At 36.0% G+C, this 288358-nt stretch overlaps 1 protein-coding gene and 1 pseudogene across 2 annotated transcripts; one reads left to right on the plus strand and one right to left on the minus strand.

Annotated features, from left to right (window-relative positions):
- Window positions 1-28564: 28564 nt before the first annotated feature.
- Window positions 28565-199568, minus strand: SPARC (secreted protein, acidic, cysteine-rich). Of its 2 annotated transcripts, XM_081726174.1 has the most exons (8): window positions 199354-199568; window positions 125139-125220; window positions 93503-93692; window positions 79244-79359; window positions 65977-66123; window positions 47735-47937; window positions 39836-39983; window positions 28565-29252 (listed from the first exon to the last, which is right to left on the minus strand). In XM_081726174.1, exons 2-8 carry the CDS (start codon window positions 125208-125210, stop codon window positions 29211-29213), a joined length of 918 nt encoding a protein of 305 aa, XP_081582300.1. In that variant the 5' UTR covers window positions 125211-125220; window positions 199354-199568; the 3' UTR covers window positions 28565-29210. The 2 variants fall into 2 exon arrangements, with proteins under 2 accessions (XP_081582300.1, XP_081582303.1); XM_081726177.1 differs by lacking the exons at window positions 125139-125220; window positions 199354-199568 and adding an exon at window positions 124256-124402.
- Window positions 130654-131205, plus strand: LOC145679550 (uncharacterized; annotated as a pseudogene).
- Window positions 199569-288358: the final 88790 nt, after the last annotated feature.

A 288358-nucleotide genomic window follows, 5' to 3' on the forward strand; every position in this document is an offset into this window, starting at 1 on the left:
TTTCACCACAGTAAATTTTATTTTACATAAAAACACATAGTTTCCAGTTTTCTGTATGTAAATACATATTTTAAGAATTTTCGCTTTAAAAACATAAAATCCCTCATTGAGGCCTGCTACATCGAAATCTTCGAAAGAAAAATGCTTATTTCCCACACCTCTTTCATATCGAGTGTGTCAGGTTTGTTTTGTTTTTGAGCACGTTGATTGGCTGACTTCTGGCGCTTTACTTTAATCTACATGTAAGGTCCTCTTGTGGAAAATTCTACTCAGCCACAAGCCAGTTACAACATTGCAGGACTTCGAATCCACTACGTGTCTTTTCGTTTACTGTATTCTGAGTAGTGCTTCAGCACAGTGTGTGTGTTTTCTTACTACAAAATGGCTAAAATAAAGGCTAGTGTTTCATCTCATTTGCAGAAGTTCTGTGATGAATATAAACATGTATTTTCTACTGATGGCAAAGTGCTATTTTGCCAACCGTGTGATAAATCGGTCGCGGCTGACCAACGTTCACAAATTACACAGCATTTGGAGAGCAAGAAGCATATTATATGCATTTATAAGCATTCACGTTTGAGCAAGAGACAAGCATTTATTGGTCAACCAATTGCGTCTAGTTCTGGTGAACCGTCAAAATGTCCGCTTTTTCAATGGACTTGTCCAGAGCTTTTGTATCCGCAGATATTCCACTGTTCAAATTAAAGAACCATGAATTACGAAGGTTTCTCGTGAAATATACGAACTTCGAACCGCCTGACTAATCAACATTGCGAAAAATTTATCTGAACAGGTATTACGAGCGAACTTTACAACATATTCACTCGGAATGTGCGAATCAAAATATTTGGGTATGTATGGACGAAAATATAGACTTCAGTGGTAAAAAGTTTTTATCACGTCACCTAAAAGAATAGACATTTTTAATCAAAAATGTCCTGGGATTCCTCTTCCACCCGCTCCTGTAGTTACGCGATGGGACACTTGGTTGGATGTCGTTCAGTTTTATGCCCAGAACTTTGAACAAAGACGAAGCATCGTCTAGAGAAATTCTACAAGAACTGTTAGAAGATCTCTCCTTGAAACTCGAATTAGCATTCATTTCAACAAACCTGTCCTTTCTTTCTCGTTGTATAGAAAAGCTTGAAGCGTCATCAATAGAGACCGGATCTTAGGCAAAATGCCTATTCTCTAATATTAGAGATATAATCAAAAATAACGTTTTAAAGTTTATGTGGGTTGTTATAGTTTCAATTTAAGCAAAATTTATTTTGCCTATTTTGTCTATTTCGCGCATTCCTGCCTAAATAATTGCTTTAGTGTCTAACGTTGCCTATTGTATGCATTTTCTTCAAAATAAGTCTTCATTCGGGAAAATATATAATTTAGTATTTCAAGAAAGGATTCTGCCTCTTCCGAGAAATATGTGTTGTTTGTAGTTATAAGATGTTGAAATTTGGAATGGTATGTGTACTGATAAAGTGCTGTAAAACTTTGGACTGTTTTGTACACTTATAAGTGTATAAAATTTGGATTATTATTTGTAGTCATAAAGTACTGTAAAGAATGTATTTACCAAAAATATACATGTTAAACTTAGTTTTTATATAGCCTATGCAGTAAAACAATCTATTAACAAACAGGTATGTTTCTATATTCTTTGAACATTATCTATGACTTAAATTATTTTTTAATTGTATTGTATTTATCCTCACTATTTCGAGTTATATTTTAGTGTCTATTTTTTAAAAATTTTACATGCCTATTTGCCTGCCTATTTCCCAGGTTTTTAGTGCCTAACATCCGGTCTCTAGTCATCAAACACTCTGTCAGCTTCAGTGGGTGGAATCCACATAGCAGAAACGAAACTGAAAGAACTTACTGGAGCTAACGGACAAGTGTTAATGTCTAAATTTACAGGCATTAAAAAAAAAAAAAAAAAAAAAAAGATGATTTTCAAATATTGTGTAAGATTGCAAATGAATTGGAAGGAGAAATGGAGGAAGATGTGGTCAATTTCAGTGTTAGTGAAATTTCGTGTTTCAAATATACGAGAATTATTTCTTGTGACGTGAAGCGATCTTTCTCGCAATATAAGATGCTTTTTAGAGATAATCGTCACAAATGTACAATGGAGAACTTGGAGAAAATTGTGGTAGTCCACTGCAACGCTTCCAAATAATAGCTCGCTAGAAGGTAAGTATTTTAAAACTGAATTTAAGATATTTACAATACACATAATATTTGAGTTTCTGTTACGAAATATTTTTTTATTTTTGTCACATATTTTTCTGGTTTTATCACATATTTTCAAAATTTATAGAACATAAATAAATAAATATTTCTGTTTTTTTTTTTTAGCACATAAAGTTCCGTTCCCTAGTAATGATAACAAACTAGTTCCAATTGGCTGATTAGTGAATGAAAGAAAATAAAATTTCTAGTTTCACGCTCCAGCTTTATAGCCTGTAGGGTAGGGGAGATGAATTATCAATAAAAGTGAATGATTATAAAATAATTTGTGTAATTGTCATGTGAGAGAAAATGCCAGAAGCAGGGACATACGCAGGGGGTGGTTCCTGGGGGGCCGTACCCCCCGAAATTTCGACTTTTGTGTAAATTTAGCCTAATTTTAGGGGCAATTTGAATTTAGCCCAATTTTAGGAATTCGAATATAAAATACCCTGATATTGAGTTTGGATTCCCCGAAATAAATTCATGCGTACGCTATTGGGCAGAACTAGGAGAAAACTTACTGATACGATGTTGTCCACTACCCATACAGCACAATGCACTTACAGTATCCGTATAGCACATGTACAATTGCACGGATGCAACATGTGCATCATGTGTATAAATGCACGCCTGTACATGTGATGCACATATACGTCACAAGTCCTATTCAACATCTTCACGTGCACAGGACATGTGCAATGCACACGTACACATCCTGCACAAGTGATATTTTACCTACCGCGCAGGTGATTTACAAGTAGCATGTATTCGATTTCCATGTAGTGCACAGGTGATTTACATGTAGGACAGCGGTGATTTACACGTAGCACATAGTTCATTCACATGTAGGACAGAGATAACACACGTGATTTACACGCAATACCCAGATGATTTACATGTAGGAAAGAGGAGATTTACACGTAACACATAGGTGATTTACATGCACGATAGAGGTGATTCACACGTAGCACACTTTTGATTTACACGCTGTACCCAGGTGATTTACATGTAGGAAAGAAATAATTTACACGCAGCACTCAGATGCCTAACATGTAGGACACAGGTGATTACCTCATAGTGCAGAGGTGATGTAAAAGCATATTCGAGATGCAACGAAAAAAAAAAGAGTATATATATTTGGTGCCTTACGCAGTAACACCATTTATAATACCAATTTTTTTAATGCTAGCTTGAAAGCTAGCTACCTCTAAGAGGGGTACGCCCTCTTTCAGGGATGGGAAGTTACAGGGAAATTTTGTTGCATGGATTATTTGTGGATGGTCTAAGGGAGGATAGAGTACTGGGTCATGGTTTTCATTATATATATATATATATATATATATATATATATATATATATATATATATATATATATATATATATATATATATATATATATATATATATATATATATATATAAAATCAAAATAACATAGACATTATGATCTTTGCGATCATAATCATTATGACATCGGTAGTGGAAGGAATTGGGAACATAGTCATATTACAAATACAATACCAATATTATAGTACGGTACAAAGATTATAACACATAATGTAAGCAGGGTATAAGAAGATATTTACGGACAAATTTGAAAAGATACATAGTGATGGCAAGGACAAAACAATGAATGAAGCAAAGTGAAGAGAAAAAAGCGGTAAGATGCTATTTATTCGGCAAGGAAAATATGTTATGAGCATGATAGATGACATGAGGTGCAGACAGGTCACAACACTAGGAAGATGTTAAGTAAACGAATGCAGTTAACTTCTGCCTAGGGGCGACCTTAGGCTGATGAAGACATGGGGAAGCCCTGTTAGTAACAGAGGAAATCACTGTGCGATATAAGATGGAAATATATGAGGTAGATGAGCATGAATGCAAAAGTCCTCTATGAGCGCATGAGCTGGATGATTAGGAGGTAATGTGTAATAATATAGCGAGAAGAGTAAATGTAGAGGTGTATAGGTATAGCGTGCTCGGTAGGGATGGAGTGTAAGATAATGAATGGTGTCAAAAAGAAGTGGCTGGTGATGAGTGAAGCGGTCGGTAATGAACTTGCAGCGTAAGGCTTCTAGGTGATACTTGAGAATAGGAAAAGAAATACGAGAATAGAGGTCTTGTGTAGGACTAGGCAATGAGATGCGAAAGGCAATTCTAAATGCATGACGTTCGAGAATGGCAAGTTTTTCGTAATATGAGGTTGGTGCAGAGATCCAGGCGGGAAAACCATATGTCAGTACTAGTCTAAGAAATACTTTGTAAGTGTTAAGAACAAGATTCGAAGAGAGACCCCATGTGGTACCTGTTAAACGTTTCAGAAGATTAAGTCTGGTATATGGTTTTGCCTTGACTGAATTGAGATGTGGTGTCCAGGTGAGGTGGTGGTCGAATGTGATGCCTAGATAGGTAACTGTTTTGGTAGGATGAACGGTACGTCATTGACTTGTAAGGATAGCTTGGAAGGATTCCGTTTTACCTTCGTACGTTTTCGGGGTGGAATGAAAACGATGGCTTGTGTCTTGGCGGCATTGATGGTCAGTTGCCAAGTGTGGCACCAGTGCGTGAAACGATTAATTGCTTCCTGAAGAGCAGAGATGGAGTGGGTCGGTGGGTCAGTGGATCAAGTTTTCTGAGTGGGTCAGTGGGTCGTGGGTTAACAGCATCTGACCCACTATGACCCACCACCCACCGTGACCCACCGTGACTCACCACCCACCATGACCCACTGTGACCCACCACCCGCCGTGACCCACCACCCACCGTGACCCACTGTGACCCACCACCCACCATGACCCACTGCGACCCACCGACTCAGTATGTTCTACCGACCCTCTCTGCTCACTGCATTGTAGAGAGTATCTTCTGAAGACTGGTAAATTTGTCACCGTTTTACTTTCAAGACCTTCATTTCCCTTTCTTTTCCACTCTTTTCTGTCTACTTACCTGAGGTGAGTATATCTAACCAAGTGAAAAAAGAACTTCAGGGACTTTTGGATATTGATATTTTTAATAGTAATGATAGCAATAGGACTTACACTACAACTTGGCTTTCGAGACCTGTGGGTTTTTAGAGCTAATTACTGGAAAAAATACATTTTTGAATCACTGTAATATATAAATTATTGATAAAAAAATTGAATGTAACTTCGTGTGCTTGATCATCACGGTCAAATTGCAAAGTCAAATGAAATTACTTTTGGTATATAGTTAGGCCTTAATCCAAATTGGGATGTTATATTGCTTTTATTATAATGCATAATATCCTAAGGAGGTAGTGAGGATCCGAATTTTTGGGAAAAAAAGAATGAGTATCTCGCAAGCCGTTAAACTTACGGAGCTGAAATTCAGTGTATTAACTCCAGTGTAAATAAACAGAAGATATCCTAGTATTTTTTAAAATTCTCCTTTATGTGTGTGAGTGTGGGGGGTGCACTTTCTATATATGGATAATTGGTAGTGAGTTGGTTTGTAAAAATGATCGAAAACGATCGATGTTATTTAAGAAAAAAAAATCAGAAAAAAAAAACAGTGCTTGGCTCCATATATCCATTGCTTTCTGCTATAATAATTGCTGAAGCTTATGTTTATTATATGGAGCGCTCACAGCACAGAGCAATCAACCCATAAAGTTGTGAGAAAAATAGGCATAACATTTGTACTGTAAGCTTAATTACACGGAAATTTGAAGTTTGGATTGTACGCATAATTGCATGGAAAATTTTACACTTTTTTCTCTTTACGTTGGTCTACTTACTTTGATTTGGAACTTTGAAATTTCATCCTTTTTTCCACTGAAAAGTATTGATAATTCAACAAGGAAATAATTATACTATGATAATTTAATTGAAATTCATCGTAATTTGGCACATGGCAAACAGCAATGTGGTAATTGAAGTTGAAGAAGGAGGGAAATTCCCATTCACCTCTGAATACTTTCCAGAAACCTCGTTCGCTTTCGCTTTCTAGACGGGGGAGGGAACTTGGTAATGGTATCAAACCTTCATGTGTAATTACAAAAATTAAATTTATAAACAAATAAGAAATCATCAGTTTATCAGGCTTTAATTGATAATTTATTCACAAGATTCCCTATCAAAGGCGTGGTAGATGAAGTTTCTGTTCTACATGGGTCAACATTGCCAACTGACATGGTCGATATGGAAAGATGTTGTATGGTGATAGAGAGATTGCTGAGTATTTCAAAACTGACCAAGAAAAATCGTTATCAGACTTAAGTCTAACAAGTAGATTGTCGATGAGAAGTTGCAGAAATCGGGTAGAAGTATTATCAATTTCCACGAGAGTACGAACGGGGATTTCCCCTTACGAATTTACAGATGACTGATTTTAGAAATAGATTAAGTGCTCAAACATTGTCTAACTTGTTGTTCATCAATGTTAATGGCCCACCACTAGACAAGCTCAAAGTAGACGAGCTAGTTATTTCTTGGCTGAAGGATGGACATCATTTCACTGCGGATGATTTTCGCCAAAAAGTTACCAGCAGGAAATAAATCCGATTTCAGATTTGTTTTAAGGTGGAAAATTACGAGTTACGGAAAATGTATACTTGTATTACTAATTGCTTATTTGTGTTATTCAACTTTATACCTACTTTTTAGTAAGTGTCTTCTTTGCTTTAGGTAAACTACTTTGGAATAAATATTCATATGCAATTACGCATATTTGTAACTTAAATTTAACGTGGTGTTTTAGTGATTACACAAATTATAATTATGAGCATATTTTATGTAGATGCTCTCACATAGGGTATCCGTGCACCCTTATACCCTATGAACAACTGATTTTTCAAGTCTTTTGTGAGAAAAATACTGTGAAACCATAACCATTTCCATATTGTACAGGGGTATTTTCCTGCGAATAGAAGGTTCTTGTGGAATGCGTTCAGAAATTAACACTTGCAAGAATACTCTCTTAGTACAAGTATATTTTAGGCACACACTAATTTCCCCCCACCTCGAACTGTTTCAATTTCCTCACTGACAAACACTTTACCATTTTATATCGTAAAGGTCAGATCCACCGTTATTGTAACAGAGTGGTGCTTGAGCGATTGACTAGAAATTCAAACTCCGATTAGTGACAATTTCAGTCTTGTTTTATTAGAAGTGTAAACTCTTTAGTCAGTTCAGAAGAGACCGTGGATCGTGTTCAGAGTTGATGACGATGGATTTTGGTGAGTGAGTAGGTCAAAGTGGATGAGAGTGGTTCATGGTGTGTGGTAGGTCACGGTGGGTGGTGGGTCAGAGTGGGTCACCCTGGGTGGCGGGTTATGGTGGGTGACAGTGGGTGGTGGGTCAGAGTGGGTTACAGTGGGTCGTGGGTCAGATTGGGTCATGATGGGTGGTGGGTCGTGGGTCACGGTGGGTGGTGGGTCAGTGGGTCGTGGGTCAAGTTTTCATTGACCCACGCCAACTCTGCTGAAGAGTAAGAATGATTTGTGCTGTTGTGCGACAGAGAGCAAGAAATGCTGTATCATCGGCGTGTTGGAATAAAGAGACGTTCGGAGGTAGTTCAGGAAAGTCGGCGACAAAAAACAGATAGAGGAGTGGTGATAATGCCGAACCCTGTGGAACGCCTGATAACAAGAAGATCGGGTATGACAGCTGATCGTTGATGGCAACATAGGCAAGACGGCAGGTAAGGAAATGAAAGATAAGCCGGATATATGCAACAGGAAGTCGTAATTTGATATGTTTATAGATGAGTCCTAGGTGCCAAACTTTATCAAACGCCTTTTCAAGGTCGAAGAGAACAAGACAAGATGGCTGAATAGAGTTATAATGATAGGTGACTAGTGACGTAAGACGAAGGAGTTGATCGTTAATTGAATATGAGGGCCGAAAGCCAGCTTGATGTGTTGGAATGATATGATGATCGTTTAAGTATGGGTGTAATGTTTTAACCAGGATCCGTTTCGAAAATTTTACTGAAAGTGGAGGTGAGTTGTATTGGCCTATAGGATGAAACATCGGATGGTGGTTTTTAGGTTTGAGAAACATGAGTGTTTTCGAAACTTTCCAGTCAGTAGGAAAGAGACCTGTGCGGAGAATAAAGGTGTAGTGAGAGAAGAGCAAAGGGACATTCTTTAATATGTGTATAAGTGATGCCATCGAATCCAGGAGCAGTGTTTCTCTTACGGCGTAGTACAGCGGTGATTTCATTAGGTGTAATGGGAACAGTGAGAACATGCTGCGGAAGAGTGTGAGTGATGTTGGGCTGTAATTGAGGTGAATTAGTGTTGAAATGAGCAGTAGGATAAGTGCGGTAGGAATGATCGGAAACTGATGGTGTAAAAATGCTTTGAACTAAATGTGAATTAAGGAACTGGAAGGAAAGAGGAGAACCTTGTACAGGGTGTTTGTCCACAAAATTCACTTGGCGCGAGCTGGGATTGAACCAAGGGATGTCGTGCACCTGGCAAAGTGAACTTAGGGAGTAGAGTGGGATAATAAAATGAGAATTAAAAGTAAATAAAGTATCTAAAAGAATTGAATGGTTATAGCTTCAGTACACATTCATTTGCATATCAGTTAATAAGGCATTAATTATGTAAGGGAAGCATATAATGGATATAGTAAGAGGTGATATAATAACAAACATTAAAGAAAAACATAAATTTCCTTTCTCACCAAGGCCGGTGAGAAAGGTAGTAGATTTCTAACACTTCCGGCCTTAGTAGAGAGATTAGTGCTTTTAAATCATAGTGTGAGTAGCTACTGTAGTCTCCAAAGCATCTTCGTTTACGCTTATATTCACTATCACTTTGCGCCTGCGCCCTACAGGCTCAACCCTGCACAAGCTCCCAAGTTTCGTCCAGCCGTGAAAGAGACTATAAACAATTATTGTAGAGTTGGTGCCACGAGCGTCATTTCAGATTTTTCTTGGGGGGGGAAGACCCCTTGATACAAGCAAAATTTCGCGTTTTTCACTGATTTATTGATAAAATCTATTGATAAAATCTATGTAAATTTCAAACTCAGAAGGGGCAATTGCTCCTGCCTGTCCTCCCGAAATGATGCCTCTGATTGGTGCATGTTTTGCACAATATTTTTAAAGGCGTATCAGTTTGCAGCCGTATTATTGATCTGTACAATTATTTGAACATGCACCAAAGATAATAGCACTCTAGAATGTAGTTCTGGTGTAGTTTCTGGTGTAGTTCTGGCGCACTTCATTTTGGAAGATATAGAGGTAAATTTGAATACTTTGCATGAAAAGATATATTTATAAGGAACAAATTTCTGCAAGCCACAGAACTAAATACAAAGTAATACAGTTGTATTTCAGGTTAATGACTACTAGTGTATTTTAAAATCATCACAAATGCATTACGAAGTATAAAATAAATGAGCACAAATGAAAGGAAACTCTGTTAGATGCTATTTTTCACCGGCGGTGTATTTCTGCATAGTGTACAGAAGTTCTATATAATGGTTACAAGTGGAGCGTTACTAGTACGAAACCATGCCAAGTGCTATTGAAACTCGTATCATTGCCAAAACCCACTTCTTTTCATTACTTTCACTTATGTATATACCCACCATCGCTGACGCGCCTGCTCCTTTCGGATTCGCCCCCGCGCCTCCGCATGGGCACAACATCTTCGTCCTGCCCTGACGTGGTTAGATAGTATTTGTGCTTTTCAGTACCCACCTAGCACAGGTTGGTTTGTGTTTTTTGCACTGTAGTTTTTATGCCATACATTTGGAAGCCGTATTCATACGCAAATCGTAAAAGATTTGTAAATTTTCAAGAATTACTTCTGATGGCCCCCTTAGATTTTCTCTATGCTAAGTGAGATATTTTTAAATCTTTTAGGATGCAATAAGAAGGAAATTAGTGAAAGAATTATGTTTCTTCTACAATTCTTTTGAGTGATGTATCAAAAGTAAACCTGCACGGATTATGATATTAAGAAAGGAAAATTAAATAAAATAGTATAAAGTAGACGACAGCTCGTAAAACTGCACATCATGGTACTTAAGTAATGATTAAACAAAAATGATACATTCCTGTTATTCTTGAAACTGTGAATGATTAAGTACAATTTGAAAATTTGGTGTCAGTTTCCTACACTTAAGAATACATATCACACGTTATTCTTCCACAAAAATTACGCCACAATAAATGTTTTGTTTTCTTAATGGAGGAGCTCGTAATTTATGGGAATTATATTTTAGACACAAGTTAACGTAAAGTTATCTAAATAACAATTATATTCATTTATTTTCTAAATTTTAAAATGTATTTCAACTGCACCGAATCATTCCACCACTTCAAACTTTGGAATTGCAAATTGCAAATATTCTGTTATTACATAAAATGTATTTAAATTATCTTTCGAAAATATTATTTAAGGTGGATCACTAGGTGTTCTCGGTGTGCTATGCTAAACGCTGATTGAATAGTGCGGCGTTGCCAGATAGTGTCGGATATTTACTGATGCCAAGATAATAAAGGGCATGGTGGAAAGACTACAAGGTGAATGCAATGCAGTGCTCCATTCTTGTCGCTCTGGCGCATGACGTCATCTTGGTCTCAGACGTGGCCAGCCCCAGCGAGAGTCAGATGAACTTTTAACAAGCGCTTGCTCGCTGGTATCTTACACGCAAACTTCTCTTCTATTTATAGTGATCTTCAACGAAGTAAAAATTTTAGTACAAACAATAATTATATAAACGTAATGTAATCAATGCTTAAGCTAAGTGAATTCAAAGGAAGATATTTACAATAGCAAAAGAAACAGCAATATCAGTTCATATTAAACAACTTTGAAGCTTGAACAAGCCAACATTACTCACTACATTTTCTGCTTTTTCTTTCTTTTCTTTTCTTTCTTTCTTTCTTTCTTTTTTTTTTAAACATCTGAAGTAATACACTCGAGTATGTATAAGCCTGAATAATCTATAACACAGTGTGTCGTTAATGCTTTTCATTATTATATATTTATGTATGCTCAAGTATATTTTCGTAACACATTGATCGGTTTTGATTTACTATTATTATTATTTTGCTTGAAAGAGAATTCTTTACTGATGACCCCATATAAATTTTGAGAATATCTCGAGGGAGAATTCATGGTTTTCGTAAACAGAAATGCACGTACATATATTTTCCTCATGCTTGGACAGTTTTTTTTTTTTTTTAAGAGGTTGCTCCCATGGAAGTTTCGTCAGAATCTCAGGGAAGGTTAAAAACTTTATTGAGCAGGGACGCACGTATTTAATATTTTAAACCGTTTTTATTTTTGATTTATAAAAAATATCATCTTATTTGAAATCGCTGATCGCTTATTTATAGAATTTGAATCTGAACAAAATGTTTGGTGAAACTGACAGTTCTCTGAATATTAGTGTCAAAACTTACGCCGTAACAAACTGTATTATTAAACATTTGTACGAAATCAAACGTTACATATACTATTGTGTTCTAAAAATATATAGAAATAAATATGTATAATTATACAAAGCACCTCAAACAAAGAAATTGCAACATGACTATTTCAAGCAAGAAACAAAGTACTAGGTGTAGGTGAAGACGGTGTAGGGGTGTTACAGCTAGACTAGAAAACATATAAACCATAAAATTACATAATGTTCTTAATTTTCTTGACAAGTTTTCTCTTTTCTGTCCCGTGGACTAAAGAAGACAAAAGATAAATGCAAGTGAATGATTATGTGGAATTTGATGGAATGAGAATGTGGGAGTATCCCGAGAAACTCACGGACACGGTGTTGTCCACCACAAACTCACTTGACCGAGAAGCGGACCAGTATCCCTTGCCAGGCCCGTAGCCAGACCCAAAATTTAGGGGGGCCCGGTAGAAGTTAGGAGGGGCCGACCCAATCATATTATACTTCATCACCATATTATAGTTCATTTGCAAGCCTACCGTGAAATTTTATGGGGGGCAGCCAAAGTTTAGGGGAGTCCCGGCCTCCCTTGCCCCCCCCCGTGGATACGGGCCTGTCCCTTGCACCAGAGGTGAGTCTTCTGCCACTGAGCCACCGTGCTTCCTTGATTGGTTGAGAATCTACCATATTTTTAAATTTACTGCAGTCATTCTTAATTTTGCAATTCTGGAAGGGGCCCCTAAGTAAATATGTATCCAAAGTAAATTATCCAAAGTTATGATTCAAGTGAACAAAAATTTCAAAATCTGAGTGTAAAAATGTCCCGACAATGTCGCCCTGACATGGTAGGTGGATACTTTATTCTCTTGATCTAATACATTGTTATATATCTTTGTAACCGTTAATCGTTATTACGAACCTTCCATTCGTTAGTTAATTTGAAGTGCAATGTCCCGTTTTAGCACCGAAGCTACAGGGAATGCAGGCCTCCAGAATGAAATGGGACCTGAACTACTTTAACGCGTTCAATGCTCTCCATTTGCGTAACTCGAGGGAGGTAAGCCTCCTAGATCATCGTGCCTCCCTTCTCGAGTTACATGCCTCCCTCTGTGGAGAAAATTTTATCTCAATATCTTATATAGAAGGAAATGATGATAGAAATGATCACCTCTGTCGGCTCCCCTCCCTCATGATTTCGAATCCGGGTCTTGCCTCAAAGTTCGTCTTGTTAAATCGTACTATTGGATTTTTGTATGCAGAATCAACACAAGCTACTGTAGCCTTATATACTATTATTACATACTATTAATACTAAAAAAGAAACTACATAATGAAATCGCTTTCTTATAATTTCATTTAACATTGCATTTATTTATTACTTTTATGTAAAACTTACCATACTTTAGGTTTATTTTGTCCTGTCGCCAGCAAGCTAAAATCCATTTCTGGAGACATTCCCCCTCTTTTAGAGGAAACCTAAAGTATTTATATTAGTTCCCTTAGTTTTTCTGTAATAATTACTACAGCCGTACACTGCACAGTTAGGCATTCTCGATATCATTTAAAAGAACAAAGTAACAAAGAATTTCCATTTGTCACTTAAAGCCGCGGCGTTTCCCGTTGTCTCTTGCAAACCAGATGACGTCACAGCCACGACAGCGCTCCAGGCGACATGCGCATGCAACCACCTTGTAGTCTTTCCACCATGATAAAGGGAGTAATCATGGAATTCTGCTTGGATACTTACCGGAGAAATTAGTTTTCGACCCTTACCGCAATCTCGCTTCTCGTACTGCAACGCTAGAATCCAGGAATTTTCTTATTGTGACTACTACAGTAAAGGTACAAATTTGGCAACAACGCATTATGGCGTTTTGACAAGTTTCGTCTCAAAATCTATTTCCTTAAATGTAAATTAATATTTAAATAAAATATGAAACATAACACGAGAAACGGTCAACACTATATCTATTTTGTGACAAGATTGTTACTTTAAAATACTTTACACATACAAATGAATATTTCATAAAACGGAGCACTTCTAGTAAGATCTAACAGCAAGTGCCATCTTGTGTGCTCATTGTAAAACGAATCAAATATTTTCTTTTATTTGTTACATTTTTCGATATCAGGGGACACAGCCAAATGAATCATTGTCTTGTGCTGTAGCTGAAACATTATCTTATAGTGCAATATTTATAATATGTGACGTTTCATTGCGCAGTAGTTACAGGAACGAGCTAAAGTATGTACTGACTTTCGGGTGGTGATTCATCTTAATCTTTGCTGACTGAGAATAAAATAATTTATGTGCTTTGTTTATCAAAAACAGTAATGAATAATAATAATAATAAAAAAACAAGATAATTGTATGCATTATATAGAATACAGTGTAACAGTACCTTATTTCAGAGTTGGCTTGGTAGTCGAGCGTGCTAAATAATGTTTCTTAAACATTTATTTTGTAAATTTAAAAGATCGTTTTTACCTGGTTTAAATCCCACTGTTCTACTTTTTATTTTTTTCTACGATCTAATTTTATAATGAAATTACTTCCAATATCTATATAATGTAATTATACCTTTTTTAGAAGGAATATTAAAAATTTATGTATAGGCCTATATTTTGAGATTTCAGAGTCTGTAGTGAGACATTATTAAAACATGTAAGCAATGAAACATAGTTTATTATTTGAATTTAACAAGTCTTTGGAAATGAGTCACTCTATTTTTTAAACAATTCTTTATTTGGGATTCATTAGAAGATACAATTACACTGATTTAGCTAGAATACGTATTTTTGAAGAAACTATTTGGTTTAACTTGGTAAATATTTGATTTGTTAGCAAGTTTAATTTTTGTACCAATGCTAATAGATGGTGCCAGTATCAAAACGTCTATAGACTTTAACTGCCTTCTGGAAAAAATCGATGTAACTATTTGATGGTAGATTAACTGTATGCTCCTTTGTCTGCAATGCGATGTTGCCACATAATGGAAATCGCGTCTTCAGACGACCATCAGAAAAGTATATAATTTTATATATATATATATATATGCATGCTTTATTTTGACCTGGAGAATAGTGCTGTGGGCGTCATATATATATATATATATATATATATATATATATATATATATATATATATATATATATATATATATATATATATATATATATATATATATTAGGGTGGTCCTTAAAAAATAATTTATAAAATGTTAAACTCTTACCTCATCATTTCATTCTCTGTGATGAAAACCGTCTACACGCAAAATTTAAGAAAGGTTGGAAAATTTTAAACCATGCCGCAAAGACCTTGAAATTTATCATTACTATCCAATATTACGCATCGGTGAAATAAGACGAAATGCGCTCCCTACAATAAAAGGGAAAATATTCTTACTGTGGTATTTATTTGAAGCTATAAGAAAATGCAATATTGTGTAATGTGTAATGACTGCATTGGTCAATGTTCATTATTGACCCACCTTATCCCGTCGAGGCTTCTTCGCGTTCGGAAACTTGCGCCGGTGGTCTTCCACAACTTGCAGCACGTATTGTTTTTGCTCTTCATCCTTTGTAAGTATGCAGTTGAACTCCTGCATCAACGCAACTCCCCGTTCCGCGAAGTCATTCACAACTTTTAGGTTTTGTACGAACTCTCTACCAGCATAATAGTCAGGTCTGGCGTCCCATTCTTCCGGATCGAATGCAAGAAAATCGCCTGGAATCTCCAAAATTTCGAAAAAGCGACGAGATGCTTTTGTAACAAAGTTAGCGACCGTCTTTTCGCCTAAGTTTTGTAATTCTGGTTCAACGTTGATCCCCTTCATCACATCCCCTGAGCTCTCATTCTTAGATAATGCTTGAACCATCTGTCTTTTCAACAAGACAGTTATACTCGGATCAAAGAACGCGAGAGAGACCAGTACTTCACTTAAGTACCACATGTGACGGGAGAAGGCTGTGACCGCTGCTTTAGAAATATCTTTGTCCTCATATGAAATAAGTTGTTTCAAAAGCGAGAGATCGATGGAAGGAGCAGCTGCAGCAAGAGGGGCCTGGAACCATGCGCGAATGTACACTCTGACGGAAAACAAAACGAATCTCTGCATAGCCGTGAGCCCTCTCTAATTCATAGAGAACTGAGAGCGGAAAAGACAAATTTTGATAGCGTATATGACTCTCGCCATCCACCTTGCCTGGTGGAGTGCTCCCGGCTTATAGAACCGTATCTTTCTATGAGGAGTACCTCCCAGGTATATTATTACCAGTTCAAGCATCTCCTGGTAGTCGTCACGAGGTTGGGTGTTGATGAGCTGATTCTGGCAAAAATCAATTATGAGTTCTTTCTCATTAACTTCTTCCTCGATCGGTAGATAAGCTTCATAATTTATATTCTTCCACGCCTGCTGGAAACGTTGGAAGATTGGGATGTTGGGGCCTGAGGAGTAGTTATGACATTCGGTGAAAACCACACTTGCGATGATCTCCATGATGTGGTGTCTGCATGATAGATGGAGTAACTCCCTTCTAACTTATTTTCTGTCAGAGTGCAAGCTCCGCTCTTTTTTCCAGTATTGCTGACGGTTGTGTCGAAGCACAATCCTCGCACTTTGTCAATTAAATTCCACTCTTTCAAGCATCCCATCACTGCATTTGCCATAGCTAAGCCAAAACCTGTACCGGAAGGAATACTAGGAGCACCGAGTAACTTGTTTACTTTTCCCCCAGACACAAGCACTGCAATGCGGTCAATTTTATCGTTGCCAGTTACAGCTGGTAAGATCTTTCCATCAAAGTGTACAATGAGGGGGATATCCGGGGAGAAAGATCCTTTCATAACGTCAGCTGTTGTCTTGCGATTTTGCATCCTCTTCCTGGGTATTGTGCTTCGATTAAGTGCCAGTTTGTCGACGTCTTGGCCAAGGCTGGAAGCAGCAGCAGACAACCTATGGACAGCATCGCGATTACTCCTACTTTTGTACGGTCCAAGGCAGCTGCCAAAGCCGGTGTAACAATGGATTTTCTTTCTTTTTGGTTCAAAAAACGCTGTTCCTTTCTCCTCATCGTCGTCTGTAGTACTGCTACTGGAGGAATCTAGTTCAGCTAAGGCGTTCAGCCCCTTACTACTTTCTTCCTCTTTCAGTTTCCTTTCTCTGAATCGTTGATACTTTTCTTCTCTTTCTCTCTTTCGGTCTTCCTGGTCAGCCAACTTCTTGTCAATTCCCGCCATGTACCCTCTCCTTCCTTCATCTCTCTGGGCCAACAGAAACTCTCTATCCTCGTCAATTCTAATAATTTGTAAGGCATTTGCATGTGCAACATCAAAGAGATTTTACAAATACGTTTTAAAATCTGTTTCCATTTTTACCTGTGATGGCCATCTTCGGGATTTGCTTTTCTGAAGAGTTCGCCACTTCTCATACTCCTTCTGAACCTTCGGGTTTATGTTATATGATTCCATGGTGGGTATTCGAGCCATCTCTCAGAATTTCAGCACCTCGTTGACCACATAGGTGTAGGCGTCTCTCAGTATATAGCCGTCTTTACGACTTAGAAAAAACAAACGTCGAAGGACATCGCCTTTGGAAGGAAGTTTCCTACCACCAATCGAGCTTATTGGTTTTCCGATTAGCCAAACCTTCGTATTTGTCCGCATACTCCGCGTGTTTGTGCTTGGTCCTGCTGTTAGCTCCTTGGTGGCCATTTCAATATTGTATAAAAGATTACTAACTCAGCGGCCCAATTATATGTAATGTAAACGTTTATTTTACACAATTAAACCTTTTACCACTACGATAAAATTATAAGGAAACCCTTCTAATACTAAAACAAAAACAACCACTTTGCTGCCATGAGTATTACCGGTAATAGTAATTTCGGAATCACTAATATACAGTATCACCGGTGATACTCATAAGCAACATTAGGGTATACACCCTTTTTATGTTTGGCATGCAATCACAGTTTCAGTCGTATCAAGATTGGTACCTGAACAATCTATACTACATGCAACGTGGCTGCCATATATCGTCAATTTTTTCGAAATTTCGGGATTCGCTTACCTATTATTTGCTTTGTTTTAATCTCTGCTTCTGGGCCAATGCTAACATTTTAGCGCGAATAAATGGAGGGAACAAATGTTTTAACCGGTGCTTTTCTGTTAATTAGGTTATAAATAACACGATTCTACAAAAGTGTCCAGTGTTCACATACCCATCTAAACCTCAGAAGGACTTCCCAATTTCAGGGTCGATGCGGCACGGTTTAAAATTGTGTAAAGAAGTTAAAATTTTGTTTACTTACGTTTTTCATAAGAGAGAACATATTTAGGGGGTAAGACTCGTAATAATTTAACAACAAAAAAAATCTCTCTCTCTCTCTCTCTCTCTCTCTCTCTCTCTCTCTCTCTCTCTCTCTATATATATATATATATATATATATATATATATATATATATATATATATATATATATATATATATATATATATATATATATTGCAACCCTCGCACTACCAATCGGGGGTTACTTTTTGCCCACATGTTACACTTTTTGCATTATATTCACTAGTAATATCATTAATTTTCAGAACTTTCTAGTTATTGCCCTATGCTTTCCTGAAACATATACTAATCATATATTCAATTTGAATGTTCTGATTTATCGTAAATTGACATCTTTTTATGTTGTGGACACAAAGTATTCCTCGTTGGTAGGACATTTTATTATTGTAGCGATCTGGTTTTTACATATAGCTGTATTATACGTGGGACAATTAAAACATATATTTTAATTCTAATTCGTGTAGTTAGTAATACCTATTTAATAAAATTTACGTTTTTTTTCCATGTAGATTACAGAATGTTAACTTAATATGTGTATGTAGAGGGGGATAATAGAATTATGTAGAAGCAAAATACTTAAACATTCAAGAGCAGATTTGATGAATTGCTGATGATACTATTTGATGAACTATAATATGGTTGGCTTGGGCCCCCTCTATATTTTTGGGCTGGCTACGGGCCTGGTCTGACCTGGTAACTCACATACATTGAGTAAGTCCTCCATGATGTCATCAACGGTATAATCAATATATCGTACATAAGAAAGTAATATACTGTTGTTCTCGACGTCTGTTGATTCAAGTTCTTTGGCAAAAAATTTGGATTTTTAAAATATTTTCAATTATTTAGGGTTCTGTATCCTCTGCCATATCAGAAATTCGTCTTTCAACCGTATCATTTGATAGAGGTATTTCCTTAATTTTGTTAGCTGCAGACTGACCTAAAACTTCATTAGAAATGCATGCTGCTGTTAAAGAAAGTTTAACGAGTTCTTCTCCAATAGAATAGGGTTTCTTGCACTTAGCAATCTATAGAGCAACTAAATAAGATGCTTTTAAAACTGCCGTACCTGTAGTTGAAGCTTGATTGATCGCCATTTTTTCAGTTTTCAGAGCATCTTTTTTACGCGTAAAAAACTCAACCGATTTGTCTTTTAAGTCCGAATATTTTGTGTTTAAGTGTCTTATAAGACGAGAAGGCTTCATAGCTTCGTTACCCAGAACAACAGCACAGGTAACACACTGAGGCTTCGGCAAATTGTCTGAGCCGGGAAACTGAATAAGACCATGCTTCAAATAGCTTTCTTTGTACTTACGACAAGGGGCATGCTTTTTCCTCTCTGTGTTGGATGCAATTCCGTTCTCCTGTACGTCATCTTCAGATCACTGTCACTGTTACCACATTTTTCAAAGAATTTTGATCACATGCAGTCACACAAGGAACACTATCAATAGTACGGGATTTTTTTAAAATTCCAAAACTAAACAAAGTTCCTTGTCTCTTACTCATTTTCGACGTGGAAAAACAACATAGAAGTTCCAGTTTTAAACAATAATCACACAACATCCATCCACTAAACACAGTTCTTCGTCATAAAATTTGCATTTAAAAGAAACCAGGATTATTTCGGAACTAGTAGTATACTACATACAGGTGCAACATAGAGTCTTTTCTTCTTTCTGGATAGTGTGCCTGACGTACCGGTACCGAATCGCTGCTCTTTGAGCAGAGTGGTTAAAGCATTTTCGACACCCTGAGTGGAATCTTCTTCAGCATGTTCTGTGGGCAATCTGTTAAAACATTTGCTCACGATCAATGAGATATATCCCACACATTCGGAATCCATTAATCAAATTTCTCTTATTGCTGATGTCATGTTGCAATTATGATCGTGAGTATATGTGGCACGTGCTACCACTGCGTTCATCTTCTTCAGAGTTTCCGTCAGTAGAGTAGAGAACATGTTCTTTGGAACTATGCTTCATCTTGGATTTTGTACTACCATGAGCAAAATAAATGACGCGTCTCTTTATTTTGAAGTTTTTTGAAAATATCTCCGTTTTCTTTATATGTTCGAAATCTCGGAAGGTTTCCCCAGCAGGACAGGTTAATAACAAACCCGTTTTTAATATTTGTGTTAGATATTAGCTTAAAATAAAGAAATTAGAAGCAAAAAACATTAAATCGACAGAAATCTCGAGAATTACCAACTCTGCTAAAGTGGGAAATTTTCAAGAACGCGAGGGAATTCTGCAGTTCAACACGAAGCAGCGACATCTATGTCAGTGAGAGAAGCGTGGATTAGATCTACAAACGAAAATTTTAACGAAATATTTCTAGTATGTCTTATTATATGCATTATCAGCGAACTCCAAATATATGAATCTATGCTAAGTATTAACGTATAGATAGTGCAAAATGTGGAAATTACCTATGGAAAAAGACGAATTGTTAGCCCAATCGTAATGAAAAATCGTCTTTACTGTAGAACAGATTCAGCTTACGTAAGAAAGCAAATAGCTCAGTTAGATAAAGCAACGAGTTTGTATACCGAAGGTAGACGGTTCGAATCCCGTGAAGGATTGTTGTCATTTTTATCACTAAGGTTATTTTATTTATTTTTTATTTGGGAAAGAATCAAATTGTAACATATGTGTAAAACTCATGACGATACCAAAAAAAAAAAAAAAAAAAAAAGAGAGAGAGAGAGAGAGAAAATATCGTCGCATTTGCATTAGTGTGTCTAATTTTTGTTTGCAAACAGATTCGTAATTATTTCCCCTGTGCTCACTGATGCATAACGAATGTTTTCCAGTAAATGTTAATTCTAATTTGGAGAATTTTATAGTTTCACAATTCCTCACTACATAGTCTTCTATCTACGTGTTTGGATATTTTGATAACAGATTTCCCTACTAAATGTTTAATTTTCTCTATAAATATTTGTCTTAAATTGAAATTGTTTTGAATTTACTACATAAGCAAAGTTGCCCGAAGGAGGAGAGCTCAAGTAACAGATATTCTACGTAAAAGCAACCTATTGTAGAATGCCCAGCCTCCGCCAAGTGAACTTTGTGGTGGACAAACACCGTGCTCGTGGGTTTTCTCGGGGTTCTCCCGTTTCCTCCCACTTTCTTCATTCCACCATTTCACTCATCTCTCATAATCACCGTCTCCTTTAGCCTAACCGGCATAACCGTGGGACGTAAAACTTAAAGATTTCATTTCATTTTTCTATTGTAGAATGATGATGCTTCTTACCTTCAGCACATAATCTTAACGTTAGAGAGTCAGAGAGAGAAAAATCCTGTTTTTCCTCCCCTATGACCACTCATCTTAAAGCTCTACCTATAATGATTCGTGTCACATACTTTCGGCTCTCCAAAGACATTCATATTTATTATTATTATTATTATTATTATTATTATTATTATTATTATTATTATTATTATTATTATTATTATTATTATTCCTGTGACTTTTTGGCGCCCTTCCCCTAGTAGTAGCCTATATTTTACATTTTATCATAGTGTTTTTAATAGTTTAAACCAGGAGCGTCATTTCAGATTTTGCTTTGGGGGGGCAAGACCTCTTGATATAAGTAAAATTTCGCGTTTTTCACTGATTTACTACTATTCTAATGATAAACTCTATATACATCTCAAACTCAGGGGGGGGCAAATGCCCCTCCCTGCCCTCCCTAAATGACGCCCCTGTTTTAAACCCATTTTCAAAAAGAAATCCTTACCTAGGAAAACTTCACAAAGAATATGGCCCGCTATAAACAATACCAACTCCACCCCCCCTGGTCTAGTGGCTAGCACGCCTGCCTTCTGTGGTACCGGGTCCAATTCCCGGTGGATTACTGTTGAACGATAAAAGTGGTTCGGATTCCACTATAATTAGTATCCACATCTCCCTTGCCCATTAAGGCATAACCGTGGAACGCTAAACTCAAGCAAACAAACAAACAATACTTAATTCCCGGCACTCTTTATTCTACATGCCATCTCTCAATTTTTCGATACAGCCCCCTTAGTACTATGAAACTCTCTTCTTCCATAGTGAAATGGAAAAAGATCATATAATTGCCACTACTTTACAAGAATATAAACCAAAAACGTCAGTAGAAAGCACATTATAAAATTTACTTTTTGAGGCTCGTTTTGGTGCCCCTCTTTCTCTGGCGCCCCGGGCAGTCGCCCGGCCCTTAGTCCGCCCTTGAAAGTACGGACGCATAACTAAGGACTGCGGAGGAGAGGTTAACCTTCATGTTATGCCACTGGTTTGACGTGTTTGAAATGTTCAGTAAGTGATCGGTTAGTGAAATAATTTCGACAGTTACTGATGTTTAAAGTTTAGCTAAGACAAAGCTACCTAATCAAATACATTTGATATCGGGATGTCACAATTTGATTTTTCCTCACATAAAAAAGATAAAAACAATAGTAATAAAAACCCTTACTCGTACTGGGCTCCTAACTAACTAACAACCTAATTCTTACAGACTTGTTGCTCTGACCAACTGAGTTTCGATTTCTTACGCGAAAGAAGTCTGTTATATTAAGAGGCATGCTTTTCATTATCAAAACTGTTCGAAGTAATACGAACATGGCTTAAGAACAGAGACGGAACCGAATTACCACTCGATTGACCTTGAGGGCAAATCACCAAAGCGTAAAGACGTAAGTTCAGCATGCATTTCTCTGGAGTTGTGTTCAGTATTCCTATCTGCCAGTCATGCTTGTTCGTAGGAGTAATATGTTACAAACCTGACCTTTCGATACAGCACAATAGCAAAAGAATAAAAGGGAAGGAATTCTTGCCCTTGTGAACGTTGGATACCACCATGTGCAATAAAACTGTCGCGTCTCCTTGAAGTGATATTTTATCGAAAATAACTCGTTTTCCTTTATATAGTCTATCCGAAGTTTTTGAGGGTTTCAAAATGAGGAAATGTTACTGACAAACAAGGACGCATTCAGGGGTGGGTCCAGGGGGTCCGGACCCCCTCTGAAACCCCAACTTTTCTGTAAATTTAGCCTAATTTTGGGGATTATCTTTTAAAATTTTATTATAATTTATCCTAATATTGAAGTCGGACCCCTCCCGAAATAAATTACTGCATACGTGTCTCTGACAATTTTCAATATATTCGTTAAATAATAAAGTAAAATAACTAAATTAGGAGCAAAAAGCTTTAATAATAATAATAATAATAATAATAATAATAATAATAATAATAATAATTGAAGCGAGCTTAACGAGTTTCAACCGTACGACTCAACCAACGTTTGGGTGCCTGTTCGTTCGTCTGCTCCTCTCATAAAAGAAATTTCATTTTAATGAAACTAGTAAGTGCCTTCTTTTAGCTCTGCGGAGTAACTATTGCTTGGAATATGAATCTGCAAAACATAAGAGGTAAAATTAACCAAATGGTGCAAGTTTCCACTTATATATATAAAACAATTTTGCAATATCAACTACGTGAATCTTGTCCCATAAAGAAGCCGAAACCCCTACACCGAAGAGCCCTCCGAGATTTGATCATTGTCCACACGGACTGAAATTGTCATTTGAAGCCAAGACTTTAATATGAAGCCAATAATTTCTTTAAAATAGACGGAAAATTCGGAAGTTATAAGCATTTTCATATTTTTGCCTTTTCCCATAAGGGAGCCGTAGCCCCCTATACTGAAGAGCCCCCCCCCCCGGAGATTTGATCATTGTCCACTCGGACTGAATTTGTCATTTGGAACCAACACTTTAATACGAAGCAAAATATTTCTTTAAAATAGACGAAAAATTCGAAAGTTATAAACATGTTAACAATTTTGCCTTTTCTCATAAGGGGGCCGTATTAGCCTACACTGAAGAGCCCCACGAGATTTGATCATTGACCACTTGGACTGAAACTCTCATTTGAAACCAAAACTTTAATATGAAGCCAAAAATTAAACTTTTACATCAATTTAAACTGACTGGGTTCCGGTTCCCCCCCACTATTGTTTAGTTTAGTTAAGTGGTAATTTGTGACAGCTTCACATCATCAAAAGAATGTTTCACTTCCCCTCCCCTCCCCCAGGAGTTCGTGCTGGATCCACCACTGGAATCAATAGACACTCTTCCTATTCTTTTTGTCACCCTTGATTGTGTAGGGGCTCCTTCGTACAAATAAAGAAGCGGCAATATTACAATCAAGGGGCGCTATATATTAGGTATTCTTTTAGTTACCTACCCCTAACCGCACAGGGCCATCTTTCGTAGAATAAAAAATATTACGTGATATTCCAATCATGAAAGGGGAGAGGATGCTGTAAATATATTTCTTATTCATTTTGTCTGTCCTGCTTATCAAAAATTACTTTCTGTTGGAAGGGTACTGAAATGAGAGGGGCAAAATAAAAAGTCGTACCCCCTCCTACATGGTTGCTCAAATAAGTACTAAAGAAAGCATTTTAAACTAAGATATTTAAGATTTAAACTAGGAAACTAAGATATCCTTACATTATGTAAGGATGGCATATTCAGGATTATTATTATTATTATTATTATTATTATTATTATTATTATTATTATTATTATTTGAATGTTTTTGGAGCACCGAAATTTTGTGAGACGAACAACGATATGTAGAGGTTTAAGATGGGTGGTCATAGAGGAGGAAAAACAGGATTTTTCTCTGTCTGACTCTCTAACGTAAAGATTATGTGCTGAAGGTAAGAAGCATCATCATTCTACAATAGGTTGCTTTTACGTAGAATATCAATTACTTGAGTTCTCCTCCTTGGGTCTACTTACCTTATGTAGTAAATTCAAAACAATTTCAATTCAATACAAATACATTGTAAAACTTTTCCGTAATTAAACATCTAGGGAAAATTAAACATTTAATAGGGACATATGTTATCAAAATATCCAAACACGTAGATAGAAGACTATCTAGTGAGAAATATTGTGAAACTTTATAAAATTCTCCAAATTAGAATTAACATTTACTGGGAAACATTCGTTATGCGCCAGCGAGCATATGGTGAGCAGTGAGCACAGGGGAAATAATTACGAAACTGTTTGCAAACAAAATTAGGGACGCTAGTGCAAGTGCGACAACGGCATTTTTTCTTTTTTTGGTATCGTCATGAGTTTTACACATACGTTACAATTTGATTCTTTCCCACATAAAAAAATAAATAAAATAACCGTAGTGTAGTGATAAAAATGACAAGGGCATTTCCAGGGGATCGAACCCGCTACCTTCAGCATACAGACTCGTTGCTTTAACTAACTGAGCTATTTGCTTTTTACGTGAACTGAGCCTGTTCCGGTAAAGACGATATTTCATTACGATCGTCCTACCAATTCGTCCTTTTCCATAGATAATTTCCACTATTTGCTCTATCTTTATGTTAATACTTAGCATATATTCATATATTTGGAGTTTGCAGATAATGCATATAATAAGACATACTAGAAATATTCGTTAAAAGTTTAGTTTGTAGATTTAATCCACATTTCTCTCAATGACATAGATGTCGCTGCTTCGTGTTGAAATGCAGAATTCCCTCGTGTTCTTGAAAATTTCCCACTTTAGCAGAGTTGGTAATTCTCGAGATTTCTGTCGATTTAATGTTTTTTGCTTCTAATTTCTTTATTTTAAGCTAATATCTAACACAAATATTAAAAACGGGTTTGTTATTAACCTGTCCTGCTGGGGAAACCTTCCGAAATTTCGAACATATAAAGAAAACGGAGATATCTTCAAAAAACTTCAAAATAAAGAGACGCGTCATTTATTTTGCTCATGGTAGTACTTAGAAATCAGTGAGACATGCGCTTCATGGGTCTGAAAATCGCAACATCCAGCGACTGGGGAAGGTGTGGAGTTGGGAACCAAGCAAATAAAATCAATGGCATTTTCAGTGCACAATTACACCACCTCAACATCCATATGCGATGACAAATTGTCACCGATTACCTCCTTTAGACCTTCTAAACGTTTCACGTGTGGTAGAAAGATGGTTTTGAACCAGTCACGGAATGTAGCTCCATCCATCCATATCATCGCTTGATCAATGTTGCCCCTATGGTGTGATCAAAGTATCCCCTTCAATTTTAATCTTTTCTACAACATACATGAGCACATGCATTTTGCATTCATGTCTTTTCCCATACTTTCAGAGCTTTGGTATATATTGTACACTTATCTTTGTAGGTGGGGAGTTTTGCAGTCCTTAGTTATGCGTACCAATTTATACGTATTTTCACTGCAGATAAAGCACTTCTTCCTAGGGACACGTGGGAACTTTTCGACAGCTTTGTCGTAAGTACGTGACGTGATTCTCAGGGCTTCCATATTCGCAGAAATAACTACGATATAGTTCGTACTTGTGCCACTAGGTGACTCTCTATTCACTTTGGAAGTTTTGATCAAAGTATCCCCATGTCACGGTAATTACTTTATTCAATGGCGTCTCTGGCATGTAAAATTTGAGGGAAGGACATCAGAAAGTGATTAAAATGGTGCTACCTAGCCCAGCCTATTTATTATCTTCGATTCCATTTGTTACCTTTCTGCTTACCTTCACGGATCCCCTAAGGTATATCAAGAACTCTGATATAATCGTTCCACAGCCTGAATAATATATTCCAAATAAATATAATAATTATTATTTACTTATTTGTTATTCTGTCGTTAGTAAATAAATTAAATTAGAATGAAATATTCAATATTTTGTACTTCAAAATATTGGGGGGGGGGACGCGACCCCCTCGTCCCACCCCCGCCAGAGACGCCTATGACTATTGTATGTCGTAATACAGTTAAGATGCGCAATCCAAAAACAAAAAGAATGCAAAAGGAACAAAACAATGAGTAACGCTGACGCCTAGTGTGATGTACAACACAATATGTATGCAGGAACCAGTACATAGTCATTCCGCGGCGTAGCCAGCAAGTTGTCCTAGTAATTTCGTAGTATTTCTTCTAGTGATTGTAGTAATTTCTTTGATGTAAGTTTTTTCTTGTATGAAATAGATAATCACTGCTTTTGTCAAGAGCGGCTTTTGTATGTAAGTTTCTGTCACTTATTTATGTATAAGTATGGAAACACTATTAGATCTATATACGGGATATTTCCTTCCTGATAAGGTCGTTAGGCGTAATTGAAATTAGGCAAAATGGGAATGGGCATTTCACCTAAAATGGTTGATGTGATTTTTATCTGAGATTTACAGCTGATGAAGTGTTAGGCAAAATGGGAATTAGGCAAAGTAGGAAGACAACTCCTGAGAAACCTCGTGTGAATGTATAGTTATATTTGGTATTTCTCTCTCACCCCCTCTCTCTCTTTCTCTGTGTGTGTGTGTGTTTGGTGTTCAGAGAGAAACACCAGAAGTTATTTTGACAGTGCAGGACGGTAGTGTCCAGCGCCTACCGTTCTTCAGAAGAATGTTATCCCTTCCCTCAAGGAAAGTGAAACGAATTGGTGAGGGGACGAAAATGAAGACTTGGAAAGAAACCAGATGTGAAAGAAAGCAGGGGAAAACTGGATTCGGTAAACTGGATTTGTCCATGTAACAGCAAAAGAAAAAGAACATTTTGTATAAATTAAGTTGGTTTACGAGCTTACAACAAAGGAAAGAATATATATTGTAGTAAAAGTTTCTTCTAAAGATTCATAGATCACTTGGTTTTGTACTAAATGACAGAACTTCAGAGAGCTAGAACAAGCGATAACAGGAGAGGCACCTAATTTCTCTACTACAATTAAAAGATTACAACAATGGAAAGAACAAAATGTGGAAAACTTATTACCTTGTGATTCATATACTGCATCACGCTGTACTAAATGTCGAAATTTCAGAATCTTAGAATAAACGATAACGAGAGAAGCATTGAATTACTCTGCAACAATTAAAAGCTTACAACAATGGAAAGAATAAAATGTCAAAAAATTGTCACCTTGTGATTCATACATTACATTATGCTATACTAAATGCCAGAATTTCAGAGTCCTAGAACCAATGATAACGGGAGAGGCATTAGATTCTTCTGCAACAATGGAAAGAACAAAATGTCGAAAAATTGTCGTCTTGGAACCTATAGACTACATTACATTGTACTAAATACCAAAATTTCAAAGTCCTAGAACAAAGGGTAACGGAAGAGGCATTGGATTCCTGTACAACAATTAAAAGCTTACAACAATGGAAAGAACAATATTTCGAAAAATTGTCACTTTATGGTCTTTAGATTGCATCACACTGTACTAAATGCCAAAATTTCAGTCTTAGAACAAACGATAACGGAAGAGGCATTGAATTCCTCTGCAACAATTAGTTGAACTCAACAATGAACGAGTCAACAACTCGAAAATCTGCACGGAACATTTGTTGCGTATAGTCATTATCTTCAAACAGACTGACAGCGAATAACATAATTCAGTATTCGTAGGAGTTATTAGTCATTTTTGTGCATATTAATTTACACTGAAAAGATAGGGCGATAGCAACGCCATCTCTTGTTACAGAAACAAACTTTTTGTGGCTTTACATTATCCTTAAGAGGGAAAAGGAACCAGTAATAAAAAAGTAACTACAGAAAAAAGTAGTTTATTAATATACTATACATATTTAAATGAAAATGGCAGTGTTTATAAGTTGTGACATATTAGCACCTTTTTTTAAAAAGTTTTTCACACTTCTTTCTTTCACCATTTTTCTTCCGTTCATATCACATTACCACGTTGTCCATCACAATACAACATACACAACACATTAAAGAGAACTTTTACAAATACAACTATACAAAATATATTGAAATAATTTTATCAAACAGTTTTGAGAAAAAGGAATTCTAAAAGTATTAAAATATTGAATGAAAAAAATAAGGCAGTTATTAGCTGAGATTCCCTCTCAATGATCTTTCTTCTTAAGACTCACCTGCATTTTTTTAAAAGTCCAAGAAATGTTCACTATTCCTATCTACATTTATCAAGATTTGTTTTAAATCGAAAGACTTACGTCATTTACAAAAGTTTCAAGAGGGAAACGTTACAGCACCACACCAGCAATATATATTTATTTATTTTAGAAAAAAAAAAGAGAAACGATTTTTGTCATCTACAAGTGTAGTTCAATTTCAAAATTTGAGACAAAATGTTATAAAGTTAGCACCACTGATTTCACAAGCAACGTCTAATGGAATAAAAAATAGATGGCAGTGTAGAATCAAAACACAGGCTAATCTCCTCTCACTTCGTCACACTTTTCGTCCAAATCATCCTGAAAAATAAATACATAGAAGTAAGTATTCAAATAACTGAAGACAATTCAATACTAAAGTCAATAAAGAACAAAGAAGTATTATTATATTGCATAGAGATCTCTGTGCAGATAAAAGAAACGTTCTGACAATATACCAAACACGGTAGTCGATCTAGGCGGCAAATGAGCTAGTTGTCAATTAAACTCTGGCTTGAAAACTCCACGAGCTACTGGATTTGACTTTACAAAACTAAAAATTTCATTAAGTAATTAGCAATTAGGCTATTACAGATTGCTTATTTAAATGTTCCATCAGTGTATACTTAATTAATAAAATAGTGGTTGTGTCTTATCATATACCTTCTCATTCTTACTTTCTTTAGCGAATGATAAAGGCAAGATGATAAGAATAACATTCCCTGGGAGAATGCTTAGTTTGCTAATAACAATCTAATAATATACTGCCCTAGCTGTTAAAGTTTACAATAATTATTTGCTAGTAAAATGATAATAAATAGCTAATAAAATACATCATGTACATTATCTATACAATTTCTGAGTAAAGTTTGCATTTCTTTTCTTCCTACTCCAAGCGATAACGACGATTGGGATGCCGATATATGAGAATCAATATTTTGGCATCATTATGATCTTTCAAATACATTTATTCTTGAATGACTATTAACGACACAACTGCGAAGTCTTTACTAGAACTACAGTTGAATTTTGTACTTGAGACCAAGTTGTAAAGATTTGTGCAGGTAAATGATATAAAGAAATTCGTAGAATGAGAATGTGGGAGAAAATGGCAGAATCTTTAGAGGAACTCTCGCTGAAATTGCTTCATCGGATTGAGAGGGAAAGAAGTTTGGACAAAAATAGTTCAAGTACAGAAAAAATGCTGAGAAGGGTCTAGGTGGGTAACATATTGGAATACAGGGTCACGTGATCATGTTATCAGCTTATAAGTGGATAAGTTGAATGTAGAAAGATAAAATTAATGGGACATGCAGATCCCGTATGAATCCATGAGCAGGAAAGGATAATAAATGAACAGAAAAAATATGATATAGGGAAACAAGATTGAAAAATTGAAAATATTGAAGATATTAACAAAACAAAGATATAAATAATAACAAAACAAATATATAAATAATAACTAAAGAATATCAATATATAATAAAACTAGCTGAAATGCCTTTTCTTCCTTCGGAGGAAAATAAATATATGGAAAGAAAAGTTAAATTTCCTTTCTTCTCTTTGGAAGGGGATTTAAATTACACATGATAATGAAACTGTAATAATAGAAAGAAATAAGATACACTGTATATTTGGCATACATTTTGAACCCTTAGGATGCATTTTTATTATAACATGATAAAAAGCCAATTTGCTGATAATCGAGAATCATGGAAGAAACATTTCGAGGCCCAAACTGAAAATTAAGAAGAAGAAAATAAAAAAAAAACCTCATTAGTGCCAGGACCTGCCAAAAGGCAGAATATTTAATAATAATAATAATAATAATAATAATAATAATAATAATAATTTGGGGTATGTTCCAAAATTAATTTCAAACGGTTCAGCCATTTTCCTGTGATGCATTCAGAAAGAACAGGTAACGTTGATTTCAATATGGTGAAAGTAATTATAGAAATTGCTTCCTTCCTCCCTTAGAAGCAGAATTTTCGAAAATGTTAATTTTTAATGAATAATTTATATACTGAGTTTTTTTTTCAAACTTGACGGGCTCGTCAGATACAGTATTTTTGGAATATATTTTGAAATCCCTCTACTCTCTTACGATATGTCCTTTAATCAAAGCAACAGCGTAAAGCGTAGCAGGAGGAAGATGATAATTATATTCCAAAATCCATATCAAACGGTTCAGCCGCTTTGACGTAATGCGGAACTACAAAAGATCACTTTTATTTTTATACGTATAAATAGTAAAGAAAAATGGGAGATTAAGACAGTATGGAAAGTAAGTGGAAAAAATAATGTACACTCATACGCAGAAAAAGTGACCATATACTGCAGTTAACTATTTTTAACATTTGTTACATTTTCCGTCCATCTTTGGCTGAATTTGAGTGATCAGTAAGCAGAGATGATAGAAATCATTCCCTGTAAATATTAAAAAATAATGAAAATATAGGCGGAAAAACAAGCTACTTCAAGAGTATCCTCATAATCATGCTTTCGAGAGGTTTTTGTTGAGGCACAATACGTGTGCTAAGTGATATTGACTATTTCCATTAAAGGAGCTGAATAAGGAACAAAAGTGGAGTAAAGTTTGAATTTATTGGTTTAAACCTAGTGTTTAGATTGTCTACCAAGCATACATTGGCTTCTGTAATCAAGATTTCGTACGCAAATATAGGAACATAACGAAATAGGTAAACCTTCCCTTGAGATTCGCAGCGACGCATGATCTAGAAAAGCTAAATATACGATTTAAAAAAAAAAAAAAAAAAAAAAAAAAAACTATTTCAATTAAGTTTCTGTGGGTGAATGAGTAGAGTGAGAAACTGCAAATTTGCACATTTTGAAACCGAATCGAATCCCATTTCTTTTTCCATTTTTATATAAAATAGCAGAATTATTTTATAATATAATATACTATATTTTATAATATAACATTTCAAATAAAGAAGAGCTGAAACAGTATAATAAGAAAGTAATACTTGTTAACATTTTTCACTTAATCTCTATATCTATTCAGAATCAGACTACTAGCAGTAATAATGCTTCTTTTCAGTTTATCCTCTTGTATGTTCTCTTCTCTCCTCACGTCCTATTTTGAACAGAGGACAAACTTCGAACTCGTAATCAAAGAAGGTAGAAACATGAACACACTATACAGAAATGGTTGCAATCTTAGCACCAAACGTGGTATACATTGAAGTAAATAGAAAAGGTTGTCGTTATCAAACCAACCGATGACAAATTATTGTAGTTGGGCTTTTTAGCGTGTAAAAAATATATTTTCTTTATAAGGATATGCTAAATGTAAGGAGTCCAATCACACTCACAAGTTTGGGCAGCGGTATTGCAATTGTAATTTATTTCTCTGTTTTGCATACATTTGAGATTATTCCCAAGTAAAGATACAGTTGTCAAATTATAAAATAAATATACATGGTATGAAAAGAACTTTTCCAAGTACTAACTTACTTAATAGACATGACTGTATGTTTACACAAAAATTACACATTATATTGAAGGAACTCATTTACCGAATAATAACACTTCTTTATTAAAAATGTACGAATATCTGACTTAAACATAGAATATATTTTATTTTCTTTAAAAACTCAGGTAACTTCTTGAAAATTATCGTACAATTTACATATATGCTTTTTGGAAAAACGAGAAATTCTGAGAATATATAATTTATTAACGTGTCGAGTATTGTAGTTATGGACATCACTATTTGTAATCAATTATCTATTTTTCACAGTAAATAGAATAATTTTATTATATATAAACAAAGAAGGGTATTTTGTATTCGCAAAATAGGCTTACTAACAATCCAAACATAACCTTCAATGTTTTATTTTGTATACGTATAGTGATAATACATTCATTGAAGCAACCTCAGAATATAATACCACAACTCAGTGTAATGCTTGTGTTCTAACACTACCTATTATTCTACGAACACCAAAAGAAATACTTTTTTTTTTCAGTTGAAAAATATAGTTATTCCAATTTAATTTGCTACTAATATTAACATTAAGAAATTTAACTCAACTAGGAAAGTTTATTTATTTATTTATTTATTTTGTTGTTATACCAAATAAGTTCTATAGATTTATGTGCGTGTAGCGCAAATACTTCCAAATAATAGTATATGTATATACCTGCTGTGTCATTTCAGGTTTTGCTTAGGAGGGAGAAAGACTCTTCGATATAAGTAATATTTAGAATTTCACGCTTTCTATTATTATAAAGTTGATTAAATGTATATCTATCTACCTATATCTCCCAAATTGAGAGGGCAATTTCCCCCTCTGAAACATAAAATGACAAGCCTAGTATGAACCAGAACTATACCACTCTAAAAGAGTCAGTAGATTGAAATACTGATATTAGAAAGCTACTACTACTACTACTACTACTACTACTACAACAAGTGTAAGCATCTCTTTCTCTACCGTGAGTACGCATTAAGAATATTTAATTAAATTTCTTGGATGTGTATTTTTATTTAAATATATTCCAAACTATTTCATATTAAGATTTGCCCTTCTTGCACAAGAAAATATCTATTCAGAGATGTTGAAACTAAATAAACATCTCATTTTCGTCAAAAGGTCTTCCTAGAAAGCTGAAGCGATTGCATGATATTTGGTACAAGTGCACCATGCCTAACTTATGCTTGTATTACACTAGTTTTCCTGAAACGAATGTAGAGGGATTTAAAAAATTTATGCCAAAATTACAATATCATACGAGCTGGTCAAGTTAGAAAGATGAAACTCTGTATATAAATTCCTCATTGAAAATAAGGGAGAAAGTGTCCCAGCGTTTTTGAAAATTTCCGTTTTAAGCTGGGGAAAGAGGGCATGTTTTATAATCTAAATGTACATAAAAATGTATGTAGGCTTCACGTATTTGCAGTATAACTCTGCAAGGGCTACAGCAATTTCAACCAAACATATACACATATGACTTTTAAGCTGGAAAAATACTGTGCAAGTAAGACACCCCTAGCACCCCTGGAAATGGAAAGGGAAGTGTATAAAAATAATTGAAAATGACCCAACATTAGTGTCGATTTCATAGTTTTCTGGGTCGCTGAGATGAATAGTAACACTCCAGATAATGTTTAAGTCCAGTCTCTATCAACATGAAGGGTGAAAAATAAAATGTCCAATATAGCTCAGATTAGTGTCGAATACATAGTTTTCGGGATCATGGAAAAACGGCTAACGCTTTTAAAATGACTTTTGAGACATAGTACGCTCCTAGTTCGCTGTATCGAATTTGATTATTTTTAGTACATGAGTGGACTACGCCCTAAAGAAGTTTTGTATCATATCACCAGCATGGGTGTGAAAGGAGTGAGTGGTGGTGGTGGAAAGAGATGATAGGTAAAACTAATCGAAAGCGACCGATATTAAGTGTCCAATTAGTAGTTTTCGAAGTTGCTGAGATGAAAAGTGACACTTTTGATATCTTTACGTCTACATTCATCGTCCATCGGCATGGAAGTGACAAGAGGTAAAGGTGTAGGAGTGTGAAGGGGTGACGTTACTAATTTTTATCATTACACTTTCATTGAAATGTGTATCTCAAAGGGACTCGGGCTCGATTCCTGGTGGGAACTCATGTGGTTCGGATTAAACGTTAAGCTGTACGTCCACGTCTCATGTAGCCTCACTGCTGAAAGGGACGCTAAAGTAAAAAATCCAAAAATCAAAAATGTATTTCAAAGGAGGGAGGGGTTTAAATACTTTCCATAAACCTATTTTTCCCGTGCATTTCAGCTAATAATAATAATAATAATAATAATAATAATAATAATAATAATAATAATAATAATAATAATAATAATAAATCGCAATAGAAAAACTATATCTTTTCATTTTCAGGATACATTTATAATTCAAGCTTTATAATCCAGATCACAAAGTGTATATTCAATCTGATCAAGGGTGTGTTAAAGCGGTGAAAGGAAAACCTACTCCAAAGTCTTGAAAGTTGATAATTTTGTATGGGAATTTTGGCATGGCAAATTCGAAACAGATAACTTCCTTCGCAGATGGGTGATCGTTGGGTTTTACGACTCTTATCAAGAATTTATGAGTTTAATTCCGTAATCTTTTAGTATTCAATATGTCGATATATATGATAAAATAATTGAACAAAAGTATTTACATAGTATAATGTTGAATCTATCTATTCATATTTTCTCCAGTAATTGATCTCTTTTGACAATTCCTCCTCTGAATGCAAGTACGACCTTTATCTCTATAAACACACATATAGCTTTGCGTGTGAAATGTTTGAAATTGAACTGGCAACACACTAGAGCTTAGAAAATGTGGACAAATAAGGGCTTTCGGATAATGTATGCTAACAGAAATTTTAAGTCTCAAAATGCAAACATGTCCGTATAAAACTGATAGGGAGAGGGAATTCGATCAACGATTTAGGGCGAGTCGGGAAAGGCTTTTGGGTTCAGGTAAGGTGGTGAACATGGATTAACCAAAAATCACTAATTTATGAAGGGAATGAAGCTTGGCTCTGTTGAAAATTGCTGACCTACAGAAGATCTTGAGGTTGTTCTTAAGGGACAGTATGGTGAAATAGCTATATAATCCCCAAATGCTTCAAGCGCAGGATAGAGAATATTCAATATGGTGAAGGTGAGATTTCATGAAGTTCTAGTATTTTAGTCTCCGATTTCTAGTATTTTAGTCTCCGATTCCAACATAAAGGGGTCAATTCCGCTGGGGACAGCTGAATGGAATGGTTCAAATCCCACTTTATGCAAGAAAAAGTGTAGGCTCTACATTTAGAAGCTTCTAAGCTCGTTTAGAGCGTTAATTCTTATAAATAATTAATAATAATAATAATAATAATAATAATAATAATAATAATAATAATAATAATAATAATAATAATAATAATAATAATAATAATAATAATAATAATTTTAATTCTAATTAATAATAATTATATCTAAGAATATTCCGCTCTTTCGAAGATATTTTGTTGGCTCTAAAAATAGCATTGTCTTTGTATAATATATCTATTTACAACCTAATCACAGAGCTTATATATAACACTTGAAATAAATAAATTATATACATTCCTATTAACACGTAACAGTTTACAAGTGCAATGAAGAATATACCGATATGTTTTATGTTTACGTTCAATTAATCACTATCACTAGAGACCAGATATTTAGGCATTAAAAACCTGGAAAATAGGTAGGCAAATAGGCACTTAAAAGTTATAAAAAGGCACTAAAATGTAACTCAAAATAATGAAGATACACACTCAATACAATTTTAAAAAATAAATTTAAGTCATAGATAATGTTCAAAGAATATACAAACATAGGCTACCTGTTTGTGAGTATCTTCTTTTCCTGTATATATGAAAACGAAGCTTGCCATATATTCCGAGTATATTTGGTAAATACATTCTCTACTGCACTTTTTCACTATACGTAACAGTCCAAATTTTATATATTTATCAGTACACACAGCAGTCCAAACTTTTACAGCACTATATCAATACGCATAGCAGTCCAAAGTTTTGCGGCATCTTATCAATATAAACAACACTTATATTTCTCGGAAGAGGCAGAATCCTTTCTTGAAATTCTAAATTATATACTTTCTCCCAATAAAGTCTAATTTGGAAGAAAATTCATAGAATAGTCAATATTAGGCACTAAAGCAATTATTTAGACAGGAACGGGCGAAATAGGCAAAATAAAATTGTCTTAAATTGAAACTATAACCTCCGATTTAAACTTCAAAACGTTATTTTTTATTATATTTTTAATATTAAAGAATAGACATTTTGTCTAACATCCGGTCTCTAATAATCACTATCGGACATGCGCTGAGCAAGTTCAGAATCCGAAGACGAATTCTCCTTCTCTTCGCTTATATCATCATCATCATCACTGTCAATACCACCAAGTTCAATTACAAAATTATCTATGGTATCTTCTATTAATCCATCTTTCTCCCAGAACTGCTGCTCCACTCTAATCACGTGTTTGTTGTACCCCTCCCAATCCTCCGGTGTCAAGACTTCAGAGCATCTCTGGTCACTTCCTCCAATCTAGTTAAAGGCAAATCCCCTGTTGGATTATTTTCCCTAACAATTCTTTTGATTTTTGCCCAAGCTAGTTCAATGGCATTAAGTTCACACATGTAAGGCGGAAGGCGAAGTACGTTATGACCATTGATCTTCAATAATTCATCAATGCAATATACTTTCTCCTGTGGCTTATGTTGTTCAATCAGCTGATGTAGTTCAAACTTCTTCATATTTTGGGAAAAGGGAACTTGGTTGTCTTGAAGCCAGTTCGTCATCTCCTGTTTTACAGCATACTTTGATGGTGGTTTGTTAATTTGCATGTTGTGGTAGGGAGTATTATTAAGAACAATGATACTTTCTTTAGGAAGATTCGGGACAAGTTTTTCCGTAACCCATTTCTCAAAATTAAATGAGTTCATTTGTCCGTGGTAGTCCCCAGAAGCCCTTCCTGCTCTAAAAGTTAAACCTGCCCCATCAATAAACTCACTACTTGCTCCAGCATTCACTAAAATCAACCTGTTCGAAGAACTTGGGTTTGAAGACACACCGTGTAAAGTTTCACTCTGCCAGCATTTCCCAAAAGTCAGATTGTTGTCTACCCAACTTTCGTCTATGTAAACAATATTTCTATTTTGTGACCTGCAATTTCTAATGGCCCTCAAATACCTTCCCCTCCAATTCACAATATTTGGACGCTCGATGAGAATCTTCCTATTACTCCTGCATCTTTTTCAGTGAAACCCCATACTGTGAAGCAACCGCCGTAAAGTGTGAACCTTCCACGGGAAATCAACTTTTTGCTTGATGACTGACAATAACTTTGGTGCACTTGGAACAATTTTCTTCTGCAAATAGAAGTCTTGTATAATATCACGTATAACGCACCTGTCAAATTCATCACAATGAAACCTATACTTTTCCGCTTTAAGTCGTTCTTTACTTGGAGTGATGAGTGATGATTCACCAGCGTCCAGTCCCTCTTTCCGTATGTTTGTCACACTTCGCACAGAGATCCCTGTATACGTGGACACACGCAAATTAGGATTTGATAATAAATGCTTCAGTTTTTTCTCCCTCGCTTCTTCGTCGCACTGCACTATGACCTTCCTTATTACTTCCCTAGCTTCGCTGTGTATAGTTTGCCCTCTCTTACGCTGTGAAACCATTGTCAAATGACTAATAAGCAATAAAACCGCAACCACAACAGCACTCAATAAATAACCAACTCACACGAACTCTTCAGAATGATATTCACGTGACAATTTTCTACCCCTGGCAACGCTGACATATAGAAGGAGGGTAAGGAAGTGTCGCAAGAGTCAGGCAGAAAGCATGTTGGAATTTTCCCCCCTCTACCTCAGGCCCCGCTGGTAAACAAGCTATAGTACCTATGATTTGTCCTCTCTGAAAATCGGGGAAGTCTTCCACTTTGTATCATGAACGTCAACTATTGCACAAATGAATTCGTAATACACGCCTTGCGTATTACTCACTATGACTCAACACAGTAATACAAGAAGTCATAATACAAGAAGGTTCAGTGTTTACTAATCCACAAAGATTGTATGTTTTAATTATTCTAAGTAATGCCTGAGTATATATACGACCGTTAACTGAATTGCGACCATTCCTCCAAATAATGGATTCGATTTTGTTGTCAACTAAATTGCATGGTGATAAAGCATGTATCCCGGTAGTGCACAGCTACTGATTTAGATAATCAGTGAGTAAGGAGAGTTCATGCGCCAAGGATAAATACAGAGGCTTATCGGTGTTGGCAAAGACTAGAATATGAGGTTTCGAAAGGCTGGAGTCTTGATCGCACAAACGGTTGCACTAGTGAGGTATTTTAAAGCAGTCACACTAAAAGTGAAAGGGCATGGCGCGAGGTTGTGTCGGATAGGTCACTGCTTTCAGCGACTGGTATAGGTTCATAGGCTCAGTACAGTGGAGCAGCTTACTACCCAATACAACCATAACGAACTCGAAAACATATTCCCTATGATCATGCTCCGTGTACTTTTATCTATTACTCTAGCAAACGCCCCTGGCGTCACCGGTTTTAGCAATAGCAGGAAGTCATTTGGTGCAATGAACAAGTAAATTTGACAATCGAAGACTGGAGCAGAGCCTGCTGGTCTGATAAGTAACGACTTTTACTCCATTTCGTGGATGAGTTGTGAATGTTTTCGGTAACTCCATGGTAAGCTCTCGTGCATGGTGTCAACAATGAAGGCCAGTAGTGGAAGGTGTACGATGTGAGACACATGTATATGGCAAAAACTGAAGGTTTTCTGATGGTTTTAGACGAACTTATGAGTAATATCTAGTATCGTGATCTCGATATCCAATAAAAATAATAGAATATTGTACAAAGCATTAGACGATGCTCATTTTGCAGAAAAAAATCCTTTTATTTTTATTTATTTATTTATTTATTTATTTATTTTAGATACTTCTAACACCATAATTCAGGTTTCTTCTTAGTCGTCAATGATTGTTTTTAAGTACATAAATGTTACAGAAAATAAAAGAAATAAAAAGTGTAATTTCTAGAAATCATTAATTTAAAAAAAAATCACATAAATACAACAACAAATTTCTCGATAGATTTTGAAGGTCACAAAAATACTGTTGCTTCGTAAAATTAGGCTCAATGGCCATTATCTAGGGTCCACAATTCGGCCTTTTTTAAAAACATAATCAAGAAACATTGGAAATCTAAAAACAAATGATCGATTTTATGCATTTGAAAAGAAATATAATTACTAATTATAATACAATAGCTTATAAACTAAATTACGTACCTCTCCAAGCTCTAAGCATTTTCCCCATTCCTTCAATGTGATACGATGATCATCATCCTCATCACAACCATCTAAGAAAGGACCAATGCAATGTTCCAAAGCCAAAAGAGGAGCTCGGATTGGGAAAAGCTCATGTCGAGAAACTGACCTGTTGAAAAACTTAAGTTTTACTTCTGCAAGTTTTAATTTAACACTATAATTTGTTGTTTGTTCTTGATTTTCTTGTTGTTTAACGTTTCTTTTCAGCATCTGGGTTCATTGAAGTAAATAACAGTCTACAATTATATATTTTCTTGTAGCAACCAGGGGTGCCCACAAGGTGCGTCATTGAAATATTTGGGGGGGGGTTAAAAATCTGTATAAATATGTTTGAGGGAGTGTAAAAATTAATCGAAAAGATGATTTTTTTTTTCATGGAAGAACACCTACGGGTAGACAATTGGGGGGGGGGGTGCGTCATGGACATAAGGGGAGGGGGCACCACTGGTAGTAACTAACTGGATTACGTCCAGGAGGCAGTTCTTAACCTATTTGTTAAAAAGAACTCTGATTAGTAAAGCAGTTTCTACCTTACAAAATATTTATGTTCTTCTATGCAGGCCAAAATACATTATTTAAATAAAGGAAGCAGTATGATTTCTGCTTCCTCGGCCAGCGGTTTACCCACCATTTACCTCATATATAAAGATACCATATAATAGTAAAAGATATTGACTTTTTTACAATACGTTGAAATGTTACATATTTTCTTATGCTTAGTAAACATCAATGGAAGAATTACGATAATGCACTTTGTATTTTATATTTTCTAGTGATTTTACTCGTGAGAGAGTACTGGCATTTTTGAGTAATCATATACATATCTTCTCTTCTGTACTTTTACTTAAAGATTTTATATTATCGTTGGTAACTTTGATACATTTATCAAATATTTCCACATTCTTTCTTTAACTTTCTGTTGCATTCTTTTGCTTATAATTGCAATTTTTTAAACTTGCTTTTGATGTTAATAAGTCATCTTTATTGTCTTGTTTCGGTTATATATATATATATATATATATATATATATATATATATATATACAGTATGGCGCTAAATTCGTTGTACAAAAGCAGAGGAGTGATTCCCCAGAGTAAAACAAACAAACAAAGAAGTTTCTATAAACATAGGGCGAAAAGCCCATCGTTTACGTGTTATAGGCTGCCGAGAACATGAAAAAATTAATTCTAAAGGCCCATAGCTCCAAAACTACGGGACCTACTGTAGTCGGGTCAAGACTTCACTTAGGAACTAGTATGTGCTCTATCCAAATATACATGTTTTAGAATCCTAAGGTACTCACGCAACATTTTTTATGGAGGCAGTTTATATCATAGGCCCGTAGTCAAACTCCCTCTATAAAAATTGTTGTGGAAGCACCTCATGATTCTGAAACACGTATTTTTGGATAGGGCACATACTAGTTTCTAAGTGGAGTCTTGACCCGACCAAGGTAGGTCCCATAGTTTTAGAGCTATGAACCCTTAAAATTCATTTTTTCACGATTTCGGCAGCCTATAACACGTAAACGATGGGGTTTTCGCCCAATGTTTATTGGAGCTTTTTTGTTTGTTTTACTCTCAGGAATCACTCCTCTGCTTTTGTACAACGAATTTAGCTCCATTATATATATATATATATATATATATATATATATATATATATATATATATATATATATATATATATATATATATATACTATGTGATCAAAAGTACCCCCAAAAACATACGTTTTTCATATTAGGTGCATTGTGCTGCCACCTACTGCCAGATATTCATTATCAGTGACCTCAGTAGTCATTAGACATTGTGAGAAAGCAGAATGGGGCGCTCCGCGGAACTCACGGACTTCGAACGTGATCAGGTGGTTGGGTGTCACTTGTGTCAGAAGTCTGTACGCGAAATTTCCACACTCCTAAACATCCCTAGGTCCACTGTGTCTGATGTGATAGTAAAGTGGAAACGTGAAGGGACACGTACAGCACAAAAGCGTACAGGCCGACCTCGTCTGTTGACTGACAGAGACCGCCGACAGTTGAAGAGGGTCATAAAGTGTAATAGGCAGACTTGTATCCAGACCATCACACAGGAATTCCAAACTGCATCAGGATCCACTCCAAGTACTATGACAGGCGTGAGGTGAGAAAACTTGGATTTCATGGTCGAGCAGCTGCTCATAAGCCACACATCACGCAGGTAAATGCCAAGCGACGCCTCGCTTGGTGTAAGGAGCGTAAACATTGGACGATTGAACAGTGGAAACACGTTGTATGGAGTGACGAATCACGGTACACAATGTGGCGATCCGATGGCAGGGTGTGGGTATGGCGAATGCCCGGTGAACGTCATCTATCAGCGTGTGTAGTGCCAACAGTAAAATTCAGAGGTAGTGGTGTTATGGTGTGGTCGTGTTTTTCTTGGAGGGGGCTTGCACCCTTTGTTGTTTTGCGTGGCACTCTCACAGCGCAGGCCTACATTGATGTTTAAGCACCTTCTTGCTTCCCACTGTTGAAGAGCGATTCGGGGATGGCGTTTGCATCTTTCAACACGATCGAGCACCTGTTCATACTGTACAGCCTGCGGCGGAGTGGTTACATGACCATAACATCCCTGTAATTGACTGGCCTGCACAGACTCCTGACTTAAATCCTATAGAACAACTTTGGGATGCATTGGAACGCCGACTTCGTGCCAGACCTCACCGACCTACATCGATACCTCTCCTCAGTTCAGCACTCCGTGAAGAATGGGCTGTCATTCCCCAAGAAACCTTCCAGCACCTGATTGAAAGTATGCCTGCGAGAGTGTAAGATGTCATCAAGGCTAAGGGTGGGCCAACACCATATTGAATTCCAGCAGTACAGATGGAGGGCGCCACGAACTTAAGTCATTTTCAGCCGGGTGTCCGGATACTTTTGATCACATAGTATATTATATATATACATATATATTGATAGGATAACAGTTAGTATTTTTCATTAGCAATCAACAGGTACAAAGTTGAATTTAATCGCCGTCATCCTGACTGAGGTTTTTCTAGTTCTTCCTCACTTCAACAACTCGAACACATGAATGACACTTTTAAATATAGATCCTGGGTAATTTCATTTCACTTTCTTTCGCTTTGTTGATGATTTTAGTAGAAACTATCTGAAAATATGTTCATATATAAAAATTTACACATCCTGCATTACGAATGAGTTAAAACGAATGGCAATAAACATTATTATTAATAGGGTGACTACTACTCCTCTTCAGTTTTTTCTTCTTGATTGCCAACTACTATGTTATTTAAATGCAAATAGGAATCTAAAACCCCGTAACTTCAAAGAAAGAATTACATTTCAGCGAAATACAATCTATTACACACAGGAAACTTTCTTCTGTCCACACTACTGAGTAAGAAATTTATGTGTGTGTGTGTAGGTGATCACGTGATTATAAGATGGCATTGATGCCAGAGAGGGAACAGTGTGTACGTATAATGGCTTGCTAAGTTAAAATCTTGTGTTTTCATGTGGACAAGATAACAAAGAACGTTTAAATAACACATCTAACGGAAGCAACCATTCAAATAGGGTACAAGTTCAAGGGACGAGGGGCAGTAGAGGAGACCATATAGAGAAACTCAATTAAATAAATTAATAAAGCAGCCTCTGCAGCTGGAATTAGGTAACTTTACCTTGCATGGCATCACACACAAGCAAATAAAAGCCAAGCTATACAGATTGAGATCTGACCACCATCCGATAGAAGATGACCATAACATCAGAAAATAATTTTGTGAATGAATGCCTACCAGATTAAATTGAGAGACATAAGTGCATAGTCACATTGTTTTCTCGGATATGATCACGTTCTATTTGTCTGGAAAAGGGAATCGACTTATAGCACTTATAGACAAACCGCCCCTGGAATCGACGCAACTGTTCAATTTAGGGCTGACAACCTGCACAAGTTGGAGATCCCTGAGAGAAAAAGTCCCAAGTTCAATGTATGGTCCACTGTTACAGTGGATCATCTCATTGGTCCATTTTAAGCAAGATAATGCCCACAAGTCCTTTGCCCTTGATATTGACATTTGGCAGTTCCTTGTCGACCATTTTGAAAAAAAAAAAAAAAAAAAAGGGCCCCGGGAAGCTGCAACTTGACCCATAAGTTCCTTAGACATTAAGCTATATAACTATAGGGACACGTCAACAAGAAGGTTTATGCACAAAAACCAAGACTTCGACGATCTCAACCGCAAGATAAGTGATTCACAACATTCAGGATAAACACCGTCAGAAACCAGTTCTCGGATTCAGAAAATTGCAAGAATATTTGGACATGAGTGGTACCCAATTAGAAGTCTGGCGATAAATCCAATCACACCAAACGTAAAAGCTCAAGTTTCATCTTCGTAACAAACTTCATTTCGTTTAAATGTATCTCTTACTTGGAAACTTAAAAGAATTTAAGATTTCTGGAAAAGAAATTCAAGACGTCATGCATAACAAAGCATAAAACTTCACTTAATTATGGATTGACGAATATGAAATGAATAATTTGGTCCCCCAGATAAAAACCCAAGTCATTTGTCTGGATCAGTAGGCCTCGTCCCATTTGGCTTCGGTACTGAAGGGACATTAAAACTCTCAACTTACCACTAATCCTCGTTTGTTGTTGTTTCCTGTTTAAAGTAAAGCTGTATCTGTTCAAGCCTTTGTTGCTTTATTACGTATTATTATTATTATTATTATAGCGAACTATCATACATTATATGATAGATCTCTGAGTTGAGAAGGGTAGAATAAAATAAGTAGTTCTAAAAAACGTATGTGCGATAAATCTTATAAAGTTCTTTATATGTGCAATTTACAAACACGTAGAAAGGGAAAATACCTACAGTTTGAACTATTATTAACTATTCCCTAAAGATTTTTCAAATTTCCATGTGATGGTACTGTACGCGCTCCCTACACTTTTCGTTTCGAAGTGAAAACAAAGGTGGATAACGTGTTAGCCAGTGTTTCCTCTTACAGCCTGCTCGTTTTGATCACCAAAGTTAGTGACGGGAGTAAGGGAAGCCAAACCACATTATATAGACCATGACTGCTTCACAAATTTAAACTGCACACAAACGTTTGTGAAACGGGAAGAAAAATATGCCAGTCATTCGACAGCACTGCACTCAATCGACGTAAAGTGGTTAAATAAATTTAGGAATGACGATGAATCCCATATACAAAGCACAGACAACGAGGTGCTCAAGACGGCTATTATGGCCTATAATGGCCAAACATCTTAGACACTTGGAAGAATACAATTACACTTCCAGCCGTTTCGAAAACGGTATAATGTGAGAAAATAAGCCTGACATGAGTTTACTGTGGGTCAAACAATCGAAACGAGTGTGCTTCTATGTTGTCCCACCAGGGTAACGATCCGTTTCTGAAAGAATAGTGATTCTATCTATCACGACTCTAGAACTTATTACACGAATAATTAATACTTTTTGACCAGAGCTTTATACACTTATTTATTAAAACTAAATAAAGTGTTACAAAACAAGTTGTATTCTGTGTTTTGTGAAGTGCTCAGGGTATCATGCATCGCAAACTACTGCCACCTGACCAGGCGATCAATTCAATTATACACTTGCAGCAGTTGGAATGTGGACATGAAAAATGAAAAAGTCATGGGATCAATGCTTACGAATCGTAGTGGCATTATTTTGCCTAAGGAATACGCGAAGGTACATGCTGCTAAAGTCTCATGTGACATCGTTGAGAAATACTGACCCATGTTAACTTGGTATTGCACCGTCGGAGCACCATTTGTTCCATCCGTTAGTCAATCATCTGGGAGAAGAAGGATTTCGGAACTTCAAGAAGGTGACACACACACAAGAGGAATTGTTTGGCTGACATACTAATGAGTTGTACTACCACGAAATTCATAGTTCACCTGTGCATGGCAATCGCACAATTAAGAAGACTATATCGCCTGTTTATTTCAAGAACGACATAACTCAAAATTCCTAACTTTTCACGAGAAGCATTTAAAGTTTCGAAATGCAATGAAACCAAATGGGCGCAAGAACGACAAAGTGCTCTCTAGCGCCCAGTTTTGGAATCACATCTATGAAATTTTTACTAGAGATAGACATCAAGATTAGCTGCCATTTTCTGCCCATAAGTCAATAAGGGCGATTTTTGAGTTATGTCGTTCTTGAAATAAACAGGCGATATATTTTTAGCCTTAGTTATAGGAAAATGTGCTATGAAAAGATTCCTTAACGCTGGTTTTTGCTATGTGGTCGTAACTTCAGTTAACATAACTACATATACCAATTCGACCTTTGATTTTGCATATACATACCCTATAAATATATATATACAGATGCTGATCAGAAAAATGGAAACACCTTAACGAAATTGCAACTTACCAGATTAATATGGTGCCGGGCCACCTTTCGCCTTCAGAACAGCCTTGATGCGATGTGGGATGGAGGCATAGAGGTCGTGAATGGTAGCAAGTGGAATTTTACACCATTCCTCGTGCAGGGCATCGGCCAGTTCTGTGAGAGAGGATGGAGGTTGAAATCGTCGCCGGAGTCGTGTTTCCAAGACGGACCACAGATGTTCAATTATGTTGAGATCTGGGGATTGGGCGGGCCAGGGGAGGTGTTGAACTTCATCCCGATGTTCCTCAAACCACGCTGCAACAACGCCTGTGTGAATGGGTGCATTATCATCCTGGAAGATGGCGTCATTGACCGGGAACAACATCCGGACCATAGGATGCAAGTGATCTCCTAAAATTGCGGCATAATCGTTGGCAGTAATTCGTCCGCTAAGTGTGACCACAGGACCCAATAAAAACCATGATATGGCGGCCCACAGCATCACCGAGCCGCCGCCATGTTTCACAGTTGGGCGGAGACACTGCAGATCATAAGCTTCTTTGGGCGTTCTCCACACATAAACACGGCCCGTAGTTGGGAATAGGGTGAAGGATGACTCATCCGACCATATCACACGTTTCCAGTCCTCAACGGTCCAAGTTGCATGGTCGCGGCACCATTTGCGGCGTGCGAAAGAGTTATGGTCCCTGATGAGCGGTTTGGCCCGTGCAACACGACCCCGTAAGTTCATGTCATGTAATTCGCGGCGGACTGTGATTGTCGAAACAGGGTGGGGGAGTTGCTGATTGAGATCCTCCGTCACTTGTTCCGCAGTGGCATGACGGTTTTGCGTGACAATGCGCTTTAATACCCGGCGTGACCTGTCACTCATGATTTTCTTCCGCCCACTGTTCCGCTTCCCCGATGTGGTTTTCCCGTGTGTTGTGTAGGCCGTCATCACCTTCGACACTGTCCCACGCGACACACGTAACACAGTAGCCACTGCCGTCACACTCACTCCACATAACCGCGCACCAACAATTTGCCCTCTTTGAAAATCTGAGAGGTCTCCCATTTTACACTACCTCCGTCTGCTGCAGCCACTGGACACTGCTGTTCCACTGCACCTGACGTAGTATGGAGACCGACCTAACACTCCACCACCAGCGGTCCGGCGCTGCGGGCGCCACGACACCACTGCCAACCCATACATCTGAGGTGTTGCCAACTACAGTTGTTTCCATTTTTCTAATCACCATCTGTATATATATATATATAGTTTTGTGTGTGTTTCAGTAACAACAGCAATGGAAGATGACGAACAAGAATAATGTTAACAGCAATATTGACACTAAAATTTAATGTAATAAAATAGATTAAATAATTAAGTATTATATTACAAAACAGAACGGAATGAAGATTGGACAACTAAAGTAACTAACTTATCAGTTCTCACATTTTATCTTTTACCTGTCATGAGGATGTCCATCTAATTCACACCATTTCCAGATTGCAGCATTAGTCCACCTTCGAGTTAAGTCAATCTCTGCTTCACGTTCCATTTTCAGATAATAAGGTGACAGTTCTCTTCTGTCAGCAAGGTCACGCATGATGTTGAAAAGCCAATCACGCATTCGGCGAGGAAAGTCGGCCATTTCACTTTGGGTACATTCCTACGAAACAGTACTATCTGTTATACTGAGATTTTTTCCTTTTCTTTTTTTAAATTGCATGAAACTAGTTAAACAATCCTCAATATCGTTTTACTCTCGTTACGTAACCTTTAGTGTTCACCCTAGTGTACTGAAAAAATTAGAATGGGTTGAAATAAGGGTTAGATACACATATTAAATACACAGGGTGTTTCAAAACAACACCGACAACATTTGGGAGGTGATTCCTGACACCAAGAAAAGACAAAAAGTATAGACCAACCTGGATGTACAAATGCTTCGTTTCGGAGTAATAGGCTGCCGAAAACATGAAAAAATAAACTTTAAAGGTCCATAGCTGCATTACTATGGGACCTACCATAGTCGGGTTAAGACTTTACTTAGGAACTAATATGTGCGCTATCCAAAAATGCATGTTTCGAAATCCTGAAGTACTTCCACAACAATTTTTATAGAGGGTGCTCGGCTACGGGCACGTAATTTGAAGTACTCACCAACTAACTCTATAAAAATTGTTGCAGAAGTACCGCAGGATTCTGAAACATGGATATTTGGAAAGGGCACTACGAAAGGTCGCATAGTTTTGGAGCTATGGACCTTTAAAATTCATTTTTTCATGTTTTCGGCAACCTATAACTCCGAAAGGAAGCATTTGTGCACCCAGATTGGTGCATACTTTGTGTCTTATCTTGCTGTCAGGAATCATCCCCCAAACATTGTCGGTTTAGTTTTTAAATGAATGCATATATATATGAATAGTACAATAAAGAGTGAATTATAGATAGGTTCCTCAAAACTATCTTTTACAAACATAAATCTAGATACAGTCACCAGCAGCTTATGTCTTCAAATTAAGAAACACAGTCATATTATTTGCTGATGATAGCGCAATATTTTATGAAGCAGATACATTTGAGGATACCAAACAAAATGATTATTAATAAGCTAGAGGTAAAAAAAAAAAAAAAAAAAAAAAAAAAAAAAGAAAAAAAAAAAAGCAGAAACCACAGGGTTTAAAATAGTTGAGCACTTTTCTTGAAAAATACCTGTTAAATATTTAGAATAGAAGTTGTTTTATGTAGCTTAAGAACTGTCCTGAATACAAACTTGAAAAGAATGGGGAACAATCCTCTCTCTCTCTGTGTGTGTGTATGTGTAGGTATATATATATATATATATATATATATATATATATATATATATATATATATGTGTGTGTGTGTGTGTGTGTGTGTGTGTATGTGTGTGTGTGCGCCAACCGGGAACACACAAGCAACTCTAAAATAAAATCACTCCGTATGTTGCAAAAGAAGGCTGAAAGAGCCATATACAATTATTCACAATATATCCAAGTAGACGCATATAAATAAATATTATTCTGTTTGAAATATTATTAAAATACTCTCTTATGTGTACATATGTAGTGTGTTAGCCCAAGATATACACAGCTATGTTAACGAAAAGAAAGGTGGTTCATTTATATTATACCAGACAAAAAAGAAAAAAGAAGAAAAGAAGAAAAAAGCACACTGAAAGAATAAGATATGGAGTATATGGTATTAAATATAATTTAATCTAATACTTATATAAGCTAGATATAAAATCAATCTCGACATTAAAAGATATATTAAGGAATATTTCTAGAAACAATATATAGATGAAAGCATTTCTTAAGTTATAAACACAGATAGAGTTAGACAATAGGACCAGTATATTGATATGGAATATTGCTCTTCTGATATGGTTTCTTAGTGTCAGCTAAATGCTTTTGAGACAATCATAAGATATAAAATAAATAGTTAAATGTTTCTATTTTATTCCATTTTCCTTTCATTAATCCCTTTATAATATTTATAAAACAATAAATCAATTTCATTTATTATTATTATTGTAATTCTTCGAATACATATTAATGTTGTAATGTTTACGCATGTAGAATGAAGTGACTATTTAACTGTATTTAAACTGAACATTTGGAAGTCTAATGTTCAACTTCAGCAATTAACAAATTGTATGTGTAAATGCATTAATTTTCTTTAATGTGTTCTTTTTTTATACTATTTTTGTTGTTATCTACTTTAATAAACTAGTTTAATTTTTTTTTTTAATATATATACATTTTTTTTTTTTTTTTTTTTTTGCCAATCAATTCGGAATGTAAACCAGTATTTGAATACATATATACGTTGTCACCACAATGAAACATAATGAGTTTTATTCAAATTATTTTAATGATTTACGCAAAATACTGCTTTATACAGTATATAATGAACTGTATCCAATACACAAAGTATATCGATACTGGAACAAAACTGAATGCTTTGCAGAACGTTCTAAATCTAAAAACACAATAAAATCATCAAATGTAGAATGCTCATGTGTGTGCATCCAACCACTATCATCTTACACTGCATACTGTCCTCGTCCTTTCCTTACAATCTTCAGATGTAAACACTAGTTGCACAACTAAAGAAACAAATTCCCAACACACTTGATGGATACAATTAACAAATACGGAAACAGGGTTGCCTGGTTTAAAAAAAAAACTGGTTTAAACAAAAAAAAGAAAAAAAAAAAAAGAAAAACGAAAAATGCTTTAAATTGTGTGAACTTAATGGTGACGTTTCCACATATCAAACCATCCACATTACGTTTATCTACTTTTCACCTTTTAATCAAGGGGTCCCGTGTTCAATTCTCGGTCGAACCACAACCCATCTTTCAAGTGTAAACCAAGTAGCGATTCGAGGTGTCCCTTTAAGCAAAAGTCTTCTCCGTGATAACCGTGGTATTTCATAAGGATATTAAGCCTAAACATACGAAATGAAACCAAATTATATATGTCTACTTGAATGAATGCCTGTTGTTTTATAAAGAAGCCAAGCTTGCCTCTTATTGATAGAAATTGGCAAAATTTATCAACTGCTTACGTAGCTTCCAACATCAACTTGGATTTGACTTTGTTTTCATTTTATTGAATGATATCTACATACCAAATTTGTAATTTAATACCTCAGTTTTAGCGTAGTGATTATGATATGTTGACCTTAAAATTTTACATACAAATACATTTAAAGTAATAACAGTATTTTCCCAATGGCTAAGGCGGGAGTTTCCCGATTTATATATAATTCTACTTGTGTAACTGTTTATCTTTTTGTCCTTTTGAAATGACTCTTGACAATTAAATTAACAAGTACGCCTATGTAAAAATCAGTACAACGTATCAGGAGTCCTTCGTGAGTGAGTCGGCAATCGCATTTGTGACCAATTAGTCCCGGTTTCGTGTCCAAATGGACAATTTCTCTTGGATGTAAGTCGAGAAGCGGTTTGGATTCCGCTTTAAGCTTATGTGACCCCTTCCAGCATAACCTTGTTGTTGCGTAATAACACCAAGACGAAACAAACTAATTTCTGTCCATATCTAATATAAATACATAGAGTACATTATTTAAACCAAAAAAAACCTGGTTTAAACCCAAAAAACCGGGTTTAAACAAAAAAAAATGTTTTTTTGGTTTTTTCAACAAAAACCATGGTTTTTGCCAACCCTGTACAGAAATATAACACAATAAATTAATACATTAATGAAAATGAACCAATTTGGTTATTAAACATTTATATGTCCAAGATTTTGTTCTGATTTTTTCCACCACTCTTACAAGTTCATCTTACCCCTTATAGACTTCGTCGACTACTCCCAGCTGCCATGATAAAGGGGAAGCAAATTATCTTCTTTCATCAACACTATCATATTTTGTTGCAAGTTCTCTGATATCTTTTTCCATGTGTTCCGTTGTTGCAATCAGGGTGGAAAAAATCATGATTTTTTAAATAAAAATCATTTTTGTTGATTTTTTTTTATTTAAATCGATTTTTTTGATTTAAATCAAATCTTTCTCCTCGTATAATACAAGTCGCGAACTGGAGAAAAAACATTAGGAATTAATATTAAATGATAATTATGCCATTTAAGTGAAAGTATTTTGGTTTAATTTCGAATTAATGTTCAATCGTTAACCTATTTCAATCCGAAACAATATTTCTTAACCATTAAGGAAAAAACGTACAGCAACGTTTACCAACATGACACTTTTCTTTTCACGAAAGTTCCTGATATTTGGCGGGAGTATATTTTTAAAAAAAAATCGAAACTAGCCAGCGGCACGAAATACATGTAAAGTACATAAATTTCGCCCAAAATTAACTAATTAACTCTATGGCCTATGGAACTCGGAGGTTCAATGCCGCGTTCACGGAAACTCTCCACTGACTTCTATCCTTAGCAACTGGATCTAGTTTCTATTTTGTATTCCTATTTCTGCGAGATTCATCTTAATATTGTCATCCCATCTGCGCCTAGATCTTCCTAATAATCGTTTTCCGATTGGTCTTCCAGTTAAGAATTTGAAAATGTTCCTAATTTCTTCCATCCTGGCTACATGACCTGCCCACCTGAGTCTCCTAGACTTGAAGACCCTAGCAATGTTTGGTAAACCGTATAAATTATGTAGTTCCTCGTTATGAAATTTCCCCCATTCCCGCTCCTCTTGGGTCTGAATATTCGTCTCAGGATCTTGTTCTCAAATTCTTTCAGTCTGCGTTCTTCCCTCATAGTAAGCGACCATGTTTCGCAACCATATAGAAGCAGGGTGTCTACCAGTCAGGAAAGCCAGGGAATTTGCAGGGTCAGGGAAAAATCTTTCCCAGGCTGTGACGGGTGAAGGGATGCCATTAAAATAGCTATAAATTACAGGTAAATGAATTGGTTCGTTTGTACGTTTGTAGAATATTGTATAAGCATATAAACAATGGTGAAAACTTACAGTTCACTTTAAATATAAGTTGGGGGCGCGGCGGCTCACTGGTAGAGCGTTCACCTCCGGGGTTTGGGTTCCCTGGTTCGATCCCAGCTCGCGCCGTGTGACTTTGTGGTGGACAAACACCGTGGTCGTGGGTTTTCTCGGGGTTCTCTAGTTTTCTCCTACTTTCTTCATTTCATTCATCACTCATCATCACCGTTTCCTTTAGCCTAACCGGCATATCTGTGGGACGTAAAACTGAAAGATTTCATGTTCATGATTTAAATATAAGTTACTAAGTGTTACTAAGAAAAAAAGAATGACAGAGTCAGGGAAAATTATAATTTTGTTAGGGAAAGAAAGAGAATTTTTTATTATGCTTGCTTGCTAGACACCCTGAGAACAGGCATGTATATTTTCATCTTCAAATTCCTGGACAGAATTCGTGACGACAAGAGATTTTGAACTGAATAACACGAATTCCCTGCTTTTAGTCGACATTTAATTTCTTCGTAAATATCGTTTTCGTCTGTTAATATTGATCCTAGATATTTAAAAGAATCCACTTTATCAAAAGTATTATTCGATATTTTAACACATCCAAAATTTGTCCTATTACGATCCCGAGGAACTTCTATGCTATGTATTTAGTACATAAATTTCGCCTAAAGTTTTAATTTTTTTTGTTTCGGAAAGGGAATCGGGCCCCTCTAAATACGCCCCTATTATCTGGAAACAAACAAATAGACGTGGTCATAAAAAAATTTTCGTCTTAAATGTCGATGGGGATTTCTCCGTTGGAATAGTTAACGATTTAAAAACCCTATGTTACGAAGAGAAGAAAGCAGGATTCTCCCGTTACCCGTTCAAAACGGGATTTTCCCTAATCATCCTCTGCATGATACTCGTTTTCATACTGTGCTGCACATACATTTGAGTTTCATTGTATTATGATTATTATCTTCCATAATCGAAATAACAGAACAGAAACGGGATTTTACTTATTTTCACTTTAAATTAATTTATTTCGGAATTTGATTTAAATCAACGATTTTTATTAAAAAAATCAAGTGATTTAAATCTTGATTAAAATCGTGATTTAAATCAGACTGATTTAAATCAATCCACCCTGGTTGCAATCCATGACAATTACCTTAGACCAACTTTCCATATGCATTGTTGCATTATTAGATGCGTTGCCACTTAGAAAAATAAGTTTTCTGAACGTGTGCTACATCTGGTTCAGGTAAACTTATCAACAATGATTCAATGAGAAAATGGGTAGGGCTAACATAGTATGGCCACGATCAGTAGGGTCACTTGACAACATAGTGATAGGTCTGGAATTGAGCCATGCTTCTATCTAAGTTAATAAAGTACTCAGTTCTTCATATGTGAGTGCAGTGTTTCCAATTACTCGCCTTAGGTAATATTTCATTGATTTGGCGGCACTTTCCCAATAATTACCAAAATGTGGAGACCTTAGAGGAATAAAATTCAAAGTGATGGCTTCTGATGCAGCAAATTTAATAATAGAATCCTCGAATCTTTCTGAAGTGAACAATTTGTACAATGAATTGAGTTCATGATTTGCTCCGATGAAGTTGGATCCATTACTAAATTTCCAAGAAGTTGGATCACTAAAATTTTTAAACATTTTCCTCTCTGTGATATAAATTTTCAAAGTGTTGCTATGCTGATGCGGTTAGATCTGTTACTAATTCCAAACAAGTAGCTTTAACTATTAAGCAAATACATATTGCTATGTATGTTTTGTATCTAATGCGGCTTCCAAGTAGTTATTAATCATCATAAGACCGAACAATCAATTCTCGTATTACACAATGGGCGTAAAAGAGTCACTCAGTGGTGCAAGTTAACCCAAGAATTGTTCTGATATTTAAGCTCTCAGTTTGAAACATGGCAAATATTTGTATAGTATTGATCTGATAACTTGTGTAGCACGTGGAATCCAATATTGTTCTTGTAGAGATGCTACGAGTAATTGTGAGCCAACATGCAAGAAACGCAAATGTTCTGCTGTAATGACGAGTCTAGCTAAACGATGATCAAGAGGGAGGATCACTTGGTATTTGTTGCCATGTGATAATTTGAAATTCTCAAGTTTTCCCCCTACTCCCAGAAGACCTTGATTATCAATATATGAATATAAATCTCCCAACGAACTCCACTTGGACATAGGACATTCTAATAACATATCTTGAATTTCATGACATAAGAAGTGAGTTGAACAATAAGAACACACAGCTGGTTTCAACTCACGATATGTTTGTGAGGCTATCTTCAACTCATCAGCTGATAAGCCATGGTCCCTTCTTGTAAATTTATATATTATATTGTAAATGAATCTTTGATAATAAGCGACAACTCTAAGTAGCTTCCCCAAAGTAGGAAATCTCTCCATGGAATTTGTTATATCATTTACATTGACCGCTGGACGTTGTCCGCTTTTCTAGAATCTCCATATCCATAGATGAATTTTCATTAGGCCATGACACTGGATTCCTTAACCACTTAGGTCTATGTCACCATAACCTGGAATGTAAAAACGTAGTGTTTCTCCTCTACCAATGAGATCTGCACAATTTTCTTGTGTTAAAACATGTTTCTAAACATTGATTTGGGTAATTTTTAATTTGAGAAAATTATTCGTTACAAATTGTTTCCAATGATTTGCTGCGATGCAATCCAAGCCAGGGCATTTTTTAAGCCACCTTTTTGTATCCAAATGGATACCCAGTCCCAGCACTTGGATAACCAGGCCCAGCAGTTTGGATACCCAGTGCACTCCATAAATCTTTAAATTACTGGAAGAGTACTTGAACAATAAAAGGCCTATCCGGTTTCAGTGATGTAAAAATCTACGAAAAACAAATAATTCCTTCACTTATCTCAAAAACCAAAACAGGGAGATGACTGAAATTAAGCTCAAATGTAGAAGAGACTACGCAGATTCTATATTCCTAAAGCAAATTGCCCTAAAATGGATGAAACATAGTCAAAAAGCACGAAACATTAATATTAATGTCAGGGAAAAATCAATGCAAAACAAGAATTTCCTTCACTTATCACAAAAGCCTAAAGAGGGAGATGGCTGAAAATTAGATTAAAGAGCTTATTACAAAGACGTAGTGAAGAGCTTATAAATGATGTGTAGCACATACAGTAGGGTAAATATGAATAGAACATTGTCAAAAGACAAGTTGTTTGAGTAAAATCAATAATAATGATAAAGTATATGTATCTTCTTCGAATTACCCAAGTCACCTCACGTGGAGGTTATGTGCTTGAAATATCTCAAATCTTGATTTGGAATCTCCAGACACGATTTAGCACGCAATATGACTTTTGACCTGATCACGTGACACAGTCTGGTGCTTATCGCAAACCGGATAGGCTCTTAGTTGAATTACTTGGTTTGCTTTCCAGAGATTCCCAATTCTCATTATCGCCCAATTCCAGTCTTCTCAAAGATTGTTCTCATTAACGTATCCTGGCCTAAACATTTTCTGGCAACCAAACATTTCATGTCTGCTATGGGCAATATCGATAATTGAGATTTGTTCAGACAATTTTTCTGACATAATTAATAGATGGCACAAACCTGTAAGAAAGTAAGAGATTCTCTATTAAGTTCAAAGCGCTATTTTTAACAATTTTGACCTTCTTTGTTGCACAGTTACCTTAAGTGGCGGGGAGGCTCAGCTCCAAAATTTTAGGATTTCTTTAGGAAACGAATCAAATGTTACTCATAATCTTCAAGACCCTTCTCCCAAAATTTTGGGATTCCTATACACGAAATATTCCTAGAAGCCCCTACCAAAATATCTTTATAAATCTGTCGCTGTTACCTTTTGCCCATTCCCCTTTTCCCGTATACTCAGATACTAGAATCTCTTAATACTGAGTCACTGTGTACTTTTCCGTTTTTTCTTCGCGCGAGTTTTCTTAAATATTGCCAGAAAAAGTCATTTTCTTTGGTAATCAGCCAATGCCATTTATTCGGTGATAGTAGATCATGTTTAAATTCCGTGACAGTAATACAGGTATTAAGACTGCTAGTGATATTGACGGCTCCGTGAAACCTATGGTAACTAGATGAGAAACTTGCTCAATTATGTTCTAAACATGTAAGAAACCAAACAATGCAACTGAAGTGTGAAAATAATACTAGAAATTAACCAGTTGCAAGTGGAATAACACGCTTTAAAACAGGAGAGATTTAAACCATAAAGATAAATTTTTGATTACATTGTTTTGTTTCTTAAAAAATAAAATATTGGTAGTAATATTTAGTATTGAATACATACGTATACACCTAAAATGATTTCGTTAGGGAAATGTTTAGTCAGGCTCACATATTGTTATTTCTTTGTTGAGCTGTTTGTGTCTTGTATTGTATGCTTTTTGTCCTCTCCATCTCTACTAGTCGCGTTTCTTTGTCTTTGTCTTGTCTATGTCCAACTTAAAAATATGGATATAAAAATAAATAAATAAATGAATGAAGGAAAATATCCAATCATGATAACACAGTATGGTTTTATCCTTAAATACCAACCTGAGGGCGGATCTGAGCCAAAATGTAAAAAATGAACATGTCTGCTCCTGTATTAATGGTAGGGTTGCCATATTACCCGATTTTAGCGAGTACAACCCAATTTTCAGATCCTATATTCGTCCCCCGCTTAATTATCTTTTAATCATGAAAAACCACCCGTTTTTTTGGGTTGGAGATTTTATGCAATCGAGATTTTTTTAAAAGAAAATTAAAGAGAGTGAAAAATGTGGCGTAATCATTCACATTTTGGATCAACCCATGAATACTAATGTATGATCTCATGGGTTCGTATTTCTTTGATGACCATTCTGTCCAGTTCAGCTGAACAAGTCTAATACTTACTTTACAATTCGAGACTCACATTTGTTGAACTTAATAAAACCCTAAAGGCAAAAACTAAATTTGCTTTACTTTAGTTTCGTTAGAAAAGTACATTGGAAGTGTCACTTGACAAAGAAACCACTAAAAAAGATGGTGCGAAGGATCTCAAGTCAGTATTTGTATTACACAAGTTCACACCAGTACTTACGATTTAGAATTCTCCGCTTTCCTAATTTTAAAATATGGTAATCCTAATTAATGGCGATGTGTTAAATCGGAAATGAAACGACTAGCAGAAGTCTGACAAATACGTCATTTTGTATGTCATTATTTCAAGTGTACATTATACAAAAATGCGCTTTAAAAACTCTGTGCGTCTGAATTTTGCTATGTGTGTGTAAAGGGCCCTTTTATGCCTGGATACCCAGTAGCGATTTCTTAAAAAAATGCACTGATCCAAGCTAACATGATTCGTGAATCAGTCCATAAATGAATTCCATCAATTTTCATATCAAGAATAGAGATGGTTTTATTGACAAGTTTTGCTAAGAATGCCACATAAATTCTACTTATGGAAGTACCACTCTTAGTTGGAGATACTTTTGATTTTGAACACAATAAACAAACAGTTATATTACCTGTCTTGTTTTCTGATCTCACATAGATACACGCTCCACATGTTTTTTCGCTAGCCTCACAGAATTCATGAATCTAAATGTTTGTAACTTGTAAATATTTATAACTTTGTAAATATGAATACCCTCGTAATAATTTATTCCAACGTTATAACAACCTTTCAGGTAAATTAACTTTTCAGTGTTTGTATAACCATAATTCTTGCAAAAGCATTTTGAAGGAAATTACAATTGGAGGGATCGAAAATTGACGCAATGATGCCTATAATTTCACGCTTTGTAATTCTTACTTATTATTATTATTATTATTATTATTATTATTATTATTATTATTATTATTATTATTATTATTAATAATAATAATAATAATAATAATAATAATAATAATAATAATAATAATAATAATAATAATAATAATAATAATAATAATAATAATAATATGTATTTGGTGGTACCTTACTACGTATCAACAACTGATCTTATGATGCATGGCCTTCCAAGCCCAAAGTCTTAATCCCATCATTCCAATTGAATTTAAATGAAATTATCATCTCACTTGTTTCTGGTGAGACAGGAAACAATTTAGGATGATTTGAACTCCATTTTCGTAGAACAAACCCTGCGCTCTTTAACAAATTGATTAACTGTGATTGTAACACAAGCGCATTGTCGACATTATGATTTCCAGACACCAAGTCTTCAACATAGAAATCACGCAGTATTACTTCAGACGTAGCTGGATAGCGTTCTGCATCATCTTCTGCCAATAACTGTAAGCATCCTATTGCTACGCTTTGTTCTGAAAGCAATTGTTTCTAATTCATAAGTTTTAATTGGTTCCTTGATTGATTTCCTCTTTGAAAGCATAGTATAGTTCGGGTGTAATCTTATTAGACGGTACATTTTCTCATGTCTCACTAAATGCAATTTGGTGCGTTGTAAAGCGGAATGCAATAGAGTACATATATTGTTGCATAGTAGGCCTAGGCCCAGACAACAGAATGTCGTTCAGTGACAAACAGTTTACTGTTTATCCAGAAGAATCAAACACAATCTTTGTTTTGGTTGTACTACTAATTGGTTTAAATACTAAATGGTGGTGGTAAATAGAAAAAAATGTTTGTTATCCTTTGTTGCATTAATTTCTTTCCTATGACCTAATGTAAAATATTCTTCCAGAAATTTACAATAACCTGTACATAGATTTTGATTTCTCTGCAACCTGATTTCCAATTGACTGAACCTTCTTAAGACTTCTTCATATGAGTCTCCCAGATTTTCATGATCCTTCTTAAATGATAGGCGAACTACAAATCTGAATGTACTATTTCTTTTAGTATTCTGATGAAAGTATATGATACATTCTTGTTCTTCTTTACTCACTGTTTCAACATCTCCTTCTTCCATCTCTCAGAACTTCCGTAATTATTAATAAAAACAATGAACAATGTGAGCGAAACTTGCTGTACTAGGTATTTGAGTACGGTAGCTAACAACTGACTTCGAAGATGGTGAAATATTTCTTGTAAGAATTCATTCTAACTTCATATTTTGCAATATTGGAAAACTACCCTCACCTGTTTTTTGTTGTGATAATAAGTGTTCAAAGAATAATTCTTCTCAAAGTAACATATCAATTTTGTCTTCCTGGAAGAATAGAGGATTTGTTAGTTGAATATCCTTTAGTAAATTCCAACTATCATAGTTGATAAACTCTCCTGGAATGTTGCTTGTAATGCAAGGTAAAATTAGAAGATTTATTGTTCTCCAAAAGTCTGATACTCTGGATGTTCATTGAATATTTACAATGATTATTGCTGGTTAATCTCAATTTCTATACTAAATCTTCTATCACGAAGTTAGATTGAGAATTATTGTCTAAAAGAACTCAACACTAATATGTTATACCATTACTATCCTTTACATGTACAATAGCTGTTGATATATAATAACTCAGGTAATACGTTATTACCCAAAGAATAAGAACGTTCTGGTATTTCTTGTTTATTATTAACTAATCCTGATTGAACTGGGCGATTCGTACTTATTATTCTTTAACCCAGGTCATGAATCATAGAATGCTCATAATCTGATTCATCATTCTGTAGTAAAGTATTTTTTACCAGATTTTTTTTACAAGACTTTGCCTTACAATTCTTAACAAAATTATTATAGAACAAAAGCAGTTTATACATAGCCTTTGTTTACGAACAAACTTTTGTTTTTACTCATTACTAGTATGCACAAGAGACGAACATTGAAATAAAATATGATTTTGTTTACAAAACATGCATAGTTCCTTTGATGTTACTATGTAAATATGTAATACTATTTTGAGATTTTTCCGACTTGTCTCGAATAGCAATCGTTTTCACGATTCTTGTATTACCATCAATATGCGTTATCTTGATACTCTCAAGCACTTGACATTTGTATTCCAAAACCGAAAGTAGTTCTAATAACGAGGGAAAAGACATTTTCATTATGTAACTCCCATTTCTTTCGCGTATCGGCATCTAACTTTGATTAAAAAAGAAAAAAAAATGATGGGATAGTAACCTCATCTAATAGTTTTTAAATTCAGCCTTACGCGCATTTAAATTATTGCTAACCGTATTAATGAATTCTAGTAAATTCTCTACACTTTCTTTGATAACTGGATTAATGTTCAACAGACCCTGAATATATGCGGTTGCTATCAGTCTTTTGTTTTCATAACGTTCAACAATTAAATTAAAAGCTACATCATAATTCTTTTCAGGCGATGGCTTTGACTCTACGCTTCTCTTTTCAAAGCTGATCTGAAGCAATGATATTTTTGTATAGTTGACAACCCGTTATTGTTGAGGATAGTGTTGTAGAAAACACGAATTTTTTTATGTTGTATTTTTTTTTCAATAAGAAACGAGGTGTTTTTTCCACATTTTTAAAGATCTTTTCAGTACACTAATTCCTTTACTTCTTTTCAAATACTTTATTTAGTCTAACTAAACACTATTTTTAACTTTGTTTGGACGAGCAGAAAAGTACTACGTCCTAACTATATCATTCGCAATACAGTAAAACCTATCTAATGTTAGTCACTATCGCTTCCATTGAAAGCAACCAATGTAGACAGATGTTCAACTTAGAGAAAATAAGTGTCTTTTGAGTAAAATCTATTATAGACTGTAGAATAACAGCTTCTTGTGAATTAACTAATTGTTATCTACGTGTATCTATCTATATCTATCTATCTATTTATATATATATATATATATATATATATATATATATATATATATATATATATATATATATATATATATATATAGTGTCCACATGGAACTTTTATTAAGTGCTGAATCCATAATTGCTGTCAAGAAACGAGGAATTGGCATTACGTAGTCTACGAAGCGAATCTATATTTTTATAACAAAAATACAATAACTTAATTTCACAAAAGTGCTAAATTTCTAACTCATATTGTGGCCAAATCATGACCAGATCAAGTTTGTTTTTCTCCATATGTTTAAAGAACTAAACTAAATACTACCTTTCTTTTGCCATTTCAGTGAAAAACAGGAAGATGTAGCAAAAGAATATTTTTGGGACAACGATACGAAATAACTAGTAGATGTGTCATTTATGAACTCCTTATCACATAGCTTGAAACAACAGGACAAAACAAGGAGTACTGTTATTTCACTAGTTATCCGATTTTCGAAAAGTAAGGAGAAATATGGCATTTTGAAAGCCCACTGAGGTCCATTTCCATATGCTATGAAATATCTAAGTATACATGATCTCTTAGTCATCAATTCTACAGGTAGCTTTACAGTAATATACCTATATAATGCAATTAGAATAATTTACAATTCTATTCGAAGATCATAACCTTGACATTATCGACGAAGGAGATCAATTTTGATATTTACCATCGAATGATAGCAACGTAATTTGGGAAGTCTAACTGGACTGACAACAGCAGAATGTGTTATCTCCATACTGTTTGTTTGCTTTTGTTCATTATGTGTGTTAAAGCTTGTACTTGAGAATATACACTATAATACAGCGTTTCCCAACCGGTGTGCCACGAAGAAATCGAAGCAAAATTACTAATTCTATAGCATTCAAATTGCAACACAGGGAAAAATGTATATTTGTATTTCACATTACTATGAACCTCTACTATGAATCTACAATTTTAAATTTCATACTGTTACTTTTCTGTACATTTTTAATGTTGAAAAAAGTATTTGTTATCATTCTTATGACCATTGTTGCTTCTTTATTGACCATTGTTGCAGACTATTTCGTAACTTGAAATTTTAAAATATTCAATTCCTTCGACAAAGCAAACGTGCATACAAATTACATACATTTGTGTTTTGAAAGAACAAGTGATTTGTTTATTCGTTCGTTATTTAGTCATCTTCCTTCTTAGTGAAAGGTTGGATACAGCTTTCGAAATAGAAAGTGTATTTTGTAAAAATGTGAGTCCTATAATTCATTGTAATTATCTTCTGTTTTTAAATTAGAACGAAAAATAAGCATAATGATTTACCATTGGTGGAAACCAGTGATCAAGTTTTCTTCTTTGTGAGAAGGAGATTAGTGATTTTAGAAAAAATTATCGGTATTTTATATTTAAAATAATAATAATAATAATAATAATAATAATAATAATAATAATAATAATAATAATAATAATAACAATAATAATAATAATAATAATAATAATAATAATAATAATAATAATAATATCTATATGGGTGTGCCGGGAGAATTCAAGTTACACCTGAACTGTGCCGCAAGAAAAGGTTGGGAAACACTGCTATAATACATAGTTTCAAGTTCGGCTCGACATGATTCGTGCTTTTCCGATTCATCCTCTGTTTCGATGTTACATTGAACATGCACAAGCTTTTCCCAAGATTGTTCTAAAATTTTAAATGCATATGCAGTTCTTGTATACTTTGTGTTGTATCAAATTCCTGCACAAATGTTTGCATACGAGTGAGCTGTCCTTTATAATTTGCTCTTTGTTTCAACAATTTATTACCCTCTTTATCATCCATTGTACAGAAGGAAAGATATGTATATTTTCATGAAAGTAGGAAAGAGAAAAAATGAACATCCAACCCTGCTCGAAGGTACATTGGCACGTGTCGAATCAGCTTGTTTGCTGTGCGATGTTTTGCCTTCAGGCGAACTACTGGCGATCGACTAGATAAGAGTTAAGAAAGAAAGAAAGAAAAAGATATGCTTATTTCATGAAGATATGCTTACTTCTTGACATTAAGTGTTTGAAAACCAAAACTGTTCTGAATATACATTTTTTAAATTTCTATAATAAGATTAAAGGGAAATGTTAATTCTCATATATAGGAAGAAAGAAAGAAAAAATATATTTCGCACAGATAAAATAAAATATTCTACTTAACTACGCCTTGGACTTATATGTTTCAAAATTGTTCAGAATGTTTTTCCTAATTCCAACAGAAAAATAATGGAATAAAAAGAATTGTTAATTCCCATAGAAAAAGAAAAACATATACTTACAATTATTAAACAAAACGAACAAGATAAAATATTTCAGTCTGCCTTGGCAATTCCAAATGCTTAGAACTATTTTTTTCCCTTCTATTCGTGAACACTTCATATCTTCAAACTAATATTAGTCTTGAACAAAACACTTTTCAATAAACATAAAAGTCTTACAATTTTAAACCTAATAGCGTATCCACGAACCATAATTATCTATCACCGCATTGATTTGAGGAGGCATTGAATCAATTAGTGACGAAGGAAGACAGGAATGGGAAAGGAAAGGAGTGGACTGGGACCTGTATGTTAGGTGCCATCCCGGAATTTGCCTGGTATGAATGAGGAAAACCGAAGAGAAACCTCACTCAGAATGGCTGGACTCAAAAAGCTGTTACATTTTTTCGACCAAGTGTCTCCGTACACATAGTGAATGAAACATGTGAATGAAACACATAGTTAATTATAATAGGTAATCTGACACTTGTAAACTACTATGCATGAATTATTTATTTTCCTCGAAAACAAAATCAAGTATTGTTTTTCTTCTCTGTCTAAAATTACTATGCTTAGTATCGAAAAGAACATTGCTTTACAGCAGACACTGGATTTGTTTGGAAGAGTTGCTTACACACCTCACGTGAAAGCAGCAAGTCTCTCGGAGAAGTTAACTCACGTGAACAGATTTGGGAATATTATCTCCTCTTGCCCGGCTGACTTATTTCTTTCGTGACTGTACAATACATTTGCCAAACAAAAACACTGACGAATATAATACGTATACAACAAAAATTTGCAACCATCCGAACAATTATTTTGCACTCGATGAGAAAAATCGATGTTCGTTGCTAACGTCGCATGACTATAACCACTCGATGTTGCTTCCCATATAAACGATAAATATTTGAGTTACTATTTCTGGCAACCCTGTCAATTCCAGCGTGAATGTCAATTGTGACGTCACAACAGTTTTTGTTTCTGTTACTAACTTTTCCTGCGTCACTCGTTGACACTTTAATCCAACACCATAACATTGTTTGATCCTTTCATTTTTTTTTTCTTAAGAACTATTTCGAGTCCCATTATGAAGAAATGCACTTAATAATGAACTGCACACACTACTAGATTTTATTTCACTAGTAATTATGATCTGCAACCATCCAGGGCGAAGGAACAGAACTTGTCACCACAATAAAACATAATGAGTTCTATATATTGATTTTGATGATTCATGCAAAATGCTGCTTTATATATAGTGAACTATCTTGAATACAGAAACTATATTGCTATTGAAACAAAACTGATTGCTTTGCAGAACGTCCTATGTCTGAAAAAAGATTAAAAATGTTTAATGTTCATGAGTGTGGATTCAACCTCTATCATCTTGCAGTGGACACTGTCTTCAACTTTTTCTTCTAATAATGTTTCTAACCTTCAAATGTAAATACCACTTACAAATTCAAGAAACAAATTTCCAACATATGTAATTTAAAGGGACCGAGATTTTCTCTCAATTACAGAAAATTGAACTCTTATCGACATCGTACTGACAACAGAAAAGAAATATAATTTTAAAATAATAGTAATAATCAATAATAAAATAAAACTGGCATGCACAATTTTATATATTCTTTGTTATTAACTTACGAGTTAAATTTTCTTTTAGGTAAGGGAATGTGGTTCTCTGTACACTATTAAAAACTATGTTTCATTTGTCAATTAGTTTGGGGATTACCTAAAATGGATATATAAAATTGCATACTATAAATTACATACTATATTGCATTGCTTGTGACTGTAAAAACCATGTGCTCCACTGGGATTAGGAATCACACCTGCTCTATTGATGATCAAATAAATGTCAGCGGCTTACTCAACTTGCCTTATTGAAAGTAAGATGAGCCAATCTAAAGTGTAACTTGGCCGTGATCAAGCAGATTCACATTTCTAATATGAATATACTTACATTTAAAATTCATATTCAGTAGATGAAGATACCCTACAAATATCAAAATAAAACATCAAATTACTATTTGCATGAATAGTAAAAAAGAGTAGTCTATCGTGAAAGATAGAGGATAGTTCGTAAGATATCCACCTAATGATATTGGTCAAATGTTAACAGTTTTATTTTGTCATGATTATATTAATGTTAATAATAATAACAAAAACTTACCGGAAGTTCTCTACATTCTCCATAATATTCGATGTGAACGTGCTTAAATTCCTCGCCACGGCATTGTTCATTGCCTTTGTCGCACCAACATCGCATCTGGTAGACTTCGCAATCTGAGCCCCAGGTTTCGTTGTGGTTGGAGCAAACCTTGAAAGAAATATTACAAAGTACGTTTAATCAAATAGTGTTACTGTTTTGCTATTGCAAAGATATATAAACTGAATGAAAAATGAAACGATAGTTGAAAACAAAAATATATATTTATGAACAGTTTTAAAGCAATTTTATTCTCGTAAAATAATAATAATAATAATAATGCCCGGCCGCAATTAGTGTCGATAATTGCAATAAATCAATGGTTTTAAGATTTCTGAAGATTTGAAGATCACATGAAGTACGCGTTTTTCATAATTTTCTTCTTATAATATTATATACATAAAATAAACATTCCTATCGCTAATGAGTACTACTTGAGGAAATGTTTTATAACTCTAAAAGTATATATCTGTTTTGTTATTCTTTATTGTTACGGATTTGACGAAGAAGCACAATCATTAAATTTTTGTTGCCTTTACTGGTAGCGTTGTCAAAACACAGATAAGAAGAACAAGAAGAAGAAACCGGGTTATTGAGGAAACAATGAACAGAACTAATTATACCGATCTCGATCAAATTTTCAACATAGATGAGGTTCGGGCCTGGGATGGTTTTTGTCATTTCACTTTGATAGTGCAGCTTAGGTGAGGGGAAGGGGAGATATTTAAAAATAATCGAAAATGACCCATATTAGTGTCCAATGCATAGTTTTCGAGATCGCTGAGATGAAGAGTGACATTTTGGATGCCATTTAAATTCAAATTCAACCCCGCAACTTGACGGATGGAGAGGGGGAGATATATAAAAATGATTGAAAATGACCGATATTAGTGTCGAGTCCATAGTCTTAGGGATCGCTGAGTCGAACAATGACACATCCGATGCCGTTTAAATCCAAATTCAGCCCTTTATGTCCAAAATGAAACGTATTCCCTCGTGTGAAGAACGAGTAATCTGCTAGTAACATATAATACGAGAATCTAAAGACTTAAATTCATATTAAAAGCCACAAAATGCTTGTCTTTATATGATACTATACGCTAATGTACATAGTTGTTATCTGTGTAATTACAGCGCTTTTCATATTGCAAGCTGCATGAGTCAGTAATATACATGAGTCAATAATACATTGTTGCCGGATTGCAGACTTCCCTTTCCCTTGTCGCTCTTTCCCGGCATAGCGTTTTGACAAATAAATTGACAGCATTATCCATAATGTGAAAAATGTTTTCCCAATTCCATGTTAATTTATTCCATTAGAACTTCATCTGTTTCATCTTGTTATCACATCTCCTATCATAGTTTGTCACTGTCTGGCCCTGAGTCTTGAGTTTATTATGATGGGTCTTAAATTTTGTTACTCAGTATTTAATAAAATTTTCCTCTTGAAATTTTTCTGCATATCATTGATAGGATCATATCTAGTCTTCCAATTATATGGTTACATTTCTCGTTAATTAATTTTAGGGAGGAGTCTCTCCCTGAGGAAGATTTACTTGAGTCAGCACAGATACACGTCAATGGAATGAATTCCAAATCCTCTGTTCTGACATTTTTGGAAATTACGTTTTTGCCTTTCTTCCTCTGATACTTTTTTCCTTTTCTTTTTTAAAAATTAAAAACACTAAAAATAGTTATGAAACTATTTGATAAAGAAAAGAAAAAGAAAATTGATAATCATCATTTTCTTAAGACATTTCCTGTAGCTTACAAGAACATACAATACGAATTGCATTCACTGAGGAGGAAAACAAAGAATTGACAAATATTATTTACAAAGTTAAAAGTTTATGTTCCCGTGAAAGTATATCAGTTGTCCCTAACTTCTACGTGTCTCCAAGCAGTAAAGTTTGAGTTGAGTACTATAATTCTCAATCCCTAGACGTTTGTTCAACAATCTTGACGTCCTTATAATGAGGAGAAGGAAAAGAAGAAGGGGGAAATGAATTACGAAATAATATACAAAGAGAGAGAAAATCCACGACTAGACCATAATTCGAGCCCGACACTTCGGCTTACCATGCAGATGCGGTAACCTCTATGCTACCTAATGCTCCCTGAACAGTCGTACTTTCGTCTTTGAGAAGCTTGACGGGCGTCCAGCGCCGGCTTCGTAGTCGACCTCTTCACAGACTTATAGAAATGCCTTGTGCTATCTGTAGACTTGCCTTTGCGATAAGCACTCATCCTCGAAGGCCCATTGAACCATTGGAAAAGATTCCGCTGCAGACTTGTAGAGTTTTACACAAAATTTGATCGCGTATCGTTGTTCCAGTGAGCGCTGCGTCGCAACTTGTACAAAACACGAAACAGAGGATTACGAAATTGCCCGTCCTTCACCTCTGAAAACTCGGAGACAACTGGGTAAGCACTCACTCGGTAGTTGACTTACACCACTATCTATCCTAGCGGATAGAGCGCGCTGCAACGTACAGTCCTTCCGTCCTTCACAATAAAACGTATATTACTTTCCGGACAGACCTTGTATACTGTAAGGATCCCCACATCATAACAGAAGCACATGTCAATACAACACGTGCTATTGATTACAAACAATGAAGCAGACGAGAGGTCAACACGGAAGACACCGAAGGAAGCCGAAAGGAGACGGACTTCACGAAAGGACTCGAAGAGGACAAATAAAAGAGGGACCACAGAAGGACCTGATATCAGTTGACCACTGATCAACTAACCATCATCTGCTCTGAGGTCGCATTGGACTAGGAGCACATCTTTCCTATACACTATGTCGCACTGGACTAGGGATCCCATCTTCAACTGAAACCTCGCGAGGCTGCCGTGAGCGGAAGGAGCACCCGGCAAAACATCGATATTCCTTCATCTGATCATTAACGAAAGACACCACTTATTCTTTGTAAATCAAAGACATTTTGTACTTAGGAGTTTTTGTAATAAAACTGGTGAAGGGGAAAGACTCACCCGGACCATTATTTAGTCTCTACCTATAAAATCATTACATCGTGATAGGCACCGGAGTTTTGTACGGAGCGCTCTTTTTATTAACTTTTTAGCAGGCACTGATGAGGTACGTATCAAAATCCATCTAAGTTTCATAATCCTTCCCTCCTTTTCTTTTATACCTTTCCCGAGTGCGACTTATGCCGGAAACTAGGTCAGGTACACAGACAGGAAATAATACAAATATGACAGAGGGTATATCTAATATATCTTTTAACATGCCTCATTTGACGAAATTTTCAGGACACGTGCATGAGGACCCGGACAGATTTTTCATGCTATTGTATCACATGCCAACATACAATCATGGTCACCAGCCAAAAAGGAGGAAATTTTACCTATATACTTGCAGGACACGGCATTAGATCTAGTGTTACAACTTATAAACCGAAATCAATTCGGAGCAATGTCTTATGAAACTTTAAATTAGTAGCGCTAAGTAGGCCGAAAGTTCCATCATACAAGGCGGAACAGGAGTCATTCGAAGTCCAACAAGGAACAGACGAGTCCATAGATTCATATTTTCTGCGTAAACTCCGAGCAATCAGGCAGTTACTACCGGATGCGTCAGAAGAACAAAAGATTCATCATTTATCTTTGGGATTACAAAGGGACTTTCTTAACAAGATCGCGTTAAAAAGGTTTGAAGCAGCAGACGTCTTACAAACAAAACTGAACACATTGGAAGCCGCCAATGACCTTTTAAGAAAAAGAGAGCATGCAGAGCTCTCACAAAAACTGCATATGCTATACGGCCAAAATCCTATATCTAACCCATAAAATCTATTGTATGTATTACCAACTGAACCAAAGATAATGCATCCAATACAACAGTCATACCACCATACCTATCCTATACAGACGCAACCTGTCACACAACCAATGCACAGTTATGTACCTGCATCCCAACAATAATTTAATACCTATCAATCGAATCCATCGTTAACGACTTCTCAACCATCAGTACCTAATCCTCAAGAATATCAGAACACGAATCAAGAACCAAAGACCGTTCCCTACCACAAGCAAAATCCTCCACAACATGATCTATCCACCTTGGCCAATAAAATGACAGAATTATTACTGCTGATAGCGCAGACGAGCTATAGAAACCAACAAGGATATAGGAAGAGGAATAACAATAATAAAGGAAGGAAAAAACAGGGACAAGCCCAAAATAGTCAGCAGGCCACACCTACGGAGGATCAAATTTTAGTATGCGCGATGTCGAAAGCGTGGTCATGGAGCATCCATTTGTTATAAGCGTCAAAAAAAAAAAAAAAAAAAAAATTAAGGGTGCCGACAGCCAACATCATCCGAAACATGAAGACCAAATAGAAACTGGGGAGTACAATGACATAACTTACGATATCCCTGCGACAGAGAAACACTCAGGACAACTGACAGAAAGACGAGAAAACGTCATTCTAGAAGACGAAAATAATAAATCAAATATAACAATTGAAACTAAATCAGGACCTCAAAACGCAATAATTGATACAGGGGGCACGAAAGTGATCTGATCTTTTGAATCTTTGCCCCCTGGAACAAATTTAATTCCATTTCAAACAATAGTAAAAGGGATTTCAGGAAAGAATATTTGTTTAAATCAAATAGCACTGATAACATTTAAAATAGGACAAACAACATTCAGTCATTACTTTCGCATAGTTAATAGGACAATGCCAATAATTTTAGAAATTAAGTTCCTCCAACGTGCTCATTCCACCATCGACTTAAACAAGAATATAATTTCTTTCTTTAAACGTCTACGGAAGCCTCAGTTATTAGCTCTAAACAAGGAAAATACGCTGTCAGTTTTTACAACTCGAATAATAATACAGCCAAAGCAAAACTATTTATACGTGACTAAGCAGATAACACTTCCTTCGCGCTCACACACATTCATTCAAGTAGCAGGAAAGAAAAAAATATCTGATGCGAGATTCTTGTATATATCATTGCATCCTGGAATACTCGAGAAACATAGATTAAATGCTCTTGACCAGAAGATAGATGCAAGCAAAATGATAATTTTACTATCAAAATTTAATAGTAACAGCGTCACTATAAAGGCGGTTCTTGAGGAAGGGCGGTTCTTGAGGAAGGGCAAGAAATTTCTTTTAACGCCTTAGAAGAACCAAATTTTCTAGGAAAAACGTACCAGTTTAAAACAAAAGAAGAAACTGAAGAATGCTTAAAATACACAGAAAATCTTTTCAATAAAGAGCTCTTTGACGACAACCCCAACTTAGACGAAAAGCAAAAACAAGCGGTTTATGAATTATTGTTTAAGTATAGGGATGTTTTTATGTATGCCCTTGACGACATTGGATATTCTACGGGATATGTTCATAAAATTAGGATTTCTAAGTCTGCTGTACTTCATGACCGTTCCCCACCGATTCCACTACACATCCGGGACCAGCTAGACAAACAGATTCAAGAACTCATTAATGCAAAAATAATTAAACCCACAGACAACAATGAATTTAGTTCGCTACTTTTGGTGCTCCGTAAACCTAGCACACAAGAATTTCGGATAGTTCTCAATTTACAGAAATGTAACAGCTATACCAAGTATTTATAAGTCCCGTTTCAATCTATAGAAGATGTTTTAAACTCTATAAAGGAAAAAACCTTCATAACAAGCATTGATCTTTCTAGTTCTTATTTCCAAATTTTACTTCACCCGAAAAACCGAAAATACATGACGACTTTCGAGGTAAATCACAAGAAAATCCTACGAATTTTTAAGGTGCACATACGACAAGTTTACAATCTTTGTCTGTCGTAACGAAGGACTACCCGATAGGATTACAAGTTTTGCAGATGCTATAATATCCAGCGCTTACAGCTTTCCACAGCAGTTACAGGGTTTAGAATTGCTATTCAAGAAGCATAGAAAACACGATTTTCGTGCATCTCCCAAGAAGACACACACAGGTTACCAAGAACTTCGCGCATTAAGACACCTCGTAAGTGGAGAATCTATTAAAATATCTCCAAAGATAGCCAAGAAAATAAGAAATTTCAAAAAGCCGACTACAAAACGGATTTTCAAAAGTTTTATCGGGTTATGTTCATATCTTAGAGCGCATATCAAAGATTTCACTATAAAAATTGAACCTTTCCAGCAATTAGTAACCTCTAAATCTAAATTTAAATGGACAAAGGGGCATGATGTTCCCCTCTTCGAAAAATTGAAAGAAGACATACTAAAAGCTCCTTCACATGCTCATTTCGACGATTCTCTAGAAATTCGCATGTATAGCGACAGTAGTCAGATGCAAATAGCAGGAATACTCGCTTGCTATGATCCAGAAACTAACACAGAGAGGGTAGTTGCCTATTGTTCTAGGAGATTGACGAAAATAGAACAAAAAGCTGGTATTTGGCAAAAAGAATTATACGCGCTCATATATACTTTGCGGAAATTTCGTTACTTTTTACTAAATAGAAAATTCAATCTCTATGTGGATGCTAAATGCATCGCCACGTTGGACACAGCCCGATAAGTTGGGAAGTATACCAGATACAAACTATTTTTAGCCGATTATGATTTCAAAATACAGTATTTACCAGGATCCAAACATCCCGCTGATATAATTAGTAGGCTTGAACAAACAAAAGACATCAGGAAGGAAGAAGAGAATGAAGAAAATAGCGAAGGAAGGGGTGAAAATTATCATGCCTTTAGATCAAATAGTTTTCAAATCAATACCTTACAAGTAGAAAATAACACCCTTCTACCAAACATAGCAAGAGAACAACATAAGGACGACAACTACAAGGACATCATATCTGTCTTAAAGGGTAAGGAATCTAATAAAATCTCCACAGTTAGATCAGCAAGATTTTTTTTTTTTTTTTTTTTTTGCCTCAAACACGGCATATTATACAGGAAACAAAATCATCCTGATTATGGTTTATTATATCTTTTATGCATGCCCAAGTCGCTAGCCAACTTGTGGTTCAAAACCTTCTATCGCCAAGCAAACAACCCACATTTGGTTTCACAAAATCATATAAAACCGCTATAAAGACATTTTATATGCCGCATCTTAAGAACTACCTTGCTCACAAAATACGCACGTGTCAAGACTGTCAAAGACTAAAAAAGCTACCAGAAAAGAAACAGGCCGAACTACTACATCACCCTGTAGGAGATATAGCAACAACATGGGTATATGACGAACTAGGGCCATTTCCAAGCAAAGAGGGACGAAATAAATACATATTAGTAGCCAGAGAATTAGCTACACGTTATGTTATCGCAAAGACAGTGGACACAATAAATGCTGAAAATATAAAGAATTTTTTAGAATATGACATCATTCTAAAATTCGGAGCATTTACAACATTGTATTGGGATCAACATCCAGTCCATGGAGCAGCTCGTCTACAACACCTGACAAGAAAGTATGACTTCCCCTATAAATACTCACCAGCATATAATCACGCTTCGATAGGATTAGTAGAGCAAACCAACAAAATTATACAAAATTGTCTCAAGTTTTTTGTACAAGAACACCATACGGATTGGGAGAAATGGCAACCACACTTTATCTTTGGCATTAATACTTATATACAACGTGAGACCAAATATTCAGCAAGTTTCTAATTATTTGGATACGAACTTAGGATCCCGATAGAATGCACGCTAGAATCTAAACAACACATACAAGTTGACAGGGATAAATTAGCAACCATTACGAAGAAAGTGCAAAATAACCTGGAACAGGCACATAACAAACAAAAGAAGTTTTACGACAAACACCATAAACAGACATCTTATAGTCCAGGGGACCTTGTTTTAGTATATTATCCTACAAGAAAGATTGATTACCTGAACACTTTACAACTCATTATGAAGGGGCCAGCAAGAATTTTAGAGAAACTTAATCCAAATTTGTATCGTGTGGAATAACCTCCTAAATTCAAGAGCGGAATTCAAGAAATTGAAGTGGACCGCTTGAAGCCATTTTACAAGGACCAAACTAAAGGAACAAAAAATTAAGAAGACAGAGGTACAAATACAAGAAGAAGATAAATTTCCAAGTACTTACCGGGAACAGAAGATAGAGTAACAGAAAAAAAAAAAAACACAACAGAAAGATGCATTAACATTATATCGCATTTCTTTATTTCACTTATAAATCTCATCTCATTCTGTTACTTACCTTCGCTATATCAGTATTTCCGTTGAGCTCACAATTTACAAACTCAACACTTTTTTCTCTTTTTTAGTTTCAAAAGTCGAAATACAATACTCTCTTGTTCCTAACATCGCTTCTTCAATACGAAGTACATAATTGCTTAATACATCATTTTTTTCTCCTTATACAGGATGTTCAGAAAATCAGGCTCCTGACAAACATTATACAGAGTACCAAAAATTCACATTCTTTATTTTCTTCTTTTTTTAACGAAAATTTTCCAAATTCTGAAACCGATCATTCTCCTTTCTTTAGTTCTAATAATAATAATAATTTGTTTTTGCCTCATCTTTCATAAGTCCTGTTATAAAACAACAACTTAGCTAATTGGCTAAACATATCTTTATCATTAGAAAGACTCAACTCACCGGCGCCTCCTACTAATAAAGCTGAGACTCAACCGATATAGACTACAAATACCAATTTTAACCATTAATGAACTGGTATATATTTATTAATTCCAGTGTGGCACTTCTGCTCATTCTGAGCGAAATTATAGTAACTTTCATCCTGCTTACATGGGACAGAAACATAGTGTTATATCCATTATATGTATAAATATCACAACAAAGTATAATAATGATTTTACAGTGTTTTATAGTGACTTTCAAAGTGTCTCCAAATGTATCAGTGTTACAACTAACTTTCATCCATGACAAATGTGTATTTTTTCTCAGAAATAATCTTGCAGATTATTTTTTTCCAGTGTGGGGGTGTAAGGATCCCACATCATAACAGAAGCACATGTCAATACAACACGTGTTATTGATTACAATCAATGAAGCAGACAAGAAGTCAACACGGAAGACACCGAAGGAAGCCGAAAGGAGTCGGACCTCACGAAAAGACCCGAAGAGGACAAATAAAAGAGGGACCACAGAAGGACCTAGTATCAGTCGACCAACTGATCAACTAACCATCATCTGCTCTGAGGTCGCATTGGACTAGGAGCACACCTTTCCTATACACTATGTCGCACTGGACTAGGGATCCCATCTTCAACTGAAACCTCGCGAGGCTGCCGTGAGCGGAAGGAGCACCCGGCAAAACATCGATATTCCTTCATCTGATCATTAAGGAAAGACACCACTTATTCTTTGTAAATCAAAGACATTTTGTACTTAGGGGTTTTTGTAATAAAACTGGTGAAGGGGAAAGACTCACCTGGATCATTATTTAGTCTACCTATAAAATCATTTCAATATATATCATGTAGTAACATATATGTTGTTAGTTTCGTAATATAATACAAAAATGAAATGAAATCTTTGAGTTTTACATCCCACGATTATCCCCACTAGGCTAAAGGAGACGGTGATGATGAGAAATGAATTAAATGGTGGAATGAAAAAAGGAGGAGGAAACGGGAGAACCCCAAGTAAACACACGCACACGGTGTTTGTCCACCACTAAATTCACTTAGCGCGAGCTGGGATCGAACCAGGGACCCCAAGTACCAGAGGTGAACGCTCTACCACTGAGCCACCGCGGCCCTAATATAATACATTAGAACATCATTACTCTTATTTTTAGCCATCAACAATCATCACTACTCGTAACTATATTTAACTTTTTATCTCCAAAAGGAGTACTGATTATTGTTTATTTTTAAGGTTTTGACTTTGGTTAGATTTTAAAATTCAATCAGTAGTAATAAGTACTCAATTATCACAAATTTAATTTCAATTATTCTATCATTTAAGAGCCGGAAAGATTTTGAGGCGCACCAATCATATCGAGATTCTACCTTTCTTTCAAACCTCGAAGATGGTAGTCTTCTATAAGACTGGGTAATGGAATTTATACAATATTGACATATGCAATATATAGTATAAGTTTAGCGTGTGTAAATATTATACATAGTGCCGTGTGTGGTACGAGAAGTGACTGAAAGGTATTAAGCCTAACACAGAAATAAATTAACTAGAATAAAAATAATACGTTTCATGGTAGTACATCTTTTATTAGTAACATGTACTACTACGAAAAAAAAAGAAAGAAAGAAAAAAAGAACGCATATTCTGTAAACGATGTTTCATCAAAAATACTCAGTTTTCTTTACATATTCGAAATGTTTGAAGGTTTCAATAAGAGGGAACAGTACTTACACATTTATTTTCAATATTTTTGTGCAGTAATAGCACTAAATAATTAGATTAGAACGAGAAGATTTAAATATTGGCTAACTCTCTTCAACTGTCAACACTGTTACAACGAAATTTAGAGGGAATTCGTACTCCTGAACGCTGAACCTTGCAATTTCACTCCGGAAACCAGGCCTATCATGGATTTAAACTCACATGCAAAACATTTTCTCAGATTTTATGCAGTATTTTTTTTTTTTTTTTTGGCATGAAATTATTATAAATATTAGTTGCAGTATCATAACATTTGTATCTAAACATTGATTTACATATATATGAAGAAAGAGGGAATTTTCTATCCCAATAAGGAGAACAGCAAACTTCTTTAATCATCTCCCTACGTAAACCAGCAAATGAGTCATGACAGCAACTGAACATTTAGTCCAGTCGTAAAATAAAAGGAAAAAACACACTGATACAGTTGAAGATCGGAGGTTTGAATCTGCGGCATGGATTTTTTTTCCTTATTATAAAATAAGGAAAAATAATGGTTAATTGTGACTGTTAGACAAATCAACAAAATACAATATTGAAATAGTGATACAGTGAAATCATCCACACCACGAAACACCCTGCTTCATGCGAAAATATCCTTCGTGAAGCAATAGCTGTCAGCATTCGTCAGTAGTTGAACTTCCTTCGACCCTTCAACGCATTTCTTATTCCATGAAAAAAGTCGTTTCTTTGTTGGTGTGCATTGTAAAATCCTTCGATTGGAAATGAAATGTATATTTACACAGGCTAATAAAGCCTCAAACTTATAAATGATGCCTCTGTGTATAAATACGTATTGATTTTTATAAAAATATATTGTAATTATTTCAAATTAATCATATGATTTAAATCATGAGGGAAATACTAGAAGGTATAACTTCGTAAAGTACGTTATTTCGTAAAAAAAAAAAAAAAAAAAAAAAAAAAAAAATTAAAATGTCAACTGATACTGAAGTTACAACACGTGCAGAAATACTTCTACAATATGTATTAAGTCTCTATGATCCTCGATAAAGGATACTCGTTCGATATCCGAAATATTGGATAGTTTTTTCAGTTTCTAGGATTCTAATTAGGAGAGTACTATTTTCGTCTTGATCAAAAAACCTTCATCATTCGTAGAACGACAGGCATACGACACATTTTTTTATTCGAAAGAGGGGATCAAAATTAAATTTAGATGTAGGCACTCTGAACAAAGGTTGGAATAATATCATTGACATTTTTAAAGTTGCCGCAAAACTACTGACGAAGAAAAAGAAAAAGAGAAAAAGAAAACTTTAAGATGTGTATTCTGTGAAACAATGAGTTTTCTTTTTTTTAATGAGTGTAAAATGTAATCTACGTATTCCGTGTCCCTATCAAAATACTATTCCTTGCTTAAGTAATGAAAATGCTGACAGCTGTCAACAAAGACTCAACGTTTAATATAATTTTTTGAACGACTTATAAAACTCTGGAGGAGCACAAGTTAGTGCCTTTGAGTTTATTGATAAGATTGCTCTTCAAGCAGTTCACATGACAATACAAACTAACCAATTAATCGAAATTAATTCCAAAAGATATACATCTTCGAAAGAATGTGAATTTATTCCCATTCAATTAGTTTTAGTTTAGTACATTTTTAGTTTTCAATGTGATGGAAAAAATAATAAATAAAACAGTAATTCAATCACTCAGTTTAAGTATTTTTTCTTTCCAGACTACAAGAGAACGAAGTATTTCTTAAGTAGTTTCCGACATTATAGATTGTAATCAATTTTCTTAGATAAATGCTGTCTACAGAAACAACAATACTTTCATCTCTATTTTGTCCCAGGATACAACCAAGCTGAGTTCACATATGATTCGAAATTCATCTATGTTACATGATGAACTTTTAAATCACAATTAAATATTCAGACTTCATTTTATTTCTTACAAGAAATTACAATATGATTTGAGGATATAACTATAAGTTTTTCATATGTTGTTTCATAACTTTACAAATGAGTGATGGGGCAACTAGGTCCCTTTTTTAAGAAGGTTTAACAAATTCAAGTTTTAAACATATGCTCGGTTTATTTTGGTCTTCGCGCAAGAAAGGTAACTCACTTGATAGTAAAATTAATTTTAAGAACACTTGCGCAGAAAAAATCATATTGGACGTCGAAGTTTGAAAGTGAGATTTCTAAGGAAAGTGGAGACAGTTGAGATTTTCATTTTTCTAGAATTGTTTCTAGTTTGCGAAACTCCATCCAAACTTTGCAATTTAAGAAAAACCTCATATTCAGAAACTCTATCAAACATGACAGTTAGAAAAATTAAGAGAAGTAAAGATTAGCTAAAACTTTGAAACAAAATAAAATGTTTAACATAATATCGAACGCTATCATCTACAGAATGAGAAGAACAATTATAAATGCAAGTGAATAATTATGGGAAACTACTTAGTGGAAGAGAATTACCAGAAAACAGAAGCACTAAAAAAACTTAAAAAAAACTAACATAAGTGTCCACTACAAGCTTACATGATAACGAACAAGAAATCCCTCACACCAGATACGACGCTCTGACACTGAGCCATCAAACCCCAACTGAAAATTTCTGTTTAGGAATTAGGGATGTGATTATATGTATTATATTGGAGCAAGTTCATTATACATTAGCTTGATTCACTCAAATATTTTTTTTTTTTTTTTTTAAGTAAAGGAAAAGACCACAAGGTAAAACTATTTAATATTTCGAAGTTTTCAAGATGACAAAAGAAAGTACAGTATAAATAAAATGAAATGGAATTTTAAGTTTAATGTTTGTAACTATTTTGCACTAAAAGGAAATATATGAATAGGTTACCTTTCGTCTTGGATCTGTTTCTTCTGGACAGTTCGGAATGCAGACACATTCTGCTTCACCATCGTCATTAACTTCACACACTCGTCCGGCTCCACAATGCTTATTTGCACATGGATCTACAAATGAAAATATGTTAAGTTTATGAAAATATTTATTAATTGAAACAGCCTTGGAAACAACGTATTAAATCCAATACATCCAATTTTGTATGTACTAACAACCATGAAAAAAATCACTGAAAAGATGAAAAATGAACTTGGCACGCTTTTCTCCTAGTTCCTTCAATTTTCACGATAAAAAGGGCAATAATGATACAAGATTAAGTATACCAATTTAAAAATAAACGGATTAAGCACACGCATGAATAATACTAAGTTTTGAAATATTAATGATATTCATCTTTTATCGGATTTACTCTAAGACATTACTTAAGGATATTGATATTATTAATATTAATAAATTTTTATATGAAGAATATATATTTAATACTTCCCGATAAACTGAAATAAATAATCATTTTTTTCTGGTTCTCTGGACTACTGACGACAAAGAAAACTAAACCAACCAATAAATTTAATTATAATAAAATAATGAGTGTGTCTGTCATCAGCTTTTCGTATAGAAAGGAGTCACCTAGAACCACTGAATTTTATACCCGGATAGATCTTTACCAGACCAAATCGCGTACAGTACAAAGCTGCTTTTTTGATCTTAGACGGGGATTGGTGAAAAGGTCTAAATTTATGGAAGTTTCTGCGATCACTTTGCCTATATGCAACTAACATTACATATTTGCTGTGCGGGCTTACATAACATCAGAGGACAAATATCCGGCCAATGGAATGGTTGTAGGGATATACTTTTCAGAACATAGTTCTTACTCTCTTTTCATTAGTTTTGAATTAAGATCCAGCAACGAGAAGAGCGCTTACAGCTAGTAAATAAATAATTAAATAAAATAATCACTACCTCAGATGGTTTATTAGGTACCGAAAAAAAATTGTCGTAGTGGCACTGCACGTGTTCCTTACACATTTCGCTTCGAGTGAAATAAAAGGAGTTTTTCAGTGTTTCGTCCTGTAGTCTGCTCCTTGTGGTCGCTACAAAGGGAGACCAGTGAGATCAGATCTAATATGGGAATTCAAAATAACCTTATACGTCTTACAGATTAATAATCAACACCAGCGACCAGCACAAAATACGGTTCTCGCTATTCAGTAGGGATGTGATAACGTTGGTATAATAAATGAATCCCTCCCGTGATGTACCACGCACGGGATTCCACAAGTCACAGACGAGGAGCACAAGGAGACTTTAGAAGTCAATAATATGCTCAATAACGGCATTAGAAAAAGCATTCAACTGCATTATAAAAACCATTCGCCAACACCTGGATGGGCCTTACATGAGTTGATTGCATATAAAAATGCGACATGATAAAATGCCTGTGTTTCTTTACTTTCTCGTTAGTGAAATAATCCATTTCTGAACAGTGCTGATGTGCGATGAGAAGTGATTTCTGGATTGTACTCTTTGACGCCGTCATTATTGGTTGTCACATTATATACTCAATTCCAAACAACTAGCACCACTCCTGTATTATGCTCTGTATTTAATAGATTCCAGTGACGCTATAGAAAAACTGGTATCACGTTATAATAAGTACTTGAACGCAGTGGCATAACCAGAAACTCATCACGGGGGATAATAAATGCCATGTCGTAGAATCGCAAACACACACGGCGCTCAAAAAATTTTGCACAATAGTCCAGAACTTTTATAATAGCAGAACTAGGACCACAAAATTTTGTGTGCATGTACTTGTGTCCTTCATGTTCATATGCATAATGACACATTTAGCCCACCGTTCTTTCCATACCCTTCATATGTACACTTCGGTAAAAGCCCGGACGCTGACTATTACACCACCGCTTCATACATGCAATGAGTTCTTGATCACTGGCAAACTACCTACCACAAAAGTGGGCTTTCAGACGACCAAACAGAAAATTGGACGAGGCCAAATCCGGACTATAAGAGAGTTGAGGGACCACTTCCCATCTTATATTGATTTTCCGCTGTGTGTGATTAGAACCGTGGGGCCTCGCAGTTTGATGACTTTATTTTGCAGCTCCGCTCTCTTTGTCTTTAGTGCACGTAGCAGCTTTGCCAATGAGAAACAATACTGCTCCTTATCAATTGTTTCGCCACGTTCCAAAAACTCGATGAAGATTACGTCACAGAGATCCTAAAGAATATAACCATCAGTTCGTTGAACAAGTTTTTTTTTTTTTTTTTTTTTTTTTTTTTTTTTCGTGGAGAACCGTGAAATCACTACTGTGAATTTTTCGTATCCATCGATGGATATTGCTGCGGTTTATTGCCTCACTCCCATACATAGGTTTAATCCTAAGAATTTCGCATTTGAAACACACCCCACATTATTATTATTAATTGTAAACGAAGGCTTAATCGATGATGAATTAGTTGGGAAAAAATATAAACATTTGGTTTTTTCGGTGTTAATAATTAAGTTATTGTGGTGTAACCACGTTTCTACCTCTCTTCCGATTATATTTATATTATTTTGCAGCTCAGTTAGATTACTTCCTTTTACAAGTATATTTATGTCATCTGCATACAGAAAGGACTTACCATGAGTGATATAAAGTGGTAGATCATTAACATATAAAAGAAATAATATTGGTCCTAAGACTGACCCTTGTGGAACTCCTATGTTAACCATGGAAGGTGTTGATCTGTGAGTTTCGATATACAAGTTGTCTTCATTAAGGAAATTTATCTCTACTAATTGTTGTCTATTTGTAAGGTAAGTTTGAAACCATTGGTTAGCAACACCTCTTATTCCACATGCATTTAATTTACTTAGGAGTAATGAATGGTTGACACAGTCGAAAGCTTTACTTAAGTCACAAAATATAGATAGTGGGTATGATTTACTTTCTATTGAGTCTACTACTTCTTGCAAGAAATGAAGGGCAGCTGTTGATGTGGATCTATTTTTAAGAAAACCATGTTGCAAGTCAGATAAAACATTGTTATGTTCCAAATGCGTAATTAATCTATTTTTCATTATGGATTCTATAATTTTCGAAAATTTAGAGGAGAGAGCTATTAGTCTGTAATTTTCGCATTTCCTTTTGTCACCCTTTTAGTGTAATGTTTTATAAGGGCCCATTTCAGGTTGTCTGGGAATATACCTTGTAAGAATGAGTCATTAATTATGTTACAGAGGCTGTGCAATTGCGTGGATACATCTTTTGATTATAAATTCCGGGATGTCATCCGGTCCCCTTGATGATCCGTATTTAAAATTCCTTACTACTGATATTATTTCAAAAGGATTTGTTGGAACTATAAATAAAGAACTACTTATTTGATTAATTTGATTAGGGTTATTCTTAATATCATTCGATGGTGTTTGAGATTTAAGTAGGTTAATAACTATATTGCTGAAGTAAGAGTTGAAAAGCTCAACAATAACATGAGGGTCTTTACAGTTTTTACCGTTCGCGAGTTTTATTTCAGTATTTTGAACATGTTGTGGTTTTTGGTTTGTTTCTTCTTTAATTATTTTCCAGGCCATTTTGGTCTTGTTTTCTGCATTAGAAATTATATTATTATAATTGGACATTATTAGCTTGTTTTATTACCTTTTTATATATGTTTTTATAATTTTTACAGTATATCTTAATACTATTATTCTTAGTCGTTTTGCTAAGATAATTTAGTGACTTCATCTTTTTACTACACACCATTATACCTTGCGTCACCCATTTCTTTTGTTTTGTGTTCTTAATTGTAAACGTTGCGTATGGAAAACACTGATCAAATATCAACTTAAATTTACTGAAAAATATGCTAAACTTATCGTTCACCGAATAAGATGATTTAGACATCACACTTTGACCAGTCCTCGGATTCAAGATACTTATTAAACTGTAAAATACTGTCTTCACTGAAATTTCTTTTTCTCATTTTTATTATTTTTGAACAGCCAGTTTTTTTTATTTTGTGGATTAACTAACACATTTGCATTGTAAGAGTTCACACTGGCTATTTGTGCACTATGATCAGAAAACCCGCTATTGAAAACATTAAATCAATCCAATTTCATTTTGTTTATAATCACCTGATCGATGGCAGTTTGTGAATTTTCCGTTATTAGCGTTGGTTCATTAACTATTGCTCCTAAACTATGGTTAAGTCTCCCTCGAAACGCCAATGCTTGAATGTGTATTTCCAATACGTTTGAATGTAGAGTACGATATGTACGAGGAGGTATCAAAAAGTTTGTGCAATCAGGTAGAAGAAATTCAATTCTGACACCATGATGGTATTAGTCCTTCTCTACGTAGTCACCGTGCCTAGCGAGATATTTTTGCCAGCGGTTCTTCACTTTCCGTAAGCCCGTTTTGTAAATATCTGCAGTTTGGCTTTCAAAACACAGTTCAACCTTAGAAATTACGTCGTTCCTACTGTCAAAATGCCACCCTCTGAGTGGATGCTTCATTTCTGGGAAGAGAAAGAAGTCACTTGGTGCTACGTCCGGTGAGTATCCGGGTGGGGCAATATTTCATATCGTAATTCCACTGCCTTCATCATGGATGCATGGGTGGAATGAGCTGTTGTATTGTCTATCAACAGCAGCACCCCTTTTGTGACCAATTCACGACATTTCTTCTTCAGTTCCAGTAGTAACTTAGTCAGGAAATGGGAATAATAGGTACTAGTAATAGTTTGCATCTGTGGTAGGTAATCTGTCATGCTGACCCCTTCACAGTCAGAAAAAAGGAAAGCATCACCTTGGCAGCAGACTTTGATGGACGATGGATGAACTTAGCTCCGTGCCTCAAGCTTGTCAATCATCGCATCTTCAACAGTTGTTCTAACGAGTCCAGAATTTGTATGGTTAATATACAAGGATCTAACTATAAAATGCATGTCCGAGGAGATTCGTAGTTCGTAGGTGATTGCACGAACTTTTGATACCTAATCGTAGTTTCTGCACCATAAATACTTTGAACACATCATTTATCGTTTGTTTCACAACAAAACTCTTCGTTCTTCCCTGGATAACCCTTATTCACTGTCATTTTCTCTATATATTCTTGATGTCATAACTGCTATTAAATATTCCTCTGAACATCGTTAAGCAGATGACACAGCTGTTTATTACATCATCACCACACATTATAGAAATAGTGGAACTTCTTAAGACAGCGCTAGAGTCTGTGTTTCAGTGGTGTAGCGGTAACCACCTCATTATTATCTCCTTCAAATGTTCATATAGTGTTGTAGGAACCAGTGCATCTTTTAAGAAATCGCTACTGGGTATCCAGGCATAAAAGAGTCCTTTACATACACATAACAAAATTCAAACGCACAGAGTTTTTAAAGCGCATTTTTGTATAATGTACACTTTTGAAATAATGACATACAAAATGACGTATTTGTCAGACTTCTGCTAGTCGTTTCATTTCCGATTTAACACATCGCCATTAATTAGGGTTACTATATTTTAAAATTAGGAAAGCGGAGAATTCTAAATCGTAAGTACTGGTGTGAACTTGTGTAATACAAATACTGACTTGAGATCCTTCGCACCATCTTTTTTAGTGGTTTCTTTGTCAAGTGACACTTCCAATGTACTTTTCTAACGAAACTAAAGTAAAGCAAATTTAGTTTTTGCCTTTAGCGTTTTATTAAGTTCCACAAATGTGAGTCTCGAATTGTAAAGTAAGTATTAGACTTGTTCAGCTGAACTGGACAGAATGGTCATCAAAGAAATACGAACCCATGAGATCATACATTAGTATTCATGGGTTGATCCAAAATGTGAATGATTATGCCACATTTTTCACTCTCTTTAATTTTCTTTTTAAAAAATCTCGATTGCATAAAATCCCCAATCCAAAAAAACTGGTGGTTTTTCGTGATTAAAAGATAATTAAGCGGGGGACAAATATAGGACCTGAAAATCGGGTTGTACTCGCTAAAATCGGGTAATATGGCAACCCTACCATTAATACAGGAGCAGACATGTTCATTTTTTACATTTTGGCTCAGATCCGCCCTCAGGTCGGTATTTAAAGATAAAACCGTACTGTGCTATCATGATTGGATATTTTCCTTCATTCATTTATTTATTTATTTTTATATCCATATTTTTAAGTTGGACATAGGCAAGACAAGGACAAAGAAACGCGACTAGTAGAGATGGAGAGGACAAAAAACACACAATAAAAGACACAAACAACTCAACAAAGAAATAACAATATGTGAGCCTGACTAAACATTTCCCTAACGAAATCATTTTAGGTGTATACGTATGTATTCAATACTAAATATTACTACCAATATTTTATTTTTTAAGAAACAATGTAATTAAAAAAATATCTTTATGGTTTAAATCTCTCCTGTTTTAAAGCGTGTTATTTCACTTGCAACTGGTTAATTTCTAGTATTATTTTCACACTTCAGTTGCATTGTTTGGTTTCTTATATGTTTAGAACATAATTGAGCAAGTTTCTCATCTAGTTACCATAGGTTTCACGGAGCCGTCAATATCACTAGCAGTCTTAATACCTGTATTACTGTCACAGAATTTAAACATGATCTACTATCACCGAATAAATGGCATTGGCTGATTACCAAAGAAAAGGATTTTTGTCTGGCAATATTTAAAAAAACTCACGCTGAAGAAAAAACGGAAAAGTACACAGTGACTCAGTATTAGAGATTCTAGTATCTGAGTATACGGGAAAAGGGAGATGGGCAAAAGGTAACAGCGACAGATTTATAAAGATATTTTGGTAGGGGCCTCTCCTAGGGATACTTCGTGTATAGGAATCCCAATATTTTGGGAGAAGGGTCTTGAAGATTATGAGTAACATTTGATTCGTTTCCTAAAGAAATCCTAAAATTTTGGAGCTGAGCCTCCCCGCCACTGAAGGTAACTGTGCAACAAAGAGGGTCAAAATTGTTAAAAATAGCTCTTTGAACTTAACAGACAATCTCTTACTTTCTTACAAGTTTGTGCCATCTATTAATTATGTCGGAAAAATTGTCTGAATAAATCTCAATTATCGATATTGCCTATAGCAGACATGAAATGTTTGGTTGCCAGAAAATGTTTAGGCCAGGTGGAATTAGGCGATAATGAAAATTGGGAATCTCTGGAAAGCGAACCAAGTAATTCAACTAAGAGCCTATCCGGTTTGCGATAAGCACCAGACTGTGTCACGTGATCAGGTCAAAAGTCACATTGCGTGCTAAATCGTGTCTGGAGATTCCAAATCAAGATGTGAAATATTTCAAGCACATAACCTCCACGTGGGGTGACCTGGGTAATTCGAAGAAGATACATATACTTTATCATTATTATTGATTTTACTCAAACAACTTGACTTTTGACAATGTTCTATTCATATTTACCCTACTGTATGTGCTACACATCATTTATAAGCTCTTCACTATGTCTTTGTAGTAAGCTTTCTTATTTATTAGCCATCTCCTTATTACAGTTTTTGAGATATGTGGACAACTTCATTTTTTTCACTGATTTTCCATTGACTTGACTTTTCCGTTTCGTGATCTCTTTTGACTATGTTCCATCCATTTTTAGGACAATTTCTTTTCTTTCTTTCTTTCTTTTTTTTTTTTATGTAGAATCTGCATAGTCTGTTCAATATTTAATCTAATTTTCAGCCATCTCCCTCTTTAGGTTTTTGAGATAAGTGGAGGAAATACTTGTTTTCCATTGATTTTTCCCTGACATTAATATTAATGTTTCGTGCTTTTTGACTATGTTCCATCCATTTTAGGACAATTTGCTTTAAGAATATAGAATCTGAGTGGTCTCTTCTACATTTGAGCTTAAATTCAGTCATCTCCCTGTTTTGGTTTTTGAGATAAGTGAAGGAATTATTTGTTTTTCGTAGATTTTCCATTGACATGTCCCATGCTATTTTTGAGTATGTTCCATCCATTTTAGGACAATTTGCTTTTCGAATTAGAATCTGCATAATATCTTCCACAATTAAGCTGAATTTCTGCCATCTCCCAAAGATCTGTTTACATCACTGAAACCGGATAGGCCCTTTATTGTTCAAGTACTCTTCCAGTAATTTAAAGATTTATGGAGTGCACTGGGTATCCAAACTGCTGGGCCTGGTTATCCAAGTGCTGGGCCTGGGTATCCATTTGGATACAAAAAGGTGGCTTAAAAAATGCCCTGGTAGGAACCGCATAATAATTATGCAAAATCTGTGTAACGGATCTGAAAGTAAAAATTATGGATTGACACATTCTTGATTCTATCCATATGTAAACATTAGGATTGTTGTCAGATAAGGAACTTCTTAATAATTGGAAAACGCACATTTGTACTGTAATAAAGGCAGTATTATTATTATTATTATTATTATTATTATTATTATTATTATTATTATTATTATTATTATTATTATTATTATTATTATTATTATTATTATTATTATTATTACAAGAACTATTACAACTTCAAATAATAATAATTTACGTTAGGTTTTATGTTAATCTAAAACAGAAAGAAGATATTTTACCTTACTAAAGAATTAATAAAATCATGTACCTTACCGTATTTGTGTCTTATTTAATCGTCGATCATTTTGATGCTATACTGAGACCTTTTTCTAGACTGCACTGCGAATTACTTGTTGAGTTGCTGAAATCTTACGTTTTTAATTTTGTAATTTCCTCTTTCAACTGGAATATTGTTTCTTAACACTCCACAAATATAAAATCTTTAAATACTAGCAGAGTAGACTAATGTTGAAACACTAATACATACACTAAAAAGAACTACGGTATTTTCAAATTCAACGTCACCATCTTACAATATTATCAATACTATTTGTGCAGTTCTTATAAAAGTACAAAAAATTGATGAGCCAATTTCCAATATGAAAAAAAAAATAAGGTTATTGATATTTATTCAAGGTGTTGCTTAGCTTAATAATATAATTCAAGTTATTATTAAGTGTACCCTGTTCCGGTTCTTTAGTTTTAATAAAGAAAGATTCATAAGTTTGCCTTTCAATTTGCGAAAAAGTCCTAAAGAACAATTGTACTTTTTAATGATTTGTTTTGATGTCAATAAATGTTTGGATAAAACTGATACTGCAAGATCATAATCCTTAGAGTCTCTTAATGTTCTTTAATCCTAACTGCTACAGTTCTTTCGGTCATTCCAATATAAGTTCTGACGGATTGACACGTCAAAGATATCGCCTTTCATGTGAGCGGTCCGGGCTTCAATTCCCGGTGGGAATACACGGTCGAAAAGTGTAAAAATTTTTATGTCAGCCAACCTGAATAATGTTTTCCTGGGTTTTGCTCATCTACACCAGATAATGTCGGGATGGTGTGCTTGCCGAGTGACGCCATCCCTCATATGTAACGGGCTAACATTGCCATGCTGCCGTAAGTAAAGAAATCTAATTCCTAATCCTATCCTAACATCATAGATGACTAAAATGAATGTACAGTTAGGATTAAAGAACATTTAAGAGACGCTAAGGATTATGATCTTGCAGCATCAGGTTTATCTCAATATTTATCCACATCAGAGTATAATTGAAAAGGTACATTTGCTTCATAGAACTCTTTCGCAAACTGAAAGTGATACTTATGAATCTCTATTAGAATTAAAGAACCGGACCTTAGCTTGACCAGAGCTCACTTAATAGAAACTGGAATTATATTATTAAACTGAGTAAATCTTTGAATAAATATAAATAATTTTATAATTTTTACATATTGGAAATTGGCTCGACAATTTTTCATATTATTTTAAGAACTGGACCAACAGTATTGGTAACATTGTAAGACGACGATGTTGTATTTGAAAATAACGTAGTTCTTTATACTATACGCATTAACGTTTTAACATTAAGTTGCCTTTAGTGTTTGAATACTCTGTTTATATTTCTAGCTTATGAAATGAAAACGAAAATATTAGCTTTTGAACATAAACAATATTCTAACAAGGCCAGAAATTGCTTTATTATTTTACTCAAAAAATCCTGCAAATGAAAACTGTTATGCTAAATTCCGTTAAGTCCACTTTGACAAAATTTTGAGGAAAGCAATAAATAAATAAATAAAAATAAAAGTAAATAAATAAATAAAATTTGCTCAGAGACAAAAATAATACTTTAGACAACAATGATATGAATAAATATATTGTAAAAACTTACATCAAAAGTCACTTTTGCACGTCATTTGATATATAATAGACCAGAGATAATTGATATATTGCGTTGGACTAAACGGGTTTTAGAATAACAATAACTTAAAACAAGTTTAAAATTCCTTAAAAAAAACACTTCTTCCATCTTGTTTCGCTTTTTAACGTTGTATTTTTAAAGATCAAATAAATTGGGTTTATAAACGTACTTCAATTTTAAACACCATAACTTAGCAAAAACGTATAATGTATTCAGATCTAAGCACATTTCTCGCGATACTCGTTGTCAGAATGTTGACTTAAGCAGGTACTCGGTCTTGAAAGGCTTCATAAAAAATGACTGACTTATAATACTCTAATAATTGATTGGAGACCCAGGAGGGTCCAAATGCTTGTTAATAAGAGAATCAAGAAAGGACTTGACGGAGTTTAGCGTAACACGATAACTTTGATGCCACTTTTCACCTGAATCTAATGAGTGCTAGACGATATAGTTTTAGCCAGTCATAGCTGACACCTCTAAGTCATTTTAACAACAACAACAACAAAAAGCATTTTCTGAGATAAGTGGACTGAAGAGCGATAACAGTCCTCAAATGAAATATTCTCAATATTCACATTGTAAGCTCACAGATAGATCGGACATTCATTCTTATGTAAATCATAATAGTACAAAATTTGCTATACTGGGACATATACTAAAACAAGTAGAGTAATTGAAAGGTACTAACGTTTTGCTTCTGCAAAAGTGAGCCTTTGAGTTTATTGATAATATTGCTCTTCAAGCGGTTTACATTACAAAGAAAAGAGTCATTTCTCTACATCATGGTTAAGGTGTGAAACATATCATGTAAAGATCAACAGTCATTCAACATCTCTATAAACATTTTAAACATTTTCTTCTTGAAAGACCACGGTTGTATAGCTTAGCAGCCATGAGACGTAAACTATTTTGACCTATACAACATATGTCTATTTTTTCTTAATGTAATTAATTTTGTAATTTTGTATTTCATGTGCTTAAAAGATGTTTGCGCGTGTGTTTTAAATATTACTCTTTCATACTTAAAGAGTTTTCATTACTTTTTTGTTCAATTCAATAAATACACAAAACTTTGAATTCTTCTATTTTCACTATTAATCTTAAAAACAAAAAAAGTAGCTTTCTCTTTTCCAGCTCTTCCCACTAGTCTAGTGACTAGCGCGTGTGGTTTCCGTGCACGAGATCCCGTGTTCGATGTCCGGTGGGTGAGCACGAAAAATTTAATTTCACATTCACTTTCATTAATCATTCGTCTCATTTAGCCTCAAGGACGTAACCGTTGGACGTTAACTAAAAAAAGAAAAAGTAAAAGAAAAGAAAAGAAAACTACTTTCTTGTTTTTTAAGATAAGGGTTAAATGTTAGAACGATCTTGGCTGAACTTCGCTTCTTTTAATGAAGGCATTTGAATTTAAATACGATTCACATTGTAAATATCTATGTTTACTAATAGCATGCACAGGGTCGTAAAATGGAGCAGTGTGGAGGCTCGAATATAAAGTAAACAATAGTTCAAGAACGTAAGCGGGAGCAGTGTGGAGGGTGAAATATAAAATAAACAATAGTTCAAAAGTTGTTGAATCCCACATGCAACGATAATATCAGTGCTTAAGGTACGTGTAAAGACTCGACTATCAGAAACAGATGGCAGCACGCATCCTCTATATTTCCAATGTGTATTTTGTAGAGAGCGACAATATTCAAAATAACTGAATCAACTCTAAGAGATAAATGATCAAATTTGTCCAGGGACATATAGAATAATCCGTGCACTTTTTGATTATTTTGTTTTATTCATTGTGCACAACACTTAATTAAACTCTTCAGACGCATGCTTCCAACAATAAAATTTAGTTGAATTATTGTGAATATTGTTGCTCCTACAAAACACATTAGAAAAGTAGGGGATACGTACTGCCATACGCGTTGATGATTACCTCTCCTTGAAATTCATTTTAAATCTAATTTTCTACTTGACGAAAAATGGTTGACAAAAATATATTAATCATAAGAAGAAAAAGATACTGTAAATTGTGTGTTCGTTGTTAATCTCTGTTATTGTTTACTTTCATCTCCATGTCAGTAGACGTCAATTAAAATAAATAAATAAATACATACATAAAGTTTAAATGATAAGTTTGTATCGTATCTCATTAATGATAGTGTGTATTGGCGTCTTGCTAGTGTCATAATGAAAGAAATTATAAATATATATATTTTATGAAAGTTTCTCTCTTACTATGTGGTCTGGTTCCTGTATAGCATAAATTTTCATGGTAACAAACAGTGGTAAAAGTAGTAAGGTACAGGGTAAGGTAGAGGGACGCATGACGTCACGCCGTCTCCCATGCCTATCTTTGCCAATTGTATTCTTTTTAGAAAGTGGATGGATGCCATATATATATATATATATATATATATATTTGGAAGTGGGGGAACGACGTCCGCCCGTGTTCCCCCTCACTTTTACTCCTGGAAACTAAGGAAATCGTTTCTGTCTATTTCCTTGGAAACTACGAATAAGAATTTACTCTGGAGAATGTCATTTTGTCCAGTTCGGCTGAAGTATGTTTCATTTTTGGACTACTATTTTCCATTATATAGGCCTACTAATAACATTGTAGAATTTATATTTTTGTTTCACCTAAACATGAGTAAAAGCATATTTTCACTTAAATTACCTTGGTATTAACTTTGATCCAGTTAATAGTTTCGAGAGGTATCCAACATATTTTAGAATTGACTTTGGATACAGTAGGAATATATACACTATCATATATTAGTATATATTTTTTAAAGAAGTTTTCCCAATTGAATAATTCTTCAAAATGAGATTCGTTTTACAAGTCAGGGTAACTGCGTACTGGTAGTTGCCTTCCTTCTTTACTTGTAATCTCTTTTGTCTTTTAAATATATAACGACATCTGCTACCATAATAATTCATGTATCTTATGTGGTCAATTCAATATAAAATTGGAATACTTTCACTAATGATACTGAAGTTCCTTGGCATTATGAGTGATGCTTTTATTTAGAAAGAAAAAATCTCACAATTAAATTTCAAAGAAATTTTATAAAATGAGGTTAAAATAAATTAAACTTGCACTTCGTATTGGAATATATACGTTTCGTAAATTCGGAGAATTCATACTCATTTTATGATGATGTTACATAACATGATAAAAGTTACGTAATAGTTTGATACTAAAGTAACAATTTCACCTAATTATTACAATTAATGGCTTATATAAGTTTTATTTACATACAACCATGAGACCATTTTACATTGGAAACTTTAATACTAGTGAAAGAAAATTTGGAAAAGTTAATGTTTACAGAAATAGTGTACACTAAGTCGAACATCGTAGAAAATTCTCAGTCAGAATAAGTGACCACAGCAATTTAACCCCGGACTTGTCAATCGGAAAGCAAGAATGATAACAATTTCTCTACACTTTCTTTATTTTCTTTATTAGTCTTTAGTTTTTACATAAACCAGAATTTAAATTTGAATATATATATATATATATATATATATATATATATATATATATATATATATATATATATATATATATATATATATATATATATATATATATATATATATGACATATAATATATTGCAACCCCACGTTTCAATAAGTATTACGTACTTTCTTTTTTCGTCTTGAATGTGCTGGACAATTTTTTTATCTGCTCATTTTGTTGTGTAACTATGAGGCAGGTGTGAATCGTAAAAAATATTATTAATAATTATTGTTCTTTAATGTTACTTAAGCCAGTATGTACTTTATCTGCTTATGAGAATAACTTCTTCAGATGCTCCTGACATTAGTTATTCATCATTTTTTTAATTTCTTACCAGTATATAAGATAATATAACGACACAAGGTCTTATATCGGTTTTAAGAATTTACTGAAATGGAGTCGACCACGTTTATATTGCAACCGCAATTACATACCTATTAATGGCACTTCATTGTCAGACTTCTCCTCTTCTACTACTTCTTCCTCTTCTTTTTTATTGGCATCAGCTGTTTCATCATCCTCGAGCATAGAGAAGACATCTTGACCAGCGTCGTCTGCAGCTACTTCTGCTTCAGTTGTTGTAGTAGTAGAAGTCCTGTGGCGTCTGTATTTCTTAAACTTTCTCTGAAAGTAACCAATAATAAAGGCATGAGAACACATGCGAAATAGTTCTAAAATTTTTCATTTTTTTTTCTCCAAACTAGATTTTTTTCCTAAATTTTAACTTCCTTCAACTACGACTAACTTCCTTAGTCCACAAATAGATCAACAATTATTGATAATGGTATATATATATATATATATATATATATATGAGCTTCAAATATAAATAACCCTCACCACAACACCCATGTGATCCTAGTTCTCATTCTTGATATCTGAGCATTTGAGATTAAGAAATAAACGTTTATACCTTGTTCTGAAAAATCATATGTTTAATCCTGTAGCTGTACGAATTTCTAAAAGAAGACAGTTAAACGAAAAATTTCCCTTTTCTGGGTATAACTGGGTAAAATTATTGTTATGTCTTGCTATAACAAACGATACTGTCCAAGTCAACTGGTGCAAAGGAGAAAATTTCATGTACAATGGAGCTCAGCTAGTTTCTTCGTCTTGATATACCAATTATGTACTCTAATATTGTCCAAATATTGTCCAACTGTAGCTTCCTCTGCCACTTCTCTCTTTTCCTTCCAACGTATTTTCTATTATGTCCCTCAGAATAAAGTTCCTTCTCGAACGATGCCCCGATCAGCTTCTTTTTCTCTTTTTAATTACCCCCAACATTGCTTTTTCTCCCTGCTATTCCTTACTCTTTCTCACTGTTTCTCCTTTCACCTAATCTTAACCATTCTTCTCCATACCACATTTCGAAAGCCTCTAGTCTTTCTTTATCGCTTTAGCTTTGCGCCATGTTTATATCCCATAAAGTGTAATTCGTAATTTGTATTCAAAGACCCACAAAATGGACTTTAAAAATCTACATGCTTCTTTCGCATTATTCTCTTTGCTTTTATTTGGCATCTACGTGTAAGCACACATCTTGCTGGATCTTAATCCACAACCTGGGTAAAAAGAATTAGTATCTGTCGATGCCGAGTCTTAATTTCGGACCTGGATAAGAAGAATGTCCTTATTCTAATGCCCGGATATTTATCCTCTGCTGTTATGTATGTCCCCATAGCCAATATGTAATGTTGATTGAACACAAGCAAGGCGTTCTTAGAAAAAGCGAGAAATGTGCATACATTTTAAAATTCTCCTGAAACAATAAATTTAAACTAAAGGTTTAACAAGAGCAAGAGATTTGAATCATGTTTGTCAACCATAGTAACTGAGAGTCAATTGTAACTAGTAATGATTGTCACCTTTGAAAAATTACTTCGTACACGATTAGATCTGGTGAAGATTTATCCGTATGCAAACTTTGATGGTTCTAAGTGACTCCTTTCTACGCGAAACGTTGATGATAGACACAGATACACACACGCTATTTTATTATTATCAAAGATTAGAATTTAAGTTTTCATAATATTATTTAGGACCCAAAAACAAGTAATTTGTTCTACTATGTCCTCTACTATTTATACATTTAATACAGATTGTTTCGTTCCAATTACTATTGTTTTTGTCGTTCCAACGTTTATTTTCATTTCATATTTTCCCCCCAATTTTTCTTAATTTTCTAGAAACATCTTGCAGCAAATGTCATATTATCTCTAAACTGAATGTATCTAATCCTTCTACCTCCCGCTGAAATACCTTTTTCTCTATACACACTCTCCTCCCCTTATCTCTTCTAGAGAGATATAAAAAAATGAGATTCCATTTGACTGAACATAATTTCTTTCTCTGTAGTATTAGGCTTTATTTCATCTTGTGAAGAAGATAGATCACATATTTAAGTGGCTTCAACTTTCAGTGTAATTATATATAACCAAATAAGTAATTAAACTCCAAGGCACTGTTGCGTGAGCTGTTTAGTTGTGGTGAGGAGATCACTTACTATAACCAAGAACGAAGGTAATTTATTAACACACACACAAAGTTGAAAAGTCATCTGGAACAAAATACATTGGAAGTCCTGAAACAAAGGGCGTGTACAAAAGATACAAATGTGCACTCGAAATACGCTTATTTCCGGAGTTGTCGTCACCTAGTATGCGTCAAAAGGTCTAAGTTCACAATTCTGCAAGTGCATAGTGCGTAGTGTGTGAAGATGTGCATTACTTTAATACACTTGTGTACTTAAGATAGCAGTTCCTAATAGTAAGAGCAATGATATGGTGAAAAGATTTCCTAATAAAATTTTAAAAAGCATATTTTTATTATTTATTTATTTATTTTTTGACGTGAATATTTTTGAGCTGATGTTATAATAATTTCCTCGAGAAATACGCAAATTAGTTATTCCATAAGTGAAATATCAAAACTGTTACAAAAATAACTTAAACGTACTAATGTTATGTTCTTTAAGAAAACAAGATTAGTGTAGGAATTTAAAATAGTGTAGAAAAGTAACCCAAATACTATATTTAATAACGTTATAAGATGTTTGTGCTGAAAATATTATGTGGTTCATGTAGCTTGATTGTGATAATTAGACTATAGATACTGCAGTTATTTCACGTAAATCACAAACTTAAATAGCATAAGAATTAAAATTTTAGGATACAGCATAGAATAATGAATACCTATATTATTCTAGGGTGACCCGATTTTGACAAGCGAAAAGTAGGACACAAGTATAATAGAATACTGCGTCAGCAATACGCATTTCATTTAACATTAACCTCAAATTAATCCTTTAATTTAGTTTTTTTTTAAAAAAAAAAAAAAAAGATACTCAACAAAAACATTGAAGAAATTGAACACAACTCCAAATACTTTCATAAATGAAAAATACAAGATTGATGAAACAATTTAAAACAATTTGAAAGAGTAACATAAAAAATGTCACTTATGTTGCAGCATAAAATTTTAATGAAACACAAAAATGCTGTTTATCTTAACGGTTATTTTTCCAGTACCTTGCAAACTTTTTCCAAAAGTGTTAACAAATTATTTTCATTAATATGTAACATCTGTTTATCACTTGAACATCAGTACAGTGCTTGGTGACATGTTTCCGCTTGAATGTACAGCGCGCAGTAACTTTCTGTTCTGCAAAATCATGTCATGGAATTCACCAGAGGTACAACTATAATTATATTTGATTATTATTAGGTGTTTACGAGTTTCGGTTTCTAGCTGAGATTTCTCATCAGTCCAAAATTATTCATTTTAGGAAATACCTTCTCAGTCGGAGAATTTGTGGCAGGGAGGCACATATTAAACTCTACAATAGCACATACTTAGGAATATGGAATGGAATTTTCTTTAAAATGTTTGAATAAGTCAGTCTATTTTAAATCTACCATAATTTGAGCAATCTTCCATTCTTTATTCTCTACATTTGTGATCTCATCAAACAGGAAGGAATCGTTTGTTGCTTTTCCTGACAATTTATTAATGTACTTCAAGCTGCTCTGGAGATTATCCCATTCAATTACTTACTTATATCTTGTCCAATTCAAAATGTTAATGTCTGCGAAATGTGTAGACCACTGCTCAATATACTCAACATAATTTGAATGTAATGAACTCACATAGTTCTCAAAATTCGACACACACACTACCCCTTTTGATTTTTTTTTTTTTTTTTTTAGTTTTAACTGAACTACAAGAAGGAGAAAAACACAGTTATACCTGTCAATCAATTTTGCTTTGAGTTCAGCGACCAATGCTGAACCTCCAATCATCGAAACACACTGATCTTCAAATAAATGAGCAAAATCACTAAAAACTGATACCTGGCTATGGATAAAATAGAGCCATATTTCAGACAAAGGATCACTGAAAAATATTTCAATGATTGTGGGACATTTATCCTGTAATAGAAACTATGATTTCAAGGCTGAATAAAATTTGAGTATACGTTCTATAGCCGGCAACAAAAAAAGCCATATAAGTTTACTGAAAGAAGGAGTTTCGATTACTCGACTTCCACGAAGTCACAAAATTCACACACTGTAGCTATACATACGTTTTATATGTTTTTTAAAAAAGTATAAATAAATAATACGCAAACTGGTAAACAGTCTAGAGCAGTTTGTATACAGTTATTCACTATATGTGCAACACAATCAACACCCACAATTGGTTTGTTTAACGAACTGTAAATATTCTTCTTACCTTTCCTTCAAAGTTGCAGTTGGTATTATCAGCACACAAACCTAGGATTTTTCTTTCAATTTTGTACTCCTGTAATGTCTGAAGAATATATGTGGACACAATGTCAGACGTTCCACCTAACTGATCTTGAAAATCGAGAATTTCACTTGCATTTCACTCGCAGGACAAAGTAGCGAACCAACAATGAAAACAGTTTCGTACGCTTATGATTTAAAGAATCTGTATATACTGTAATATAATTTACTTGGTCCAAGTCTTTCTTCATTCCTGAAATATCGTAAGGGCTAATCACATTCATTACAATAGCTTCAGGTTTTGTTCTTGCACACGAATATCGGGGTTCGAAGCATTTCTTGATGAGATTAGAACCACAGCTGTTGAACGAAATGACTCATTGTGCACAATATATGAAACGCAGAATATTCTTCTACTACCACAGGCATTTGCTCCTTCTTTCTGAAGTCCTTACTTCGAGAAAACGTAGAAACCTTGCGCTGGAAGCGCTGCGCTGACCGCCTTTTTATTATTTTTTAATTTTTTTTCGTTTTTAGATGACGTTTTATTTCAGATTTTCCATGGATAACTCAGCTGAATATTTTTGACAATGTACATCACTATCTGTCTTATCTCTCTTAATAAATTGATAGAGAGAGATTACAGAGGTTGTTCAGTCTATATTTGGCCAATTTCGACTTATCTAAAAATTTAGAAGAATCCATGGCGCCAGGTCCGCAAGTGCTCGATGTGTTTTCCTTGGTCCCTAACAATAGCCCAACAGCGTAATTTCCACTATAATAGGCTTTTCTGAAGAACTGGTAGGGGAATCTTGTCTCATTCCCTTTGCACAGCTTTCCAAAGTCCTTCCACAGTTGTCACACGCCGTTTTCCCAAAGCCCACTTCAGCAATCCAAATCACAATAGTCCATAGGACCTGCATCTGTAGATTTAACACTTGCCTCCTACATTTCCCTGTAGGATGCGAGGGACGATCGTGAGATATGTGATGAGACCTTGTCCATGTGAATGCGCACCAGATTGGCGTCATTTCCGTACATTATTGGAATCTCATGCTCATAGATCGGCCGCATGATCTGTTCCTGAAAATACTGCGAATTTATTTTGTAGTTCTTCGCCACCCTACGAATCTTCAGTTTACCTCGGTAACAGTAGCCAGTAACGACCATGAACCCTTTTGGGAAGGATTCTTTACAGACATGGACCCACCTTCTGAAGTTCTTGGCGCCTTTCTCTCGGTACATGATGGCTCTTAGTTTGCCGCAGTCGGAAAGGTAAATCCATGCCTCTTCGAGTGTTACGACGTACATTCACCTTTGTTTTGCCAGATGCCGTTCGTACAGCTTCCGGGCGTTATACTTTCGTTCCTTTTGGTGGGCATTCGTGAGAAGATGGCCGCGAGCTTTCATGACTTTTTCCAGCTTGAGTTAATGTTGTAACGTCCGGCTCACAGTCCCCAAAGACACGTCAAGACGATTAGCCATACTTTGTGTTGGCTGATTTTCTTGCATTGTCATTTTGCGAAGTTTCCGCTGCATGGTGGAGGTGGCCTTGGTGCATTCCTGCTTCCTAGGCAACTTCGTTGGTGATCCAAATGGTGGAGCTTCGTTGCACTTGTACTTTTTAATAACGTTTTTTATTCCACTTAAACTGATGTTGCAACCATTCTTCTTGCACTGTTTTCTAATGACAGAAACACTAAAGTGGGCGTCATAAAGAGCCGCAACATAGCCTTCCCAAAACCGGCTTAGTTTGGGTGGCATTTTGGTCACAGAGCGGAAACCCACACACTTGGAAACAAATTTAACACAACACTCACAACAATGGTCCTGTTTTGTGCGTTAGGCTGAACAACCTCTGTATTCTGAATTTAATACACATTTCCGTCTTGGAGGCATGTCAAACCTCTCCATTTATCTGTTCACACCAAAATACTTAGACAAATAATACTACTGAAGGAAGTGAAAATACCGCACCGCAAGTCGCAAATGGGTGAATCAAATTCATCTTTATTGTAATCAAATAATAATATAATCTAATAATTTCATTTGTATTATAATTAATTAGACACGTAATTAATATTTGGGTTTGTGATTCATTTTTATGAACGTACAGTAAAACTTCGTGTATGGCTAAAGACTTTATTATTATTATTATTATTATTATTATTATTATTATTATTATTATTATTATTATTATTATTATTATTATTATTATTATTATTATTATTTGTCGATTTTCCGATATTTTAAAGAATGAGGGGAAAAATTAGACCCGAACAAAGGAACTTCTACTTAACTCGGATAGTATCACCGCCTTAACTTGAAATAAGAAACCTTTCCTACCTTACCGACGCCTCAACAAGATCTTCTCTGTAAAAACAACACTGCAAAACAATGGTTTGTTGATTGTGTTCCTTTCGTAACCGTTTGAGGTGAACACAAAAAAAAAAAAAAAAAAAAAAAAAAGCTGTGGTCAGATATATAAATAAAGAATGAAACATTAAAATATTGCAAGTAAGTTAAATCAGGATATTCCGCAGGACATTTTTAAAAAGAAGGACATTTCCTAATTTTCTAGGTATCTTTGCCATACGCAGGACAGTTTTTGAAAAATACTACTCTATTGCGAAAATCAGTACGTCTGGACACCCTATATTATTCATTAGTGTATGGTTACAGCTATAGCTGCAAATGTTAATAGTAAGATAGATAGTAAGGCATATTTTCCAAGTTCTGATTCTAAATAAATAAATACCTTTCAAGGCTACCATATTTCCTCACACTTCATCTGTGTGAGAGACCGTAATGTGCCAATTACCATACATTTCGCGTTTTTGACAACTGATCAAAAGTGCAATATAGGTCAAAAATTTATTTATAAAGATTTTTACAAATTCCTCTTAATTCATATAATCACATTATTGCATCCATTATGAAACGATTATAAACAAGTAATCTCTTCCGTGTAGTTGAACAATGGGAGCCATTACAGAAAATACATATTGTAATTTTTTTCATAAAACATTTCTTAATTTTCATAAAATTCTTATTATATTAGAAGTTTTTTATTTATTTATTTATGATTGTACTTAGACGAAATAATTTGTTTTCTAACTGAGTAACCATTTTCGCAGCAGGGAGCATGCGGGAGAGAAGATAGGTGTATACCAAGAAAGGAGTAGGGCGCCGAAAGCGTAGTCGCGCTCTTTACTTGCTATGGCTCAGAATATTATGGTTAAGTGTATGCAAGTGTTGCAGTGTGTGTTCAACGCACAGGACTACATTTAAGGAGGTTTAGCAGATAATAATCTTACAATTTTTTGTTATTTTTACCATATTAGGGTTATTCAACCATTAGGGCTATGTGTGATCCTTATACATTGGCATTTCGTAGTGACTTAATACCTCTATTCTGTAAATTTTGCAAATTTTGCTCCTCATATTGTTCAACTGCACCACTTCTTTCCTTGCCATCCTTGTACGTATTAACTTTTCATGTAGATTAAAAATATGGAAACAGTACTTCGAAGATTTACGGGTAAAATCTATAGATTCGCAAACAAGAGTAACATCTAAGGAACAAATATTAGCGCAATAGGTATAGATATATTCCAATTAGTATGCCTGTAACTAAAGCAAAATGGTAGAAATACCATAATTACGCTGTCATCGTTATGTAATTCACCATACAGGAAGCAACTATATAACATATGAACTTTTTCTTAGAGCTGATACATTAAGTATTTCCTACGCCTAATAAAATAGAACATCGTCAATAGTTCGGTAGATTTTATGCTATTGGTAACACAGCTCACCTGGAGGAGCTGATTCAGGACAACAGGAGAATCACGTCACGGCAACTGATAGCAGAATTGGGAATGTAATTCGGAAGCGTTTGTCACATTGTGCACGATATTCTGTAGTGAAACACTTCTGACAACGTGGCAGAACACGCAAAGACAGGATTTTTAGCAGAAGGGAATCTTTAAACTCATCCCCGATGCAACAAGTGCCTCAACCGATATGGAGATATGTCGGAAAATAACCTAATGTATGTACGATCTGTTGGCTGTATTGGTTGTATAAACAATATATACGTGTTTCATTGCAGGTTTTGTAACCTTACTTTCTGATCACTCATCGTAATTCATCTAAAGAAAATAAGCACTAGTTTTTTTTTTTTTTTTTCAGCACGCGAAATTCTCCTTTCTTTTGTTATCAATTTTCCGTGTTCTACCACGATGAGGTGCTAGCTATGAAGTGCGGATAAAAGTTAATTGGACAAAGTATACACTACCTATGTGCACTTCAATATATACTTCAAGCTTGCATACTCAAAGTGTGTAGTTCGCACTTCTGGACACGGCCAAAATATATAATCTAGTAGGGCGGCGAGTTAAATAAATATATACATATTTAACTGAGCAGTCTAATATATCATACATTTTGTTGCAGTTTTTCCAGGATCACCAAGATGTTATTTTCTTCAATATATCACTCCAATACAGTGTTTACTGAACAAACGAGCTCTTCATCAGAAACTTATGCCAGTTATCTTAATAATTTTGAAATTCAATATTACGAACTCCAACCACGCATTTATCGTTTTGTAAAGTAGGTGATTTTTGAGTAGTCGAAAAATATTTACAAAAAATTGTGAGTGTAATACTGAAATAAATAAAATGTATTTTATTTATTTTTTTTTGAAAAAATTAAAACAGTCCCTAAATAAAAATATTTTTTGAAAACTAAAAATTAATGTGATTAATTTTTATGAATAAAGAACTACTGATCATGCCACTACTAAATAGTGCCCAGAATTAGATAAATTTCTAATTGTGTTTTTTCATATTAATTTGAGAATATTGAATCCAGTGGAAATATTTTCACTTATCCGTTCATGGGATCACGAGAAAAATGACCGCAAAGTTGGGATATTTGCAGTATCGCTTATGCTAATGGTAAAAAAAAGTGCCCATACTTAGATATATTAACTTGAGGATACTGAATCCAATGGAACTGTTTTGAAATATATCCGTTTATGGGCTCACTAGAAAAGTCACTTCAAGGTTGGGCTCTGTGAATTACCGCTTATGCCAATGGTAAAAGTGCTCACGCTTGGATACATTTCTAATTGCACTTTTTATACTAACCTGAGGATTTTGAATCCAGTGAAACTACTTTTAAACATATCCGTTCATGGAGTCAAGAGAAAAATGACCTCAAAGTTGAGACATTTATTTATTCATATCCCACATCTGAGGTCACTTTTCTAGAATCCACGGACGTGTATGTTTAAAAATAGTTAATGTATCCAAGGACAAGCACATTTACTATTGGCATAAGAGGTATTTCAAAGGCCCCAATTTTGAGAATTTTTTTGTCATGACTCCCGTGGACAGATATGGTTCAAATAATGCCACTGAATTCAGCATTCTCAAATTAGTATAAAACGTGTAATTAGAAATGTAATCAAGTGTGGGAACTTTTACTAGTGGCACAAGCGGTACTTCAAAGATCCCAAATTTGAGGTCATCTTTCTCAAGACTTTATGAGCGTATATATTTAAAAATAGTTTTATTAGATTTAGCATCCTCAAATCATTATAAAAAGCGCTATCCAAGAGTGATTCTTTTTATTATTGGTGTGATCGTTAGTTCTTTGTGATGATATTATCCTAATTTCTATCTAAATTTTTTTTCTCAGTGTTGAGTTTAGGGTTCTTGATCCTTATGTAATATGCTTCAAATACAGTTCTTTCAGTTACGGGTGCAGAATGATGTCGTATTGTAATGTCCTGGACTGTGTGCTTAGAATTTTTACATGCTTAAAGAGACCAGGAATTGCTTCCTTGTTATAACTGCATTTCCTTAAGCGTTTCTTGAGCCTAGTACTTAGATTTTTTTTTTTGCCAAGCCTACACATGAATCATTACACGAAGTTTTATAAACACCTTAAGGAATGTTTATCCACAAAATAGTTCCATTTACTAAAACTTCTTTCTGTGTTGGTAAGTGGTCTATCGCTAACTTTTAGATAAAGTTTTTGTTTGTTTGTTTCATAGCTATTTTTAACAATTTACAGGGCAATACGGAAATGAAAACCAATTTGGTATATATTCCTGCTTGTTACCATCCTATCCTTAGATGCTTTCATCCTTGGCAGTTGTTTTATACATTTCTTGGGGTTGTCTGAACAGGTTTGAATTAATTTGTCAAATTACAGCGTTGGTATATAACGATTTATTCTCCTAATATTTTATACAAATACAGAGCTACTTGGAAGATATAAAAAAGCAATCCCACCATTCTACGTGTTTTGAAGCATCTCTTTCCCTACAATATTTTTCTGTATGATATTGTTTGAAGCAAATACTCACATGCAGTCCAGGTTTACACAAATATGCTTCAAAATAATAAACTGTCTCTTTCTGCTCCCCTAAATCTTCCTGTCACTACACACAGTACAGTCTTTGTGTTCGTTTCTCTCCAGCTTTATACAATAGTCTATCTTACCACTCAACCTTTCCTCTTAGTTCATATTTGATGGAAGAACCCACCTAATGCTACTCCTATTGCGCACGTTACCAATAAGCTGAGCTATGAGTTTTGATTTGTGTCAAAAGTGTAAAGTACAAAACTGTTTACTACTGCTACTTCCAGAAGCTTAAGAAATCAAGCAACTAACATTCGACATTGGACGAAATTAACCGCAAAATGCATGTCAACAATGACTCGATATCGGACTGGAATGAACAAAATTAAATGTCAAATTCCATTCTACAAAGGATCGCAATGAGTTAAAAATATTATAAACGTGCCTTTTTCACTTTTCCATAGTGATCTTATCATATCCATTAGCAATACCCGCGTTAAGTATATCTTTTGATTGCTCTTGTATATCTTCCAAAGAAATTAATCTACGAACTCTCAAGAACATGTTGATCCAAATATTTTGCCATCCATGGATTTTTATGCACAAATATATTGCCAGCAGTAGATTTTTGCACATATTTGAATGAAACTCATTATGCCATTTATAAAAAGTGGGAGGAAAAATGTTTTTTCTGAGTTCCATTACAAATTTCATCTTAGAATTAATTGTATCCAACTCCTTCAAAAGAAATTTAAGTGAGTGTCCGTCTTATTGATATTTAGAGTAGCGATGGTCATCTGAATAGCGATAATATTTAATAAATTTCAATTCCATATCATCCAAAATATATATTTCAAGATGATTAATGTCCGGCACGATCACTCAGTCGTAGAGCACTTACTTCTGGTGTCTGGGGTCCATGGTTTGATCTCCGGCCAGGTGTTTGTGGTGGACAACATCATGTCCGTGGGCTTTTTCGGGGTACTCCCGTTTGCTCTTAAATTCTTATTTCACAGATTCTTCCATCATCATTCACTTGCCTTAATCATTCATCTTCCTTAGCTTAAAGGACATAATCGTGGGACGTTAAATTGAAAGATAATTAATGACTATATTGGTTAATAAAGGGAGTGCGGGGCGCTCCCTTGCTAAACCCTCTTTTTATCAATAATTAGTATTCTCTTATTTAAAATATTACGTTGATGAGAGACAAAATTCCTGCAGACTTTCCTTCTAATATCACTTTTTCCTGCTCTTTCTTCCTCTATGCTAACATATACCTGTTGACTATAAGTTTGTTATGTCTCTTCGGTCCTTCCATTCCAAACCGATTTTCTTTGCAATTCTCGTTACCAATCTTCAATTCGCCCAGTCGATTTTTTTTTTTAAAGATTAATATACAAATCATATACCTCCTTTCCATTTTGAAAAATACTTTTAGCCAACATTATCACTGTAGTCTTAAAAGAAATCTTTTGGTCAATCTCTCGTAAATCTTGACCACACATTCCTAATTAATTCCATTATACTCCTTGTCTTCATCTTGGATATAGCTTTCTGAAACTTGTTTGAAGTATCGTGAACTCTTTTATCATCGTCGTTTGCTGACTCTTCCTCTTCAAAATCTAGGCTGTGCAGTATATTGCTATTCTCATACAAGCCCTCAATATATTTTTTTCACTTTCTTGGGACTATGTTCCGCTCACAATTTTCCTACTCTATGTTCTACTCGCTTCTTAATTGTCCCTTATATATCGTGGTAGGGTCTAATTATTTTTAAACAATGAAATAAAACTCTCATTTAGGTTCTGCGTTGTACACATTTTAATAGAGATTACATGACGACGGTTTCGCTAGCTTCTCCATCAGCTTCGTCAGAACTATAACTTAAATTATAACTTGTGTGTCCGTTTTTATTTCTCAGCAATATACTCGGTTACATTTACACATTCTTAATTGTTAATTCAAAATTTTTTTTTGCCAGATGGTAAAGTAATTTTTATTAACATGTACACGACGTAGAATGAATTTTGAGTTGAACAAGTCTTTGAGTTACTAAAATTATGCTTAGAACGTAATCGTTTTCAGTTTAAGAACTGAGTGTAGAAACAATTGAAGGTTTGGAGAAAAGTAAATCCTATCGCCTCTCCTTTCGATTGTGTTTTAAGTCATCTACAGGAACGCATTTCTAAATATGAAAAGTTATGTTATACACACTATTATCAATACATAGGTAATATATTACTTGATAAACCGATTGTATGTTTGGTTATACTACATAATATATACAATATTATCCTTCTACCGTTCACCTGTTCGGGATAAAAGCGAGGAGTTTACGAGGTAACTTGTAAGTGTGATAAAATTTACATTGGTAACTACAAAAGAAATGGAAAGATTAGATTTAAAAACCTATTCGAGGCACAAAAACTGAGAATCATGATACAAAAGTTGTAAAAGTGTTACATAAAATTAATAATAATTTAGAAAAGCAAATTATTGAGGCGTATAATATTTGAACAAATAGACTACAGTTAAATTTAGGTAGTGGAATTTTAAATCAAAGATGGGATAATTTAATAAAACATTGTTTCGTGTTTGTCGAGGTAAAGAAAGTAAATTATTTAAATACAAGCTACTGACGGTGCCTGTCATGAGGACTCTTGCATAAACATTGTGAACAGCTTGAAGAATGCTGTAAATATTGGTTGTCGGCCATTTTCATTATGTGCCCTTTCATACTTGTATAAATATTGGGACAAATATTGTATAAGAATCTTTTGAAACCGTCTTGATCAGAAGTTGAAAGAGTTATAAAGAAATACCTCTAAGATAATTGTTTCTGTTTGGATGACGAATTTGCATTTTAAGCTTGTACTTTATGATTCAGTATATACTCGTTATAGTTCAATATTGTGTTATAATATTATATTGATAATCTTAGTATTTTTTTAAATGTATGTTTTTGTAGTTGACGTATCCTTCGCCTAAAAGAACTAGGTCTGAATCATACATCTACTGAGTATGCACTGTGTATGATGAAGTAAATAAGCTGCAAAGAATGGGAAAACTTTTATTTGTAGTACGAATTAGTAACACTTGACCTCAGGTACGTAACCTACTGCTTTATACATGTTCATTAATTTCAGAATATAATTGCTGTAACTCGACAGCGAGAGAAAAGTATGGAATAAATTTATATATATAATGTGAAATCTAGAATACAATACGAAATATTGTATGTCGTTCATATTCATATTAATATAACACTCATTAAGTCGAAATACAGTATAAAGTTTATATTATATTATATTGTATGAAATTAAATGAAATGTATCGTTCCACACCCAAAGAAGATGGACGATAAACATAAGTGAGAGATAATAAAGGAACCAGTGTGCGAATTAGACAATTTATATTGGGGGGGGGGAGATAAAATTAGGCCAACTTAGTCTAAAGGTGCAATAATTCAAAATGAGACAATAATGCTTTACCCCCCTCCCGACACATACATAAATATGATATGACATCTGTAATAAATAATTGATTTACTAATTCAATAAATATACCGATAATAACTATGTATATATTGTTTGACATGCATACAACACACTTAACCTTTCTGAAAGTATTTAAATGTTGTACTGACTCTTGTACTCCTAGCTGGGTCAATCCAAATGAAATCGACCAATGATGGTTGCTGACAAAATTTAGTTTTTTATTAATTTTTTTTACGTAAGTTTGTACCACATTTAGGGAGTTGAAAATGAGTATTCATTTATTTTTTAGCCGCGCAAGTTTTGTCGTAGCGGCCATTTTGTATAGGCGCCTGAGCTCATTTTGAACTTTTAAATGCATTCTGTTAAACGCTGTAACTATTTAGATTTTAAAGATAATGAGTTCAAACCAAAACCATATGAAAGATAGTGGAATGGACAACATTCTATGTTCTGTGCACATTGAGACGTGCTTCAGAACGTCGAGAAAAGAAGCTTTGAACATTGAGGTTGGAAACCTAGAAATTGCAATTTTGGAATGTACATTTTGAAACGAAATAAATGAGAGTTACCTTCAATTCTTTGTCTACATAGAGAGTAGATAACAGACAACGTTCTAAACAAGTTTCGTCTCTGAGAACTATATACTTGATTTTTTGGAAATTTTTAAACATTGTGAATTTTCGAAAATCGTGTATTTTCACCATCAAATATTTCAGAAAGGACAGAAGTAAAAAAAAATCCCAAATTTGCACGAAATAGACGATAGTTGTGCAGTAACAAGTGAATAAGGCTTTTCTTTACTGGGACTTAATATTATGAAGCGCCATTGGAGTGAATATAACCTTTGTAGCAAAAGTCAATAACACGAGAGTAATGTTACATGGGTAAAGTATGCATAATTTATGAATCACATCATATATATATTAAAAAAAAAAAAAAGTCTATTACTTCTTTTCTACCTACAGCGCTGCTGTTAAGACATGAGTGAGGTAAATAGTTGACTAATTATTAAACAGAGTTTGGCACTGATAATTGAAAGTACGACTTGTAGGAGTTGTGAACTCTGTGAATGTGAGTTTCCGGCGAATCATAGTGATTGGCACCCACACTTTGTCATTTGTACATAGTTTAAAAGAGGTTATTGGACCATGGAGATGAAAAAGGTGATCAAAAAGGTAGTTATTTTCCTGACTGATGTCTTCAATTCCTCCAATCCACCATTTCTGTCATAAATACAGGATACGGTATCATTAGGTGCAAATGTCAACATGCTATGTTCTGGAAGTACTGAAGTACTGCAATCAGTAAATTCATCTGATTGTGAGTATTCATAACATCTGATTTGTGTTTCCGTCAGAGATACAAATCTATCATATGATTTGGTATTAATAATTCTTTTACAAGTAGCAAATTCCAATTTTTTGCTGTTTCACTGCACTTCTTCTGATGAAACATAGATAAATTGTATGCCTGAGATACTATACCAACACAAAACCTGCACATCTGTTCAGTTTTTAAAATCGTGAATTTCACATCACTGCAACAACTTATAACTCAGAAACTACTCAAGTCTCAGTGATACAATTTTACTCACTTGTTACTGCGCAACTATCGTCTATTTTGTACAAATTTGGGATTCTTCACTTCTGTGTTCCCTGAGATATTTGATGGTGAAAATACACGATTTTCGATAATTCGCACAAAGTTTAAAAAATCCAAAAAATCAAGTACACGGTTCTCAGATCTGAAACTTGTTTGGGAGGTTCTTTACTATTTAGTCTCTATATAGACAAAGAATTGAAGGTAAGTCTTATTCATTTCGTTTTAAAATGTACATTCCGAAAATGGCCATTTCTAGGTTTCCAACCTCAATGTTCAGAGCTTCTTTTTTCGACGTTTTAAAGTACGTACTAATGTGCACAGGACACAGAATATTGTCCATTCCATTATCTTTTATATGGTTTTGGTTTGAACTCATTATCTTTAAAACCTGAAAAGTTACAGCGTTTAACGGAATCCTCTGAAAAGTGCAAAATACGCTCAGGCGCCTATACAAAATGGCCGCCAGAAACAAACCTGCGCGGCTAAAAAATAAAAGAATACTCGTTTTCAACTTCCTGAATCTGGTACACCCAGCCACAAAAGTATCTTTCCCCTAAGTGATCTAATTCCATTACTTGGGGTCCAGGTCTTTTGCAGTTGTGAGAACACCTAGACAGATGCAACCCAACTTACACGTAACTTTTCTCGGCACTGACAGCAGTTGGTAGCACTGAGTCAAGTCTGTATGGAAGTATAATTGTGAGTAGATGATGCACGAAACATTTCTTCATTCTGAGACCAATCTCTCTGGTTGAGAGCGTGTTGTCCAATGAACATCATATGTTAATCTCAATATTGCTGTGTATGTAATGTATTTTTTCATTATATACTCCATATTCAAACAAATAAAAACACTGATCACATATGAATCAAAAAATGCTTGAAAGTAGCTGAAAATATCAAATCTAGAACAACTGCTGGAAATAAGTTTGTAAATGATTGCCTCCATTGAGAGACCTTCTTCAATTCTCCTGATTCCAACATCTTTTCTTTCTGGAGGAGAGAAGATCTTGCTTGTCACACTGAGTATGCATGAAATTGAAATTGAAACAGAAACACTTCAAAAAGTTTCAGCCTGGCCGGGATTCAAACCCGGGTCCACCAAAGAGAAGTTCAACGCGCTAACCACTCACCTACCGGGTCATTTAAACTTCCACGCAAACTAATACATAGCTAAAGTCGTTTCATGGAAAAATATAAACAAGATACTCAAATATAATAAAAACAAACAAATATAAACTAAATATAAATACAAATATAAATAAGAAAATATAAGCAGCTTGCGTGAGTGTATTAATGACTTACTCGAGATTTTTTTGTTTAACTCAAAAACAAGTTATATAGACGTTGCTCAATGAGGAAAATATCACGAAATGTTCTTTAAGTTGAGCCTACATCACCGGCAGAGCCGTAACTTATGGGTTTCAACTGCCCCCCAGACAAGCTCCCCGCCGTTCGAGGGGGCCAATTTTGAGATTAAATTTTCTTACTCCATGTGCGAAACGAACATGAAATTCGAAATGAAGCATCAAATAGGGTCGCTACATTACATAAACAAAACAGCACACAAAAGGTAAATAGAACAAAAATGAGTCGTAGACCCATTTCAGTTATATTTATTCGTATGGCTTTGAGATTTATCAATATTGTCCCCTTAATAATTTTGTCATGTATGGAATGGGCCCAGGGGGTAACTAACGGAACTGCAGACCTTGTCGTGCGGGATGGCCCACAGGCTCCGGTGGGCCCATAAAGATTACGAGAAAGTTGGAGAGAGAGGGGCCCAATAATTAGAAAATCAACTTTTTCTAGGGAGCCCAAATAAGCTTATTAATGCTTGCCCCTTCTCCCAGAAAAGAAATGAAATCTGTACGTTTTACATCCCACGCTTATGTCGGTTAGGCTAAAGGAGACGGTGATGATGAGAGATGACTGAAATGGTGGAATGAAGAAAGTGGGAGGAAACGGGAGAACCCCGAGAAAACCCACGAGCACGGTGTTTGTCCACCACAAAGTCCACATGGCACGAGCTGGAATCGAACCATGGACCCCAAGCACCGGAGGTGAACGCTCTACCACTCAGCCACCGCGCCCTCACCCCCAGAAAAGAATCTAAGTTACGGCGCTGGTTACACTGTTCATCAACGAAAATGTAAATTGAACAAAATCAGCTAATTCTCATTGATTTTGTGGTGCTGATCACGAATTTGAAAGTTATTTTAGAATATTAGCTCTAGTTTTCGTTTTACAGGCATGTCTAATAATAACGCTTTAAAAATAAATATATTCGCTTCGTTTGGGGTAAAATGTTACACTGATCCGGCAACACTGGAGAAACTATATGAACGCTTGGTTTCATTGTGTTCCTTATCTCAGTAGTGTTCTGCTATTGTTAGAAAAGACAGGTTTAGTGCAGTTATCAGCGTTTTGGGTGTGACGTTTGTGTAGTGCAGGACATAAAATACAACTACAAGTACGCAAAAATACTGGTATTTCGAATGTATATTTTTAAATAGTTGTCGGAACTATTTTAAGTGACATTTTGAGGATTTCAATAAACAAAAATGCCGCGAAATTGTGTAAACAGTGCGGATAACTTCTGCTACGTGTGTGGGGAAGTGACATTTTCCTCGCAAAAGCAGACTATAATACCACTAATAAGAAAAGCCTATCAATATTACTTTGGTTCTAAAATTGGAGACCAAGATAAATCTTGGGCACCCCACATTGTGTGTAACACATGTGCCAGCAATCTAAGAAATTGGATTAATGGGAAGGGGCGCTTAATGCCTTTTGCAGTGCCCATGATTTGAAGGGAGCCAAGCGACCACATCAGAGACTGTTATTTTTGTATGGTTCCTTCCGTCAAGAAGGGAATTTCCACGAAGAAGAAGCGGGCCTTGATCTATCCTAACATTCCTTCTGCAATGCGCCCTGTTCCACATGGAGAAGGACTACCTGTTCCTGACCCACCTAAAGAATACGATCTTTTTTCTGATGATGATCAAGAAGTTGAAGCTCCTGAATCAAGTACTTCGAAGGAACCTACGTTTGTTGTAGAAGAACCTCCATGTGAACCACATAGACTTGCTCAAGAGGAACTAAGTGATCTAATCAGAGACTTGGGCCTCTCGAAAAGCAAAGCCGAAATTTTAGCGTCCCGCTTAAAGCAATGGAATTTATTGCAGCAAAAAGTAAATATTTCAGTGTATCGGAATAAGAAGATGTTCACTTCATTTTTTACTATGGAAGACACACTTGTGGCATGTACAGATGTAAATGGTCTCATGAGGGCACTTAAAATTAATTACGAACCTACGGAGTGGAGGCTCTTTATAGATTCGTCCAAGGTGAGTTTAAAAGCAGTGCTTTTACATATTGGAAATGAACTTCCTTCAATTTCTGTAGGTTACGCAGTTCATATGAAGGAATCTTATGAAAGCTTGAATCGTTTGCTTCAAGCCATTAAATATTACGATTTTCAGTGGCTCATTTGTGGTGGCCTTAAAGTAATAGCACTGTTGCTAGGTATGCAGTTAGGGTATACAAAGTATTGTTGCTTTATATGTGAATGGGACAGTAGAGATCGTGGATCTCATTACCGCAAAAGTGATTGGAGTACCAGAGAAACTCTTCAGCCGGGAGTGAAAAATGTGCAGCATGAACCACTGGTAGATCGTAACCGAATTTTGCTTCCCCCTCTACATATTAAATTAGGTTTTATGAAAAGTTTTGTTAAGAGCATGAACCAAGAGGATGAGGCCTATAAGTACCTAAGAAGACAATTCCCTCGATTAAGTGATGCCAATGTTAAAGAGGGTGTTTTCATAGGACCACAGATTAGGCAACTATTCAAAGATCACAAGTTCGACGAAATTCTCCAAGGTAAGGAGAAAGCTGCGTGGGAAATCTTGAAGAGTGTTTGTTCACAGTTCTTGGGAAGACACCGAGCAACAAATTACAAACAACTGGTAGCAAAGTTGTTATTGTGCTACGAAAATCTTGGTTACAATATGTCTCTGAAACTCCACTTTCTTTATTCACATCTAGACTTTTTTTCCCGAAGATTGTGGAGCAGTAAGTGACGAAAATGGTGAGCGTTTCCATCAAAATATTGCAGCCATGGAGAAGAGATATGAGGGAAAGTGGAGTTCTAACATATTGGCCGACTACTGTTGGACTATTGCAAGGGATGCTCCAGATGTAACCTACAAAAGGCAAGCCAAGCGAAGACGCTCAAAATAAAATAAACATAATCCTGTACAAGGGATCACTTGAAACTTTTGTCTACATTGCAGTGTAGTTCTTGCACAAAAAGGTATTTGTACATATTTTTCATGTTTTGATGTTAATACTGATTTTTATTACGGAATTGTTAATGTTTAACTTGACCACGGTTACTTTATTTTCTGTATCGTTGTGAAACTGGTATTTGCGCAATTTTGAAAAAGGAAGTACAAGGGTATAGAAAGCTATAGGTTAGGGTACTTAACTCCCCAGCTTATCACATCACAGTGAAATAGACAAAAATAGTGAAATGTAGGTGTTTACAAGGATTTTGCTTAAATGTTCTATAAATATTAATACATTTGTATATATACAGCTACTGTTGTACAAGGGCGTTTTGTTTCACAACCTGAGCTAAGAAAATTCTTCTATTATCATTTCCTTTCATATTATGCTTAAATGAATGTAAAAATCGCAATTTCAAAGAATTTACATACTTTCGATCAAAATTTGTTGAACAGTGTTATCGGTTGCAGGGATGGTCCCGATTTACATTACACTTCGTCTTTACCATTACTTGAAATTTCCAAAGAAGAAAAGACGACAGAAATTATCTTCACATTCTTTGAATTGTATTAACACGTGTAGAAATAAGACAGCTCTATGTTTATGTTCCATATCTATTAGTTTATTTTCCTATATTCATATGAGGAGTTTGTGGCAAATTGAACCGATGGCACTAGCCGAGTGATCCCGGGCGTTCGACTTCTGATCATGAGGCGCAATCAACTAGGGGTTCGAATCCCTGTGAAGAGCAAGTTCGGAATTTTAATTGTTCTCAGTATTTGTGTGTTCGTGTTCCTGTAGTGTTTGAAATACGTCGAAAGCACATGAGGTGCCAGTGGCGAACAATACTCCAGTTGGGGCAATTTGTTTTTAAAAAGTTGTGTAAGCAGGAAACTCCCATTGCAGCTACTTGGGTTCAAATCCCGTCGTGGTAATTAGTAATTTTTCTGAATGGAAGATAATATTTATGTAATTGGTATTGTAATTATGTTATTCCTTTAATATTATTATTATTATTACCACAATGGAAAGAAAAAAAGTAACAGTCGAAGGTATTCATAGGAACAGAAACGATATAGAGTATGTCAGATGTTTCTTAGGTTTACACATGAACACAATAATATTATTACGTTTATGGATTTACAGATAGAATTATCATTTTATGACAAGAAATGGAATATAAAGATTTGGTTGCTGATAACAGTAATGCATTTTGTTTCGCTCTTCTTCTAAGTAGAAAGGTGAGGTGACATCTTAAATAGGATCATTCTCGTGACTAGCGATCACCATTTTAAGTTCGATCACTATTTGCAATTTGTGCACAGCTAGGAACAATTCCTAGGAACTCATTTTTGGCCCATACTGCAGCAATAAGACGTGTTTAGCCCTTATGTGTTCATCAATTCTTGTCCAAACACGTTACATGCCAGACAGTTACGAAGGTTGATACGGATGACGTAATTTTGTGTTGTTGGCATTTCACCTGCAAAGAAAGTTTTCTCAACTCTTAGACCCAGAGAAATTGAATATTTTTTATGTTAGTATACATCAGAAGTATCAGTTTTGTACATTATAAAAATTTCCTTATTGCCACAGCCGGAATCGAACTCGCGTCCCCAACATTATGAAACTAACGCTTAAGCCACTACTCTAAGACATCACTGTTCTGGAAGAAGAAAAGAAATGGAGTGTAATAATGCTTTGATTTTAGTCATGATAAATTAGTAAAGTATTATGCAGAAAGAATAGTACAGAGAAGTGAACTTTAAATTGAGAACTCATATGTACGGAGGCGCTGCCGTATGCTATCGCCTCGGGCCCTGATTTTTCACGGCACGGCATTGTACAGATACTTATACAGAGGTTGTTCAGCCTACGCCTGGCCGGTTTCGTTCCTTCCCCTTCCCGGGCAGAATAGATTCACCCTACCTGGCTCTTGGCGTCCTGCAGTGTTGTGCAGTGGCTTCCTAGGAACGGAGTTGTTTCTCCGCGCGGACGACAATAACGCACAAAACAGGACCATTGTTGTGAGCGTTGTGTTAAATTTGTTTCCAAGTGTGTGGGTATCCGCTCTGTGACCAAAATGCCACCCAAACTAAGCCTGTTTTGGGAAGGCTATGTTGCGGTTCTTTATGACGCCCACTTTAGTGTTTCTGTCATTAGAAAACAGTGCAAGAAAAATGGTTGCAACATCAGTTTAAGTGGAATAAAAAACGAAATTGCGTAGAAAGCGAGAAGGCCACCTCCACTATTCAGAGGAAACTTCGCAAAATGGCAATGCAAGGAAATCAGTCGACACAAAGGTGTATGGCTAATCGTCTTGACGTGTCTTTGGGGACTGTGAGAGGGACGTTACACCATCAACAACACAAGCTGGAAAGGTCATGAAAGCTCGCAGCCATCTTCTCACGGACGCCCACCAAAAGGAACGGAAATGTAACACCCGGAAGCTGTACGAACGGCATCCGGTAAAACAAAGGTGGATGAACGTCGTAACGCTCGATGAGGCATGGATTTACCTTTCCGACTGCGGCAAACCGAGAGCCATCATGTACCGAGAGAAAGGTGCCAAGAACTTCAGAAGGTGGGTCTGTATCTGATAAGAATCCTTCCCAAAAGGGTTCATGGTCGTTACTGGCTACTGTTATCGAGGTAAACTGAAGATTCGTAGGATGGTGAAGAACTGCAAAATTAAATTTGCAGTATTTTCAAGAGCAGATCATGCGGCCAATCTACAAGCATGAGATTCCAACAATGTACGGAAATGACGCCAATCTGGTGCGCATTCACATGGACAAGTCCTCATCATATACGTCACGATCGTCCCTGGCATTCTACAGGGAAATAGAGGAGGCAAATGGTATAAGGTGATACCTTTCAATGAGGTACCTGTTAAATCTCCAGATGCAAGTCCTACGTACTATTGTGGATTTGAATGGCTGAAGCCGGCTTTGAGAAAACGGCGTGTGACAACTGTGGAAGGACTTTGGAAAGCTGTGCAAAGGGAACGCGACAAAATTCCCCTCCCAGTTCTTCATAGAAGCCTGTTACAGTGGAAATTACGCTGTCGGGCTATTGTTGGGAACCAAGGGAAACACATCGAGCACTTATGGGCATAGCGCCATGAATTCTTCTGAATTTTTAGGTAAGTCGAAATTTGCCAAATGTAGACTGAACAACCTCTGTATTGATTGGAAAATGGTGTTTCAGGGCACTGGATTATTTTTTAAAGTTAATTAATGTAACGAACCTTCCTCAGTACCTTGTTTCCTATTTTGACGCGTTTTATTCACTTTTACAGTTTCTCCACTAACTCTTTGAGAACAGGGACAAAAACACAAGAGAAATGAAGGACAGTAAACATCACAAACACTATTCGTGCGTTCTTCCCTTGCCTGAAGTAAAACAATAAAATATTGTGAACATGCAATTTTTGGTCTTCCATTTTCTAAGTGGTGCCAAATCCAGAGTTGGAGTGGGTCAAATTGATCGAGTTTTCTGAGTGAGTCAGTGGGTCAACAGCATGTCACCCACTGCGACCCATCATCCACCGTGATCCACTGTGACGCACCACCCACCGTGACCCAGGAAAAACTATGACGCACTCTGACCCACCGACCTTCTCTGCTCAATGTATTGTAGACAGCATCTTCTGACGCGTCAAAACGCCAATGAACCACAAAAGTATTCCCCCCAAATATGTTAAATGGCCTATATGTGTGATTTGTTTACACTAAGGTGAGTCTAAGAAACACTAAAAACGTACCAGAGTACCCCGGAGGGGGCTCGAACCACCAACCTTGTGATTACTGTGCGGATGTTCTTTCGACTTCGCCACTTTTTTTTAAAATTTTCATTTGATTACATTACAGGAACTTATAACATCTCAGTTCATATATTCATTATACAAGATTCGTAAGTAGTGAGCAAAATATTTGTTTTCGCATTGTACAGAAAATCTTTTACAAGCCATTTTTCAGAAAAATGATGTAATCAAACATATTGCCACACGGATACGTATCCATGATAGAGAAAAGTGATTTTCCAATTAGCCAGGTTACAGTATTGTGTTGTGTGATCGGACAGAAACGATATTCTGGAAACAGTATATACTGAGGTTCAAACACAGTCGCATGTAAACGGCAGATAACACTTAACATTCGTGTTAACGTTCTCCAGATATCAAGTGGTTGAGTACAGAATTGCAGTCTGTGTTCAATCGTATCAGGTTGAGCACACTGTTGACACATATCTGTTTGTAGTACTCCAATATGTTTTAATTTAACATTAGTAGGAACAAGCTCATTCACAATCATATACCAGGTACTCCTTACTTGCGTTGACAGAGTGGCATTGTGCACATTATGCCATATCATCTTTTAGTTTTTTGTGGGAAACGTTTGCTGAACGTGCGGAACCATTATGTTGTACAGACGTGCAAGTAAGTACTGACCCAGAAATTTTACATTGAAATAATTGGTACGACATTGGTATTTACATTGAAATAAGAGAGGTAGATACGACCAACCTTGTAAGCATTCTTTAATATACATAGGGGCGTCTTTGAGGGATTCCTTATTAGGGGGGTTGGGTGCTGGAAATGAGACCATCTAGCACGAAAGCCACTGATGTGTAATACTGTCAGGAAATTGATATTGCTTATAATTATTCGTTAAGAAAAACGCGTTACATTTCTCACGTATCGAAATGAGCTGTAAGCCCCCTTGTTTCCAAGGTAGAGTAAGGGTATTACGTGTGACACGAAAATAAAATCCTGCCCAAATAAACCAACCAATAACAGAATGAAGTTTTCGAAGATATAGATCCGATATCGGATATATATGCGCGTAATACCATAATTTTGCACACAAATAACTATTTACATATCAAATACGTTGGATAAGGTCTAATTTGCTTAATTTTTGTTGGAGACACAGCCCGCGCACATTATTCCAAATCCCAAATCCTTTCATAATGGATATTGTCACTATTAGAAAATGTAACACCCAATATGTTAACTTGATCTACTACTTCAACAGTTGAGAAGGGCTCTGGAATGCCATCCATTTTCCAGTTATGAAATGTCAACACTTTTGTTTTACAGAAATTGATACGTTCACCACTAATATCACTGAATTGTCGTAATTGAGCAATAATATAGTGAAACTGTTTTAATGTCGTGCAACTAATATTCACATCATCAGCATAGTCCGTGAAGCGGAGGTTGTATATACGCAGCCAACTTATATAAAAGAGGTTCAAGAGCAAGCCCAAAAAGAAACATGGACATTGGACAATCTTGTCGAACTCCGCTGTTCAGTGAAATGGACTGAGTGAGAAAACCATTTATCTGTAGTCGAGCTGTCGCCGTGCTATACAGTTGCTGGATAATGTTAAGGAAGCTAAGCGGAAATTTATATGCACTGAGCACTGCAAAAAGATAATCATGTGATAAGCGATCAAAGGCATTTTGAAAGTCCAATGACACAAGACTGTCCGGTTTCCTAGCAAAAAGAAAGTATCCTACTACATCTCGGATCTTCGTAAGTGCATAATACACAATCTTTTCTTTATTGATCGCTGCTTGAAAAGGACTAATTTTATCAGCAAAGAGATTGCGCAGGCGCTGCACTAAAAGTTTGGTGAACAATTTTAAGTCGGTATTTAACAAGGTTATGGGCCTATATTGCATTTCATCTGTGGCGTCTGCAGATTTTGGAAGAAATATCACGTGACCCTCATTTTGTAGAAAGTTCGGAGATTGTAATAGTTCATTATATAGGGCAAGCATGTCCTTCCCGACTGAACTGGAGTGAGGATTACACTGACCCAGCATCCTACTTATTTCCTCTTCTGTGATGAGCGACATTGTGCACTGGCGCTCCCTGTCCGACAGGACGGGAAGGGGGAGATTCGGGTATTGCTGGTATCCATCTTGAGGTGCCTCATGTTTGGCGTACAAGTTCCTATAGTGATCGAAAAATACCTGCTGTATCTTGGGGAGGAACATGATCGTTCGATTATCATACTTTATTACGTCAATAACCTTAGCAACCCGACGTTCATGTTGAGCCATGTCATGATACAGGGTAATATGTTCATCGGGAAGACAACCACCAGGAGGCAGGCTATGGGCATATTTTCTGACCGAAGTAGCCTGGATTTGTTTGATCCAAGCCTTAGTTTTGTTAATGGCAATTTTGCTGTGAACTGGGGAGGAACCATAACTCCTGGAGAGCTCGATACAGATATGCAAGACTTTCTCGTTTTTCTCTTTGTACTTCAGCACCTTGCCATTTAAAAAACTCTGTATTTTCGGCTTAACGTATTTAACCCACCATTCATTTAAAATTGGATAGTAATGACTGTCGGAGCCAGTACTCCCATTTCAGACGAAAGATGCATTTCGTTTCAGCATGATTAAGTAATTGATTGTTTAATTTTCACGCAGTCTTTCCGTCAGTAACCGAAACAACTAGGTTGTACTTGCATGTCCATAATATTGCTGCGTGATCACTGAATGGTATAATCCGTAAATAAATATCGGTGACAAGCGATTATGTCAGGTGCTGTATGACATCTATCAATGCGACTAGACATATTTTGAGTCTTATAGGTAAACTGAAAATCCTGGCGGTGTTGAACCCAAGTGTCCTTGAGTTTGAGGGAGGAAATTAATTTTTGGAGAGCAGGGGAAGGAATGAACTTCGAGATAGTGTCTATCCCACGATTCACAACATTAAAGTCTCCAACCAATATTATTTTTTTGGAATAGTGGGAAATAAGGGTAAAATGTCTTCATTGTAAAACTTCTCTTGCATTCCTATTATTTGAACCACTCGGGGCATAAAAGTTAGTCAGAGTAAGATCATCACAAGTTACGGCGATACCCCTGCCAGATGGAAGATACACAACATTCCTAACCTCGACACCTCTTTTACACAAGATTGCAGTACCTCGGTGCTGAGGGCCCACGTTCACATAGGCTCGATACATAGAGAGGAAGTCAAAATTCTGAAACGCTACTTCTTGCATTAATATGAAGTCAGCCGATGTTTGCATGATAAAACTACGTAATAGATTACGATTACTATCACTAGAAATCCCTCGAATATTTAACGAGATATAAGATCGTGAAGTGGAATTAGGAATTGCTTGCATAAACAATGTATAAACAATTAAAAAAATAAATAAACAATACAGGGCAAACAATTCCCTGCAAAACCTTGGACTTCCCGACACATTAGTAAACGCTATGGTTATGCTCATAGAATGTAAACACCAGCGATAGCCATGTAGTGTGGGTCGAAGGACAATAGGAGGTTCTTACCTCTCAAGTATAAACAAGTAACATTACTGCCCTTGAATAGGAAGGAAGCCTTTACATGGAACACTTGCTTTGACTGTCGCGTGATACATTGATGTTAATCGACAGGTATACACGTAGCAACGTGTTATTCATTTACTATTGCTATGTTTTCACGTGCCACTGCTGCTGGCAGCGATACAGTCTGAGAATTCCACACAGACAACTCACTTGTTTTTGATTCATTTGATTGATGAAGGTCTATATAACTTGTTTTTGAGTTAAAGAAGGGAATCTCGAGTAAGTCATTGCGACACTCATAAGGAACGTCTTCTTATTATAGTATTTGTATAGCCTTACATGCAAGATTTTAACTAGCTAAAAGTTTAGATAAAAGGTGAAGTGACGCGGTAGGTGAGTGGTTAGAGTATTGAACTTCTGCTCTGCGGAACTGGGTTCGAATCCCGGCCAGGTTGAAATTTTTTCAAATGTTTCAATTTCAATACATAGTGTGACAAGCAAGATCTTCTCCAGAAAGGAAATGAGGAGAATTGGAGAAGGTCTCTCAATGAAGGCAATCATTTACAAACTTATTTCCAGCAGTTGTTCTAGATTTGATATTTTCAGCTACTTTCAAGCATTTCCTGATAAATGCATGGTGAGTATTTATATTTCTGTAAACATACAGTATATAAAGAAATAATACATTATATACACAGCAATATTGATATTAATATATGGTGTTCTTTGGAAAACACGATCCGAACCATAGAGATTCATCTTAGAATGGAGAACTGTTTCGTTAGTCACCTACTTTACAATTTTACTTGAATAAACACCTGGATCAGGTCTACTAACTGCTGCCAGTGCCGCGAAAAGTTATGTGCATCAGTCTAGGCGTTCTCACAACTGCAAATTACCTGGACCCCAAGTAATGGAATTAGAGCGCTTAGGGGGGAGATACTTTTGTGGCTGGGTGTACAAAGTGTAATGTTTTCAAATAGCACTATAAGTCTACACGTTAGCACTGATATATATATACAGTGTTATGTATACTATATATATATATATATATATATATATATATATATATATATATATATATATCAGTATACCAAAACTCCGTTCATTATATTATATAAAACAAACATTTATGACGCTTTGAATCTTAGTGGTTATAGGCTACATCTTTACATGTCAAAATATGGACGATACCGTACCTTCTTTTTACCTTTAAACTTCAACAGTTACTGGAAATAGTACGATATTTGTTACAGAGTAAACACTTCTTCCTGGCTTTAACGTCTGCAAATAAACTAACAAGTGGTTCAAAAGATATCGTTCTCAACATTTCGCTTTCAACGCACATTTTACTAAGAGCTGAAAGTTTTCTGTTGTGCATTCTGGACCGTGAATGATTTTTAACGCGTTTTAACTCAGAAAAAGTTATTTCCCCTGAATAGTTGGAAGTTGGCGCAGATACAAACATTTGTAGGCAAATATCTACATTGGTAAAGATGGTTTCGAGTTTCTTTGTACGAATGTATTCAGCATTTCAGATGCAGTTTTGATGCACCAACACACGCTTTCAAGTGAGCTTTGAAATGAATACATTCATTCGAAAAACTTATCACTTAAGTCATCTTTGTAGTGGAGCACCAATGCATTTACTTTTGTTCGGATGGTTTCACAGTCCACACTATCCAGTTTTGCGATGAAAATAAATTTTTCATTTGTTACGTTGTATGCCTTTTTTCTTCTGCACAATTCAGAGATGAGGGAATCCACAATTCGTCAAATGTCTCTATACAAAATCGTTCTCTCCCTGTAAAGACGTGACTCCCTCTTTGGTTTCATTGGGAGCAGTTTTTCTACTTCTTCCGTCCCTCGTCATGCAGATATTCCTGACATCCACTTATGTTCTTTGCTTCCTCTTCGTATGCATCGAACTCCGTACGAACCATTTGCAACTATGCTTTCAATCCTGCAATTACTTTTGTTGCTTCTCTCATATCAATATCTGTTGCTTGTAGTTTTTTATTGGCTGCATCCAATCGCTCCATGATCTGCCCAGATAGTACACTGTTGTAGTTTTCGCCAGTAATCATCATCAGCACTACGAGTTTGTGGTTTTTCATTGCAATTTGCTCCAGAGTTACAAAATTTCACTGTAGCTTATGGAAAGTGCTTTACACGCATCTGCTCTTGCTGACCAACGAGTTGCTGATAAGCTTTTCAGAAGAGTTGATCCCGGCTTGAAATGTTTTAGTTGAATTGCCCACCTTCTGTCTGAGCCTGAGAAAAAGTTATGTAGGTTCTGCAGTAAACCAAAAAACGAAATAGCGTCACAAGACTTTGCGGCATAAGTTCCTACAAGATTTAGGGAATGCGCAAAACACGGTATCTATTCTGCCAAAGGGCTTTAATCCAGCGTAAGCCCCTGACATGTTTGTATTATCGTAGCTTTGTCCCCTACAGTGTTTTATATCAAGTCCAAGATTTAGAATTTCTGCCAGCACGACTTGTGTTAACTTCTCAGATTTGTGTCCTGTGAGTTCAATAAACCCAATAAAACTTTCTGCTGTTTCACCATTTGTAAGAACAGGGAATCACGAAAGTGGGCTAATCTATATGTATAATATCAGATGTTCAATCAACAATGATGGAGTAATACTTGGCTTCTTTCAACTCTTTCACAAAATCTTTAGTTAATTTGTCTCCCAAAAGTTGGATGAATTTACCGCATATAGTGGAGCTGAAATAGGAAGGAATTCCTCTTCCAGCATTACCAAACTGCGATATATGATCGGCTAAGAAAGGGTTGAATTCTGCTATGACTTCTAAAACAACCATGTAATTTCCATTATGTGATGATCCGACTGTTTCCTCGAGTCCACGAAATGGCAAACCTCTGGATGCCAGAAATTTCACAACTGCAATAACTCTTCTTAAAACATTTTTCCAGTACTCTGCTTCAGTTTTCACTTGCAGAACGAGTTCTTTGTCTACCCTACTTCTTATATCTGCATAGAGCAAAAACGCTGACATTGCCGCCTAATGGCTAGAAGAATTTTCATGCTCAATAACACGGTACACATTTTACCAATCGCAAAAATCTTCAGGTGAAAACTGTCTGTTTGGAGTAGAGTACATATTTGACCTTACTTATATCCTACTATAAATAGTTTTATTGTTATTTTTATAAGGCCTATAAAATTATAAGTAGCCTATAAAACACCACATAACTAAATCTAAATATGGAAGATGCGAAGACATACAAATAAATTTGCAAAATTTTGATATGCAGGTCTATTTTACGAACAAGTTATAAGTGTGTCAGATTATCAGTAATTTTCTTACCTTCCTTTTTGTAGTAGTAGAGTGAGCTGCAGCATCGGGCATCGGGTATCGGTATACCTATTCTCAAAATCTGTGATCGCTATTTCGCTTGTAACGTTTTCCTGTGAGTCCACACTGTAGTTTCTTTTACCGACCATCTGAATCGAACTTTTTAAAGTCACTGTAGTTACCTCAGCTGTCCCATTGTCATTAATGTTCACGTTGGAATCTTGCTGGATACCATCTGCAACTGTATCATGTACTGACGTGTTTGTTATCTTATCACTTTCCTGCCATCAAAAAATGTTTTGAATTTAGGAATTTTCTACAGTTGATCTCTTTCGTTTTCCTCCTCTCTGTTTAACTTGTGTCTTTCTGCATCTGATAATTTCTTTCTTAAACCACTCATACTGAGTCAATTATCGACACGACGTGTGCATAATAACAACGTAAACATGGAACTAGATAACACTGTCTCGTGCTTTGTTATGCGGATGTACTTAAAACAAACATTGCAGTGCAGTGCTCTATCTACAGTCCTTTAAGAAATCCAAGTCGACAGCGCCCTCTGTTTAGTTTTTTTTAATCTGCTAGAGAATAGAAAGCAAGTGAATACGATGTGCACACACAGGGGGCGCTTCAGCAAATGAAATCGGTGCCTTATTGCCACCAACACTGCACAGCACTTTAAAAAAATAAAGTGCAAGTGCAACATTAGATTAGTGCTTTATTGTAAAATTATAAAATAAATTTATCAAGTGCTTTTTGTAAACAAAGACCAATCTCTTGATAACTGAGTTTTCAAAAAATATTTTTCTTGGGCGCCCCTTCAGCCTAGGCACGTGCCTACTGTACCTGTGCGTTAATCTGCCACTGTTTCTGGACTAAAATGAAAAATACTTACTATTTTTTCTCCGAAAACATCTGTGATTAAAGAGAAAAGAAGTAGCGTCAGGAAGAACAGCTGCAGCTTCATCTTGGTGGATCTAGAATAAAAGGAAAAATAGAAAAATAAGTACACATAGAAAAATGTTTTGAAATGATCAACTACACTAAAGCGACCAGTTCAACGTATTCAACATCATGAAATGCTTGAATCTATTATTATAATTAGAAGTTAAACATATTTTGAACTGACTTTGACATATATTACAAACAATGATGATTGAATATGTTTAAATTAAAGTGGCTGAAAACAAGAATAGGTACAATTCGCGGCATAGAAATTGTTACAAAAATTCTAAGTCCAAATTAATAACAAACTCTTGCCCCGTTTTCTTATGCATCCAGAAATACATGTCTCAATCGATAGTGCGATCCAACTCCAACTCCTCCACTTCTCCTTGTTTAACGCAGTTGTGTGACGTAGTACACTCTTTCCATTCAGACGGAAAAAAAAAAACAGAAATCAAGTTTACAATGTAATTGCTCTAAAACAGTCTTTTTCATTCATTTGTTCTGAAATATCTTTCAAGAGCCTATTAAAAAAAAAAAGTCTCAAAATCTTCCCATAGCTTCATTAATACCTTTAGTTTCATTCTTTCCCTTCTTTAAAGACTAGAAGCTAGTAAGATGCTCCCTAAGAAATCTATAGAAATTGCCAATAACGGCAGTAAGTTTTGTGCTTCCTAAAGTCTGTAATGCACGCACAGAGCTAGAGAATATCTACTAACAGAAATGAGTGTTATTCAATGATTCATTTCATTTCTTTTCAGTAATTGCAAGCAAATGTTCCAAGAATGTCATTTGGGCAGGACAGGAGTGTGTAATTTCCCCTCCCTTGAGCTTCATAAATACATATTGTTTGATCAAATGTATAGTAATACACTAATAAAAAAGTGAAAATATTTTGTCGGCGGAGACCACCCCTCCCCCGAATATAATCTAAAATGACACTGCTTTTAGCAACAAACCTATAGAGTTATGATAGCACATTGCTAGAGAGCTTACATTTGGTTTCAACAGTCGAAGGTTTAATCTCAACCCATATGAGTTCCTGAGCGACATTCAGAAACACACACAGAGAGAGAGAGGGAGGGAAAGATTGAAATATGGAGACAGAGAGGAATGATTTATATACACAGATTTAGAACTGGAAAAAATGATCGGACAGCATTCGTATTATGACGAAAGTTGTGATTTTGTGAAACAGAAGGTTTCGAACTTCGAGGATCACATTAGGCAGTTGTCGAATTAAGGTGGAGAACAATTTTTAGAGCATCAGATGATTACGAATGGAGAGAAAGATCTTGAGAACTGAGAAATTAAAAACTTAAAAAAATTGTAGCTTCTGAGACGGGGTTCGAACTGCGAACCTTGTAGTTATCGAACCATGACTTTATCCATTTTGCTACGGAGAACTCTGTACTCATTCACATAAGTTTCCTTTAGCTACGTTGAAAGCTAACTTAATGGGATATTCCAAAAGTTGACTTGGTAGATGCACCGTAGTGATAGGATATAAACCTCTTGTAACTTAGTTACAATGTGCATAATGAACGTCTTCTTGTTCAGAACACTTTTTAGGGCATTAAAATTTGTTACTGTTGTGTGAATTAGGTGACATTTGATAGAACCATCTGATAAAGTAGTGCCAAACCCTCTGCATCATTGTTCGTTAGGTGAATAGTTAATGTAAGTTACTCCTACGGGTATGGCCCGAGCTTTGAATCAAGACCATTCTTATTGATTATTTTCTTTGAGCTACGATCATGCTGTGCATTCCACAAGTTCAATTTTGAAGTAATGTAGTCACAGCTACTTTAATTCGAAATTATTTTCAATTATGATATTTGTTATTACATGCGTTTCTTTAACTTGCGATGTTTCAAACTTGATATTAAATCTTACAACCTTAATTGTTGGAAGTAAAACACTGCATAAGTGCGTTTCGCATCTCAATTGTTTCTGTTAGTGCTGCTTTCTATTAAAAAAAACTGCTGTGTTCGCATAATACAGAAGTGTGTGTGCTTGTTGTATCAGTACTGCTCATATATTTTTTGTGGTTATTTCTAGTGTAAAATACCTCACGCTGAGGTTTCCTGTGTTAATAAATATTCATGTAACAAAGACTGTATTCTGCCATAATTTTTTAGAGGTTATGAGCCCAGGCCACGAGGTACATTGCGCATAGTTAACTGTTAATATCTTTGTGCTTTTCTTGACGTGAAAAATGGCTTCCTGGAGTGAATTTAAATTAACTTTGGACAAACTTGAAGGACCTGATGATTGGGCAAAGTGGAAATGGCAGATGAATATGGTGTTAAGTGCACACGGACTAGAATCCATTGTTGATGGCACAAGGAAATGTATAGAATTAGCAAATGATGCAACTCAAGCACAAAAGCTGGCGTTCACTGAGTGGCAGAAGGACGATGCAAGGGCAGCAAGCATTATCGCGAGTGCGTTTAGTAAACCTATCACGGAGCCCGTGTTAACGTGTAATCATTTAAAAGAACTATGGGACAAATTGTGTGCTCGTTTCGAGCGCAGTAGTACACAAAGGTTAAATATGCTGATTGATTCATTTTTTCGGGTTCAGCGGGATGACAAAGAAGATATCAGCATGCATGTGGCAAAACTGCAAATGCTTTCTGTCGATTTGAATGATGAACTGACCAAACACGGTGAGAATACGTTATCAGAACGCATGCTAAACAGTCGGATCTTATCCACGTTGGGTAAGGAATATGACAAATTTTAAAGATTTGTGGGACACTATTCCAGCAGATGAACAAAAACTTAATTTGCTGATTCAAAAGTTGTGTGCGATCGAGTTACGTGAGATGCAGAGTGACCAAACTGTAACCGACTCCAAAGCTTTTTTTGTGAGCACTGAACGCGGTAAAACTAAGTTCTCAAACTCTAAGAAGGACAACTCGAAGAAAACCGGTAAAAGTGACCTCAGTCGTGCAAAGAAGAAGTTCCCCTGTAAAAAGTGCAAGGAACTAGGGCACTGGGCAGCCGAATGTCCACAGAAGAAAACTACCTAGTAACGTTGCTTTCCTATGTGCTATGGGTGCGTCAAAGACAAATTACGTCAGTGCAGATAAGTGGATTTGTGACAGTGGTGCATCAAAACATCTGACATCTAATAAACAATATTTTTCGTCATATACAAACTTTTCTATTCCTGAAATAATTTCGTTGGGAAAACAAAATGTTGTTATGAAGGCTTATGGAAAAAAGACACTCAAGATTCAAATACTTAACGATGATGTGTGGTATGATGCTGAAATGACTGATGGGTTGTATGTTCCTGATGCTAGTACGCATTTGTTTTCTGTGAAAGCAGCTGCACAAAATGGGTATAGTACGACAATGGACAGTGAAGGTGTTACTATCCGTGATGTAAACACTAGCAATATTGTGATGAATGGATGTGTTGGCAACGGACTGTATTTTTTAAATATGCGTGTTGTAAAGCCAGAACAATCTGTTGAAGTGCATTTGGTTACCCCTAGTGACACACTACAGGTGTATCATGAGCGTTTTGCTCACCAAAATAAAAAAACATGTGAAAAATTGATGTGGATGAGGGCAGTGAACAATTTTGTGATGGGTGTGCTTTAGGTAAAATGCATCGGTTGCCATTTAAATCAAGAGTCTACAGAGCCGAGAAGGTTGGTGAAATTATTCATGCAGATGTAAAGGACCAATGAACATTACATCTATGCGCGGAGCACGGTATTATGTTTGTTTTAAAGATGACTTTAGTCGATTTCGTAGACTGTTTTTTCTAAAGCATAAAAACGAAGTTTCTGATGTTCTTAAATTTTTTTAAACGAAGCACGTACAAAAGGTCATGTCGTAAAATATTTCAGGTGTGATGGGGGAAAAGAGTTTGACAACAAAAAGGTTGCAGAATTATTGGCAAGTCGTGGTATTGAGTGTCAGATTACTCCACCTTATACGCCTGAACAAAATGGAGCTGCTGAACGGGAGAACCGTACAATTGTTGAAGCAGCTCGTTCTATGCTTAATCCTACGAATCTACCGAAAGCACTGTGGACTGAAGCTTGTAATACTGCAGCGCACATTTTAAATCGTACCGGTAAATCATTTATTGATGGTAAGGCACCGTACGAGTTGTGGTACGCAAGAGAAGTTGGCAAGCTTAACCATTTGCGAATTTTCGGAACACAGTGTTATGTTCATGTACCAAAAACCTTTCGTTCTAAGTTTGATAATAAAAGTATTTCCGGTTATCTAGTTGGCTGTCAATGACAAGGATGGTTATCGTATTTGTGTACCGTCACAAAAGAAAGTAGTTCTTAGTCATGACGTGAAATTTAAATCGGAGGTTTTGTGTAACCTGCGTAATGATGACCTAGTACTAGGAGGAACAATCGACGCTGATAACGATCAATGCAAGAAGAGCATCGATATTACAGTAACGGAGAATGTGGGAAAAAGAGGTCTGCAAACAAATGCTGATCAAGATAATGAAGTAGGACGAGAAGCAAACAATCCTGCATCCACATTCGAAGGAAGATAGGCTTACCAGCACAGAACAATCAAGACAATCAACGGCGCAGAAGTCAGCGAGAGAAGAGAAAACCGAAGTGGTTGGAAAGTGGCGAGTTTGTGTTAGAAAATGACGAGCTTGTGTGCATGGCTGATTTTCAAACTAAGTATTGTTCAGATCCACAATCGTATTGTGATGCCATTCGATCTAGTGACAAACAAAAGTGGATGGAAGCTATGCGTGAGGAATTAGAATCACTGCAAGAAAATGAAACTTGGGACTTGGTTGATCTCCATCTGGTGTACAAGTGTTGAAAACCGTTGGGTTTTCCGTCGGAAGACGTCAAACGACGGCACGATTCGGTTCAAAGCTAGGTTAGTAGAGAAAGGCATCGTGCAGAAGGAAAGAATAGATTACGGTGAAACCTTTAGTCCCGTTGTTCGCTGTGACACAATCAGAATGTTGTTAGCATTGGCCGCAACAAGACAAATGAAATTAAAACAGTTCGATGTAAAAACTGCATTTCTGAACGGTACTCTTGAAGAAGGTGTGTATTTGGAGCAACCGGAAGGTTTTGATGATGGTAGTGGTCGTGTATCTCACTTAAAAAGAAGCCTGTATGGGTTAAAACAAACACCACGCTGCTGGAATAAACGGTTCATTAAATTCGTGACGGACGCCGGTTTTGAGAATAGTTCAGCCGATCCGTGTCTTTTTTACCGGAAACAAGATGGATGTGAGTTGTATGTTGCGCTTTACGTTGATGACGGACTTGTAATTAGGAAGTAACGACAAGGATATTGACGGTTTCATCAATGAGTTACAACTTGAGTTCAGAATCTCGATTGGTTCCTTGAAGAATTTTCTGTGAATGGAAATAAAATGTGCGGATGACGGATCAATCACTGTAAGTCAAAAAGCATATACCAATCGAATTTTGGCACAGTTTGGAATGTCTGACTGTAATCCTGTTTCAACACCAGTTGGTCGGGAGGAAGGTAACAGCTCTGAAGATTTTACAGGAAAGGTTCCTTACCGTGAAGCGGTAGGTTGTCTCATTTTCTTATCAATGGCAACTCGTCCTGACATTGCATTTGCTGTTGGTAAGGTCGCACGAAAAATGAACAAGCCATCCGGATGTGATTGGGGCAATGTAAAACGAATTTTCAGATATTTGAAAGGTACTACAGGTTTCGGTATTAAGTACAAGAAAGAACCTGCGGAACTGAAAGTTTTCAGTGATGCCGATTTTGCTGGGAATAAAAACACAAGACGTTCAACTACGGGTGTTATTGCTACATTTGCTAGTGAAGCCGTAACTTGGACAAGTCAGCTTCAGAAGGTAGTCGCGCTCTCTACTACAGAAGCAGAAATAATTGCTGCTAGTGAAGGGGCTAAGGAGCTGGTGTGGTTGAAGAGTCTTTTAAGAGAACTGTCACAGCTTTCAAATTTGAAACCTTCGCCTACACTCTATGTGGACAATGCAAGTGCTGTGAAGTTGTAGAAAAATCTTGAATATCACAAACGATCAAAGCATATTGAAGTCCGGCATTTTTATGTACTCCCATGCGCAAAAAAATTGCGCGTATACTGTAACTCACGATTTTTTGCAATTATTTCATTTTCCTTATGTTTATGGGTAAAATTCAGTCATTAGTATGTGGAGATAATAGAAAGCAATCCATCTAAGGAGATATTTCCAAAAAATATAATAAAATAATAAAAATATAAGCAAAAAACAAAATTATGTTCGGTTTTGTGTATACTGGCAATAATGTTTTCGAGGGAATTTTTGGAGTAGCACAGCACGATTTAGAGGGAATTACAGAATTGGTAACAGAACAGGGGGAGAATTGAATCAAGGAACAGGAAAGTGGAGTAAAATATTGCATTTATTGGCTTAAATCTAGGGTGTAAATTGTCTGCCAAATATAAATTAGCTTCTGTAACCAAGATGTTGTACGGAAATATATAAACAAAGAGAAAAACTGTTGTCTTAAGTTTGGAAGTGACATGCTCTATAGCCATGAGCATTTATTTCTTAACTAAAAAATAGGCAACAAAAGAAAGTCTGTGTGGTCAAGTGGGTAGGGTGACGGACTAGTAATTGTTATGCTGTTTTGACCCCAGATCGAATCTCATCCGATCCTGTTCAATTTTTTTTACGAAACATTATAGAAGTGTATAATTTGTATGTTAATAAAAACTGAAACAATACAATAAAGAAATAACTTTTTGTTTCCTCTGATGACGTATTTATTTAGAATAAGTGTACTATTAGTAATAGCCATTGCTTTCAGTTTATGCTGTTATATAGCTTCTCTTATCATCCTCTTTTCTTGAAAAAAAAATTGTCTGCAATAAAGTATGAAAAATATATATAGACAGAAACAGACATCTTAGTATCAAACGTGATTTATCGTGATGAAATAAACAAGTTTCCCGTTATTAAAAAAGAGAACTATAGAAAATCATTGAATTTTGTCTTTAGGTTTTTAGCATGCTATATATATTCTTTATAAGACTATACTTTATAAGGCAAGATGTGCGGTCATACCCACGAATTTAGCTAGTGGGTGAAAGATGTTTTCGGCACAAATATTTTACAGGTCTAGGTGCATGAAACACCAATACGCCATGGTCTTGACCTTCGTTTATTTCAAATTATTATCCGACATATCATAGCAGGTAAAAAGCAGCATCAATCGGCAAGAAAAACTGCAAGTTGTGGTCTTAGTCTGTTTTTGATGCTCCGGACTCGATCGCCTAGCACGCCCGTCTATACCTTGAGTCATACGTCTATCATTCAGTGCAGGCACATATCCAGCTTTACTTTTCGGAAGGGGCCCGACACGAAAGCTCGTAAGCACGTAATTCTAATGTTTCAAAAATATCAACAACAACAACAATAATAATAAACATAATAATAATAATAATAATAATAATAATAATAATAATAATAATAATAATAATAAACATAATAATAATAATAATAATAATAATAATAATAATAATAATAATAATAATAATAATAATAATGCAACAGTTCTGTATTTCTCTTAAACATTTCTTACTTTTCATTTATGAACCGGTCAAACTGCATTCTAACACAAACGAAATCAAAAAAATATTTTCTAGAGACATGTAAGGAAAACTGTCTGCTACGTATATCACATAACAAAAATAGCAAATGTCAATGAGTGTATCGTTCTAATACAGTAATGTTATAAACAGAACGGAAACGAAATTGTAATCCCATTTAAAAGTGTTCTTTAATTCCACCTGGTATCAATGGCATTACGGTATATTCTTACAAGTAACACTTCCCAAGTGTAACACTCCGATTTTGATAAAATTTGACAGGCAGATACTACACATAAAATAAACAAATACATGTTTTTTTTTATTTTCTGTGGAAAAACGGTTTTACGGAAGCAAAAGCCCTCACCCAAAATTTTGAAAGTTAACGCCCGAAAGACCAAAAAAAAAAAAAAAAAAGTGGACCAAAGTGAACGAAATTGTGCACAGATATGGCAGACGTAAAATGAAGGGATACGTGTTTTTTATTTTCCTGGAAAAACGGTTAGGTGGGGCACAGACCCCTCCAATCCTTTGATCATGAAATATCAAAAGTGCTAGTAACAATATGTCTGATGTGTGTAAAGAACGAAGAATTCCGACACTTTGTATATGGACAATACGCAAAAACTAAACGAATACCTGTTTTTCTATTTTCTGCGGAAAAATGGTTTTAGGGGACAAAAGTCCCCATCCAAAATTTTGAAAGTTGACGCCCGAAAGGCAAGAAGAAGTGAACCGAAATGAATGAAATTGTGCAAAGATATTGCAGACGAAAAATGAGGGAATACGGGTTCCGTATTTTCCTGAAAAAAAAAAAGAAAAACGTCTGGGTGGGACACAGACCCCTCCAAAACTTTGATCGTGAAATATCAAAAGTGCTAATAATAGTATGTCAGAAGTGCTTAAAGGACATGAAGAATTTGAACGACACATTGTGTAGGGACAATACGCAAAAAACAAACGAATACGGGTTTATTTTCTGCGAAAAAAATAGTTTTTGGGGGCAGAATTCCCCACCCAAAATTTTGAAATCGTGCATAGATATTCTAGACGTAAATTGAGGTAATTGTGTTTCGTATTTTCCTGGAAAAAAAGCGGTTGAGTGGGGAACGGACCTTCTAAGCTGTTGATTACGAAATATTAAAAGTGCAAATAAGTATACGTCAGAAGTTCCTAAAGAGTATGGAGAATTGCAACGAAACTTCGTATAGGGACAATTTGCAAAACAATAAATGAAATGCGTTTTAATTTGTACGACAAAACAGTGTTGGGGCCTAGAGCCCCTTCAAAAAAAAAAAAAGTAAATATTACCGTAAAAGTGCAGGAAGGAATGGACCGAAGCAAATGAAATTGTGTGTAGATATTGTATAGACTGTATGTAAAATAAGGACTTTCGTGTTTTTAAGATGTCCCTATCAATTTTGGCACATCAACAACAAACAGGAAATTAATCGGCACGTGTTTTTGTTTATGCGGAAAAACATTATAAGGGTTAAAGTTGCCTCGTGATATACTACAAAATACGCTAACTGTTTGTGCTTGTTGTTGATCTGCCAAATTTGAAGAAATCTGATGGAGACGCTTGTGAAACACGAGAGGCTTTATTTTTCATATCCAATATCTACAGACAATTTCATTCGCTTCGGTCCTCTCCTTCCGACACTCAACGCCTCGGTCCACTCAACAGTATTTTTTCTTTTCAGGAAAATACGAAGCACGTATTCCCTCATCTTACCTCTACAACATTTGTGAACAATTTCATTCAGTTCGGTCCATTTCTTCTTGCCTTTCTTGCGTCCAATTTCAAAATTCTGGGTGGGACCTTTTGCCCCCTAAAACCGCTTTTTCGCAGGAAATAAAAAAGCCGTATTTGTTTATTTTTTGCTTATTGTACTAACACAAAGTTTTGTTCCAATTCTTCGTGTAAATTTAGACACTTCTGGCATACTGTTATTAGTACTTTTGATATTTCATGATCAAAGGTTTGGAGGGGTCTGTGCCCCACCTAACCGTTTTTTCCAGGAAAATACAAAACACGTATTTCCTAATTTTATGTCCGCAATATCTGTTCACAATTTCGTTCACTTTGGTCCACTTGTTTTTGCCTTTCGGGCGTCAACTTTCAAAATTTTGGGTGAGGGCTTTTGCCCCCTAAAACCGTTTTTCAGCAAAAAATAAAGAAGCACTTATTTGTTTATTTTATTTGTAGTATCTACCTGCCAAATTTTATCAAAATCGGAGTGTTACACTTGGGAAGTGTTACTTGTTAGAATTATAACAACAACGCATTGTCCACAGTTTGGACACTGACTCAAAGTAATCTGACATAAAAGAACCTCAAAAGGGAAAAAGTAGGTTTATTAAAAAGTGCTTGAGGTTTGGTAAGGGACAGCTTCCAGGACCTCACGCTGGATACGTCACTGAGTCAATGCATTGTATTTGTTTCTTGCAAAACATGATAATTAGATGCGTAATATGTAAAATTATATCATAGTTTGACTTTTAATAGGTCTTTCCTTAATACATCCATATTATCCGGCGTTCTGCCTGCCTGTTTCATGTCGGATAAGCGAAACTCTACTGTATTTTCAAAGATAGCATATACACAGGGGCTAGAGGTCTGCACGGGCCGGAATTTTTAGAACGGACCCGGCCCGTCCCCTTTAATTTATAATCTATAGGCATTAGCGGATTAAGGGCGGAGCCAATGGAGCCCAGGCTTCGAGGCCCCAAGTTCAGGGGGCCCTTTAAAATCCCTCTGTTTAATACTAAAATATAGTAATCAACTTATTATATTATAGGCTTCAGACCGATGCTATTTTTTTTCCGCTCGTTACGCTCGCGGTATCGCTAGATTTAAGTCTTTCTATCAGCAGCATTTACCTGTTAATAATGAATGCAATTATTTAATTGTTAATAATGAATTTAACTAAACTAATTATTCTAAACTTGGAGCACATTCAAATATTACAGCATAGTTCTCGGTAGTTCCATAAGCCTATGAGGCTGTGGAAGGCAGAAAAGAAAATTTATGCACTGAAACTATTCTTAACATAGGGCTCCCTTAAAACAGTCGGTTCTAGGTCCCCAAGAGCCTTAATCAGCCCCAGTCTATAAGCAATATTTCACGAAAAGCTGGTATTTTTTAACAAATGTGTTCATCATCAAGTTTTCATAAAGTAGTCCCTTTCTCCTTTAAGTAATTTCAGAGCCCACGGTGTTTCAGTGGTAGAGCGTTCACCTCTGGTACATGGAGTCCTTGGTTTGATCTATGCTCGCGCCAAGTGAACCTTGTGCTGGACAAACACTGTGCGTGGGTATTCTCGAGGTTCTCCCGTTTTATCCCACTTTCTTCACTCGATCATTTCATTCATTTCTTATCATCACTGTCTCCTTTAGCCTTTCCGGCATAATCGTGGGACGTAAAACTTAAAGATTTCATTTCAAATCATTTCAATCAAAAAACAGTTGCAGGAAGTATGTAATTTCGAATAAAACAAACTACTATATACAATTCTGAGTATATTATTCTTTTATGAAATTCTCGCGAACCTTATTTCTAAATCGAAAGGTAAGAAGACTAAATTCACTCTCTTATTATTATAGATCCATTTCAATTGAAGCAGTTGGAATAGTTGAAAAAAAAAACATACCCTATATTCCAGTGTGCCACAATCGGTATAACGCGGCACACTGGTGTGTCCAGCAAAGTGAACTGTGTGACGCAAACTTTTTCCTATTATTTGCAAGAATATTTGTCGAGCTTCTGTTATTTATTATTATTATTATTATTATTATTATTATTATTATTATTATTATTAGTAGTAGTAGTAGTAGTAGTAGTAGTAGTAGTAGTAGTATTAATTCTTATTATACATTTCTTATTACGTTGATTGCCATGTGTATGGAATTCCATACACACGGCTCTCCTGTGCAGTAGAGCGTGATTATTTTCCATACGCAAACAATGTAGATATTCCAAGTTTGTTGTGTTCGTTGTATAGCTGTGTATGTAATTAGATACATATGGCGTAGAAATCAAAATTTAATATCCATGCCACGTATATGCAAAACCATACACAAAGACATTTATGAACAAAGACATTGAGTTTGAGTTTAACGTCTCGATCAGCAACGAAGCTATATGAGACGTCGGCCTACGGATTAACGTGGACTCCGAAGCACGTGAGGTCTCGCCGGGAATCGAAGCCGGATCTTCCACGCCAAAGGCGCGTACGCTAACCGCTTAGCCACTAAGGAGCTCATGAACAGAGACATTTAAAACAAAGGTGAAAACAAAGATGTGTGATGTGATTTTGAGTTTAACGTCCCTTTCAGCAGCGAGGCTATATGAGACGTGGACCTACTGATTAACGTAGAATCCGAACCACATGAGCTCCCGCCGGACGAAAACAAAGGCCTTTGGAATTGACAATAATCGTTTGGACATTTCAGTCGCACCTACCTAATATTAACAACATTTCTACGATAATTTCGTAACATTGTATTATTTCTTTTGTTGATTAGCTTGGTTAGGCTTATTTAAACACTTTTTTCTTTGCACCGACGTGTCACATCTCTTGGATGAAGATACACTAGCTATCACTGGAAATCAAATCCAGAACCAATGCACTTGAACCATTTGACCACAACAAGGCACATTTAAAAAGAAGTTTCGATTTTGTTCGGAAAATTGTGATTAGGTGTAACATTAAAAAATATATTTAAGAAAGGATACAGAGCAAACGCACTGTACTTTCTCGCTCGAATTTTTTACACTGACTTATGTTAGGCTGTAACTATTATTGAAACATTTATTTGGGAAATTGCGAATAAAATAATGTTTTGGAAAACTTTGCTAGAAGAAACTTCAGGCCCAAAAGTAAAGTACCCATTGGTCATATTTTCGTTAGAAATAACTTGATCCATATATTAGAATTATTAAGGATATAATTGTATGTGAACTATAAGCAAAAGCGTCTGGGTAATTTCTGAGAAAATCATGAAAAAAGTCACCCCCAAGAATAAATTATCCCTTGTGGATCTTTTCAGGACAAACGAGCTATGCTATATTGTTAGTGTTTTCGTAAAACATTTATTTATGAAATAAGAACACAATCGCCTGAGTCGTTCTTGAGAAAATCGCAGGGTAAAACTTACTGTCAAAAGTAATATACCATTTCTAGTTTTTCCGGATGAGGGAATTATACCATATAGCTAGGTTATTTATGTCACATGTATTTATAAAATATGAACAACAAACATCTCCTGAGTGTTTTTTAGGAAGGTCATCGGGAAAAGCTTACCCCCAAAGGTAAACTCCTCTATCTGTAATTTTGACAGTATATCGAGTAATTTTTAAGCAAATCGTCGGAAAAAAATCACTGTCAAAGTATCTCTTTTGGATTTTTCTTTTGGGAACAAGCGAGTTATACCATATTGTAAGATTATTACAGAAAATATTTTACTGAAATTAGAACAAATTTGTCTGTTATTACTGAGAAAATTGTCCAAAAAAATTCAACCCTTGAGAAAACCACTTCTTCTGTATGTTATCGGAATAAACGATTTATGCTGTATGTTAGTTTATTAAGGAAACATTTCTTTACGAAATATGAACAAAATTGCCTGAGGCGTTAATGGGAAAACTATCGGGGTAAAGCTCACCCTAAGATTAAGCTACTCCTTCGAACGGGTTGTTTGTTAGGTTATTAATGATACGTTTATTTATGAAATGTGGTTGAGAAAATTCTGCAAAAAACGCATACCATACAGTAAATTACACCATATATATTTTTTCAGAAAAATTATTCATATGCGGTGGAGATTCGTTAATAAAATATATATTTATAAAAAGTAAATAAAATCGTCACAGCTTTTTTTACTTGAGAAAATTGAATTGTTTTAAATTTTAATCCTTCAGTAAATTACCCTTACTTTTAGATGTCGAAGGACATAAAATTCGAAAGATAGTATGTTATTAAAACGTTATGTCTAGAATTCGGTCCAGATACGTTGAACAGTATGGCCTCTATTTGAGTGCGTGTAAAAGCGTGACGAACCGAGAGACGAATAGACGGACAGACATCGAAAAATCATTTTTTCGATATGTAGGAGCAATGTAAATTGAATTCATTGAAATCTGGTATTCGGTTTTTATAACTATAACCACACTTTCTTCTTTCGTCGCTCGAATGTGAAAACGAATAGGCCTACACCGACACGTAATGTGATAATTTGTAATCCCAAAAATTTAATTTTTTATGTTTAATGTGTTGTCACGCTAGAAAAAGCAGCTTATGCATGTTAGATCATTTTATTATCAGTTTTTCACGCTACTGTATAATTCGTCGGAAGCATTCGTGTTATTCACAAAGAGAGCTGTAAAATTTAGTTTTGTTTAAAGAAAGCATTCTTGATTTTTTTTACACAGACTTGCATTTGTTGCACTTGTTGATATGAAACAAAAGGAGAGAGAGAGAGAGAGAGTGAATACTCTAAAAAGGAACACACACACACGCAGAAACACTAGAAGAGACAACGAGCTATGGCTGTGATTGTTTTCGTCACGCTGTGTGTAAAGCTGCAGGTCGCGCTTGTTTTGTTTTTTACAGACACACTCGCAGTGAGTTGAAGTTTGAAGTTACTTCTGCTGTGTTAAAAAAAACGAAGAGGGAATGATTAAGCATACCATACCATAAACTAAAAACAATCGCTATTAGTAATAAATAGTAAGCTAATTCTGAATAAATACGTCATCAGAAAAACAAAAAGTTATTTCATTATTATATTGTTTCGGTTCTTATTAACATAAAAAATATACACTTTCTACAATGTTTTGTAAAGAAAAAAAATTGAACAGGATCGAATGGGATTCGATCTGGGTTCAAAACAGTATAAGAATTACTAATCCGTCACTCTACCCACTTGACCACACAGATTTTCTTTTGTTGCCTATCTTTTTCTTAAGAAATAAATGCTCATGGCTATAGAGCATGTCACTTCCAAACTTAAGACAACAGTTTTTCTCTTTGTTTATATATTTCCGTACAACATCTTGGCTACAGAAGCTAATTTATATTTGGCAGACAATTTACACCCTAGATTTAAGCCAATAATGCAATATTTTACTCCACTTTCCTGTTCCTTGATTCAATTCTCCCCCTGTTCTGTTACCAATTCTGTAATTTCCTCTACAATCGTGCTACTCCAAAAATTCCCTCGAAAACATTATTGCCAGTATACACAAAACCGAACATAATTTTGTTTTTTGCTTATATTTTTATTATTTTATTATATTTTTTTGGAAATATCTCCTTAGATGGATTGCTTTCTATTATCTCCACATACTAATGACTGAATTTTACCCATAAACATAAGGAAAATGAAATAATTGCGAAAAATCGTGAGTTACAGTATACGCGCAATTTTTTTTTTTGCGCATGGGAGTACATGAACGAGTTAAGGTTACTAAAAATAAATGTAAAACGAGAATAACCGAATATAATAGAGATAAGTTTCGGAGATACTTTCGGTCTTTTTTTACAATTTAAACTTGAATTCTCTGGACTATAATATTTTATCCTGACGGAAATCAGTGTTTTATCGTTAATAAAATATTGTAATCGTAAACGTTTGCAATTTGTTATATACACGAGTGTTTCTTGACTCTTATTTAAAAAAGCAGTCTTAGGGTAGTGGCTTTAGCAGTCGTTTCGTGAATCAGCGGTCCGCGGTTCGAGTCCCTCCGACGAAATTCAGAAATATTTTAAAATTTACAAAAGTTGATATTTCTGATGTACAATAACATTAAACATAGTCATTTTCTCTGGTTCTTACAAGTTAGAGTTGAAACGACTTCCTTCACAGGGGGAAAACTAACATGACGTCACAGTCTACACTCTCGATTCCTACTGTGTGAAAACTTCGCATGTTTCGCAAACAATTCATGAATACAAGACGGTCATCCTTAAGATCTATTATGAGTAATAAATTGGTCTGAAACGACATTGTGGAATTGTTTCTAAGTTCTTCCATTCTTTCAAAAAGTAATAATAATATTTCCGTTCGTCATTTTAAATACGCTCCATACATTCGTTCAACCAAAATTGGTAAATACGAACTATTCTTTTTTTGTATATATATTTTCTTAAAATATCAATATAACATAAACATAATCCAATGTCTGTTACCCAAAGAAAGGGCGTTACTATTTATCGTGATGAAGACAAATCCTACTTAGTTTCTGTTAAGGTATTTGAAGGTTCGATTTTCATATTGTCCAGCAGCTGACACCATCTTTTCCCCCTCTTTTTCTTCCAAAGTATCTCTTTCAAGGCAATTCATCCTTATAGAGGGTCCAAAAGATTTCTTTTGAGTTTTCTTAACTTCAGTATGCTTATTTGCATTGGAATAGGACTTAATATTTAGGTCTCAAATATTCAGTAATAATAATAATAATAATAATAATAATAATAATAATAATAATAATAATAATAATAATAATAATAATAATAATAATAATAAAAGTTTTAAAGTTGCCCTAAAATTTGGAAAAACTTACTTAAACGTAGGATTTTCGGAGAGGGGTTTCCGTACCTTCAAGATACACCTCTGCAACTACCCACATTTAAACAAAAGCTTTCCACTAAAGTTTCATGTAGAAAATGTTTTACTGTATGTTTTAAGAAAAATAACTGTAATAAAAATAATTGAATATCACTCAACAGTAAGGCATATAATAAACTAATATTTAGACTATGCAGAGGTAATTATAAAAGCTTTGCTTAAAAAAATACCTACACAGACCATAATTCAATGAGCTGTTAAATACAAAGTAACAGAAAGCCTATAAGATTCATCTACAGAGCAATTGTCACTTAAAGAATGGACATACACTATTTCGAGAATCGTAACAAGATGAGAAATGTTTACGATACTTTTCGTCTCGTCTCGATTCTCATCTCCAAAACGACATGATAATTTGAGTTACCCTTGTCCCGTCTCGAATGTAAAATGTTAATTCTCATGTTATTTTGTTTGTTTTAGAAACAAGATGAGAAAGTACTCTTCTCGTGTGCAACATTAAACAAAACCAAAGTATTCTTGCCAAATGTAACGTTTCTGCTTGTAACGGTATGACCGGAGCGATAATTAGCTCCTAGCTTTTAATCTTCTACGAGATAATAATAATTATTAATATTATAATATTATTCCTGAAGATTTGATAGTTCAAGTATTGAAACATCCGCTTATTCCAATATCTGATTATAATATAACGTGTGTCATAGTCGATCAATCGCAATCCAAAATCCTAAAGTAGGAAAAATGCCCGACGCGGATTCGAACCACAAACCTCCAGATTACTAGTGGAACGCGTTGACCACTCAAACACGATCACTACGCCGTAAACGATTCGTCTTTAGTCTTGTTACGGTAGGTTTCTTTGCCTCTGCTTGCAAAGTTGTATGTTATATTTCTTCGTTTGAGAACGTCTTTCGTATTTCTTTTATGATGATATAAGTGAATAATCTTCGGCAAAGTTTATATTAGTAACTTGAGTTGTTCTTAAACCTTTGGTTCACAAGTTTGTTTCTTCTCCACACGAAACTACAGATATGACAAATTTAATTCTAATACTTTGCACTTGCTTTCAAAGCAGTCACCATTAAATGGTAAAGCAATTCTTTCCGTCACGATTCATGAATTTTGTAACAAAACACGTCAAGAAATGGGTTAAATGAAGGATGGAAGAGTTGATATCAAAGTTGAGTAGTGTAAGCTAATGAAAAGCATGTAACTTCTCGTATTTGAAAATAATGTCAGCTACTTTTAATTCACTAACTGGTATTAGATTTGGTTCAAGTTTGAAGATCTGGAATGCACAAACTCAGTGTAGCTAAAAGAAAAACGCAACAAGAATGGACAGGATTCCAACGTAGGACTACCAGCAAAAAACTCGTTCACCAACCCCTAATCTGCCAATTCTTGAAGCCAATACTTTTTATACATTTGCATGCAAGTGATACCATTATACGTTTGTGCAATCAATGTTTTGCTCTTTTTCTCTTCAAAAACGTAACATGTATACAACGATTCGTTTAGTTTTCCATTAGAGCTATGAAAGACATGATTTGTAAAATGAAAATGAAATCTTTGAGTTTTACGTCCCACTGTTATGCCGGTTAGGCTAAAGGAGACGGTGATGATGAATAATGAATGAAAAAGTGGAATGAACAAAGTGGGAGGAAACGGGAGAACCCCGAGAAAACCCACACACACGGTGTTTGTCCACCACAAAGTTCACTTGGCGGGGGCGACATGATTTGTGTTTTGAGTATAGGATCTTTCGTCTCCTTTAAAAACAGTTCTAGCAAATACAACCCAATTCACACAGCAGAAAAAAAAAAACTTGTACCGCCTTAGAAAATATTCCTAAAAGGGCGAAACTGTATCATACACCCGGCGTAACTAACGGGGGTGTAGTGAGGGAGGCCTACTGAAGTTTCGTAATTCCACTTTGGAGGTTTTCATATAATTTCACACTTTTTCCTCAATGTCTAAAATGCAACTACTTTAGCTTTAGATGAAACAGAAGTTGTGAACGGGCTATAGACTGTGAAGTCTACTGAAAAGATTTATCACGTCCTTGCAGCAACAACTTTAAGGTTTCGAACAGTAATGAAGAACAAGATTGATTGAAAGTTTAACTTAGAATGAAAGAACTAAAGATCTAATCTTATAAAACTCTCATTGATAGTAGTGTTCCGTATTTGTTTAGACGCCTATTCTTTTATAACTTTACCTATGGTGCATGGGGTCCTTGGTTCGTTCCCCGCTCGCGCCGAATGAACTTAATATGGACAAACACCATGTGCATGAGTTTCTCGAGTTTCTCCCGTTTCCTTCCACTTCTTCATTCCACGATTCATTCACTTCTCAGCATCAATGTCTCCATTAGCGTAATCGGTATAATCGCGTGACGTGACGCCTTTCTAAAATCAATAAATAATTGGTGTACCGGGCAGGGTTGATATGTTTAAAACAAAATGTTTAAAACAAGTGTTTAAAACATGTTTAAAACGAGGGCTGTTGTTTTATTCAGTTTGTTTTAAACGTTTTAAACAAATTGTTTTAAACGTGTTTTTTTTTTTCGATGGTGGTTGGACATGTTTAAAACAACTAAAATATCAGATTGAAGAAGCTAATTTAATTTTCTAACAAACAACCCATCCTCCGCAGGATTTGTGCATGGAGTAAATTACAAGCAGAGTTATATTCTTATTACAACAACAATTACTGAACGAAATTCTGCACATCAGTGTGCGTATAACTAAACCAACAGAAATTCAAGTGAAGTATTTGAACATTTCTTAATTTCCAAGAATAACGGAGGTTAAACACACTATACACTATTCTAAGATCCAAATTCACAAATTCAAAACGGGTATTTTTTGATCACTATCATTTCCATAATAATGACAGTTCTCACGTCATAAGCTAGAAGAAATGCTCTGACAAATACAATACAACTCATAGAAAATAGCAGTGACTATCCTACAAGGAGCAAATGACATGTTTTAACTAAGCAGTTTTCAAGATACATCTCTATCTGCAATATGGGTAGCTAATAATGATTAGTGTCTACGGCATAACAACACAATTAACTCTAGACACCCGCCAGGGATTTTAACAAAAGGTAGACTCTCACGTTCGGGGCTCTAGTGACCCCCTAATTATCACATCATGAGTTATACACCATTGGAAAGCTTATAGACCACAAATTCCAACGAGGTAACATTCGTGAAATTCCCGCCGTATTCGCAGAAAAAGAACAGACATAAAAAGAATCATTAAAAATATGAAAATATTGATTTTGCGGGGCCCTGGCAACCCTTGCAGCCATCCTACGCTGACAAAATGATGCCAATGTGTAGGCCACATACTTGTGACAATAATATAAGAAATGGTAGCCATTGCTGCCATTGCGTAATGAATTCGTTTTATGAACGAAATATTAAAAAAAAAAAAAAATATGTGCGCAGTAAAACATTCATTGAATTAGAGATTCTCTCCCCTCCCCCACTATAGTACCATGTCCATATGCAAATCATTTTTGCTGCACACATCATGTATACAAACAAGAATTATGCTTCTAGACCACTTCAGTGAAATATATCTTGTGTTATATGGAACCGTCACGAAAATAAATGTAAATTAACCAAATTTGACCCCCCTCTTCCTCTATAAACAAGTACACATACAGGTTACTATCATGTAGGGGACTACTTCATTGCTTCACATACCAACTTTATGGATGTACGATAAAGGGGAGAGGAATACCCGCCAAAACCTGATGGAAAAAAATGATGAAAAAACCTTCATCCTCCCTCTCTCGGCCGTGCATACGTATCCCCTATATACATAAAATGCAACTGACGGAAAGCTTTACCCCTCAAAAATACTTTGGTACCAAATCATCTTTCTAGCTTAATTAAGGACTGAGCTATTGATGTTTGTTGTAAAAATAAATGTAATTTACGTCAAAAAACTTAAACTCCAAAAATTGGCTAACTCTGCCCCCTCCCTGCTTCCCCATATAAGCAAGAAGTACAAATACACGATATTACCATGTAGTGGCCTACTTCATTGCTTCACGTAACAATTTTTATGAATCTATCCCCCAAGAGGGGGAATGGTCCCCAAAAAACTGTTGAAAAAACAAAATTAAAAATACACGATATTTTCCCTCCTCTCACATACATAAAATGCACACCAGCAAAGCTGCATCTTTCAGGAATAAATTGATACCAAAATCATCTTCCAGCCTTAATTTGAGGTTTAAGACTGAGCCATTGAGGTTTAAAGCACTGACACAGCAGTTGCGTCAATAGGAGTTTAAAGATTAAGAATGCAGACGACCAGTAGAACGTAATACAAAGAAACTAAACTACGTATTCTGTGAAAGGAGATCGGGAAAATCCCGATTTCTTTCTCCGGAATTGAACATTTGGGCGGATCGAGATTGGAAGTTCCCGAAATTTGATCTAGCAGTTGAATATAGATGGCAAGCAGTACCTAAGAGTGTAAAAACGTAATATATATGCCTATTTAGATTATTGTTTTAAACAAAATAAACATTTTAAACATTTTTTTTGTTTAAAACAAAATACTTTGTTTTAAACATTAAAAACGTTTTAAACAAAAAAAACATGTTTTAAACATAAAACACGTTTTTTTTTCAACCTTGGTACCGGGCTACTGTGTTCCCACTTTTTTTCGAGTATTTGGCGAATGGTAAATATTTGGTCGATAGTTGATCGATTTCGTCTAAATCCGCACTGATAATCTCCAATAATTTCATTGGTGTATGGGGTCAATCTTGCTAATAGAATATTTGAAAGGATTTTATAAAATGTTGACAAAAGAGAAATGCCTCGATAATTATTACAGTCAGTTTTGTCGCCTTTCTTTTGAATTGGAACAATGATTGATTCTTTCCACTCTTGTGGCAATTCTTCCTTGTTTCAGATAAGGAGGATGAGTTTGTGTATCTTGTTCCACAATTTTTCGCCTCCAGCTAAAATTAACTCAGCCGGAATTTCATCTACATCCGGAGATTTGTGTTTCTTTAATTTCTTTATGGCGGTTTCTATTTCTATTCGGTTGGGTTCTGGAATATACGGTTCTGCGGTGTGTATCTCCTTTTCTCCACGCACACTAGTTTTTGGTTGCTTATTAAGCAAATCGTCAAAGAAATCTTTCCCTCTATTTAAGATGCTATCCGTATCAGTGAGAACTGTACCGTCAGATTTCTTTAATATATATATGCACGAGGTTGATAGCCTTTCTTAAATTCGCTGATCCCCTTATACATGTCCCGGATGTTTCTATTTTTACTATTCTCTTCAAGTTCCTTAATTTTAGCTTTCAAAAAATCGCGTTTCTTTGTTCTAAAATTTTGGAAGTTTCCCCCTGGTATCTGCGAAATTTTGTGTAGTTATTTCATTCGGATTTTGTAGCCAGCGTAATTTTGCCTGTTTTCTCTTCACGCAGTACAAAATACATTTGCACCAAAACAAATACACTCACGAAGTTTATGATATGATATAATCTTAGTTGATATGTAATATTGAGTTTACACTTCACAGAAAATCGGTTTTCAGATCTAGGAGTCCCAGTATTTCTCTTTAATGTTGTACACTTCGAAGCACTTCCCCACACAAAGTTAAACTTCATAATCAGACAATAAACGCTAATATTTTATTAAAAACTTCTTTCACCGTGCGGATGTTACGCACTTTGCATCTCCTTTGTCCTACTCTATTTAGGATTTGCGGATATGAGGGGAACTTTGTATAGATAATGGCCCCTTGCTACCAGTCTTCCATGCTGAGTGCAGCAGTTTATCTGCTACGTTCACATAAAAAGTTCGAAGTGCGATTTGTTTTCCTGCTTTCTTCCTGTACAGTATGTGAGCACTGACAGTGATAAGTCAAACAGCAGAAAAAGCATCTTCTCCCATCATTTGATAGACATATTAATAGCAATTACGTAGTTGATTTGTAAAAATCGCGTAAAGGTGGCTAAAAAGCGCATATGAATAATCAATGTAGAAGATTTCTTGTCTTCAATTGAAGTAACACAGTTTTACTTAGAAAACAAAGCTCTTTGTTTCAGTAATTTTTCTTTTTCTCAATCTGCTGTTTTGTGGATTTATTCATTTCTTTTTCTACTATTCCCAGCGGAAGCTCATGTGGTTTTGATTCCACGTTGATCAGTAGGTCCACGTCTCATATCGCCTCTGCTGAACGGGACGTTAAGCTCAAAATCAACTGAACTTTTTTACTATAAAACTTCATCGGTAAAAATAGCTGAAACATTTTATATGGGGAATACTCTGTAGATAGCATAGCATTTTGATTAATTCCCGGGACACCACTAAACAGGGGTTTTGCATTTACTTGAGTTTTATCGCTCCAAACTACATCAGAATCTGCCTTCAATAGGAACGACGAGATTCTTTTTCTTCTTTCAGGGCGCGACCTCAGGTTCACTTGAAACAGTTACTATCTTGTTCATTCCCGGATATGCCGCCATTGAGCACAGAATAATTAATGTCATCACTATCTAACTCATAACCAACTGTGTCGGAGTCATTCATCAGTTCTGCAATTTCATTATCGCTCAAAATTTTGCCACTTCCTTCTGCAATGCCGCCGCTCGTAGAAGGAATATTCATATTTTTTTTTTCAATAAAAAAGCACGAGAAATACTTAGGAAAAATATAAATGCACATTCGCTCGTCTCACTCCAATGGGCACATATGATGTGAGTGTGTAAGTTTTTGATGCCTACGAACTGAAGGGAAGTGTTGAAAACGTAATCAGTGCGACGTGATTAGATGTAAAAACAGTCCTCGTCACCTACACATTGCATAGTTTTCTTTCGTTGAAATAAAATAAAGGACCCGTGTTTCTCTATTACATTCAGCAGGGGAATTGATCACAGAACAGCTTGGGTGAACATGTGATTGTCAAGGCTACATTTCTTTTTCCCTTTAACATGTCCGTAAGCTGGTAAGTGTGTATATTGATAGATCTTGAGGTAGAAATGGAGCCATTGTTAATAAGTGTCCAGGAAGATAGTAGGAGCTATGATGAGTCAACAAGTGACGAAAGTGAATGAGATAAATAGATTAAGAGATGAGTTTTTGGATGTGTTACTTCAACGTTTTATTTCGATTACATTGAGATACATACATGCATTGTTATTATTATTAAGATGTGAAAGGTTATGAGATCTTAAATGCTTTTTTCTATTACATTCTTATGAAGTAGACTTCGCGCTGCAAGCTTTCTGAACGCGATAACACAGCACAACCCAGTTGCCACACTTCCAGTTTGTGTATGCGGTTTCTTCATATAAGCGAGGGGAATTTAAAGGCTGGGCTGCAACATGGCTCTCCGCTTAACGCATAGAATATGTTGGAATAGGCCTAAACATTTTTATTAAAAAAATAAATACTCTACCAACTGAACCCTTTTTCGTTAAAAGTTTCAAATACTTGGAACACTAGAGTTCCAAATTTTCGAACTGTGTTTTGTACGTTTCTCTATCTACCACGGTAAAGGAGATCATAGCGCCATACATTTATTTTAATTACACAAAAAGTATCAAGTGATGAAAATTGAACTTTTCACAACTTACAGTTAATGGATGCTTCTACATATCGTACACAGGAAATTATTTTAAGTGATTTCGTTTTCGAGATATAGTCCTATGAACATCGATTTACTAAAAAAGTACTATAAAATACACACTTTTTCATTAATTTCTATTTTTTCTTATTACACAGTACAAAGAAAATTCCTGTGTCTTACGTATTGAAAAGACAACATTCCCACAATTCTAACGAGGTACGACAATGCAATATAAGTTTTGAGTGAACGTCAAGGCAGCACCGCGAAATCAGGGTCCTATCTTTATGAAATGGATAGTAGATGTTGTTAGTTAGACGCATATCTTTGATACATGCAAATGCACCCGCCTCTCTAATTTCCAAAAAGCGCAAATTTTAGGCATTCAGTTATGCGGTGGAAGAGTGACGGAAGTAGCAATTGTTTGCGTGTCTCTCGAGAGGCAATATTCAAGCGATGATCGCCCACAACGTTGACAGCAAAACCACTTCGGCGAAGAGAAATAGTGGCATGTGCCACCGAGCATTAAAGCGAATCGTCACTCAGAACCATCGTGCAACTGCGGTGCAAGTGGCACAGGAACTCAAGCAGCATCTCCCACGACCTATGTAGACAACCATAGTCCGCCGAGAGTTACATGACATGAACATACGAGGTCGAGTTGCACAGGCAAAACCACTGATGAGGAAACACATAACGCTTTAGTGCGACGCCAATTGTGCAGAGAACAGTGGGCTTCACGTTGATTTCAGAGGTAGCCCAGGAGAATTTCCCCTCCCCCCTGGTACCGTGTCAGCTAACGTGCTCAATGTGGATGCCCAGTATTCTCGTAATGCTAGTTTTCACCCCCAATGTATTGAAATTTCTCTCCGAAAAAATCTGAGATCATTACTGGCCGCGAACATGAAGCGTGGACCGCTGATGACTGGAAAAATGTGATATAGTCGGATGAGTCATCGTTTACCTTAATTCAAACCACAGGCAGTGTTTATGCGTGGTGGACGCACAAAGAAGCGTAGCCTATGGTCCGCAGTGTCAACAGTGTCATTTCACGTTTTGTAAAAAAAAGCAAGACTATCCACTGACATAGGAGTTTCAGTTTATTTATTAGTATTTTATTATATAATTTATTAAAATGCATGTGCAAGTGTGTTTCTTAAACTCATGGGAAATTTCCTCCTCCCTCTTCCAAATGATGTCTCTACGCAATGTTTCCGCCCAAACGTAACACATCGCGGCAGCTCTGTGATGCTCTGGGCCGCTATATTCTGGTTTTCGGACGGTCCTGTGTTGACGCTTACTGATCGCGTCACTGCTCGTGATCACGTCGCCATTCCAGGGAACCACGTACATCCTATAGTTCAAACAGTTGTTTCCGGCGCAAAGACGTCATATTCCTGGCTTATAAGCGTCCTCCATAGTTGGAGCTGTTCCGTCGTTTGAGAAACATCGGAATTAAGTTCGACACCTCCCTTCACCCATCCAATCCCCGACGCTTAACACAATTAAATATATCTATGGTCTGTTTTGGAGACACGAATCCGGCGAAGATTTAAGCTCCCATCCTCTTTCACGAAACTGAGTGACGCACTGCAGGGGGAGTTCACTTGTTGCCATTTAATATCTCTATTAATCCATTCCAGGTCACATCAGATCTGTTCTGAGGGCGAAAGGTAGTCCAACGCCATATTAATGTGGTAAGTTGTATTTTTTTTTCCAGAATATTCATTAAATTGATAAGCATTTGTATGAGTTATGGCCCTACAGTTTAACGTGGAATCCGAATCACGCTGTAGTGTTAAAATTTTAAAGCTCTTCCACCGGGAATTGAACCGGGAACGCGCGCACTAGCCACCAGAACAACGCGTAGGACTACGTTAACTCTGCGGATTTTATAGCTCCCTGCTGAAAAGGAACATAATCCCCCTCTTATTAAAGCCAAAACGAAGACAAACCTGGTATGGTTTTAAATACTACTACTACTACTACTACTACTACTACTACTACTAATAATAATAATAATAATAATAATAATAATAATAATAATAATAATAATAATAATAATAATAATAATGATGATGATAATAATGATGACGAAGTAATTAGTTTTCTTAGACACGAACAAAATCTTAGTTTTCAGTTACATACTTATCTGTTGCATCAAGGAAAAAAATATGATAGACTTCACACCTTACACTTGGTTCACAGCTGCAAATAAGAAATCGAGTCAGACCAGCAGAGGAAGTTACGTCATCCAGCTGCCATATTAAAAAGCGAATGAACGAATAAACAGACGCATCTGTCTTGAGATCAGACACGGAACGTATATCGAGTGGGAGAAAAAAAAATAGAAGAGTCTGTCTGAACGAGAAACAACGAGTTCGTTGAACCATTTTGGTTTTATGAGGGGACTTTGAAACTAAGTCACATGTATTTTTGTAAAGAAAAGGAAAGAGGCCTGAAGAAGTAACACTGAGTAAAGATATCAATACAAAAGAAAGAAAGAAATAAAAGATATGTTCTTTACATCATTCTGTCAACTTATTTCCGTTCCATATTGTTTTGCAAAAGCTTTTCACTGACGGAACATGAATGCTTTTCTACCTTTCCATATTTTTGTTCTGAGAGTTGGTACAGTCATCGCTACACAAACATATGATTGATAACAGTTGAGTTTGTAGATATAGATTCCACCAGCTAATAACGAATAAATTTCTTTGCAAAGGCAATAAAGAAAAAAGAAAAAGAAAGAGAAAGAAATAAGGAAAACATAAAATGATAATGGTTTACGGGTTTTGAGTCTCAAGATATTGTTTCTATAGCAAAAAACATATTTTCTTATTTGGCTGGTTCCAGTGAATAACCGGCTAAGTCAGGAAAAGTAAATTTTGCAGGAGAGCAATTTAAAGGTAAATTTTACAATAGTTACCTTGCTAATTTTGACGTAATGAAATACTGTAACTTCCTCAATTTTATGAATTAGGCTTAGCCGCTTCTACACAATGTAGAACTCACCAAAAGAAGCTTATACCTGTAAAATCTCAATAAATAATAATAAAAAAAAAAACAGACTTAGCCGATTATTCACTGGAACCAGCCATTTTAAGAGAATATAGGGCATCTTATTTCAAGTTTTCTTCAGTATAGTTATTTGTTTACGTACATGTGGACCTTAAGATCCACAGTGTATGCACAATATGAGCAGTAGGAGCAGGGTAACTATATGTCCCGACTAATCGAGATTGTGTAGTTTGAGAATGCAAAATATTGTCCCAATTAAAAAAAAAAAAAAAAGAATAACACATTTTGTACGGATTTTTTTTTATTACAGCATGTATAATCTTTATAATTTACTTTAGCACAGTAATTAATTTAGACTAACCAATTAACAACTTTTCAGCTCGAATTACTACAGTGTTCACAGAAGTTCGTCTAGATCAGCGTTTCCTAACCTTTTTCAAATTGCGGCACGCTACGAGTGTTACTTGGCTTCTTGCGGCACACTTATAGACATTATTATTTGTAAATATAAAACACTGTGGTATTTTTCTGTGATTATTGATCTCCTTCTTACAGAGAAGAAAGCACTATCACTGTTTTTTTTTCATGGAAAATCATTATGCTTATTTTTCATTCTAATTTAAAAATAGAAAACAATTGCAATGAAATATTGGACTCAGGTTTTCAAAAATACGCTTTGTTTAAAAAAAAATGTATCCAACCTTTTACAAAGAAGGAATATCACTAAATAACGAACGAACAAACAAATCTGTTTTACTTTTAAAACTCAAACGTAGGTGATTTATCGAAAGAATTGAATGATATTTTAAATTTTCAAGTTACGAAATAGTCTGCAATAATAAAGAAGCAATAATAGTCATCACAATGATAATCATTTTTTTCAACATTAGAATTATACAGAACAGTAACCTGGTATGAAACTTAAAATTGTAGATTCATAGTAGAGGTGCACAGTAATGTGAAATACAAATATACATTTTTCCCTACCTTTTGCATTTTGATTGCAATAAAATTAGTAATTTTGTTTCGATTCCTCGCGGCACACCAGTGTGCCGCGGCACACCGGTTGGGAAACGCTGGTCTAGATATATCACATACCTGAAAACCTCTTAATGGAAGCACTAAAGAATCCCTTAATAATGTACAATACTTCTCACTGCCAGCACACAATACCAAGAAATAGTTTTTAGTGTTAGTAACTTCCATAGTTGTTTAGTTAGTGGGGGCCTAAATCTGACTTACTGAATGTAATAAGGACTTACGCTACAGTAACTATGATTGGAGTAATCAACATAAAGAAATCACTTTCAATAATTAATAAGCTAATGACACTATTTCACACTTTTTTTTTAAACACAATAATTAAGTTTCATTATGTAACACTGCTTTATTTCTACGCCCAAGGTTCGAGTAGCTGTTGAAAGTATGGTCACTCTAAGTAGGAGACAGGTCTTAAACAATTTGTTAGGCTATGTTGTTTATTTACGATTAATGACAGTCAAGACAATCCCTTAGATCCGACAAATTACTATGAAACTTTAACATTACTAAAGAATAACAATTTATAAAAAATATCATCATAACTATTTAAAAAGCCTCCTTTCTTAAAATATAGATATGTAGATAAGATATAAGATATAGATATCTAGATAAAATATACCTAGATAATTTACTTCGTAACATGGCATGAAAGGTTTGAAGGTTGGAACTTATCTAAAGAGCTCTGATTATCAATTTAACAAATAAACGTGATATTGTTAATCACGTTTATTTGTTAATCACGTTTAACATATAAACGTGGAAGCATTATTCGCTTGTACTTAGTTCAAAGATAAGCCTATTGCTCCATGCTTTTGCATACCTTACTCCTCAAACATTTTCTAGGCTACTACCAAAACAAAACTTGTAATACGAGGTGATATCAAAAAGTTTCGAGAGTAGTTCTGTAACACACCAACAGATGACACCGCAAGGCTTCACGCAAAGGCACAGGGAGAACCGATCTTCATAAGTCAGTTGCCAAAAGAAATCGTCCTGTGTACATCTGGAGCGGTACAGCTGGTGCTATTCTGATCACCTGCGTTACTACGTCTGCGATTTCATTGTGGACAGCAAGTTAGAACAACAAGCAAACGTTAAATTCTGTGTGAAACTGGGCAAATCCCCCACATAAACGCTTGACATGATGCGATAATTGTACGGCGATACTGCAATAAGTCGTTCGACATGTTTTGAGTGGCACGCGCACTTCGAGGGGGGAAGAATAATACTGGAAGACGATGAAGGATCAGGATATAACATCATCTTATATATTGCCCACAGTTCGTAAATATATTAGTTATTACGTGAATTAAAGATAGATTGAAGAAAAACATACAGCAGTTTAGATTGCACATAAATCTATATTTGACGATAATAACGTATTTTAACGCACTATTCAAAATTGTACATCTAACAACTATGGCGACACAATTATTTAGTATATTTCCCTGACAACGGCTAATATTACCATAGCAATGTATATACAAACAAAAAATCTATAATATCATTCGACTAAATATTTTCTTCTTCTTCTTCTTCTATAGATAGTGCTTGAGCACGGCTACTCCGATCACAATCGAAATAAACAATACAACGTTATCGTTGTAAGGACGATCTTCAACGAGCACGCACCCGAAAATGTCGAAACCATTCGGCAACTTGTGCTTAAAGATCGTCAGAGAACAATCCACAACATTGTGCTATTGTCGGTGTGTCGTACGAAACAGTGAATCACCCCTTAAGTTACGGCCCTGCTCATATAGTGATCAACCAATTAGAAAATTCAGACATCGTGATGTAGTAGTAGCTTTAAAGGATGTTTAGGACTACTGAGATGGCTCGGAAGTAGAATGTCCACTTTTGATGTGGGCAGAGCAGTTTTGAATCCAGTCGCATCATATTAACGGTGGAAAATTTTCTGTATTTTTTCTTGGGATTATCTCACTACCTCTAATTTTATTATTCTATGAAATTGTATTTATTATATGGAATGGAAATCAACATCGGAAATTCGAAAGTCATGAGAACCCGTAAAAAAGCACCCTTACGGGTCAAGAGTAGAACAAAGAGAAGTTGAAGAGGTCGATAATTTCAAATATCTGGGAAGTATTTTGAAGAGAGACGCTTACTGCACCAAAGAGTTTACGTCAAAATAGCCATAGCCAAAGAAACATTCAATAAGGAAAGCCCACTCTTTAACTAGTAGGCTCAATATTGGAATTAGGAAGAAGTTGGTCAAGTGCTATATATAGAGCATTGGACTGTATGGTTGAGAGATTTGGACATTACGGAAGTTAGAGAATTAATATTAGAGAGCTTCGAAATGTAGTGTTGGAGAAAAATGGAGAGGATACAATGGACAGAGAGAGCAACAAATGAAGATTTTTAAAATGGATAGGAGAGAAGAGGACACTTCTAGTGAGCATCCTTCATACGAATGCCAATTGGATTATACACATCTTGCGATGAAATTGTCTTCTTCATGCCGCCATAGAACGGAAGATGGAGGGAAAGCGACGAATAGGAAGAAGAAGAACACAACTGATTGATGATTTGAAAAAATATAAGAAAATATTGGGAGTTAAAAGAGGAAGCTGAAGATCGAGAAGCGTGGAAGAAACATTTCCAGGCTCAAATCTAAAGAAATAAAATAAAAATTAAAAAAAAAAAAACTCATTAGTCCCAGGACCTGCCGAAAAGTAGAATACTTAATAATAATCAAATTGTATTCAGTGTTGAATTCTGACATTTTTACCCGGGGGGAATGTGAACTCCTCGGGGGAGGTTGTTTTTCTGTAGTTTTGCAAGAAAGCAGCATATTAAACAATTCCATTCACATACACACCTTACCTAATATTGAGACTAATTGCGATAAATATTCAATGTGAGATTATAATTTTAAAAAATCGTTTAATTTTATCTAAAACATTAAATAAAGACTGGCAAAAATATTTTAGACTAAACTTTAACTGCTATTTGCAATAGCTACTTTTGTTATTATTTCCTATATTCAGTAGTTACTGGTTGTTACTAATGTAGAAGTTTTTAAAAATATTTAAATTAACTCAAATATTTTTTGTCCTAAAACAAACATACATAGGAATATCTTAACAAAAAGCTATCATTCTTTCTCACACTTCTGATTCTAAATCAAGCATATTAGCCTTGGTTTCTTCACTGCATACACACCAATAGTTTAGTTTACGAAATCTTCACTAGAATTAGTGCCGTGTCGTGAAAAATCAGCGCTTGGGGCGAGAGTATACTGCGGCACCCCGGTACATACGAGTGAAGTCGACAGACCAGCCGCGAAAGGTGAAAAAATTTTAAAAAGTAAACCCTGCTTTCCCTTGATTTTGAGCACTTATTACTCTTTTCCTTTCATTTTATATATATGCACATGTATTTCATTCCTCTCTTTTTTCTTTCCTTCTTTTCTTTTCTTTTTCCCTCTCGAATTTTGCGCCCCTTACTTCGGCGCCCGGGACCGTCGCCCCTCTTGCGCCTCCCCACGGCACGGCACTGAGCAGGATCTTCGTCACCTTCATTAGCAATCTTTCACTTATATAGTACTATTATATTGATGCATTCTATATAAATCTCTAACCCAGGAGGGATAACTGTTCCTCCCTGATCCCTCTAAATGACGCCCTTGAACCTCACCCTTTAACTGACTTATTTTTAGTTAAAGAAAGGTGTGTTTACTTTAACAACCGTAAAACACATTTACGTCTGTTACTTCCGATGCGAGAAATAGAATTTAGGCGCTCTATTTCAAACAATGCAAGAACTGTACATTTTCAAGAACTGAATGAAGTCTGCTGACATCAGAGATCATATGGAATGATCGAAAGATCTTTCCTTTCCTATCTCAATCTGTGCTAGTGCTACCTACAGTACTAATATATAATATAGGGCGAGAGTATAGTACCTACTAAAATACAAATCTTTCTTCAACAGTTGACAATTTCATGTTCAAACTCGGTCAGTGCTGTCAAACTCGGTCATAGCGATAAAAAATACAGGTTTTATTGACTATCTGGTATTCTATCTTAGATGTTACATGTTTAATATTTATATAGGATGGGTCTGCGTCATTTATATGTATATTAAGAGATTGGATTTCGTCTGCACGTGCACGGAAAGAAAAGCAAATAATTGGGTCAAGTAATTTCTACATTTTGTGACTGAAATTTTGGGAGTTTCTCCGGGGGGAATGAATTTTCTTCGGGGGGAGATTCCCGCCGGGCTACCCCCTGAATTCATCCCTGATTGTATTTATCAGTATGTATGCTGTTCATTATTTCCTTTTGGCTACAAGACATAATTTGTTAACAACGACGCTGACACTACAGACATCGCGTGGGACTTTAATAAAACCTCACGGAAAAGAAAGGAAAAACCACTACTTGTAACTAACTAAATAAAACCAACTGATTTTAGAATGAAATGTCATCCCTCTTGTCATATTTTTCGTCAGCACTCGGCGCTCACCACTTGTTAACGAATATGGACTGAATACTGAATCATTTATGTTAGTAGTTGCATTTTCCTACTACCAAGTCAATCCTAAATATAAGAAATAGCCTGAACCGAACAATGAGAAATTAGCTGCCTAATATATCGGATCATTATCGGGCCGCAATCATAAATTCGGCCCACTGTCAAGCCGAAGTCGGAGTTCTCATAGGATTATTATTCAATAAGACAAAATTACAACCACTAAGGAAGAAGAAGATTTCGATGACGAGAAATTATTGGACATTGTTAGTGCAGTTATTTCCGAAGGCCTTGTAAAAACATGTTCCTTTTGTGTTTCACAACAACCACACTTCAATATCAAGTATTGTTTCGTGAAATTACTCGTCTTAGTTAAATTGAAGGGTATAAGCATTGGCGTCTCTGGCATCTAAAAATTGAGGGAGACGAGTATGCCATGGATACCATGTTGGGAACAGCACTATCTACCATCACCTTATGTATCAACTTTGGGCCAGATTCGTGAATGCTTACTCTGTGTTCTTAAGCAGTTTCGCAAGTGTAGTTTTCAGTCCTAATACACTTTAACTGACTTTTAGCTAATTAAGAAGTTTTATGACGACTCTTCATTTGATTACAAATTCCGAGTATTTCTTTCTCTTCTTTTCTTCTACATTCTAAAAATAAATAAATAAATATATTATCTACCCTTCCATTCTTTATTTCGCTATGTATTATTGAACTTGTCCGTTAATATTGCTATTTCTTTTCGATTCTCGTTTACTTTGTTTTCGTTTTAAGGCGAAAATACATAGTTTATCATTGTTGCCATAAAACTAAATATATTATCTCCATCATCTCATCGTACAAAGGTTCATTCTCATTCTTAAATTTTACTTTTCTATTTCCATTGAATTTACTTCCATATATATATATATATATATATATATATATATATATATATATATATATATATATATATATATATATATATATATATATATATATATATCCTTCCTCTTGTCACCTTTAGTCTATTTTATGTCTTCCTGCCCTTGTCAATTTCCCTTCTTAATTTGCAGTTCAACACCCTACACATTATTTTCACTCTTCAGGGTAACTTTGTCTCCATACTTTTCGTTCCCTGATTTTCCAAAGTTTCTTCTATAGTACATATTTCTTAGCAATGCTATCTTCATGAGAGCTTTATTCGGGAAGTTCGAAAAGTTCCCAAAACTAGTTCCGAAATTTCAAACCACACTTTTTTTTTATTTCCTCATCTTTAAACTTTGAAGTATTATCGTATTGTCTACTACTTTTTCCTTAATTATATTTTTCAGTGAGATACCTCAGTCAGTACAAGATTATGATCTTTTGCATTTCTCTCTTATTATTGACATTCAATATCTTTGTTTTGACATAGTAATAATATCCTTTAGCAGTATTCATTTATCGCAGTGACTATTTTCTCTTGTTTTACCTCAATTGTATCACGGCACTCAGAAGACAAGTTTCACATAAGTACACTGAGGAAAAAAATGTAGGTGGCGTACTTAAAAAGATAGGTTACAAGCGTAATTCCTGTAGTTGTTGGACTTAACGTACAGCAGACATATGACTGAAAACGCAAGTTTTATAATACTTTCTGTATAAGTGTTCCATCTATACGTACTTTCCGTATGAAACAATGTAGGCGGTCAGAATCTCACATACAAATGGACGTATATAACATATAGCTGATGAAGGTAACATAAGTTTATGTATGTGATATACGGAAAACTGTTAGATGTCAGACATCCTGCACCGCTGCATCCTGCAACGGTGGTAGCAGGGATTCCATGTCAGAAGGGCCCGGACAAAAGGGCGAGGACAGAAAGGCCCGAGTCAAAACTGCTCCGCGTCAAAAGGGCCCCGGTCAAAACGGCCCCGCTCAAAAGGGCCCTGCGTCAAAAAGGCCCCGGTCAAAACGGCCCCGCGTCAAAATGGCAAGGGTCAGAAGGGCCCCGGTCAAAAGGGCCTTGCGTTAAAAAGCCTTGTGTCAAAAGGGCCCCGGTCAAAAGGGCCCTGCGACAAAAGGGCCCGGGTCAAAAGGGCACCGCAACAAAAGGGCCTGAGTCTAAAGGGCCCCGCCTCAAAACGGCTCCGCGAGAAAAGGGCCCGAGTCAAAAGAGCTTCATGTCAAAAGGGTCCCGCGAAAAAGGGCTTGAGTGGAGAGAGCCCGGGTAGAAATAGTCCCACGGCCAGAAAGCCTGAAATCAAAACAGAAGTGGAAATCAAAGATGCACGAGTGGATAATGCCACCTTAGTAAGTAGAAGTGATTGTCTAATAGAAGGAAGAATATCAGTGGTCATTAAAGACAAAAAAAAAAACTTGAATGATCTTAATTTTGTTTGGTTGCTGTTTGTTCTGAGACAATCCCTATCGCTTAAGTCGTTTCTCGATGAAAGTTTGCTTTCAACCGCGTCTCTCTGAGTTTGTAGACGTGGAAGACCCGGGTTCGATTCCCGGCGGGATCTCATGTGGTTCGAATTCCACCTTAATCACTAGGTCCACATCTCATACAGCCTCGCTGCTGAAAGAGATGCTAAAGTGAAATTCATATATCATATCTCTAAGTTTGTATTCTCGAGACCTAGCCCAATCAGACTATCTATTAATGACTGTTCCCTTAGTTCTAAAATTCAATTTCTGCCCCTGAATCAAAGTAGAAAAATACGTATTATATGAATAATATTATCTTGAAAACGTTTCTTTAATTTTGGTGTAAGAACATATATGTGGATCTCCATACAGGGTTAGTCAAAAGTATTGGGACAGAACAATAATAACGACATGCGTGGACGGGGGAAAATCAAATGTTGCAATTAGTGTTATTGCAAGAACTGCATTGGCTTGGAGTGTGGTCACTGTGGAAGCCATTTTGAATTACACTATATGGCGGATCGTACATTTTTTAATGGAAAAGGCTATGATCTTACACTCAGTTTAGGCTTTATATTTCCACAAATGTGAAGGTGAACTCATTTTTGACGCATTACCATTTGTTTATGAGACAGGGTGTTTGACATATGTATCTAATAGAAAAAAGTATCATGACAGGGCAGTAACAAAGAGACAAATGGACAAAGGAAAAGTAAATGTTACAGGTTGGTATTGGTGTTAAAACTGCGTTAAATGATCATGGCACCCAACTTGAATTCCGCATATTCTATACCATAAAATATTTTCAAAAAGACAGGGGTACTTGTGTCACATAAATTTAGGCTAGAATCTTGCTACAAACGATAATCTGAATTAGGGATGCGCACGAGACAAGATTTGAGGCTGTCTCGTCTCAAAAATGTACTGTAAATGTGATGTCTCGACTCGAAAAATGTGCATTTTTGTATTGGAAGAGCTGTCTCGACTCGGATATTCTCAGGAAAATTCTGTCTCGACTCGTCTCGTGCGCATCCCTTACTGAGTCGACTTTTGACCGATCTCTATTCATTTACGCGATAGTGTGTGCTAAGTTTGACATTTGTTTCTAGTAGAAGAAAGTATTTAGACAGGTAACTAATAAATAGTACTTCATTGTGTTCTTAACGTTTCTGTTCGTTTGCTTACGTTTGTAAAATATAGAGAAGTTACCACATATGTATAACATATTTTAATAGTAAGTATATTTGTGATTAATTGTTACTTTACGACTATAAAGCAATAGAATCCTTTTAATGTGCAATTTCGAATATTTGGTAGAGCTCAACAACGTCGTTCAAATAGTAGTGGGTGATAACGATGTTTCTTCTGGTCAGTGTATTGTATCATGTAGAGTTAATACGGGAAGGATATAATGGTAGAATTGCTAGAAAGAAACCATGTATTACCCAAATTAAGAAATATAAGATACTTAAATTTTCTAGAGTTTTTGAAAATAAACCCAAAAACTGGTGGGAATGTTTTTATCGACGAATTTAAGTTAAACCTGCATGAATATGATGGTAGAATAATCCTTTTAATGTGCAATTTCGAATATTTGGTAGAGCTCAACAACGTCGTTCAAATAGTAGTGGGTGATAACGATGTTTCTTCTGGTCAGTGTATTGTATCATGTAGAGTTAATACGGGAAGGATATAATGGTAGAATTGCTAGAAAGAAACCATGTATTACCCAAATCAAGAAATATAAGATACTTAAATTTTCTAGAGCTTTTGAAAATAAACCCAAAAACTGGTGGGAATGTTTTTATCGACGAATTTAAGTTAAACCTGCATGAATATGATGGTAGAATAATAGTGTTTCGACAAGTAAATACAGAAATAAATGTCAAGAACTTCCAGCCTGCTTTAAAATACAGAAGAAATATATCTTAACGTCCTTAGAAGGACTTCTAATTTTATCAAGATATTGATCCTAAACAAAGTATATGTTGTAAAGAAAAGATTGCTTTAAAACTGCCCAAAAGTGCGCTAAACGCCACCACATAGTACCGGCTTTAATCCCATTGAGAATCTTTGGAACGAATTGCAACGTAAGGTCGATATATACGAGTTACGGTGAAAGAAGGTTTGAGAAAAGCATTACGTACAGATTGGAACATTTTCCCACACTACACCAGGAAAATTGTAACAACGATGCCGAAATGCTTAAAGAAAGTTATAAATCATTGTGTGTTTGCTATTAAATACTAACTGTATTAACTTGGAGGGATAAAATAATTTTAGAGGACATTTTATAGTATTTTTTAAATAATATCTGATATTTATGTGATCAACAGTGTCCACATCCCCATTCAATGTAGTTTTTGCAACAACACACACTTGCAACATTTGCTTTTCCTCCGCCACATTATTATTTTATTGTCCTGATACTTTTGTCTACTACACACTAATGTCAAACATAGCACACTTTCCTCGTAAAAGAATGAGGATTGGTAAAGAATGAATCATATTCTCGTTTGTAGGAAAATTCAATCCTAAATTGATGTGCTAAACATACTCCTTTCCATTTAAAAATATTATGTGATATCCAATATGGCGAATCTAGGATGGCTCTCGTTATGTCCACGCCCTCACTTAGTGTAGTTTTCGCATCAACCTGCAACCTTTAACTTTTCTACGTCTACGTGTCTCTTTGCCTGTCCAGAGTGAAAAAGAGACATTACTAACAAAAAGTATTTTTGAGATAAACATATTACATTTATTATATTTGAAAAGTACTTACTTAACATGAATCCTTAGAAAGAAAAATCTTCATAGCTTGTCGATTAAATTGGGTCTAAAAGGGCCAGTGTCACTTTTTGGCAAAAAAAATGAGATGTTTGTCAAATTTTAACGCCTATAAATGGATATTTTCTTCTGCAAGAAAAGCAAATGTTAATATGAATAGCATATATACTCCAAACTACTTCGTGTTGACATTAGCCCTTTTAGTCCCAAGTCGCAGATATATAAAGTATGTGAACTTACATTGAAAAATTATGGCTACTTTAATCTGTTTTGAAATTCTTCCAACTTATATTGGACATAAGTTTATCATTTTTGCTTAACTTTCCAAATGCCAAATACGATTGACATTTGTCTCAAACTGCTTGCGTGGATTGCAAATTAAAATTGTGAACCAAGCCACGAAGATAGTTCTTTAAAGGTCTTTGAGCATACTCCTGTACAATAGTACGTACTCGACTTGCAGTTACTCTGTATTTTTTTCTGCCGGTGGTCAATACTTGTCTAGCAACTTCTATTAATTTGATCAACAGAGTGCTCCTTTAAACGTGTATATTCGACGATAACCGTTTACGATAAGATAAAATTCGTTGCGCCATATAATTTTATGATAAATTTACGCGCATCTCTTTATTTCATAGTTCTACCATATTCACTTTTTAATATTCGGCGACAGTTGCCATCGAAATTCATACAGTTATACGCAAAATAATAATAATAATAATAATAATAATAATAATAATAATAATAATAACAATATCAATTACATAAACAATACCTTCGAATAAAGAAAAAATAACTGTCACGCTGGGATTCGAACCCGAGTCACTGAAATGGCAGTTCTCTGCTTTCACACTTGATACAAAGATAAGAAAATAAACTAGTAGCTATGTTACATAAACATAGCACACACTATTTCTACACGTGTTGATGCAATTCAAAGAATGCGAAAATAATGACTGCCGGCTTTTCTTCTTTAGAAATTAGAAGTCACGGTGAGGAAGAATTGCAGTAATATAAATCGGGACCAGTTAAAAACAATGAGGTAGCCTCATCTTGAAGAACGCTTCGCAATAATTTCCTCATTGACGAAGGTCTATATCACTTGTTTTTGAGTTAAAGAAGGAAACCTCGAGTAAGTCATTGTGACACTCATAAGGAACATCTCCTTATACGAGTATTAGTACGAGTATTTTGTGTATAGTCTTAGATCCAATGCTTTTAACTAGCTAATAGTTTAGGCGGAAGATGAAGTGACGAGGTGGGTAAGTTTTTAGCGCATTGAACTTATATTCGGCGGACGCGCGTTCAAATCCCGGTGAGATTCTAACTTTTTCAAATGTTTCAACTTCAATTTCAATACATACTCAGTGTGACAACCAAGATTTTCTCTCCTCCTGAAAGATAAAAATGTTGGAATCAGGAGAATTGAAGAAGGTCTCTCAATGAAGGCAATCATTTACTAACTTATTTCCAGCAGTTGTTCTAGATATTTTCGTCTACTTTCAAGCATTTTCTGATTTATGTGTGATCAGTGTTTTTATTACTTTGAATATACAGTACGGTATATAGTGAAATAATACATTACATACACAACAATATTGAGATTAACATATGATGTTCATTGGACAACACGCTCTAAACCAGAGAGGTTCATCTCAGAATGGAGAAATGTTTCGTGCGTCATCTACTCACAATTTTACTTGCATAAAGACTGGATTCAGTGCTACCAACTGTTGTCAGTGCCGAGAAAAGTTACGTGTAAATTGGGTTGCATCTGTCCAGGCGTTCTCACAACTGGAAGTTACCTGGACCCCAAGTTATGGAATTAGAGCACTTAGGGTGGAGAGACTTTTGTTGTTGAGTGTACATAGATTTTCCTAACACGAGTAACACTATCTGCTATTGATCTCAAATATTCCAAGTATTTTTTCCTCATTCTCTTTCTTTCCTTCTTTCCTTTTATTTCTTACTCCCGAATTTTGCGCCACCTTACTTCGGCAGCCAGGGTCGTTGTCCCGCTCACCCGCACCATGACACGGCACTGATCAATACCTATCTGCAACACTTTTCTCTGTTCACATGAATCGTAACTGGGCTGTCGTAATAACTTTGACAGCACTGTATACAGATCCACATGTACGTTCTTTCAACACAAAGCAGGTGGTCTCCACTGAATACTTTTAATCTAATAAGCATTTTTATATTTATCATGCCTTTCACGCTATATCTCAGGCTTTTTTGACGTGAGGCCCTTTGATCGCGGGGTCCTTTTGACTCGGGGCCCCGTTTGGCTCAGGGCCTTTTTGACTCGCGCCCTTTTGCCGGGGACCCTTTTGACCCGGCATCTTTGGACGCAGGGCCCTTTTGACTCGGGCCCTTATGACCGGGGCCCTTTTGACGCGGGGCTCTTTTGACTAGGGCCCTTTTGTCGCGGGGCCCTTTTGACCCGGGCGCTTATGACTCGGGCTCTTTTGTCGCGGGGCCCTTTTGACCCGGGCCCTTTTGACGCGGGGCCCTTATGACCGGGGCCCTTTTGACGCGGGGCCGTTTTGTCGCGGGGCCCTTTTGACGCGGGGCCGTTTTGACTCGGGCCCTTCTGACATGACACCGGTAGCAAGGACGGATCTAGGCTGAAAGTTTGGGGGGCGGTCGTTCGAAGTCAATAGATTTTATTTAACATTTATAATACAAAGGTGAAAACTCTTGGGATAAGTTTTATTTTTTAAAAAAACTCCTATTCTGGGGAGGGGGGTCGATCGAGTCTCGAAGAAGAAAATGTCTTATTACTGGTCTAATCCCTAGCTCTGTGTCTTTCGTGGACATGATTCCGTGTTCGATTTCCGGCGGGGAGCATAAATTAATATCAAATCATTCACTTCCAATACTCATCTAAGGGCAATGCCTATGTAGCATACGGACAATGTATGCTTCGTACTGATTTCTATAGTAAGCAAGAGGATACCGTATATTTGTACAACATACCGCTGTCCGGAGAACGGATTTTTCTCTGTGTATTTATCAGCTGCGGCTGGTACTATATGTTGCATGGTTGTGCAACCGGATATTTTTTTTAATACTAAAAATATTTTTAAGTATTAAAGTAGTGTATCAGTAGAAAATAAACCTCTGCTCTTGAGCGCAACACAGTATTGATGCATTTCTGAAAAAAGTCAATTAAAAAACGGAAAGAAAGAGAGAGATTTACATTTCCAGTGGCAGCGAACGTTGCCACTGGAAACAGTAACATTTAGCATATGGCAGCGAGCTCCTATCTCTTAACATGGGAAAGTGGATTTATTCTTGCATCGCTCTTATCTTCCCGTATTGCTCCTTTGCGGTTGCACTTTCTTCCGCAACTGGTCAGCTTCGGTAATAGTTACAAATACCTCCGCTTAGCAGCGCTTGACTCAATTGATAGGGTGAGGGAGGTACAGACGCTTGGAAGAAAGAAGTTATTCACAAAACATAAACTCGCAAAGAACAAATATAAGTCTGGTGGTAGCAGGGACGGATCCAGGCTGAAAGTTTGGGGGCGGTCGTTCGAAGTCAATAGATTTTATTTAACATTTATATTACAAAGGTGAAAACTCTTGGGATAAGTTTTATTTTTTAAAAAAAATCCTATTCTGGGGAGGGGGGTCGATCGAGTCTCGAAGAAGAAAATGTCTTACTACTGGTCTAATCCCTAGCTCTGTGTCTTTCGTGGACATGATTCCGTGTTCGATTTTCGGCGGAGAGCATAAATTAATATCAAATCATTCACTTCCAATACTCATCTGTCTTCTTTAGCCCAATTTGCTGGAATGTTAAACTTTTTTTTTATTATTATTATTTTCGAAGGAAAAGATCTTAGATTTCATGCTTCTTTAGAGACAAAAATACGTGGTTTCTGAAAATTGGCTTTTTGTACCGTATATTTATACAAAGGAACGCTAACAAAATGCATATTGTCGGAGGAGAGACGTGTTTCTGGATGCTAAAGAAAATAAAGCGGAAAATGTTTGCGGTAGCGATGCTTTCTATTCAGAGAAACTTGGCGAGCAGCATTTCAGATTTCAATAAAGCCCAAAAGATCGAAGAAAGACCTTTCATTCTAAAATAATGCATAGTTTATATAATTAAATAATTTTGTTAACTGCGTGCATGCAATTTTCTTGTTTTCGGATTAACGCCATCATTCATGGCTTAACCCTTTCCGGATCCTGGCTTTTTGGGCTATTTTTTAGACTTTCAGTCAAGCAGCTACTGTATCGTCACTATTTATCCTAGGATCATGGTTCATACCTCATTCTCTTCAGAATAGAGCTGGCTCTCAAATCTCAAAATTACGAAATACGGGATTTTTGGAGTAAAAAATCCCTATTTTTACCCTTTTTCCCCTCTGGTTCCCCCCTGTTTTAGCACTGACATCGGAACAAAAAATCTGGTAAATAGTACTCGGTGAACTGAATGTTTGTGCAAAATTTCAATCTTCTACGTTCAAAAATAAGCCCGCCAAAAAATATATAAACCGACAATGCCCCATATTTCTTTATATAGAAGTATATTTTTCAAAAAATCCCTGAGACGTCCCTAATTACCCTAGAATAATAATTCGACCGTCATTCTCTTCAGAATGGAACGGCCTTTCAGACGGTATGACTCACGTGGTGCTATCATGTATGTGAGGCGGGAAAATGACGAGAAACGGGATTTTGGGTGTAAAAAAATCCCTATTTTTACCCATTTTCCCCTCTATTTCCCCCCTGTTTTAGCACTGACATCGGAACAAAAAATCTGGCAAATACTACTCGGTGGACTGAATGTTTGTGCAAAATTTCAACCTTCTACGTAGAAAAATAAGCCCGCCAAAAAATATTGAACATAGGCTTAAAAAATGAGAAGAGAAATTTTTGTCTTATGACGTCATCACCACCTATGTCTGGACGCAGGACGGTCTGAAACCATATGTAATGTCTTCTACAAGGACTCTAGACTTGGAAAACAAAAAAAAAACCCGGACGAAAAAGCTCAAATAGAAAAGAAATAACGCAATGTACCATGAAAGTGCATATGGTACAAATTGTACCATAGGATCCCGAAAGGGTTAAAGCACATACTATTTATTCGATTTATCTCGTGTTCAATAACATGAGTGTAGAGGTTTTGTATATAAATAGTGTATAAACGTACATTGATAGTGTTTGTTTGAAAAAAAGGAAATAGCTTATATAGTAAATCAATATTAGAGAAATAATTTAATCAATAATATACAAATAGAGCTTAAAAGACTTTCCTCTTCATATTTCCTGAATATTTTTTTGGATAAGACTCAAGAATGCTGGGGGAGGGAAACACTTGCGCGTACCTACATACCTTTGATATTCCAACATTGCAACCGGTGCTTGTACAGACTACGATCCGCTACTGGTATTTATACAATGTAATACTCGCACTACTACTTAACAATATATACATATATGACATTCATATATTTCTCCTATTTCTTTATTTCTTCTGTATAAGTACTTTCATCCTTCATCTATTTCTTCTACTACACAAATTTTGGGGGGGGGACGAGTCCCCCGCCAGAGACGCCCATGGATCCAAGGAAGAGAATGTTGGAATACGTAGATTTATTCTCGTTGGATTCCTCAAGAACTCGAATGTAGGGTTGAAAAATTAAAATTACAAGTAGTATGTATGAAATAAAAACGACAAACAAAAATAGATACAATCTGCTAATTATAAGAGTGGATCTCTGTATACAGGGTGTTTCAAAACAATACTGACAACGTTTGGGAGGTGATTCCTGGCACTCAGATAAGATAAAAAGTATAGTCCAATTTGGGTGCACAAATGCTTCCTTTCGGAGTTATAGGCTGCCGAAAACATGAAAAAATGAATTTTACATGTCCATAGCTCCAAAACTATGAGACCTACTGCACTCGGATCAAGACTTTACTTAGGAACTAGTATGTGCCCTATCCAAATATACAAGTTTCAGAATCCTGCGGTACTTCCGCAACAATTTTTATAGAGGTAGTTGGTGAATATTTCAAACTATATGCCTGAAGCCAAACTACCTCTGTAAAAATTGTTGCGTGAGTATCTTAGGATTCTGAAACATGTATTTTTGGATAGCGCACATATTAGTTCCTAAGTGAAGTCTTGAACCGAGTATGGTAGATCCCATCGTTTTGGAGCAATGAACCATTAAAGTTCATTTTTTCATATTTTCGGCAGCCTGTAACTCCGAAAGGAAGCATTTGTGCACCCAGGTTGGTGTATACTTTTTATCTTACCTTAGTGTCAGGAATCATCTCCCAAACGTTGTCGGTGTTGTTTTGAAACACCATGTATAAAAGAACTGTTGAATAAGTCAGTAAGTGACTGCCTGATAAACGCTCAGGCTAAACCGTTTAAGCTAGAAACTGGAAATTTGGACAAAGCATAGGGTTCGTGACAGAAGGTACCACTAAGGAAAGATTTCTGGTAATTCGGAAAAGGAGGAAATAGGGGTGACAAGTACTATATCAAAATATTCAACCAAACACTATCATCTAAAAAACCACCTTACTTCAGAATAGTCACATCAATGCAGAGATACGAAGAAGCCTACAAGGACCGCCACAAAGCTGACCATGAAAAAATAAGATCGAAGAGAAACTACTTGTCTTCCACACACTGACCACCTGTCTGGGAAGCAAAATAGAATCTTAGAAAAGCACGGAATAGAAACTATTCAACCCTCCTGTTAAACTCAAGGCTGTATGTCCGATAAGAGATTATTTGTGTTTTAAAACATCAAGAATGTATCACATTTTATCCTGTTGGTCATGTCTCATATAGCCTCGCTGCTGAAAGGGACGTTAAATTCAAAATCAACTCAATTCAACTCTCTCTCTCTGTGTGTGTGTGTGTGTGAGTGTGTTTGTATATGTAAAGTGCCGAGAACATACATCGAGTTCGTAGAGTACAAATACACCATTCTATTATTTAAAATTTAAATTTATTAAAAGTGATGAATATTTTCCGATTTATAAAAAATACTTATTATTGTCACTTACTTGTACATCGTTTTTTAGCCGTAAAATTTATTGGTAATAAATATTGTCTTAAAAGTTTCATGAAGTGAGAATCTAACGATTCTTCATTTCTTCAAAAATGTTTCAAAAACTTCAATGCGTTCTTCCCTCAGAATCTAGCTTTGATCTCACAAAATTATATTTCGTCAGTTTAGTACGCGTAAGATGAAGTTTTCTCATAGCTTTACTACTTTTCTAGATTTACATACTCTACTTTATAAATAAGTAGAGATAATATAAAGTGCCTACTGTATATTTTTGACTATCCAAAATTCGAGTTTAAGTAGTAACTCATGAAAACAAATACTGACCATTTTCTGGAAATAAACATTTATTTTTTCATAAATTCATTCAGAAGAGAAAGTGAAATATAACTAATAAGGAAGGTGGTTTGTGTAGTTGTTCTTCCAATAAAATAATAAGAGAAACGTAAAAAGCTGTACTATTAGCGCTGCGTTCTAAAAGCAACAAGTAATTTCATTTTAACTTACAAAATAAAAAAAACATATTTCTTTTTTTATATATATATATGTACTTGTTCTATCGAATCGTCATTATTTCCAATACATTTTTATACATAATAATGGTAATTTTACAATACAAAATCTGCTCTAAGATGTTGATTATACAAAATTCCAATATTGAAATTATGATTTACGAGTGTTAAACACAATAAAATCAAAGCATTTCTTCTTATTTTCTGTTACAAAAATAATCTTCATAAGGAACTTTTATGTAGTTATTTCATTACATAGGCAGGTCTATATGTGAAGAAATAGTGGAATTTTGTTTTTCAAATAATTGATAAATTCACAAGGTTTCTTTTCGATTTCTTGTTAAAGGACCCTGTGTAAGTTCCCGTCAAAAATAAAAGTTCTATTTGTCTCGCTTTTTTGCTGTATTCCTATAGATATAAAGGCAACTCCTCAGGAAAAAAATATTTCGATGACACTGATAACGATTTCAAGAAAGTAGAGCCAAAATATCGCAAATGTTTATAATGGAGTATATGGGAAACTACATGTTATATTTGGATTTTTGTAGGTACCGTCCACAACTCTGAGATCAATGATTTACACATATGATGTGCATCAGAGTACGGGACAAATAATAGGTAGAAACGAAAGTGGTGTTATGTTTCCTTTGGCTGATACAGGGTGTTTAAATTGGTCACCATCTGGTAGTTTAATAGACTGTATGGGAGAGTACTTGGTGGCTGGGAATTGTATTACGTACCATCAGCGCCTCCGAAATGCAGATCAAGATGATGTGGTGTTCCTCTCGAAGGCAGGGCTGTGACCCGAAGGTCCCTGGGCAAGGTGAACCCATGATGGTTTGCCATTGCCTGCCATGAGATGATGGCGTCCGAAGGATGGAACCTACAGTTGAACAAGGGATCCGGACTTCTTCTGTCCCCACCGGGAATCGAACTGAGATCCCTTGAGTACAAGGCGAAGAGCTTATCCATTCATCCACCGGGGACATATTCTGACAAACAAGACCATTGTCGGCAATGTTCCGTATGCGAACTATGATTGAGAGAGCAAAGAAAGCGCCCGGTGTGTGGAAGTGAGTTCTTATAAGCGGTTAGTTACATGCTTGGGAGCAAAGGTAAGTCATTCCAGTGCTTCGGTCCGTCAACAGTACTATGTACAACATGCTACATAAAGGCAAGTTCTTATGTGAGAAGTGTGCAGAAAGAACCAGAAATGGGTAGTCAGGGATCGGATCTCAACGTTGAAGATAGGTCAACTGTGCCTGTGCACATGAAGGTAAACCTCGCGGAAATTCCTGAAGAACAGTTAGTAGTGTTCACGGGATTGACCAATGAACAGTTGACTGTGCTGTGCAGCTTCTATGACACCTTATATAACAGTAATGTTACAAGAGTTGAAACCAGACTGGGCATGTTGTTAATGAAACTCAGGCATGATCTTTGTAATGACATTCTGGGAGCAATATTTGGATATCCATGCCACGGAAGTGTGTCAAATGCATTGAAATCAGTCAGACAGGCTTTGATGAGGCAGTTTGTACCGTCCGTATTGGGTTCAAAGCATTTATATGGTTCATTTCTTCTGAGCAAGGTTCCAGCTTGAGCCCGCAAACTGTATGGGGCAGGGGATGATTAGCTGGTTTTTGTCTTTGAAGGATCATACATTTACACCGAAAAATCGACGAACTACACTCTCCAAAGGCGTCTGTATAGTGTGCAAAAACGACGTCAGTTAGATGAAACCCATGCACCCAGCGGGTACATTGTCGACATTGTTGGTCCATTTATTGGTGTAAATAATGATGCTAGTATTACAAACTCTATGTTCGCCGACACAGCAAATGGTTTAAACCAGCTCTTACAACCAGGGGACTGCGTTTTGGTTGATAGGAGATTCCGAGATTCCATGGCGGTGTTGGAGGAGGCAGGTCTATATGTGAAGAAATAGTGGAATTTTGTTTTTCAAATAATTGATAAATTCACAAGGTTTCTTTTCGATTTCTTGTTAAAGGACCCTGTGTAAGTTCCCGTCAAAAATAAAAGTTCTATTTGTCTCGCTTTTTTGCTGTATTCCTATAGATATAAAGGCAACTCCTCAGGAAAAAAATATTTCGATGACACTGATAACGATTTCAAGAAAGTAGGGCCAAAATATCGCAAATGTTTATAATGGAGTATATGGGAAACTACATGTTATATTTGGATTTTTGTAGGTACCGTCCACAACTCTGAGATCAATGATTTACACATATGATGTGCATCAGAGTACGGGACAAATAATAGGTAGAAACGAAAGTGGTGTTATGTTTCCTTTGGCTGATACAGGGTGTTTAAATTGGTCACCATCTGGTAGTTTAATAGACTGTATGGGAGAGTACTTGGTGGCTGGGAATTGTATTACGTACCATCAGCGCCTCCGAAATGCAGATCAAGATGATGTGGTGTTCCTCTCGAAGGCAGGGCTGTGACCCGAAGGTCCCTGGGCAAGGTGAACCCATGATGGTTTGCCATTGCCTGCCATGAGATGATGGCGTCCGAAGGATGGAACCTACTGTTGAACAAGGGATCCGGACTTCTTCTGTCCCCACCGGGAATCGAACTGAGATCCTTTGAGTTGGTCCATTTATTGGTGTAAATAATGATGCTAGTATTACAAACTCTATGTTCGCCGACACAGCAAATGGTTTAAACCAGCTCTTACAACCAGGGGACTGCGTTTTGGTTGATAGGAGATTCCGAGATTCCATGGCGGTGTTGGAGGAGGCGGGATCATTGCGAAAATGCCATGTCTTTTAGAAAAGGGAAAGAAGCAGCATGATTGCCTGGCTGCAAACTAATCCCGTATTGTCACAAAGGAAAGGTGGTGTGTGGAAGCGAAAAATGGCCATCTCAAAATGAAGTACAAGATGTTTAGGGATAGGGTTACAATTGCGGCTCTTCCCTACTTACGCGAGTATTTACTCATAGCAGGTGCCTTAGAGAATCAGTTTGCGCTTCCATTGACCAACGATGCACCAGAAAACTCTGACGAAAGTATTGAAATCTTATCACGTTCTCGTTTAACAAACGAACTACAAAAGAAACTAAGACATCCGGTGATATTGACAAACGCTCAGCAAAGATTTGGGAACCGTATGACGGATCGTCAATTACTGACTTCCCTCGATTGACAGAAGAAGACTTATTCAAAATCACGCTTTGAATTTATCAAATCCGAAATGCTCACGCATATGCAGCAGAGCACATGAAATCTGATGGTAGTTTTTTACTGTTCCATTTGCATATCAATCCAAACATCCTGAGGTTTAAAATTCAATCTCGACATGTACAGAGTTTGCAGTACACACTTTTGATTGAATATGACCCAGAAAAATCAGGAGCCGACGCTATTCTTGGATGATACTGCTAATTCCCCAGTGGAGCTCATGTTCTCGGATGTTGCTCGCATGTGGCTTCCGTTCTTTCTTATCTTGGTGTTGCTCGTTATGAAACTGTTCATTTTCCAGCCTCGCATCTAAGTGGTATTTTAATCAACACTAATGACATACACGGTAATGAAGATCCAGGCATGACTTAACTTTTGTTATAAGGGGATCTCCTCAACTGTAGGTTCCATCCTTCGGACGTCTTCATCTCATGGCAGGCAATGGCAAACCATCGTGGGTTCACCTTGCCCAGGGACCTTCGGGTCACAGCCCTGCCTTCGGGAGGAACACCACATCATCTTGATCTGCATTTCGGAGGCGCTGATGGTACGTAATACAATTCCCAGCCACCAAGTACTCTCCCATACAGTCTATTAAACTACCAGATGGTGCCCAATTTCAACACCCTGTATCAGCCAAAGGAAACATAACACCACTTTCGTTTCTACCTATTATTTGTCCCATACTCTGATGCACATCATATGTGTAAATCATTGATCTCAGAGTTGTGGACGGTACCTACAAAAATCCGAATATAACATGTATTTTCCCATATACTCCATTATAAACATTTGCGGTATTTTGGCCCTACTTTCTTGAAATCGTTATCAGTGTCATCGAAATATTTTTTTCCTGAGGAGTTGCCTTTATATCTATAGGAATACAGCAAAATAGTAAGGCAAATAGGACTTTCATTTTTGACGAGAACTTACACAGGGTCCTTTTAATATTGGAATGGGATATTTGTTCTCTACGAACTCGATGTTGTTCCCTGCACTTCACGCACACACACACACACACACACACGGAGAGCGAGAGAGAGAGAGAGAGATACACTGTCTAAATTTTTACTTCCCAACTTGAAATATTAGAAAACTTTCTGGTTCCCGAAAGCTAATTGGAAAATTATAATTTGTTGCTGTCTAATTTTCCTCTACAGGAATTGAATTTTATATCTCAATGTGCAGTTAAATATATTGGAAAATTTTCCATGTAAGATCACTATAGATAATATCCAAAACTGTCCGGCTTAAGAAAGTTTTTCCACTTTTTCTACATCGTAATGAAAATTTCCCGATGCATGAAAATTCCTTTCACTTGTTTCTACAGAGCAATAAAACTTTCCGATTCACAAGAAGTTGTTTCACTTTTTGCTTCAAAATGATGAAAGTTTTTCGACTCGTGAAATTTTTTTTTTTCAATTTTTCCATAGAAGACAGAAAATATTTCGATTCATGAAAAATTGTTTCACTTGTTCCTACATAGTACTGAAAATTGTCTGAATAATGAAAAGTTTCAGATTCTTTAAACGATCTTTCACTTTTTTACAATTTGTTTAGAACGGAAATTTTTCCGGAAAAATATAGAAGAAAATTTTCCACCTCACATCACGGCTTAAGAACGATGTAGGAATAGGTGGAGTATGTTTTCATGAATCGCAAAATTTTCGGTTTCAAAATTTTCCGGAAAATTTTCATCAGTGACTAGGACAGAAATTGGAGCAGAAAGCGCGAGAAGCCGTTGAATGTTACTGCGCATGAGCAAATGCAAACAGCTGACTGTCATTCGTGCGTTGCTGCAGATATCAATTATGTGTCATAAGTATCTGAAAAAGTATGCATATAAAAGAAGTACCTCGAACAATGCACTCATAAACCATCAGTATATACCTTCTATCCACAATCCTCATCCTTCTCTTTCCATATAAAGGGCATAACCCTTCCCTTTGGGTTAGCTAGCTTATGTTAAAAAAAAAAAAATTAAAAAAAACTTTTAATTGCTATTGTAACATTTTAATAGATAGATTAGTTAATAGATAGATAACATTTTAATAGATAGATTAATTAAACAAAATCGAACAAATGTGTTGCAATGTCTTGAGCGTGAAGTAAAGTATGTTGGTAAGCCAAAAAAGTTGGGACCCATTGTTGTATTGGTTTGAGTCGGAAATCGCAATTCCTTGGGAAATAATTTCCTGGGTACATAATTATTACTCTAAAATTAACAGCAGCTTGCTGTCTAGGGTAAAGAAGATGAACGGAAAATAAATTTACATGAATGGTGATTAAATAGTAAGTGGAAAAACTGGCAAAATTAGAAAAACCATGAATACGATCGACACTGTCCCTGACAACCTAACACGTTTAGGCTCCTATACTAGGGATCGTCCACCACAGAGATAAGCCAAGTACTCAATGTGAGCTACGCTGTTTCACACGAAAGAACAGACTTATATTACTGATTAGTCGCAGTTTATAAAGATATCTAGTTAATATAAACGTTTTAAACAACAGGCACATGTAAGAAAGAAAAGTAGTATTGGTAAGACACTATTGCACTTTCCATAGTCGTTTAGCTCAAAAATTACCTTTGTGGTCATAAGCAGGGCTGGATTTACCACTAGGCCTGGACCTAGGGCCGCAATGTTCTTAGGGGTGTATTGAAAAAAAAAAAAAAAAAAGCATCCAAACGAAACCAATTTACCCAGGACGTTTACACGGTGTAACTAGAGTTTGTGCGCTTTAGAATTGAATGTTCTACACATACCACTTAATCATCTTAACTTATTATTTTGTTAAGAATATCAACTTTACGAATCTTATCAACGGTATTCTAACGTTTATCGTCATTTTGGCATTGCATTAGTGCAACAAAAAGAAATGTAGTAACAAAACAGTAACTGAAAATAACTTCAAAGCTGGTTAATGAACTTTCGCGTTAAAGAGCATAGAAAAGAGGATGGGAATTCTGAGATATGGGTCTTTCGGATGAGGAAGCAGGGGACTCTCGGATTAAGCGATATCTCGGTGCTTGCTTCCGTAGTCTGATTACACGACATCCTAATACTGCTCACCCACTCACACAATAAGCAATGTAAGTGGTAGCTCAGATGTATACATGTTAACAGTTTGCTAATAAGGCCTGCCATTCGTAAAATAAACATGCATTTGTTGTGGGAAAGAATATTTAAGGTTGCTTTAAGGGGACAAGCTTTGCCGATAGATGTCACTACAGTCTTCATATCTCTTTCATGTCCTTTTACCTTTCACGAAAATTCACGAGTTCTCTTACAAATTTCAACCTACAGACATCAAATTTTTGAGAAGGAACTTCATAACCTATCGAAGGCAACAATTCATGTCGATTTTTTATTTAGAATTTTCTTCATTGTTGAATTGGCTTGATTGTTGAAATGGATATCCAAACCATTAACAATATAACTGTCTCAACAATGAAGAAAATTCTAAATAAAAAATCGGCACGGATTGTTGCCTTCGATAGGTTATGAAGTTCCTTCTCTAAAAATTTAAAGTCTTTAGGTTGAAATTTGTAAGATAAATTGTAAAATTTCGTGGAAGGTAAAAAATACATGAGAGAGATACTAAGACTGTAGTGACATCTATTGGTCAAACTTGTCCTTTTACATCAACCTTAACATAGTTATTTTATAACTACTTTTTGCCAGACCGAAAATGGTGCTCAGAAAAAGGCAAACCTACGAGCAGTGATGATTTCAAGGGTGCCCCCTCTCCAAGCAACTAAATTCACTTTCGGAAACAAATTTCCATTCATCCTTGATGTAAGTTACCAGTATTACTTTTCACCTCCCGTGTACTGAAATTCTCCCTTCCCCCAGGGGAAAGAAATTTCCTGAATCGTCACTGCCTTTATATAATCTTCAAATAACTGTGCATGTTATTTGAGGATAATATAAAGTCTCATATATAATGAAAAGATGGTAGTTGAGTTCTGCTTCTATCCAGCAACTAATATTTTCAAACGAAAATAAATAAAAAATCAAAACATTGCAATAGATAACTTACTCTTCAACAAGGAAGCATCTGAATCATCGATTAATTGAAGTTTATGCTCCTTACCAACACTGAGACTATATGGCATGATATACTGCTTAAAGTGGGACCTGAAATAGAACACGACTTTTTTATCCAACGCTTTGTATTACCACTGGAGTTAAACCCGGGATCACGTGCACAAAACAAGGTTTTAACCACTTCTGCTTCTTGTGCACACACTAGGGGTACAGTGGTTCAGTACCAGAACGCTTACTTCTAGTACATGGGGTTCCTGGTTCGATCCCTCAGTCAAATGTTTATGATGGATAGTATAGTGTCCGTGAGTTTTCTCGGAGCACTCCCGCATTCTCATTCCACATTTCTTATATCATCATTCACTTGCCTTAATCAACCGTCTCCCTTAGCCTAAAGGACATAAATATGGGACGTTAAACTGAAAGATTTCATTAAATGTTTGTGCACACACTACTCACAAAGCTTTATTCCATGAATCATATAGCTTCTTTTGTTAAAGAACAGATATAAATACCATTTAGATTACAATGTCAGATAAGTTGTATAGTACTTGTGTTCATATATTCGTATATTCTATTTATTTATTTATTTGATAAATGCTCTGCGCGAAACATTTAATGTAGTACAAGGAGTGATGCATGGAAAGTTCAAGGAGTTTAAGCTCGGAAGTTAATACAATTACAGGTATATGTATGCATATCATAACACAGTAAATGCTCATTTTTGTATAATATCTTGCTCAAAGGGGAGGTTAAAACCCTAAACCTTCCTTGAGTACGCCACCGACTATAAGAATGTTAAATTAAAAGTAACATAGTGAATAAAATTGGGGCAAATAGTTTAAGGAGCAGTGAATTCCTTGTTTTTTCAAGAACGTAACATGTATATCGTCCCTGTAAGAGAAAAGTGACACAACTCAAAATCATCATGTTACAATCAAAATCTTATGTTACGCCTCCTGTGCCCCCCCTCAGGTGGTGCGTTACCAAAATAACATTCCAGATTTTACAACCTAACCATTTTACAACAATAACAACAAATTTCACATTAATTGGCAATATATATATATATATATATATATATATATATATATATATATATATATATATATATATATATATATATATATATATATATATATATATATATATATATTCCCCGTATGTCCGAGCAAAATATAATTACGCTGAATTTTTAATGTGACTTTTGGATGGGAGCTATTGCCCCATATAAGTTACTGGCACATGCAAGGATCATCAGAATATTAGTTCTGTGGCATTTGTGATGAATCTTACGCTTACTAGCGTTCCTAAAATAAAAATTGGGATTTTAGTAACACCCCACCCGCCACGTTTTATGCCCCTTGCCCCCCAAAGGGGGAGCCTTACCCAAAATAATGTTTGAGACGACTCCACTAGCATTGTGGATGAGTGTCATTGCATTTTGTAACGAATAACACTCATTTGTACCAGAATCCTTAGCAATAGTTATTGGAGAAAACTGCCTCCGAAATTTAACATTGAATATCCCATAAGAAAAATGAACTTTTGTATTTACGCCCAGAAAAGAGGGGCTAACAGCAATTTTCTCTGATTTACTTTTGAAATTTGAAAAATTCCGACATTTTTCAATAAGAATGCCAAATTTCACATTAATAGTGTGAAAACTTCATCTTCTGCCACTGCTCTAGAAAATTACACGAATTATGGAACAGTCTATATATATATTCGCCAAATACTCGAAAAGAAGTGGGAATACAGTAGCCCGGTACATCAACTATTTATTGATTTTTGAAAGGCTTACGACTTGGTTAGGAGAGAAATAGTGGACAACGTTCTTACAGAATATGGAATACCGAAAAAGCTAATTAGATTAATTAAGGCATGTTTAAATGAATCCCAAAGTAAAGTCCGGGTAGGAAAATTTTTGTCCACGAGCTTTCACGTCAAGAATGGCCTGAAACAAGGAGATGCGTTGTCGCCATTATTATTCAACTTTTTTCTGGAATACGCTATACGGAAAATCAAAGATAGTAACCAGGGCCTAGAGTTGAACGGAGTTCACCCGGTTATGCGTACGCTGATGATGTAAATTTAATAGGAGATGATATGAGAACAATAGAAAGAAATGCATAGAAAACTAAATACATGTAAGTGCGTCAGGACCGTAACACGGCAAATTATGAATGCGTTAAACTATTAAATAATACTTTTGATAAAGTGGATATTTTCGAAAATCTAGTATCAATATTAACAGACGAAAATCATATTCACGAAGAAATTAAATATCGACTAAAAACAGGGAATTTGTGTTATTATTCAGTTCAAAATCTCTTGTTGTCGCGAGTTCTGTCGAGGAATTTCAAGCTTAAAATATATAAAACGATAATCATGCCTGTTGTTCTGTATGGTTTCGAAACATGGTAGATTACTCTGAGGGAAGAACATAGACTGAAAGTATTTGAAAACAAAATCCTCAGACGAATATTCGGATCCAAGAGGAACGGGAATGGAGAATGGCGAGAACTTCATAACGAGGAACTACATAAATTATACGGCTTACCAAACATTGTTAGGGTCATCAAGTCTAGAAGGCTTAGGTGGGCAGGACATATAACTAGGATGGAAGAAAGTATGGACGCTTTCAAAGCGTTAGTGGTAAGACCAATCGGAAAACGACCATTAGGAAGACGTAGGCGCAGATGGGAAGACAATATTAAGATTGATCTCACAAAAAGAGGAATGCAAAGTAAAAACTGGATCCAGTTGGCTAAGGATAGAAGTCAATGGAGAGCTTTTCTGAACGCGGCATTGAACCTCCGGGTTCCATAGGCCATAGAGTTGGCTTACGAAACATGAGTAGATGCCTAGGCTGATACTACAAATAGATGAAATGCACATTTACTGAAAAGATGGGTTCTACTGACATTGGATAGTCTATACTCTTCGTGTTCTAGGGCCTAGTGGAGAGGAGGATAAGATTTCACATCAGGTTACGTCCCACACAGTCGCACACCTTCATTTTCATTAAAAATGGAAAAACCAAGAGAAACCAATTTCATCTCACTTTCCTTTGTGCCAGTCGGACACAAATCATCACACTTATCTCCAAAAAAAACACTTTTCAAATCGGGTTATTGGGAGAGCCTCCAGTTCCAATATTGGGGGGAACATGTCTCCCCATTTTCCCGGAACTTGTGCCCGTACCTACAGCTGAGACAACTTTCCAGCATGAGGAGATGGGTATATCCTCCTCTGGCATTTATTGCAATTTGTACCCAAGTAGCGGAAGTGGAATTAATACATATTGATGAGACTATTAAACGCACTACAGCACGAAGTTCAGTTCGAAATACTACAGAATACGATTCTTTTTAAAAGAAATGGAAAAGGCAAGAGAAATCAATTTCATCTCACATTCCTTTGTGGCAGTCGGACACTAATCATCACACTTTCCCAAAAAGCACATTTTAAGTCATATTATTGGGGGGACAGTCCCCCGCAGGTCCAAGATTTGGGGGACATGTTCCCCTCGTCCCCCCGTTATTTGTGCCAGTGGAGGACAGAACAAATGTCAATTAAGTAAGAAAAGAAACAAAGAAAACACAAGTTAAAATAAATGCGAGCAATTGAATCAATACTAGCTTCAAGTATTTTTCCCAATTGTACACCATACATTCAGATATAGGAACCACACATGATAAGACATTAGTGATACCAGTCGTGTATGCATTGATGCCAGATAAAATAGAACGAACATACAAGGGACTGTTTACATTTCTTAAAATTAAGTCTGGCCAGAATGAATCTCGAGTGCCGAAAGTGGATTTTGAGCTTGCTGTAATCAATGCATTGCGTGCGGTGTTTCCTAATTCACATGTTCCTGGCTGCTATTAACATTTTAACCACAGCATCATCTGGTGGAAGCTTTTTAGGTCTCGTCGAAGGATACCTGAACAGTGAAGATGTACGTCCTCATGTTCGTATGAGTCGTGCATTAGCTATTAATATCATCAACCAGAACCGATGAAGGTTGGCACATCGTAGCGGAGGACTGTTCGTCTGGCCAGATAATCGAAGAGTTAAACGATTATTTCATTGAACAATGGATGGACATTCCAAACATTCAGAGAAATATAGAACTGCAATGGTCAAAGACACAGAACAAACGATCCAGTGAATGGTTGGCGCAATAAGTTAAACCCCAGCATATCCAAGAGTACACCACGTATCTTAAAGCTTGCGAGTGTACTAAAAGCAGATGTGACATCTAGTTTTCATGCTTTTGCGAGAAAGGGTTTAAAAACTGCAATCCGGAGAAATGCAGTAAATCAACGTTCGTCCATCTTGACCACTGATTGCAATTAGTCATGGAGAAATTAAGAAATGATGTGGATTTTAAATTTTGGGGTCGAATTCAAGTCGAATTTCGAGTCGAGTTTGATAAATAGCTCGCTCGCTTAGCTCGTTTTAACTCATTTTGAAATCATGACCTGATTTTACTTGAAAGTGAAACCACGAGATATGAAGCAGTAATGTCAACTACTTTCAGTGTTGCTCACATGAGAGGATACGGCTCGCGTCTCGTCTCGTCGCGATAACAATATACAGTATTTTTATAACAAGACAGCTTCAAATGTCGTGAGCACCAAATAAGTATATACTGTAGTTCTTACCATCAAAGCTGAGATCTGCATGGTCGAAATTGTAAAGCCCAAGCAGAAACTTATCCCGGGTAATGATGCCAATCGACTCTGCTCGGTTCAACTGAGTGAGCGAACAACTCAAGCCGACTCGGTTGGGATGAACCATCGCCTGGGCTCAATTGAGCTGATGACTTGAGCAGGCTGGGTAGAAATGGGTCCATCGGCTAGGTTTGACTCGGCTCAACTGAGCCGATGGCTCGAGCCGGCTCTGTTGGGGGTCATCCATCAGCTCGGATCGGTTCGGCTCAGGAGAGCCATCGGCTGGGTTTGGCTCAACTGAGGCGAGGGCCCGAGCCAGCTCGGTTGAATGAGTTGTAAACTCGGCTAACTTCTCGGTTCGACTCGATAGTGAATGAGCTGTGAACCGAGCCGCTCGAGCCGTTGACAACCACCCTAAACCCGGGCCCAGCAATTTTGAATATGTTTGCCCGACGACCTATAACTTTTAACAATTTTTGGGTCGGGCTCGAATACTTGCTCCTCCGGAACTCAAACCGAGAACCTCGTGAACGGTGTCCTTGTCTCCTAGACTTCACGACTACCGAGGTCGGCAGTCAACTAGTTTTTGGTACTCAGATATAAACCGCCTGTCTTTCCTGTTAATACGCTGTGTTGTTATAATAATAATAATAATAATAATAATAATAATAATAATAATAATAATAATAATAATAATAATAATAATAATAATAATAATAATAATAATAATGTTGCAGCAGTAGTAATATCATTGATAATAACTATATTGTCTATGTGGGATACTTGAAGAGAGTACTTGAAACCAGGGGTGCCCATCCCCCCCAAAACTGATGGCGCACTCCCCCCCCAAAACTAATAATCTCTTCCCTCCTCAAAACTCAAGTCATCTAAAAACAATTGCCCAGTGTAGCAGTAGTTTTTATAGTACTAGTAATTGTTATTTTTGTTGTTGTTTTTATTTCCTGTGGTAGTATTATAGAATGCTTGTAGTAGTAGTAGGGGCAGTAGTAATTATAAAAATGGCATTACTTTTATTAGTAGTCTTGGTAGTGTACAATACTAAATAAGTTCTATAAGGATATTAAAGGGTATAAAAACTTCTACACATTGTGTATGGCACAGGTATTCTTTTTTTTACAATTAGTAGTATTTTTTTCTTTACAAAATATTGATATAATTCCCTTGTACATGAAAAGTAAGACGCAAATAGCAAAAGAAAATGTTATCCTCGAAATTAGCCTACAAAAAGAAGTGATATCCAACAAAAAACATTCCTGTAAAAGTACGAGTAGCCTTAAAAAGAATTGAAATCACAAAAATAGGCGCCAAGTTCTGGTGGACAACAGTTACAAACACTCACTGGCTCACTTCAAATTTAGATTTGAAACTTGGCTGTTGTCTGTATGGTTACCACTAGCTCACAATTATGTCAAACTACTTTATAATTTTCAACAGACAACATAGGCAAGTTTCAAATCTAAATTTGAAAGTGATTCCTTGAGTGTTTGTAACTGTTGTTCACCAGAACTTGGCGCCATCCTTTCATATAGCAACTTACGCGGTACTTCATTCATAGAGTTTCTAAGCAGGGGGTAGGGGGATTCATTCTCGAGATTTAAAAAAAAAATCGCATCATGTTCCAATGTTATTCTGACAACAGCAAAACTACTTATTCGACATTAGAGTAAAATTCTTCCCCAATTTTTTTATTCCCCCCAATTTTTTTCTCGATGACACAACTTGCGCCATTCATCCCTCCTGTGGGCGGCCCTTCTCTCTTAAACCGAACCAACCTTTCCTTTCATACGGCTACTTGCGCGGTACTTCATTCATCGGGTATCGAAGCAGGGGGTACGGGGGTTCACCCTGGAAATTTTTTGAAAATTAGCTTTTCAAAATCGTGTTTTAATGCTATTCCGACAGTAAAATTGCTAGTTCGAAAGTAGAGTAAAATCCCCCCCAATTTTTTTCTCAATGGCGCAGCTTGCGCCATACATCCCCCCTGTGGGCGGCCCTGCTTGAAACTACACAAAGAATTCGGCTCGATTTGGCTGTTTTTTATTGAAAAAACCAAAAAAACAGTATTTTTGATTTAAACCTGTTTTTTTGGGGGGGGGTTAAACGATTTTTTTTTTTAATAATTTGCCCTATGTATTTATATCACATAAACAGAAATAAGTTTGTTTCACCTTGGACAGAAATAAGTTTGTTTCGCCTTGGTGTTATTATGCAACAACTGAGTTATGATGGAAGGGGTCACATAAGCTTAAAGCGGAATCCAAACCGCTTTTCAGCTTGCATCCGAGAGAAACTGTCCTTCATTTGAACTCGAAACCGGGATTAATTGGCCACAAACGAGTCTGCCGATTCACTCACGAAAAACTCCTGATAAAAATACGCTGTACTGATAGTTGTTAATATAATTGTCAAAGAGTCATTACAGAAGGACAAAAAGATAAACAATTGCACAAGTGAAGTCATTATACAGAATTACATATGGACAGTTTCAAAGTACTGCACAAGTACTGCAGAGCAGGGTTGGCTCCAGCTGTTTTTTTCAAAAAAAAACAACTGGTTTCAACCAAAAAACAAAAAATGTTCGTAAAAGTGTAAGTGTTCGTAAAATCTTGATGAACACACATTTGTGGGTCATCGCGTTTCACTCCCATATATTATTCGTATTATATTCAAACCTAAATTCGCCATTCAGTACTCAAAGAGATTATGCTACAAAATCAACTTTTGTTCTTTTTATAACTTTATGAATGTTTCTTTTGTGATTTTTTTATAGTTTGTTATTATTGTTATGCAATTGCAATCAAAGAAAAATTCTAAATATTGTTTCGTTTTAATGATGTTTACTGTTGGGGGGGGGGAGGGTCATACAAAACCCCACCAGAGGCATTTATTGAAATCAGAAATATCTTTGGTATCTATTTATGTATAAGTGGGTCAGAACCAAAGTGGATTCAAATAATTCCTATCTTTATTCACTTTTCTTACTGATATGCAAATTAAATCGTTGTATTTCTTTAACTTGGACTACTAAAAGTTGTAGTAAACTAACTTGGACTAAATTAGTTCTTCTGTACTCTGCAGTGTTTTGAAATTGTCCATATGTAATTCTGTATAATGGTTTCGCTTGTGCAACTGTTTATTTTATTTATTTATTTATTTTGTCCTTATGAAATGGCTCTTGACAATTATATTAACAAGTATGTAAAGATCAGTACAATGTATTTTTATCAGGAGTCCTTCGTGAGTGAGTCGACAGACATATCGCCAGCTAATCCTGGTTTCGAGTTCAAATAGAGGAAAATTTCTCTCGGATGTAAGCCGAGAAGTGGTTCGAATTTCGCTTTAAGCTTATGTAACCCCTTCCGGCGTAACCCGATTGTTGTATAATAACACCAAGGAGAAACAAACTTATTTTTGTCCATATGCGATATAAATACATAGAGCAAATTAATTAAACAAAAAAAAAAAAAAAAACTGGTTTAAACCAAAAAAACCGGGTTTAAACAAAAAAACTGGTTTTTTGTTTTTTTCAATAAAAACCATGGTTTTTGCCAACCCTGCTGCAGGGTACAGAAGAACTAATTTAGTCTAAGTTGGTTCACTACGACTTTTATTAGTCCAAGTTAAAGCAACACAACGATTTACTTTGCATAACAGTAAGAAAAGTGAATAAAAATACGAATTATTTGAGTCCACTTTGGCTCTGACCCATTTATACATAAATAGATACCAAAGGTACTTCTGATTTTAATACTTCTGATTTCAATAAATACCTCTCGTGGGGTTTGTATGACCCCCTCCCAAAAAAGTACGGCATTTCGATGTATTTTATCAATAGTAAACATTATGAAAACGAAACAATATTTAGAATTTTCCTTTCATTGCAATTGCATAACAATAATAAACTATTAAAAAATCACAAAAGAAACATCTTTAAACTTATAAAAAAAATGCTTTTGTAGTATAATCTCTTTAAGTAATGAATAGGGAATTTAGGTCTGGATATAATACGAATAATATACGGGAATAACAGGTGATAACCCACAAATGTGGGTTCATCAAGATTTTACGAATAGTTAAACTTTTACGAACAATTTTCGTTTTTTGGTTTAAACACCTGGTTTAAACCAAGGTTTAAACATCGTTTAACCCACCTTGGTTTAAACCAGCCAACCTTGGCCCCAAGTCTAACCAGAAACCTGCAGCGCAACGTGCACAATCACAGTTGGGAATGGTCAGTGCAAGATGAGTTAGAAAACTCTTGTCTGCAGAACAAAAACAATGCCATATGTATGGGTGCAGGGAACTTTTGCAACGTCATGATCATAATCCCGACGATTTCATGTCTAGGCTTGTGGTGAAACCTGGCTCCATTACAATGATTAGACGACGAACCAGCAATCAATGCAGTGGAAACTCCACGACAGTCTACGCCAAAGAAATTTCGCTAAACACCTTTAGCTGGGAAACGTATGGCTACAGTGTTCTGGGACACGAAAGGCATTATCCTGATCGACGGGCTGGAAGGTGAGGAGCCACGATTAATAGTGCAGCCTATGTAGAAAACTTCAGACGCTTACGTCGTGCTATTCAAAGGAAGCGACCAGAAAAATAGAATAAAGGAGTGCTTCTGCAACATGACAATGCACGTAATCTCACCTTTCGAGAAACCACTGTTGCCATTGATCAACTAGGGTTTACAGTGCTGTCACACCTTCCCTACTCTCCGGATTAGCGTTCCTGCGATTACTACCTGTTCGGGGAATGAAAAATCTGCATGATCGTTGATTTGTGGATGTTCCAGAAAAGTGTTCTGAAGCTGACACACCGCTTGCAAAAGTGCATGAAGATAGGATCTGAATTTGTTATAACGCTTGGACATATGACCACTTATTTTTAATAAGTTTATAAACCGGGTTTCGTCTTCCTAACATGAGAAGATTCTGAGATACTCATTTTTGGCATAATAACTTTTTCTCTTACTTAAGGATACGGATATAGATGAAAGTAACGTGGTAAGAATTCCGCTTGAGGACAGTGCTATTTATGTTAAAACAATAATTTCAAGTGGTTTAGCCGTTTCTCTGGTATATTGTGTTACAGACAATGGTAAATTCATATTTATAATGTTGTAGATAGAGATATAAATTATTTGTGGTTTTCTTTAAATTGAAATTTTATTCAAACTCTTTTGTCGATGGTATTTGATTGCTTAATGAAATAATAGAACGAATATTTTGAATATGGAATATTAAATTACAAGCTATTATTCATACTAGACGAATAGGAAAATTATCCATCTTAGGGAACTAAAACCACAATTTAGACGGGAGTATAATATTGAATATATCTTCCCAGGGTAAAAGTGGATCTGAATAGGTTGGGAGACGGTTGGTAGCGGCATGACGTCACGCCGTCCCCCTGCTTATCTTTGTCCATTGTACAGACGTGTTCAAATTATTAGACTCAACATTCAATTTCTGAATATTTTACTGTTCTTATAATATTACGTGAAAAAATATGTTCGAACTTAGTCCAAATTACTACTTTATAACTGTCCTAATTTCTAGCGGGTGTGCCATATGCTTTTCAATATCAAGAAAACAAATGCATACGTAACATTCAAATATAATTACTATGAAAGTGTATATCCAAATTGGAAACAAAAAATGAAATGGAATACTCACAAGAAAATTCTCTCTCACACAAAGATTAATATTTCTTTTTTTTTTTTTTTATGAAATCCCTTATTCTTTATTTTTATCCTTTGTGGCATCCTATGTACGTGTTTAGCACATTTTGCCTTCAATTCAGCATTGTGATTCCACAAATTGCTGATCTTCTTGATCAATTGAAGTTTGGTTCTATATTTGCTTCTTCTCTGGCTTTTCCTTCATGAAGCTCCTAAAGTTTTCAATCGGGTTCATATCAGGACTAGTGCCTGGCCACGGAAGAACACTAATTTCGTTGTCTTCGAAAAATTTTGTCACAGCTTTGACCCGGTGACATGGGGCTCCATCATGCATAAAGATGAATTGTACGTCATCAAACCAGAGTGCAGTCTGGGAAAGCAGTTCTTCTTGAAGAACTTGTAGGTATTGGTTGTGCTTCATTGTCCTCTGTACTATATACAGTCTTCCAGGCCCGAAGACAGAGATCACACCCAGTGGCGTAACAATGGCATTTGGCGCCCCTAGGCAAAATCCCTAGTGGCGCCTCCTCACCCATCGAATAGGCCAATGCAAGACTATTTTTAACTTATGCGCACGCGCTACATCCCACACATGACATTCCACATTTGACTAGCTTTGGGAAGTATTGCCAACATGAGATTTTCTTTCTGCAAAACAGGGCTAAAAATTCGCTAACTGAAAAAAGAGAAAGTCATGACGTCTACAAAAATACTGCAAGTAATATTGCAATCGTATTTAAAAAGATCAGCTAATTATTACTCTCCAATAATGGTGAGATTAGAGCCTAAATAGGTCAGTATCCTCATCTATTTAACATTACGTCATCTTAGTATCAGGAGCGGACAAAGGCAAAATTTTCACCCGGCTAAAGTGTCTTTTCACCCCTCCCCCCACCTAGTCCTAGACTATATTTTACATTTTATTACAGTGATATTAGGAAATATGTTCGAAAATTTATTTTGGGAGTGCTCGTTTGGGCGTCCCCTAACCAGGCCCGCAACCACAGACGGGCTAGGAGGCAGGCCCCCTCTAAACTTTGCGTAGCCCCTCCAGACCTCAACACAAAAAATGAAACTTAGATATGTGTAATAGAATGTTTAATGACTTGCCCTCCCTAACATATCCATGCCCTCCCCCTCCCAAACCTCTGTGGCTGCTTGCGGGCCTGCCCCTGACGTTGGCATTCCGGGCAGTTGCCAACCTCTTGTGCCGTGCTTGTGCTTGGTTCTGTGTAGCCGCAGTACGTAGCAATTGTACTGTGCCACATGGCAACAATTTTTAATTCGTTTTAATCCAGATCTTATAGGTCATAGAATGTGTCATTATTGTTGAAAGGGAATTTTATTTAAAGTTAGTAAACTCAGTACATATACTATAGGAGTGATATCGTATTAATACAGGAGAATTAATTTCCTAGTCATACAGTGCTATAACCTCGACGAGTTTAGAGTAATGTCAATAATTTAATACGCAAATGTAATAAACTCCGAGTGAAGCGAATTGGAATTTTTATTGTTGCCATGTTCGGAAATGAATACCGCGGAAACTTGGGGCTCCATTTTCCTTCCTTCACTTTCTTTTTATTAAAAACCTAGGACGCCCCTAATATACCGAAATGTCTTGCGCCCGTAGGCAATGCCTACCCTGCCTACCCTATTGCTACGCCACTGATCACACCCCAGACCATGACTGAAGTAGGATGCTTCAGGTTTATTAAAGACATTCCAACTTGAATTCCTCCCAGGTTAACGCCGCACATATTGTGAACATTCATCAGACACAAAGATTCATGATCCATCACTGAAACACACTAGTCTCCAATCGTTAGCAATCCAATATTCTAGGCCTCGTGCCCGTTCGAGGCTCTTCTTTGCCATGATTGGAGTAGACAATCTGGCAATCCTGGCTCTTCTTTGCCAGGATTGCCAGAGAAAGAAAATTTTGTTTTCTTTCTTGACCGTGTGCTTTTATTCTCTCGGCACAAAGAATCCTCCGAACATTTTCAGGCCAAATGTCTGTGCCATACTCAGCCATTTTTATGCTTAAATCTATTAGAAGTTGCACTTGTTTCCCAGAGCCAATCTTTTTAGTTTTTTGATACCTCTTACCGAGAGTTTTGGTTTTCGCCCACACTTCCCAACTCTATTTTGGCTCTTGTTCATTTCAACAGAGATTCTACTCACAGATTTTTGCTCTATCCCAACTCTACTAGCAATGTATGCCGTGTATATCTTATTTCCACCAGAAATATTTTGTAGGGATGGTACCGAGACCGAGACGGCCTTTTATATACCGAGACGAGACCGAGACCGAGACGGCCTTTTATCTACCGAGACGAGACCGAGACCGAGATGGAGCTCTATAAATCGAGACGAGACCGAGACGAGACTTAGGTCAGTCTCGAAAGTCTCGGTCTCGTCTCGAATATTGATATAGACAACTATTAAGATTGACCTTTACTCAAAATTTCTTTCATTGCTGTACTGGGTAATATGTGAACAGTTGACTAATGTTCAGTGGCGTATTTAGGGGATGGCTATCGGACTGAAGCCCCTCCCGAAATAGATTTGTGATCATTTTTTCGCATTGCACGTACAACACAAATATTTCTTACTCGTTCTCAAGCCTCTCCCGAAACAAAATCCGCTGCTGATGTGTATAGTCATCTCTGCCTCTCTCCCTCTCTCAACACACACACACACACACACACACATATATATATATATATATATATATATATATATATATATATATATATATATATATATATATATATATATATATATATACCAGCGGATCCAGGATATGATCGAGGGAGGGGCTAAACCATAGTTTAACATTTTTATCCAGTGTAAAGAAAGAAGTAGGATTGAAGCCCATTTTATACAGTGTATAGCTGAGCGTCAAGGGGAGGTATAATCCCTTTAACACTCCCCTTGGATCCTCGCCTGTATATCATATCTAATATAAGTAAAAGGAAGAGTTTGTTTGTCTGTGTGTCTGCGTGCCTGTCTTTCTGATTGCCTGTGTGCGGCCTGGGGACCAGACGAGAGTCCAAGAGTTACGAAATTTGGGTGACAATTATCATGTCCCAGGCCTCAGACCAAGAAGAAGCTTTTTTTTTTTTAATTTTGAATCAGGAGGGGCGTTTACCGGGACATGTAAAAGTAGTAGAAAATGACCGATAGTAGTGTCTAATACATAGTTTTCGCAGTCGCTGAGATCAATGATGATACTTCCATTAGCGATGACTTTCAAAGTCAGCTACCAGTGCATGCGGGCCATGGTTCACTTGCGGGGGAGGGGAGTACCGAGACGTAAAAATAATACAAAATGACCGATATTAGTGTCAAATAGTTTTCGCGTTTTCTGATATCAATGGTGAAACTCCGATCGCATTAACCTCCAAATTCACCCCATTCAGCTGCGGGCCGGAGTTCACAGGAGGGATACCGAGACATGTAAAAGTAATCCAAAATGGCCGATATTTGTGTCAAATGTATAGTTCTTGCGGTCGCTGAGATCAATGGTGTCACTTCCATTAGCGATGACTTTCAAATTCAGCTACCAGTGCATGCGGGCCGGAGTTCACCTGCTGGGGAGGGGGTACCGAGACATGTAAAAATAATACAAAATGACCGATATTAGTGTCAAATACATAGTTTTCGCGGTTGCTGAGATAGTGATACGCCCACAGGCCTTGACTTCCAAATACTGGTCTCATGTGAAAAATGGGTATTTCATCTGGTTATATATAATAGTCATATATATTAAAAATGCTGATTTTTTCTTTAACGTGCTGTGTGAAATATGGAAGGGGGAATTTTTCTAGATACTCTGAAATACCACTAGATAAACAAGCAATGTTGCCAACGCAACATAATGTTGTAATTTCTCAAATTGCACTACGTTTGATATTACATATTTCTGTTCAGTTAATTTAGTTTACTGCGTAGGTTTTCTCGGGGTTCTCCTGTTTCCTCCCACTTTCTTCATTCCACCATTTCATTCATCTCTCATCATCACAGTCTCCTTTAGCCTAACCAGCATAACCGTGGGACGTAAAACTCAAAAATTTTGTTATTTTTTAATTGAGTTTAACGCCTCTTTCAGCAGCGAGGTTATATGAGACTGAACCTACTGATTAACGTTGAATCTAAACCACATGAGCTCCCACCGGGAATCTAACCCGGGTCTCTCACGCCATAGGCTAACTGCTTAGCCACGAAAGAGTTCTACATATTTCTAATTTAGATATTAAATTAAACCACAAAAACACATATATTATTCAGTGTAAAAAAGGACAATACATATCACTGACATCAACATTTTGGAGATCTCTAATAACTCAAATGGCAGGAACATCATAACATTAGTGTTCAGTAGTTTTAATTAGAACAAGTCACAGTTACATTATTTTAAGCAGTGTTGCGAACTTAAATAAATTGCTAAATATTATTATAAATATAGTGCAAATAACGTAGCTAAAGTGCAAAATATTTTAAAATTACTCGTAATTTGTTTTATGGTGCAAGAATGTTTTCAAAACACGATGTTTTTCATAGTCTTTGGGCTACTTATAATGTTAATGTCAAAGTTTTCGTTCCAGCAATACATGTAAAAGCAAATTGTAACTGAAATTAAACGTAACTGAAAGCTTTTCAGTAGCACTAGTTGTTCTCCCTAAGCCTTAGGCCTTGTGTATATTTTTTTTTTTAGACTAAAACAATGCTTTATTAAAATTTTAATTACACCCTAACTGCATTTCATTTGTTATAGTTTGACCACCGACCATCTCAAACTCGACCCATACCATATAGCTATATGCAATTGTTCAAAGACTTACAGTTAGTAATACACATTGTGTTGATTTTTGGTTGGTTTTGTTTTAGTTTAACGTCTCACGTTTATGCTAGGGCGGCTAAAGGAGACGTGGAGTTACTGATCATAGTGGAATCCGAAAAACTTCGGTCGTTGAACATTACCGCCATCGGGAATCGAACTCGGGACCATTCGAACCAAAATCAAGCGTACTAGCCATTACAGCAATTGGGGGTTCTTACATTGTGTTGATTTAAATAATTGAGTCAGTGTTGCCAGATCCGAAGATCAAAAAAGTAGCGTGTCTATGCTCCAGAAGTAGAGGATATGAACTATTTGTAGCCCAAATATATAGAAATGAATTATTTGGCAACTAATGGCTGGTACTAATGAAATAATGTTTGAAATAGACCGGAAAGTGTGATGGGCATATTGCAAAACGAAATTATGATCGATAGACGAAAACAATTTTAGATTGGATACCATGTGATAAAAACAGCCTAGGAAATACAAGAAATTGTGACTAAATCAGGAACCACTGGGGAGTAACCTGGAAAAGAATTGCCCAAGATAGATAGTTGTAGAGAAAACTTGGGAAGACTTCATCCAGCAGTGAATTGATAATGCTTGATTATGATGATGGTGATGATTTTATATCGAGACGTCAGAGGTAAACTAAACCAAGTCATAATTTCGTAATTTTACAGGAGAAGCGAAAAACCGGTTCCTTAACTAAGATCTATAATACTGTTTTTCAAACTATAAGTAGTTACAAAGTAGTAAGATGGCTTTAGACTTACATTATTACCAGGGTTGGCAAAAACCATGGTTTTTATTTAAAAAACCAAGAAAACAGGTTTTTTTGGTTTAAACCAGGTTTTTTTTTGGTTTAAACCAGGTTTTTATGGTTTAAATGATTTGCTCTATATATTCATATTATACATGGACAGAAATAAGTTTGTTTCGCCTTGATGTTATTATGCAACAACCGGGTTATGCTGGAAGGGGTCACATAAGCTTAAAGCGGAATAAAAACCGCTTCTCGAGTTACATCCGAGAGAAATTGTCCTCCACTTGAACTCAGAACCAGGACTAATTGGCCACAAATGCGATACTTCTGCAGACTCACTCACGAAGGAAATCTGATAAAAAATACGTTGTACTGATCTTTACATGCTTCTTAATATAACTGTCAAGAGTCATTTCAGAAGGACAAAAAGATAAACAGTTGCACAAGTGAAACCATTACACAGAATTACATATGAACAATTTCAAAGTACTACGGAGTACAGAAGAACTAATTTAGTTCAAGTTAGTTAACAACGACTTTTATTGGTCCAAATTAAAGAAATACACCGACTTAATCTGCATATCAACACGAAAAGTGAATAAAGATACGAATTATTTGAGTCCACTTTGGCTCAGACTCATTTATACATAAATAGATACCAAAGATACTTATTTCACTAAATGCCTCTCGTGGGGTCTGTATGACCCCCACAAACACATACACACACAAAAAGTACGGCATTTTCGATGTATTTTATCAATAGTAAACATTGAAACGTAACAATATTTAGAATTTTTCTTCGATTGCAATTACATAATAATAACAACTACAAAAAAATCACAAAATAAACATTTATAAACTTGTAAAAAAAAGTTGCTTTTGTAGTATAATCTTTTTGAGTAATGAATAGGGAATTTAGGTCTGAATATAATACGAATAATATACGGGAGTGAAAGGTGATAACCCATAAATGTGTGTTCATCAAAATTTTACAAACACTTACACTTTTACGAACATTTTTTTGCTTTTGGTTTAAACCAGTTGGTTTTTTTTAAAAAACCAGCTGGTTTAAACCTTGGTTTAAACCATGGTTTAAACTACCTTGGTTTAAACCAGCCAACTCTGATTATTACACCACTAGAAAGAACATAGTCTATTAAAAAAAAGTATTCTAACTCAATTTGACCAAAAAGTAACTTATATACACTGTAGAAATTTACTAGGTAAGGTAGCTTAAAATTGGATCCAAAATTTAACGAAAGTCATACAGCGAAAAAAAATATTTTTGACTATTTAATACACGTTGCTGCAAAACTACGAAAATGAATACAAAAGAAAACTAGAAAGTTAAGAATCACTTGTTTTGGCGAGAGAGAGAAAATAGATACAGCTAGCTCGAATTACCTATATACTTATATAATATGTATGTTCAATGTTTCGCAAGTAATTTTCAATCAATATAAAATTTCAACGTAATGAACGCACGATTGGTTTTCTCGAATAAAGATCATATGCACCGCTAAGAGCTCAGGAATAAGCTTAATCTATGTTACGGCAGTGGATATACGTATGCGTATGTAATGCATTACAACTTTAGCAACTTGTATAAGAAACAGAATTTACTTAAATATAGACGCGAACTATGCGAAACATCTGACTTTGAATCTAACTTGTTTCGTGATGTAACTCGAGGCCACACATAGCAAAGATGAGTCCCGTAGCTCGCACCACAAAGTTCAGGAATTTCGTGTAATAAGGTGTCAATTAAATACGTAGATGTGAAACGGTAATAAAGAATTTGATCAATTTTAAACGAAATATATTGTAGTAATAATTTACCCTATTTGTTCAGATAATGAACGTTATATTATGTTTTTAAAATGACAGTCAAAACAGAATGTATTGGATAATAAATGAGAAATTGTAAAATTTCAATTTCGGTACGATTAAATACATTCATGCTGCTATGTGTTGCGTTATCCGTTAGAATGTATTGAAGGATTCTAAGGAAATAAACTACTGTATAGTACTGAAGTTAATTTAATAGAGTTTAATTGTATAGGCAGTACTGATTCCATATGAGAAAGTCTTTTGCTGAAAGTGAAAAATGGGTTACTATTAGAATTTTATCCCAAATATGATATACCCACTGATGATTGAAACTGGAACACACTCATGGAAGGCATCAGCGTTAGCAAATTAGCTGTGAAGAAGTATTCCATACTATAATTCTAAGTCAAGAATAAGGCCAAAAATAAGAAGCAGAAACGACAGACTTTACAATAATAATGCTTTTAGAATTTTAATTTCACCTTTTTATTTCGAAACTTTCGAGACGAGACCAAGATTTGGCCCTCGAGACCGAGACCGAGATCGAGACAAGCATTTGTTGACCGAGACGAGACGAGACCGAGACGGCGATTTTTGACTCGAGACGAGACCGAGACAGCTATTTTTAAACCGAGACGAGACCGAGACTGTACAAAGTCTCGTCTCGTCTCGTCTCGATACCATCCCTAGTATTTTGTGAACTTCCATTTTTCGCAGAGAAAGGTCTTCTGAAAGGTCTTCTGTTTTCCCATTATGTTGCAATTACAGGACTACACAGAATAAAAGATTAATACACGATACACGTCACGATCATTTTAAACTGGCCCATTCGAACTGTTGAACGCTTTGAAAGTCGTTAACTTCTTACAACAGCAACCGCAACACTTCAGACTGCAACTTATTGATAGGAACCACAATAGCTACCTACAAGCAGTGTTGCCAACAAGTTTATACAAAAAGTCGCTAAATGGGAGATGAAATGACTCCAATTTTTGGTGAAAAGTTGCTAAAAAATTATTCCTGGAATTTCGTCTTTCTCTCTCTCATATATATATATATATATATATATATATATATATATATATATATATATATATAATGTGTGTGTGTGTGTGGTTAATTTAAGCCATAATACAAACAAAAACGAATCATATGTAACTAAGAATAATTTCAATTTCACTTTTAATACAATATATACTTTTTAACTTTATATAAAAATGAGTTTAGAAAAACGAACAAAAGCAAGAGTCTACAAAGAAAAATCTTAACACAGTTTACTTTTACTCACACTTCTATAAATAATAACCTTGCTATCGGTAATGGTATTATTTGTGCCTCTAAACAGAAGCTCTGCAAACTAAAGGACATTAAAGGGTGGAGTTGGTCCCCTTCAGAGGGCAAGAAATAACAGCAATCAAAGCGGGAATATGGAGATAAATGCTATGTACTTTCCGAGCCCGTCAACACCTGCGCTGATTCAACAAGAGTAAAATAAAGATATGTCTGAACTGATTCGAGCTAATAGTACGTGCTTACAGGACAAGTTGTTCACAGCACAAAAGTCACTAGATTTGTAAGTCCCCAAATTGTCATTAAAAAATCACCAAAAAAGTCGCTAATCGGAAAAATTATTTTTTGTCGCTATCCTGGAAGTAGAATCCCCTAGATTTAGCGACTTTTCCTCCAAATCGGCAACACTGTCTACAAGTGAAACACCACTTTCAGGATCCTCTAATACCATCTCTAATACCATCTGCTGTTCAACGGTGATATCACCACTTCAACCGTACAGTAAACAAATGAAGGATCCTATATTGGTAATTTAACCATTAACTTAAATTCTATAACTCTGAAATTAGGACTCCTACATCAATTTTGCATTTTTCGAGCGTGAGTCTAATAATTTGAACACGTCTGTAATTTTTTTAGGGATTGGGGGGACGCCGGACATATTTTTTGCAGGTTGGGTGACGGCGTCCTTTCACCTTTACCCCTGATCCTTCCAGTATCTAACATTTTCGAATAAGAGTCATGGTTGGATACACTTTGTATACTACATATTAGATATCATTATCATTATTAATATTATTGAAGCGCACAAAAGATAACTTCTTCTATTCGATGACGCTACACAGTAAAATTATGAGAGCTTTACTATGCATTTCTAATAAAGCATAAGGTCCTCTGTATCTTTGTAAATTTCGGTGCGCGTTTGCGATGCTTACGAAAAAGAACAGAATTTGGCGATGAAAGTTTCGAAGATTTCTTTTTTTAATTATAACTTGCTTATTTCTTTAATTTGTTTTTAAATATCTTTTTGGAAATAGGTGTTTTCTTCTACACATTTCCAAGAAGAGAGAAGAAATTTTTTTCATAAGAGAGTTACATAATTTCTAAAGACATGTGACACAAATTTTGGACATGTGGGACAAGTTTTGTACCTACAGGTCAAATTTTCAATATAAACTGTTCGATTCTTTTGTTATATGTATAGTTTCTTTAAGACCTCACAATCGTTCGCTCTTCATGAAGTTGAAATCTGTAAAGAATGACGTTGGGCTATTCTCCTCCGTCTCCCGATCATTTTTAAATTTCCACGGTAAGTAAATAAAACTCATCCGGTTTTGATGCAACAATATGATATATTGTAGTTTTTCATTGACTCTTTTCTGGAATCCTCATGCACTTGAGATTAAAACCAGCCGAGAATATTTGGTGAATTTAACCTCTTAATGTGATATGGATGGAAATAGGTGGAAAGATATGTTTGACGATTTGCTTAACACGCAGCCAAAGAACTAATGTTCCTTGAGAAAGAGAAATGCACACAGCAGAATCCTGTATTTCGGAGCTTAACCGAAAAGAAATCAAAATTGCTGTAGAGAAATTAAAAAGCACAAATCTATGGGTGTCCGAACTTCATTAATTAATTTTTACAGTAACTTTCATGAGTTAAAACTATTCTAATTAGGAAGTAGTGAAAATTGTCAATTTTAATTTCAATCTTGGTCAATGAGTTTTGACGTAATTTTATTATTATTCCGTTATTTTTTCTAATTTTCAATTTATTTAGTTAAAAATGAAAATTTTAAGTTCTAGGTCCCATGGCTATGCCAGCTAGACTAAAGGAGACGGTGATAATGAGAAATGAATGAAATGGTGGAATGAAGAAAGTGGGAGGAAACGAAAGAACCCCGAGAAAATCCACGCACACGGTGTTTGTCCACCACAAAGTTCACTTGGCGCGAGCTGGGATCGAACTAAAGACCTCAGGCACCAGAGGTGAACGTTCTACCACTGGGTTTTTATTGAGTTAAATTTTTATGGACTGAACTATTAATTTTATTCCGATAAATATTTGGTATTTTTTTTTCAATTATGTTAAATAATTTTTCGCTGAGACATCTCACCCATTCATTTTACAATCACGTCTTTCTTCATCTCTGTCTCCTTAGGCTACAAGGCAGTCAGGCGACATGAAACTAAAATATTTCCTTTATCTTTTTCTTTGTGCCTATGTAGAGGTAAAAATCAGGTTTGTTTCGATTATATCGCTAGGCTACAGAATCCTTCACTAAGGACAGGCAAGAAGCTTCGAAGAATTCTCCCAATACACAAGTTAATCGTTCACTTTCCATATTTATTCCTGTATCCGACAATGTGGAAGCTCGGACACTGGCTAAAAGCCTACATTTGGCAGTTGTTCGTTTCGTAAATCACGCACATAATTCGTGATTTGATGTTATTATAGTATTAACCACGCCCTTAGTGAAAAATTATGTTGCTGTTTGGTCTTTTCGCTCTTTACTCGCGTTTGCACCTTTTTCATCACAGCATCTTCGAAAGAAACAAACATAGGCCTACTTACTCAAGAAACTGCTTCGTTCAATCTAATTCCTTAGTATTTTCAATTTTAAAAAATAACTGTAATAAAAAAAACTACTGGGATTAATTCCAATCTAACATACCTCCTATGAGCTGCTACACAGGCGCCAAGAAAAAACTCTTCGCGAAGTTTCGGCAGCCCGCCTCGACGTCAACACGAAATACAATGGCCACGACTGGATCACTTCTTCAGTACACTTGCACTGCACTGCTACTTAATAATGCCTTTGCTGGATGCCTGTTCTCGCTTTTTCATCAACGCCTTTCCTCTCCTCTAGCTTCTCATCATTCTCTTCCCTTCCCGCCCCTCAAGCATACGCCCACGGAAGACGTCCTGCGCTCACCAAACACGTACCAGCGTTGCCAAAGCTAACGGATTTTGATGTAATAAAAAGAAAAGAATACTGCTGATGCTGTTGATGTTAGAAATTGCAATTGCTAAAACCATTACGGGGTCATTCGAATTCTCTACGGTTTCTGAATGCTAATATCATTTCCATTAGGATACTGGAAGGACGGGGATAAATTAGATCATTGCTTGGTGTACGCAGTGGTGCTATTCAGCCGGTTCGCACAACCGGTTTTAAGAATCTTCACTACAGCTAAATTAAACTACCGCTAATTTTAGAGTTTTTCTTTAATATCTTCAAAACAAATAAAAATATTCGAAGAGTAGATACGTAGTGAACTAGACAATACCATTTTACATGTAATACCTTTACCACAATTAATCTATCTGCTTTTGGTATGCCTCTATTTACAGAACCCGCCAAACATGCTAAATCTATCTATAGTTACAAATCGAAAGCAGATAGATGAGGTGTGATAACGGTATCGAATATTTTTATTTCTTTTGAAGATATTACAGAAAAACTCAAGGTGACCAGACGTCCCGTTTTAGCCGGGACAGTCCCTTTTTTCAACCGTTGTCCCGTTTTTTCTGATTCTCGAACGGGACGCCTAAATGTCCCGTTTTTAAGTAAAAATGACGTAGGTTTCCCGTAATTATTATTCAAAATATAAATTCAACGGAAATTCTACTCTCTTCCGTACCAACACTCGTTGTCAAGGTTCAGCCGTGTCTAGAACTTCTGAATTTTCCAATTGAAATTGAGTGTTCGTGGTTCAAGTGGGAATTGAGTGGGAATTCTGAGTGTTCAACTAGTTAAAAGAATTGTTGGGTAGAACTTGCAATCGGGAACCATTATTTGTTGTGTGGTACAGTCCGCGGCATAAAATTTGTTACAAAAATTCTAAGTCCAAATGAATAACAAACTCTTGCCCAGTTTTCTTATGCATTCCCGCAAAACATGTATCAATCGATTAGTTGCTTCTAGTATTTATTCCAACTCCTCCCCGTCCTCCACCTCTCCTTGTCTAAAGCAGTGTGTGTGACGTAGTACACTCTTTCCATTCAGCTGAAAAAGAAACAGGAATCAAGTTTACAACGTTATAGCTTTAAAACAGTCTTTTCCATTCGTTTGTTCTGAAATATTTTTAAGAGCCTAAATTAAAGGAAAGTCACACAATCTTCCCAGAGCTTCATAAATATCTTTAGTTTCATTCTTTTTTTTCTTTAAAGAGTGCAAGCTAGTAAGATGCTCCCTAAGAAATCTATGGAAATTGCCAAGAGCTCTAAAATATCTACGGACAGAAACGAGTTTTATTCAATGATTCATTGAATTTCTTTTCAGTAAGTGCAAGCAAATGTTTCAGGGGCGTCATTTGGGCAGGACAGGAGGGTGTAATTCCCCCTCTCTTGAGCTTCATAAATACGTATTTTTTGATCAAATGTATAGTAATACACTAATAAAAAGTGAAAATCTTATGTCACCGGAGAATCTCTTCCTCCCCCCCCCCTCCCGAATAAAGTCTAAAAGACACTGGTTTTAACAACAAACCTATAGAGTTACGATAGCACATTGCTAAAGAGCTTACATTTGGTTTCAAGAGTCGAGGGTTTGATCTCAAGCCATATGACTTCCTGGGTGACATTGAGAGAGAGAGAGAGAGAGAGGGATTCAAGTATGGAGACAGAGAGGGATGATTTGTATACACAGATTTAGAATTGGAAAAAAAATGATCGGACAGCATTCGTATTAGGTTTATGACGAAAATTCTGATTTTGTGAATAGGGATGCGCTCGAGTCGAGACATGTCTCGAATCTCGACTCGACTCGACTCGAATTCGAGTCGAGATTCGAGTCGAGACACTCTTTGTAAAATTCGAGACGAGTCGAGACAAACGTATTTCTCGACTCGAATTTTCGAGTCGAGACTCGAGTCGAGTCGAGACAGCTGGTAAAAATCTCGACTCGACTCGAATGTCTCGAAAATCTTTCTATAATTTTTAATAATATTTTGAAGAAAGTACTCGCTCAGAAACACTCGGCACGAGAATTTCGGAAACTGCAGGACTTGTCAGGTGTTCGAAGAGTGCTGTGGTGATTGTCTTCAACAAGTGGCGAAACCAAGATGAAAAGACGTCCAAATGTCGAGAGGTTGGGCGCCCCCTACTTCATTAAAGATGTGGAGAATAAGAACGAGGACAGAAAAAGAGAAAGAGAACACTGACCGTTGGGAATTATCCCTTGTTGAAGCGATGGTTGGAGTAATAAAACCAGTTAGTATTTCCGCTGTTGTATTGTTGATTTCACAGAAATGTTCAAAAATAAACAAAACGTGACTCTGCACAAGATGTTTACTTACCCATAGTTTTATTATTGTCAACTGAACCCTGATGTCTGGGAGTGTCTGGGATGTTTCTGTCCCTTCTCACTTTACAACTTGAGAGGGGAGGGGGTATTATCACCAGGGTACCACTAGTAGTTCACCGCTAAAAGAAATGCTTTAGTGCTGCATCGGAAGCGGCATGTTTTGTATATATTTCTTAAAATGTTATCCATTCATAAAGTATAAATTCCCCCACCCTCCCCTCATTCTGTTTCCAATACCAACTCTTTAAATGAAGAACGAACCCTGAACCTTCCCGAAAATGCTAAAATGATTGATGCGTACAAATAAGAAATCTGTGGATGAATCAGAAAATGCAGATACATGAGAAGATACTTGATGCAGTGCAGTTCAACACATGTAAATAGATTTGAAGTGTTCATATTTGTGTATGTATACGTGTGTATGTGCTTGTTTCTGAGTATTTATATGCGCGTGTGTCTCGTAATTGTTATATTAATATCCACTGGATTAAGTGAAAGTATAAAATGGATTTGATGACTGCAAAATTGACGTCACATTGATAAGTCATTATTTTTTAATATTAATAATATTAAATTAGATTATAGTTTAGCGTCGTTTTTAGGAGCAAAGCTCTACAAGACGTGAACGTACAGTTTAATGTCGGATTTGAAACACATGAGCTCCTACCATGAATCAAACCTCGTTCGAGAAAGGCGCATCGCTAACAACATAGCAACGGGGAGCTAAACATTTAGTAATATGTATATTAAGTTGTAAAATTATATTCGTTTAATTTTCACTAAATATAATCTTCACAATGTAAAGCATTCGCTAGACACGTTATCTTGTTTAAAAACAAAAAGTCTATCTCTTATGTTTCCGTCTCGGGGTTGGACTGCGGGATAATAGAAATCCGAAAGAGATGTTTTTATTATATTTTGTACAGTAGATCTGCTCCTTCATAATCTCCGTGTTTGATAAGAATGAACCTCCCTGGCTCACGAAAATGTATACGTAATATAACAAACCATGAACATTAAATGCCAGACTAATATAGCAAACATTGAAGATGTTCCCCTAGAAAATTTTCTTCGGCCGCCCATGTCTGGAGGTACACAATTTTGTAACTCAGTGGATACGATGTGGATGTATTCAAAGTCCACTGATTTACCCATCAAATTTAAATTTTATAAAAATATTATCAGTGAATACTAATCTGAGGAGAACTATTTTTTTTTTTTTTTTTAATTCGAACGCAAAAGCAGTTTTTTTTTTCCACCAGGTCTCGGTAATCATCCGGTACGAAAACTGAAGTTTGTACAAGTGTTTGAGAAAGGGGTCCTCCAGGAGTGTTATTTATGGGGTAATTCCTGCGTTTGTTATATACATATATAGATATAAATATAGATATACTGTATACATATAAAGATAAGTAGGAGCGGGTCTTTAAAATTAGTTCGGAAAGATAATATGAAAATCTGGTATAATTTCCAAGAATCTATCTAGTCTAATATAAATAAAATAAACAGTTTGTTTGTGAGTTTGTCTGTCTGTATGCGGCCTGGGGACCAGACGAGTGGACCGAGAGTTACCAAATTTTGGTCAGGGGTACCTTGGCCTAGGCCCGAGATCAAGACGAAAAGTTGTTTTCAAATTTCGAACCAGGGGAGTCTCATGGGGAGGCGTTTACCGGAACCGGCTTGGGAACCAGACAAATTGACCGAGAGTTACCAAATTTTAGTCACGAATACCTTGGTCCAGGCTCCAGACCAGAGTTAAACGATTTTGTCAAAATTCGAACCAGGGGGGGTCTCAGGGGTTGTTTACCGGGACATGTAAAAGTAGTAGAAAATAACAGATATGAGTGTTGAATTCATAGTTTTCGCGGTCGCTGAAATCAATGGTGAAACTCCGATCGCATTAACTTCCAAATTCATGCTATGCGGCACCGGGTCGGGGGTCAACGGGAAGGGGGAGTTGAGATATCGAGACATATAAAAGTAATCCACAATGACCGATATTAGTGTCAAATCCATAGTTTTCGCGGTCTCTGAGATCAATAGTGACACTTCCATTAGCGATGATTTGCAAATTCAGCTACAGTCGCATGTGGGCCGGGAGTCAGCGGGGAGGGGGAGAAAACCGAGACAAGTAAAAGTAATCCAAAATGACCGATATTAGTGTCAAATCCATACTTTCGCGGTTGCTGAGATGAATGGTGACACTTTCATTAGTGATCACTTGCAAATTCAGCTACCATTGTATGCGGGCCGGGAGTAAGCGGGGGCGGGGATACCGAAACATGTAAAAGTAATACAAAATGACCAATATTAGTGTCAAATCCATAGTTTTCGTGATCGCTGAGAACAATGGTGACACTTCCATTAGCGATATTTGCAAATTCAGATACCATTGTATGCGGGCCGAGAATCAGCGGGGGGGGGGAGGATATACCGAGAGATGTAAAAGTAATCCACAATGACCGATATTAGTGTCAAATCCATAGTTTTTGCGGTCGCTGAGGTGAATGGTGACACTTTCATTAGTGATCACTTGCTAATTCAGCTACCATTGTATGTGGGCCGGGAGTCAGCGGGGGGTGGGGATACCGAAACATGTAAAAGTAATTCACAATGACCGATATTAGTGTCAAATCCATAGTTTTCGCGGTCGCTGAGATGAATGGTGACACTTTCATTAGTGATCACTTGCTAATTCAGCTACCATTGTATGTGGGCCGGGAGTCAGCGGGGGGTGGGGATACCGAAACATGTAAAAGTAATCCACAATGACCGATATTAGTGTCAAATCCATAGTTTTCGCAGTCGCTGAGATGAATGGTGACACTTTCATTAGTGATCACTTGCTAATTCAGCTACCATTGTATGTGGGCCGGGAGTCAGCGGGGAGTGGGGATACCGTAACGTGTAAAAGTAATACAAAATGACCGATATTAGTGTCAAATCCATACTTTTCGCGGTCGCTGAGATGAATGGTGACACTTTCATTAGTGATCACTTGCAAATTCAGCTACCATTGTATGCGGACCGAGAATCAGCGGGAAGGGGAGGATATACCGAGACATGTAAAAGTAATCCAAAATGATCGATTTAGTCTCAGATCCATAGTTTTCGCGGTCGCGGAAATGAGGGTAATACTTCCACAGGCCTTGACTTCCATGCGAAGAATGGGTATATTTATCTAATATATATCTACATCTATCTATCTATCTATCTATCTATATATATATATATATATATATATATATATATATATATATATACAGTGAAACCTCTCTAAAGCGGACAGCCGTGGGGAATCAAAAATTGTCCGCTATAGAGAGGTGTCCGCCTTAGAGAGGTTTCAATATTTTCTTACGTAAATTAATAAACAAGGTAATATGCAATTAGATTTTTTTTGCATGAATCACATATTTATGAATATTACCAAAATGTTACTGTACCTGCATTATCTTGCGCCATCCAATTCGAGGCACAACATGGGAATAAGATGTTATAGTTCTCTGCACTTTATACTTATCTCTACTTACTACGTTTCGGTGTGTTGCTTTAATTTGTGAGTTAATTGCAGTCCAGCAATGACTTTTTTTAAAAGACAATATGCGTACCCGTGGTCAAAAATACCAAACTTGTCTTCCTGTTTGGTTAGAGATCCAGCGGGACAGTAGAATGATGTGTCATTCCAAACAGTGGGCAACTGTCAATCACTTTTTTTTTTCTGAAGCAGGTTGGGTGGGAGTGGAATGCAATCAAAGGATATAAGGGTGTTGTGAAACAGAGACCCTTCCTCTGGGTTGCTGAACAGACAGTTGAGGAGGCAAAATGTTGTCACACCCACATGTTCTTCCTTAGTGACATACGTATGAAAAATGTATTTTTACTGCGTATGAAAAATGTATTTTTACTGCACTTTCCAACTTGTTTCCAGAGAAAGTGTCCGTAATACGGAGGTAAATAATACCTATAAAAGACAAAAAAGACTGTCCGTGTCCGTACTAGAGAGTGTCCGCTTTAGAGAGGTTTGCCAATATGTTTTTTTCCTATTACAGTGTTTGGGGATTACAAAATATGTCCGTTATGGGAGGTGTCCGCTTTACAGAGGTGTCCGTTAGTAGAGGTTTCACTGTATATATATATATATATATATATATATATATATATATATATATATTGATCAAAAAAATTAGGGAATCAGATGAAAACACATGTAAAACTTCTTACGAATAATGTGAGAACACTGTATCTTGTCCAGTTCAGATTAAAATCCTGAAGGCCCAACGTGCAAACGAACCGTTTGGAACATCTGTGCACGTAATCAGTGACGTGGCGCTAACAGATATCATTTTGTAGTGTGGCGCTGCCAATACATTCCAGCTCCAGGATACCTTTGTTTTCATTGTGTTTAGTGCGTCACAAATCTACGTAGTGAAATTGCGCAACAACGTGATTTGCCAGAATCGTTGGCATGGCGAGCTGTCGGCAGGTTGGAAGCTGGTCAGTTACAGCGGGAGGTGTCACATGCCATAGGAGTGGCACAAAGTGTGATTTCCCGATTGTGGAATCGATTACAAACAACTTGAAGTGTTCGAAGAAGACAAAGACAGAGCCGTCCACTAGCAACCAAAGCCAGAGACGATCGTTATCTCTTGTTAACAGCCCGTCAAAACCGGCGTCAGAATACAACTCTGCTCCCGCAAGCCTTCCGAACAACAACAGGACGCACAATATCCACTCAAACGGTCCGCAATCGCCTTCGAGAAGGTGGTCTCTACGCACGTAGGCCTATGGTGTGTGTCCCATTAACTGCACGACACCGTGTTGATCGAAGAGCGAAGGTAAAGGAACATCGTGGGTTGGGACGCAATGAATGGGGCAATGTTTTGTTCTCTGACGAATCTCGATTCAGTGTGGAGCCTGATAATCGACGTGTTTTCATCTGGAGAGATTGTGGAACACGACAGAATCCCATGTTTGTGCGAGAAAGATCCCAGTATCATGGTGGTGGACTGATGGTGTGGGCAGGAATCAGCATTGGTGAGCGTACTGAGCTCCACATCATCCGAAATGGCTCTTTGACGGCTCTCAGATATAGGGATGAGATTATGAAAACTCTTGCTCTTCCCTATGCTGGTGCCATTGGTGATTCGTTCCTTTTCATGGATGACAATACTCATCCTCACAGAGCTCGGTTAGTGGATGAGATGCTGGATGCTGAGGGTATCGCTCGGATGAAGTGGCTAGCATGCTCTCCGGATCTCATTCCAATTTAGCATGTCTCGAATATGCATGGCAACGAATTGCCGCTAGGCCAGTAAATCCATTAACCATTCCAGAGCTGGAAGTCGCTCTTCTGGATGAGTGGCACAACATTCCCCAAGAACTCATCGATAATCTGATTGAATCCATGCCACGCAGGTGCGAGGCTCTGTTGGTTATTCGAAGTGATCATATGGCATATTAAGGAACAATCAGTGTTGTTGCCTTGCCTGTTTGTGAGCAGTTCGAGAGGTACACACATAACCGTCTTGTGTCATGAGCCATGTGAACAAGGTTTTCCGTGCCCCAACACCAGTATGTGCCCCATTTTTCTAATGTATCTTAAAGCATTCCTTTTTGTAAGATATATATGAGTCAAACACAAGCTTATTCATACACTATCTTAAGGTCTTGTGTGATGTTTCAGCTGAACCCCTAATTTTTTTGAGAATTATATACAGTATAGTGGCGGATCCAGGATATGATCAAGGGAGGGGCTAAACCATAGTTTGCAGTTTTATCCAGTGTAAAGCAGGATTGAAGCCCATTTTATGCAGTGTATACTTGAGTGTGAAGAGAGGGGGGCGATAGCCCCCTTGGATCCGCCTCTGTTTGTATATATGTATATATATCTACCTATATATACATACATGATCGAAAATGGCCTCGAACCCATACTCGCTGAGATGAACAGAAGATGCCGTTTAAATCCACAAATTCAGCCCCATTAGTACTCTAAGGGGGATGGTGACATGTAAAGATAATTGAAAATTATCGGTATTAATGTCAAATTCATAGTTTTGGGGCTTCACAACTTCATTGGGGACAGTTTTGGTGCCCTTTGCGTTCAAAATGAAACGTATTCTCCCCGTGCGAAGAACGGATATTCTGCTAGTCTGTAATAATAACTAACGGAAGTTTCACTTAATATATTTCTCGCTGCTCAAATTTACTCACTTGTGCGGTATATGTGTGTAAAGTAGAACTAAAACCTGTTGCTTTAAGTATTTTCCGTTAGCGAAATACATTGCATATATAGTAGGACGTCGATAATCCTAACGTCAAAAATCCGAACGCGGTTCCTAGAAGCTTTTTACATTTTGTCTTAACGCGAGAAACAAACAATAGCGTGTCCATCGACGTTATGTGAAGTCAGTGTTTTTACAAAAGTTCATTTATATGTAATTGTTCGTCATGTATTTTTATTTTTTTTATTAGGCCTATAAATTTTAAGTGTGACTTACAAGAACAGTGTTATTTAGAGTACAAGCAGGTTCTTCAGAAACATTAAATGTAAGTAGCCTTACGTACGGTATTGTAATTACTGTATATACTGAATAACCACTGTATCGATAGAAGAACATACCGTACAGTATATGTAAGCCTAAATGGCATTTTCTTGGTCATTTTCGAAAATCCGAACAATTTGAAAATCCGAACTACCTGTGGTCCCAATTAGTTCGAATTTTCGACTTCCCACTGTATATGTTGCAGACATGTTACAGCAAGTAAGATTACTAGCATCAGGCCAACAAATAGTTTTTAAACTATATTTTCCTGTTTTTGCCAATATTTCCGAACAAATGATTTTTTTCTAATGGTTTCAAAATTTCCGGAATTTTACATACAACAATGAAGATATCTCTATGAAATATGTTTGATTTAACATATTAACTAAAATGATTCTGTGATTAGCAAAAATGATGATTCTGATAATACCCAAATTTTCCGTTTTTTCCCCAGCTCGGGAAAACCGTAAAAAACTGTTTTTTTTTACCCAAAATTTCTGTTTTTTTCACAGACCTTTACAACACTAGTCTGAACACACGGTGCACCGAACACTCCTACCGATGGCGAATGTTAACACCACGACATCGGCAACTACAACTGAAATGAATACGTTACCATCGCCACTAGAGCTTGGCACAATGGCAGAGCGTTGCATTATCTGATGAATCCCGATATCATCTTCATCATGACGATGTGAGGGTGCGAATCCGTCGTGTTCCAAGGGAACAGCTCCTTGACATCTCTACTGGGGGGCGGAGACAAACTGGCTGCGGCTTAATTATTATCTGGGGAACATTCAGGTGAGCATCCATGTGTCTATTGGAGCTCGAGGAAGGCACCATGACGACCGAGGCGTCACACGCTGCTTGCAGACTACGTACATTCCTTCATGACGGCCATGTTTCTCATCGGTAGTGGCATTTTTCGACAAGATAATGCACCATGTCACAAGGCCAGGAGTGTGATGGAGTGGTTCGAGAAACACAGGAGCGAGTTCCAAGTGCAAACTCTCCGGATCTGAACCCAATCGATCACATCTGGGATGTGATTGAACGTGACCTGAGGGCGCATCACCCCCTCCCCGGAATTTACGGGAATTAGATGACCTGTGTGTGCATATGTGGTGCCAACTCTCTCCAGCGACCCACCGAGGAACATTGCGACCACGCCAAGACGCGTTGCCGTTGTTATTCGTGCCAAAAGGTGGACATACTAACAATTAGGTAGGTAGTCATAATGGTCTGGCTGATGTGTGTGTATATTTTAACTCATATATTTTGTCTCGACTCGAATTTCGAGACGTCTCGACTCGAATTCGAGTCGAGTCGAGACAGAGACTGTCGAGTCGAGACACGAGTCGAGACAGCAACATATTTTCGAGTCGAGACACGAGTCGAGACAACATTTTCTCGAGTCGAGTCGAGACAGGCTTAAATCTCGACTCGACTCGACTCGAATGCATCCCTATTTGTGAAAGATAAGAAGGGAAGTTTTCGGACTGCGAGGATCACATTAGGCAGTTGTCGAACTAATGTGGAGAACTCTTTTTAGAGGATCAGATGATTACGAAAGGAGAGAAAGATCTTCAGAACTGAGGAATTAAGATTTAAAAAAATCTGATTTCGGCGGCGGGTTTCGAACCACGAACCTTGTGACCATCGAACCATGACTTTATCCATTCTGCTACGGAGGATTCTATTACTCACTCACATACGTTTCCCTTAGCTGCGTTGAAAGCTACCTTAAGGGGATATTCCAAAAGTTGACTCGGTAGATGTGCCGTTCAGTTAGGACGTAAACCTCTTGTAACTTAGTTACAATGTGCAAAATGAACTTCCTCTTCTTCAGGACACTTTTTAAAGCTTTAAAATTTGTTACTATTGTTTTAATTAAGTGGCATTTGATAGAACCATCTGATAAAGTAGTGCCAAGCCCTGTGCGTCATCGTCTGTTAGGTGAATGGTTAATGTAAGTTACTTTTATGTGGATGGTCCGAGCTTAGAATCAAGACCATTCTTATTGATTATTTGATTTGAGCTACGCTCATACTGTATATTCCACAAGTTCAAGTTGGAAGTAATGTAGTCACAGCTAGTTTAATTCGAAATAATATTTCAATATTATATTTGTTACTAAATTTACATGGCACTCCTCACTTGTTTGTAGCCCTGCATAAATGCAAAATTGTTTTAAAAGTATATTTTACTTCCAAATATTATTGATTTTTTTTAAAATTGTCCTTCAAATTTATTTTATAATTATTTTCTATTTCTTAATTATAACATATTTTCTATTTATATTGTATTCTATGTTACACGTTTATTATTTACATTTTATGTCTTACCTTTGAAGAGGAGCTTTTGAAAATTCAGAGCAGCAGGGACATACACAGGATGCAGGCCTTGGCAATCCAGAGCTTTTGCCCCCACGAAATCACTACTTCTTTTGTTTGTATATATATATCTAATTTTATAGATGGTGATAGCAGGGGCGGATCCAGGGGAGTGTGTTTGGGGTGATCGCATCCCCCAGAATAGGGAACTTTTTATACTTTTTATTTTAAAAATAAAACATATCCTAAGTATTTTTCATCTTTGTATTATAAACGTAAATTAAAACCTAAAGTAGATAGGCCTTACTTTCTTAAGAAAGTTAATTCAACAGAAGAGCTCTTTCTCATTTTCTATTTTTTCTTTTCTTTCTTTCTTTCTTTCTTTTTTCTTTTCTTTTTTTGCAATCCGCTCTTACCTTGATTTGACTTCGAACGACCGCCCCTCCCAAACAATCATCCTGGATCCGCCCCTGGATGATAGACATTTTAGTAAAATATGCCCTCAATCGCTGAAATAAGTTCCTGTCAAGCTTTCGATCGCTGAAATAAATTTCTGTCTACGGCCCTGCAAAACAGTGACGATTTTAGGGAGTGATCAGTTAGTAATGCCTCCCTGGAGCAACGACACTTCCCCAGAAGTCATATCTCCGATAATTCAGAATGTGATTTGTGCATTATCACTTTTCACTCTCAGTGTCTTGAAACGCACCAAAAAGGAACTGTTCTGAAGTATTTACTGGTTCTCCCTATGACCCCATTTCAATATGGCCAACCTTGGACATATACACATCTGAAATATCACCTTTTATGTCAGTGATCCCGAAAACTATCCATTCGACACAAATATAGGATATTTGCGATTCTTTATTCCTGTCACCCTCCCATTGTCAACTCGAAGCCAACCAAGGCTTATTTTGGACTTACGCAGCATCCACAATGTCACTTTTCATCTTTGTACATGAATTCGACACTAATTTCGTTCGTATTTGACTACTTTTACATGTCACCTTCACCTCTTGGTAGGGATTTTTTCAGTATCTCGCCCCCACAACTATGGAGAAATTTCAACCAACTAAGTATAATTATAAATTATCATCTGGAACACAACAGTACGGGTGATCTTTTTCGCAGAGGAATTCGTTAACTACTGTTTCAATATCAATGTATTGGCTTTTTTTGCTGTCCATGCTGAAGATTGCCAAAGGGCTAAACTTCATCTGCACTATTGTGCAATGAATATAGGTTTTAGTGGTGTAATTTACTGAATACTCGCTTAGATGTTGCTCTCGTCACAGAAAAAGTGATATACAGTTATAAAAGAAAAATGAAATGAAATATCTAATTGTTACGTCCCACGATTATGCCGACTATGCTAATGGAGGGAGTAATGGTGAAAAATAAATGAAATTGTTAAATGAAAAATGTGGGAGGAAACGGGAGGAACCTGAGGACACTCATGCACACGGTGTTTGTCCATAATAAAGTTCATTCGGCGTGAGCTGGGATCGAACCAAGGACCCCATGCACCATAGGTAAAGTTATAAAAGAATAGGCGTCTAAACAAATACGGAACACTACTATCAATGAGAGTTATATAAGATTAGATTTTTAGTTATTTCATTCTAAGTTAAAATTTCAATCAATCTTGTTCTTCATTACTGTTCGAAAACTTAAAGTTGTTGCTGCAAGGACGTGATAAATCTTTTCAGTAGACTTCGCAGTCCCCTCCCCAGCTTCTTTTTCATGTAAGGCTAAAGTAGTCTCATTTTAGACATCGAGGAAAAATAGTGGAATTACGAATTTTCAATGGGACCCGTTTTACTCTGGGCTCCCTCAACGCACTGCCGTTAGTTACGTCACTGTTCAGGATACATGATGCAGCTTCTGCTTTTAGGAATACTTTCTAAGGCAGTACGAGTTTTTTTTAACTGCTGTGTGAATTAAGTTGTATTTGCTAGAAGTGTCGGTTAAAGGAAACTAAAGATCCTACACTCAAACACAAATAATCTCTTTCGAAACGCTAATGGAAAACGAAACGAAGCGTCCTAAACATGTTACGCTTTTGAAGAGAAAAAGAGCAAAGCAGGAGTTGCACATACGCTTAATGGTGTTTCTTGGATAGAAGTTTAGAACTTACAAAAGTCATGTTCACGTCATGGTTTGATAGATGAAGGGTTAGTAAAAGGAATTCTTACGCTGGTGGTCGTGGGTTCGAATCTCTGCTCTTCTTGTTACTTTTTTCTCTTAGCTACACTTAGTTTGTGCATTCCAAACCTCGAAGTTTGGTTTGGATTATTTATGAAAGCAGGTAGAGAATTAATTGTAGTCGAAATTAGTTTCAAATATGAGATTATAATTACATATTTTGTCTTTAACTTATTACATATCAATTTTTATATCAAATTTTCCAGTCTTTATTTAATTCATCTTCCGGTGTAATACAATGAACATTTGCAGAGCGACGTCAGTCGGATGAAAGTAATATATTCCATTGTTACTCTAATATACCTAGGTATTTGTTCATATATTTATAAATTGTTTACTAAGTAAAAACTTATGGCGGTCCACATTATGTGTCATATAATAGACCGTACGAAGGCGGACATAGCAGAAGGCGTATTGCAAATATCCCTGGTGATAAAAAGCAGGGGTCTTCTTCACTAGATTCGAACCACTGTTACAGGCGGTTTTGGTTTACATAGCAAGCATAATACCACGCCACTCGGCCACCAAGTCTCGCACGTTAGCCTCTTTATTAATGCAGAACATACTGAGACACTTACATTCACTGGTGTCGCGTAATGTATTTCATAAAATTGTGTTAATAAGTGGGTCGAATTAGGTAGCCCTCGAGAGGGCTGATGGTGTTGTGGGCGAGCATTTATTAATAGTGTGTATAGTCCCCTTGGGACTCGATTACAGCTGCCATACGCCGTGGCATTGAATCCACCAGGCGAGAGATATAGCGTTGGGTGCAACAGATCGACCACGCATCTTCAACACGCTCCCAAAGATCATTAGATGTTCGTGGAGGATTGTTCGACCAGGCTTCCCGCAATGTTATTGCAAAGAGACCACAATATTTTCAATAGGGTTCAGATCTGCTCCATGAGGAACCCAGTCAACTATTTCGACATCAGGTTGCCTCTGCAACCATGTCTGAACCACATTTGAATTATGTATCGAGCTATTGTTCTATTGCAAATATAATATGCCGTCACCTACATGAGCTTTTATTTCCGGAAGCGTTTCATCCAGATGTTCCACATACTTGTGGGCGTTTAGGCGACCAGGAATCCTGTAGATTCCTCCGAAATTTGCAGCCTTGCATATCCATGACCAACAGTGGACAGTTAGTTACATGTCCCATTCGACCAGAACGGGAAACGTATTCAGAGGCATGCCTTTTTCCAGGGGGGCGGTAAACACGCTTCGGCCCGAAGTTTGCACTGGAAAATATTTTTTTTGTCTGTGAAAACGACCTCGTCCCACACACGTGCAATATTTAACTGTGCAAACGCCAGTCGGTCAACCATGTGGTCTTCTGTTAGTCGCTCCTTAACAGCTGCCCTGTATGATCTCAAATGTAACTTAATTAAAACAATAGTAACAAATTTTAAAGCTTTAAAACGTGTCCTGAAGAAGAGGAAGTTCATTTTGCACATTGTAACTAAGTTACAAGAGGTTTACGTCCTAACTGAACGGCGCATCTACCGAGTCAACTTTTGGAATATCCCCTTAAGGTAGCTTTCAACGCAGCTAAGGGAAACGTATGTGAACCAGTAATAGAATTCTCCGTAGCAGAATGCATTAAGTCATGGTTCGATGGCCACAAGGTTCGTGGTTCGAAACCCGTCGCCGAAATCAGATTTTTTAAAATCTTAATTCCTCAGTTCTGAAGATCTTTCTCTCCTTTCGTAATCATCTGATGCTCTAAAAAGAGTTCTCCACATTAATTCGACAACTGCTTAATGTGATCCTCGCAGTTCGAAAACTTCCCCTCTTATCTTTCACAAAATCAGAATTTTCGTCATAAACCTAATACGAATGCTGTCCGATCATTTTTTCCGCAATTCTAAATCTGTGTATACAAATCATCCCTCTCTGTCTCCATACTTGAATCCCTCTCTCTCTCTCTCTCTCTCTCTCTCTCAATGTCACCCAGGAAGTCATATGGCTTGAGATCAAACCCTCGACTCTTGAAACCAAATGTAAGCTCTTTAGCAATGTGCTATCGTAACTCTATAGGTTTGTTGTTAAAACCAGTGTCTTTTAGACTTTATCCGGGAGGGGGGGGGGGAAGGAAGGGATTCTCCGGTGACATAAGATTTTCACTTTTTATTAGTGTATTACTATACATTTGATCAAAAAATACGTATTTATGAAGCTCAAGAGAGGGGGAATTACACCCTCCTGTCCTGCGCAAATGACGCCCCTGAAACATTTGCTTGCACTTACTGAAAAGAAATTCAATGAATCATTGAATAAAACTCGTTTCTGTCCGTAGATATTTTAGAGCTCTTGGCAATTTCCATAGATTTCTTAGGGAGCATCTTACTAGCTTGTACTCTTTAAAGAAAAAAAAGAATGAAACTAAAAATATTTATGAAGCTCTGGGAAGATTGTGTGACTTTCCTTTAATTTAGGCTCTTAAAAATATTTCAGAACAAACGAATGGAAAAGACTGTTTTAAAGCTATAACGTTGTAAACTTGATTCCTGTTTCTTTTTCAGCTGAATGGAAAGAGTGTACTACGTCACACACACTGCTTTAGACAAGGAGAGGTGGAGGACGGGGAGGAGTTGGAATAAATACTAGAAGCAACTAATCGATTGATACAAGTATTGCGGGAATGCATAAGAAAACTGGGCAAGAGTTTGTTATTCATTCGGACTTAGAATTTTTGTAACAAATTTTATGCCGCGGACTGTACACGTAAAGTTAGAAATGGTGTGTTATCACTCTTACTTGTGTATTTTGTAAATTGAGAACACTGCTGAGTCCCAAAATGCAATCTGGAAGTCAGATATCCCCCCCCCCTCCGTAGCCGATTCGTATGCGCCCCGTTTTCGCAAGTGAAAATTCTAGTCACCTTGGAAAAACTCTAAAATTAGAGGTAGTTTAATTTTGCTGTAGTGAAGACCCATAAGATATTTCCAGTTCGCAGAACCGTTTGTTATACCCAGACAAACCTACATACATACATATATACATACATACATATATACATACATACATATATACATACATACATACATACATACATACACACACACACACACACATACACATACACACACACACACACACAGCCAAGCGTGAAAGAAAGAAGCCAAACAAAGTATGTGTTTAATCCTGGCATAACCTATTTTCAGAATTTGATAATTAAACCATGCAGATCGTTTGTTCACGATTGTTATAAAATTTTCGTTTGTTCAGGACTTATAAACAATTTATAACAAAAACAAAATTTGTGGTGGCAACTTCACGTAGCAGAACCCATTTTAAACCATGCAGATAAGATTTCTATATCTTTTGTATTTCTATTAGCATAGCAAGTGTGTGCATTGCAAATTTCAGCTAGAAGGGAGAGCTTGTAGAATACAAAATTTTTCACAGTCAAAAACAATTGATCTGTTTGAAGAACATTGCTTTGCTCTGTGCATACGAGAAGATTAATGGAGGGCGGGGGGAACGGTAAATTTTATTTTAAGAGTCTTTGTTCTTAGAAATTCTTACAGCTACAGGGTTAAGTACGATCTCTCAGAAGGTATAGACGTTTATTCCTTAATCTCAAATGCTCAGATCAGAGATGTTCACCCTCGCGAGGACTGCACTCTCGAGGGCATACCCACCCTCAAATTCCCTCGCCCATAATGACGCGAGGGCGAGGACAAGTTTCAAAAGCGATGGCGAGGGTGCGCGAGGGCGAGGGTAAATTCCCAACACGAGGGCGAGGGCAAATTCCCAATACGAGGGCGAGGGCGATGGGAAACTACCTTTGCGAGGGCGAGGGTGAACGAGGACGAGGACCAAATGTCACTGCGAGGGCGAGGGTGAACGGGGACGCGGACATGTTTCGACAGCGATAGCGAGGGTGCGCGAGGGCGAGGAGAAATTCCCAACTTAGGGGAGGTTATTCGAGGGCGATGTACAACTCCCTTCGTGAGGGCGAGGGTGAGCGAGGGCGAGGACAAGCCTTCAACACGAGGGCGAGGGTGAGCGAGGGCGATGTACAACTCCCTTCGCGATGGCGAGGGTGAACGAGGGCGAGGACCAACTGTCACTGCGAGAGCGAGGGTACGCGAGGGCGTGAGTGTACGAAGGCGAGGATCAACTTCCACTGCGATGGCGAGGAACAATTTCCTTCGCGAGGACGAGGGCACGCGAGGGAGGAGGACAAGTTTCCTTAACAACAGCTATTTTGAATTTGATGTTTGACCATTTTTGGAGAAATATAATATTTAAAATAAGATTTGCCATGTCCCCTAGATGAAAAGTTGATGTCATAGCAAGATTATAGATTGGTCAAATTCTTCCTTTCATTTAATTGCAGTAGACAATTTCTCTTGTGTACTTCTACATAATTATTAAAAATAATAATGCAAATGCATATAATATTTGCATGTTTCTCATGAATGTTTCGGATAGAAATAGCTCTACGTTTAGAAGCAAGTGTGCCTCATTGTTGCCCTGCCTGTGGTAGAGAGTTTTTCGATAAAAAGTGTCTACACTGTCATGTTTAAAGAATCAGATTTAAAAGGACTTGACAGAATGAATTTTTTCAAAGATAGCCAATTTGCACTGGGTTCGCCCTCACTTCTCTCAACTCGGCTCGCATTCACTCGGGCTCGGGCACATTTCTTTGAACTTTGCTCGTGCTCGGGCTCAGTTCTCTCGGTTTGGCTCGCGCTTAATTATTAAATGAATAGTTTGTATTAAGTTTCTGGAACGAAGCAATATGTTGTGAAGTTAATTGAGTACTAGTTTATTTCTTTACATTTCCAACTTCTGTTGTAAAAGTAGATATTAAGTGATATGATACATCCATGAACACCCGGATGTTATAGCCTCGGTGCGATTTCTTTGTGTTTTTTTTTCTTCTCCCATCCAAAACCAAGTTTTATACGCTCAAAGACACACACACACACACACACACACACACACATATATATATATATATGTCTCTGTGTGTGTGCGTGTGTCTTGGGGCAAAATAGTATATGCAATATATATGCAGGTTAGTTGGGGACCTGGGGTTCCGCGAAATCGAGGTGGTTGTGTCGTATTCGTGTATTGTCAAGATTTTATGCACTTAAAGAACAAGTTGTTCTATTCTTTCTGTTAGAAGAAAGTGTAAATATCGGTTTCCTTAGTGATGATTCTTGGTGCAATAAAGTTACTTTTCTTACCGACATATTCCAAACATTGAATACGCTGAACAAATGCATGCAGAGAAAAAAGGAAAACATCCTAACCTTAAGTGACAAAATTTGGTCATTTAGGGAGAAACTCATTTTGGGAGGTCAGAATTAAAAAACAAAACAAATGTGGCATTTGAGATTACAAAATGCTGTAAAATTGACGCATCTCTCAACACTCATTTCTAGAGGTCTGCGTGGATATAAAATATCGCATCCGTACCGCACCCGCAGCATCTCTATCCGTACCCGCATCCGCAGATAATGAGGTAGCAAACAAGGGCTCCCATGTTGTGGTTTCCAAGAGTGGGCAAGCATAAGCGACATTTCAAATGTAGTTTCAAATTTTGCGGTAACTATTCTAAAAAATCTATTGGGTTTTCGATCTTCCGAAGCACAATTTCCTCTAAATGGGGAGCAAGCGCCCCTTTGCCCCCCTGATGGGTGCCCTTGGTAGCAAATATATACAACCTTCATATTCTAAAATAGTCAAGATTTCCAAAATATTTTAGACAGATTTTAAATAGCTATTGAAAAGAGCAATAAAAGAACAACTTTCCCATGTCATTTCTTGCCCTTTTCCTAGTAAACGAGTCTAGATTTGTACACAACAATAGAACCGCAGGTGGTCTAATTAAACTGGTATTCTGTGCACATCCATCTCTGTGGGAGAGGTGTGGTTGGACAGGTCATTAGAAGGGGAAAGATTTATTACCCTGACCGTTAGGTGGTCAGACGGGTTCCTGGAAAAGGTTGACTGTTAGGAGGGATGGTGTAGTTTCTAGAAAAGGTTGAATGACCTGTATCACGTGATTTTTATAGACGTTGTTTTCTATAGGAAACTCGGGATATGTGCTGGATCGTACTATTTTATTTTACTGGATCATTTGCATAGCAAATTCAGAACAATCCTTGATTGTGATCATATTAATTAATTTAATTGGATCGTATTATTCAATTCGATCATTTGCATAGCAACTTGTATTTTGATGGATCGTATACATATTTTTCCCAAATCGTATGTTATACATACTCCATAGAACAGCTATGCTGTGATCATATTAAAGGTGGGGGAGGGAATAAACTTTATTCATTAGGGAATTTTTAAATCGAGGGATCGTATGCATAGCATATTCGTTGTTAAATTTGAGTGTGAGCGTACTGAAAACTCGTGTAGGGAATACGTATACTCCGGTACGATACGCCATGCTGGTACATATATAGAGCATGGTTCTCGTACGTCTTTCGCTGGTGAATTTAAGACATGAACTGAAGTTGTCGAGCGCTTTTTGGAAACCAGTTTAGCGAGAGTGAAAGATGGCGTTGTCGGGTAATGACCTTACAGGTGCGTGATAAAACATGAAGACAAATACAAAAGAAAACCGACGCCCCGTCGGGTAGACATCACAGAGTGCCGACAGAGTAATAAAACCAAGTTTGGCGCCATGGTAGGTGAACATGACATTGTCGGCGGAGAATACAAGGAAGATTAAGGTCGCGGTAGGTGAACATGTTGAAACATGCCCCTATGCTGATTGGTAATAGGAAAGAAGTTTGGCGCCGCGGTAGGTGAACACAAGTCATTGTCGGTGGAGAATGCAAATGAAGATTAAGGTTGCGGCAGATAAACATCACAGAATGCCAACAGAGTAATAAAAACAAGCTTAATGGCATGGTAGACGAAAATAACACAATGTCAGCGGACAATACAAAAGAAGTTTGGCACCACGAATGGTGGAACATGACGCGACCCTAAACGCGAATACAAAAGAACTGTTGATCGTGTTGAAACATGAAGCGGTACTGAATGCGAATACAAAAGAAGATTAGTAGTATGAAAAGTGTTTACCTTTTTATTTTACGTAGATGACTGATTAGTACAAGATATGAATAACTATATTGATGGAATACCGTTGTAAGATGTGAATGATCGTGACACAATGTACATAACAATGATGATCTGTTTCAAAAAAATGTTTTGATCAAATGAATGATACACGAGAACATAAATGAAATGTAAGTATGTTTTCTCCGCCCCTATACCTATGAAAAATGTATAGAGAATTGGGAAAGTACATGTGAAAATATTTTAATTGATGCAGGGGGAGTGTTTGAAAAATTGTTTCAAAGTACCACGTGATATGACATCGTAGGTAAAGTATTCCTTATATACGTGGTATGAAGAGAAGACTGGCATAGTATCATCATGGAGTCGTTTGGCAGTTTAGTACAGCGAAAAATTGACCTTTGCAAAGAAGTAGACTGGTATCCTTCGTTTGAGTATGTTGAATCTCAAAAGAAAAATTTAAATCCAATAGAGAATTTCCGGACTTGTTTACTGAGGAGGAAACTTGATATTTTCCCCGGCTTTTCCAGATGTTATTATAGAGGAAGAAATTATTGATTTGAGAGAGGACCCAATACTAATTCTAATTTCACCTGTTGGATCAAGAACACCTTCACCAGTACCAGCAGCAGGAACATCGGAACAAAAGTTTCAAGTTCCAACGATAAATGGATCCTTGTTGAAGAAGAAGAAATACCAACATCTCCTGATTTATTTAATGAGGAAGAGGAGGAAGAAATTTGTAAATTATTCAATGAGATAGATGAATGTAAACTCAACACACCATCTTCAAGTGTTTCACTGTTGGATTTTCTTACTTCGCCCTAAAAGGCTCCATTGGATTTGCGTGTGCAAACGAAACTGTCAGTGTAGTAGTGACTTTGTGAGTGAAATTTGTGTTAAAGACAGTATTCTAAAGTGCAAGCGAATACAGTTTTACTTTGTGAGGGGTGTAGCCTAAATTATTTTAATCAGTTTGGCCATAGGTGTCTCTTCACAAATAGACTAACACCTGAAACAGAAGCCTAGGAAATTATGGCCACCAAGAATGTGAGACGAGGTGTATGCTAATTATTTGAAATCACATTTTAATTGCAAAAGAAATGAACAGTTGTTTGATGAAAAATATAACAACTTATTAAGAAATCCAAATGTATTGAAATATTAGTGGACATTTTATTAGAAAAGGACAGAAACGCTGCAATGTGATTTCCTGTTATATATATGTATATATTATTTTCTATAGTTGTGTGTGTCTATTATTCTGTTTGTATATATATATGTATATATTATTTTTATAGTTATGTGACAGTTATATGTATTATTTCGTTTGTATGCCTGTATATATCTTTATATTCAAATAAATAATTACAAATATGATTTCTAGAGTTTTTATTTAATAAAAAGAAAGCTTTCCTAAATAAAATGTATCATTGGTATTTTACAAGGTGAAACTTATTTATGTATTCTATCGTTTTCTTTTGAAAGCTCGTTTAAAATGATATATGATGAGTGTTTTATTAATTTTTTATGAATGAATTTTTGCAAGTTACAACTGGATTATTTAACAGTACACAATTTTTAGTACGTCCGGAACATAGTTCCACATAGTTTGTGTAAAAAACGTACCATTGAATAAGAAGAGTTTATGTAACCAACGGACAATATAAATAAGAACGAATTTGTGCAACAAGTATTCGATGGATCACACTCTATGAGTATTCTGGTAAGAAAAATAAGCAGAGTTTCTGCAAGAAACGAATTATTTACAAGTTCGCAAATGAAATTTGCTCTTAGAAGTTTACGTATTAATTATTTAATAGTACACCAAAAGAACGAATAAAATATTCACAATCAAAAATTTAACACCAACTTTCCATTGTTGAAACGGTTTTTCTAAGTTCACAGTGTAAGTGTTCCACTGAGCTTCTTCTACATGAAGCAAACCAACAAAATTGAATTTGACCTAATAATTAATTTTAAAACTAATATTATAGCGTGATTTTATATACTTACCTTACAAAATATAAAAAACTTTTCACATGCATATAATATAAAATGGAGAAAAGTGTTTTTACATATACGCATATAAACATGCAGAAGGTTTTCACATACATATAATATAAAATACAGAAAAGTGATTTCAAAAACAAAATGCAGAAACGTAGACTAAAAATGTAAGAAGGAAAGTGAAAATGTAATTTTCAAAATTATAAAAATGAAACTTGCCAAACTGAAAATGTAATTTTCAAAATTAAAAAAATACAAGTTTAAAAACAAAAATGCAATTTTTAAAAACAAAATGCAGAATCGTAAAATAAAATGTAAGAAAGAAAATGAAAATGTATTTTTCAAAATCAAAAAATGCAACTTGCCAAAATAATGAGAATGTAATTTTCAAAATTAAAAAATACAAGTTTAAAAACAAAACTGCAATTTTTAAAAACAAAATGCAGAAACGTAAACTAAAAATATAACAAGGAAAATGAAAATGTAATTTTCAAAATTAAAAAATGCAACTTGTCAAAATTAAAATGTAATTTTCAAAATTAAAAAATACAAGTATAGAAATGAAAATGCAATTTTCAAAAACAAAATGCAGAAACGCGAATCATAAAATGCAGAATTTTTTCACGCTATAAAAATGCAAAAAGGTTTTCATATACTTGTAATAAAATGCAGAAACTGATTTTACATAGGCGAATCATAACATGCAGATTTTTTTTCACTCTATAAGAATACACAAACTGATTTTACGTTCGCGAATCATAACATGCAGAAAGTTTTCCATACGTACATGTTAAAGTTTTTTAATTGAAAGAAATATTTTTTTCGCAGAATATTTTAAGTACGATAAACGTATATACACAATATACGTATATAAACTATATTGCATAAGAAAAATGTTAAAAACATACATGTAAGGAAATAATAAAAACAATATAAAGTGATAAAAATTTTATTTAGAAATTTCAATAAGATATATTTTACATACAAATATATTTGTGATTTTAAAATGTTAACATTCCTTGAAATATTGTTTAATACAATCAATATTTATATTAGTATATGTACAATTACATTTTGGTCAATTTAGTGTTAAAAGTTTTTTATCATTTGTCTTAATTTACACTTTGTTTTTATTATTTTGTAATTGATTAAGAGGAGAGTTTTTATTTTCCATTATTACTATTTTACAAGTTTAAAATTGCATATTATATTGTAAATCTTTTGTAAGAATAACTCTGTAATTAACTGAATATTGTTTTTGTTTAACAATATGTTATATAATGCATATGTAAATGTCAAATCATCAATTTCAATACCACTATGCACTCTTGCAAATTCTTCATATAAGTCAACAAAAGTTTGCACACCAGCCATAGCACGCCATGCATTATAGCATATCATATCATAGTCTAAATAATACACTCATGTTCATCTAAATTAGTGCGATTTTGAAAACAGCCGTAACACAAAAGTTTATGCTGTTGTTTCCATCGTGCAACACACAGTAACACACATTGTTCATTTACAGAAAAAGAAGAACACTGATATTCCCAATGGTCATACACATTTAGGGAAGGACACTGATACTCATAGTATGGATTGTTGATACACATTTTTATCTTGTTCAAGATATGCTTCTCTTAAATCAGAAATATGCTACTCATTCAATGTAATCTCCTGATATGTATAGTTAAATTTGTTTATAAGATGTGGGATAATGTTTGCATCTATATATTTCACATGAATTTTTAGATACTGTTTTAATATTTCTTCACGTGTTGATTTCTTAATTAGGAAATTCCACACAATAGTATTTAATTCTTCATCTCTCTCACACATTTATGCCCAGTTTCTTTCTCACTACGAATTGCACAACTTTCACAAAGTAATGGTTCAGATAGTTTATATTTTTCTAGTAACGGTTTTACACAAACTTCACTCACTTCATTAGGAGTACAACCACACTTCACATAATTAAATATCAGAATGTCATTAGAAATTGTATTTTGATCTAGTACTACTTCCTCTTCAAAGGGTATTTCATTTGGGTATCTAAAATCTTGCCTATACACAGCATCGAGTATGATATCTTGTGTGGGAAAAATAATCTTATATGCTTCAGCTTCTTCTTCAGGAATGTCAAGATTATTTGGATGTACAAAAATAATTGTCTTTTGTTTTTCAGTTCAAAACGTTTTTCACGTGGTGAAATATATTTAGACTACGTGTTTACTTTGCGATAAGGAAAGATTGATTTCAATTTCAATTTCCTTTTCTTATTATGAAAAGAAGAATATGTTCTTACTTGTTTAACATTATGCAGGTCTTTATTTATTTTTCGCTTTGCAACCGCTGAAACAGCTACATTTTGACTTACATCTTAACACCGTATCACACACTTCAGTTTTGCTAGTGTAAGTACACGAATGCGCATGGTTTATAGTGCAAGGGTAGGGGATGCGCGAAACAAATACGCCGAAAATAAGTATAAATAGATTAAAAGTTTTTCCCCATTGCAATAGTTGTTTACGTATTGAATTACATTCTATGTATTTTAAATAAAAAATATTTAATTCGATACGTCAGAATAAGTTCTTTTATTTTTATTTTGATTGAATATAGTGATTTAAGAATCACATTAATTATATACATGATCATATGAAAATATACTGTGAGAAAACATGAGTTTTTATTCATACAGATGTAATTGGGTGACAATTCAGAATTTGGATGTTACAGCACTATAACCATGAGTAATATTTCATAACACAATACATATTCATAAAGGAAAGAAATATACATGTAACAGTAGATTTGTACGTGTTATGTTTTGGATGAAAGTAATATTAACAAATGCAGACATTGTGATACCATCACTAACACTTACTGTATGCTAAAGCTTTATCGCATTCCGATAGCAAACGACATATTAATAAACAATTTGAGTTATCACAGAAAACGAAAATGTCAAAGATGGGAATTCGAACTCGTAGGTTTGGAGGATTGTAATGTTCCCAGTTTGTTCCACGACTACGTGAATTCTTTTCTTCAAATGAAACAGAAATCTTTAGGATTTTCGTCCTCATGTCAAACCAAAGGAGACAAACAAAAATACATTAAAGAGCATCATACACATGAAGACAGAATTAATGGAGGATAACATTAGGATGAACCCAGGCATGAAACATATTGTAAAAATATTGTACAATTCAATGTATGGGAAAATGGACACAATGATCAGAATTACTGCAGACAAAAAATTGACTTACTTACTGTTAACGCAATACAACATGCAGTGTCACGATTGGTGAACACCACCATATTATTGTTACATACAAAGACATCGAGAAGGGAAGTAATTCGTTATAATTTGAAAGGAAATGGTAAAGACATTGGTAACGATAAAAGGTTTATAACGTATTGACAACATTAGAACTTAATTCAATATTACACGGACAATATTATATTTGTGCAAAGTTCAAACTTACAACAGGATCCTATCTGGGAAAATTAACTAGTGAAGTTTAAGTTTGATGACATGTTATCGTTTTATTACAAAAATATGATTTCGTTATTACAAGTGTTATGTATGGAATTAGTCAAACAACTTCATGAACTTATTGATTTGCTTTATTGATTTGGTTATCTGTCCTCGAGGTAGTGTACTATACACGGACAAGAATAGTGGATACGTGTACCTAACGAACAGTACCAACATTTGTTGATCTGTTGTTGTTGTTTGTGGTTTAGACACATTTTAAAGTTGGACAGGATATTATTATTATTTTAGCAGAATGTAAATTAGTATTTGATATTACTGATCTTTATTGTGATATTGGTAAACTTGTAAAAAGAAAAACATCAATCAGTTGATATTGCTAGGTAAAACCTATGGACTTTACAATATCAAGACGCATCAAATACAGTGTATGGTACCACAATTTGAAATAGTAAAGACAACATTTTGTAATTACACGTACACTATGCTAAATGGAAAAGAAATAAGTATTAAGTGTACAAGTGAGCATGAAATAAAAAATCCTGAATCCTATATCCAAGCCTGTAATCGATAACATGTTCAAAGATAATGATAAGAATACTGTTGTAGGAATAACAATTGAGAGCTCAACTTCAAATCTGAACAACCCTCTATATGGTTCATGAAAGTGTAAAAAAGGAATTTAACCCCGATATATTGTTCCATGTCATCGAAAATGTCTGAATACTAATGAACATTTTTCCTTTTGGGAAGAAGGTGGATTTTAATATCGACATTGCTAATCCACGTAAGGCAAAGGGGTCGAACCCATGGATCGGTCAAGTATGAGGATTACGTTTCTCATTTGGAAAAGTGTACCACCCCAATGGAAAAAATATCTATTGTCTTCCCAAGGCTATCATCTTCGGTAAGGCTAGGGCCGATCATTGTCCTAACTACGTGTATAAATTAAAAAGAATCAGGAACGATTTTTGAAGCATGTCAATGATTTGTGTGATGATGCTGAGGTTACCATTGAACATCAAAATGGTTGTACTATTGCTAATGCAAAAAATCCAAAACAAACTAACCCTGAATACCATATGGTCATCTATGAGAATAACAAAATGAGTTGGGGGTATAATATAATATATCCAGGAATTGAAACTGGTAAACAAAATTTACATCTTGCATGAGGACAGCTATTACTAATTGATAACTAGTGTCTGTAAACTTTTGGGAACCGATGGTTTTTGTGATCATTGTTTGTAGGATCTTAAATTTATTATTATTATTATTAGTGAACATCTTTCTATCACTTATTTAGTAAAATCGTTCATTCATTCTTCATTATGAAACTTTTAAGAGACGCTAACATATCCTCAAGACTTATAAACACTTATTTGCCATAATAATAATTGTACCAAAGGAGTATCTTTCAATATTTTAAATTGGTTTGTACGTAGTTTTAATTATGTATTGGTGTTAATCAGTTCTTCTTTCGCAATATTTACCACTTCCTTCGCAACATTATCAAAAGAAATGTTTAAAGTTTATTGCACTGCACTGCATTACCCAGTAACTATTTTTCAATTTTCTTAGACAATTACAAGATTAAGATTCATTTGTTATCAGTTTTTACGCACACAGAAAAAGAATCAAGTCATACCATTCCCTTTTACACCTCGTATGTGTAATACACCTACAGAGTACCGACAAGATAATTCAATGAAACACACTTCTATCACTTGCTGAATTCTTTCAATTGTGAACACAATTCAAAGTTTTTCTATTCACAAACGATGTTCTTAACTTAAAATTTTTTTTGCAAGAATATTTTTATCAGTTGTTTAAGAAATGTATCATTATGAACTGTTTCGTAAAGAGTCGTCATGCGTCTTCTGAAACTGATGCACAATTTCATCTTGTATGTTTATATCCTAATAATACTTATAACATTTGTGTTCAATATATTTTTATCTAACAGAATGCAGTCACGGTTTATTTTGCCCTCTTGTACATTCACTGCGAAGAAGCAAACGTCTTTTAGATTCCCACATTTGAAACGTGTTTATTAAACATGGAATGCTTATGTGAATGTTATTCCAGTAACAGACGCACACATCTTCACTACTACCTTCATTAGACATTTTGTCTTCTAATCTTCAGCACTGACAAAAAGAAATAGAATTTCCCTCTATTCAAACACTTTTTGAAAACAGTACGAAGAGAGATGACCACAGTGTGTGAAATACAGTCACACATAGATTTATCCTTTTCTAACTGTGGTATTTATTTAGTTTACTGCCCTCATTGTAGAACTTTCACCGGACCTTTTATTGTTTTGTTTGGAAGACTTAGTTAAAACAGGTTTGAACAAGCATGAATCGGTAAATGACGCTGAATCTTCCAGTTTTTATTTTGTATTATTAATAGGGTACATTGTTTCATGATTATGTTCAGATTCAGACTACTTTTCTAAGTTCAATGAAGTATTTTTACAACAGAATATTCACATTTTCGCTCTCACATGTTTCAAAACGGTTCACTGTATTCAGCTAATTATTTTTCAATGTATATGTGCTCACAGGACGAATTCATATTACGTGGTGAATCAATAATATTATGTTTTATTCTGTTTTCGTTTTAATAAAGACTATCCCACATATAGTGTAATATAAAAGATTTAAAAGTTAAAGGAAAGGTTTTAATGTTGTTTGTCTACTATATTCACCTATACTTAAGTCTTTGCATTTGTCATTTCCCCACATTGATTATCCTAAGCTACACCTATTCATCATTTTCTTACTTTTGACCATGCTTTGATCTCTCTGATGCTGAGTTTCTTACTTTGCCCACAGTCATCTTATCCTAATAGCCATTTTTCTACTTTGAGCATCTTACATTTAAGCCTTAGTGGTTTACTCCGTTTTCTGTTTGCTTTTGGTTTTGCTTGCAGTACAATATATATATTGACACACTATTTTCCGCGTAAAATTCAACAGAGTTGTCAGCAGCAGGGGATAGTTGTTCTACTACTTCAGAAAAAGTATGTCACAGATAACTACAACAAACAATACCTGAAAATAATACTGCTCAAAGGCAATAGGTAAGATCAAATGGTAATAATAACTTGTTTAAGGAGAACGAGAATGTTTGTTGGCATTGCTTAGTGTAGGTTGAAAATATATGTCAACCAACTGTTTTGCCTTTTGCTACAAACACATAAATTCTCATGTTCACTTGATAAATCTCCGAATGCTAATATTGGTCACAGCACAGTACACTCTTTATCGATAAATAAATACTGAGACCATCATATTTAGCATGTCCTTAAATGCTGATAAGCTCAAACAAATAAAAGATCTGATTCTTAACAATATTTATAGTAAACTTTCCAACATCACTCTCTACCCCCTATCCTTCTCACGTCTGAATATTTGTTTCATGAAATTAGAATTTGTTTTTACGGATAAAATGTAGTATATCTCCTATTTATCTGTTTTCTGGAACATATATGTTGTACATTCAAAGAACAAATACATATTCAAAGAGCTTTATATGTAATAGGATACACATCTCTGATGTGATGGTTTCTGATTCGATCCCCAACACTCAAGTCTTCCTTCATATTATTCATCTACTTAAGAGGAGTTCTTCATACCTGTTAGAAACAAGGATTTCAGTTCAAGTATACTTTCTGACTTCAAGTTCTTGAAACTATTAATCTTGTTGGTATTTAATAGCTTTAGCTATATAATGTACAATGTATACCAGGTCTAACTTTGAAGTGCTTACTTATCAATTATTTAGTGTTCAAAACAATTTTAACAAGGAGTATGCTATGCATACGCACCCTAAAAGTAATACAAAAAATTAGAGTGAGAACTATCAAAATGTTGACAAATCTATCACCAGGTTAGCCATAGCTCCATATTGCTTTTGAGGATTTCAATTCCAATTGAATCTGAAGACCAACATGTTGGGAAAAAATAAAATGATGTGAACTATCAAATTGTTATAGAGAAAGATAGGAACATGTTTCGCAAAAACCACTGAGTTTATTGAATTTAAACTTTTTGTAGACTGCATTGGCTCAGTGCACATCTCTTCTCCATTTTGTTTTGTTTTAATTGTCATTCATTGTCAGTGTTATCCATTTCTCTTAGCTTACAGAACATAAGCATTAAAACGTTAAACTGAAATGAGCAATGTAAGTTAAATGGTAAAGCAGTCAGGATAATTCCAAACACTATAGATAAACGCTTAGCGTACGTGCTTTTGGCATGACAAACCTAGCTCAGTTCCTGGCAAAAGCTTAGATTTCACTTTAGGTCCACGTCTCATATAACCTCGCTACTAAAAATAATAATAATAGTTTCTTTCTTCGCTCTTTAATGTCAAGTTTGCCTATGAGACGAAGCGAGATGAAAGAGTTACGTTATGGTTAAGCGGTTAGAGCACTAGCACTGGCCTTTGCCATTTAATTTTTATTTGCATAATACATTTTCTAATGACAGTTTCCATTTCTTTAACAAGGAGTATTATTGTAAATAATACGCGAAAGAACAAATAAGTTAACAGCGAGTAATAAGATGGTTCGATTCTCAGGTGGGAGCTCATATTCTGGTGGAAGCTTAAAAAGAAATTCAAAGTGTATCAGTTTACTGTCTAAGGACTACAAAAGTACCCTTGGTGGTAAACAGATCGATAAACTACAAACAAATCCATCAACACCAATGACTATCTTACGTGAAGTTTTCCCTAATCCTTCCACGCAAATGCAATGTCAAACAGATATCTAGTATCTTAAATAAATTAGATTGTTTTCACCTTACGTGCAACTGGTCACAAATTCAAAACCAAGTGACGTTTATACAATTAAATGTTAGAATGAGACTTGACATACAACTTATAGCGTGCTTTTCTGTCCACCGCTTCCACGAATACATATTTCAAAGTTCTTGTTTAACCACACTTCACCTTAGATGGTTGGGATCCCGGGTTCGATCGTTGACCAAATTAAATTCCGGTTGACAATATCGTGTCCGTAACTTTTCTCGGGCATTCTCCCGCTTCCTCTCTCCCACTTTCTTCATTTCACCATTTCCTTTACTCTAACCAACGTAAACGTGGAATGTCATATTTCATTTCATTTTAATACATAGTCAAAGGAAATCATTTCAATACATAGCCAAAGGAGATCGCTAATTGTTTATTCAACTAGTGAAGAACATGATTTCAAATTTCAGTATAGGGCAGCATTGGCTCAGTGGTCGGTGCTAGGAATTCTTGGTTGGGCAAATCATTTAGCATTCTCATGACAAAACAAATGTTTTGTATTATGAATAAAATTGTGGTGAGCAACATTGTGTCCGTGGACTTTCTTGGAGTTTCCTTCAACTTTTTATATATACTTTTTGAAAACCTTTCTTTTTATAAAGCGAAACAACATAAAATCATTCATTTCTCATAATCACTGTCTCGCTTAGCCTAATCATGTTTTAACTTTGATTACAAGACAAAGAGAAATATTACTGCTGAAAAAATCAATTGACCATTTAGCATTAAGAAAATACTACTTCAATTCTCTTTTCAATGTTTTAAAAACTTCAAAGTTTGTACACTTTGGCGTGAGAATACAAGATATAGCCTTCGATTTTTAAAAATCATAGTTTGTTTTCTACTGCTGAATTGTGTAAGTATACCAATTAAAATTGCTTCATGGCTAAGTGGTTAGTGCCACCGCCTTGGCTAAGTGCATAGTACACCAAACTTTGGCATTTAATGTTTATTCGTACGAAAACATTTTCTAATATCACTTTCCAATGTTCACAGTCATCGAGGATTCGATTCCCGGTTGTAGGTAATGTGGATCGGATTATTCTTACGAGGAACATTATTCTGAGAATTTAGAAGAAGAAAATAGAGCCTTCTTGCTGAAAAAAGGGACAATAATCTCAAAATTCAAGGAATCATCAAAAATAGAACTTGCAATAATTTCAAGTATACAAAAGAAGAAACCTTATATGTTTTGCACAGAATGAATTTTCATTACACAATATTTATTGTCACTATTATCAAAATACCTCAGCACTGTTAAGAAAGTTAGGAAGGTTTTAAAAATTCAGAGGAAAGAAAAATCTTTTTCCCATTGCCCACAGAACAATTTATTTACAAAATATATTCACAACTATTTACAGATATTGTATTTAAAAAATTCTTTTAATTTTTTTACCCTCTCCACTCTTTGAAACTTTCCCCATGCCATTATTATCACTTCATCCTTCCCATCGCTCAAAAATATCTCAAGTTCATCAACATTACCCTTCTCACCAACATTTCCACTGGTGCGACAACGTCCATTGCCGCACTTCTTGCACCGATTGCACTGCCTCTTCTCTTTGTTGAATCATTGATGCTTCACATGTATGTGGTACTGGTACTGCTTCCACAACTTATACTACTTCTGGGTAGCGCCCTTTCTTTTTCCACTTTTTTCCACCTCTTTCCCCATTCTCCTTTTGCACCTGTTTCTTCTTTTTCTTATCCATATTGTCCAAAAGTCTGTTCATATCGTCTAACCAATCCGCGGGATTATATGCTGAAGTACTAGGTTCTGTTTGCAACTCCATCTTTTCTGCAAAATAAAAAAGTGTTATTAGTAAAACATATTTTCACCAAAATAGTACAAATTATAATTATTGTTTAATATACACAACATATACTTAATACCAATAAAATTTCTGTTATTCTAACCGTGTGCGAGAATCAGTTACTTTTAGCGTACAAATCCTATAAAATATCTTTTGTTTGCAAGAGCTATGTGAGATTCTGGACAGTACTTCATACATTTTCCGAATCTCAATAAATCTGTACAAGTAAACTATTCGTGTTGTGTGTGACCCAATGCTAATTTCCAACTAAATGTTCATATAATTCGATTTACCCATTACAAACAATATTTTTTTCTGAGAATCTACAAAAAATATCCCTGCTAAACGTTACGTTAAACTCAAAATCAACTCTAGTGTTTCCTCATAGCGTAGTCGCTAACGCTCTTGCCTTCGGTGAGACCGGTCCTGGGTACGATTCCCGGTAGGGGCTACGGTGCAAACGTTCCTGGGTTGAATTCCCGACAGAGGGTGCGGTGCGAACGGTCCCGGGTTGAATTCCCTACAGGAGCTGCGGTGCGGATGGACACGGTTCGATTCCCGGTAGGGGCTGCGGTGCAAATGATTCCGAGTTCGATTACCGGTGGGGGAATCGGTCGAAAAAGTATAATTTTTTAGGATATCCTAAATGATATTTTTCTCATTCACACCAAGCAAATGTCTTGGTTGGTACCTAGCATATATAGGTCACACACCAACTACCTCTTCTCCCGGATAGTGTGTTCGTCGAGGACCGTCATCCCTCGAAACGTCAAGGGTTAAAATGTCTAGAGCCCAGACATATCAAATCAGGTCAATCTTTTACCAAAGTGTAAAAGATAAATCTAATTCATTCACAAAAAGTCTTGCAATTGTAAAAATATTTCGTATTTCAATCTTAGTGAAAACTGTTATCATTCCCACCAACAACAAACAAGGTTTTGATGCTATAAAACAGAGTTCATACAAAATTATTTATTTATTTAAAAAGTGGTAAAGCGTTCACTTCATGTTTGGGGGTCTGTAGTTCTATCCCGGGTCATGCCAACTAAACAAACACTATGTCTACGGTTTCCTTATACTTTTATACTATTACTAAATATATGTCTTCCAAGCAAATTTTCAGGTCCACTACACTAGCAATAGTAATTTAATACTATTTTAATAGAACTACCAGTGACACCTAGCGACAGAATTCTAAATTAGAGGTTAGTTGAGTAAAGAATGTTCGGTAGAGCACACGCGTGTGTAATAGTCTTCCGTATATTTCTATATATATTTTAATGTAAGTATAGTATATTTGTATTATATGTTTTCAATGTGTAATAAAACCATAGCACATATTCACTATTTCAATCTTAATGTCATACACTAATTAATACTAACAGAAGCAAACATGTCTTCCATGTGCTAAGTTTTCTTTCACCCATACGATTCAAAGATTTTTTCAATAGTCCCAATACATATGCCTGTATGCTCTGCTGGTTTTAATATTCTGTTAAAGTATTGAGGGCAGTACCAGTATAAGTAAGCTTAAGCTAAACTATTGAGTTGAATAAAGGGACATAAATCCCATTCTTTCAGTAACGCACTGAGTATTTAGTTAGGGGGTCCCTACCTACTTCATTTACGGGGGATATCTCCTCTACCAGTATTGCTAAACGTTCACTTTGAAATCCTAATACCAAAAAAAAAAAAAAAAGAGTAAATGGTCTTCGGTAAAGCAAAAGTCTAGGGGCTACTATCTAAGAAATAGAGGTAAAGCCCCCATCTCTCAGTGCGAAAGGGAGCGTTCATTTTGGGCAAACCAAGTATAAAACAAGTAGCGTTCAGTAGTGGAAAAGTCTAGGGGAAAATTCAGTCTCAAACACGGGCATAGTCTCCTCTTCTCAGTGCGAAAGGGACCGTTCGCTTTGGGGAAACCATGTAGCAAAACAAATAGAGCCTTAGCAGAGTCGTTTTGAAGTATGATTAGCATCATACTAAAGGCCTGACTACTGCAGGAAATATATGCTAGTCGCACTCTTTAGTATGGTACTAATCACGCGCCAGAAAGACTCTGCATAAGGCCTATAGCGTTCAGTGATGGAAAAGTCTTGGGGGATTTACTCTTAAACACAATGGGGTAAAGTCCTTTCTCTCACTCGATGCATTGTGGTTGATCATACTCAAATCACCTATTTAGTTGTACTCAAAGCAGTGCGCCTTCCTTAGTATAGAGCTAGTCACTAACAGGTATGTGACTAAACCGCGATTAACGAATTATCTCTGAATACTGTCCCACATGTTTAAAATACGCAAGTTCATATTTCTTACACTTTCAGAGGCTTTCTTCTCAATGCTTGTAGAAAGACAAATACCCATAAAACAATATCTATCATCAATTTTTCTCTCATTAAATTACAATCCTTTATTCGTCAAGCCTTGGAAAACAATTGGGTATTCATCACATTTCGCAAAAGTTGCGATGGTTTACTATTCTAACGCAAATTTGAAGGGGAAGCCTACCGTATAGTTCTAGGATCAAAAAATAAACGAACGTGGTTCTTTCTTTCAAGTCTAATTGCGGGAAAGTCCCACACATGTACAGGAAAGCTTGTACATCTACTTAAACGCAAACGCAAAATTTGCAATAATCAAATCTACCTCTGGAAACTGCCCCACTGCAACTGAATCCTCTTTATATTTACATTTCAACACTTTTTAGTAAATCACAAATTAAAAATTGGTCATTGGATAATTACAAAAACACAATGTCATCCAGAGGATCAATGTTACCACGCAAATCCATTAAAAATTAAAAAAGTAAAATGTATGGACACTACGCAATTCTGTTTAATCTCGCTTTCAATTATAAAGATACAGACAAATTCTGCACTTAATTTCTGCCGTAAACTATAAACTCCGTCAATGGTGGCTCTTAAGGGACGACACCAAGCATTTTTCTAAAAAGACTGACTAACTTCTTTCACAAGTGAAATGGATAACTAATCTAATCTACACATGCTTCTGCAGTAAACTATGAACTCCGTCATTGGCGGCTCTGAAGTCACATCACCAAGCATTTTCTAAAAAGACTGGCTAACTTCTTTTTGCAAGTAAATTGGACAACGAATCTAATCTTCACTTGCTTCTACAGTAAGCTGTAAACTCCATCATTGGGGGTTCTTAAGTCACATCACCAATCATTTTTCTTAAAAGACTAACACCAGTCAAATATTTTCCGTGCAAATAAGACGCTACCTTGTTAAAAAGTATCATATGAAGTTTTAGATTTTCACATATTCCAAGTTATAATAATAATAATAGTTTCATCCTTCAATCTTTAATGGTTAAGTTGCCCACGAGACGAGATTAGAACATAGTTTTCAAACATTATAGACTTGGATTGCCTATGAGACGAGACGAGACTAAGACATAGTGTTCAAACAATATAAAGTTTGAATTACCTACAAGACAATACGAAACTAAGACATACTGTTCAAACAATAATTTAATTAACTGTAGGGGGCCGCGGTGGCTCAGTGGTAGAGCGTTCACCTCTGGTGCTAGGGGTGTCGGGTTCAAACCCTGCTCCCGCCAAGTGAACTTTGTGGTGGACAAACACCGTGTACGTGGGTTTTCTCGAGGTTCTCCCGTTTCCTCCCACTTTCTTCATTCCACCATTTCATTCATTACTCATTATCACCGTCTCCTTTAGCCTAACCGGCATAACCGTGGGACGTAAAACTCAAAATTTCATTTCATTTCATTTTAATTAACTGTAAAACAATTTATGAACAAATAAATATTCAAAACATTCAAGGAGCCCCGCGGGTCCGGCAATACCATCAACTAATATTTTCAAAAAAAGCAAATATCTCTCGTTCGTGGGGGACCCCGGTCACTCAGGATTGGTTTACCCCGGTTTAAAATATAATGGCTCAGTGGTAGAGTTTTCTCCGGTAGTGGTGGAAATTCTTGGTTCGTTTCTACACCGCGTTAATTATTTTCATAAGACAATGTATCTCAATTTTCTAGGGGACTTCCCCTTCGATCCTTGTGCAAATAGGTTTGTGGCGAACAATTAAATGTACGTAAATTTCCTGGCGGTCCCCACCACTCTTAATACAAATATATATCAAAACAATAACAACATTAATAATATAAAACTTACTTGAATTTAATATCTTTTTATAACACACACAAAAAAGCAAAAGAAAAACACAAGGTTTTAGACTATGAGAAATAACCACAACTTAACCACGTCGCAACAGTAAACTATATTTACAAATGGATATCCAGTGCATTTATATAGTATATTATTAATTAAAGATATATGGGGGATAACGGAGGAATAATGCAAATGAATTTTCCTTTGTAATACCACTTTGGTCCAGCCTACAAAAAAGGATACATCTTGTCGGATCACAGAATACATTTCTTTCTTTCCTATGGAGGTCATTAAATCTCAATTCTTCAAAGTAATAACCATTTTTAGACAGTTCCCTACTGCGCTTAAACTTTGTAGATCGCCAGTATGTCTGGAATCGTAGCATCCAGCCAAATTGTCGTGTTTTAATAACAATGCGCGTCACCAAACAGCCGAGCTAATGTTACAAAGGTAGCCCCTAGTTACCCTACCCTCATTTACCCTAGTTACCTCATGAAGGAAATTCTTAAGGTGGGGTCAAACATCAATTTTATAACGAAATACTTTAGTTTGTATAATATTTACCTGTACCGTGGGCAAAAAGTGCTCATAAATATGTAATATACTTAGTAGAATGTTCATTTTAAATTAACAGAAAAGAAGAATGTTTTTAATATATGTAAGAGATTATTATGGGATAGTTGTGGCTATGTACATGTTATGTATTGACTTAGTCAAGTAAATTTATGTATTTCACGGTTTTAAAAATGAATATTTAAGACATATCAAGCAATAAAGGTGAGACTAATAATCTTTGAATATCTGAATTGATTCTTGCATAAAGAAAAGTAATTATCGCTTCGTAACTGATATTTTACAAGACGAACCAGGTTGACGACGCTTTTCTATAGAGAGTCGTTATAAAAATTTGGTTTACCAAACCCGGGACTTTTGAAAATTCAGTTCCCGAAGAAGGAAAGTAGGGCTGAATTTACTTGGATATTACCATTTATGAATACGAACTTAACCGTATTACGAAGCGGTAAGGTCATCAAACGAAAAATGGATAGTGAAATAGTGCAACAGGAATCTAATACCAGTAATCCAGGTGAAATTAGTGCAACACCAAGTTTGTCATCTGAGGATCGACTTTTGTTAGCTGTGCAGCGACAAATTATGCAAATGACGACTGAGATAAAACAAACCATGGAACAGAAGTTCTATGAAGCTAACCAGACCATGGAAAAGAAGATAGAACTGAAATTTAACGAAGCTAGCAAGCAGTATGAAGAATTAAGTAAACGAATAGAACGGATAGAACTGAAATCTGACGATACGAAACAAACAATCGTCCAGGTGATGAACGACATATCCTCGCAGTTTGAAGAGAAGTTAAAAAGGTTAGCCGATGAGTGTCAAGAAAAGCACGATCATCAAAATCATGAAATCTGTGCTGTAAAAAAGGATTTAACGTTAATAGAATCTTCCGTTAAACATCAAAAGATCCAGTTGGCTACTATGCAGGAAGAAATTAAAACGTTACAGGCTAGAGATAACATTTATCGCAATAATCTGGGCAGTGATCGCTTCGAGTTTCCCCAATCACCGGATATAAATACGCCTTCGCTGGAATCTGAGGAGGATATTATATTAGAGGAAAATTGTCCGAAGATCACTGATGAACGAAATATAAATGGTATCATGACACAGCACGCTACGGACCGGAACAATCACACCACAAGAACAAGGAGTGAGAAAACAAAGGTAAAGTTAAGTGTCAAGATGAGCGAAATCAAAGCCATGAGTAAATTTAGTGGTAAGTGCAATGAAAATGCTAGTTCTTTCTTAGAGAAGTTCCAAGACGAATGCAGTATAATGTCTATCGACCGATCACAATACATGAAATTAATACCCCATGTATTACTCCCACCTTGTTCCTTATGGTTTAAGGCAATACGTGATCACATTAGTACATATGAGGAATTTAAAGCGGCATTGATCGCGAATTACGAAAATGACTTTTTGCTGGCAAACAGAGATGCCACTCTTAGAAATCAACATTTCAATCCTCGATTGCACAAATCTATTGTAGAGTTTGTTGTAAATGTCTATAATGAGTTAAAGGTCGTTAATCCCTTGCAATCGGAATCAAGAATAATTGCATCGATTCGCAATTTGCTTCCATTTAAATTACAGCAGATCTTATTTTCCACACAGTGTATGAGTTTCAGTCATTTATTAATGCTTGTACAATGCTACGAAACTCAATACCATGCTATGAATCTAACACAATCAGGAATGGGTAAAAATAAGAATAATTCAGATCATTTGGTCCCTGTTCGGAATTTGAATATCCGAAGTGTGAATAATAATAATGAACCGAACCTAAGACGAGTATACTCTAGCAATCAAAATGAACAAAATAGACAAGGTTATGTAGGGAATCCGCCTAACCTAATTAATCGTAATAATTCCTATGTTAGACCATATAGTCAAAATAGGTTTAAAAATAGACGAAATGTATGGAGAAATTCCACCAACGCAGCGAACTACGTGGATAGAAGTAATGGAAGGATAAGAGATGGCACTTCACATCAAGATCCAGGTATTGAAGTAATTTCTGTACAAAACAATAATACAGGACATAATCATGATTGTGCTGTACAGTGTACCCTATTGGAACCCTACTCGAGTATGAATTTAAACTAATTGCGGCTGATATGGTAGGGGTTAAACACATGTCAGCTGTAGGTTCTCATGAGCATTTGTCTAAAAATTTAAGCGATAATTTCTATGAACATTTATCTTCCAATTTACCGGTTCATGCTAATTATGAAAATGATCTTTCCTATGACGTTTCTGTAAAATAAATTTATTTACTTCCATTTGATTATTCAAACGTAGGTTATGTTTAATTTTTATTCTTTCTTATTAATGTGAAGAATCATAATTCAATTTATAATTAGTTAAAGGCAAAAAAAATTACTTTATATCAGATTGATTTGTATTTAATTGTCAAAGATTATGTTAAGAATAAGATCCATTCTATAAAATCCATTATTCAATAACTACCTTGAATGAAATTCTTCTTTATTTATGACATCTTAGTGCTACTATGTATACATTACAATTGCAACATCTAACTTATTTGTTATACAATGTGCCCGAAAAGAATAAATATTATTTGTCACATCATCGTTTATAATAATGATCGAAACTAGTAATCTTGATAATTTGTGTTTCACCCTCGTTAATTATATTTCTAAGCGACGATGTTTTTAATGATAAAGAATAAATAATAATGTAATAAAAGAGAAATATTAATGAAACCAAAGATTTATTGTAAATGTATTTATGTGAATGATAATAACTAATATTTTATATATATATGAGGGATAACCAAAAAAAATAATGAAGATATATACGAGGTGTGATCAAAATATAAAGAACATATGTAATGTACGAACATTAATCTAATCAGACCAGTGGTTCTTGAATATAAAAGCCAAGCCTACTCATGACTTTTATATTCAGTCCCTTTGTCGGGCGACATTTTCTATAACGAAATACTTTAGTTTGTATAATATTTACCTGTACCGTGGGCAAAAAGTGCTCATAAATATGTAATATACTTAGTAGAATGTTCATTTTAAATTAACAGAAAAGAAGAATGTTTTTAATATATGTAAGAGATTATTATGGGATAGTTGTGGCTATGTACATGTTATGTATTGACTTAGTCAAGTGAATTTATGTATTTCACGGTTTTAAAAATGAATATTTAAGACATATCAAGCAATAAAGGTGAGACTAATAATCTTTGAATATCTGAATTGATTCTTGCATAAAGAAAAGTTATTATCGCTTCGTAACTGATATTTTACAAGACGAACCAGGTTGACGACGCTTTTCTATAGAGAGTCGTTATAATTTTCATAGAAATTTGATTTTAATGGTGCATACCTTTGAATGAAGGAATGAAAACTAATGTCAGCTTTATACTCTTAAAAATATATTTGGCATTCATTTCGACATATATTTCAATAAATGTTGTATTCTTCTCACAAAGATCGCAGCAACCATTTTTGTCTCTAAATACACAGAAACCTGTAAACCATTCAACAAGGGATAATGTCTGAATCACTGTTTGTGTGCGCCAATTGGTCGCCCAAAGCATTATTGGTATTGGAAACAAACAACGGGGCTTCAATAAATTCAACTACCGCCAGGGTTTCAGTTGTCTGCAGGGACAAAGCCATACACTCAGTGGGTGGTGGGTTGAGTAACCTACGAACGCTGTTCGTCAACCATTGGAAAGAGAGGAGGGAGGGAAAGCACTTCATGTTGCAGAACACACTTTCGGCAGACAGAACTCGTCAAAGAGTGGGGGAAAAAGCATTCATCCATTAGCGACAAGAAATGTGTGTTCACTCAGTGGTAAAGAGAGAGATGGAAACAATATGGCTAGTCAATCATCGCGGCGGAAGGTGGGAATTTACCTGTGCAAACAACAAACTATAAACATTAATGGGACAAAAGGGAGGAAAAAATAAAATCTTCCATTCACTCACAACTAAAGGAAGTGATTGACAGCTAACCACCTCCACTAATTCAAGCAATAAAAGGTGTGGCTATACCGGACTTGGCTTGCCAATCAGATCGTAAGGAAAATTCCGTAGCAGAGGAAGAAGAGGACTTAGAATTCTGCCATTCCAGTTGAGAGCTAGCAAGTGAAGAGAACGCATGGATGTATCAACCTTGCTGTACCGCTGGACTCTTGTCATTTGAGAGGAGAGTTGGAAGGAAAATGGAGTTCGCTTCGCAACGAAAAAATAAATGAAAAATAAATAAATAAATTAATATTCATTCCTTTCTTTCCCGTTCCTATATAACTTATTTCTATTTTGTTCTGTTCTTTTTATATTTTCAGAAAAAAATGTTCGAAGTTACAGTAGCTCGTCTTAGGACTTTACGTAGTAAAACGAACCATCATTAAAAACTAGGAATGCAATGAATATACCCGATTGCAATAAAATGAGCTGAGCGAGCTTAAACTACGTAATCAGGAAGCGTTTTTCGGTGATTATTCCTCGATGGTACATCGGATTTTTGATTGCGACCTATGTTGTCACTCCGCACGACATACTCTATCAGCGTGCTAAGTTTGGTTGAGATCGGCCAAACGGTCTAGGAGTAAGCGTTTTTCGGTGATTATTCCTCGATGGTACATCGGATTTTTGATTTCGACCTATGTTGTCACTCAGCACGACATACTCTATTAGCGTGCTAAGTTTGGTTGAGATCGGCCAAACGGTCTAGGAGGAGTTCGCGGACAACCAAACGGCTAACCCGAGTATAAGAGCTTCGCTTCGCTCAGCTCAATCATACTTTTAAAAATACACCGTGTCCGAGAACTACGACGTTATATTTAAAGAAGTTAAGGTGATAGTTACATGCGGTTTGTTGCATTCAATGCAGAAAGTCTTAAATTATTTTTCTTTTACAGGCGGTTTTGTGCATTCAATGCAGAAAGTCTTACAGGTTCTTCTTTTGTCTTTTACAGGTTAGCAAACAATAAATGAAGATGTGGACACCTCAAGAAAAAGCACAGTGTGTTGCCTGGTACAAAGAAACGAAGTCTGAGACTCAGGTGCAGCGGAATGTAAGGACCAAGTATGCACGTGATCCTCCAACCAGAGCTATAATTGAAGCTTGATATAAACAATTCATGGAAACGGGAAGTGTTCTGCACTAGAAAGTACCTGGAAGACCAAGTGCCAGTCAGGAAGATGTGAAAAGAGTGAAACAGGCTTTTGTGCGTAGTCCAACAAAATCTGTTCGCAAAGCGGCGAGAGAATTGAATATTCCCAGGGCTACGGTTCATGATGTTCTTCATAAACGGCTGAAGCTGCACGCCTACAAGGTGCAACTCCTTCAGGCCTTATTGCCAACCGACAAACCCAGAAGTACTGACTTTTCTTGTTACATGCTAAACCGCATTGAGCACGATAACCAGCTCCTGCAAAAGATTTGTTTCAATGACGAGGCAACATTCCATGTGTCTGGGAAGTTGAACAGGCACAATGTTCGCATATGGGGATCCGAGATCCCTCATATAACACGTGAGATGGAGCGCGATAGCCCTAAGGTAAATGTCTGGTGTGGGTTAACGCATAATCGCATTATTCGACCCTTCTTTTTCGCTGAAAATTCAATCACAGGTCAGGTCTATCTGGATTTGCTTCAGCTTTATGTGATTCCTCAGTTGGAGGATCTGCAACCAAACATTCTGTTTCAACACGATGGAGCTCCGCCACACTTGTCTTTAGAAATTCGAGGATACCTGGATGAGGTATTTTCCAATAGGTGGATTGGTCGCGACGGTCCGATATCATGGCCTCCGCGGTCGCCGGATCTGACACCACTGGTCTTCTTCCTGTGGGGGTACCTTAAGGACATCGTCTTCACTACGAAGGTAGCAAACCTTGAACAGCTAAAGCAGCGTATCCTTGCTGCTTTTTCAGACAGTAACTGATGATTTGCTGCAGAGCACATGGGCTGATATTGATTTTCGTCTGGATATGCTTCGTATCACACATGGTGCCCACATACAGGTGTATTGAAAAGGTAAAATACTTTAAAACTTTCTGTATTGAATGCAAAAACGCATGTAAATATCACAATAACTTCTTTCAATATAACGTCGTAAAGTTTTATAGATGATTCTCGGACACCCTGTATTTTCGGAACATTTTCTTACAAGGAGTTCTTAATGCGTTTAAAACGAAAAAACACAAAAGCAGAGCTTATACAAGCGACCCGTGAAAAGGAGAGAAATAATTTTAATGAAAACGAATTAAATTAAAATAAATGACATCATTTTGATGAATCGATTTAAATATTTAAGTAGGATCATAATTAAATTAAAAAGGTTGTGGGAGCTATGGATCGCGTCTTAAGCCATATACTGATGTTCTATTAATTTGAAACATATTTTTAATTTTAATTTGATTATAATTTTTAAAATTTCGATTAAAGAATCGTGTAGGATCATGTTTCAATAGGAAAAGAGACCATTCCACTTTCCAGGAACACCCCATCCCCTTCTGTTGGCCAGGTAATAAATCTTCCTCCCCCAGCGACCTACCCAGGACCTGTCTGGCCCCAAGACAAGGATGTACACAGAGTACTAGATCAATAGACACTCTGCTGTGCCATTGTTGTGTACAAATCTAGACTGGTCTACTTTTCCTGTCACTGAGTCACAACCTTTAAAACACACCTATTCTGATTTTAGTCATTTTCCAACCAGCTTTAAAACTTCCAATTCAAAACAAACGTTTCTTAGTCTCTTTCCACCATCATCACAAATTTCATAGCGTTTTTTTAGGTAGGGAAAAGAAGTAAGAAACCATATCCGCAACTTTCTCCGCTATCCGCACAAAAACGAAATCCGCTATCCACAGATACCCGTTTTCATGTGGACATCCGCGGGTATCCGCATCCGCGCAGACCACTATTCATTTCAGACATATTGTCTTTGTTGTGTACCATTGTTGAGAAGTATTTTCCTACGCTTCAGTTTAATTCATTTGACTGGGTGAAGGACTACTTTGCGCTTTCTGTCCTACAGTCAGCAGAATTAAATATACAGGAAAAACGTGAATTGGTCGATGTGAGGAATGACCAAGGTTTGAAGCTCCAGCACTCACAAGAAGACAAGGATCATTCTGGATTTCTCTCCGGAGAGAAGATCCAGCTATTTCTACAAAGTTCATATTCCCTTTTCTACATCCTACTTAAGTAAAGCAGAATTTTCTGCAAAGAACACAATCAAGTGTAAGAACGGATCAAAACTGTTAACTCCGTAACACGACATGAGGCTGTGTTTAACAACTATCAGTCCACAATTGAAGAAGATTATGAAAGAACTTCAAGCTCAAGTTCCACATTAATTTTGCTTCGTGCACCAATTTGTTTCACTTATTTTTGAAAAACTGTAACCTTCATATATTATTATTAAACAATTACAACCTTCAACAGATATTATTGAAATAGTGTTACATTACTAATATTATTGAACAGTTCTAACCTTCATAAAAATTTAAAAATTGTAATGTAGATCAACGATATTAATAAATTATAAGTTTCATAGTGTGTTACTTTTCTGTACATTTTTAACGTTGAAAAAAGTATTTTTATCATTGTTATGACCATTATTGCCTCTTTATTGTTGCAGAATATTTAGTAACATGAAATATTAAAATATCATTCATTCCTTTCGGTAAAGCTAACGTATACAAATTAGCTACATTTGTGTTATTAAAGTACAAGAGATTAGTTTGTTCATTCGTTATTTAGTGATCTTCCTTCTTAGTGAAAGACTGGATACAGTTTTCGAAAAAGAAAGGGTATTTTCAAAAACCTGAGTCCTATATTTCAGTGCAATTATTCTCTCTTTTTACACTAGAATGAAAAATAACCATAATGATTTACCACGGTCGGAAAAGCAGCGATCGAGCTTTCTTCTCTGTGAGATCAGTAATCACAAAAAAAACACGGTATTTTTTATTTACGAATAAAATAATAATAATAATAATAATAATAATAATAATAATAATAATAATAATAATAATAATAATAATAATAATAATAATAATAATAATAATAATAATATACCCATCAGTGTGCCGCGGGAACTGAAGTCACACCCGTAGTGTGCCGCAAGTTGAAAAAGGATGGGAAACGCAGATATATATATATATATATATATATATATATATATATATATATATATATATATATATATATATGAATAGACGATAAAGACTTCTTTGTTCAATTGCGTGGGAAAGAAGCAATTCCCACCGACGAAAGAACTTATATGCGTCGCAGAATAAAGTATAAATAAAAAAATAATTACTGTCTTTACGAAATATACAGAGCGTCCACAAAAGATACACCTATAACGTGGTGACAGTTATAGATTGACGTCCGACGAGAGGAACGACCTGTTGAGTGCATACGTTGACAGGTTGAGAACTCCAGGCCGTTTCATGAGATTGGAATAAAGTTACTCCATGGCGTAAACGTCGCTAACACCTAGTGGCCCACTTGCCGGTAAATGTCGATCGTCACTATAGCGACGCGTCGAAGGACTGCCGCTAGTGTGGCACTGAGGGCAGAGTTTCGTTGAGTCCAAACAGATATCTAGAGTCGGAGTATTGAAGTTACCACCGCGTAGCAGCGAGGACTTCATTTTGGTACGCGCTTTTTCGATTCGTCGCGGAGAATCGCGAAGGGGCCAACACGAACTATCGCCAGTCATGAGGTTATTATTATATATTATTTTTCCTGACAAATTGTTCCTAAAGCGAGCTACGCGGGTCAAGAATAACTCCTGCCTCAACACCATGAATTGAAAAATCTTGAGATGAGTGCGTATAATTGTATGAATTTCGATGAGAACTTTAGCTGATCATTTGAAAGTGAATATGAGAGAACCATGAAATAAAGTAAATAGACTCGCGTCATGTTATAAAATTACATAGCGAACGGAGTTTTATCTAATCTCAAACGCTATCCTCGAATATACACGGTTACAAGAGCACTCTGATTAGCTAAAAAAGAAATACCTCAACGATTTATGACTCTACAAGGGAAGTTTTCTCCATTGCCTCCGTGCCCAAGTCGGAAGAGCACACGCCTAATAATCCAAAGGTTGGTGGTTAGCGCCTACTCTCGGGCACGTATTTTTTACTTTCTTTAAAGTGTTTTTAGACTCTCCTTAATGTAACAAATTACGCATACAGGCGATTTAACATATTTTGGGGAAGTAATTTTGCTGTTCATTGGCGTTTCGTCGCGTCTCTGCCGCTGGTGGTATAATTTTCAAAACGGAAGTGGGACCACCGCGGATCGTCGCTGCGGGGCCGTCAATTTTTTGGATATATCTCTAGTTGCCCATCGGTGGTCGTCTGACGCCTACGGCATGGGGTGCGTTTCTCACCAAAACTTTAAAATCAGTTAGTTGGCAACGCTGTGATATGGTGTGAGACTTACATGCATAAACGTTCATTGGTTTTTCACCTAAAAATGGCTACCTAAAAATAGTTAAATAACTTGTTGGTCACTCACTGCAACATGATAAGGTTCCTGCATGAGGAATATCCAATCCAGAGCTCCTACCTGGCTAAGCGGTTAGCGCACGCGCCTTTGGCATGGGAGACCCGGGTTCGATTCCCGGCGGGAGCTCATGTGGTTCGGATTCCACGTTAATCAGTAGGTCCACGTCTCATATAGCCTCGCTGCTGAACGGGACGTTAAACTCAAAATCAACTCAACTCAATATCCAATCCATGTGTTCCATAAAGTAATAAGATCCTCTTGAACGACTGGTGCAGTTGAGTTTCTTTGTCTTCCGTTTCTTCATATATTGAAATCCATTGTATCTTCTTGTGATGAACGTCCCACGTTGTTTTCGGACGATGAGTTGATGAGGGGAGAAGGGAAGATTTTTTTAAATGCACTGGTGTGAGAAACAAGGTATCGGTTAAACACCTGTATGATAACTTCTTCTTTCACTGAAAATGCACAGAAAGCGTTCATAGGGCTATTGAAATTCTTATTTTATTATTATTATTTTTTAAATACTTTTCGTAAAATGTTTTATGTGTTCCGTTTCGATCACTTTATATTGTATAATCTGATGTAAATATACACACTCAATAACTATTCATAAAAATATCGACTTAAAGAATTATCAAACATCTCAATAAAAGTTAGTAAATTTTTCCCTTAGAATATACTTATATTCGTAGTTAAAACATTAATATGTGAATAAATAGGCAAGTAGCAAAAAATGAAAAACGTATTAAAATATATTGTCAAAGTTTCAATATTACTGTAATATTTGAAAAATATGAAATTCAGAAAAAAATTAAATGAATAAGAATGTAAACACACTATAGCTGACAATATACAAACAAAGTAAGTTTTCCTCTTTTAATTTTATTTTAAAAAAAGTTAGTGCTTCGTGTTGTTTAGCAAAAAAGAACGAAAAATCGTTTTTTTTTTCAAAAATAGAAAAATAAAAGGTGTCAAAACTGGCGTTCATAGTGATTCCAACAAACAAGCATAAATCCGCGTATCTAGAAAAAAGATTGATATCGCTGACATGTATGAAGAAAATTCAGTACGCCATAAGATCAAAGTGACATCTGCTCACCATGTGAAAATGGAGACTATAGTTCGATAATGCTCAATATAACAAACGACTTCATTCTGAAACAAAGTTATTATTAGCTTAGGCCTACAATAATACTTGTTATTCACTTCCAAAAAACGTAAATATTGTAGGGTTGCCAGAACGTGTGGGTATTATCTGCAAAAAAAGAATTCATTAATAAGACGTTGAAAACTATACAGTGTGGATCCAAGTTTTTTCAAGGTCTAAATTAAGAAGTTGATTCACTAGTCCAAACATTCCTGGAAATAAACTATCACTACGCCATGAATTGACCAAAACCATAGGTGAGGAAATGTGTAATACTACACGTACTTACACACAAAATACCATCGTCTCCTACGATGCAAAAGTAGAAACGTGAAAAGACCTGGAACCATAGGCACTTATAAAATGTTTCTATACATAACTGAAATATCAACACTAATATTCAGTAAAATACAAGTATGTTCCCTGGAACATCGGTAATTCGGTCTTCTATCTAAGAAAAGATGTGTAACACATAAAGTACAAATGCATCGTAAAAATATATCTCTATAAGACAAAATATACAAGACCTATTTAAAGAAAAACATGGGATACAAACACAAAAATATAGTCAACGACATTATAACCTTCTGGTCAGCCTGAATCATCAAAATTGGGTAAACGGTCCCTGAACGGGACATGTTATCATCTCCATGATCTTCAAATACACTCTCAATAATTAGTCAGGTTTCTAGCCTCAGCAAGCCATTATCGCACTTCACATCTCTCAACAACTGGCGTTTCATGGTTGAATGAACTTTCTCTTTTTCCTGAAATCAGCATTGCAACCTTCTTTCTTAAGATAAAAAAAATTAAATCTAAATGTTTAACAGAATAAGGAGATATCACTAATAAATTTAATTTCAAGAGTACACTAAGTAATACGAAGTACATCACACATAATATTATTAACTTCCTAGTAATGATAGGAGACAAGACTTGAAACTTAAGGCTTTTATAAGATTCAGGAGTAGTAGTTAACTCTTGCGAGTGACATCTTTCTGGACTATCTTTTCAAACGTGAATCAGTTTTATCAAAAACGACTCAGGAGATTCTGCTTATATTTCATAAATAAATATTTAAATCTAATAACCCAAGAATAATGTGTAAAACAAATTCTTATATAAAAAATATGCAGGAAAGGTAATTTCCTGTTACGGCTGTTTCTCTCTCTCTCTCTCTCTCTAATACGGCATGCGATTTTATTGATACTTTCTTCAACTTGCAGAAATAACTCTGTTTGGGATAGCGATACATCAAGTTTACGTGAGGTAAAAGGAGTAAATTCTACCCGATGTTGCACGTTTGAACATGCTCATACAAAATAATTTTCCAGTGAAACCTACCGAATAAATTATTCGATTTTATTAAAATATGTTTACAGTTATCTTCTTTATCGCATTCAAACAATCCTCACTTGTTGCGATTGAAAATAGTAGGGTAAACGGGAACAAATACCCGACTTTGAGATTTCCATATTTTAAATAATATAATAAGAAAATAATTTTCTATGAAGACGTTCGCCAAAATTGCTAGATTTTGACATAATAAAGAGTATAGTTTGTTTATGGCTTAACAAACATTCCAATGCATGTAGTTAAAATAGATCAAGACCCCCTTATTCTCCCGATAGTCTGAAAGTTATTTCCACGATAACTTTCGTGAAAAGTATTCGCTTTTGAACAACGTAGTGTATATACATATTGCTTGCGATTTAAATTAGTGAAGAATGGGGATAATCCTAGGTAGATCATTCCGCTGGCACTTGAAAGTCTCTTCAATGGTAACTTTCGTTAGAAAAAAAATGCAATATCTGCATTGTAGTATATTATTTCTGATGCCTCAAATTTCCACAATTTCCTTGAGTTTAAAATAAGTCAAGAATGAAGAAGTTATTCTTTTGAACATGACTTTAAAATACATTTTGTGATGATAAATTATATTTTAAAAAAATCAAAACATCGGAATCACAAATAAGAATTCAAAATCATATTTGATATTACGGCACTAAGTGGGAGGGTCGAGCTGGGTGAGCCTCCATCTCTATGCCACTGCCTCAAAGCATAATCATGGAATATTAAACTACAAAAAAGACCGTGTCAGAAGAAAATCGGCGATGCTTGTAATAATAATAATAATGATAATAATAATAATAATAATAATAATAATAATAATAATAATAATAATAATAATAATAATAATAGGCATCGGCGATTTTGTTTTGATACGCTCTTTTTTTTAAGTTTAATATCCAAGATTATGCTTTGAGGTTAAAAGAAATGGTAATGATTCTTCTACGGAGATGGATTCATAGTCGTCGCAATATGATGTGCATGAGCACACCCTAATAAAATACATTCTTTTCTCCTCTTCATTTGTCATGCTTTCTAAAATCTGTGATTCTTTAAAATGAAATGAAATGAAATTTTTCAGTTTAACGTCCCACATTATGCCGGCTAGGCCAAAGGAGACGGAGTGATTCCTTAAAATAACATTTTATGTTTTCGAAATCCACTTAAAGCTAGATCAAATGAGCACGTAAGAACGTTATAGTAAGATGGAGAATGGGAATTAATTACCTTTGTGCATACCCATACCAAAAGTCCTGGCTACGTCTATAGATGGAAAGCCCTCCCAGCTGGTCTATGTGTAGCACGCGCCCTTTAGGTGGACGAGGCCCCGGGTTCGATTCCCGGTAGGAGATTATTGAATGATAGTGGTTCGAATTTCACACTAAACTGTACGTCCAAGTCTCATATAGTCTCGCTGCGGAAAAAGAAAAAAAAGCTTGAAAGATGGCTTGAAAATTTTAAACTCAAGGAAATTGTGGAAATTTGAGGCATCAGAAATAATATACTACAATGCAGATATTGCATTTTTTTTTTCTAACGAAAGTTACCATTGAAGAGACTTTCAAGTGCCAGCGGAATGATCTACCTAGGATTATCCCCATTCTTCACTAATTTAAATCGCAAGCAATATGTATATACACTACGTTGTTCAAAAGCGAATACTTTTCACGAAAGTTATCGTGGAAATAACTTTCAGACTATCGGGAGAATAAGGGAGTCTTTATCTATTTTAACTACATGCATTGGAATGTTTGTTAAGCCATAAACAAACTATACTCTTTATTATGTCAAAATCTAGCAATTTTGGCGAACGTCTTCATAGAAAATTATTTTCTTATTATATTATTTAAAATATGGAAATCTCAAAGTCGGGTATTTGTTCCCGTTTACCCTACTATTTTCAATCGCAACAAGTGAGGATTGTTTGAATGCGATAAAGAAGATAACTGTAAACATATTTTAATAAAATCGAATAATTTATTCGGTAGGTTTCACTGGAAAATTATTTTGTATGAGCATGTTCAAACGTGCAACATCGGGTAGAATTTACTCCTTTTACCTCACGTAAACTTGATGTATCGCTATCCCAAACAGAGTTATTTCTGCAAGTTGAAGAAAGTATCAATAAAATCGCATGCCGTATTAGAGAGAGAGAGAGAGAGAGAAACAGCCGTAACAGGAAATTACCTTTCCTGCATATTTTTTATATAAGAATTTGTTTTACACATTATTCTTGGGTTATTAGATTTAAATATTTATTTATGAAATATAAGCAGAATCTCCTGAGTCGTTTTTGATAAAACTGATTCACGTTTGAAAAGATAGTCCAGAAAGATGTCACTCGCAAGAGTTAACTACTACTCCTGAATCTTATAAAAGCCTTAAGTTTCAAGTCTTGTCTCCTATCATTACTAGGAAGTTAATAATATTATGTGTGATGTACTTCGTATTACTTAGTGTACTCTCGAAATTAAATTTATTAGTGATATCTCCTTATTCTGTTAAACATTTAGATTTTTTTTTTTTTTTATCTTAAGAAAGAAGGTTGCAATGCTGATTTCAGGAAAAAGAGAAAGTTCATTCAACCATGAAACGCCAGTTGTTGAGAGATGTGAAGTGCGGTAATGGCTTGCTGAGGCTAGAAACCTGACTAATTATTGAAAGTGTATTTGAAGATCATGGAGATGATAACATGTCCCGTTCAGGGATCGTTTACCCTCAAAATTAAATTCCTTACAAAACAGTTATGTCATTCCAAGACAATTAAACTTTCTTAGGCATTTTCGCTACAAAAAAATATTTAAAACAATTTCATTAAGACATGAAAATTCAGTCATCAAAATTCTCTACAAAACTGTGTGACAAATTCTCTTACACATCTTAGCTACAGAAAAATACTCAAAACGTTCTTATTAAAGACATCAAAATTCAAAATCATCGAGCATATCAGATAAATGACAGAAAGTAATTTTAATAAAACGTTATGGCTTCATGCTGTTGGAAAGGAAGAAAATAAGTTTAATTTTCGGGAGCTATATCGAATTCAAATAGTTTCTGGGAAATACTGTAACTAAAATACAACTTTCTCAAAATTAGTATGAAAAACATTACAACATATTACCATACAAGTACACATTATATAATTACCGTACATAAACACTAAAATATTCACTAAACTATCTCTAGACAATAAAATATACTGAAAAAATGAACCTAAGGATACACATGCTTAGTTACGGGTTTCTTTGAAGGAAGAAAAGAAAAGAAAAATTATATTTTGCGATTGATGACAAAAATACAGTTTATAACGATAACTGGTTCTTTTAACAATTATTGAGCCTCTACAACATCTATTTTCTATTTTCACAATTCATTTAATAATCAAAATTCAGAAGTGTACATTACGTTACACACTTATCCTTCAAGATGTCTACCTCTATACAAAACTGAATAGCTTTATTTATTTCTTTGTTTTCCTGACAACGACGTTACCAAAATGTCATTATTTAACACAATTTTTATATCTTTATATATTAACATTATAACTACACACTATACCTTTTTCTTTCTCTTCTTCTAATAGTAGAATCAGCCAGCCTAGTACATATTTAAAATACCTTATGACCCACAAATATACAATATGGCCCACAAATATACAACGTACCGTTGTATATTATAGCGCTCGACAAACTTTTTATTTATTTACCGAATAAAAGGAAAAATAATTATGGACCGTTGACTTTTACATGTTAATCATTCGAGTTTTCGAATGCACCTCGTATACTTGAAAATTACAATTCATATAATTATACATATATATCATATTTAATTTTATAACAATATTATTATCATACTTATTATCATATTTATTTTAAACTTTATCATCATCTTTATTTATTTATACATTTCAACGACGATAAGGTACATTCGAAATTTGATTTATAAGTTATTTAAGTCCTTTTTCGGGTCCATTAACTGCTTGTTACAAGTTAATAATTATTTACTTAGGCATCATGAAGAAAATTTTGAAAAAGTTGTATATGATATTCATATAGTTGTTTATCGCACGTAGAATGATCGGATATAAGATATAGTTAAACAAAATATAGATTGAAATATCGACAATAATCAGTACATAACATTAGAACATTTGTTGACATAAATTGAGTAACTGCGATCATAGACATGAACTCAAAGATTAAATAACATAAAATAAAATACATTAAAGCAAATTACATATTCAAATTACATATCCACAAAATACTTCGTTTTTCTCTTTTAGAACAAAATGCTATCTGTTATGTATCATTTACATTAACTTTATAGAACTCAAATAAGGTACGAATAACAAACAAAGTTATAACGTTATTTAAAGCAATATCAATTGTTCGATGTCTTTTCGAACATCGGAATCCCAGTCTAAGTTACATGACCAACAAATTCCTTATAGAAAACAAAACTTATTAACTCCAATATATATCCTCGCACTACAAAGATGCTTTCAAATATATTTTATAACATGAAACATGAATAATGCGATTAATATTGCATTTTGCAATCATAGGAAAACGCATGAACAGTATGAAGTACAAATATCAAAGAAAACACATAACATTAAGACATATGTGGCCATATTAAGAATCAATTTGATATATCCTTTCGGAAGTCCCTATATTAGGTTAAGTTACATGACCAATGCATTTGTTTAGGTTGCATTGAAAGTCATAAACCGGAATGCAGTCTGGCGCGTTATTTACATCTACAGTTCTTTGTTTCTTGCTTATATTACCGTAATTTCTGCCATCTACGCAACGTTTCTGAAAAATCGTATTATTTCTACTGTGATTAGGTTGAGTTGTATTATCAGCCAAATTAGGTTCAGTTCTTCTTCGTTTCACTGGGGGTGAAATATCGTGCCTCCTAATGGATCTATATTTGTCCTTTACATGACATCGACGGTAGTCTGTCCTGCCATGGTTTATGTTTCTTCTGTAGTTAGGCTCGGTTACATTACCGGTACATATGGATTTAACATCACCTTTTACATTGAGATCACACTTTAGTCTCATTTGGAAACTTCGAACGTAGTTTCGAAGGTTAGTTTGATTCAAGCTAGCACTGTATTGCACCATTGATGGATTTTCAAAACTTTGCAATATCATGCTTAGATTATTAAAGTCAATGCACTGCATCACCTTCTGTGAAAACATCATCGGATTGTTTACTAACATCATTTTGATCGTTTCGTTGAATGAACAATTCAACAGATTCAATTCAATCGACCAATCAATACAAGCACTAATAGGAACACACGTTTTCTTTCTGCATTTCACGAATATTGGAATCAACTTACCTCTTACTACTAATGTCATGTACATATCATCAAACGGTTCTATTACCACTACTTCATTTCCAGAATTAATATCATGTTGAATATATTGTGAATACAAGCAATCAACAGCATTCACTAGACGAAAACGGTCTACCTTTTCACACTTTGATGCATACCAAATTCACCATTACACGCAGCATCCATAAGACAATCAAAAGTATGCAACTGAAAGGAAAACTTAGGATAGTCTGTGTCAACCAATATGGCAGTGTGCTTTTGTGAAACCTCCGTAAATTCCACTAACGTAGATTCAAAGTTTGCTTTCTCCGTAGTTTCTATAATGCCTACAGAGTCTTGGACCTCGGGGAATCTCTGCACTATCTTGCCCATCACCTGGTTTAATTGTTCCTGTATTTGGTCCCATTTACCGTCGTTACGTTTCTGCAACTGCTCTAGCTTCTCGTCAAACTGTTGAGCTTGTAGATTCATTTTTTCCAACTGTTCGAACTGTAGATTCATTTTTTGTCTAATTTCTCAAACTGTTGATCACTACGTTGAGCTTGTTCCCGAGCTTGATCCTTAATTTGTTGTGATATTTGTGTTAAAATATCCATCAAGTTCTCTGGATTCCTTTCGGTCTGGATACATTGGATATTCGTCGCTTCACTATTCGTCGTACTCATATTTCTGGGTACTGCTTTTCCACTTCTTAAAATTGTAAAATTAAAGTGACGCTCAATGGTGCTCGTTTTACTATTCTTCGAACGATGCACTTTTACTTTCTCACTCTCGGGGTTCGGCACCAAATTTTTATATAACGATAACTGGTTCTTTTAACAATTATTGAGCCTCTACAACATCTATTTTCTATTTTCACAATTCACATAATAATCAAAATTCAGAAGTGTACATTACGTTACACACTTATCCTTCAAGATGTCTATCACTATACAAAACTGAGTAGCTTTATTTATTTCTTGGTTGTCCTGACAACGACGTTACCAAAATCTCATTATTTAAAATAATTTTTATATCTTTATATATTAACATTATAACTACACATTATATCTTTTTCTTTCTCTTCTTCTAATAGTAGAATCAGCCAGCCTAGTACATATTTAAAATACCTTATGACCCACAAATATACAACATGGCCCACAAATATACAACCTGGCCCACAAATATACAACGTACCGTTGTAAGTTAGCTACGGAATATCCAATGAATTAGCCAAGTCCATTTTGTAATAGAACTGCAATTCCAGGAAATATTACCTCCCTGAAAAAATATATTTATCACCATGAAATATCCTACCCGAAGAAATTTCCCTAAGGTCATTCAGTGGTCTAGAGACGAAAAGAACGTTAATCAGAAATTACAAGAAAATATAGAAGTTAAACATATTTCGACATACGTATTAATATGGGAGAAAAACGACCGTTGACCATCATGATATCTATTCATATAATTCCTTCTAAAATAAAAAGATTACTGCTTTAGTTCGGAAGATATACTATACACATGACATTCCTGCACATACTACTACCAACAAGGAAATGCCTGTTATCACTCGTTTAAGGCTTAGCCTACTTTCCTTTCTAAGCTTTCCTCTTCGAACAAAATGTATCATGTCATATCCTGGAAAATCAAGTTCGATATTAGGTCAAAATCGGGTAATTGACGTAAATGAGATTCAACAAAATTACAATTAACACTTCAAGATGAAAACCAAAATCTGAAATTAACACAAAAAGGAATGTGAGATTGATTATAATTGTAAAATTTCATATTCTACGCATGAAATTACATACTGAATTTCAATTACAAATATACAAATGTATATATAATTAACAACAACTGAAAGTTTTCTTATCCTGGGAATGTCGATACATTTTTTAATTCTAAAAAGAAAATCAAACATTAATTGTAATTCACATGTAATAACATAATTAGGAATTTAGAAAGTGGGAATGGATTCTAAAAAGAATTTTAAAATTTAAAACACTCAATAAAAATATAAGGCCAAAATATCTTCCCGCTAGCTGAGGATGCGGAGCTACGCACTAGGTCAAATTGCTTTTGGATAAATGCAATTTCCCTACGCATGTGAGATGTGTGTTAATATTTACTAAAAACCTGGAATTAAAAATTAATGGTATTGAACTACAAGTAAATTATTAGTAAGGTTTGGAACATTAATACTCAACTCTGTGAGGTACGACACGGAGTAAGAAAAAGAATCAATCAGCTGTGTTGTCTGCTGTTGTTCTTCGTAGGCATAAACACAGGTGGTCGAAAATCCAGCCGCTGCTTATCAAAACCAAAAAAAGAAAAATATAATAGCTGCTATTCGTTGATCGGTTAAAAGCCTGAAAGCAAAAAGAAAGATTAAAAAGAAATGCGTAGTTCTGCCCTTTTTTTGTGGTACCTGAAAATAAAATGAAAGTTACATATTATTCGTTTTGTTTTTTCCTGTGGTTACCAGTTCCATTTTGACTATTACGATTATTGCTTTGTCGATTTCTAGAATTGTTGTTCTTTCGTTCACATCTAGTGTTAGAATTGTCATGCGAGTTACGATTCCTGTTTCGTTTGTTATTTTTGTTTGTTTGTTGATCGCGAGAGTCGATTCCTGCTGTTTCTACTATTGTCATGTCGTGTATGATCTTCGTTCTGATTCCTGTTAATTCTCATGTTATTTACACGCTGATTGTTCTATCTTTGATTGTTACTCTTATTATACGAAGAATTTCGTTGGTTAACTTGGAATTTGGAATTTTGATTACCATTATAATCATTACCCTGCTTGTATCTTTCCTCTGTATGACTTTGTTGAGCATGTACAGTTTCTAACTTTTGAATTGCGGCCAAAAATTCCCTGATATTGTTATATGAATGAAGGAAAAGTTCAGTTTTGAATCTATTAGGTAAAGTTTGTATCACGTCTGTAAGTATGAGAAATTCAGGCAATTGCGGTGTCAATTCACGAAGTTTATTGAATTGATCTAGCGCAAAATCATGTACAGAACTATGTATCTTGGGATCGAACCTAGTACTCTTACAGGTAGATAGCCTGTGTTGTACTGTAGCTTTTCCAGCGAAACCTTCAATGAGTGCTTGTTTGATTTGCTCATAATTAGTACATTTGCCTTTCCTAATGTTATACCAGCTCAATGAAACTCCTTGCAACAAATATGGAATGAGTTTGAATAAAGCTTTGTCAGAAAGGTTAGCTACTTGAGCCGTAATCTCTAGCCTTTGTAAATAATTACGAATTGATTCGCTGGAAGGATTACCCTGAAACTGAGGAAAACGCTGAATTTCTTTAAGCAAAGCATCATCTTTTAATTTCGTATTCTTTCTCTGACGATTTGTGAAAGTAAGAATTTTACTACGCTTACGCCTTCGGTTGTATACGACCTTGATTTCTGAATCATTACTAGCACTGTCAGTACTACTGGTGTTCTTATATACCGAATAAGCCGAATCACTATAGTGGCTATTTCTAAATTGTCTAGGAATATCTGTCTCTACTTGGGGTTCGGCTTCCTGCGCTCTATTTTCAGTACTTTCTATTCTCTGAGCTAGCTGTATCATATCACGCCTAATTTCTTTCATATTCTTATCTAATGCCCGTATTCCAGCATGATATTCTGTATTAGATTCAGTTTTTACTTTCATATTGTAATCTATTAGTTTTACTTCTTCGTATACCATCTTAATGTCTTTTCCTTGCCTTTCTACGCGTTCGGAAATTTCTTCGATACGGTCATGCATCTCATCTAATTTATCAACTGTATCTATATGTAAAGCAATACAGCGCTCCTTGTTAGCCTGAAATATGTCTCGTGCTGATTCCAACTACCTTGAAGGGATTGTGTGTATTTGTGCAAACCTCCTTAGTGGTTCTGAATTTTACAAACTTTTGATTCTATATGTTCTACACGATGACATGTTTCTTCAGTTTGTTGCTTAACTTCGTCGATGGTCTGTGTGGCGAGTTCCATTGCCTGTTTAGTACTATGACTGACTGCGCGAAGTTTGTCATGAATCTTAAGTGTTATGCCATCAAACTTTTGTTCAAGAATTTCGTTCCTACTTTTACTTTCGGCTTCTACAGTCTTAATACTTTGCTCTAATCTTTCGTTATTTTCGCGACATTTTTTTGTACTGCGTCTAATTTCTGACCTAATTCCCTCTTTAACTCGACAAAATTCCCCTTATTCTCATCTATTTTTTGTTCTAATCTAGCTAAGTTCTGTTTATTCTCAGCACGGTTCTCTTTACTTTCCTTTTCTAATTTAGCAAAATTCTCTCTAAACTCAGCGCAGTTCTCTTTAAAAAGTAAACATATCTTAGTAACCAAAGCTACTTCCAATTGTGCCATCTTGAACAAAATAGAATAAACTATCGCTAAAACATATAATTAAAATCACCTGAACGAAAAAACTATTCTTTTTTTCAAATTCCTTAAGCTGAAAAAGAAATGACATATTAGAATATAGATCTTATAAGTATTCGAGCACCAACGGTCTCGATTCGATTCGCTAGTTTGGTCGCCATTTTCTTTAATCGATTCGTTGTCTCTGTTCGGGAGGCATTTTCTATAATCGCCCGGTATCGGGTCACTGTTCGGGTACCATTTATTTATATAACTGCTTTCGGGGTCTGTCCTCCGTGGTTCTGTCAATGAATATGTTCCGGATACCTGGACTTACCTGGATAAGACGTTGAAGGACATATCCTAAAAGGGATTACAAAATTATCTTTAAATTGCCTGCTGGTCTCAATAATGAGATGGGTATTAGGCACCGAAAGGTTCGGATGTCTCGTCTCGAAAATCTCACGAACGATCAGACGGTCACTCAGACCACAACGCACACAAACATCACTCATACACACAACAAAACACACTGAATTAAATGACACTATGCTTATTTATTAAAATACTATTTAAAGAAAAAATAACGGATCAGAAAAATAATCACAACACTCAACACTGCATATGTATAATTATTTCCTTTAATAAAATCACACTTTACTTCCTCATTATACTTTAGCCCTTTGTCACTTTATATACTATTAGGATTGCAGATTAAGATAATGATTCCACTAGATATACTTTTCTCACACCACTAATGCACTTGGGGGACTAGCACTGGGGAAAAGTCACCGGGATAATCAAACGAAGTAATATAGTTGCTGCTCCAAACAATCCTGAAATGTTGACGTTTATCCTCAGTAAAAATAGGTAGTCTCCAAAGTGGAATGATAATGCTGGAGGGCGCGTTTATAACTTTGACGTACAAGGTATGTGGACCTGGGATTAACTGATTGGGGCTGGCCACGATTAAGTCATTGACTGGGGGCTAATAACGTATACCCCTTAACACAACATTATACTTGATGCTCGACGCGACGTGCGTGGTTGCTGCCTCGAAACGTGGAGTATCACTCCTCAAACTCAGGGATTCGAGATACGAGCTGTACTGATCGAAGAATCGATGTTGGCAGTTCATTCTCAAAAGCACTCAGGTTAAATCACCTGTATGGAAATGTAAATAAAATATAAAAAAGAGTTGACGTTAATTTTAGTCCACTGGCCACGACACACAAGACATTGCGAAAAGTTAACTGTGGGAACATTTAGATAACGAAAAGCTAAAGCGATATGGTTGGAGCCATTCAATCGTTTCTGCACCCGTTGTGCTCTAGATCGCGGTATTTCCATAAACGATTGGAGCATACACTTAATTCAGTTCCAAATAACCGTAGCACATAGTTTTTGCATAATAATATGTCAGGGAGAAACACTGAGAAGCTTCGTTGCTGACTGAAATGTTCTCACCACAAAACAACGTTTTAAATATATATATATATATATATATATATATATATATATATATATATATATATATGGATAGACGATAAAGACTTCTTTGTTCAATTCCGGTGGAAATAAGCAATTCCCACCGAAGAAAGAACATATTTGCGTCGCAGAATAAAGTATAAATCGAAAAAATAATTACTGTCTTTACGAAATATACAGAGCGTCCTCAAAAGATACACCTATAACCTGGTGACGGTTATATACTTAATATTCGAATGGGTTATAAAGTAAGTCATAGAAGGAAGGTTACAGTAGTATAGTCAAGGGTGTAACAAGCAGGTTTGTCTAGGAAGGGCCCGTCGCTTCTGAGGGGGGCCAGCTACAATGCATACACGACTCCAAAAGTGCATTACCACCTGCAATTCTCTTTTCCTGCAATAGCAGGCAACCCCAAAAGCTCGGCGTTTGGGTTGGTTGCAAATTCGAAAGGCGTTGGACTAAACATCAATTTTGTCACACTATATCAGTGTGGCAAACTGCAAATACGAGAATAAAACAAATTGTTAAGAATGACAATTTTATTATTGTGACGGAGTTGGATGACATCAAAAGTTACAAAATCACTTACTTAAGCAGTTCAAACAAGATGAGTGGTAAGAAACAGATATAAGAAGAAAGCATTTCTCTCTTTTCCCCCACCCCCCAAAAAGGAAACTCATAAAAAGAAAAAGTTATATAATATAAAGGTTTCATATAAAAGCCTAACAACACAAAAACAAATAGACAAACGAAACGAAAAAGCGACAAACACAGAATAGGAGACACCAGTGGCGTAGCAGACTTGCGGCCCTCCCATGCAAGATAAAGAAATGAAACCCTACTTGTAAACCCCATCTTTATAATAATAATAATCATCATCATCATAAATATTATTATTATTAACAAGTCGTTTCCTTTTCAAAATCTCTGACTCTGCCTAAGAGCATGAATGCATATAGCGATCATGTGTGCACGTTTTGTCAATGAGCGGTCCCAAAGGCCTAAAGGGGTGGAAATCTCCAAGAGAGAGAAATAAAAAACTTTCTTATGGTAAATTCTAGTTCAAAGTTCGAAGCACTTGATTTTGCACGTAATTTTTTGTTTCTTTTTTAAGGGAACAGAAAAGTTCTGGTGCCTAAGAAATTATACCATATAATATTGCAAATTTGCAAAGGGATGTATTTACATTGCAATTTGTGGTAATAAGGATATTATGATTAGAAAACAATATTGTAAAAAGTAAGTTTAATTTCTTCATTCATCGCAAGTCTTAGGGGCCCCTTATACCTCGCCGCCCCCCGAATATCGATATCGAAAATTTAGAATGATATATTCATGTCCATATATTCGCGATATCGAATGTTGATATATGATAATATAGATATCGACAATAGAAATGTATCGACATATCACAGGCCCAGGTCCGAGAAGTGATGCTTGAAATATACTGGAATCAACAATCAAATTCTAAATAAGTTCTCCATTTCCGTATTCAATGTTGAGGGGGAAGGGTGTGAACCCGAATAGAAATTTTAAGAAAAACAAACGTTAAGATAAAAGTACGTTTTCCGTCTCCCCTTGAATATAAAAATTAAGAGAAAACTATTGCTGTAATTTACCTTTTACTTCTGTTTCTGATTGTTATCAGAAATCAGCGACAGTACACATACTTTACAAAGTATACTAATACACTCTATAACTTTTCACAACCAAGCAAGCCGGAATATGAATTTCCTGTGATATTAAAGTGGAATATTCTTAACTCATTGGCCATATTTCTATCAGTACTTTGGTACGGACTAAGAGCTACAAGACTAACAGAACTAGAAATTAGAGATTTCATTATTTTTTTCTCTCAGACTAAAAGACTTCTACATTTTCCTGAGATTTTCATTTTCTTAATATAAGTCCCCTATCCTGGGCTAATTCTGGCTACCGCGGTTTCGAGGTAATCGGTAAACGAAAGAGCAAAGTTTGTCGACTCTCAACTCTCGACAGTTTGTGAGAAGATATTTCACAGTTCATGTTGTTATTTCTTCGTTACAAAAACACTTCTGGTTGAATCTATTCATGGCGAATTACTGAACTTATAAACATTTACAATTATTGAAAAATGAATAATTGTTTTTTAAACATAAAAAGTCGTTACACTTCAGTAGAATGCAGAAGTGAAAGAAAATATTGTTTATTTGTTGAGATGTGCAAACTGAATGTGAACAATAAGTGTTTCCCATTCTCTTGTCCAGAGGCGGATCTACGATGGACTGCTGGGGGCTCAGTGGTTGGTAATACTCCTATTTAGAGCAACTTTTGAGGGCTCCAAACTCTGGAATGAGTTTTATTTATATATAAGATCAGAAATATCCCCTTTCTGGGGGGCAATCGCCATGATCGCCCCCTGGATCCACCCCCGCTCTTGTGTAGCAGACTTTGAAGATATTTAGCTCGTGTATGCTCCTGACGATGCTGATTAGGGATTGCCACATATGGATAACTGAAATCAGACAGAAACTTACCCGGATTTGCAATATCCGGTTGACGGATAACAAAACGGATGACGGATAACGGATAATATCAGGATATCGATGACGGATAATATCCGGATAACGAATGACGGATAATATCCATGTAACGGATACTATCCGCATGATGGATAACGGATAATATTCGGATAACGGATGACGGATAAGATCTGGATAACGGATGACATCCTGATGACGGATAATATCCTGATGTCGGATAATATCCGGATAATGGATTTATCTGGATAATTTATAAAATTAAGATAACGGATAATATCTGGATAATAGAACATTCGGATAACTGATTACATCCGAATGACGAATAAGGGATAATATCCGGATAACGTATGTGGTTTGAGAAAGACAATATAGGAGAGGGGCTTATCTGTCTTTTCTTCTCATGGAGTTATTAAAAGACGATCATCGGGCAGTGGTCTTTACCATTAAAAAATATTGCTTCTTAAATGTTTCCTAGTAACTTCCAATTTTCTTGTTCTTGTTGGGCGCGGTGGCTCAATGGTAGACCGCTTACTTTGGCGCGTGGGATCCTTATTGTTTCGATTCCCGGCCAAGTAAGTTTGCGGTGGAAAAGATCGTATCCGTAGCTTCTCTCAGGGTACTCCCGCTTCTTGCCACTTTTCACTCCATCAATTCTTCTATTATAATTGACTTGCCTTAATCATTGGATGCGGTGGCTTAGTGGTAAAGCGCTTCCTCTCATGCATGGGGTCCTTATTGTTTCGTTCCCCAGCCAAGTAAGTTGTGTGGTGGAGAGTATCGTATCCGTGGGTATTCTCAAGGTAATCCCGCTTGTTCCCACTTTTCATTCCACCAGTCCCTGTATTATCACTGACTTACTTTATTCATTGAGCACGCTGGATTGGTGGTAAAGCGCTTCCTCTTGTGCGTGGAGTCCTTATTGTTTCGATATCTGGCCAAGTAAGTTTGTGGTGGACAAGATCGTATTAGTGGGTTTTCTCAAGGTACTCCCGGTTCTTCCCACTTCTCATTCCACCAATTCCTCTATTATCATTCAGTTGCTTTAATCATTGGACGCGGTGACTCAGTGGTAGAGCGCTTCTTCTCGTGCATGGGGTTCTTACTGTTTCGATCCCCGGCCTAGTAAGTTTGTAGTGGACAAGATCGTATCCGTGGGCTTTGCCAGGGTACTCCGGCTTCCTCCCACATTTCATTCCACCATTTTTTCTATTATCATTGACTTGCTTCAATCATTGGGCGCAGTGTCCCAGTGTTAGAGCGCTTCCTCTGGTGGGCCAATTAAGTTTTAGGTGGACAATATCGCAAACGTGCGTTTCCTCAGTACACTCCCGCTTCTTCCCACTTTTCATTCCACGAATTCTTCTATAATCGTTGAATTACTTTAATGAATGGACGTGGTGACTCGGTGGTAGAAAGCATCATTCGATGTGCGAAGTAAATTTGTAGTGGACAAGATCGTATTAATGGGTTTTCTCAGGGTATTCCCGCTACCTCCCACATTTCATTCCAACAATTCTTCTATTCTCAATGACTTGCTTTAATCATTGGGCGCAGTGGCTCGGTGGTAGAGCGCTTCATCTGGTGGGCCAATTAAGTTTGTGGTGGACAAGATCGTATCCGTGGGTTTATTCAGGGTATTCCCGCTTCCTCCCACATTTCTTTCCACCAATTCTTCTATTATCGTTGATTTCCTTCAATCATTGGGCGCAGTGGCTCAGTGGTAGAGCACTTCCACTGGTGGGTCAAGTAAGTTTGTGGTGGACAAGATCGTATCCGTGGGTTTTCTCAGGGTACACCCGCTTCTTCCCACTTTTCATTCCACCAATTCCTCTTTTATCATTGACTTGATTTAAGAATTGGGCACGCTGGCTCAATGGTAGAACGCTTGCTCTGGTGCATGGGGTCCTTAATTTTTCGATCCCCGTCATGATAAGTTGTTGGTGGACAAGATCGTATCCGTGGGTTTATTCAGGGTATTCCAGCTTCCTCCCACATTTCTTTCCACCAAATCATTCTATCATCATTGATTTGCTTCAATCATTGGGCACGGTGGCTCAGTGGTAGAGTGCTCCCACTGGTGGGTCAAGTAAGTTTGTGGTGGACAAGATCGTATCCGTGGGTTTTCTCATGGTACTCCCGCTCCTTCCCACTTTTCATTCCACGAATTCCTCTTTTATCATTGGCTTGATTTAATCATTAGGCAGGATGGCTCAATGGTAGAACGCTTCCTCTGGTGCATGGGGTCCTTAATGTTTCGATCCCCGTCCTGATAAGTTTGTGGTGGACAAGATCGTATCCGTGGGTTTATTCAGGATATTTCAGCTTCCTCCCACATTTCTTTCCGCCTAATCATTCTATTATCATTGATTTGCTTCAATCATTGGGCACGGTGGCTCAGTGGTAGAGTGCTCCCACTGGTGGGTCAAGTAAGTTTGTGGTGGACAAGATCGTGTCCGTGGGTTTTCTCATGGCACTCCCCTTCTTTCCACTTTTCATTCCACCAATTCCTCTTTTATCATTGACTTGATTTAATCATTGGGCATGGTGGCTCAATGGTAGAGCGTTTCCTCTGGTACGTGGGGTTCTTAATGTTTCAATCCCCGTTCTGATAAGTTTGTAGTGGACAAGATTGTATACGTGGATTTATTCAGGGTATTCCCGCCTTGTCCCACATTTCTCTCCACCAATTCTTCTATTATCGTTGATTTGCTTCAATCATTGGGTGCAGTGGCTCAGTGGTAGAGCGCTTCCACTGGTGGGTCAAGTAAGTTGTGGTGGACAAGGTCGTATCCGTGGGTTTTCTCAGGGTACTCCCACTTCTTACCACTTTTCATTCCAGCAATTCCCCTTTTATCATTGACTTGATTTAATCATTGGGCACGGTGGCTCAATGTTAGAACGCTTCCTCTGGTGCGTGGGGTTCTTATTGTTTCGATCCCCTGCTTGATAAATTTGTGGTGGACAAGATCGTATCCGTGGGTTTTCCCAGGGTATTCTCGCTCCCTCCCACATTTCTTTCCACCAATTCTTCTATTATCGTTGATTTCCTTCAACCATTGGGCGCAATGGCTCAGTGGTAAAGCGTTTCCTCTGGTGGGCCAACAACGTTTGTAGTGGACAAGATCGTTACCGTGGGTTTTCTCAGGGTACTCCCGCTTCCTCCCGCATTTAATTCCACCAATTCTTCTATTATCATTGACTTACCTTACTCATAGGGCGCGGTGTCTCAATGGAAGAGAGTTTCCTCTGGTGGGCCAACTAAGTTTGTGGTGGACAAGATTGTATCCATGGTTTTTGACAGAGTACTCCCGCTTCCTCCCACATTTCATGCCACCAATTCTTCTATTATCATTGGCTCTCTTCAATCATTGGGCGCAGTGGCTCAATGGTAGAGCGTTTCCTCTGGTGGGCCACCTACGTTTGTAGTGGACAAGACCGTATCCGTGGGTTTTCTCATGGTACTTTCGCTTCCTCCCACATTTCATTCTACCAATTCTTCTATTATCATTGGCTTACCTTAATCATTGGGCGCGGTGTCTCAATGGTAGAGTGCTTCCTCTGGTGGGCCAGCTACGTTTGTGGTGGACAAGATCGTATCTGTGGGTTTTCTCAGGGTACTCCCGCTTCATCCCACATTTCATGCCACCAATTCTTCTATTATCATTGACTCTCTTCAATCATTGGGCGCAGTAGCTCAATGGGAAAAAGTTTCCTGTGGTGAGCCAAGTAAGTTTCTGGTGGACAAGATCGAATCCATGGGTTTTGTCAAGGTTATTTCCTCTTCCTCCCACATTTCATTCCACCGATTCTTCTATTATCATTAACTTCCTTCATTCATTTGGCGCAGTGGCTCAGTGGTATAGCGCTTCATCTGGTGGGCCAACTACGTTTGTGGTGGACAAGATCGTATCCGTGGGTTTTCTCACTGTACTCCCGATTCTTCTCACTTTTCATTCCACCAATTTTTCCATTATCATTGGCTTGCTTCACTCATTGGGGACGTTGGCTCAGTAGTAGAACGCTTCGTCTGGTGCGTGGGGTCCTTACTTTTTCGATCCGCGGCCTAGTAAGTTTGTGTTGGACAAGATCGTATCCGTGGGTTTTGTCACGGTACACCCTCTTCCTCCCACATTTCATTCCACCGATTCTTCTATTATCATTAACTTCCTTCATTCATTGGGCGCACTGGCTCAGTGGTGGAACCCTTCCTCTTGTGGACCAAGTAAGTTTGTGGTGGAAAATAACTTATTTGTAGGTTTTATCAGGGTACACCCGCTTCTTCCAACTTTTTATTCCACCAATTCCTGCATTATCATTGACTTGCTTTAATATTGTGCGCGGTGAATCAGATGTAGAGTGCTTCTTCTGGTGGGCCAAGTAAGTTTGTGGTGGGCAAGATCGTATCCGTGGGTTTTGTCAGGGTACTCCCGGTTCCGCCCATATTTCATTCAATCGATTCTTCTATTATCAATGACTTTCTTCAATCATTGGGCGGAGTGGCTCAGTGGTAGATCACTTCATCGGGTGGGCCAAGTATGTTTGTAGTGGACATGATCGTATCCATAAGTTTAGCCAGGTTACTCCCGCTTCCTCTCACATTTCTTTCCTCCAATTCTTCCTTTATCATTGACTTTCATGAACCATTGGCGCAGTGGCTCAGTGGTAGAGCGCTCCATCTGGTGGGCAAGGTAAGTTTGTGGTGGACAAAATCGTATACGTGGGTTTTGTCAGGGTATTCCCGCTTCCTCCCGCATTTCATTTCACCAATTTCTCCATTATCATTGACTTGCTTTAATCATTGGACGCGGTGGCTCTGTGGTAGAGCGCTTTTGCTGGTGGGCCAAGTATTTTTGTGGTGGACAAGATCGTATCCGTGGGTTTTGACAGGGTACTGCCGCTTCCTCCCATATTTCATTTCACCAATCCCTCTACTATCATTGACTTACTTTAATCATTGGTCGCGGTGGCTCAGTGGTAGAACGCTTCCTCTGATAGGCCAAGTAAGTTTGTGGTGGACAAGATCGTATCCGTGGGTTTTCTCAGGATTCTCCTGCTTCTCCCCACTTTTCATTCCACCAATTCCTTTATTATCATTTACTTGCTTTAATCATTGGGAGCGGTGGCTCAGCGGTAGAGCGCTTCGTCTGGTGCGTGGGTCTTTATTGTCTCGATCCCCGGTCAAGTCAGTTTGTTGTGGCCAAGATCGTGTTCGTGTTTTTTCTCAGGGTACTCCCGCCTCCTCCCACACGTTATTCAACCAATTATTCTGTCATCTTTGACTTGCTTTAATCATTGGAGAGGTCTTGGTCCTTTGAGCATTGCGGTGATGTCAGAAATCAGATTCGGTCCCAAGCCTTTGGATTGTGATGTAAACCTTTGCTGTGGTTTAATCTCAGTATTTTATTACGCGAGATAAAACCATTCATACAGCTATAAATGTTGTTCTATCTTGCGCAACCAGGTATTGATATTGAGCCAATTGGGAACCTCATTTCTGGCGCTTTGAGGCCAGGAACCGATTTCGGACATTACGCTGTCCTCAAACGACTAAGATCTTTCCAATGTTACCATCTGCGTCCAACAACCCCATGTTTAAAAGGGGAATAGAAAGGACCCGTGTCTAAAACTTCCCGACCCTGTTTCTTGAGGTTCAAGGCTCGGGATCGATTTTTGACATCACAATTGTGCTCAACGGATCAAAACCTTTCAAATGCCGCCAACGCCGTTCAACAATTTCATTTTAATAGGTGAAGAGAAGGGACCCGAATCCATAAAGTCAGGACCCCATTCCTTGAGCTTCGTGGCCTGGGCTAGACTTCTGACATTGCTACTGCATTCACGGGACCCGGACCTTTCCAACGATACCACTAGCGTCCAGCAACTCCATGTCTAACATGGTCGTCCTGACGTAGGAGAATGGACTCCGTGCTTTTTTCATACTTATTCTTCAAATGGATTTGTATACAAGGTAGTTTGGCAAGTTTAGCAGCAGGTCTAAAATAAACCTCTTGAGAGCGGCTATTATTTGTCAAAGAATACATAACAATCGCTTTTGGCTGTTGCAATGGTCTGTCCAAGCAGCTTGGTAAAAAAAAAGACTAGCATAACAACAAAAAGGCTTATATGTTAAAAATAAAAGCACAGAAAGGAAAAGTCAAAGTTTGGTAAGGTGAGTGTCGGGGGACGCCGAATTCTACTTCGCCCCGGGCAACGAAATTTCTAGCTACGGCTCTGAGCTCCAACACTTATCGGTCTTTCAGAGTCTCATCTCTTACCTACAACAACGTAGTTTGATTAACTTGTTATACGAAAACGTTTGGAAAGAACCCGTGAGTGTGACTTATGGATAGCTATGCAATATGTTGACAGAGTGCTAGTCTTCAGTTAGCAACGAAGGTGCCCTTAGGCGAAATATCAGGTTGCTCCCTACTTTTGTGTGTGCCTTGTAAATCGTAACATTGTGTTTAAAGGCAAACAGAAACAACATCAGTTGTTTAGTAGTTCTTTATAGAACAACTGATAAGGCGTTTGTGTCTTTTACAAAAATACTTTTTGCGAAATACTGTTTGAAGCCTTTTTTGCATTATACACAATAAAACAACATATCCAGATTTAGAGAAGTCCACAGAAATTTTAAAGAAGGGTGAAAAATATCTTTATTATTCAGATGCATTATTATTATTATTACTATCATTATTATTATTATTATTATTATTATTATTATTATTATTATTATTATTATTATTATTATTATTATTATTATTTTCTTGAGTACCGAGATACAAAGAACAAGAACTCCGTCACCATTAACATGGGAGCGAAAATGACTTCGAATTGGAAATAATAGATCAATGCTTTTAATTTCGGGGAGAGGCTATGGGGCAGGGAGGGATCCAGGGAGCGATCGGGGCAATGGCCCCCTCCCACGGAAGAGGAAGCTTTGTTATTTTATATATAAATAAAACCCATCCCAGAATTTGGAGCTCTTAAAACTAGCTAAGTAGCAGTATTACAATCCACGCCCCCCCCCCAGAAGCCCGTTCTCGATCCGCCCCTGCTACAGGTGTACTTTTGGGTTCACTGCTTTTCCTTGCAATCCACGCTCATTGTTGGATAAGTATTATATTTTATTATATTATTTGTCAATTTGAGAGAAATAGTTTTACCACAGCGGCAAATTCAACAATTAGGTTTAGGAAAAACATCGCATTGGTTCAAACACACATAGAAAGAGACAGTCCATTTGTTCGTGGTGTTTTTTTTAGGTTCGTGGCGTCTCGCAGGAAGAAATCTTGCTAAAACATATGTTGTTTTTAACAAGGAACGTAAATGGGCATCTGGTATATCAGTACTTCAAATGAAAAGCAAAAAGAAAAGAGAGACAAAGATGAGTGTATTTTCCTATACTGTATTTTCGGCATTGAAGAATACCGTTACTGTTTTACTGATATACTGTACGCACTTCTGCGTTTTACTAACCAAGCCCCAATCATGCTTTATATACCATATATCGGCTAGGTCCAATCTGTTGGCAATGCGCCTTTTCTTCAAGAACTTTTTTTATTATTACATGCCCAGAAACAAGGATAATGACCCGAAACCTGAGAAGATCTGGAGAATGACCCAGTAACAATAAACTGACAAAGGGAAGGAAAGACAAAAGTGGAAAACTATTGTAATCCAAAGTCGAGGCATTTTTTCTTGTAATAACCGACACTTCAAGTCGGGGGAACTTTCTTGAAATAATAGTAATATATTTTTAACTTGCTCCTTATTTTAGCTTGCGTAGTAAGTCTTAATTTAAGACATGAAGATGTATCGCAATTTTCAATACATTTTTCAATTTGCATTGCATTTGCATGTTTGCACTGCATTGCAATCCCATTTGCACTGCAAACTGCGATGCGATACTCCATTTTAAAAAAATGCAAGAAGATTCCTGACCAATTGTTCTTTCAGAAAAAAATGTTCCGGGTGGGTGGGGGGCACTGCTGGTACTATGCTATTTATTATTGTATTATAGACGTATTATTTTGGTCTGCTCCGGGGGGCACTCTCAGAGCTCCGGGGGGAGCCCCCAAAAACATATCTGGAAAAAATACTGTTCCTGACATCAAGATAAGACAAAAGGTAATAACCAACCTGGGTGCACAAATGCTTAATTTCGGAGTTATAGGGTGCCAAAAACATGAAGAAATGAACTTTAAAGGTCCAAAGCTCCAAAACTAGGCGACCTACCGTAGTAGAGTCAAGACTTTATTTAGGAACTAGTACGTGCGCTATCCAAATATCCATGTTTCAGAATTCTGCCATACTTCTGCATCAATTTTTATACCGGTATTTGGTGAGCACTTCAAATTATATGCATATAGCCAAAGTTCCTCTCTAAAAATTGTCGCGTGTGTACTTTAGATTCTGAAACATTGTATTTTTGGATAGTGTACATATTAGTTTCTCAGTGAAGTCTTAACCCGACTACGATAGGTAGGGATGCGTACGAGAAAAGATTTGCGGCTATCTCGTCTCGAAAATGTGCAGTAAAAGTGATGTCTCGACTCAAAAAATGTATTTTTTCTATTGGAAGAGCTGTGTCTCGACTCGAAATTTGTCAGGAAAATTCTGTCTCGACTCGTCTCGTGCGCATCCCTACCCCGATAGGTCCCATAGTTTTACAGCTATGGACCCTTAAAGCCGCGAACCCAGGATATGATCAAGGGAGCGAATAAATCACAGTTTGCCGCTTTATCCTGTGTAAAGCAGGATTGAAGCCTATTTTATCCAGTGTATACCTGAGTGTCAAGAGGGCTGTAGCTTCCCTTGGTTGAGTTGAGTTGATTTTGAGTTTAACGTCCCTTTCAACAGCGAGGCTATATGAGATGTGGACCTACTGATTAACGTGGAATCCGAACCACATGAGCTCCTGCCAGGAATCGAACCCGGGTCTCCCACGGCAAAGGCGCGTATGCAAACCGCTTAGCCACGGAGGAGCTCTAGCACCTGTATAATATATATGTATATATATATATATATAACTGTTTCTGAGTGATTAGTTTCTTCAAAATTATTTTTAAAAATATGTGAAGATTTTTGAGACATTCGAGACGAATCAAGATTTTTACGAGCAGTCTCGATTCGACTCGAATTTTACAAATTGTGTCTCGACTCGTCCTACTTCTCGGTTCGGTTTGATATTGAATAAACTGTGAGTCAAGCCGCACAAGTAGTTGACAACCGTAGACCCAGGCAGAACAGTTTTAAACATGTTTGCCTGGCACGCTATAACTTTTAACAAATTTTGGCCCAAGCACGAATACTTCCTGCTCCGGAACTCAAACCCAGAACCTCGTGAACGATGTCCTTGTGTCCTAGATTTCACGACTACCGAAATCGGCAGACAACTAATTTTTAGTATTCAGACGCAAACCGCCTATCTTTCAAGTATAATTATGGAATTTAATAATAATAATAATAATAAGAAGAAGAAGAAGAAGAAGAAGAATAAGTTGTAGTGGATGTAGCAACATTAATAATAATTATATTGTTTATGTAGAATAAGTGAAAAGGGAACTTGAAACTACACACAAGATTTGGCTCGATTTGGCTCGTTTTGGCTCGACTCGACTCGAAACTTGATCCAAATTCGAGTCGAGTTTCGAGTCGAGTTGGAAGAAATGTTTCGAGTCAAGCTAAAGATGTCTGTTCCCAGTCGAATCGAATTTAAAAAAACTCGCTCAAACTCGCTCGTTCTCATCCCTAACCACTGCCCCTGAGTGCAGTAGTAATGTCAGAAATCAGGCCACGAAGCTCAAGGAATGGGGTCCTGACGTTATGGATTCGGGTCCCTTCTCTTCACCTATTAAAATGAAATTGTTGGACGGCGTTGGCGGCATTTGAAAGGATTTGATCCGTTGAGCACAATTGTGATATCAGAAATCGATCCCGAGCCTTGAACCTCAAGAAACTGGGTCCGGAACTTTAATACACGAGTCCTTTCTATTCCCCTTTTAAACATGGGTTTGTTGGTTGCGGATGGTAACATTGGAAAGATCTTAGTCGTTTGAGGACAGCGTAATGTCCGAAATCGGTTCCTGGCTTCAAAGCGCCAGAAATGAAGTTCCGAATTGGCTCAATATCAATACCTGGTTGCGCAAGATAGAAAAACATTTATAGCTGTATGAATGGTTTTATCTCGCGTAATAAAATACTGAGATTGAACCACAGCAAAGGTTTACATCTCAACCCAAAGGCTTGGGACCGGATCTGATTTCTGACACCACCAAAATGCTCAAGGGACCAAGACCTCTCCAATGATTAAAGCAAGTCAAAGATGATAGAATAATTGGTTGAATGGAATGTGGGAGGAAGCGGGATTACCCTGAGAAAACCCACGGATACGATCTTGTCCACCACAAACTTACTTGACCCACCAGAGGAAGCGCTCTACCACTGAGCCACCGCTCCCAATGATTAAAGCAAGTTAATGATAATAGAAGAGTTGGTGGAATGAAAAGTGGAAAGAAGCGGAAGTACCTGGAGAAAACCAACGGATGCGATCTTGTCCACCAGAAACTTAGTTGGCCGGATATCGAAAGAATAAGGACCCCACGCACAAGAGGAAGCGCTCTACCACCGAGCCACAGTGCCAATTGATTAGAGTAAGTCAGTGACAATAGAGGGATTGTTGGAATGAAATGTGAGAAGAAGCGTGAGTACTCTGAGAAAACCCACGGATACCATCGTGTCCACCACACAACTTACTTGGCTGCGGATCGAAACAATAAGGTCCCCACGCACTAGACGAAGCGCTCTACCACTGAGCCACCACGCCCAATGATTCCAGAAAGTGAATGGTAATAGAAGAATTGATTCAATGAAACGTGGGAACAAGCGGGAGCACCCTGAGAAAACAAACGGATACAATCTTCTCCACCAAAAACTTACTTTGCCCACCAGAGGAAGCACTCTACCACTGAACGATTGCGCCCAATGATTAAAGTAAGTCAATGGTAATAAAGGTATTGGCGGAATGAAATTTGGGAGGAAGCGGGAGTACCCTGACAAAACCCACGGGTACGATCTTGTCCACTTCAACCTAACTTGGTCCACCAGAGAAAGCGCTCTATCCCTGAGCCATCGCGCCCAATGATTAAAGTATGTCAATGATAAAAGAGGAATTGGTGGAATGAACATTTGGAAGAAGCGGGAGTACCCTGAAAATATCCACGGATACGATCTTGTCCACCACAAACTTACTTGGCCCACAAGAGGAAGCGCTCTACGACTGAGCCACTGCGCCCAATGATTGAACAAAGTCAATGATAATAGAAAAATTGGTGGAATGAAATGTGGGAGGAAGTGGGAGTACTCTTACAAAACCAACGCATACGATCTTGTCGACCTCAAACTTCTTAGACGGGGTTCGAAACAATAAGGATCACAACACAAGCACCAGATGAAGCGTTCTACCACAGATCCACCGTTCCAACTGATTGAAGCAAGTCAATAATAGAGGAATTGGTTGAATGAAAATTGGAAAGAAGCGGGAGTACCCTGAGAAAACCCGCTGATACGATCTTATCCACCACAAACTTACTTGGCCCACTAGAGGAAGCGCTATATCACTGATCTACCCCGCCCAATGATTAAGATAGGTCAATGATAATAGAGGAATTGGTGGAATGAAAAGTGGGAAGAAGCGGGGATAACCTCAGAAAACACACGGATACGATCTTCTCCATTACAAATTTACTTGGCACACCACACGAAGTACTCTACTACTGAGCAACAGCGTCCAATGATTAAAGTAAGTCAATGATAATAGAATTGGTGGAATGAAATGTGGGAGGAAGCGAGAATACCGTGAAGAAACCCAGGAATACAATCTTGTAAACCACAAACTTACTTGGACCATCAGAGGAAGTGCTCTGCCACTGAGCCACCGCGCCCAATGGTTAAACAAAATCAATGATGGTAGAGAAATTGGTGGAATGAAGAGTGGGAGGAAGCGGGACTACCCTGACAAAAAACACAGATACGATCTCATCTACCTCAAACTTAATTGGTCCACCAGAAGAAGGGCTGTACCACTGAGCCACCGCTCGCAATGAATAAAGCCAGTCAATAATAACAGAGGAATTTGTGGAATGAAAAGTGGGAAGAAGCGGGTGTACCCTGAGAAAAACCATGGATATGATCCTGTCCACTACAAATTTCTTTGGGTGGTTATAGAAACAATATGAACCCCACGCAAAAGAGGAAGCGCTCTACCACTGAGCTGCCGCCCCGAATGATTAAAGCAAGTCAATGATATAAGACTAATTGCTTGAATGAAAAGTGGGAACAAGCGGGATTACCCTGAGAATACCCACGGATACGATACTCTCCACCACACAACTTACTTGGCTGGGGAACGAAACAATAAGGACCCCATGAACGAGAGGAAGCGCTCTACCAGTGAGCCACCGCATCCAATGATTAAGACAAGTCAATGATGATAGAAGAATTGATGAAGTGAAAAGTGGCAAGAAGCGGGAATACCCTGAAAGAAGCTACGGGTACGATCTTGTCCACCGCAAACTTACTTGGCCGGAGATCGAAACAACAAGGACCCCACGCGCCAAAGTAAGCGGTCTACCATTCAGCCACCGCGCTCAGCCAGAACAAGAAAATTGGAAGTTACTAGGAAACATTTAAGAAGCAATATCCTTCAATGGTAAAGACCACTGCCCGATGATCGTTTTTTAATAACTCCATGAGAAGAAAAGACAGATAAGCCCCTCTCCTATATTGTATTTTTCAAACCACATACGTTATCCGGATATTATCCCTTATTCGTCATTCGGATGTAATCAGTTATCCGAATGTTCTATTATCCAGATATTATCCGTTATCTTAATTTTATATAAATTATCCAGATAAATCCATTATCCGGATATTATCCGACATCAGGATATTATCCGTCATCAGGATGTCATCCGTTATCCAGATCTTATCCGTCATCCGTTATCCGAATATTATCCGTTATCCATCATGCGGATAAAATCCGTTACATGGATATTATCCGTCATTCGTTATCCGGATATTATCCGTCATCGATATCCTGATATTATCCGTTATCCGTCATCCGTTTTGTTATCCGTCAACCGGATATTGCAAATCCGGGTAAGTTTCTGTCTGATTTCAGTTATCCATATGTGGCAATCCCTAATCAGCATCGTCAGGAGCATACACGAGCTAAATATCTTCAAAGTCTGCTACACAAGAGCGGGGGTGGATCTAGGGGGCGATCATGGCGATTGCCCCCCAGAAAGGGGATATTTCTGATCTTATATATAAATAAAACTCATTCCAGAGTTTGGAGCCCTCAAAAGTTGCTCTAAATAGGAGTATTACCAACCACTGAGCCCCCAGCAGTCCATCGTAGATCCGCCTCTGGACAAGAGAATGGGAAACACTTATTATTCACATTCAGTTTGCACATCTCAACAAATAAACAATATTTTCTTTCACTTCTGCATTCTACTGAAGTGTAACGACTTTTTATGTTTAAAAAATAATTATTCATTTTTCAATAATTGTAGATGTTTCTAAGTTCAGTAATTCACCATGAATAGATTCAACCAGAAGTGTTTTTGTAACGAAGAAATAACAACATGAACTGTGAAATATCTTCTCACAAACTGTCGAGAGTTGAGAGTCGACAAACTTTGCTCTTTCGTTTACCGATTACCTCGAAACCGTGGTAGCCAGAATTAGCCCAGGATAGGGGACTTATATTAAGAAAATGAAAATCTCAGGAAAATGTAGAAGTCTTTTAGTCTGAGAGAAAAAAGGAATGAAATCTCTAATTTCTAGTTCTCTTAGTCTTGTAGCTCTTAGTGCGTACCAAAGTACTGATAGAAATATGGCCAATGAATTAAGAATATTCCACTTTAGTATCACAGGAAATTCATCTTCCGGCTTGCTTGGTTGTGAAAAGTTATAGAGTGTATTAGTATACGTTGTAAAGTATGTGTACTGTCGCTGATTTCTGATAACAATCAGAAACAGAAGTAAAAGGTAAATTACAGCAATAGTTTTCTCTTAATTTTTATATTCAAGGGGAGACGGAAAACCTACTTTTATCTTAACGTTTGTTTTTCTTAAAATTTCTATTCGGGTTCACACCCTTCCCCCTCAACATTGAATACGGAAATGGAGAACTTATTTAGAATTTGATTGTTGATTCCAGTATATTTCAAGCATCACTTCTCGGACCTGGGCCTGTGATATGTCGGTACATTTCTATCGTCGATATCTATATTATCATATATCAACATTCGATATCGCGAATATATGGACATGAATATATCATTCTAAATTTTCGATATCGATATTCGGGAGGCGGCGAGGTATAAGGGGCCCCTAAGACTTGCGATGGATGAAGAAATTAAACTTATTTTTCACAATATTGTTTTCTAATCATAATATCCTTATTACCACAAATTGCAATGTAAATACATCCACTTGCAAATTTGCAATATTATGTGGTATAATTTCTTAGGCTCCAGAAGAAACAAAAAATCAAAAAAGAAACAAAAAAGAAACAAAAAATCACGTGCAAAAGCAAGTGCTTCGAACTTTGAACTATAATTTACCATAAGAAAGTTTTTATTGGTCTTTCTTGGCGATTTCCACCCCTTTAGGCCTTTGGGAAAGCTCATTGACAAAACGTGCACACATGATGATCGCTATATGCATTCATGCTCTTAGACAGTCAGAGATTTTGAAAAGGAAACAACTTTTTAATAATAATAATAATAATAATAATAATAATAATAATAATATAAATTATTATTATTATTATTATCAAATGGGGTTTACAACTAGGGTTTCATTTCTTTATTTTGCATGGGAGGGCCGCAAGTCTGCTACGCCACTGGTGTCCCCTATTCTGTGTTTGTCTCTTTTTCGTTTCGTTTGTCTATTTGTTTTCGTGCTGTTTGGCTTTTATATGAAACCTTTATATTATAGATTTTTTTCTTTTTATGAGTTTCTTTTTTTGGGTGGAATGGGGGAAGAGAGAAATGCTTTCTTCTTATATCTGTTTCTTGCCATTCATCTTGTTTGAACTGCTTAAGTAAGTCATTTTGTAACTTTTGATGTCATCCAACTCCGTCACAATAATAAAATTGTCATTCTTAACAATTTGTTTTATTCTCTTATTTGCAGTTTGCCACACTGATATATTTGTGACAAAATTGAGGTTTAGTCCAACGCCTTTCGAATTTGCAACCAACCCAAACGCCGAACTTTTTGGGTTGGCTGCTATTGGAGGAAAAGGAGAATTGCAGGTGGTAATGCACTTTTGGAGTCGTGTATACAAAGCAAAAGAAAATTGTGTTACAGCTAGGAGCTAATGATTTTGAGGCCTGAGAAAACGGAATATTTTGGTTTCCGTCCGAAAAATTAAAAACAGTTTTCTAAGCATTTTTTTCTTTTTCTCCAAAAAATTATGTACCAGATAGTTTTATTATGCTTATGTAAGAACTACTGCCCCGGACCAAACGTTAAGATGCCTTTGTGCATAACTACTTCAATTTGAGCTCTTGTACCTATCTACATAAGGCTGGTTTTCTTTGAAATTTCACTTAATTTCTTTAATATTTCCTATATAAAATAGGCTTATATAAAATATTTTCATGCTCCATATTGGACTTGATCCGCACAGAAGCACTAGATCAATGGATTGTAGCAGGTGTGATAGCAAGCTGTGTATTTTGTCATTCCTTACACGGAAGAGATATCATACTATTTTTCGATCGGTAAGGATCGGTAAATAATTTACCGTAGATTATTAATTATACATAAGCTTTGTTATTTTTAAATGACTGAAGCGAGGTACTCTTAGGATGATGTTTTAGAAGGTGGTCATCTGGGGGGGCCAGGAAATCATTTCGGAGGCCTGGCCCCGATGGGCCCCTCCGTAGTTACTCCCTTGAGTATAGTTTCAATAGATAATTACATTAGTTATCGTTACGAGCATGCATTTAAACTCTACGATTCCTTCCATTTACTCGCAATTTTATTCCACTACACTAAGGAATTATTAGTTTAAAGGTGTAGGAGATGAATAGATCAGTAATACACTGGTAATCTGTTAGCCCCCCATGGAAATAAAAATTGATCGCAATTGGACTAGTTCTTTTGATCGCCCACAATTAGCGTAGGATTGCCACATGTAGTGATGTATTTCGCATAATTATGTAGGGGGCTAACAAGTTAACCTGTTAGATTGCTCCCCACCCCTATGGAAGCAAAATTGATTGGAATTAGACCAGATCATTTCATCGCGTTTGAACACCAACAATTAGCGTTTAATCGCCACACATAGTGACGCAATTCGCATGATTTTGTAGGGGGCTAACTAGTTAACCTGTTTGATCCCATGGAAGCAAAATTGACTGGAATTGCGCCAGGTTCTTTGATTGCACTTGATCGTCAAAAACTGTGTTTGATCGTCAACAGGGGCGGATAGGCCCACTGGGATACCGGGAGAATCCTGATAGGCCCCCCGCCAATAATAAATTAATGAGGCCCAGTGGTGGAATTATATTGTAATCAGGGTTGAAAAAAGTTTTAAAAAACAAAAAGACGTTTTTTATGTTAAAAACATGTTTTTTGTTTGAAACATATTTAATGTTTAAAACAAAGTATTTTTTTTAAAAAAAAGAACGTTTAAAATATGTGGAGTGCAGGGAAAGAAAAGAGAAATCTCCGTATTGAAATCATATGCAAATCCCTCTCTTACTACCCTTTTACCTACAGGAATGTTATATCATCCAAATTTAAAGAAATTTAACGAAATTTAGGAAAAAGTTGGTAGAGCCAAAAATAAAAAAATAAAAAACTTTATATAATTTCTATAATGCCACTCCTGCAAGTGAGAGTTCCTTATTTAAATTCCGGTAGCCTCTTTCGGACTTTCTTTGGTATGTGGACTTATGCATGAATTATCTGCCACCTTAGTTTATCAAAAAATAGGTGTGTGATTACCTTACTAGTTTCGAACATCTGATATTGAAGAGCATGGAATCCAGTAAGCCTGCAAGAAACAAACAAATTATTCTGGTACTTACCATACCAGCCGAAATTCTGTTAGGGAAGGTGATAACTCCATGTGGTTTAATAAACACTTTTATTTTTAACACAACACTTAATAACTTAAACCAAAGCACTTAGTTCATATCGATATACTATATGCACACAGTTGAACCGAAAGTATTATTTTATGAGTTTTTTATCACTACTTCACAGTTAGTAACATATATTTATATCCACTGCACAGTTCATCTTCTTTAATTCCCAGGTAGGTATGTACGTTACTTCACAGCGTTAATCCCGATTTTATTGTCTCTTCTTTCTTGGTGATAATTTTCTTCTTAGAACGGTTTCCGTAGCATCCAGGCGTATATTAAGCCCTTGGTGCCTGATTATAAATTTAATGCCACTATCTTTTAACCACTTGAAACTTTGCTTTAATTGCACTTCTTTAAATATATATATATATATATATATATATATATATATATATATATATATATATATATATATATATTAGTTATTTGTTGCTGCATACGCAAGATGCTTTATTTTGTTTACAGTATTGTCAGTTTGGATCTCAAAATCCATATTGTCTGAATTAAAATTGTCCTGAATATTGAAACAATTCATCCAACTTATTCTGAACACTAATAATGCAACTTCTCGTGATTAATTAAACTCAACTTGAATATAGATATATTCACATATCTTCAATTACAACTAACTCTGGTGAATCTTTAGTGATCATGCTGAAACAACTATTGTCACACGAGCAGCAACTGCACAGATCTAACTGCCAACTGGAAGGTGACCAGAATTTTTACTTGCAAAAACGGTACGCATACGAATCGGCGACGGGGGTAAATATCTGACTTCCAGGATGCATTTTGGGACTCACTAGTGTTTTTAATTATAAAATACACAAGTAAGAGTATCGTTTCTAACTTAAGTACTATCCAACAGTACCTTTAACTACTAATAAACTACTTACCTCGTTATTAAACATCCGTTATTCTTTACTATATCATCTAGCTAACTTTCACTGGTATTTTTGGGATGACTGGATCATCTTTTAACAGTTCTTTGTTTGCATTCAACAGTTTGTAGAAATTAATACAGGACTGATCAAAATTAATCTTACTGATCAGCACAGCATTCAAAGTATCTATAGACAGTTGGGTTTTCTCACTTGTCCACAAAACATTCATGTGCGAGAATACACATTCAGTTGGATCATTAGTCCCGGGTAAACAGAGAAGGAACTCCACAACTTTTAGAAAATTTGAGTACGGTACGTTAGAACAGAAAGGGGAAAATATTTCTACAGAGAACTTGTCAGGAGATACTCTATTTGAGTTCCACTTAGTCAATACTTCTGTTGTCAAGTATTTTTTTTTAATACATGCAGTCGTCGTAAAGAGCAGTATCATCAATCTGAACGAAAGGACTATTTTCCTGAATAAAGTCGACAGTTTTTGTATTCCTGCCAACATGGGAATTACACCTTTAAGCGTAATCTTACTAAATTGCTTCAAAAGTTTCAAGGACTTTTATTCAGTTATCTAAATATTCAACTGTAGTTTGATAGAAAGTATGAACATACTGGCGAATCTTAGCTCCTTCAGAAATAAAACTTCCCCTATCCAAATTCAAGAGTTTTCCTATCAGCCACTGAAATGAAGCAATCTTGAAATTTTGAAGCTAAATTTTTCTTTAAATCATATAAAACAAAAATTACTTCAAAAGCTGTAAACGTTTGACCTTGTATCTTTTCTACTGCGGAATGGAAAGTTGATGGCTGATGAAGTAAAACCATGCTTGAAACATTCAGAAGTTCCAGACACAGCTGAACCTTCCCAATGAGTATTGGTACGGAAGAGTGTAGAATCTGCATTGACCGTTTATATTTTGAATAATAATTACGGGACACCTGGGTTACTTTTGCTTAAAAACGGGACAATTAGGCCTCCCGTTTGAGAATCAGAAAAAAACGGGACAGCAGTTGAAAAAAGGGACTGTCCCGGCTAATACGGGACGTCTGGTCACGTTGGCCAACTGCCTCGTTCTTCTTCAGATTTTCGGTTTTGCAAAAGGGGTCTGACACACAAGAGTCGTGTCTCGCATCAATGTTACTGGCTTTTCAATAGAGATAACCTTTTCTATTGTGTATCTACCTACTAACGGAACTTTGAGAGGAAGTATGCCTATTTTTTTTATTTACATTGACTTTATACTCAAATAGTGCACTTATTATAGATTGTCACCTCGTTTCGAATCAAGCACTAAAATCTGCATACTTTGGCCTTTCATTACATACCAAATATCTTATAATCCCATATTGATATAACCTTTTAATTCTACATATAAAATAGGCCTGTTAATAGTTTTTCACCACCTAACATTTTCTTATCCTCGTCTAGTCACTGGTGCCCCCTAGCGGAAATAATTCAAAACGTCGCTAATAATCATAACAATTCGGAGTTTTCTGCTTCCGGGTGACAATTTTACAACTACTTTACTTATAAGTATATACATATCTTTGCTACCATATATTTATGTGTTATGGAGTTGACATCCTCTATTAACTTTATTTGAATCAATTTCTTAGGGTAAGGATTACCAGTCTGCGTCTATCCCCAGCAGAAAGCCAAAACTCCACCCACTCCAATACCAGATAGTACTTGTTTTTTAATCTCGCGCGCGCGCGCGACTCAAAGAAAGTTTTATGATACGATATACGGAAGGACGGAAAAGGTAAACAAACAATAAGGGTACGCGTAGCTTTCCAAGACATAATTTACTCTTGGGCACACAATAATTCTTACATATTTTAGTTATGATTATTATTTGATATTACAAACTCCTTCCTCTGGTAAAACCTGGGACGAATTCACAGCCTGTTTTGATATATTCGCTACGCCAGCTAGAATTCTTGTGAAATCGGTACCTATCCCTTGGTTTTCACACGTCTTTGTACTTCTGTTTTGATATATACGTATGTCTTAAATTTTGACAATGGACGAATATCCGTCTTTCTGTCGCCTTTTCGGTAGTGTTACAACTCAGATTGTTTTATAGTTTTTCAGTTCTATATAGCAGCTATTCTTATAGCTGCTTAACAGAAATAAAACAGTAATTTTTAGTTTCAACTCACAATATAGTTGGCAAGGCTGACCAAGCATAGGTGACTGACCTTTTTAGCGTAGTTGTCTTCTACAAGTCTGACTAAAAAAAAAGTCTCTAACTCACTAGAGTATATATTTCTATATACGAAATTCAATATTTGTCATTACCTCCTCGATATAAACTTGAATATTACCAATACTTATGAAATAAAAATAAATACGATTCTAAGTTAATCAATAATATAAATAATATATGAAAATAAAGAAAACCATTTCCATTTTGATATGCAAATTAATGAAAAAGTATAAATACACTATTATATATATTTTTAAATACAGATAATAAAGATGCGTGTTACAAATGTTTATTTTGTTTAAAACAATAATCTAAGTAAGTATATATATATTACATTTTTACACGCTCACAGGTATTGCTTCCCATCTATATTCAACCACTAGATCATTTCGGGAACTTCCCTAATCTCGATCCCTCCAAATGTTGAATTCCGGAGAAAGAAATCGGATCCCCGTTCACGGAATATGTAGTTTAGTTTCTTTGTGTTACGTTCTCCTGATCGCGTGCATTCTTAATCTTTAAATGTTCATTCACGCAACTGCTGTGTCAGAGCTTTAAACATCAATGGCTCCGTCCCCAATTAAGGCAGGAAGATGGTTTTGGTACCTGCAGCTCTCCGCCGGTGTGCATTTTACGTATGTGGGTTACCACGCGGCGGTGGGAGGAGGTAAAATGTGTTTTATTTTTGTTTTTGTTTTTTCAACAGTTTTTTGGAGGCCATTCCCCTCTTGGGGGATAGACTCATAAAAATTGGTACGTGAAGCAATGAAATAGGCCACTACAAGGTAATATGTGTATTTGTACTTCTTGCTTACATGGTGGAGCAGGGAGGGGGCAAAGTTAGACAATTTTTGGAGTTTCAGTTTTTGAGTAAATTACAATTATTTTTACAACAAACACCAATAGCTCAGCCCCTAATTAAGCTAGAAAGATAATTTTCTACCGAAGTATTCCTGAGGGGTAAAGCTTTCCGCCAGTATGCATTTTATGTATGTAGGGGGTACGTATGTACGGCGAGAGAGGAGGATGAAGTTCTTTTTTTAATTTGTCATAAATTTTTTCATCAGATTTTGGGGGCCATTCCTCCCCCCTTTTTGGTACATCCATAAAAATTGGTATGTGAAGCAATGAAGTAGTCCCCTACATGATAGTAACCTGTATGTGTATTTGTTGTTTATAGAGGAACAGGGAGTCAAATTTGGCTAATTTGCATTTATTTTCAGGACGGTTCCATATGAGGCAAGATATATTTCACTGAAGTGGTCTAGAAGCATAATTCTTCTTCGTATACATGACGTGTGCGGCAAAAATGATTTTTATATGGACGTGGTACTATGGTGGGGGAGGGGAGAGAATGTATAATTCAATGAGCGCATATATACTATGTGATCAAAAGTATCCGGACACCCCCAAAACATACGTTTTTCATATTAGGTGCGTTGTGCAGTAACCTACTGCCAGGTACTCATTATTAGCGACCTCAGTAGTCATTAGACATCGTGAGAAAGCAGAATGGGGCGCTCCGCGGAACTCATGGACTTCGAACGTCGTCAGGTGATTGGGTGTCACTTGTGTCAGAAGTCTGTACGCGAGATTTCCACACTCCTAAACATCCCTAGGTCCACTTTGTCTGATGTGATAGTGAAGTGGAAACGTGAAGGGACACGTGCAGCACAAAAGTGTATAGGCCGACCTCGTCTGTTGACTGACAGAGACCACCGACTGTTGAAGAGGGTCATAAAGTGTAATTGGCAGACATCTATCCAGACCATCACACAGGAATTCCAAACTGAATCAGGATCCACTCCAAATACTATGACAGGCGTGAGGTGAGAAAACTTGGATTTCATGGTCGAGCGGCTGCCACACATCACGCAGATAAATGCCAAACGACGCCTTGTTTGGGGTAAGGAGCGTAAACATTGGAGGATTGAACAGTGGAAAAACGTTGTGTGGAGTGACGAATCACGGTACACAATGTGGCGATCCGATGGCAGGGTGTGGGTATGGCGAATGCCCGGTGAACGTCATCTGTCAGCGTGTGTAGTGCCAACAGTAAAATTCAGAGGTAGTGGTGTTATGGTGTGGTCGTGTTTTTCGTGGAGGAGGCTTGCACCCTTTGTTGTTTTGCGTGGCACTCTCACAGCGCAGGCCTACATTGATATTTAAGCACCTTCTTGCTTCCCACTGTTGAAGAGCAATTCGGGGATGGTGATTGCATCTTTCAACACGATCGAGCACCTGTTCATACTGCACGGTCTGTGGCGGAGTGGTTACAAGACCATAACATCCCTGTAATGGACTGGTCTGCACAGAGTCCTGACTTGAATCCTATAGAACACCTTTGGGATGTATTGGAACTCCTACTTCGTGCCAGGCCTCACCGACCTACATCGATACCTCTCCTCAGTTCAGCACTCCGTGAAGAATGGGCTGCCATTCCCCAAGAAACCTTCCTGCACCTGATTGAAAGTATGCCTGCAAGAGTGTAAACTGTCATCAAGGCTAAGGGTGGGCCAACACCATATTGAATTCCAGCAGTACCAATGGAGGGCGCCACGAACTTGTAAGTCATTTTCAGCCAGGTATCCGGATACTTTTATATATATTGAAAATATTTCCTACATAAAACGATTTCATTACGCAATAGCTACCATTTCTTAAATTATTGTCACAATTACGTGGCCTAAACATTAGCATCATTTTGTCAGCGTAGGGTGACTGCAAGGGTTGCCAGGGCCCCGCAAAGTCAATATTTTCATATTTTTAAATGATTTTTTGTCTGTTTTTCTTGTACGAATAGGGCGAGAATTTCACAAATATTTTCTCGTTGAAATCTGTGGTCTATAAGCTTTCCAACGGCGTATAAATCATGACTCTGTGACAATTAGGGGGGTCACCAGAGCCCCGAACATGAGAGTCTACCATTTTGTTAAAATCCCTGGCGGGCGTCTAAAGGTTAATTTTGTTGTTATGTCGTAGTCACTAATCATTGTTAGCTATCCATGTTGCAGATAGAGATGTATCTTGAAAACTGTTTAGTTAAAACATGTCATTTGCTCCTTGTAGGCTAGTCACTGCTATTTTCTATGAGTTGCATTGTATTTGTCAGAAGTATTTCTTCTAGCTTATGATGTGAGAACTGTTCATTATTATTGAAATGATAGTGATAAAAAAATACTCAAGTTTTGAATTTGTGAATTTGGATCTTAGAATAGTGTATAGTGTGTTTAACCTCCGTTATTGTTGGAAATTAAAAAATGTTTAAATACTTCATTTGAATTTCTGTTGTTTTAGTTATACGCAGTTGATGTGCAGAATTTCGTTCAGTAATTGCTGTTATAATAGGAATGTAGCTCTGCTTGTAAATTACTCCATGCACAAATCCTGCGGAGGATGGGTTGTTTGTTAGAAAATTAAATTAGCTTCTTCAATCTCAAAATTTAGTTGTTTTAAACATGTCCAACTACCATTGAAAAAAAAAAACACGTTTAAAACAATTTGTTTAAAACGTTAAAAACAAACTAAATAAAACAGCAGCCCTCGTTTTAAACATGTTTTAAATACTTGTTTTAAACATGTCAATCCTGACTTAATTTCCATGCTCCATTTGGTATGACAACTTCCGACAGAATTAATAATTGACCATTGACCATAACATTTTTTCTGAATGTCAAGGGCCCTCGAAATGCATGTTAGTACTCAGCAATCTTGAAGTGTTTCTGAATGTTGTAATTTCAGGATATACGACAAGAAAAAGTAATTGAGAAAAATGTATTTCAATAGGTAACGTTAATGTGCTTCTGAAACTGATCGATACATTTTTTTTTTTTTAATGCATAACTAGGGTTGCCAGACGGGACAGTCCAGGTTTTCAGTGGAAGAATTAGCTGTCCCGAAAAAGGCTTTCGGGACGCCTGTTTGTCTCGGTTTTCGTTCTTCAGATTGAAAAAAGTCAACCTGCAAGAAGTAGTATGTCTCACCTAAAAACGGAAAGTTTTCAAAGATTTGTGTAGCCAATTAATTTTATTAAACATTCAACAGGAAGTTTGAAATCACATCCTTTCTTTCGTCCTATGGGTTGTTTAGCTTCCAGAGGAAAGAAAAAGGATTTTAAACAATATTCAAGAGGGGGCATATGTAACTTAAATCATTTCTTGAATATCACTTTCAATAGAAAAGAATGTCTTTTTCCTGGTGACGGGGTTTCACTATTAGTTATTTTATACTTCAATCGATAGCGCAGAACTACTTCATTGCCTTTCATCAACAATGGTGATACTGCTCTCAGTCCCTGCATATTAACCACATTTAAACTGTCTAATCGTCCTGTCTGCCGTTTTCTTAGGCACAGTTTCTTCTGAGAACTGAGTTATCTTTAATAAATTTTTCCATGCGTAGATAAATATTTCTAAAGATGCTGTTCACCCATTTAGCAATTTTGAATTTATATTTTATGCTTTATCTGATAAAACTTTCAGTAATTTTCAAGCTAACATTCCTTAACAACTTACTCTAGCACAAGAAGTGGCGGTTAAATACATAAAGGTATGTGTCTTGTTTAATTTTGATACTGGATTTTGTTTTCTGCCAAACTTTTGGAGAGCTTTCGCGTCTTTCAAGAGATTATTTTTTGTTTATGGTTCTTAATTTAGCGTAAATGTATTTTTTCTTGCTAAATTTGTATTTCTTTTAGGGTAGTGTTTCCGACTCAGGTGATGACGCAACAAAGAAAAAAGTATCTCTCCAATCATAAATGAAAGGATGTATCGTAAATTACACAATATTTAAGACCTGTTAAAAACAACAAATCGGAATTGGGAGTAAGGGACGACAGGCAGCTCTTCTTACATTACCTTTTCACATTCTTTAGGTAGGGCTTCATTTGTATTAACTATGTATAGAATGAACTGGAAAATTGTGAGTAATAACCGGGAAAAGACAGGCAATTAAATAATTGATAAAATGAGTAGGAAACCAGACCTTATGTATAGTTTGAGATTAGTGTCTCGGTTTTTCGTTTGCAAAATCTGGCAACCCTATGCGTAACACTTCTTACGACTTAAAACTGCGCTTTGTATTGTATGAGATCAGTGATATAGCCACAGGAGGTAGGTGGAATATGCCCCTCCTCCATCCAAAATTCCTGTATCGATTAAAAAAAAATGGATAGAGAGAAAAGGGAAGAACATAGGAAGAAAAGAAAGTTCTAGGAAATTAGAGAATAACGTTTATTTTAGGTGTCATAAATATTCTTCGATGCTTTAGAATCCCGCCATTGGATTCATCCGACAGAAGACAATGCAAATCATTGTAGATGTT

Source organism: Thermobia domestica, chromosome 1 (genome assembly GCF_964235325.1).
Source record: "Thermobia domestica chromosome 1, izTheDome1.hap1.1, whole genome shotgun sequence".
Lineage (NCBI taxonomy): Eukaryota > Metazoa > Arthropoda > Insecta > Zygentoma > Lepismatidae > Thermobia > Thermobia domestica.

What these genes read in the sequence shown, in the direction of transcription:
- SPARC (XM_081726174.1), bottom strand. Translation starts at nt 125,210, where the DNA reads ATGAAGCTGCAGCTGTTCTTCCTGACGCTACTTCTTTTCTCTTTAATC. An exon ending in GAGAATGTAGAGAACTTCCG is followed by an intron (nt 47,938 to 65,976) that starts GTAAGTTTTTGT and finishes ACTGTTTCGTAG; the next exon opens with GAATGTACCCAAAGTGAAAT. An exon ending in GATGGACATCCTCATGACAG is followed by an intron (nt 39,984 to 47,734) that starts GTAAAAGATAAA and finishes GTTTTTCAACAG; the next exon opens with GTCAGTTTCTCGACATGAGC.